We start from the raw sequence: 251,588 nt of genomic DNA, 5'->3' as shown, positions 1-251,588 counted from the left end.
CACTCATCACATGCAAATGCATGTGAATGAGGCAATTAGGCATTCACTCCGATGCCAAAAAAAAAAAAAAAAGTGCAGTCGTTAATAGGTGAGCGCATTTAAAATAAGTACAGAAAAGCAGAAAAAACTGCTTTGCTATACTTCCTATTTAATATCGTTGCGATATTACGTAGGAGGAAAAACTTAGACACCTAACCAACGGACGGCCGAATTAGGAAAACAGACGCCGATAAACCGATCGAGGTCTCATTAGCAAGGAGGCGCTAGGGGCACACAAGTGATCCTAGCGCCTCCTTGCTAACGCGACTCCCTAATTTAAATATTGCATGGCTCCCCCCTTGGGGGTGCTGACTGTTCAGAGCCCGCTTTCTACACGCATTTATTGCATCGGCCCCTAAATGTTTTCTAAGTGTAGGCTGGCATTTATTACACGGCCAACACAAGATGGAACACTCCCACTGTGACTTACACTGAAGTCCTGTATGACACAGCTATCTGTTTTCTCTTTCTCTAAGTAACACACAAGATGCAGATTGCCTGCCTATTCTACCTATTGGATCAGCCGAATAAAAACAAACTATTGTAAAAACAGATTTTTTTTGTTAAGCGTACAGCTTCCCAACTGCTTTTTAGCTCTGAACAAAACAGAACTATGAAGCCCTCACTAAATGCAGAAGCAAGTTTCAAAGGATGAATAGAGCAGTCTTTGCAGTGCTGGGCTTTATGAACTTCAAAGCCAGGTATGGAGAGAGGAGAGACCAGAGCTAATTTAATTTCTCTTAGTCATGGCAGAACTGGAGCAGTGTAAGGCATTGCACAATGCGTTTACTTGAAGACAGGTCAAGTAGGGAATGTTGCAAGGAGAGCCCTTGCTATTACAAGGAAACCTGGGGGGAAAAAAATCTGCATAAAAGGCTGAAACTATTGCAAATTAACTTCTTAAAAGGAGACAAAGGGCTCTTTAAAGTTGCTGTTTAGTGTTACTGCATTGGGACCATGGATTACTCTAGAACTAAAAAATGTTTTGTGGTCAGACAACAGGACATGGTCATATTGCCTACCTCTTATATCACATGTTGGGTGAAGTTTTATGTTTAGAAAGATCTCCTAGCAGCTCTATACTAGAAGAAAGGCAGAAAGCCCCAGAGGGAGGGCTGTGAGAGAAATAGCAAGCATCCTCAAGAACACTGTCATCCATTCTGTCTTAAATGTACCTGTAGTGGCAAACCGAACCCAAAGGAACACAAGCTTTTTGGCTATCTTTCTGCAATGCCACAGTATTTTCACTGTAACCTTTGTGTGGGGAAAAATTCTCAGGTCCTACCAATCCGGGTCCACAAATTGTGCCACTGGCCTACAGATAGCAGTCAAAGACTTGTACAAAGGCACGATAAATTGGAGTCATTGGCAAATACCAATGCACTTCACAAAGTCAGGCCAAGGGGAAGAGGGTGTGTGGGACTCCAGCACAGATATACAAAGCTTTTGCTGTGGCTTGAGCATTTAGTGTTATGGATTTTCAGCAAGGACTACAGGCCAAAACTGAATGCTGGAGTATCTGAACAGGGGCCTGTCCTAAACATTCTTCTGTCAGAGATGCAAAATGGGACAAACCTGAATCTGATTCTTAAGTTGCACACAGAAAGCGTGGAGTTCTCTCATACTAACTTTATTTGCGCATCTTCATAATTTTAGCGGAGCAGGTTTTGAAAATAAACCTCAATAGGACTTTAAATAAAAATTAGATGAATCATGACATTAGTATTTGAGCTTCTTGGATTTATAGGATCAGAAGGCTGCCAGCATTACTCTGACTTCTTATATAGAAGTAGCAAACTACATATTTACCACAACACTAGTTTTAAAATGTTAGCATCTGACTTTTTTTTTTAAATATAAACTATTTAAAAAATTGGTGTAATTTTTTGCAACCAAAAACGGTAGAAAGAAATTCTTTACCTGATTGTATGTAAGCAGCAATTCCTTGTAAAGTGCAAGCACATCTCATGCACTACAGACATTTCAAACTGCATATTAGCCAGCTAGAGCTGCAATATTGCACATAATACTATTAGGAACACATTAACTCTGTACCTTATATTCTATATACCTATATGGGTTAATATCTTTTTGATAAGCAGCTAAACAAGCAGTTATTCTAAGTGCTAGCATTGCTAAGCAAGCATGGTAAAGGCTCTATCCCATATCATGATATTGGTTTCTTTGTTTAAAAAAAGTGGGCAGATACACCCAAATATTGATAAAACAATGTCCCAAAATCTATTGTGTATGGAAAAGCATTCCACTCATCCCTTTTTTTTTTTTATATATTTTTTTTGTTTTTTACAAAATGATAAAAATAGATTACAGTTTAGCAGACATGAAACTGTCCACAACCAGGGAGTACTGTTTTTAGCAGAATCTCCCTCAGGTCTAACTAAATCTGCTTAAAGAAAATTTTAGAATATATTCATCAAGCCACACAGTGAAGGCTTTTAAAGCTAGATGGAACCTTCCCTCCCCCCCTTCCAAAAAAAAAAAAAAAAAGCACACTTCACTGTTGTTCAGCACCATGAGTTGGACAGCTCCTGTGACAGCCAGCCACATCAGAAAAGCACATGGTAAAATCACTTCTTAACTGAATTTCCTTTTGAATACATTCAGACCAGTCTAGACAGATTTTGCAGGTCAGTCAGCAGATGGAGACAGATCAACACTCTCACTGATTTCACTCCTTATATATATATATATCTGTGCTGACAACAGTCTGTAAGTATTCCTGTAACAAGTCAGCTGTTGACAGCTTTTATATAACCAACCATTAGACCATAACACTGATTATGTATTTATTTTTAAACCAGAAGATTAAGAAAGAAGAAATTAAGAAAGTTTCCAACAGAAACATAAATCACTCATCTACAGCAAAGAGGCATTCACGATGCTTTCAAATTCTGCTTATTTGCTCAAACATGTCACCATTAATTGTAATCTAAGTTTGATTCTGTTTTATGTTTTACCTGGCTGTTTTACTATTTATAATGTAGTTATTGTTATATACCGTCACTCGGATTCCATCGTAACGGTTTACAAGACCCAACACATAAATAAATAAAAAAACATCTCTGCAACACACAGATTGAACAAAGACACTGAAGATAGCAGCATAGGGAGGGTTCTGGATTGGTCTGACTGTATTTAAGGAAAGGAAATGATCAGATAAGAAATAATTTCACCTTCCTCTTCTTCCAGTCAGACCAATGTAGACAATTGGGATGTACCCAAACTATTCCCTAATAGGGCCAGATGCTGCCCAAGCCCCTCGCAAAAATATTGAAGCAAAGGATTCTCTCTAACCCTGATATCCAAATGGTAATGTATAGAAAAGGTACACCCAAATATTGATATTGTAACTCCACTCACAAAGAAACTCGTGCTCTCGTGGATGATCCTGAATCTGCTTTGGCAATAGAGAACCGAAGTTCACAGAAACCACTGTAGCCTCTCCTGTAAACCAGTGCACCACTGTAGCTCTAGTGGCCATCTCACATTTCTGCCACTATACCAGACCAGAAAGATGATCAAATATCCTGAAAATGCTAGTGAATTTGCAATATTCTAAATTGTCTCCCCCACATCAAGAGGCCAAGAAGTGTGTACTCTTCAGAATCTGTCTGCCATTTTAGCAAAGAAAAAAAAATTGACTGATGTAAATGGAATTCTGAAACTATCTTCAGTAGAAAGGAAAGAATTATGTGAATTTGGATTCTATACTTTGTAGTCAAAAAGAGACTGTTATCCTTCTAGATGAAGAAAAATAATCTTCAAGGTAAGCATTCTTAAGGAAATAAGAGGAGCAAACTACAATCCTGCCAAGGAGGACAGAACTGAAATACAGAGCGAAGGTCTAGCATGCTTAACACCTCTCAAGAATGGAAAGACATGTGGATCGGAAGTCAGTGGCCTACCTTGTATACACCCTCTATAGTCACAAAAAGCCATAACATGCACTAAGGCATTAAGTGCCAAGCCCTTAGAAAGGCCTTTCTACAAAAATTCCAGCCCCTGATGCATTCCAAGGAATGCACAGACATTCAGAGCACCATCCTTAAATTCTCCAAACATGCACATAAGACAAAGAAATGGAGAATTGTTTGGCCTTCAGGAGTATAGCCACTGCAGCCTGAGAGTAACCATTCTTCATTAATCATACCCTCTTCGAGGACCAAACTACAAGGCAAATTTGATCTGGATCCTCTTGAAACAAACATTGGACACTGGCAAAGCAACATTTTACAAGCCAGAAGCCTGAGATGGCTATCACACACAGCAGATGTCTTAGATCTGCATATCATGATCGATGAGGCCAATCCAGAGCAATTGGTAATCCCTGCAATATTCTAGACTCTGCCTATCATGGGCCAAGGAGGAGACAAGTAAAGAATCTCCTGCCAGTCAACCCTGAACAGGGCATTCTATTCAGGATGGTAGTCTTCCATCTGTCAGCAATCTGATCAAAGGCCTTTTGAGACAGACCATTCCCCTGGATGTATGATATTACAATTGAGGTAATCTTCCTGAACATTGTCCTTATCTGCTATGCAAGATTCCATCAAGGTCTGCAATTCTTTTCTGTCCAAAGAAGCAACGAGTCCAAAATACTGCTGCTTGCCTATTCATCAACTTTACAATTTTTACATGGATTCCCCATAACATGGCAAATCCAATACAAGTTAGCGACAATAATTCATGGCTTACTGAATAATAGTGTTTCACCATGGATCAGTTCACTTCTTCACTACTGGAAAATCTCTCTGTTTATCCACCCAACACCTTTTGGACATACCATCACATAAATTTGCCCAACTCAATGACACAGTGAAAAAGCATTTTCTATAGCTGGGACCAGTCCTATGGAATTCCAATCTCTTTTCTATCTGCAGCATCAGTGATCAAATGGCATTCAAGAATTTTTTAAAACGTTTATTCAGGCAGGCATTCCAAACAATTTCTGAATAACCTGCTGATTTCCAAATTGATTTTCCATGCAGATATAGATTAGTGTGCTATTGCCTAGGTTATGCTGTCTTTTATTTGATATATGCTTCTGATTTTATGTATGTATTCTTGTACCCTGCCCTGAACTTTGGAGGGCACGGGATATAAATTCTTTAAAATAAATAAATTATACTTGAGGACTTTAGATTTCCCCCTTAATGATTTATGAACGCCAACCCTGTGGCATTGTTTGACATTAACCTGACCACTTGCTCCACTATCTGAGGCATGAAGTTGAGGAGACCCAGCCTATTCACTCTGGCTTCCAGGTGGTTAATAGACCAGCTCACTTCCTTGGGGGGTCCACTGCCCCCATGCAAAGAGCTCTGGACAGTACATGCGCCCCCCTTCCCCCCTGAGACTGGCATCTGACAACAGAATGATCCAGACTAGAGTCACCAAATCCACTCCCCAGTCAAATGGCTCTTTGTCTAGCCTCTATTGCGAGCTCTGTCTTTTTGCCTCCAGCAGCAGTAGTCTCACTGACTAGTCTTGGGACTGGAAATCCCACCTGGAAAGCAATGCCCTTGAGGACGTATGTGTTGCTCTCACCCACAGCACTAGCTCCAAGGTTTTTGCCATGGACCTGAGAGCCTGGAGGTAGGACCACACCATCAGATTCTTGGCCACTCTCCCCTTACCCCTAATGCCAGGATCTAACCACACAACTTCTGTAAACTTTGATCCATTAGATGTACATGTCCTCTCTCCATTTTGATCTAAGCTCTTGGAGAAATAAAATAATACACCACAATTGCTGTATCAATTGAACCACTTGCTGGGAGCTCCAACCTTGCCAGAATTTCCTCAAGTCTCAAAACCTATTACAAGAGGAGAAATTCTGAGCTGAGACCATTATTCTATGCTCTAGGAGTCTCGGCACATTTGAGTCATTCCATGCGGACATCTTCCCCAGATCTTCACCAAACAAGAGCTGGCCCTCAAAGGGCAAACCAGATTAGTCTTTGAGATGTGTGCTTTTCAGATGCACATCCAGAGAAGCCGCTGGTTACTATTATGGAGGCTAAACCTTATTTATTTATTTATTTATTTATTTAAGGGTTTTTATATACCGCGGCTCGTTAGCAAACATCACCTCGGTTTACAATGAACATAAATTAGCAACAAGCTTTACAATCTTAACAATTAAAATGATACATCGCTGATAACATTGAAATTATAATATAATTAAAATAAACTAAACTAGATTGGCAGGGGCGTAAAGAGCCGGAGTATCAAATTAATGGTACATTATTAACAGTACAGATCTTACAAGGTCAGAATTAGTTGATAGATAAATAACAATATTAATAATATTGCAAGTAAATAGGTCGCCAAAGTGTGTTTAACGTTATTAAACAAGAGATAGATTGGAATGGGAAGATAGAATTATATAAATGTCATATTATATATTTTAATCTGAAGGGACAGGATCACAGATTGTAGGCTTGTTTAAACAGCCATGTTTTTAAGTTCTGTTTAAATTTCTTGTGGCAGGGTTCCAGGCGCAGATCAGTGGGCAGTTTGTTCCACAGGTTGATTCCAGCTATTGTAAATGTTCGTTCTCTCGTTGAGACATATTTTATCTGTTTGAGCGTTGGAGTAGTTAGCTTAGCCTGGTGCGTTTTTCTAATTGGTCTGTCTGAAGTATGGAATGTAAAAAAACTCAGAAAACCAATGCATGTCTTGGTTATATAATGTCTTGTGTATAAGGGTGAGTACTTTGAATGCTATCCTAGATACAATCGGAAGCCAGTGTAGGAGTTGTAGAGTTGGAGTAATGTGTTCGTAGCGGTGCGTGTTAGTCAGCAAGCGTGCAGCTGCATTTTGTAGCATCTGTAATGGTTGTATTGAGTTATTTGGTAGACCTAGTAATAAGGAGTTACAGTAGTCCAATTTAGATAATATAGTAGTCTGCAGTACAGTCCGGAAGTCTTCTGGCTGAGCTGCACGCCAAATCGTATCTAGCACCAGCTAGACACACAGCTTGACTCTAATGCCAGAGAATCTTTCCATAACTCTTCCTAGGCTTCCTGTGTCGGGCACAGTCCAGATATTCCACCAATATAGCAACATGCCAAAATCTGAATAGCCATGCTTACAACTTCAAGGCCCGATTAAGCACATATTCTATCTTCTCTATCCTATGCGTCCTTCAAAGGCATTCCACCTTCCACCAGTATGATGATCCTCTTTGGCCCAAACACACCAAGGCATCCACCCTAGGAAAACAAAGTACGGGTGCTGGAGATGTCCCTGGGATAAATACCCCATAGTTGGAAACTTTATGGAGAGGACACAGGAAAGATTAGCTGAAGAAGCCCTTGACCAGAACCCTGTGGTCTATGCCCTGTTGGTGAGGCCACTGGATGGCTTTGCTGAAGTTGAAAGTGCTAGAGATACCCATGAAATGCCAGAAACTAAACAACTTGCTCCCCATTCCCTGTCCTCTGAGACACCAGAACTTCAGGAGATCATAGCAGCACCACTGCTAATCAACCTTATAGCCATTCCTGCTCCTTCTAGGACTCTATCCAGTCCCATGCACTCCCTGAGTAGGATCCATTGTCATTTCTTTCTTTTAGGTTTTTTGTTTTGTTTGGTTTTAGTATTTTTGTAATAATTTTACTGTGTATGTTCTTATATAAGCTGCCTAAGGCCTATGTACTGGCAGCATACAAATAAACAAAAATCTGGAGTGGATGTCATGAACAAACTTCTGCAAGAATTCACAAGTGCATTTTGCTGTGATGTACAAAAGAAAGGCACTGTTAAGATCTGAAACCTAGGACCCTGTTTAGCAGGCAGGTGCTTTAACCCACTAAGCCACAGTACCCGAACATATACATGTTTAAAAAAGACAGCCATACCAGAGAAACAGAGGAAAAGCTCCCAAACTCTGCAAGCAAGGCCAACAATCCTGTTTCCTGCCACATAGAACAGTTCAGAAGATGCTCCAACTCCTACCAGATAAGAGGAATGTAAGAGAAATAAACTGATCCTTTGCTGCTTCACTAAACCAAAAAAAACATTCAATGGGACTGATAAGTGTAGACTCTTACTCCATCTCTCCTTCTCACGATCCCAAAATGGCCACCACATTTCTCATGGTGAACAAGAGAAAATACTTCAACTGGCCCAGCTGACAGAAGTTCCTCTTCCCGGAACACCTAAATCGCCATTCCAAAATAATCCTCCATTCTTCTAATTTATTTATTTATTGAGTTTTATTTACCGTTATTCGGTTGAGCCATCATAACGGTTTACAAAAGTATACATTTATCTTGTAACAGAAAAGCAATATGAACGATAAACACAGCAAGCTGTATTTCTGTACCACCTACTGTGCAGCTGCCTTGCACTGCAGTTGCTGCCAAGTTCTGGCTATTTCCCATACTAAGCACTAGCTGCCATCTTCTCAACATCTTCATTAACTCAGACTTCAGTCCACAGCACAAGATGCTTGCCTACCATCTCTGCTGGAGACAGACAATATTGGCAAGCTTGTGTCAGCACACATGTATATAAGGAGTGACATCAGCAAACCTGTTGATCATCTGCTGATTAGCATACATAACTCAATTGTCTGGTCTGGTGTGTCTGAATGAAGAAAAATTCAAATTTTTTAAAATACATTAAGGCATGCTTCAATTTATGTGGATCCTATAAAGGCCAGTTGGATAACAATTTGGCAACATTTTACTCAGCACTGTGTGAAGCATTCTTTTTCTATTTGTTTCTAGATAGTTTCATAAAGCAAATAGACTGCCACTTTTGTCTTATCTGCACAAGGACACAATTTTTCAGCTGCTCCACAATCTCCAGAGTCAGTGCTCCCCAAAACATTCATATTTAGAGTCCCCTGTCAGTCCTTTGGGGGGGGGGGGGGGGACGAGGACACTTTTTCCAAATTAAGCATTATTTTAGAAGTTCATATTGTTAGTGTGTGTGTATGTTTTGCAGAAAACCTTGCACATTGAAGTCTTGATGTGCTGCTTCCTGCTGTAGAATATATGAATGTATCTACAGGTATATGACTATATTAGTAGGAAAAGGTAAAGAGCTCACAAATCAACTTCGGTTAGCATAATTTCCCCTAACCCCAGCAGTTCACGGTTGCTTTTTCGGAAAGCTATGCCATAAAGCACGTGTAATTTGGTCTGCTAAATTGTAAATGGAACTACCGTTCTTACACAACCAATACAGTTCTAGGAGACTGTAACATCCATGTTTCCAAAAATGAAATATTAAAAAAAAAACCAAACAAAAAACAGCATCTTGTTCCATTCGATATTAGTTTCCAATTAAAATGTAAGCATCCAGTCTCCTTTAGAGGGGAGGGAGAAGAATAGGGGGTGTTATTCTGGCTTCACCTCTTCCAAGATCTGAGGGAGGTTTTGGTCTTTCCTTAAGGAGATAGGCTTGATGGTGCTTGAGTAGTCTACGGCTTTTGGTTCATTGGTGTGATATGACCCCTTGTAACGGTGGAAGTGGAGATACAGAAAGACCAAGAGGCTCAGCAGAAGCAGCAGCAATATAACAATGACTGTGTGATGAAAGGGAAAAGAAAAACAAAAAGAACATGTTTGTATCATAAAAGGGAAGATGCAACGCTCTTCCTGTCAAAGTAAAACTTCACTTACATGCAATAAGAACACCCATCAGGCCATCATCATGCGTATGAGGGAAAGCTGTAGAAGAGAGACATAGAAAAGCATGTTAAGTGTAAGAAGGTAAATGCAAGTAGGTTAATGGTAAGTCAGAAGGGCAGGAATTAACAAACATGGTGTTCCCGATACTGATTATTGTTTATAATGGTGCATTTAAAGGTTGCCACAAATACCAGTAAACATTGAATGAGTTGGAAGAGAATCCATAACAAGTCAAATGCATTCCTGGAGTCAAGGGACAATTTTTGCTCTTCAGTTATCACAAAGTTTGTTATGAAAAGCATAGAATACATTAAGCTGAGTTGCTTACCTGTAACAGATGTTCTAGGACAGCAGGATTTTAGTCCTCACACATGGGTATCATCAGATGGAACCCAGCACAGAACTTTGATCTCAAAGAAGCTAGAGCTTTCAGCATGCCCTACTGAGCATGTATGTGCAGCTGTAGTTATCACCCTAACCCCTAGGCAGAGTCCCTCAGTCCATATGGCGGGAGGGTTTTGTGAGGACTAACATCCTGCTGTCCTAGGAGAATACTGTTACAGGTAAGCAACTCTGCTTTCTCCTAGGACAAGCAAGATGGTAGTCCTCACACATGGGTGAATCCCTAGCTCTAGGCTATGCAAGCAGGACAAAGCATGAAACCACACAGTGATTCTCTACCATTCCCCTTCCTGGAGACGGTGGGGAGTGGGGTGAAAGTTGCTGAAAATGAAGCCGGTAACCCTGGCGGACGATGGAAAGGATCCAGTGATCCAACGTGATTGAACTCCAAAGATCCGCAAAGACGGCCTCCAACTGGGGGGCAAGGGTTCCACTGCTGGCTCTGACTCCCTCAACGTCAGTCAAAAGCCAGTGGTGGGGTTTTGCGGTGGGGCAGTGATTGCCCGAGGGGGCCGAGACTGCCTCTCTGTCTGGGTTTTACCACTGGTTGCTGAGGTTGAGGTCTCGCGATGGGAGAATAATACCTGCAGAGCCGGTAAAAAGGTCACTTCGGATATGACCGAGCGGGCTTCCTAGCAAGCTGAGTGTCGGAAGTACTGGCCGATAATTGTTGAAGGATCTCTTGATAGTCCTTCAGCTGAGCCACAGCCACAGGTTCTCCCCAGTACAGGGCAGGTCTGCTAGACTGTCCTGGACCTCTGGGCGCAAGTTGGAACCCATAACCATGCTGTGTGCTGGGCCCCAATGCCTGCTGCAGCCGACCTCATGGCCATTTCAAATATGTTATATGCCACACGGACTTTGCAGCTGTCACATTAGAGGCCCTGCTGAACAACATTCTGAAACGCCTCTTTATACTGCTGAGATAGATGCTCACCAAATTCTTGAGCTTGTTTCCACAAGTTTCGAGAATATTGCCCATGTAGAGCTGATAACACGCTATCCGGGCAATGAGCATGGCACTCTGGAATACACTCCGACCCAAGGCATTTGTGCTTACACACTGGCACCGCCAACGCTTGGGTGTGCACCTTCTTAGCCTTAAGGGCTGACTCTACGACTACCAACTAGTGTGGGAGTTGGTGGCGGTCAAACCCAATGGAGGATTGCACCAGGTACACAGTGTCTGTCTTTCTGTTGACTGGCGGTATTGAGATCGGATGCTCCCATAAGTAGGTAACCAGGTTCTTGAAGACATCATGGATAGGCACTGCCACTACGTCCTTTGGTGCGTCCATAAACTGCAGGATCTCGAGCATTTTGTGTCTAGAGCCCTGCTTCGCCAACAGCTGAAAGGGGACAGAATCAGCCATGGCTTTGACGAACTCCATGAAGGAGAGATCCTCCGGGGGGGGGGGGGGGGGGGGGGATTGCTGCCGTTCCTCTGGCGGGGAGGGCACAGAAGGTAAATCTTCTGACTCATCTGACAAAGAGATGAATGCTTCCCCTTCCCAGGGGTTATATGGGGGATCACCATTGCTGTGACCCTCTGGGGAGGCAGGAGGGGGGAAGCTCACCTGAAAGTGGGGCCAGGCCTCAATGGCATTGAGGGCAGCACCGGGGGGCATTGAATTCTTGAGGGATCCGATGGTGCCTTCGGCATCGAGGGCACCGAAGGAAATCTGTGGCATCGACCCTGAGGGCCCGGGGAGAGCTGGATGGTGAAGGGTCACTGCGAGCCTCCAGCCCACTATTGAGCCCGATGGCATGTCCTCTTCCAAGGAGTCGCTCACTAGTATGGGGGCTGGTGGCGATGGCAGTGGTGTGCTCAGGGGCATCTGAGGGGCTTGGCACCGATGCCGGCTGTGAAGGATGCATATCAAGCCTTTCCAGCAATGGTGTGAGCTCCGGTGGAGCAGGTTCTTGTGGCAGAGGCAGTACCTGGGGAACCAGAGGCTCGAGGCCCTGTAGGGCCCGGCCAACCACCATCCGCACTCACCTTTTGAGTTCCTCCTCGAATGCTTGAGAAGAAAGCATGGCTTGAGGAGGAGCAGGCAGAATCGGGAGACCCTCTGGTTGGAGGGGGCATGATCCCTCCACTGGAACCGGTGCAGGTTGCCTGGAGGCGTCAGTGGGGTCGGACGGGATGAAGTCCTCCTCTCTTGACCGCTTCGTGGGAGGCACAGAGGTCGATACCCTCTCATGCTCCTGTTTAGAAGAGGAGGAAGATCGATGTCTATATTTCCTGGGCCTCTCCCAGTGGTCCCTGCGATCCTTCCCTGAAGCTGGAGAACATCGAGGAACCTGAACAGGAGTGGGAAAATACAGACAATAGATGGTCTCCTCCACCCACCTCGGGAGCTGGCCAGAGCACCAATGGCATCAAAGGCCCCATGGGCATCGAAGTCACAGCGGCATAGATGGTGCCGTGGTCACCACGGCATTGACGGCAGAGAGGCATCAAGGGCACCAAGCATTGTGATGAGTGCACCAAGGCATCGAGTGTACCGAGGCAAGTGCATCAAAGGCACCGTGGCTTCGAGGGCACCTTATCAAGTGTGCCGCACCGTGGCACAGAGGGCACTGCAGCTTCAAGGGCAATGACTTGCGCTGTACTCCACCCTCTTGATGCCTAAATCAGTGCAGCAAGAATCCAGTTCCATCGATGCCGACAGCACAGAAGACCACTACGGCATTGTGGGCAGTCATGCACCTCGATGGCAATGAGGGTGACCCTGGACCTCGACGGCATCAAGGGTGACCATGGTACCTGAAGATGGGCTCAGTCCCTGACATGGTCCCAACATGGATGCGTTGGATGAACAATGTGCTGGTGACAGTTGTGCACGGGAAACTGTTCATGGGCATGGCACAGAGGTGCAACAGCAAGCTGCTAGATCAGGCTCCGCTCACCCTCTCTTCCAGCGAGACTGCATTGCCAAGGCTGGCAAACAGGAGGGGAGGCAACTTCATCCAGGGCTCTTGCCCGTGGAGACTAATTCCTTGAGATGTGGGGAGGATGAGCTCTCCCTCCCACAGGAATGGCATGGTCCTCGATCATTCCACAATCTGAATCCATTGATGCCGATCGATCAGTGAACCGCCATGGAACTCCAGCCAGAGTAGAACTCAGGCAAGTCGCCAGGCTCAGCAGCCTACACCGATCACCAGATTGCATAAGTCAGTCCTGTCAGTACCATGGAAAAAGAGAAAAAAAAAACCAGACAGAGTAAGGAGAAGACAGATAAAAACTGCTCCTGCAGTTTTTTTGGGTTTTTTTAAAAAAGGTAATAGACTGCCAGGCTGCACGGGGAAAGCCCACCATGCAGCCAGCAGACAGTTGGAAAGAGGAGGAAGAATAGAAGAATAAAATTATCTCAAGAGAAAAGGGAAGAAAACAACTGCAGCTCTAGAAAAAAAATCACAAAAACTGTGAGAAGAGTGCAAAGCTGAACGGCTCTGTGGAAAAAAATAGACTGAAGGACTCTGCCTAGGGGGCAGGGTGAGGACTACAGCTGCACATGCTCAGTAGGGCATGTTTGAAAGCTCTAGATTCTTTGAGATCTAGATCCAAGCTGGGGACCATCTGATGATGTCACCCATGTGTGAAGACTACGATCCTGCTTGTCCTAGAAGAAATTTTGTTCCACAATAATCTGACATTCATTGACTAAATTAATGTGCCTTTTCTTCTTAGTCTATTCATTGGATGGCTCGCACTAGATATGCAATATCAAAACTTTTGGCTGAAAAAGCATAGCAAAAATATTTTTTCCTGACTTCAGCTAAGGGTTATAAATGCTAAAGACATTTATTTTCCCAGTACTCTGGAGATACTGAGGTTTACAATTAAATTACTGCATTGCCAATGTAAATTAAAAGTGGACTACTTAAAATTCAGTCCTTTTCTGGGTTTTTTTTCAGTGTGGTACCATGATAGTGGGAAGTGTACTACTTCAGTTACTGACTCATGGGATGTCACTAGAGATTTTCATGCAGACAGTAGCATTCCAAAACTATATTAAGAAAGAGGGCTGATTTTTTTTATTTTTTTTTATTTTTTTTAAATGGATGCAATTTCTGAAATCACAGCCTTATGGCAAGTGCAGACCAGTTCAGATGCATGGCGTTATGTCTCCCAACAAGTAGATGGAGACAGAGATTAACAGGTTTGCTGTTGTCACCCCTTACAGGCTACCATGCTGAGTTCAGCCTGCTAGTATTCTCAGTCTCCAGCTGATGGTAGGCAGGCATTCTGTGCTGTGAGCTGAGGCCTAGTTAGGTCAGATGAAAAAGACTAGCAAAGCAGTTTAGAGGGGCAGTTCCTGAGGTGAAAGTCATGAATTCCCTCCCTCAGTTGAACATTTAGACAGGGCAGCTCCTGAGTGAAAGTTTTGTATTCCCTTGGTTGGAATTTGGGGGGCTTCCATATTCTGGATTTACGCATCAGATTTAGTCTGCAGTGAGCATCCCCCTTCTGCTCTCCCTTTCCGCAGGTTCTCTTCCCTCCTCTTTATTAAGTTCTCCTCCTGGAAAAAAAAAGGGCTTTTTTCCTTCCTCTCCCCTATTATCACATGCCAGTTATAACAAAATTGCCATTCCAAATACTTCAAAGTGCCATGTCCCGTCATATTTCTGATAATCTCTTTCTGACTGACATTTAAACAAAGTTTTGGAGCACATCTATGTTATGTTTGATGTATCTGTGATCACCTAGTATGGCTACCTTCCAATTTTCGTGTTGGCTTCTGTTCTATTCATCCATTTTGAGGTTAGGGTTCAAATCCCACCAACTTTCACCCTACAAACTGTTTTACTAAGGCTTTTCTACCACTCTGTCTTATGGGGAAAAAATGCTTAGTGAATCAGGGAAATACCTACTCTACCTGAATGTAACTCACTATGACCTACCAATGAAAATGTGTAAGCTAAAGCTAAATAAAAGGGCCAGATCTCAACTGGTGATCTAGAGGTGAAAAACTTGGTAAACCTGTGCCAGTCAGGTTCAGTCCCTCCAGCCACTTTGCTCCTAATCTGCTCACATTGTACAAAAAGAACTAAGAATCATTTGAAGCCAACTTAGTTAAAATGGCTAAGCATATCCTTATTAGGCCAACCACTCTATCCACCTGCTAATACCTGTTTTTGAACTATTGTATTTTAACGGAGTGACCCTATTTTCTCCTTGTTGTACGGGCAGGACCAGGCTAGATGCCTGGTCACCTTAAACCCCACAGAGGGAGAGATCTCTGTGGGCAGGGAGAGTCCCGAAGGTGGGACCATCTGGAACAGAGTTAAAGCACAGCTGGGTTCACGAGGCCCTTATGTCTCCAGGAGAGGCAGCTCCTGTTAATCTATGCTGACCCAGACCCCAGGAAATGGGGAATGTACTGCAAAGGTAGACAGTCCTGATTATTCAAGTTCATAGCACTTCAGCAATAAAGTAAAAAGTGCTTTGAAAAAGTTGGAGCCCGTGTGGTTTTATGCCTCCAGCCTGGGATTTTTTTTTCTCTACACTGGGCACAGATAAAAAACCCAACTATCCAAGGGAGGACTGTGTTGTGTGGCTTTCCAAGAGGTTGGAGGCAAAGCAGCACTGCAGAGAAAAAGGTGTGCCTCAGGGAGCACAATGAAGTAAGGCAGGTTGCATGAAGAAAGTCTGTCTAGTCTTGCCTAAGACCGAAGAAAAGGAGTGCTCAAACTATATACAAAATAGAGGCTTGTGGGCTCATAGAGGAGCACAGAAAAAAAAAAAAGAAAACTGCCTTTAAACTAGCAGTGGTCTGTGGGGCCTGCAGGCAGTGTAGGTTTTTCTTTGCAGACTAAGGGGCGAAGTCTCGTCTGGAGTTAGAACTGTTGTATTCAGTACAGTCAGTGCCAGTGAGGCAGGGGTTTTTTTTTCTGTTTACTTTTTTTCCTTTTAAAGAAAAAAAGCAGTTGTGCAGGGTGGCTGGAGCAGAAGCCAGAGAGCTTAAAGGCTTGGGTAGTACTACTGAAAATCTGGTCTGGATCCACTGGGTGTATTACAGTGCGGGTAGAAGAAATAGAAGCCAGTGTGCTTAAAAGAAGAGTAGCCATCTATTTCTGCATAGTGGGAGTTCCTTATTCTCAAGTCCCAATGGACAGGGAGAACGTGAGACTAGAATTGTGTGGCAGATGGAAAGACCAGCCAGGTCAGTGGGGCAAGCGAAGCAACTCCCAATGCCATAAATGCCCAGAGAGAAGAAGGTAGAATTAAATGGCAGCAGCTGGTCGCTGAACTACTGGAGATTGCAACAGAGGTGACCTAATGGGAGGCTGAGCTAAGGCAAGTCGCCAGCCTGCCCGAAGTGAAGCCAGATGAGGCTGTAGAGCTCCTGGAAGCTGAAGGAGCTCAGTGGCCATTGGAATTATATGACTGGTGCCTGACCCTTCAAAGAGACTCCACTTCAGAGGGAGCAGAAAGAAGCAATGGCAAGCCCATGTGGGTCCTGCAATGTCTGTATTACATGAGAGAGGCCTCTCTGAGTGCCAGGAATGCAGCAGGAAGAAGCCAGAGGTTGGCGCTACAGGAGGTCCCACGGAAGGCCCTGTAGGGTGCCCAAACACTGAATAGAGCCTGGGAGAGGGCAATGCAGACTGCCCAGAAGGGGGCAGAACCAAATGGCCTGCGAGAAGCAGTATCAAGAAGCTGCTGCCATGGAGAGCCCAGAAGGAGGGGCCATGGACAGTTGTGTGAAAGGGAACAAGGAGTACAGAAGAGCCAATGCGTGACAGTGGTGAGGAGTCAGCGACAGCCACAATGGAGTTGCCAGAGGGCACTGGTCTTAATGCACAGAAGGCACAAGTCACCATAGAGATGACTGAAGAGTACTCACTGCAAGTCCCACAGCCAATCCAAGGAGTCCCACTAGGGTGGAAGTGGAGCCTGGAGCTATAGCTGAACTTAGATAAAGGACTGTGGGCATACACTGGACGAAGGCCGCAATGGGTGGTACTAACAGTTTGTCTAAGGTAACCCTAAGGTGTGGGGGTGAGTCTGACCCTAGAGCCCCAACCCCAAACCTAGCTGGTGGGAGGCCAGATGAAGAGGAGTAAGGTGTGTGGTACTTCCCTGGATGGAATCCGGGGGGGGGGGAGGGGGGTATGTAATGGAATGACCTCTGTTTTCCCCTTAAACCCTATTAGCAAACAAAAGAACCCAAGACAGTCTTGTCACCGTAAACAATTCACCAAAAAAGACTGAAAACTCTAATATCAATTAGTGTACACCTGGTATAAGTGCTGAAATAACTTTTTCAAATTTTTTTAAAATTTTTCAAATTGTTATGTGAAACCGCATCAGCAAGCCTGACGACGGCCGTGATACCACTTGCCGTCCGGACCTCTCGTCATGTGCGGTGGTTGATACTTTTATACTGTCCAAAATTGTTTAAACATTATCTGTTCTCCTATAAACAATTCATTAGCCCGACAGCGGCCGGTGTTTCGCGATCGGTATCGCTTCTTCAGGAGTCAATTGCGATATCTTGGAACAGATGCTTTATCCCGGACGATTCCGTCTCTCCTGTCCCGCCGAAATTTGTAGACAGGAGAGACGGAATCGTCCGGGATAAAGCATCTGTTCCAAGATATCGCAATTGACTCCTGAAGAAGCGATACCGATCGCGAAACACCGGCCGCTGTCGGGCTAATGAATTGTTTATAGGAGAACAGATAATGTTTAAACAATTTTGGACAGTATAAAAGTATCAACCACCGCACATGACGAGAGGTCCGGACGGCAAGTGGTATCACGGCCGTCGTCAGGCTTGCTGATGCGGTTTCACATAACAATTTGAAAAATTTTAAAAAAATTTGAAAAAGTTATTTCAGCACTTATACCAGGTGTACACTAATTGATATTAGAGTTTTCAGTCTTTTTTGGTGAATTGTTCCCCTTAAACCCCACAGAGGGAGAGCGCTCTGTGGGTGGGACCCTGCTGGGGCAAGGAGAGTCCTGAAAGCAAGACCAGCTGGATTCAGGAAGCCCCTACATCTCCAGGAGAGACAGCTCCTGTTAATCTATGTTGACCCAGATCCCAGGAAGTGGGACAGGTCCTGCAAAGGTTGACAGTCCTGATTACTGTTGAAGTCCCATGAACTTGAATAAAGTAAAACTGCTTTGAAAAGGCTGTAGTCCGTGTGGCTTTGTGCCTCCAGCCTGGAAAACATGCATTGCACTTACAAGTGCATCACACAGTTAACTTTTTTTTTTTTTTTTTTTTTTTTGGAGAGAACACCTTGCCAGTAATGACTAAATAATTTACTTCACTATTTCCTGGCTTTCATCTGGGAAACATTGGGCACAAATACATTGCTCCAGGACAGGCATCTGGGAGGTATTTTATTTATTTATTAGGTTTTATATACCGATATTCAAAAATATATCATGTCGGTTTACAGAAAATACAAATACAATTAACAAGTAAAATAAAATACATCAGTAAAAAAGTTAAATGGGAAGTACCACATAATAAATAAATATAAAACAATATTCATGAAATACTCAAAATACTAAAACAAAGCAAAAGAGGCGCATTATTCAATCGGGGAAAGCTTGCTGAAATAGCCATGTCTTTAATTTCTTTTTAAAAGTCTGAGAATTTGCCTCTGCTCTCAAATCTATTGGTATGGAATTCCATAGTTTTGGCCCCGCTAGGGAAAGGTGACAAAACATTTTTCAGATACATCAGTGAAAGGTGAAAAGGATCAATGGGCGGAGACAGATGAAGAAATGTCAGAAATATTAAATAAGTACTTTAGTTCAGTGTTCACTAGAGAAGACCCTGGAGAAGGACCAACGCTAGTTAACAAGAAACTGGAGGGGAATGGAATGGATGAAACTCCATGTACGGAAGAGAATGTATGGGAAGAGCTAGGAAAATTGAAAGTAGACAAAACCATGGGGCCTGATGAGGTTCATCCCAGGATACTGAAAGAGCTCAGAGATGTGCTGGCAGCTCCGCTGAGTGACCTGTTCAATAGATCCCTGGAAATGGGAGTGGTGCCGAGTGATTGGAGAAGAGCGGTGGTAGTCCCTCTTCACAAGAGTGGGAACAGAGAGGAGGCTGGAAACTACAGGCCGGTTAGCTTCACCTCTGTGGTGAGAAAAGTACTGGAGATGCTGCTAAAGGAAAGAATAGTGAACTATCTACAAACAGCAGAATTGCTGGACCATAGGCAGCATGGTTTCACCAAGGGAAGGGCCTGGCAGACAAATCTGATAGACTTTTTTGATTGGGTGACTAAGGAATTGGATAGTGGAAGGGCGCTAGATGTCATCTACTTGAATTTTAGCAAAGCTTTTGATATGGCCTCGCACAGGAGGCTAGTGAATAAAACGAGAAGTTTGGGAGTGAGAGCCAAGGTGGTGGCCTGGATAGCAAACTGGTTGAAGGATAGAAAACAATGTGTGATGGTAAATGGAACTTACTCTGAAGAGAGAGCGGTGATGAGCGGAGTGCCACAAGGGTCGGTGTTGGGACTGGTCCTGTTCAATATCTTCGTGAGGGACCTAGCAGATGGGATAGAAGGTAAGGTTTGTCTATTTGTGGATGATACTAAGATTTGCAACAGAGCGGACACGTCAGAAGGAGTGGAGAGAATTAGACGGGATTTAAGGAAGCTAGAAGACTGGTCGAAGATATGGCAGCTGAGATTCAATGCCAAGAAGTGCAAAGTCATGCATAAGGGGTGTGGAAATCCAAAAGAAATGTATTCAATGGTTGGTGAAGGGCTGATGGGCACGGAGCAGGAGAGAGACCTTGGGGTGATAGTGTCTAACAATCTGAAGTTGGCGAAACAATGCGACAAGGCGATAGCTAAAGCCAGAAGAATGCTGGGCTGCATAAAGAGAGGACTATCGCGTAAGAAAAGGGAAGTGATTATCCCCTTGTACAGGTCCTTGGTGAGGCCTCACCTGGAGTACTTTCTGGAGACCATATCTCCGAAGGGACAGACAGTCCAGAGAAGGGCGACCAAAAAGGTGTATGGTCTTCATTGAATGCCTTATGAGGAGAGATTGAAGACTCTAAATATGTATACCCTGGAGGAAAGGAGGAGCAGGGGGGATATGATACAGACCTTCAGATACTTGAAAGGTTTTAATGATCCAAAGTCAACGATAAACCTTTTCCGTTGCAAAAAAAATCAGCAGAACCAGGGGTCACAATTTAAAACTCCAGGGAGGAAGACTCAGAACCAATGTCAGGAAGTATTTCTTCACGGAGAGGGTGGTGGATGCCTGGAATGCCCTTCCGGAGGAAGTGGTGAAGACAAACTGTGAAGGATTTCAAAGGGGTGTGGGATAAACACTGTGGATCCATAAAGTCTAGACAATGTGAATGAAGAGAAGAGGCACGGGGGGTGGCTCGCGGGAATGACAGCTACTACCTGGAGATAATACCTTTATTCAATAAACATACACATGGTTAATGCGACTCCAACATTGCTCTATGCTTCAACGGCAAGAGGAAATGTGGAAAATAGGGTTTGCATTCACAAAAAAGAGGGGAGTAGCTTGCTTTTACGGCAGTTACTATCCCAAACCAAATAATGCCTGATACTTCACTTTCACTGCATATCCAGCATAGCTCACTGCTTCAATGGCAGGGGGAATGAAGAAAAGATGATTTATATTCAGACAACAACCAACAAGGACTGAATTACACAGTCTGGATAAGCAAATAAGCATGGGTGTAGCTTGCTTGTTACGGCGGTTACTACCCCGAATCAATTAAGCATGATACTTCACTTGGAATACATATCCTGCGCAGCCCACTGCTTCAACAGCAGGGGGGAATGAAGTAAAGTGGAATTATAGTCAGACAACCAACAAGGACTGAATTGTACAGGCTGAGTAAACAAATAAGCGTTGGAGTAGCTTGCTTATTGCGACAGTTACTACCCCTAACCAATTAAGCTAGATACTTCACTTAAATGCAGCTCCAGCATTACTCTCTACAGCAATGGCGGGGGTGGAAGTGAAATAGAACCAAAATGTTACTAAGGGCCAAGAGTAACAGATAAGTATGAGAAATAAAATAAGTGTGAAAGCTTGCTGGGCAGACTGGATTGGCTGTTTGGTCTTCTTCTGCCATCATTTCTATGTTTCTATGAAAGTGCACACTCTGGGGCAGATTTTCAAAGGGATATGCGCATAACCCCCGAAAAGCTGCCCCTTCCACCCCCTGTGCGCGTAAGTCCCGGGGCTTTCCTGGGGGGCGGGCGTGGTTCTGGCCCAGGGGCGTTCCGGGTGTGTGGCTGCAGCCTCCGGACCAGCCCCCGGACCGGAACATGGCGGGCAAGTTAGGCAGGCGTAACTTGTAAAATAAAGGTGGGGGGGGGAATTAGTTAGGGCTGGGGGGTGGGTTAGATAGGGGAAGGGAGGGGAAGGTGGGGGGGCCGGAAGGAAAGTTCCCTCCGAGGCCGCTCCGATTTCGGAGCGGACTCAGAGGGAACGGAGGATGGCTGCGCGGCTCGGCGCACGCAGGCTGCCGATTTTGCGCAGCCTTGCGCGCGCCGACCCTGTATTTTATAACATGCGCGCGGCAGCACCCGCATGTTATAAAATCGGGAGTAGATTTGTTCGCGCAGGGTTGCGCGAACAAATCTACTCCCATGCGCACCTTTTAAAATCTACCCCTCTGTGTTTAGGTGGGCCAATTTGGGAGACGGTACTGATAGTAATCCTTTGTTTGATGAACAAGTTTCTTTGTGGTGTGTGGAAATGTAATGCGGCATTAAGCCATTCAATTTGTTCATTGTGTAATGTTTTATGTATTAGTGTCAGTATTTTAAACTGTATTTGAAAAGAAATTGGTAGCCAGTGAAGTTCTTTCAAAATGAATGTGATATGATCAAATTTTCTGGTGTTTGTAAGAATTCTTGCAGCTGCATTTTGAAGGATCTGAAGCGGTCTGGTAGTGGATGCGGGAAGGCCTAAAAATAGTGCACTGCAGTAATCTAATTTCGGAAAGATCAATGCTTGTAGAACAGTTCTAAAGTCGTTGTTATGCAAAAGTGGTTTGAGTTTCTTAAGCACATGCAGCTTAAAGAAGCCATCTTTGGTTATAGAAGAGATAAAATTTTTAAAATTAAGTTCAGAGACTAGAATTACTCCTAAATTTTTTACATTATTTTCTAGATTGACTGCATTTTAGATCATTAATTTCACAGTTGATACGTTCGTTTAGTTTGTTACATATTAATAAGATTTCTGTTTTGGCTTCATTTAAGCATAGACTCATATGTGTTAAAACTTGTTTAATGGCGGAGAGATATACATTCCATAATTTTAATGAATCTTGGTGCAGTACTGGGGGTGGGGGTGGGGAGAGAGAAACCAATGAGATTGGGGCTAAATAATCCATCTATAGCTACACTGTCAATAAACTGGCTCAGCTAGGGGTTCTTGAAGATTCATGCTCAAGTTTACTCCTTAGGCATCTTTTCTGTTTTACCACAGAGATGGATGTAGTTTAGTTCAGAACTCTAATCTGGACAGGTGGAGCTTAGGGAAAAGAAATGCAAATAAAATAAATTATGTTCCAACAATCCCCAAGGGGACACTATGGTTTCAAAAGTATTGTAATCTCTACTGGTTGCTGGCTTGTCTTCTTAAATCAGATGTTCCCATATCCTTTAAAAATGATGGGAACTGGAATAGTTTGTAAATGTTAAATTGAAATGTAGTACTTGTCTTTACATTAAGTACATACAACAATAAATTAAAAGGGTGACCATCCAGCATTTTAAGAACATTGCTGTAAATGAACCCTGTAACCACTTACCATAGGAGGCCATGATCTTGAACACAGAATCTATTTTTTTAAAAAGTCCTCTTTATCACATAGTGCTTGTACATGATTGATCATACTACTACAGTTGGAGCAGGGCTATTGATGTTGCTGCAGGAAATTTAATGTCTGCAGTAACATTAAAAGCTATCCACACTGCCAAGGATATGCTAATGATCGCCCATCAACAAACAGAGCATTCTGATGTTACACTGTACAAAGGGTGCTTTTATCCAGTCACCACAGGACATCAGTGTCAGGTAATCAGATCATGGCTCCATGCTTTAGAACTGTATTGCCTACCTGTTCCCATGTACCAGGGATCCATGTCTGGAGGAAGATTAGTCACAGCAGTCGTGGGCATGGCACCACAGTTGGATTCCACCAGTAGTCCTTTCACTTTGATAGCGCTGGATAAATTAGTGGGCCTGAACATAGCTTTTAATGGAGCAATATTATTAAATCTCACTCCTGCCAAGCAGCCTGTGAAGCCAGGGGTGTTGTATTTCCGGATCTCGGAGTCTATTTCACCCGTCTCTGGAAACAAAAACAAATAAATGGTAGGTAAAGAAAAGTTGCTTATTTGCAAGAGGTGTCTTCCGAAGACAGTTGAATAAATCAGCCACACGAGAGGTGAATTAAGCCAATGGCGCCAAGACGGAAAAAGCTCTGAAAAACCAAGATTGTTTTTCTGAGCATGGGCAGAATTTCCTACACAACCACCTGCCGCACAAGTCTCCTCAATCTTGGTAATGAGTCAAGCTTCAACTTTACAGGGGAAGTGGGGGAATTTTGCAGCTAATTTATCCTGCTGTCTATGGAAAACTCCCGTCAATGTTTCTCCATGGACAAACAGGATAAAGGCAGCCACCCAAGCAGTGTCACTCAAATGGGGGTCTACCAAGCTGAGGGCTTTATATAAGTGTGATATTTTATGTCAGCAGTGGATTATTGCAACCCATGTATACAGAGGCGGAGTGAGGGTCTCCAGAACTCGGGGGGGGGGGGGGGGGGAGGCAATTTATTTATTTATTAAAATCTTATATTCATTTCACAAAACATTCAGTGTTGTCTCCCTTGCAGGGCTCCCCCCTCCCATCAACCACCAGTGCACTACACAGCACCACCGCACGAGGTCTCTTCACTAGGGAGGGTTGGGAACCCCACCAACATGTCACCACATAGCATTGCCATGCAGGGGCAATGTTAACTTCTCTGCAGCCCTGTGCAAACAATTACTGGGCTGGCCCCTCCTCATTCGGTTTTGTTTTGTTTTTTATTCTTTTATTAATCAGGCTCAGTGCAAGGGCATTTGGAATCTTAACTGAATCTTACAGCTTTGTGCCCAGCCTTCCCCATACACGGCCCTCTCCACACACAATTTCAAATTATGCATTTATAATAAAAGATTTTTACATGAAACACACTCAAAAGTACAGTCTTTTGAACTAAGAATATCACAGCTGCATGTATATTATATTTACATACACACCTGTGGTGTCAACCAGAAAACCCTGCATAAAAGCTAAAGAGACACTTGTAACATATAAGATATTAAGACTTGTAATGCATGTTGGGTGTGGGCTTGGTCTTCAGAAAGCCATGAGCAAACTAAATTACAATTACAATATCATAAACCTCCCATTCCAAAACAGTTCTTTTATATTCTTTTTAATTAAAGCTGAAATAATCCAGAAACAAAAGACAAAAAAGTCCCCTAAACTAACTAAACACAAGATAATCAACTTAAGCACACAGCCCAGACTGTAGGTTTGGCACCTCTCCCATCTGCTGGAGACAGAAGAATACTACTGGACTGTAGGTGGCACCAGCCTATTTATAGGCGGAGTTTGTTTTGATAACTGCTCTATCTCCATCTGCTAGAGAGGGGGCAAAACCCAGGAGTCTGGGCTGATCCAGGTATGTACAGGGAATGTCGGGTATGTACAGGGAATGTCGCTTATGCTTCTTTGCCTCCAGAGCCATTATGGTTGTTAACTGTGCGCTCAGCCGGCTAAGCGCTTAAAATCGAGTGCGCACAGATCGTGTACCAATGTGCGTATCTGAAGTGCATGTATGTGCGCACATACGCGCAAATATAGGCATGCAGAGCCGGCACGCATCATGTGTACCGACGCTCTATGGAGGGTAATGGAGGCGCACAAAACCGCGCGCAAGATAATGCTGCTACAGCCTTCAACGCGATGTGCCCACTGAGCCTGAAGCGGGGCCTAGCCCATCGAGGGACCACTCAACCCACTCAGAAGCCCCCTTCCCTTACCCCAATGAGATCAGGAATGTTGTCAGTACGGCGCGCCGAGCACGGAGACTGGAGGAAAGTCTTACTGAAGCCCTTCCACACCTCTGAAGCGGAGGATTCCTCCTATCTCTTTACTTACCTGGGCTCAGCACTTACCGGCTGAGTACAGAGAGGGTCTCTGGCCGCAGGGGGGGGAGGGCTTTTGCCATCACCACCGCGCTCAGCTTCTTGCACCCGCTGCCTTTCAGCTGCTTCAGCAGCAAAGTTCACACCGGGATCCGGCTACCAGACCAAGGCAAACCTCTGAGGGATAATTCTCAACTGGGGGAGGACCTTTAGATATCACCACAGGAGAGCGGGGCTCAATCTTTCTCCAATTTAAAGGTAAAATTTCCTCTTCTAAGGAGTACTGCAATCCCAAAGGGAAAGCACATCCACATCTGCTAGGAGATGGAGAGATACTGAAGGGCTGAGATCACTGCAGGCGTTTAAGGTGATGTCAGCTTTGAATCCTGACTCCATCTCCATCTGCTAGCAGGGGAGCATATAACCCATTGGTCCTGAGTCCATCTGGCTACACACTAGGAAAGCTCTATTAATGATGCTAGCATATCACTACACAAGGTGCACATGAATCGCTATAACCGACTACTGAACACTAAAAACAACTTTAGATGTAAACAAGCATACCCATCACTCGGCCCAGGTAGAGAGCTTTTGGAGAGTCAAGTTTGCGATCCACCCACAGGGAAAAATGATGTTTTACAACTGGAGAATAGTCCACCTGAAATACAAAGAAACACCCCCAAAACCATTTTAATACTTTAAATATGACAAAAAGTGTGTCATATAATATTTTACATCAATGGCCACATTGTACAATATTTAAACATGAGGAGATCCATATTCAAAAGCCATTTAGATGGATAACATAAAAGATATTCGGTGTTAGCCACTTATGTGGCTAACTCTGGTACTGCTGCTGACCTGTCCTAAAATTGGCCGCATAAATGTATATTTGCGCTGTTGAATATACCTTGCTAGTTAGCCGGAATGGGTTTATCTGGCTAACTAGCTGAGTTACTCAACGGGTCAATATTGCCCCCAAGGAAATTTAGGTCACTTTGAGTGTGTATTAATACTACTACTTTTGTTTTTTGCCTATGATATCAACATTTGTAAAAGGGCGGACAGCCAAGAAGGTGTGGAAAACATAAGGAAGAATAGCAGAGTTGCTTACCTGTAACAGGTGTTCTCCTAATTCACTCATAGTAATGACAGCAGAAAAAGATCTGGTCCATCCAGTCTGCCCAGTAAGTTTCCTATGGTTGTAATTGCCACTTCATGAAGTTACCCCCATGTTTCTGTTAAAGGGATAACACCCTCGTTGTCAGACTCCTCCTGAGTCTATTTGACTCCTAATTCCTCCAACACCTGAGTAATAAGTGGCAGTTCCTCTTTTTTAAAAAGCGCACCACTCGGGGGTCATCACCCTCTGCTCTGGCCACTTCTGCGAGGTCCAGTTCATCATTGCTATAATCCTCAGGAGGCTGGTCCCCATCCGGATCTCCCTCCAGATCTGCAGCTGGAGAGGCCACCCCCTCATCTAAAGGATTGTCAGAGTCCTCCAAGATCTCTATGGTCCTGCTCCATACCAGCGGTCTGCGACCAGCGATGCCCATCTAGTTCCCCCGAGAACACCTTTGAGGACACTCGAGCTCTTTTGGACGGTCCTGAAGACGGCTCCTTGAGTCTCCGCTTAGCTGCCTTACAAGCCAGAAAGGCCTCATGCATAAGCAGCACAAATTATGGAGAAAACCCCGCCAAGCCCTCTGAAACCCGTTCAGGGCTACTGGGTTCGGAGACCACCACCTCCTCAACACAGTCCTCACTAATCCGCGCCACAGAAGAGAGAGGTGGAGTAGAGTCACCTGACTAATGTTCCATCAGGACTACCTGGCAGCGATCCCCCTCGGGAACAGCAAGGGGAGAGGCCCCTACCTTGGCCCCCCCTGCGGTCCCCACAGACCGGGAGGCTCTCCTAGACTTAAGACCCTTAGTGCAGGATCCCTCCCCCCCCCCGAAGAACAGCCAGTGCACAGGGAAAGGAGTTAAGGTGAGCTTACCAGGTCCCGCAGGCCCTAAAGGCCTCAACACGTGGTTTCTCAGACATCCGCTCTACTCTGCCACCCCTGCTCCGATAAAGGCCGCACCATGTGGCCAAACCAGGTCGTTCTGCCGCACGAACTGCAAAAGAGCGCGGGAAGGTCGGGAAGCGTGGGAACCGTAGGCACGTGAAAGAAAAAAACTCCAACAAGCTCCAAATTGCGGCCGACACACAGAGAACACCGCCAGAAATCCCTTCACCACTACACAGTTGGAGCGGCAGCAGAAAGAAGACAGGCGAGCTAAACATAAAAACAGCCGCCCGGAGCAAAAAAAAAGCCACCACTCACCGGAACGATTAGGTTCCCCCTCGGGAACCCCCCCCCCCCCCCGCCCCGCAGAGCACCGGGGCTCCCACTCCTGAAGTGACGCGGCACACCACACTGCCGACCGCTGCGGCCCTGAGCCTCAGGACCGACTCTCCTGGCTGCCCCTCAGCTCGCAACAGAACAAAAGAAAACACCAAGCTTTCTGTTTTGGTTTTTTTTTTGTGAGAAAGAAAACAAAAACTTTACTACAGGAAAAATGAAAAACAGGAAAAGTAAAAAACCCCAAAGGGGATATTTCCTGAGGATGCCAGTGGCAGGCAGGAGGGAACCTTGGGGCATGAAGAAAGAGACAAGTCCCTTGCCTATCAGGGGCCCCAGAAAGCTGCGGGCAACAACAGCCAGGGGTATCCAATCCCCCGGTTCATCTCAAGGGATGACCCACTAAGGAACCTGGCAAGTTGAGGAGTTGCTCCAACTCCAGATCAGTCAGGACTGCAAGTACCGTATACACCTCTACCATCTGCTGGAGACAGAGAAATACTGAGGGACTATAGGTGGCACGCTTGGATATGTAGCAGTGCCTCATAATTTTTTTCTCTGCCCCCATCTGTTGGTGGGGATGCATAAAAGAAAATTATTCCTTACCTGCTCATTTTCGTTCCTGTGGTACCAAGGATCAGTCCAGACAGTGGGTTATCTCCCCCTTCCAGCAGATGGAGTCAAATAGAACTTTGAAGGATGCTTCCTTATAAGGTAGTGCACCCTCTGCTAATCCTCAGTATGGAGTATATCAAAGCAAAGAGGAAAATCAGGTGGATCAAGAACAATAGAATTAAGTAACAAATAACAGTGTGCAAAGGGCACAAAACAGTGTCAAACAACAAACTTGCAGAATGAACCATTAACCAGCCAAAGGAAAAAAAAGGCACTGAAGAACAATTTGAGCAAAGAGGCAATCCTAAACCCAATAAAACAGTCAGGGAGGGCGTCTGGACAGATCCTTGGTACTACAGGAACGAAAATTAGCAGGTAAGGAATCATTTTCTTTTCCCTGTACGTACCAGGATCAGTCCAGATAGTGGGATGTACCAAAGCTTCCCTACGTAGGGTGGGCCCCGGAAAGACCTGCTCGAATGACCCTAGAGCCAAAGGAATCAAAAGTAGGCGACTGTATGTGTAGATGATAATGACGAGCAAAGGTATGTAACGATTTCCAAGTTGCCGCTCGATAAATCTCCTGGAACGAGACAGATTGCATCTCCGCCCAGGAAGCAGCCTGAGCTTGAAGAAAATGGGCCTTGACACCCACCGGAGGTTGTCGACCCGCTCCAATGTAGGCCACCAAGATCGCCTCCTTCAGCCAGCGAGCAATGGTAGTTTGATGCCTTGGCCCCCTTCCTCGGACCATGCCAGAGAACAAAAAAATGGTCCGACGAGCGAAAATCATTAGGGACTTCCAGATAGCGAATGAGGATACGCTTGACATCTAGCTTGCGTAGATCCACCGATGAGTCCGCTGAGAAGGACGGAAGCTCTACCGTCTGATTCAAGTGGAACTCGGAAACCACCTTGGGCAGAAAAGCAGGAAAAGTGCGCAAGGAAACTCCCAAATCCATAAAACGAAGGTAGGGCTCTGCACGAGAGTGCTTGAAGCTCCGAGATTCTGTGGGCAGAACAGATAGCTACCAGGAAAACAGTCTTGAGAGTGATATTGCCAGGTTCTTGTGGCCTGGTTTTGGCCTCTGTTGGAAACAGGATGCTGGGCTTGATGGACCCTTGGTCTGACCCAGCATGGCAATTTCTTATGTTCTTTTATCCTTGAGGGTCGCGGAATGCATGGGTTCAAAGGGTGGACTGACCAAGATTCAGAGAACGAGACTGAGACTCCACGAAGGATAAAGAATGTGGACCAGAGGTTTCACGTGCATCACCCCCCTGAGGAATTGGATGATATCCGGGTGAGAGGAGAGGGAAGTTCCCTCTCGTTGATGAAGTAGAAAGCCTAGGGCAAAGACTTGCACTCTCAGCGAGTTGTAGGCCAGACCCTTGTCCAGTCCCTGTTGAAGAAAAGATTTGAGCCACCGAGGTGGTCCATGGCAACACAGGTATGGAGCCACACCAGTTCTCAAAAAAACTTTCCATACCCTGATATAGGACATGGAGGTAGACGTCTTTCTAGCCTTGAGGAGGGTCGAGATAATGGCCTCTGGGTATCCACGCCGTCTCAGCTGGCGCCTCTCAAAAGCCAGGCCGCAAGACAGAAGCGATCGGCCTGGGCGAAAAATACCGGACCCTGATGCAGCAAGCGTGGAAGGTGACCCAGACGAAGAGGTCCGTCCACTGCGAGGTTGATCAAGTCTGCAAACCACGGACGACGGAGCCATTCCGGCGACACCAGCATTACCGGACCCTGGTGGGACTCTATTCTCCGGAGCACCTTGCGCACCAGAGGCCAAGAGGGAAACATGTAAAGGAGAACGTGACGGGGCCAGGGGAGGACTAAGGCATCCACTCCCTCTGCATCGTACTCTCTTCTGCGACTGAAGAACTGAGCTGCCTTGGCATTCCGGGAGGTTGCCATTAGATCCAGATAGGGGGTCCCCCATCTGTGGAACAGGAGATTCACCACCTCCTCTGAGAGTTCCCACTCTCCGGGATCTAGATGTTGACGACTGAGAAAGTCAGCTTGAACGTTGTCTACGCCTGCGATGTGGGAAGCCGCTAGGCGGGAGAGATGAGTCTCCGCCCATGCCATCAACCTATCTGTCTCCCAAGAGACATGCCGGCGCCTCGTGCCCCCTTGGCGATTGATGTAGGCCACAGTTTTCGCATTGTCTGAGAGTATTCAGACTGCGTGATGATGGACGAGAGGTAGGAAGCGTTTCAATGCCAGATGCACTGCTCTGGTCTCCAAGCGATTGATCGGCCAAGTTGCTTGGGACGGTGTCCACTTCCCTTGCGTAGAACTCATTTGACACACTGCTCCCCAGCCAGAGAGACTAGCATCCTTCATGACGATTACCCATTTCGGGATGTCCAAAGGAACACCCTGGAGAAGATGAGACAGGTTGAACCACCACAAGAGACTGTCCTTGGCTCCCTGCGGGAGAGGAAGGATGGCTTGGAAGTCCCGAGACACCGGCTTCCAGCGGGAGAGCAAGGCGCGCTGTAAGGGACGCATTTGTGCAAACACACAGGGGACCAGATCGATTGTGGAAGCCATGGATCCCAGGACCTGGAGGTAATCCCACGCCGTTGGAAGCGAGAGACCGATGAATCGCTGTATCTGAGCTATGAGTGTATGAGCTCTGTCCGGGGGCAGAGACACCTTGCCCAGCACTGTGTCGAAATGCGCCCCCAGGAAGTCCAGAGACTGAGATGGAGAAAGGCTGCTCTTGGCGAAGTTGACCACCCCAACCGAGGGAGTGAAGAAGCGTCAACACCTTGTCGACCGCCCGGTGACTTTGCCCAAATGAGCCAGTCGTCCAGGTATGGGTGCACCAAGACTCCCTCCCTCCGGAGAGCGGCAGCTACTACTACCATCACCTTCGTGAAGGTTCGAGGAGCGGTCGCAAGACCAAAGGGTAGAGTCTGGAACTGGAAATGCTGTCCCAGAATCTTGAATCACAGAAAACGCTGATGCGCTTGGAGGATGGGAATGTGTAGATAAGGAGATAGAGCAGCTTTTAAACTAGAACAAAGGGGAAAGCCGACAGTCGCTCAGCAGCGCATGGTTCGGAGAGAGGTATGATGCATTAGAATTAGGGCATCCCGACAGTGAGGTTCCAATAATTAGAAAAGTAGTCCAAGTGCCTGTAACTAAAAACTCACCTGAGCTAAAATATCCTAACTTATCCCTATCAATTAAAAAGCAGAATGAAAATACAAACAAAAAACAAACTTTGAAATGTTTGTATGCTAATGCCAGAAGTCTAAGAAGTAAGATGGGAGAATTAGAATGTATAGCAGTGAATGATGACAGACTTAATTGGCATCTCAGAGACATGGTGGAAAGAGGATAACCAATGGGACAGTGCTATACCGGGGTACAAATTATATCGCAATGACAGAGAGGAGCACTCGAGAGGAGGTGTGGCGCTTTATGTCCGGGATGGCATAGAGTCCAACAGGATAAACATCCTACAAGAGACTAAATACAAAATTGAATCTTTATGGGTAGAAATGAAGCAGAGGCTTTTACCTGTTTAAATATTCAGTCATCAGATGATGTCATAACCGCGCGGAACATGCTGGCATGTTTTACAAACTCATCAGATATTTCAAGTTCCGCCATGGATCACTTTTTCAAGGGCCACTAATTTAAAAGACTTATTAGTGAGATCAGATTGTTCTGTGTCTTTAGACATCAATGACACTCCACAAGGATCACATATTCCATGTAACAGCTGTATCATGTGTGCTTCCTCTATGACTATTCATAATTCATTGACCATCGGCACTGGACAAAAAATTTATTTGAAACATCATACTACCTGTTTATCCACCATGGTTGTCTATTTGATCTGTTGCCCATGTGGACTGTCATATGTTGGTAAGACTAAACTTCTCTTGAAAACTAGGATGATGGAACATAAATCCAACATCAAGCACTCTAAAATAGATGAACCATTGGTAATGCATTGTTTGGATTCTGGACATAATTTTGCTGACCTTCAGTTTTGCGCGATTGATCATGTTCCTCAACATTGGCGCGGTGGTGACAGAGAGTCACTACTGCTGCAAAAAGAACAAAGATGGATCTACAAACTTAACACTGTCGCCCCAACTGGGCTAAACACTGAACTTGATTTATATGTTTTTCTCGGCTAATGTTACATTAACATACTGCTTGTGTTAATACTTTTTCTGGCTAACAGAACTTTTTAAATTATATATCAGCTGGTGAACAGGTCCCAAGTTCCGCGCGGTTATGACGTCATCTGATGACTGAATATTTAAACAGGTAAAAGCCTCGGCTTCATTTCCTTTGCTTCCAGGCGAAGAGACATCGAGACGCTGTGTCCTTTTCAAAATGGTAGCCAAGTTTCTGTACAGATAAGTACTGTTCCTTTTATTCTTGTTTAAGAATTCAAATTCAATTTTGTCATTGATGTTTTTAAGTGAATTTATCGAGACGCTGTGTCCTTCTCGTAAAGATGAATGTGATATGACTCGCTATTCATAGATATTATTGCATGCCCCTGAAGAAGCTTTACAGCGAAACACGGGCCGTGTTGGGTCTGGTTAAAATTGAATATGAAGAGTCTTTCACTAGTATATATTACAAGAAGTTTTACAAAAATTTAAAAATCCAAAAAATATAGATTTCATTAAAAAGGACTTTATAAGGTGGGTGATGTGTAGACCGGTTGGTCACTGTTGAAGTGTCACAACGATAGGCTTGCTGACACCTTTTAAGCTATAATATTTAATCAATTTGGTTTCCACTAATTCTTTGGTGAGACTTCAATTACCCCAATATTGACTGGGTAAATGTATCATCGGGTCACGCTAGAGAGATAACGTTCCTGGATGGAATAAATGATAGCTTTATGGAGCAATTGGTTCAGGAACCAACGACAGAGGGAGCAATTTTAGATCTAATTCTCAGTGGAGCACAGGACTTGGTGAGAGAGGTAACGGTGGTGGGGCCGCTTGGCAATAGTGATCATAATATGATCAAATTTGATTTAATGACTGGAAGAGGAACAGTGTGCAAATCCAAGGCTATCGTGCTAAACTTTCAAAAGGGAAACTTTGATAAAATGAGAAAAATTGTTAAAAAAAAACTGAAAGGAGCAGCTACAAAAGTAAAAAAATGTCCAAGAGGCGTGGTCATTGTTAAAAAAAATACCATTCTAGAAGCACAGTCCAGATGTATTCCACACATTAAGAAAGGTGGAAAGAAGGCAAAACCATTACCGGCATGGTTAAAAGGGGAGGTGAAAGAAGCTATTTTAGCCAAAAGATCTTCATTCAAAAATTGGAATAAGGATCCAACAGAAGAAAATAGAGTAAAGCAAAAACGTTGGCAAGTTAAATGTAAGACATTGATAAGACCGGCTAAGAGAGAATTTGAAAAGAAGTTGGCTTTAGAGGCAAAAACTCACAGTAAAAACTTTTTAAAGTATATCCGAAGCAGAAAGCCTGTGAGGGAGTCAGTTGGACCGCTAGATGATCAAGGGGTTAAAGGGGCACTTAGAGAAGATAAGGCCATCGTGGAAAGATTAAATGATTTCTTTTCTTTGGTGTTTACTGAAGAGGATGTTGGGGAGGTACCCGTAATGGAGAAGGTTTTCATGGTAATGATTCAGATGGACTGAATCAAATCACGGTGAACCTAGAAGATGTGGTAGGCCTGATTGACATACTGAAGAGTAGTAAATCACCCGGACCGGATGGTATACACCCCAGAGTTCTGAAGGAACTAAAAAATGAAATTTCAGACCTATTAGTAAAAATGTGTAACCTATCATTAAAATCATCCATTGTACCTGAAGACTGGAGTATAGCAAATGTAACCCCAATATTTAAAAAGGGCTCCAGGGGCGATCCGGGAAACTACAGACCGGTTAGCCTGACTTCAGTGCCAGGAAAAATAGTGGAAAGTGTTCTAAACATCAAAATCACAGAACATATAGAAAGACATGGTTTAATGGAACAAAGTCAGCATGGCTTTACCCAGGGCAAGTCTTGCCTCACAAATCTGCTTCACTTTTTTGAAGGAGTTAATAAACATGTGGATAAAGGTGAACCGGTAGATATAGTATACTTGGATTTTCAGAAGGCGTTTGACAAAGTTCCTCATGAGAGGCTTCTAGGAAAAGTAAAAAGTCATGGGATAGGTGGCGATGTCCTTTCGTGGATTGCAAACTGGCTAAAAGACAGGAAACAGAGAGAAGGATTAAATGGACAATTTTCTCAGTGGAAGGGAGTGGACAGTGGAGTGCCTCAGGGATCTGTATTGGGACCCTTACTTTTCAATATATTTATAAATGATCTGGAAAGAAATACGACGAGTGAGATAATCAAATTTGCAGATGACACAAAATTGTGCAGAGTAGTTAAATCACAAGCAGATTGTGATAAATTGCAGGAAGACCTTGTGAGACTGGAAAATTGGGCATCCAAATGGCAGATGAAATTTAATGTGGATAAGTGCAAGGTGATGCATATAGGGAAAAATAACCCATGCTATAATTACATAATGTTGGGTTCCATATTAGGTGCTACAACCCAAGAAAGAGATCTAGGTGTCATAGTGGATAACACATTGAAATAGTCGGTTCAGTGTGCTGCGTCAGTCAAAAAAGCAAACAGAATGTTGGGAATTATTAGAAAGGGAATGGTGAATAAAACGGAAAATGTCATAATGCCTCTGTATCGCTCCATGGTGAGACCGCACCTTGAATACTGTGTACAATTCTGGTCGCCGCATCTCAAAAAAGATATAATTGCGATAGAGAAGGTGCAGAGAAGGGCTACCAAAATGATAAGGGGAATGGAACAACTCCCCTATGAGGAAAGACTAAAGAGGTTAGGACTTTTCAGCTTGGAGAAGAGACGACTGAGGGGGGATATGATAGAGGTGTTTAAAATCATGAGAGGTCTAGAACGGGTAGATGTGAATCGGTTATTTACTCTTTCGGATAGTAGAAAGACTAGGGGGCACTCCATGAAGTTAGCATGGGGCACATTTAAAACTAATCGGAGAAAGTTCTTTTTTACTCAACGCACAATTAATCTCTGGAATTTGTTGCCAGAGGATGTGGTTAGTGCAGTTAATATAGCTGTATTTAAAAAAGGATTGGATAAGTTCTTGGAGGAGAAGTCCATTACCTGCTATTAAGTTCACTTAGAGAATAGCCACTGCCATTAGCAATGGTAACATGGAATAGACTAAGTTTTTGGGTACTTGCCAGGTTCTTATGGCCTGGATTGGCCACTGTTGGAAACAGGATGCTGGGCTTGATGGACCCTTGGTCTGACCCAGTATGGCATTTTCTTATGTTCTTAAGCTTCCATCAGATCCAGGGAGGCCAAAAGTTCTCCAGAGTGTATCACGGAGCGCAAGGTTTCCATCCGAAAGTGGGGAATCTTGAGGGCCCTGTTGACCATCTTGAGATCCAAGATCGGGCGGAAGGAACCTTCCTTCTTGGGGACTACGAAGTATACCAAATAATGTCCCCGACCTACTTCCAGGGGGGAGACTGGACGAATCGCTCTGAGAGCCAGAAGCCTGTTGAGTGTCTGCCGGACTATGAGTTGTTTCTGGATTGGGCCACATGGAGAGAAGAGGAACCTGTCTCTTAGCGGCCAAGCAAATTCTAATGCGTAGCCGTGTCTTAGAATATACAGGACCCATTGATCTGACGTGATGTTGACCCACTCCTCGTAGAAAAGGGAGAGACGTCCCCTATCCTGGGGATAGGGAGTGGGCCGGCATAGCTTCATTGTGAAGACTTGGAGGACATCCCCTGGGCCGGACCAGAGCAGGGCTGTCTTCGGGCACGAAAGGACTGAGTCCAAGATTGAGATCGAGAGGAAGGCTGATGAGGAGCTGCAGTCCTTGCCTTGCAGAAACGACGTTGATTCCTGAATTGGCTTCTAGTGGAATTAAAAGACCTAGAAGAACAAGGGCGATCCTCTGGCAGTTTGTGTACCTTATTCTCTCAGAGGGACTTGATAATCTGGTCCAGATCCTCCCTAAATAGTAGTGTGCTCTTGAAGGGTAGTGATCCCAGCTGCGACTTGGAAGAAGAATCCGTCGACCAGTTGCGAAGCCAGAGGAGGCGTCTAGCCGAGACTGCAGAAACCATAGATCTGGCCAGGACTCTCAGAATGTCATATAGAGCATCTGCTCCATATGCTATGACGGCCTCCAGGTGGTCTGCCTGAAGTGCTTCCTCAGGAGGCAACTCCTGGGAGCTGAGCAGCTGTTGAAGCCAGCGGAGGCCTGCATGCTGAGCGAAGGAACTACAAATGGCCGCCCGGACCCCCAGGGCGGACACCTCGAAAACTCTCTTAAGATAAACTTCCAGCTTTCAATCTTGAAGATCTCGCAAGGCTGCACCACCCGTTACTGGAATGGTAGTTCTTTTCGTCACCACTGAGACTGCAGAATCTACTTTGGGAACCTTAAGAAGCTCCAGGAAATCATCCGGGAGAGGATATAGCTTATCCATGGCTCTGCCGACCTTGAGGGAGGTCTCCGGAGAATCCCATTCCCTGGATATAGAAATATAGAAACATAGAAATGATGGCAGAAGAAGACCAAACGGCCCATCCAGTCTGCCCAGCAAGTTTCGCACTTTTTTTTTTTTCATACTGATCTGTTTCTCTTGGCTCTTAGTAACCTTTTGGTTCTATTTCCCTTCCACCCCCACCATTAATGTAGAGAGCAGTGTTGGAGCTGCATCTAAGTGAAATATCTAGCTTAATTAGTTAGGGGTAGTAACCGCCACAATAAGCAAGCTACACCCATGCTTATTTGTTTACCCAGACTATGTAATTCAATCCTTGTTGGTTGTCTGTATATAGATCCACTTTTCTTCATTCCCCCTGCCGTTGAAGCAGAGAGTTATGCTGGATGTGCATTGAAAGTTAAGTATCAGACTTTCTCCCCTGCCATTGAAGCAGAGAGCTATGCTGGATATGGTTGAAGTGTCAGACTTTCTCCCCTGCCGTTGAAGCAGAGAGCTATGCTGGATATGGTTGAGGTGTCAGACTTTCTCACCTGCCGTTGAAGCAGAGAGCTATGCTGCATATGGTTGAAGTGTCAGACTTTCTCCCCTGCCGTTGAAGCAGAGAGCTATGCTGCATATGGTTGAAGTGTCAGACTTTCTCCCCTGCTGTTGAAGCAGAGAGCTATGCTGCATATGGTTGAAGTGTCAGACTTTCTCCCCTGCTGTTGAAGCAGAGAGCTATGCTGTTTATGGTTGAAGTGTCAGACTTTCTCCCCTGCCGTTGAAGCAGAGAGCTATGCTGGATATGGTTGAGGTGTCAGACTTTCTCCCCTGCCGTTGAAGCAGAGAGCTATGCTGGATATGCTTGAAGTGTCAGACTTTCTCCCCCGCCGTTGAAGCAGAGAGCTATGCTGGATATGCATTGAAAGTGAAGCATCCGGCTTATTTGGTTTGGGTTAGTAACTGCCATAAAAAGCAAGCTACTCCCTGCTTTTTTGTGAATGCAAATCTTTTTTTTTCCCACATTCATTTACGTCCTGTAGACTTTATGGATCCACAGTTTTTATCCCACGCCCCTTTGAAGTCTTTCACACTTCTGGTCTTCACCACTTCCTCCGGAAGGGCATTCCAGGCATCCACCACCCTCTCCGTGAAGAAATACTTCCTGACATTAGTTCTGAGTCTTCCTCCCTGGAGCTTCAAATCGTGACCCCTGGTTCTGCTGATTTTTTTCCCAACGGAAAAGGTTTGTCATTGTCTTTGGATCATTAAAACCTTTCATGTATATGAAAGTCTGTATCATATCACCTATACTCCTCCTTTCCTCCAGGGTGTACATATTTAGATTCTTCAATCTCTCCTCATAAGTCATTCGATGAAGACCTTCCACCTTTTTGGTCGCCCTTCTCTGGACCGCCTCCATCTGGTCTCTGTCTCTTCGGAGATACAGTCTCCAGAATTGAACACAGTATTCCAGGTGAAGCCTCACCAAGGACCTGTACAAGGGGATAATCAGTTCCCTTTTCTTACTCGATATTCCTCTCTCTATGCAGCCCAGCATTCTTCTGGCTTTAGCTATCGCTTTGTCACATTGTTTTGCCGACTTCAGATCATTAGACACTATCACCCCAAGGTCTCTCTCCTGCTCCGTGCACATCAGCCCTTCTCCCCCCATCGAATACAGTTCATTCGGATTTCCACTCCCCATATGCATGACTCTGCACTTCTTGGCATTGAATCTCAGCTGCCATATCTTCGACCACTCTCCCAGCTTCCTTAAATCCAGTCTCATTCTTTCCACTCCTTCCGGCGTGTCCACTCTGTTGCAGATCTTAGTGTCATCCGCAAAAAGACAAACCTTACCTTCTATCCCGTCCGCAATGTCGCTCACAAAGATATTGAACAGGACCAGTCCCAACACCGATCCTTGCGGTACACCGCTTAAAACCACTCTCTCTTCAGAGAGAATTCCATTTACCATCACACATTGTCTTCTGTCTGTCAACCAGTTTGCAATCCAGGCCACCACCTCGGCACTCACTCCTAAGCTTCTCATTTTATTCGCCAGTCTCCTGTGCGGGACCGTATCAAAAGCTTTGCTGAAATCCAAGTAGATGACATAGAGTGTTCTTCCTTGATCCAATTCCTTGGTTGCCCAGTCAAAAAGTCAATCAGATTTGTCTGACAGATCTTCCCCTGGTGAATCCATGCTGCCTCTGGTCCATCAATTCTCCCGACTGTAGATAGTTCACTATTCTCTCTTTCAACAGTGACTCCATTACTTTTCCAACCACCGAAGTGAGGCTAACCGGTCTGTAGTTGCCAGCCTCTTCTCTGTTCCCACTCTTGTGAAGCGGGACCACCACCGCTCTTCTCCAATCACTCGGCACCACTCCCGTTTCTAGGGATCTATTGAACAGGTCACACAGCGGACCCACCAGCACATCTCTGAGCTCCCTCAGTATCCTGGGATGAACCTCATCAGGCCCCATGATTTTGTCCACTTTCAGTTTCTCCAGCTCTTCCCATACATTTTCTACTGTAAATGGAGTTACATCAACTCCACTCCCCTCCAGTTTCTTGTTAACTAGTGTTCTTTTGACTAATACTCAGATATAGACACTAGGGACGGTCCTTCTCCAGGGTCCTCCTTAGTGAACACAGAACCGAAGTATTCATTTAATATTTCTGCCATTTCTTCGTTTCTCTCCACACATTGATCCTTTCCACCTTTCAATTTCACTATACTACTTTGAACTTTTCTCTTTTCACTGATGTATCTGAAAAATGTTTTGTCACCTCTCTTTACCTCCTTGGCAATCCTCTCTTCTGCTTGACTTTTTGCTCTCTTGATTAATTTCTTCGTCTCCCTCAGTTCTACCAGATATTCTTCTTTGTGCTCCTCCCTTTGGGATCTTTTATATTTCTTAAACGCTGTTCTTTTAGCTTTTATTTTGTCAGCCACCTCCTTTGAGAACCAGATAGGTTTCATTTTTCTTTTGCTTTTCTTTACTTTTCTAACATAAGGGTCAATCCAGTAACGAGTGGTAGGAAGAGCTGCGTTAGTGCCCGGCACACCCGCGGTTGCCGCACGCACAGTCCAGCTCACCTACCGCTCGATCCTGTATGTAAATAGCTTGCAAATGCAAGCTGCGTCTAAGAAGCGTCCGTGAAGCGTTAGGCTCGCGCAACCCATTTTACTGTACAGAGCGCTATATAGCGCCTAAACAGTAACCTGGGTGCGCGGGCCTAACGCTTCACGGACACGCTGGTATCTGTCATTTCAAATGTCATTTCAAATGACAGGTACCAGGAAGTGGACAGTTCTCAGACGCTCGGGATTGTCAGCCCTCTCTCTCTCTCCTCCCGAAGCAAGCAACGAAAGCGGAAAAAAGCGAAAAAAAAAAAAAGTAGCAAGAGAGAGGGGAGAGAGGATGGGCAATCCTACGCTCTGGATTGCCAGTCCCCTCTCCCCTCTCCTCTCCTCTCCTCCCGAAGCAAGGCGCGAAAAGCAGCCTTGCTCCGGGAGGAGGAGAGAGAGGACTGGCAGTGTAAAGCGACTTACTTTTTTTGCAGCCCCCCTCAGGAGACTGACATCGGTGAGGACGACCGTGGCTCCCCTCCCCTGCCTCCAGCTGCCCGCGAAGATAGACGCATCGCACGGGCAAAAGCTGGGCCGCTCAAGACGTGACGCCACATGCTGTGACGCCACGCCTTGAGCGGCCCAATTGCACGAACAGGGGCCGCTTTCGCCTGTACAGGCATCTATCTTCGCGGGCAGCTAGAGGCAGGGGAGCCATGGTCGTCCTCGCCGATGTCCGTCTCCGGAGGGGGGCTGCAAAAAAAGTAAGTCGCTTCATCGCTTTACACTGCCAGTCCTCTTTCCCCTCCTCCCAGAGCAAGGCTGCTTTTTGCACCTTGCCTCGGGAGGAGGGGAGAGGGGAGAGAGGAGAGGGGACTGGCAATCCCGAGCGTAGAATTGCCCGTCCTCTCTCCCCTCTCTCTCTTGCAACTTTTTTTTCGCTTTTGTTGCTTCGGGAGGAGGGGAGAGGACTGGGGCTGCCCCGGAGACCAGCACCCATGGACGCGGCCAGGGCAGGTGAGCGGGGGCTGGGGGAAAGTTTGCCGCCTACCCTTACCCCTGCCTCTAACGCAGGGGTAAGGGTAGGCGGTAAGTTAGCAGGTTAAACGCGCGGCAAAATGGCAGGGTGAAAAAGCGATAGTCTGGGCGCGCGATACTGGATGGTAGGGAATAGCTAATTCGATCGTTTGCATGTAATATACATGCCGCGGGCGGAAGGGGTTACCTGGGAATTTAAGGACGCAGTAAGAGTAGGTTAAAGGGGATTGTGGATCGCAGGAAGGGCTAACGCGGCCGGAAAGTGAGTAGAAAGCGGGTTAGGAGCAGGGTAAACGCGGCTGCACTTTACTGAATTGCCCTGTTATAGATTTAGTTGCCTTGGCAATTGCTCCTTTTAGATTGGTCCACTGTTGATCCACATGTCTCTCATTCTCCCAGCCTTTTAGTTCTTCTTCCAGGTACTTCCCCATTTCATCAAAGTCTGTGTTTTTGAACTGCAAAACTCAGGTTTTTGTGCTTCTTTTCCGTATCTTTTTTGTGATATTAAACCATACCATTTGATGATCACTGGTGCTGAGGTGGGAGCCCACCTGGACATCAGAGACATTATCTCCATTAGTGAGCACTAAGTCAAGTATAGCTCCTTCTCTCGTGGGTTCCATAACCATTTGTTTGAACAAAGCTACTTGCAGGGCATCCACTATTTCTCTACTATTATTAGATTCTGCAGATGGGATTCTCCAGTCTACATCTGGCATATTAAAGTCTCCAACGATCACCACTTCTCCCTTCTTTCCCATCTTTTGAATGTCTTCAACCAGATCTCTGTCCAGCTCTTCTTTTTGGTTTGGAGGCCTGTAAACCACTCCAATAAAAATGGATGTCCCATCTTTTTTTAGGTTGGCCCATAATGCTTCTTCATTGCCCCATCTTCCTTGCAGCTCCGATGCTTGGATATTGTTTCTGACATAAAGAGCCACTCCTCCCCCTTTCCTATCCTCTCTGTCTTTCCTTAACAAGTTTATTTATTTATTTATTTATTTAAAATTTTTATATACCGACATTCATCCAGGATATCATATCGGTTCACATTGTAACGCAAAAACAAACGCACGGCATGGCGCTTTACATTGAACAGTAAAAAACATGATAACAAGGCATTAACGAGAGGGGGGAACAATAATATGGGAAGTTTTGCAATAAAATTATATACAAGAATTGCAATTATATACATATGTACAAAAGAAAGAAAACTATGAGGTTAATTTTAATCAGGCTAGGAGATAAGATGGGGAAGAGAAGGGAGGAGAGCAAGGAAAGAGGGGGGCAGAGAGAAAGAAAAGAAGGTGGGGGGAGAAAAGGGGGGGGGAGAGTGGGGCGGAAGAAAGGGAAACAGGGGAGGAGTGTGGAGAGTGGGAACAGTGGTGAGGTATAGTGAAAAATTAAGTGTATGCTTTTGCATACACTTAATTTTTATAAAATTTTTATAAAAGTTATAGCCTGGTATTGCCGTACCCCAGTCATGAGATTCTGTAAACCACGCTTCCGTGACAGCAACAATGTCCAAGTCCGCCTCCACCATTAGGGCTTGCAGCTCTGGGATTTTATTACCCAAACTACGAGCATTTGTGCTCATAGCTTTCCAGCTTTCTTCGTACAGGTTACTGCTGTTCCTGGACTCCTTTTGTGAACTCTTTAGTTGAGTTTGTTATCCACTTTTCCCTTTGCATTTGTGCAAGGGAAAGGGTTAGTGCCTCTGATGGCAGAGTCATTCATCACAGTGAGCTTTTTTCTTTGGTTTCTGATCTGGAATTTCTGTATGCATTGGGTTTCTTCTCTCTTTTCAGATAACATTTCAATCTTTTTCTCAAGAACTTCTTCAGTATTTAATACAGAGAAGGCATTTTGTACTTGTTGCACTTGATACAGTGTGTGTCTCCGGATCACAGGTCTAATTCTACCAGAGCCCACTGTAATACTGTTTTTTAAGTTCCTCAATGCCCTGTGTGAGTGGGGGGGGGGGTAGAGTTGTGGGCTGCACAGCTGTCAATAACGGGTGTCTGTGGGTCACCGGTCTTATCCTACCTGAGCCCACAGTAAATCTCTTTTTCCTTGACTTTTGGTTATTCAGTGGTAATGGGAAATTAATTCCTGAATAATGTACAGTGGCTGAGACTTTCTTTATTGAAGCTAATTCAGCTTTAACTTCAGCCAGCTCCTTTTCCAAGGTAAAGAGTTGTGAACAAATGGGGCAAGCCTTAAGTTTCCATATGATTACCCTCAATATAAAGGCTCCACAACAGTTGCATTGGATAGACCTCATTTTGGTAATTTGTCTGATGGATAGCAATTAGGGAAATACTAATTTACCTTGTTGCCATTTATGAATTTAGGCAGGTTATATTAGAAACACAAACCTAGGGGTGGGAAACAGTTAAACCTTGGTCAAAGTTGTTAACTGGACACTATCTGCTATTGATTTTGAACAGACACTCCCACAGGTTTGGCTAACTAATTTAAGCTTTCTCCTTATCTCTCCTCAAGAGTTTGTGCTTCTGGCTGTCTCTTTCAAGTTCAAATCAGACTGGGGACTTGAATACCCCCTGAGTCTGCTGCCAAAAAGCAGTTTAGCTAGAAAGCAGTCCCACCCCCACAAACACTGGCTGAGGAGGAAGGGTCTGCTCTGAACTAATGGCTGGCCCTGGAAAGCAGACTAGAAGCACTCACAAGTTTCTATTTCAGTTGTGCTTCTTTTTAACAGACAGTGCACTAGTTTTGGCAAATATAATGGCCTAGTTCTAAGCACAGATAATAACCAAACCAATTTGTACTTAACTTAAGCAGAAAAGGCTCTGGTTCATGAAGATCCCAGCAGTTAAAGGAATGTGGGATGGGAAGGAAAGGACCTACACGGCGGACATAGACCAGCCAGAAGGGGGTCCCCTTTCTTCGCTGGTGGATTAGGCTCAGGCGGGTCCTGAGGGGCCTCAATGTCCAATTCCTGTAGGATATGTGGAATGAGGGGGTCCAGCTCATCCCTCTGGAAGATCCGCAGGACTCTGGGATCATCCCCTTCCAATTGAGCTGTAGTTGAAGGTTCATCCGGATCCGGGTCCTGCTGAGGAACAGACCCCCCCCCCCCCCGCCCGCAGAGGGGTGTACCAAACGGACCCTCAAAGCACTTGAGGTGGTCAGAGGTACCCCTGGTCCCGGGACCGCTGATCCTTAGGCACTCCCCACTGTCTGGGCATTTCCCAAGACCTCAGTGGAATCAGCCATTCTGGGTACCTTAGGAGGAGGAGGTCCCACCAAAATTTCCTGGTGCTGGCCCATTCTGGCCAGGAAGCATTGTGAAGCAGGAGAACAAAATCTGTGGAAAACGGAGGTGGACCCGATGGAAGAAGAGTGGGAAGATCCCCTGATGGAGGAAAAGGCTCCAGAGGTGTCAAAACCAGCGGCTGAGATGAAAAAGGAGCGTCCTGCTCTTCTCCATTTAGCACCGGAGCAGCAGAGTCTGGAGACAAAATGGCCACCGTTCCCGCGGTCAGCGGGATCGGGGCCAGCCCCTGAGCGTCGAGGCGCGCCAGAAGACAAGAACCAGAGCGGCCCGGCGGTTGAGAGGGTCCCTCCCCACCAGGGAGGCAAGCTGTGCAAATCCCCTCGTGGGAGAGCCTCAACCCGGGCTCTCCACAAGCAGAGCACCTGGACGAATGAGGCATGGGGAACCCCGATGGAGTCGCGAGGGCCTCTCTGTGCCGGCTGCCCCGAGGAAAATGGAGTCTCAGAGGCAGCGGGTCGGATAGCAGCCACAGGAGGAGAGGTCAGCACTACCGACTTGCACCCCGGAGAGAGGAAGAGAGAAAATAACCTGTCAAAAGGAAATAAAAACAAACTTACCCCGAAAACAGAGATGGGAGGGGTGGGGAGAGCTGCAACTAGTACTGCCTGCAAGCTATAGAATGCTCCCACTAAAACAGGAGCGGAGGCTACAGGAAAGCTCTCCAAATAATTCCCTCAGAAAATTCAAAATTCAAAGATTTTTTTTTTTTTTTAATTAGACTTGATCCATCCAAAAGAAAGGAAAGCTGAGGAAAATAGAGAAAATTCCTAAAATAGCTTTCTAGTCATCTCAGTGGGAACGAAAGCCACCACTGTCATCTGCTGGAGTCCAGAGAATACTGAGGATTAGTAGAGGGTGCACTCCCTTATAAGGAAGCATCCTTCAAAGTTCTCTCTGACGCCATCTGCTGGAAGGGGGAGATAACCCACTGTCTGCACTGATCCTGGTAAGTACAGGGAAACCCAGTTGTCTGGACTTATCTGGGTATGTTCAGGAAGCAGCATTATGTATGGGGCTCGAAACCCCTCCCTGACCCTGGGAACGCCTCATCTCACTACAGGTAAATTTATACAAGTAGTGCCCACTGTGCACCTAAGATTACCCACACACACAGGAAAGGCAACTTTACAAAGCCCCTTTTCTGTGGGCAAAGCACTGTTTTCCTGCAGAAATGGCTTTCAAAAATTAACTCTCCTTATTAGAAGAAAACAGTTTTCTTACCAGTCTATCAAACATGAAAAAACAATGGCCCATCGAATATATATTGAATAGAATGTACATGCAGAGGCATTTACATCTTCTCCCTATTACAATGTAAATGAATTGCTCTCTTTCCATATTAAATTTATCCCTTGAAACAAGTTTAAATTGAACACAAATGTTTTGGTTTTTGTTTTGTTTTTTTAAAGATCAAGCAAATAAAGTGCATAAAAAAAAAAAAAGATAAGACAGCCCTGCAAATCAGTTTGTATAAATTTAAAACTGTGCATCTTTTGCCCAAAACCTTAATGGCCTGCGACTTCTGGAAGGGAAACCAATTATGCAGGCAACCAGCACTGTAGGACATTTGTTCGAAACTTAACAGATAGGTCAGTTCAGGATCAGTTTAACATGAACTCTGCTGTCCAGCGACTTCTCACAATCCCATGCCAGGTAAGAAAAGGATTCAGAAAAATACTTCCAAGGCATTGAACTATGTACAGCATGACACAGAGTCTCCAGCTCACTCCCACCTGCATGTAAAGGGTTCTGTTCACTCGAGTAACGTTCACACTGTGAGGCCTCCCGTCAGTCAGATTTTTGTCGCCCAGTGGGAAGACGTAGGGACTGGTGCCAAGCTGATACCGTAGCTGCAAGCTGCCTAAGTTTTGTTTTTTGTTTTTTTTTGGAGAAAAGGACATTAAGCGAGGTCAGAGCAGACACACAAACAACATCCCAGCCATCCCTTGCAGAATGCGACTTTTCTGGCCCATTCTCTACATACAATGGAATATATGAGACATTCAGACCCTGTGAATGATGTGTGTTGCTGTAGTGAATCTAGAAATACTTCTCTGGCCTGCTCTCTTCTCTCATTTACATGAATTGTGATTCAACTGCAAACCAGATCTAGATGAACAAGGATATTTTATAACAAATTGTTTTTGTTTTTATTACTTATTAAAATGTTTTTAAAAAGTGATCGGTCATTGACGCCAGATTGGCTAGCCCATTGATGCAAAGCCAGAAATAGATAAACTGGAGGCATCAGATTAGCAGAATCAACTTGGATTGCTGGCAGCTAGGTTCTGTGCTTTAAATTTGTCTAACTGGATACCATTGTATCCATTTTAGAGGATAGTTGGTTTAAGGGTGGAATTTTTCTGTTGGCTCCATCAGAGGGTATGGTTATTGGTGGATTGGCCTACATCCTAGGTGCTGAGAGCAAATTAAGGGTCTGACTTACATGCTTGCCCAGTCTTATATAGACACTTAAGAGGCCTCACACCTTGAAAATTGAGTCAGTTGCCCCCCCCCCCCCTTGATTAATCACACCTACCTACTTAATTCTTCCCAAATATAGCCTCGCTTCTTTAACTCAAAGCCACTTCTTTGTTCGTATGGCTTGAACAGACTAAGATCCAAGGAGTAGTGACTGCCCATTATATGTGTCTATTTAACGCTGCATATGCCTGGTAGTGCTATACAAATAATGGCAATAACAATTGCAAAACTGATTAAGTTTCACCTGATGATCTGTTTTGCACAACATGAAAATTGGTTCTTACCTGCTAATTTTCGTTCCTGTAATACCACAGATCAGTCCAGAAAAGTGGGTTGTGTATCCCTACCAGCAGGTGGAGTCAGAGAACAATTAGAACTTTGGGCACTGCTACATAACGAGAGTGTCACCTACAGTCACTCAGTATTGACCTGTATCTAAGCCCATGCTAACAGAACTAAATAACGAAGGGTAGCACCCAACCAAAATTTCCGGACTACCACTTCGCCGCTGGCAAAAACCAGACCAAACAACTGCTAAAAACTGCTCCATGAATCATGTCTGCAAAAAAGGAGCTTCAACAATAAACTTAAGCAGGTTCTGCCCAAGACAGTCTTTCGGTATCTGAAGAAAGGGGTTGGCCTCTGAACTGATCTGTGGTATTACAGGAGCGAAAATTAACAGGTAAGAACCAATTTTCATTTCCTGAATATACCCAGATCAGTCCAGAAAAGTGGGATGTACCCAAGCCGCCCTACACTGGGCGGGAACCCGAAAGACCCGCACAAAGCACACTCTCCCCGAAGGACGGTTCATCAGAAGCCTTAACGTCCAATCGGTAATATTTCGTAAAAAAGTGTGAATAGACGACCACACCGCCGCCCTACAGATCTCCTGAGGCGACAGTAACTGACACTCTGCCCAGGAAGTAGCCTGAGCTCTAGTGGAATGAGCACAGACCCAAAAGCACCTGAGACCCTCGTGCTATGTATGCTGCGCAAATGGCTTCCTTAATCCACTGAGATATGGTCGCCTTTGACGCTTTGTCTCCCTTCTTTGGGCCACCAAAGAGAACAAACAAATGACTGGACATCTGAAGTCATTGGTAACCTCCAGATAACGCAATAAGGCGCACCACACATCCAAAATATTAAGGTCTCTGATCTGAGAAGACTCCCAGGACCAGTTAGGGAACCCCGGAAGCTCCATAGTTTGATTGACATGAAAGGCTGAAATCACCTTAGGGACAAAGGATGAAGCCGTATGTAACGATACCCGATCGTCGTAAATCCGAAGAAAAGGATCCCGACAAGACAACGCCTGCATCTCTGAGATCCGACGGGCCAAGCAAATGGCCATCAAACACACCATTTTCAAAGTCAGATCTTTCAGAGAAACTCCACGAAGAGGCTCGAAAGGAGCGCCACATAGAACTCGCAGGACTAAATTCAAACTCCAATCCGGTCACACCGGATGGGAGGGCGCAAATGTTTGACCCCCTTAAGAAGCCGAGCAATATCCAGATGCGCTGCCAGCGAATAGCTGTCAAAATTTCCCCGCAAGGCACCTAGAGCTGCAACTTGTACATGAAGGGAATTGAACGCCAAGCCCTTAGCAAGGCCCTGTTGCAGAAAGTCAAGCACCTGAGGAACATGCACCGCTAAAGGGTCGCAGGAACGCTGATGACACCACGTCTCAAAAAGCTTGAAAACTCTCACATAGGCCATTGAGGTGGCTAGATGTCTCGCCTGTAGGAGGGTTGAAATGACTTGTTCCGAATAACCTCTCAAGCGTAAACGTCGCCTCTCAAATGCCAAGCCGCGAGAGAGAAGTGATTCTCCCGATCCAAAAATATGGGACCCTGACAGAGCAGATGCATTAGATGAGCCAGCTAAAGTGGACCCTCTAGAGCCAAGTGTACCAGATCGGCGAACCACGGATGATGTGGCCACTCTGGCGCCACCAGAATCACCCTTCCCAGGTGCCGCGCTATGCAACGGAGAAGCCGACCTATGAGGGGCCAGGGTGGGAAGGCATACAGAAGAATCCCTGTGGGCCAAGGACACACGAGAGCATCTATGCCCACCGAGCCCTGTTCTCGGCAACGGCTGAAAAAACGAACTGTTTTTGCGTTTGCCTGCGTTGCCATCAAATCCAGCTGAGAAGTTCCCCATCTGGCGCAAATGAGATTCCACGCCTCGAGAGATAGTTCCCATTACCCTGCGTCTAGTTGCTGACAGCTGAGATAATCGGCTTGCACATTCTCTACTACCACGACATGGGATGCGGCAATGCCCTCAATATGGCGCTTCGCCCAGGTGAACAGAAGAAGTGCCTCCAGTGCTACGGCAGGACTTCGAGTCCCACCTTGCCGGATGATGTACGCCACTGTTGTCACATTGACCGAGAAGACTCGCACCATTCTGCCCTGGATCCAGGGAAGAAACGCCCGCAAGGCCAGACGTACAGCCCTGGTCTCGAGCCGGTTTATGGACCAGGATCTTTCCATCGCAGACCAGAGCCCTTGGGTGGACCTGTCTGCACACACCAGCCCCAACCTGAGAGGCTGGCATCAGTGAAGATTTATCAGCCAATTCGGAGTGTCCAAATCCACCCCCCGTTCCAGATTGTCCAGTGACAGCCACCATGACAGACTGGCTCTGGATTCCGGAAGTAGAGGCATTGGTAGATGGAATTGCACAGACACTGGGCTCCAGCGAGACAAAAGCACACGCTGTAAAGGTCTTAAGTGAGCAAACGCCCAAGAAACCAATTCCAAGGTTGAAGCCATGGAGCCCAGGACCTGAAGATGATACCACACTGTAAGATTGTTCCTTCGAAGAAGGGAATGTATTTGTTCTTGCAACTTCCCTTTTCGGTCCGCCGTTAGAAACACTTTGCCCAGCAAGGTATCGAATTGTGCTCCAAGATAAATCAACTTCTGAGTGGGTTCCAAGTGACTCTTCTGCACATTGATTACCCAACCTAGGGATTGCAATGTGAACATCACCACGTGCACCGATCTCTCACAGTCCTCCCGAGACTTCGCGCGAATCAACCAGACGTCTAGGAATGGGTGGACCAAGATTCCATCCTGATGAAGGAAGGCTGCCACCACCACCATCACCTTCATGAACATGTGAGGAGCTATTGTGAGACCAAATGGGAGGGCTCGAAATTGGAAGTGTCATCCCAAGACCTTGAACCGCAGAAACTGCTGGTGTTTCAGCCGTATTGGAATGTGTAAATACACCTCCGTGAGGTCCAGAGAAGCGAGAAACTCCCCTTTTCGAACCGCGGCAATCACAGTCCTCAGGGTTTCCATACGAAAGCCAGGAACCCGAAGGCAACGGTTCACCTTCTGCAGATCGAGGATGGGCCGAAACATGCCCGCCTTCTTGGGGACCACAAAGTACACAGAATACCGACCTCGTCCCTGTTGAGCCTCTGGAACTGGGACAATAGCTTTGAGCTCAAGAAGTCGTTGTAGAGTTACCCTGACAGCCTCTCACTCGACACTTGAGGCCACTCGGGACTCCACAAAAACCTCATGGACTGGGTGCGAGAACTCCAGTGCATACCAGTCTTTGATCACTTCTAAGACCCAACGGTCTGATGTAATTCTTGCTCATTCCGTGTAAAAGTTGGAAATCTGCCTCCAACAGCTTCGACGATGGAATGGGTACTCGTGGCTTCATTGGGGATTTTTATTACTTCCTGCACCAAGATGTCCCGAATCTCTTCCAGGCCGGCAATCCCCTCGAAAGGACTGCTGGTGCCCCGAAGCAGGTTTAGAAGCAGGTGGTGCAGAGTATCTACTCGCTCTGAAGCGGTGAGCGTCCAGAAACCTAGCTCAAGGAGGGAAGACTTTCTTAGAAGATCTTTTATCTTCTGGAAACCGATTGCCCTTGGATTCAGCAAGCAGCTTTACCAGCCGGTCCAGATCCTCTTCAAACAGGAGCCTGCCCTTAAAGGGTAGATTACAAAGCTGGGACTTGGAAGACAAATCCGCCGCCCAATTTCACAGCCAGAGGAGCCTTGCTGACACCAAGGACACCATACCTCTCGCCGAGGCCCTCAACAGATCATAGAAAGCATCTGTAACATAAGTGATGCCTGTTTCTAGGCGGGCGGACTGCAGAGCCCCACTGTCGCCCGTACCGGCCCTGGCAGCCGACTCCTGGACCCAACACAGACAGGCCCTCTGCATGACGCTAGCAAAAACCGCTGCCCGAAGGCTTAATGCGGCAACCTCGAATGATTGCTTCAACTGCATCTCCAGCTCGCGGTCCTGCATATCCTTAAGTGCAGCCACCCCAGCAACTGGGATAGTGGTCTTTTTCGTGACTGCCGAGACCGCGGCGTCCACCTTTGGAATCTTCAGTAACTCCAAAACATCAGACGATAACTGGTACAGTTTCACCATAGCTCTGCCCACCTTCAAGCTGGAATCCGGAGTCTCCCACTCCCGGGTCACTAGTTTGTGAACCTTCTTAGGCAGAGGAAAAGATGTTGTGGGACCCGTAATGCCTTCAAGGACTGGATTGACGCCCTCGTTGTCAGACTCTTCTTGAGAAACCTTAATTCCCAGAACTTCAAGGACCTGGGGAATAAGGGGTCTTAACTCATCCCACTTTAACAAATGCACCACGCTGGGGTCAACCCCCTCCGCAGAAGGGTCATCGGGCTCATCTGGATCATCAGTATCCACATCAGCCGGATCCGGCCGCGGATCCAGGTCTGCCGCCCCTACTACCCCAGCAGTCGGCGTCACCCCAGACCCTGGGATCGGATCTCGCGTACCCTGGGGAGAATCCCATGTGGGGTGAGCCTGATCAGGGAGGCGCTGACGAGGGTCTGAACTCCGACCTCTTTTCTCAGGCAGGGTCCAAACCTGCTCCCAGGAGACTGGGCAGCTTTACCACCGAGCCTTTCCTTGCCAGGAAAGCCTGGTGCATAACGAGGACAAATTCTGGGGAAAACCACTCCGGGTCCCCCTCCCCCACTGGAGAGTCAGGCTGGGGTGATATCATCGGTTCCCCCGGTGAGGTCTTCCCTCACTGGGGCTAGAACAGGCGGAGAATCCTCATCCCACGAAGCCGAGACAGACACTCCCTCCCCAAGGGAGGAGGCAAGAAGCCCTGAAGAGCCCTCTAACCCCGGGGAACACGCTGCGCATAAGGAGGCCGCCTCTAACACCTGGCCACGTGACCCACATGCGCGGCAGGCCTGCGATTCTGTTTTCGGTCCCATCCGCAGCAGCGTGCCGATAATCTGAAGTGAAATAGAAAAGGACGCAAATAAAAAAAGAAACGCTCGGTGCCGCGACGCGGAGAAAATTTCAATCAGGCTAGGCTGGAAAAACAAACTTTTCGTGCTGCGGGCTGAGGAGAAAAAAAAAAACACATGCAACCGTGCTGCGGGAAAGGAGCCTGTATATAGTAAAATCGCAAGGCCCCCAAGCAGGGAAGCGGCGAGTAAATGAGGCACACGGAAAAAAAATAAACTCACCCTTGCCCTCAGAAAATGACTCGGAGCCCCGGGAGCTGAGGGGAACACTGCTGACAGCTTCCCCGACCGGCCTTAAAAGACCCGGTCCCTCCTGCACCTCTCCTTACCTCAGCACTGAAGACTGTCAGTCAGCCGCCGTGAAAACAGCTCTTTTTTTTTTTTTTAAATTAAACTTTACCAAGACAAAGAGAGAGGCTGTTGCAGGAGACAAGGGAGCAGCTGTAGCAGAGATGGTGGTGAGTAGCCAGGAGCCCCTGGTCGTCAGACACCAAACTGTGGCGGGCAAAATCCTGACAAGAATATCCAATTCCCCGGACGCCCGGCTTCTACTGAGGGATGGCCCACGAAGGCGCCTAACACCTCAAGAAGCGACTGTAAACCAAAAAATTAAATTCAAACTAACTAAATAAAAAATATAACTGAAGACTGCAGGTGTGCATCTGTACCACCCGCTGGAGTCAGAGAAGTACTGAGGGACTGCAGGTGGCACTGTCGTTATGTAGCAGTGCCCAAAGTTCTAATTGTTCTCTGACTCCACCTGCTGGTAGGGATACACAACCCACTTTTCTGGACTGATCTGGGTATGTTCAGGAACATCAGGTTATTCACACTTTCCTCTCATACCAAATGCCAGATGCTACAATTGACAATTTCACAGGCAGGGGATGTGATTAATGAAGTTATTCCTCCCTTAGACATTCCTTAAGGCTATGAGAATCTTACTTGCCTACAGTAAGAGTGTGGTACCTCAGGAAACAGAAACAGGACAGAGGGCAACAGAAGTTTCAGTCACAGCAAATTTGGATAGTGTCTGGGCCAGAGAAGCTTGACACTAACATCTAAGATCACTGGGCATGCAATAAGTGTTTGAACACATTCTATCAGCCAAACAAACTAATCAAGGACATGCACCATCCCTGCAAGCTATAGCATGATACTACTACACTGTCCCAGATGTTAGAACACCCCTCACTGGCCAATCAAGGCCATGCAACTATCCTCAGCAAATTACTGGATTTAATATTTCATAACAAAATAAAAGTAAAAAAATATACATACGCAGCAGAAGCTAGCAACATGTTTGGTGACTGAGTGCCCAAAAATACATTTAATATCTATTTTATACAGATGTTGGATGTGACACGGGGGTATCCTCCTTTGATGATTCCTCCAACCTCTGGGGAGGGACACGATGAATTTCTGGGATCCGTCAATCTCCAAGAGCTTTTGCTGCCACAAGGGCTCAATACCCCCATCTCTCAGCCAATACCTGCATGAGTCACCTGTCTCTCTCTCCAATCTGTGTGCCTTATATGCAAGCACCAGCAACAGTATTAAAATCAAGGCATGAACATATTCTAAGGCAGCTTTTCCTCTGGGGTTGGGTGAGGGGAAGGAGGAGCAAGTCCATCTCTTGCATACAGAGCGTCATGGAGGTCGTCAAGCAGGATGTGCTTCTCTCTTCCGTTTTTGTTCCTTCTTCCCCCACATAATGTTGCTGACATCTGATACATATATCAACCCCAGGGAAATTGTGACACTTATGCAGCAACCTTTATTACGTTAGGTAGTCCTGCTCTGTACTTTTCATGCATCCATCTCACCGTCTTCTCTGAGAAGGACTGCCAAGTAATCCTTGAAGAAGGAGCTGACGTAGAGCAAGACAGCAGGGGCCAAGGTAGTACTGAAACTGAACTGGAGCTCCTCACCGGTCAGGTTGTAGCCGGGCACTGGCAGAATCTGAATGTTAGCCAGCTCTTTCACAGCTACCATGGCGGCAGACAGAATGTTAAAGCGCAGCCAGGTACCGGCTTCAAAATAGCCACCCACAGCTGCAAGAAAAATAAGGAAGAGGCAAGTCAAAGTAAAATGATCACGAAATATAAACACAGCCACCTACCAACGACGAAATAAAACTGTATGTGTCAACTTTTCAACAGGCCTTGAGCTCCTGAGTGTACTTTGAAGATTCCAACACCAGTGACCCCTGTGTAGTGCTACAAACTATTTTCCAACTAAAGAGTGTGAGCTTGAACCTGCAACCTTCTGGTTTCCAAACCAGGGAGTCTACTTTTAAGCAGAAGGAGATCCCCATCAGCTTTAGCAGGGTGGTTCATGTAATCTGCTTTGAAGTATCTGAAAAGCAGAATATACATTTAAAAAAATGTCTATCCTGTTATGTAGAGGGAATAGCTTTCCTGAGAGCCCCTAGTCTGATCTTTTGTTCAGGGTCAAGATCTCACTGCCACCACCATATACAGGAAGGTTCTATACTCACTGTACACCTTACACTAAGGACCTCTGAATTTTAACTGCAACCTTCTGGATGCAAACCTCTGAGGTAAAAGAGCAGCAACTCCCCTTGTTGAGTTTGCAGAAGATCCCCCCATCCACTTTAGCCTGGTGGCTCATATCCCTCTCCCTCCTCACCTCTCTACCCTGACCCATATAGAAATGCACAAAGGAATATGATCTGCTCCTCACCCATGACACCTCTATGACTTTTGTTAATCATGTACTCTAATCCTGAATTTTCACACATGAAAAATGCATCTTCTCCTGTTTCTTGTGAGGTATGAAGCAGCAAATGTGGGGACAATAAATTCTGTGTGTAGGAAGAACCTTTTACTACTGAATTTGGTTGGAGGGGGAGGAAAAGAGGGAAGGGGAGCATTGCTGTACAATGACACAATAAAGACAACATGGAAATTTGGGACCATCATTTCTCTGGGAAAATGACTGACCCATTAGAGTCAGCAGGACAAAAGGAACCCATATATATTTGCACCAGCTATTTTTGTGCAGTGACTTATGGCAGGGAAAAAAAAAACCACAACACAATTTTATTACATATTTTCCCCAACCTAAACTTGGCCCTTGGAAACAACTTTTTTTATGCATCAAAAAGTACACACAGGGCGCCTAACTTTCAAACTTATCCACAGTAGAGCATTTACATGCGTAGGTGAGCGTGCAGAGATTTACGTTAGCACTTTACATACCGTGGGGCGGGAGCTGCACAATTTATAAAATATTGCATAGTTCTCTGAATACATGCACAAATATTTCCAATGCAAGAAACGTAGAGAAAGCATGCACTATTTTATAAACATACACACATATATTCTAGGTGCATACAAAAAAAAACACCACATACGCATAACCACCCCAATTTATACAAGGAAGCAGGTAATATGTAACTTGCTTTGAATGGGGGAGAGTGTGGGTAAAGCAAGAGTTGCTTACCTGTAACAGGTGTTCTCACAGGACAGCAGGATGTTAGTCCTCACAGATGGGTGACATCACAGGATGGAGCCCAATCATGGAACACTTTTGTCAATGTTTCTAGAACTTTGACTGGCACCTACTGGGCATGCCCAGGATGGCACTAACCCTGCAACCAGCAGGGGTCCCCCTTCAGTCTGGTTTAAAAGCTATAGTAAGTGCCAAAAAATAAAATAACAAAACGTAATGAACCCAACACCGCAGGGTGGCGGGCGGGTTTCGTGAGGACTAACATCCTGCTGTCCTGTGAGAACACCTGTTACAGGTAAGCAATTCTTGCTTTCTCACAGGCAAGTAGGATGGTAGTCCTCACATATGGGTGAATACCGAGCTGAGGATACCCGAGAAATGCACCAAATGTACCCAAAGACGTGCAACAGGCACAACAACTGGGGTGGAATTTGATAGAGGGCATCCTGAACCCCAACGGGCAGGCGGAAGGGTGTTTGTACATCAAGTTGCAAAAAGGTTGCACAAGACAGACTGGCCGAAGATGGAATCTTGTCTTCCAGCCTTGTCTAAACAATTAATGGGCTGTAAAGGTATGGAGAGAACTCCAGGTAGCAGCCCTACAAATATCAGGAAGCGGCACAGAGCATAGGTGCACTACTGAAGTTGCCATGGCCCTGACAGTGTGCTTTCACACGGTCTTGAAGTGGAATGCCTGCTTGCTGAAAGGAAAAGGATATGCAGTCCGCCAACCAGGAGGAGAGAGAGTCTGCTTACCCACAGGTTGACCCAATCTGGTGGAATGGAAAGAAACAAACAGTTGAGTGCTTTGCCTGTGGGCAGTTGTATGGTCTAGGTAAAAAGCTAGAGCCCGTTTACAGTCAAGGATATGCAGTGCCTGTTCTCCTGGATTGGAATGGGGCCTGGGAAAGAAGGTGGGTAGTATAATGGATTGATTAATGTGAAACTCCAATACTACCTTAGGCAAGAACTTAGGGTGAGTGCGGAGTACTGCCCGGTCCTGCAGAAGTTTAGTGTAAGGCGGATAGGTAACTAGGGCCTGTAACTCACTAACTCTGTGAGCGGATGTGATTGCCAAAAGAAAAATCACTTTCCATGTGAGATAGCGAAGATCACAGGATTGGAGAGGCTCGAATGGTGATTTCATGAGCCGATCCAAAACCAGATTGAGGTCCCAAGAAGGGGCCGGAGGGCGCAGTGGAGGCTCGAGGTGGAGCAAGCCCTTCAAAAAATGTGTTACAATGGGTTGTACTGAAATAGGAACATCCCCAACACCTTTATGGAAGGCCACTACCGCACGGACATGCATTCTGATGGAAGAAGTTTTAAGACCTAATTCTGACAAGTGCCAGAGATAGTCTAGAAACTTCGTGGTGGAACAGGTAAAAGGATCAAGGGACTGAGAGGAACACCATGATTTAAACCTGTTCCATTTGTAAAGATAAGATTTTCTCATGGAAGGCTTCCAGGAAGCAATCAGGACACGGGAAACTGGCTCCGAAAGATTGAGAGGCTGAAGAATTAACCTTTCAACATCCAGGCAGTCAGGCACAAGGCCTGAAGATTGGGGTGGTGTAGGCACCCTTCGTTCTGAGTGATCAGAAGCGGGTCCTTCCCCAGGGGAATGTGCCTATGAATGGAAAGGTCCTGAAGAATCGGAAACCACACTTGGCGTGGCCAGTGAGGTGCTATCAGAATCATGCTTCCCTTGTCCTGACATAGCTTCACGAGAGTCTTCGAGAGAAGTGGAAGTGGAGGGAAAGCATATAGGAGACCGGTTGCCCATGAGAGGGAGAACGCATCTCTTGGTAGTGAGTGTTGGCTGTGAGTGAAAGAGCAAAAGTTCTCTACTTTGTGGTTTTGAGGTGACGCAAAGAGGTCTATGTGGGGATAACCCCAACGTTGGAATATTGAGTCTGCTACTGTGGGGTTGAGGGACCACTCGTACGGCTGAAAGGTGCGACTCAGCTTGTCTGCCAACACATTGTCCACTCCCGGCAAGTAGGTGGCCTTGAGGTACATCGAGTGGGAGAGGGCCTCCGTCCATATCTGTGCAGCTTCCTGACACAGGAGGTGGGAGCCTGTTCCTCCTTGTTTGTTGATGTACCACATGGCCACCTGGTTGTCTGTCTCAATCAGGATGACCTGATTGGAAAGGCGATCCTGAAACACTGAGAGCATATCTGATTGCTCGTAGCTCCAGGAAATTGATTTGGTGTTTGGCTTCCTCTGGAGACCAGGACCCTTGAATTTGTAGATTGGCAACATATGCTCCCCAGCCTAGGTTGGAGGCATCTGTTGTAAGGGTTATTTGAGGATCTGGAGCTTGGAAAGGAAGGCCTTGGAGGAGATTGGCCTGATATTTCCACCAAGACAGAGATAGGCGAAGTGGGTTAGTGATGTGGACAACAGCTGACAGTGGTTGAGATGACTGAATCCACTGTGACCTGAGAGTCCACTGCATGAATCTCATGGCGAGACGAGCCATGAGAGTGACATGTACTGAGGACACCATGTGTCCTAGCAGGACTAGAAAGTGATGTGCAGTTGAGCGTTGTCTGGACTGCAGCTGATGGGCGAGAGAAGAGATGGTGAGAGCTTGTTCGAGGAAGGAATGCTTTTGCTTTGAAGGTGTCCAAGTCTGCGCCTATGAATGACAAGGTTTGTGATGGGAACAAGCTGGACTCTGGATAATTGATGAGAAACCCTAGGGAGATCAGGGTATGCAAAGTGAAACGTAGGGACGTCAGAGCAGCTTGCCTGGTGGGAGCCTTGATCAACCAATCGTCGAGATAGGGGTAGACGTGGACACCTTGAGTTCTGAGGAATGCTACTACTACTACTACGAGGCACTTGGTGAAGACTCGTGGTGTAGATGCTAGGCCAAATGGTAGCACTCTGTATTGGTAGTGCTTTGGGCCTACAAGGAATTGCAGAAATTTGCGATGAGGAGTTATTGAGATGTGTGTGTAAGTGTCCTGGAGGTCTAGAGAGCAAAGCCAGTCTCCCCTTTTTACAAGGGGGAAGGAGGGAACCCAAGGTTACCATCTTGAACTTTTCTCTTTGTAGGTACTTGTTTAAGGCACGAAGATCTAGTATCAGGCGAATGCCACCTAACATTTTTGGGATTAGAAAGTACCAAGAATAGAATCAGAGGCCATGTTGGGATTAAGGCACTGGTTCTATTGCTCTGGACTGGAGGAGGAGGGAGACCTCCTGTTCCAGGAGTGGTGAGTGGTCGGATGTTCCCCACGTCAGCTGAGATGGGGAGTCCGGTGAAATGGCAAGAAAGTTGAATTGATAACCTTGAGTGATTATGGCTAGAACCCACTGGTCTGTGGTGACTGTGTGCCAGATGTCACTGAAGTGGCACAATTGACCTCCCACTGGTACATGCATTAGTGGAGGCTGATGCTGCTCTCTAGAAAAGAGTCAAAAACCAGATACTGGACCTGGATGAGGAGTTGTTTGCGGCTTTTGCCTGCGAGGTTGTCTGGATTGGCCTTTCTGGTAAGGCTTAGTAGAGCAACCTTTGGACGGAGGAGGATAAGATTTCCTTTGGCGGTAAAAGGATTTCTTGGGCTCCTTTTTTAATGTTTGCTTAGCAGGATATTCAGAAGGCAACAAGGAGAGTTTGCGAAGAGTCTCATGGTGATCCTTGAGCTGTGCCACTGCCTTTTGTATTTGCTCACCAAAAAGATTATCTCCAAGGCAAGGCAAATCAGATAGTCTGCCCTGGACCTCAGGACGTACGTCCGACGACTTTAGCCAGGCCCACCTCCTTGCAGAAGTGGCTGTTGCTGATACCTTAGAAGCGGTGTCAAAAATGTCATAGGCAGATCTTATTTCATGTTTGCCCGTTTCTAAACCCTTTTGAGCAAGGGCATGTAACTGTTCTTGAGACTGCTGAGGTAGGGGTTCAGCAAAGTCCTGTATTTGTTTAAAGAGGACCCTGTTGTACTGGGTCATATAAAGTTGGTAAGAGGTAATGCGGGATATAAGCATTGCCCCTTGAAAGGTACGCCGACCTATAGCATCTAGGAATTTTTGTTCCTTTCCTGGAGGAAAGGAAGAATGAGGCTTGGATCTTTGGGCTTTCTTTTGGATGACTCAACAACCACTGAATGGTGATCCAATTGGGATTTCTGGAAACCTGGAGTTCACTGGACTAGGTATGTGGTGTCCGCCTTTCGATTTATTGGTGCCACGGAACCAGGGTGTTCCCAATTTTTTTTCAGAAGATCCAGGAGGACATCATGGATGGGAATAGATGTGATTTCTTTAGGAGCATCTAAAAATTGAAGAAGCTCCATCATCTGATGTCTATCATCTTGTTCTGTCTGAAGTTGAAAGGGAACCACTTCAGACATTTCCTTCACAAAATTAATGAAGGACAAGTCCTCTGGTGGGGAATGCTTCTTGCTTTCAGCAGGAGAGGGTGGTGATGGTAAGTCATCAGTATCCTGGGATGAATCATCAGTCGAGGTATCGTAGGGATCATCTCCAGCAACCCCAGTATCCTTAGAGGGACGGAAAGTTGGTATCCCTGAAGGTCCCGGGCAAGGCACTGAAGGCATCAAGGGGGTCACCGGTGGCACCGATGGTGGAACAGAGGGCATTGATGAACGGATCGGTGGCACAGATGGAAAAAAAGATGCAATCGGTGAAACTGATGGCCTAGGCATCGGAAGGACTCCCGATGGAGGGAGGAATGTGTTTCTCCTTCTGTCGATGACAGAGGAATCAGAGAGGAGGGCACCGGGTCCATCGGTGTCATCAGATCCATTGGAGGAAAAGTAGCGATCAGCGCGTCCATCCTCGTGAGTAATAGTGTTAGCGCTGCAGGAATGGGGTCGGTTACCAGCTCAGGCATCGGTACCAGCATCGGCACTGAAGGAGTCTTGAAGCCTTGCATCGCTCTGTTGATGGCCTCCTGAATCATCTGATCCAGTTCCTCCCGGAAACCTGGAGCATGGAGCCCCGATGCCGGAGGAGGAGTAGGCGTAGCCAGAGGGACCACCGTTGGAGGTGGAATCGCGACTCCTATCACCGGTCCCAGTGAAGGTTGCCTCGGTGACCCTGAACCAGATAGGGACGGTGCCTTTTCTGGACGGACTTTCTTCGATGGCGGCTCAGACGATGACGAGGCCTTGCCTGCGTCGACAGTCTGAGACCTGCAGTGTCGATGCTTTTCTCGACGCTCTCCTCAGTCCTTTTCCTGAGGGGGAACAGAGGATGTCGATGGCCGTGGAGTCGTCGATGCTGGTCGGACACCAGCCAGAACCAGATGCTGGTGCGACGTAGACCGTGTCGGCTCAGTCGACGTCGATGCTATGGACAGCGTCGGGGTTTTTGACCGAAAGAGAAGTTCCATTTTCTCCATTCTAGCCTTGCGACCTTTAGGTGTCATAAAGGCACATTTGGTGCAGGTAAGGACATCATGCTCGCTACCCAGACACATTTCACATACCTGGTGATGGTCGGTAATAGACATTGCCCGGACTGCACTCACACATCGACGGAACCCAGACGCCATGGCCTCTGAAAAAATTTAGCTGCAGTGCTGTCGACAGCCAGTAGACCGCGAGGGCCGAACTCGACTGGAATCGACCGGAATCAGGTAAAAAAACTTACCGGACCACAGCGGATGTAAAAATTAAATAGGGGGACCCCTGTGGGGTAGTAAATTAAGTAGCAATTCCGTGAGGAAAATTCCTGTCAGGAATCTCTGTGGAGCTCCTTAACCCACGTGGCTACTGCTGCGCGGAAAAAAGAAGAATGAAGGGGGACCCTTGCTGGTTGCAGGGTTAGTGCCATTCTGGGTATGCCCAGTAGGTGCCAGTCAAAGTTCTAGAAACTTTGACAAAAGTGTTCCGTGATTGGGCTCCATCCTGTGATGTCACCCATATGTGAGGACTACCATCCTGCTTGTCGTGTGAGAATAAAAGTTATCATGAAGTATGTGCTATACTGTTTTGAAAATACTCGTGTGCTTATTTGAAATCAGTTCACTGATATCTCTGCCACTTCACCTAGACTCCATAACATTTTACCCTGAATCCCCACAGTTCATCCATACCTCCCATCCAAAAACTAAGGACAAGTCTGATTTCACTTGCACCAATCAATGAGCAGGTGTAAGAGTGTAGGAATAAGTTCAGTAATGTATACACATAAATCTTACAAAAATAGCACCTACCGAGTACTTCTGAACCACATCCCAGAATGCCCTTAGCCTACCCCTTTTTCTGCACGTGAAATGGAAAATATAAGCGTACTTTCAACATTTATATAAAAACATAACATAGAAACATAGAAATAACGGCAGAAGACGACTAAATGGTCTATCCAGTCTGCCCAGCAAGCTTTCACACTTTTTTTTTCCCCCCCATACTTATCTTTTACTCTTGTCCCTTGTAAGTAACTTTTTGGTTCTATTTCCCTTCCACCCCCGTCATCGATCTATTTCCCTTCCACCCCCCGCCATCAATGTAGTTAGCAGTGCTAGAGCTGCATCTAAGTAAAGTATCTAGCTAATTGTTTAGGGGCAGTAACCGCCGTCATAGCAAGCTACTCCCACGCATGTTTATCCAGTCTGTGCAATTCAGTCCTTGTTGGTTGTTGTCCGAATATAAATCATCTTTTCATCATTCCCCCTGCCGTTGAAGCAGAGAACTATGCTTGATATCATTGAAAATGAAATATCAAGCTTATTTGGTTTGGGGTAGTAACCGCCATATCAAGCAAACTACTCCCCTGCTTTTTTGTGGATGCAAATCCTTTTTTTCACATTTCCTCTTGCTGTTGAAGCATAGAGCAATGTTGGCATTGCATTAACAGTGTGTATGTTTATTGAATAAGGATATTAATCTCCGGGTAGTAGCCTTCATTCCCGCAAGCCGCCCCTATGCCTCTTCACTTTATTCACATCCTCTAGACTTTATGAGTCCACAGTGTTTATCCCACGCCTCTTTGAAATCCTTCACAGCTTTGATCTTCACCACCTCCTCCGAAAGGGCATTCCAGGCATCCACCACCAGCTGCTTTCGACACGGTGAATCACTCAGTCCTCATGGATCGACTAGCGGACATCGGCATCAAGGGCACCGCACTAAGTTGGTTCAAGTCTTTCCTATGCAACAGATTCTACAAGGTCAAAATCAACAACAAGGAATCCCACCCTGTTAGCTCAACCATGGGAGACCCCAAGGTTCCTCTCTCTCCCCAAAATCTACCTTCTCCCTCTCTGCCAGCTCCTAATAAATCTAAAATTAACTCACTACATATACACCGACGATGTGCAAATACTCATCCCGATTAAGGACTCACTCCACAAAACCCTCTGTTTCTGGAACAACTGCCTTCAATCTATTAACCACCTTCTCACAAGCCTCAACTTAGTCCTTAACACCAATAAGACAGAACTCCTCCTCATCTCCATGGACGACTCCAAAACAGCCCCCAACAATCAGCCCACCATTCAACCTATCTTCTCCGCCCAAGTGAGAAACCTCGGAGTCATCATGGACAACCAACTGAAACTTAAAAAATTTGTCAATAACACCACAAAAGACTATTTTTTAAAGCTACAAGTCCTAAAATGACTGAGACCCCCTTCTACACTTTCAAGACTTCCGCTCTGTTCTTCAAACCATCATTTTTTCTAAAATAGATTACTGCAATTCGCTTCTGCTCGGCCTACCAGCCAACACAATCAAACCCCTGCAGATGCTGCAGAACGCTACGGCGAGGATTTTAACCAAGACCAACAAAAGAGAGCACATTACACCCATTCTGCGTAACCTTCACTGGCTTCCAATCAAATTCCGTATCCCCACCTATCAAATCCTCCTTATTGAAACGAGCTCTTTCCACAGTTGGTCCTTCGCATTGGAATGCTCTCCTGCCAGACCTCCGGCAAGAAAAATCTTTGACAACCTTTAAAAAAAAGACTCAAAACCTGGCTCTTCTCTCAAGCTTTTCAGTAAATTCATAGGATCCATCTGCCTTTCCCATTATAACAGGAATATCTTTCTCAGTCAAGTTTTCCAAACTTTTAACCAGACTTTACCTCGCAGACAGGTCTTGCTTCTGTCAAGTTTTCAGTCACGTTTTCCATCAAGTTTTTTCAGTCAAGTTCTCTGAACTCTAAACCAGACCCTACCTCGTAGACAGGTCTTGCTTCTCACTTTTACCTCAGTCCATTAGCTCCTGGTCACTGAGGAGTAGTTTCCCTCATGACATTTTATTATCTTTCCTAGTTTTTGCCTGCTATATATCAGGAAGACCATAGTATTTATATGTTAAATTTGATCCCAGTTCCTGTAACCCTTGTTTGATGTAAGGCTTTCGTTTTATGCTTCCCTTGTTTCGCTGTAAACAGATATGATATGTACTGTTTGCACATGAATGTCGGTATATAAAAGTTCTAAATAAATAAATAAATATATATATGTAACACATATATATATATATATATATATATATATATACATATATATACACATACACACAGACATACATACACACCTTCCCATATACTCTATTGCCACTATATGGGAAGGTGTACATCCTCTAAAGCTCGGTCTAGCCAACTATCTCCCAAAACTAGTTGGCTGTAAGCTTTTGAAAAACTAACCCTATGTTTAGGATTTTAAAAGATCTCACATGAGAAATTCTCCCCAACTGCAAAGTAGTGATGCCTGAAGAACCTTGAGCATTATATTACAATGACATATGAGATGAAACATCTTGGCACTATCTCTTGACTAGGATTAATGTGACCTAGAGGGTAAAACACAAATTTATAAAATATTCAAAACTCGGGTCTTGGTTATAACAGATTTTGCCTCATCCGGTGGTTATGGAGAAAAACCTCCTGCAAGTAAGGCCCACATTTTTTGTTCACCACCCCCCCCACCACCAACCCCCCCCCAAAAAAAACCCCCATTATCTTTTATTATAAAATTAGAATATTTGAAAATGTCTTCTGATTTATTTTAAAAACATACAGCCCACATTACCAGAATTACTAAGCAGGTAACAATAGTACATTCATTAATAAAAACATAAAAACAGACAGAAAATAAAAAATGCCAAACTAATTAGCCATAAGATTTGCAGCCAGCACTAAACCACATGATTTGTTCAGAGAACACCAATTTATACGCCTGCAGAAAGCAAGGGACTTGTGCACCATGGTCATCATATTCTGCAGGCAAGCACGGCCGTGGCAAGCGCTGGGAAGTTACCTTTGGTGCAGAAAGGTCCCTCGAAGGCGGTAAGATTGCAGTCACAGGTGTAGTGGCTGTACCTCTCCACGCAGCGGCCCCCATTAAGACATGGCAGTTGTGGGTTGTGGCAGTGACCCGTGCAGTTCAGCAGTATCCCCTCTGTATCATTAACCCGGCCTTCCAGGTTTAGGGTCACCCCATTCATTCTCAGCCCTCGAAGGCACCCGAGAAAGGGCCTCAGCTTGTACTCTGCAGAGCCTGCATGATGATTTTAAATGGATACACACAAGCAATAAAAACGTTAGCCAATTGCTTTTAAACAGAGATTCAGTGGTAGGTCCACTTAAACCTCATTTTTGCAAGAGTCTCCTATTTAGCCACTAAAAACAATCAGCAAACCCCCCCTTCAGAAACGTTTCACAATTTAAATAATTTAATTGCCCATTAATAATGAGCACTATTCACCATGGGGGAAATTCTCTCAAACTGTCCACCTTGAAACAAAGACTGTGCAATACGTTTTACCCATGGGCTCTGCACTAGTTCTGAAAGGGAACCTGTGCGAGTAGAATTTTGCAGGGAAAAGTAAAGGCACAAGGAACTGAAAACGCCGTCTGCGCGACTGCGCTTTTCCTCCCCTCCCCGGACTTAAACACGCCCCCTCGGAATGCCCTCCTCTCAACATAACTAAAAAAGGTAAGTACTGTGCGCTGTGGAATGACGTGCTGCCTTTCAGCCATGCCAAGGGAGTGCAGTTTACAGGGGAGTCAATTAACTTGGGCACAGCGCTTCCATATTTGACCCTGCATAAATTATTATTCTGAAATCATGGACTCAGGCAAAAACATGTCAGGTGCAACTTATGGGAGTCATTTACTAAGCTGTGGTATTTTCCCCAGAGGGACTTACAAAGCAGCAGAACTCAGCACTGCCACTTTGTGAATCTCGCAGTATTTTCCCTGCTGGTAAAATACCACAGCATTATTTGGCCCAAAAAGTTGCACAATAGCAACCCGGGTCTACTGGGCCACCATGTCTTAAAGGGGCCGATCTGCCCCAATTAACACCCCAAGGTGCATAAAAGACCCCAGAAATCTCCATAGACCCTGTCCCACTCCCTCCTCCGCCCCTTTAGGCAGCAGAAGTTTAAAAAGGCCCCGCTCCAACCCCTCCCCTTTGACTTAAAAATAAGACCCCAGAAGTGGGGGGGCCCCCCCCCCCACCTCAGCCTATCCTTTGAACCACCCTTTCACTTACAATGGGAGTCCTAGAGATGTAGTGGGGGTCCCGAGTGCCCTTTAGGCTCGGAGCCCCGGCCCCATCACATGACAGCGGCAAAGGCAAGGTCCAGCTAGTGAGCACCATCTTGAAAAATGGCCACCACTGAGCCCGAAGCCTAGGAGGGCTCCCACTACACCATCTAGGGCTTCTATTGTAAATGCAGGAAAGGTGCCCAGCAGTTGAGTTGGGGATGAGGTGGAGAGCCTGGCTTCCAGGGGTCTGATTTTTAAATCAAAGGGGAGGGGCTGGGGGGGGTTCTGTCCCTGAGGTTAAAAAAACAAAAACTTTAAATATGTATTTTTTTTTAAACATTTTTATTATTTACATCCAGGGGCAGTAGAGGGGATAGGATAGGTGTTTATGAAGACATCCAGAGTCTTTTATGCACCTTGGAAGGAGAGTTAAAGGGGCTGATCAGCCCCAGCTAAAGGCATGGCCACAGGAGTAGCATCTCCATGCTCCCAGGGGAAGGTAGCTAGCTTCAACTCAATTGCAGCTTGTGGTTTTTGAGGCAAGCCATATTATTTGATTTGTACGCTAATCAGCTCTTTATCATACACGCAGTGCAAGTGGCTGAATAATGCAAGGCATTTTAAATACCTCGTATTATTACCGCATTAGGCCCTTCACCACGCGGTAAAAAGGCCCAACCTGTTTAGTTTTGGGTTTTTTTAAATAAGGCCCTATGTTTGTGGCATTTCAGGGCATATACAGAGAAAAGAAAATGGTACAGGTGCTCTGTCCTGGAGAAAACAAGAGTCTGCCCAGGCAGCGATAATTCTTACACTGCTCCAGTGAAAAGTATCTAAGGAGGATGCTTTGTAAGGAACTTGTAAGGCCACATAATTCCAATACCCATCTCCGGAACCAAACCACCTTACTTCCCGAAAAACAGCAAAAGCATGGGTATTCAGCTAGGCTTCCCCTCAATTAGCTCATTAGGAAGAAGAAAGCTTCCCTGCCCTCAGACTTTGTTCTATTACAATGGGATTCAGTGCGATTCAATACTTCCATTTCCATTATTTATTTATTTATTTGTGGGGTTTTTTATATATCGGTCATCGTTTGGAACATCTGATCGGTTTACAGCAGAACATTCAATTCAGCAACAGGCTTTACATATAACTAATCATTTAACAGTGTTACATATAACTAATCATTTAACAGTGTTACATATAACTAATCATTTAACAGTGTTAACAGACAGTGAAATGTTAAAGGAAAACGGTTGCAGTTTGGGTTTAAACAATCAAAGAGGGACGTGGGGGGGGGGGGGGGAGGAGGAGGAAAATTTACAGGGACTGACTTAATTACTGTCAATCCTTAAACTGACTGTAATCCGTTTTAGACCATCCCTGACAAAAAGTGAAATTTTCAAATGTTTCTACATAAATAAATAATAGACACATACAAAAATCTGCCAAGGACTTAACTGGAATTTTATTCCACCTATAACACATGCCATAGTCAAAACTGACCTACCCACATGCAGAGGCTTGTCATATAGCAGGTTGATGTAATTCTGATGAGGGGAAGGCCTCGTCACCCAGGGAAGCTTGTCAACCTTCAGCCTGGCTAGCTTGACGTTGATTTCTGCTTTGACCTGGTGCCACTCGTCATCGTTGAAGGGGATGGGAGACCTCACTGTTAAGTTCTCGTGTCCATTCCCAATGTCGTAGGCGAAAACAAGATCCGTCGTTGCTAAAAACCAGAACAATCAATCGTGAACCATCCCCATCAGTCATGTTTCTTCCTTCATGTTTTCTACTGAAAACTCCTCTCTGTCTTCTCCTTTCCACCTCCTCCCTCCATCTCAATATACAGAAGGCTACCAAGCAGAATTAATGTAAACAAAATGAAGTGATGTTTTATCTAAAATCCTTATATTCTGCTTATTTGGAAAACCATGCTGAGCAGAGTACATAGTACACAAGCAATAATCCAGAGAAATACAATACAGAAACAAACGAATAGACAGATTTTCAAACTAACATGACTAAAAAGGACAAAGCTGATTATGAATATGCTTGCTGAAACATTAAAGCTGTCAATCCTTTACGAAAAAGCTTATCCTCGTTATTCCAACATAGCTTGATTGGCAAGGAATTCCATAAGGCAGGTCCTGCATGGAGTCTTAGCTCCTGAATATTGTCAGATTCTTTAAAATAGGCAACACATGTAAATTCACAGCAAAACATGCAGATCAGCAGTATCATAAGCCCATGTGCATTACAGTCAGGTCCAAAGCAAGAGTGGGGCAAGAGGGGAAGCTGTTCAAGGGGGTCTTCTGAAGTGCAGGCGGGGGGGGGGGGGGGGGGAGTGAGTAAGAAAATATTTTTCAAAAGTTACTGTATAATTTGGAGGGGCATCTAACTCTCTCTGTAGGTGCAGTTATGTTCTGGGCAATCCTGAGGGATTACTGAAACCAGAAGGTACTTGGGGGGGGGGGGGGGGGCGGAAACTAGGTGAACTCTCTTTTTTAAATGAAACATATACAGAAGGTTTACCATTTAACATCATTAAGCACTTGTCCAGTTCAACAGCAAATCCTGGTCCTCAAGCTGCAGGCAATTTTAACCTGCTAAAGAGCGAAGGACAGTTTCCAATCCAAGGATATCAATTATTTGGCCAATAGATTCAATTGTGTGTTCCCTTCCCTGTCCCCAACCCCCTCCTCACCCAAAAAAAGGAAAAAAAAAAAAAAAAGAATCTCAATTAATTTAAAACTGAATCCTGGAACTGCTATAGTGACAACCCAGCATAAACTTGCAACAACTTACTGTTAAGCTCAATTCGAATATAGTTTCTAAATTTGTGTCCCGAATTCTCCAAGAAGACTCCAGATGGAGACGTAGTCTTAAAGTAGAAGGAGATGTCGGCACTGATACCAGGACTGAAGGTTGGAAACAGTATGCTGGTTCCTTTAGTGAATGTGACTGTGTTCCAAGTGTTTCCTAAGAGGGAAATTAATAATTTATTTATTTTATTTAAAAACTTTTCTATACCGTCGCTAAGTTATATACCATCGCAAAGGTTTACAAATAGACACATAGACTAAGGTAAGTAAATGTAGGATATCGTACATTCTAACAGGTGCCAATAAAGTTCGGTTACAATTTCATAAATAAAATCATTATTTGAGTAATGTTGGTCAAGTCCAGGTATATTACTGAGTTACTATCTCTTTGAGGTATTAGTTCTTAAATGTGGGATTGAGTAAATTCATTCTCATCTGCAATACCCTGTACTTTTATGTAGAGCAGTTTAAAAACATCCTAACCAAAGCAGTAAACAAAAACATCCAACAGCCTTCTACAATTTGTCCTTCCTCTCCTGTAACGACTGTCATGGATATATCTGTTTGCTTTCAACTACCCTTGTTGGCTTGTCTGAGCATTAGGGGAGATATTTAAATGGTTGCATGCTGGTTTAGCACATGAAGGACATGTGCAAGTAAAACTGTAAACAAATTGTAGGTGAGACCTTTTTACTGGACTAAAGGAAAATTGGGTCTTATTTATTTATTTTTTATTTATTTATTTAGAATTTTTATATACCGGCAATCATGAGAACATATCTTGCTGGTTTACATAAAACAGGAGTGCATTATATACATAGGAAACTAGAACTATGGTGATCGAAGGTACAGTTACATTTAACAAGGGTAGCCTAACTTGGAGAGGGAAGAAGATAGGAGAGAATAGAAATGGTTAAATAATATACAATTTAAGTATAGTATACAAAATAAATGTTATATACAGGAGGCATGGTGTTTTAGGAGTCATTGGATTGTGTCATTGGGTTGTGTCCGGAAAAGCTTGCTTGAATAACCAAGTCTTAAGTTTTTTCCTAAAAGTTAGGAGGCAGGGCTCCTGTCTGAGGTCTGTAGGAATGGAATTCCACAGAAGAGGGCCAGCTGTGGAGGTGGCGCGATCTCTTATGGTAACGTGTCTGGTCGTTTTCGCTGGGGGAACTTGGAGGGAGCCTCTGTAAGCATCTCTGGTAGGTCTGGTAGAATTATATGCTTGGAGAGGGAATTGAAGATCGAGGGTGGTGAGTTGGTGTATAGTTTTGTAGGTAATAGTTATGGCTTTATACATGATGCGGAAGTATACGGGTAACCAGTGAAGCTCTTTCAGGACGGGGGATATGTGGTCTCTTTTCCTTGCGCCTGTCAAGATTCGGGCTGCTGAATTTTGAACCATCTGTAGAGGTTTGGAGTAGGATGAAGGTAGACCTAGCAATAGGGAATTGCAATAGTCTAGTTTCGAAAAAATGACTGCTTGGATGATCGTTCTAAAGTCTTGAGCGTGGAAAAGAGGTCTTATCCTTTTCAGGACCTGGAGTTTATAGAAGCAGTCTTTGGTTGTTTTGTTGATGTGTGCCTTGAGGTTTAGCCGGTTGTCTATTATTACTCCTAGGTCTCTAGCTTGTGTGGTAGGCAGATTGGTAGGAAGAGTACTGTTGGAGGTGTTGTTCTCAGGAGAGATGAGTAGGATTTCAGTCTTGGAGGAATTTAAGATGAGGTGTAGGCTGTTGAGTAGTTGTTTGATTTTTTGGTGGCATGATTCCCAGTAGTCAAGAGTATTAGAGTAAGTGTCTTTGATAGGGATGATGATTTGAATATCGTCTGCGTATAGGAAAAACTTTAGATTGAGGTCGGTGAGAAGTTGGCAGAGAGGAAGAAGGTAGATATTGAATAGAGTCGGAGATAATGACGAGCCTTGTGGGACTCCTATGGCAGAGTCAAATCTAGAGGATTCCTTGTTTTGGAGTTTGACTTTGTAACCTCTATTGTTGAGAAAGGTTTTAAACCAGGAGAGGACGGTGCCGCTGATTCCTATGGACGACATCTGGTTTAGGAGGATGGCGTGGTTGACCGTGTCGAACGCTGCAGAGAGGTCTAGCAAGATCAGTAGGAATGAGTTTCCTTTGTCAAGGCCCAGTAGGATATGGTCTGTCAAAGATATCAGGAGGGATTCTGTGCCTCGATTTTTTCGGAATCCGTGTTGTGGGGCGAAGAGGAGATTGTTGTCTTCGATGTAGTTTGAAAGTTGAGAGTTGACTAGTTTTTCCATGATCTTGGCGATGAATGGAAGGTTAGCTATGGGGCGGAAGTTGTTAGGGTCCTTCGGGTCAAGGTTGGGTTTCTTTAGGAGTGGTGAGATTGAAGCCATTTTGAGATCATCTGGGAAGAATCCTTGGGCTAGAGAGCAATTGATGATGTTTGTCAATGATGTGGTTATTGTGTCTGGAATAGATAGAAGTAGTTTGGTGGGGATGTGGTCTGCAGGGTGAGACGAAGGTTTCATTCTTCTCAAGATGGCTTGTATCTCAGTGGATGAGACTGGCTCAAAAGTGTTTAGGCTGGAGTTTTTGAAGGTTGGGTGTTGATATGTTGGGAGGGCGTCAGCAGTATTGGAAGGCAGTTGAATTAAAAGATTATTGATTTTATTTTGGAAGAACTGAGCTAGTTCATCAGCTTTAGACTGTGCCATGTCGCCGGGGATTTCTCGCGGTATGGTTTGAGTGAGGCTGGAGACATAAGCGAAGAGAGCTTTAGCATCAAAGACCAGGTTGTGAATCTTAGATGCAAAATAATCTTTTTTTGATTTTGAGGTGAGGGCTTTGTACTGGTATAGTGTGGATTTGTATGAAGAAATGGTGATGTCACAAGGGGTTTTACGCCAAGTCGCTTCTTTCTTTCTTAAGCTTTGTTTTAGTTTTCTAAGTTCATTGGTGAACCAAGGTTGTCTGTTGGAGGCATTGGTGTGAGATTTTTTTATAGTTGAAGGGCAGAGCTTGTTAGCTATATTTTCTGTTATGTTGTTCCAGGAACGAATGGCAGTGTTCGGGTCGGTGAGATCTAGTAGAGGGAGCTGTGAATCCAACTGGTTGTTAAGGTCTTCGGGGGAGCATCGCCTCCTGTATTGGAATGAAGGTGAGGGGATATTAGGAGTGTTGGTTTCTTTCAGAGCGAAAGAGGTAGAGATGAGAGTGTGATCCGACCATGGAACCTTTTTGTTCTTCAAATTGGATGTAGTCGTAATGCCTTTGTTGATGAAAATCAAGTCCAGAGTGTGACCCGCTTTGTGTGTGGGTTCGTTGACTAATTGTTGGAATCCCATTGCTGACAGGGCTGTGAGGAGGGTTACGCAGCTGTTAGATGGTGAAGGATTGTCTATGTGCAGATTGAAATCTCCTAAGATGATTGCTGGAGAATCCAGGTTGATGAGCGTAGTGGTGATTTCAAGGATGGGGGAGACATCGGATTCTAGGAGCCCTGGGGGGGCGTAGACAAGAAGGATTTGAAGATGTTGTGATGTGAAGAAACAGACTTCCAGTTTTGTATTAGAACTGAATGGGTGTTGGGTGAAGTTAAGGCTTTTTTTGGTAGCCAGAAGGATTCCACCTCCTCTTTTTTTCAGTCTCGGGAGTGAGAAGAAGTCATAGGTCAGCGAAGGGAGTTGGTTTATTAAAGCTGTATCTGAGGGCTTGAGCCATGTTTCGGTTACTGCGCAAATATCTGGCTTGGCGTCGGTGATAATTTTCGTTCCTGTAGTACCACGGATCAGTCCAGACTCCTGGGTTTTGCCTCCCCTCCAGCAGATGGAGACAGAGAAGTTTTGACAGACTCTGCCCTATATCCTGAGGTGCCACCTACAGTCCGTCAGTATTACTCAGTATCAAAGCAGAATGGCTCAAAACCAAATTAACTACATACAAATAACACTGTCGTGAACTGACTCACTAATCCCAAATGGGAACAGAACCCGTTGAACACTGTGAACAAAATTGATCTGCAGATCCAAAATAAACAAATGCTGAACGAGCGGACTCTCCGTTACCTCTATGTATAAAGCGAGCGGGACTCTGAACTGATCCATGGTACTACAGGAACGAAAATTATCAGGTAAGAACCAATTTTCCTTTCCCTGTATGTACCCAATCAGTCCAGACTCCTGGGATGTACCAGAGCTCTGTTACTTGGGGTGGGACCCAGATAGGCCCACTCGGAGCACACCTTCTCCAAATCCCCCAGAACCCGGGGCCTAGACATCCAGTCTGTAATGCCTCGCAAAGGTGTGTAAAGACTTCCATGTAGCTGCCCTGCAAATCTCTTGCGGCAAGACTTGTTGGCACTCTGCCCAAGACGCTGCCTGCGAATGGGTAGAATGGGCATGAAGTCCAACCGGTAGGGGTCTACCACGCAGCAAATACGCTGAACTTATAGCCTCTTTCAGCCAGCGGACTATCGTAGTCTTAGTTGCCATATTACCTCTTTTTGGACCACTCCACAGCACAAAAAGATGGTCAGACATACGAAAACGGTTTGTAACGTCCAGATAACGCAGCAAAGCCCTGCAAACATCCAACTTCCTTAAGTCCCTAGAAAAGAGATCTGACCAGACCACTTCCAAAAAGGATGGGAGCTCCACTGATTGATTCAAATGAAGAGGAAACTACCTTTGGAAGGAAGGAAGGAACCATCCATAAGGAGACTCCAGAATGAGAAATTCTTAAGAAGGGTCCTCTGCAGGATAACGCCTGAAGCTCCAACACCCTATGAGCAGAAGAAACAGCCACCAGAAAAATCACCTTTAAAGTGAGATCTTTTAACATGGCCTTTAAGAGGCTCAAAGGGCACAGCACACAGAGCTGTGAGAACCAAGTTTAGGCTCCAGGTAGGACAAGGGTGTCTGACCGGGGGACATAGGTGCTTTGCTCCCCGAAGGAAACGAGCCACATCTGGATGCGCAGCTAATACTACCCCCTGTATTGTACCGCATAAACAACCAAGAGCTGCTACCTGCACTCTCAGGGAGCTACACGATAAACCTTTGGATAGTCCGGCTTGTAGGAAACACAAAATATCCAACACAGACGCCCGGGTAGGAACAACCTCTCGTTCCACACACCAAGATTCAAAGACTTTCCACACCCGGACATAAGCCAGGGAGGTGGACGTTTTATGAGATCTCAAAAGTGTAGCCACTACCGCGTCAGAATAATCTTTGCGCTTCAGACACTGCCTCTAAAAAGCCATGCCGCTAGACAAAAGCGATCCGCCTCTTCTAAACAGACGGGCCCTTGATGTGGAAGGTCTGGGAGATCCCGAAACCGCAGTGGCCCTGCCACCGCTAGATTGACCAGATCCGCAAACCTTGGATGTCTCGGCCACTCTGGAGCTATAAGGATTACCTCTGCCAGGTGGAGTTCTAATCGCCTGAGCACTTTGCCGATCAGAGGCCAAGGTGGAAACACATACAGCAGGACGTTTGTCAGCCAGGGAAGAACCAGAGCATCTACTCCTTCCGCTCCTGTCTCCCTGCGGCGACCAAATAAGCATGGGGCCTTGGCATTCTTGAATGTCGCCATCAGATCCATGCTGGGTGTGCCCCACATGTCGCATATGAGTCGAAAAGCCTCCTCGGCCAACTCCCACTCCCCGGGATCAAGACTGTGACGACTGAGAAAGTCTGCGTAAACGTTGTCAACGCCAGCTATGTGAGAAGCCGCAATGCTGACTAGATGCTGCTCCGCCCATCTTATCAACTGTTGAGCTTCTATCACCACTGTTTGGCTCTTAGTCCCTCCTTGGCCATTGATATAAGCCACCGTGGTCGCATTGTCAGACAGAACCCTGACCGACTTCCCCTGGAGGAGTGGAAGGAAAACTTGTAACACTAAAGACACCATGCTCTGGTCTCCAGACGATTGATCGACCACTGAGTTTCCTCCTGGGACCATAGTCCCTGCACTGATTTCCCCAAACTGCTCCCCAGCCGGGCAATACCAAGGGAACTCCAAGGGTTAAGTTGTCCAAGCAAACAGTGTGCTGCGGCAGTCAAAAAAGCAAACAGAATGTTGGGAATTATTAGAAAAGGAATGATGAATAAAACGGAAAATGTCATAATGCCTCTGTATCGCTCCATGGTGAGACCGCACCTTGAATACTGTGTACAATTCTGGTCGCCGCATCTCAAAAAAGATATAATTGCGATGGAGAAGGTACAGAGAAGGGCTACCAAAATGATAAGGGGAATGGAACAACTCCCCTATGAGGAAAGACTAAAGAGGTTAGGACTTTTCAGCTTGGAGAAGAGACGACTGAGGGGGGATATGATAGAGGTGTTTAAAATCATGAGAGGTCTAGAACGGGTAGATGTGAATCGGTTATTTACTCTTTCGGATAGTAGAAAGACTAGGGGACACTCCATGAAGTTAGCATGGGGCACATTTAAAACTAATCGGAGAAAGTTCTTTTTTACTCAACGCACAATTAAACTCTGGAATTTGTTGCCAGAGAATGTGGTTCGTGCAGTTAGTATAGCTGTGTTTAAAAAAAGGATTGGATAAGTTCTTGGAGGAGAAGTCCATTACCTGCTATTAAGTTCACTTAGAGAATAGCCACTGCCATTAGCAATGGTTACATGGAATAGACTTAGTTTTGGGGTACTTGCCAGGTTCTTATGGCCTGGATTGGCCACTGTTGGAAACAGGATGCTGGGCTTGATGGACCCTTGGTCTGACCCAGTATGGCATTTTCTTATGTTCTTAATCTAGACTGGACCTTGCAGAATCTGTGAGAGGAAGGGGCAGATGAAATTGCTCGGAGACTGGGTTCCACCGGGAAAGCAAAGCTGATTGCAAAGGACGCATATGAGCAAAGGCCCATGGCACTAACTCCAGAGTGGAAGTAATCGATCCTAGGACCCACAAGTAATCTCTTACTTTGGGAGGTTGTTTGGACAGTAAGTCTCGAATCTGTCCCTGCAGCTTGCAAATGCGGTCTGTGGTAAGGACAACTTTCCCCTATTGCGTGTCGAACAGAGCTCCCAGGAATTCCAAGGACTGGGAAGGTACCAGATGACTCTTGGCAAGGTTGACCTCCCATCTGAGCGATTGCAATAGCTGAAGCACTCTGTGGACCACCGAATGGCAAAGTGACTCAGATTTCACTCAAATCAGCCAGTCGCCCAGGTATGGATGCACCAAAAATCATTCCCTCCGTAGTTGCGCTGCCACTACAACCATTATCTTGGTGAAGGTCCTGGGTGGGGTGACAAGTCCAAAAGGCAGAGCTCGAAACTGATAATGATGACCTAGGATGGAAAACCTTAGGAACTTCTGGTGGACAGCCCGGACTCAGATGTGTAAATACGTCTCCGTCAGATCTCCCTTTCGCACAGAGGCAATGACGGACCACAGAGTCTCCATGCGGAAGCGGGGAACACGAAGGCATCTGTTGACTCATTTTAAATCAAGAACGGGCCGGAAAGCACCCTCTTTTTGGGTACCACGAAGTAAATGGAATAGCAGCCCCTCCGCTGTTCCACAGGAGGAACTGGTGTAATGGCGTCAAGCTCAAGAAGGCGCTGCAATGTATCTCGTACCGCCCGTTTCTCCTTGGAAGCGCATGGGGAGACCAGGAACCAGAGCCGAAGGCGACGGGCAAAATCTAAAGCGTAACCGTGCCTTATCACCGAGAGGACCCACTGGTCAGACGTCAATATGGTCCATTCCTCGTAAAATAGAGACAGTCTGCCCCCTATGCCCGGCACCAAGGAATGGACCGGCCTCATTTCATTGTGGAGACCTAATTCCCAGTGTAGACTGGGGGTTACACCAGGCCTGCTGAAGCGCCGCCCACGAAAGGACTGAGACCATGACTGCTGCCTGTTTGAATTTTGCCTAAAAGAGGAACTGGAAAACCAGGCCGTTCAAAATCTTCGATTCCCACGGAAGCAAGACCTAGAAGGAAGAGAGCCCCTCGACTTGGGTCTAGCCTCAGGCAGTCAATGAACCTTATTCTCTCCCAAGGGATTGAATCATGTCCTCCAGGTCCTTTCCAAAAAGTAACTTGTCCTTGAAAGACAGAGAGCCCAGTTGAGCCTTGGAAGAAATATCCGCAGACCAGTTTCTTAACCACAGAAGCCTACGCGCAGAGACAGCCGAAACCATGGACCTGGCAGATGTCCGCAATAGGTCATAAAGGGCATCAGCACTATAAGCGACCACAGCTTCAAGACATCCTGCCTGGAGAGCTTCCACCTATGAAAGAGAGTTGTTGGCCTGTAGCTGTTGCACCCAGCGAAGGCTAGCTCTCAAAGAAAAACTGCTACACATAGCCGCTCAGACTCCAAGCACTGAGATCTCAAATATTTTCTTGAGCTGAAGCTCCAGCTTCTGATCCTGTAGATCCTTGAGGGCCGTCGCCCCAGTAACCAGGATGGTGGTCTTTCTGGTGACAGCTGACACCACTGTATCCACCTTGGGAACTCGAAGAAGGTCCAAAGCTTCGTCTGGCAGAGGATATAGCTTGTCCATTGCCTTACTGACCTTCAACCCTAGATCGGGGGTGTCCCATTCTCTGAACAGTAAGTCAGTGACCGAAAAATGAAAAGGAAAGGAAGTAGTCGAACCACGCAGGCCTAACAATACCAGATCAATAGTCCCCATCCGGGATTCTTCTTGTGGAGCCTCGATGCCTAACTCCCCCAAAGTTGTGGGATAAGCGGGCCAAGCTCCTCCTTTCTAAAAAGGCGGACCACCTTTGGGTCGTCACTCTCCACAATATGGGACCCACGGACAGAATCCTGTGGCTGTTCTGCATCCCCGTCAACCCCCCACGGAGGCTTGGATGGCAGATTCTGATCATCTGGATCAGAAACCTCCAAGGAGGAATCTGTGTCCGTATGGGGCGCCACTGACCTCCAGGGCACTTCAGCTTGGAGGACCCAGTGCCCTCCTTAGGTTTGGACCGCTTTCTGGAACTGGAAATTGGCACCGTGAAAGGAAATTTATCTGCAGCCTGCTTTTTCCCTGACTTCCTGGACTTATGAAGCAATAAAATAAACTCAGAAGAGAAGGAGGATGAAAAGGAGGAGTCTGAGGCCCCCTCGGGGCTCTCCGTTACATCTGAGCCATGCCCCACTGATTTGCCCCCCCCCCCCCCGGGGGCCATTTGCTGCAGGGATAAAGAAGGCGGGAGAATCCCCTCCCCCGCTGTGGATCGCGTCGCCGACCTGATGGTGTCCAAAATGGCTTCCGTTCCCACGCTCAGTGGGAACGGATCAGGGGGCCGTGGTCCTCCAAGCCCTTTAGAAGCCATGTGGGCACGATCTACAACTTCCCCGGCGGCTGTGGAGGTTCCTTCCCCCCTGGGGAGACAGGACGAGCAGAGGCCGTCTTGAGAAAGTTGCACATGCGCCGAGCCGCATTACCTGACATGTTGTTCTCCGTGGCATCGCTGAGGGAAAGAAAAATGCCTTGGAGTCCGGCGAATCGGCGGTGAAAGACCTGCAGCGGCAGCAACGGAAGGGAGAGTCCGAGCAAAGAAAATAAAGATTATGGGGGTTTTTTTGGGGGGGGGGGTGGGGGGGTTTGGGGTTTTTTTGGGTTTTTTTTTAAACTTGCCCAGCAGTCCTCTATGGGTCCTGGTCCTTCTGGGGTGAGTGAGCCGGGATCCCTGGTATCACACCCAGTGCTGCTTCAAAGTGGCAATAGGGTCCTCGACCCCTAGCCTCAGCTGCCTCAAGCACCAGGGGGGATGGTCCCCTCAGGACCTGGCAACCCCCTGGGAGGCTGAAGAAAATCCTCCTCGTCCTGTTCAAGATTTTTTTTTTTTTTAAAAGACCTAAATTGGAATTAAACAAAAGCTCCCTGCTCTCTTTCTGTCTAGTTTTTTTTGTTTGTTTGTTTTTTTTTACACTAAGTAACAAGTACAGACTGTAGGTTTTGCACTTCTGCCATCTGCTGGAGACAGAGAAATACTGGCACCGCAGGATATAGGGCAGAGTCTGTCAAAATTTCTCTGTCTCCATCTGCTGGAGGGGAGGCAAAACCCAGGAGTCTGGACTGATCTGGGTACATATAGGGAACAATACGTTTTTGGCTAGCTTCTGAGGCCTGATGAAGAGAGCATAGCTCTCCTAAGCAAGTCATAAAGATATTTAGTCCAATAGAAAGGCCTCATCTCCAATTTGTTTGTTCAGCTTTACTGCTATGTATTTAAGAGGACTAACACAGCAACCGCAGGAATTTTTTTTTATGAGCAAATCCATCAACATAGCCAGGAAACTACTATTAATCATTTGTATAGCATGACTAGACTTATGCAGGGAATTCTCCTGCTCCCACTTCCAGAATCAGGGAGAACTTTATTTTATTTTGTAAATGTTATTTCTGGCGCTCCTACTGAACCTGCACAATGCTCAGGAGCACATTTTTACAGAAAAGCACGTTACCAGGTGCTCATGCATGCCACAAGCTTTTAAAATGTGGGGGGGGGGGGGGGGGAGGGTGCATACGTGTGTCATGTCTGAACTTACTGTCTCCATAGCAGCGCAGAGGCCCCACTGAAAACCAGGCTTCTGAGTTTGTGCGATTTGTGTCTCCAACCACTACCTGGGTGACTGGCAGGTGGTCTCTGAAGCTCAGAATTCCTTTATCATATCTCCTACATGCAAAACATCTCTCATCACTACCAATCCCATAAAATGCCAGAAGCAACAACATTAATAATTTGCTCTATAATTGTCAACTCCCCCTCTTCTTGGAAAGCAGAAGCCCTCCTTATTTGATCAGCAAAAAATAATGTATAATTTTTCCAGTTTCTCTCTCCTAAACTTCCTGTCCTCCAAATACAGGGAGGGAAACTTTTCCCTCACGTCTCCTCCATCCTCCTTTGTTTCAAGAGCCTTCAAACTTCACTCTGCAAGTTTTTTACTGGATGCATTTCCTTCTGCTTAGCTGCCAGATAAAAAAAAACAAAACCAAAAAAGCATAAAATCTTTTTAACATTTTCTGAAGAAAATAAAACTGCTCCACTTTCATCTGCCTAAAGAACACCAAACTGGCTTCTGCTGGTGACATTGCTGTGTTCTGCCACGTGAAAGCCAGAATATGATGCCATTAAGATGGTATGGACGATATGAAAAAGGGTCCATGCACAATGTAAAATGAGACCCCCATGAAGCGGAGGGACAGGAAGGGAGCGCGAGCCGAGCATACCACTCACCACTGCGGTTGATCTGCATCACAGTTGCAGAAGAACTGGGGGTCCACGCAGTTCTTCTCTAGTCCACATGCGCACCGCTGCATGCCTGGACCAGAACCACCCCAGTAAAAATGCCTCTCATTATTCCGGCCCATCCAGAAACTGAAAGGAAGCCCAGCTGAAAAGCAAATGGTTAGAACATTTTATAAAGCTTAGATCCCAGGGAAGTTGACGGGGGGGGGGGGGGGATTAAAACTGCATTTCTGATCTCACAGCTTTTGCTAAGAATATGGCCCACAATCGGGGTGTTGAAAAGCAACACTCCCCATCCCCCCAAGTTGTGTTTTCCACATTCAGAGAAGTATTATAAAGGTAACTGATGCTTAGCTTTAAAAGTGATGAGGTTTTAACAAAATGCAATTTATTTTCACAGCTGCAAAGACAGTCCAATTATTTTGGGGTGTTTAATGGTTATGAAGGGGGCTGGGCTGACCCAGGTGTTCTGCAAGATAGCAGTGCAGTGGTCACAGCCAATGCTCTGGATAGGCACCATTCTAGGGGCAAACAGGTACTTCACCCACCCACTGTCCTCCTTTCATGAGAAGGTCAACAGAAAGAAGGTCTACACTGGTGAAGGGTGCACACAGCTACTGGAGAGATACTGCGTGCCCCCCCGCCCCCCACCTCAATTCATGATTTAAAGGTACGCAGATGGCAAGAATTTACAGCCAAAGTCTTAAATCAGATGATCTACAAATGAAAGGCCTTTTCTTCCAAACTCATTTCTGATGATTCTGACTTTACTGACTTGCAGCAAATGTGCTGGAGAGGGCTCTCATGAACTCCCAGGGGATTCCCCTTCTTAAATAACTTCATCTAAACAAAAACATGCCACTGAGTTAATTAAGCACAGCTGGCAAGAGCTCACTGGTGAAAAATCAGTAACATATTGCTGGAAGAAGAACTGCGCTAAGCGTCCACCCATACATAATACTAAAAGCACCAAACCCCCCCCCCCACCAAATAAAAGCTGCTTTGTTGCAGAGATACGAAACTTACAAGGCGTGTTGAGGAGCCGGGATAAGTAGCAGGAGAATTCTATCCTTTGCTCGCAGTATTCAGACCCATTGGCCAGTGCCGAAACCTCAGCCCAGGAGGCGTTCCAGTACTTCAGGTCCCCAAGGTAGGACCGTTCCAGGCTGGAGCCCCCTATTTTTGTGGCATAATACCGGTTATGGTGTATGATGGACCAAGCTCTCTCCTCTGAAAGAACGGTAGGAAGTGGATGAAATCATCTTTGCCAGAGTAACTGTGCCGACAGCCACATAACAACTATAATATTAAAATGATTTTTTTTTTTTTTTAAATCATCATTTCTGCAACTGAGGTCAGCAATAGGTAGTGCATGAAGATCTCCTACTTCCATTCTAGGGAACAAACCACTGTCCATCATGCCAGCTCATCCTCATCTCATGTTGATATAACTTCCCACTTCTCATTTGCTTACACTGACTTCAAAGACAACACTCATTAACAGAGCCCACTGTGACTAAAATTTCATCCTTCTAAGATACTCTTCCAAACATTGGAACTCTGCTACCTGCTGGCAGTGTGAACAAACAGGAGGCACCTTATGATTGCATTAAGATACAACCTTTTTGGGCTCAGCTATGGGAACACATAAAAAATGTTGCCACCATCTATACCTATAACAATTAAAATAATAATTTTAAGGTCTCATGCTATTAAATGGGATCTCTACCGATTTTTCTAGTAAAATTATTGCAGCCTTCAGAAAACTGACTAGTTTTCCCTGTCAGAGAAGTGAAAGTATCATTTTTAGCCTAGGAAGTAAACAGGTTTTAAAGGTCTTATAAAATTCCACTTGGAATCCGTCAGGTCACGGAGATTTACCTAAGGGCAGAGAGTCGATGGTCTGTGCAATCTCCTTTTAATTTATCAGGGAGTCTAGGTATTCACAGTCCTTGTTCATTAAATAAGGAGCCTTTAATTTTGTAAGAAATACATTTCTTACCCTCTTGGTTTGCATCTGATGACTCTGAAGTATATAATTCCTGATAATATTTAAAACATTGACAAAGGATTTCAGAATTTTTTATGACAGTGGAATTATTTGAAATTTTAACTGCATGGATTCTAGTTCTATTCTTTTTAATAGCTAAATACTGTGCCAGAAGTCTGCGTGCTTTATTTCCAGTGTAATATTAAGAATGTTTCATAAAGATACTTTTACCTGCTTTCCGACTGAGTAGTGTATTATATTCATACTTTAGTTTGACAAGATTTATTAGCACATTTGATGAACCTTTCTTAATATGTTCAGCCTCTAATGCCGTAATGTTTCCTTCCAGGGAAGTCAACATTAAATTATTTTCTTTGTTCTTATAAGAACATAGAACAAATATTCTACATGACTAATGATCTCACCATGTATTGTAGCCTTGATCGCTTCCCGTACTATTGAATCAAGAATTTGCTGTGACTCGTTTATAGAATAAAATTCAGAACAAAAACAGGACAGTTTTTCTTTAAAGATATCATAATCCAGGGGATTCACGCGATGTGGTGAGCCTGGGAAAATTGGGTTTCTCAGAGCTCCGGGCGCTGATCTCTCCAGTCATCTGCAATACAAATTCCTCTTTCGTTCCACACAGTAAAAATACTTTGGGAGACATCTTTATGTCAAAAGATCATTTTATGAACAAATCACCAAATATTACACCCATTAAAGGGGCAAAAGAAGACAAAGGAAAAGTTGGGGCAGGGGGAAGGTAAAATGGCAGCAACACAGAGTCTGTGTCTGCCCTCTCTAAAAGATCTGATCTCGGAATTAACAGCATCCTTAACTGAGAAACTTTCCTCCATTTCGGGAACAAATAGCAGAGGTCAAATCAGCTATTCCTGACTTTAACTCGTGCATCAGAATTGCGGAAGGGAGGATATCAGTAATGGAAGACGAGGTGACTGCGCAAGAAGGCAGACTGGTGAAATTGGAAAAATTAGCCAAATTTCAGGAAATAAAGATAGAGGATTTAGTGAACAGTTCTTGTCAAAATAACCTGCATCTTGTTGGTCTACCAGAGGAGATCAAGGATTTTGATCTCCTGTGCTTCTTAGAAAAATGTCTACCATAAGCCTTAAACCTGGCAAATCTGCAAGGAGCTATAAAAATCGAATGGGGTCACAGAGTGGGGAAACCAGATTGAGAATTATTCTTGTGAAAATTCTGATTTCACACATAAACAAGAAGTCATGCAGTCTTACAGGAAAACCGCACTCACCTTCGAGTCCCCCAACGCTGAGGAGCGGGAGTGCCGAACACAGCCTTCCTCTTGCTTGCACGGCTGCCACCACAATCTTCCCAGGTCTGATGCACTGGTCCCCTAGGCGTGCACCCAATCCTGCCCTTCTTAAAGGGCCAATGGCAGGAAACAACTGCCAGGCGCCCATTGATGACATCACCACCATGGGACTATTTCAAGTCGGCTCCAGCTTCCAGTCCTTGCCTTGTCAATGGGTCAACTCCTTAAGGAGTAGTGGATTGCCTGCATTCCTGTCCTTGATTCTTGGATCCTGCTTCCTGTGATTCCTGAGACCATGCCTCCTGGCTGTGGTTCCCTTCTCTGGTTGCCCTTTGATTTCCTCATCCTCTTCATCTCCCTTTTGGAATGATCTTCTGGCTCTGACTCTGGACTGAACTCTGACCTCGCTTCTCGCTGCCTGCCTCGACCACTGCTAGACTCCGACTTTGCTTCTCGCCGCGTGCCTTAACCACTGCTTGGACTCCAACCTTGCTTCTTGCTGCCTGCCTCAACCACTGTTTGGACTCCAACTTTGCATTTCGCTGCCTGCCTCTGACCATGGCCTGTATACCAACATTACTCTGTTCCACCAACTTTAATCACTACTCGACCTGAGACTGTCCCTCCGCTGACCCTTCAGCATGCTGGTCCACAGTGTTCCTGTCTGCCTGAACTTCCACCAAAGCATAGGCCCCCACCTAAGACCAGCTGGCCCTGGCACCTGAGGGCTCTACCTAAGGGGAACGTAGAATGGTACTGATGAAGCTCCAGTCGGGCCTCTGCTCCCACTAGCTCCACCTGCCAATGGTGAGGACCTGTGGGGCTCCTCCCCATAAGCAGCGCCAACTCCCCCTCGGTCCAAGGGTCCACCACCACAACATATACCCATCAGAATTTTCCAAGACTATTCATTGTATCCATGAAACAATGTGCTTTCAATCCATTGTGCTCAGTTCTGGCACAAAAATAAATCAAATTTGCCTTGCAATATCCAGCGAGACTTAGAATTTGGCATGATGGAAAAGTGTAATTCTTTGAAGAAATTGAAAAAGCGTGGCAATTTGTTAATACCTTGTAAGGCTGAAAGAACTTTGAGCTCTTGGGATATGTTCCGTTCTGCAGAGCCCAACTATGTCCTCACTTAGGCCTTCGGGCCAAAGTGGTCTATACTTTTTCTATATTGTTTAAACTTAAAATTTGAAAATGTTTGATCTCCTTCTGCAATTTCTTATGGGTCGGGCAAGTCGGCTCATGAGGAGCCTATTAAAGTTGTTTGGGACTACATTCTAAGTCAATATTATGTTATTCATGGAGTACCAGAGACCCAGTTGTACCGGAGCTAACAGAGGATAGCAGAATTGGCAAGGTACACAGGGAATAAATAGAAGTGCGTCATTGAGAGGAGAAATGCGGGAAGACTTCAGAGCAGAGATACTGATCCATATCGGAGATGGCTGGGTGCCGACGATATATTCGTACTGGAGGTGACAAGAGACAGTAGATTCGGCAGAGTCCTCAGGAATTAATAATACTGTGTCATCAGGAGGAGAGGAATGACAAGGCTTCCTAAGAGTGAAGACACCGGTTCACACCAGTGGTGGCCGGTAGGAAACAATTTGACTGTCCAAACATACAACGTTTAGCCTCCTCTAAAACGACTGGGCATAATTTTACACCTGATTTGGCCTGAGACTATCAGGAGGCCTAGCATGGTTTTCTTTAAGTGCACAAACTTATGTTATTGTTCTCCTTTTATTTATAATTCTGGAAGGAGAGAGCAGCACCCGTACACATGTAACATACCTCATGTTCTCCTGTGGAGGGCGGGATAGTAGGGAAGGGAGTTGGGGAAGGGATGGGAAAGGGGGTGGTGAGAGAGAAAGGATTATTTTTAGTGTAGTCATCCTCTCGGCACTAATTATTCCAGTTGGCTATATGCTGTTTTATCGAGAGCCGATACTGTTGCGACGAGGGGAGGGTGGGCCTGGGCAGTAAATATCAAGGTTCATTGGGGTTTAAAAGTTTGGAGTCATTCACAGATGTGGCAAGCTGACAAGGAGGTGTGGCAAGGCAGGATATCCCACATCTCTGCATGTATCATTATTGTAACAGGGCTGTTTATAGCTAATGGGTGAAAGTGTAAGAATTATATCCTGGAACGTCAATGAGCTAGGGTCCCCGGATAAAGAGAAAAAAAGTACTCCAAAGTTTAAAATAGAGAATAAAGTATCAACCGCTTGCTTGCAAGAAGCACACCTTTCTGAACTAGAAAGTAAAAAATTGAATAACAAATGGGTGAATGTTTGCCGTTTTTCTGCTGCAAAAAGAAAAAAGGCAGGTGTAGCTATTCTTATTAATAAAAATGTGACTTGGCAAAGAGGAAATGAAATTCAGTACCCAGACAGGAGATTTATAATCTTAATCAGGAAGCTTAAAAGCAAAGAGAACACATTCTGTAATCTCTATGCACCCAACAAATATGACCACAATTTTTTTCTCAAATTAGTAAATATTCTAATGATCCATCTGAAAGGTGCTTTATTCTTAACAGGGAACTTTAACTGTGTTCATTTATTTAAAAATGTTTCTATACAGCTTTTACAGACAGTGTCAATCAAAATGGTTTACAGTAACCATATATGTATAAGGAGATATAATATATATATATATACACATACACACACATATGATTAACATGCAGAATGTCATTTAAAAAAACACAAACAAGATAAAAACATTTAAAATAAAAAAACACAACATTTAAGATAGCCTAAAGGATAGAAATAAGACGAGAGCCACCTAGGGCGATAGTGCAAAAGATGCCGGGAGGCCAAAGCACATCTACACCATCTGAGTGGAAAATTTGATTTAAGATGCCAAAGTGTTGTTAAAAGCAATTGATAAAAGAACAGTTTTAATTTTCTTTTTAAATTCTTTATAAATTAGTGATTGTCTTAAATCACCCGGAATCGAATTCCAAATTAGAGGATCAGTGACCAAAAAGGCACATCTTCTGGTGAAATCAAGTCTGGCTACTCTTATTGTGGGCACTTGTAATAAGTTTTTAAGCATGGAGCGAAGGTTCCTATTGGGTTGGTATACTCAAAGTTGAGAACAAAGCCAAGTGGAAGAATCGTTATATAGACCCATTGCTTGATAAATTACCTCATAACATCAGGTTAAAGTACTAATAAGGGTAAAGGAATTCCATATTTATGTAAAAGATTACAACGTTTGGATATATGGAGAGTCTTAATCCCCAAGGTAAAGTATTTTACATATCTCTAGGGAACATCTCGAATAGACTATATACTGGCTTCTCAAGATGTATTCTTTAAAATTAGAAAGGCAGAAATAGGCTCATCTGGGATATCTGATCATTCTTTGATATGGATCGATATTCAGTTATCAGATTCTGAGGTAGGGGAAAGAATTTGGAAGTTTCCCAGTTACCTGAAAGGACATGCTGATTTTCAAGCATTTCTTAAAAAAAAAAAAAGGAAGATTTTGAACAAAATAACCAACAGCATAAAGATACTTCTAAACTTTTTTGGGAAACTAGTAAAGATGTCTTAAGGGGAGAAATTATTTTGTACCTAACTAGCAGGAATACACACCTCAATAAAACTATTTTACAACTAGAAGAGAAAAAGAAAATTATTCCTTATCTGCCAATTTTCGTTCCTGTAGTACTCCGGATCAGTCCAGACAATGGGTTATGCCTCCCTTCCAGCAGATAGAGACAGAGAAAAACTTGTAGGGCGCCCTCTGATAACCAGTTGCACCCCCTGCGTCCCTTCAGTATTAAGAATATCAAAGCTGAGAAAACCGATGAATGGATCAAAACTGACTCCAAAACTGCGGAGTAACTATATACAGAATTGAAAACACTTGCAGACACAGGAATTCGAGGAGTCGAGAATCCTTGCATTTTCTGAGTTGCAGCCTCGAGCTGGCTATCAATATGTCAAGACAGGATACAAGAACCATAGGGTGGGCATCTGGACTGATCCAGAGTACTACAGGAACGAAAATTAGCAGGTAAGGAATAATTTTCTTTTCCCTGTACATACCCGGATCAGTCCAGACCGTGGGTTGTACCAAAGCTTCCCTAAACAGGGTGGGCCCCAGATAGCCCCGCTCGGATGACCTGGTTGCCAAAAGAGCCGAAACCTGAGGGTTGTAAATTTAAACGATAATGACGTGCAAATGTGTGCAACGATTTCCACGTTGCCGCTCTGCATATCTCCTGAGGAGACACAGCTTGACTCTCCACTCAAGAAGTCGCTTGTGAACGAAGAGAGTGCGCCTTTATTCCATCCGGAGGATGCTTACCAGCGCCAATGTATGCAGCCAAAATTGCTTCTTTGACCCAACGAGCGATCGTGGTTTTAGAGGCCTTGTTTCCTCTCTTGGGACCGCTCCAGAGAACAAATATATGATCCGACAGACGAAAATCATTGGTGACCTCCAGGTAGCGCAGGATAACGCGCTTAACATCAAGCCGCCGGTGCTCTCTGGATCCTGCCTCTGGAAAGGCTGGCAGTTCCACCGACTGGTTCAGGTGGAAAGTTGACACTACTTTAGGAAGAAAAGATGGTACTGTAGTCAAAGTTACCCCAGAATCTGTGAAACTGAGGTACGGCTCCCTGCAGGATAAGGCTTGAAGTTCTGAGATCCTGCGGGCCAAAATGATAGCCACCAGAAAAATGTCTTTAAAGTTAAATCCTTGAGAGTAGCTGTCCGCAGAGGCTCAAAAGGAGGTTCACACAGGACCCGAAGAACCAGATTGAGACTCCACAAAGGACAGAGTTCTAACCGGCGGTCATAAGTGCTTCACGCCTCTCAACAACCGTACAACGTCCGGATGAGAGGCCAGCTGAGCCCTGTCTTGACGCCCAAAGGAGCCAAGGGCCGCCATTTGAACCCGCAGAGAATTGTACACCAATCCCATACCGAGGACCTTCTACAGGAAAGCTAGGATATGTGCCACCGAAGCGCGACGAGGGGCAACCACCGCCTCTACACACCATGCATCAAAAATCTTCCACACATGAACATAAGCGAGAGAGGTGGATGTTTTCCTGGCTCGAAGAAGGGTAGAAATCACTTCCTCCGGATAGCCCCTTCTCCTCAGTCGCTGCCTCTCAAAAGCCAGGCCACAAGACAGAAGCGATCTACCTGGTCAAAAAATATTGGACCCTGCCGAAGAAGATGCCGAAGGCGGCCCAGACGAACTGGACCGTCCACCGCGAGGTTGACTAGATCTGCAAACCACGGCTGTCGAGGCCACTCCGGCGCCACTAGAATCACCCCTCCTCGGTGGACCTCGATCCTTCGCAGGACCTTTCCTATAAGAGGCCATGGAGGGAACACGTACAACAGAACTTCCTGAAGTCAAGGAAGAACCAGGGCATCCACTCCTTCTACTCTGAGCTCCCGTCTTCAGCTGAAGAAGCGCGGAGCTTTCGCATTCTGTTGAGTAGCCATCTAATCGAGATGAGGAGCCCCCCCCACCTGCGCACTAGGAGCGTCATTGCTTCCTTGAATAGTTCCCACTCGCCGGGATCTATGCGCTGCCGACTCAAGAAATCCACCTGCACATTGTCCACTCCGACGATGTGCGATGCCGCCAGGCGGGATAAGTGCTGCTCCGCCCAGCTCATAAGCTTGTCTGTCTCGAGAGACATGGCGACTCTTCGTTCCCCCTTGACGATTGATGTACGCCACATGGTGGCGTTGTCGGACAGGATCCTTACCGCTTTGTGGTGAACCATTGGGAAAAAACGTTTCAACGCCAGACGAACCGCCCTGGTTTCCAGGCAATTGATTGGCCATTTTGCCTGCTCCACAGTCCACAGACCCTGAGCTGACTGGAACTGACACACAGCCCCCCAGCCGGAGAAACTGGCATCCGTGGTCACAACCACCCAGTTCGGCATTTCCAAGTTGATACCTTGTAGCAAATGCTGGAGACTGAGCCACCAGTCCAGGCTGTCCTTGGCGAAGTCCTGCAGCGGCAACTCCTGCGACCCCGGTTTCCAACTGGAAAGTAACGCTCTCTGCAGTGGGCGCATATGCGCAAATGCCCAGGGCACTAAGTCTATAGTGGACGCCATGGAACCCAGGACCTGCAGGTTATCCCAAGCCGTGGGAAGTGCTAGACAACGGAGGCGTCGCACCTGGGACATGAGATTGAGTGCCTGGTCCTGCTGCAGGAAGACCTTGCCCTGTTGGGTATCTAAACAGGCACCCAAGAAATCCAACGTCTGCGACGGCACAAGGCAACTCTTGGTGAAATTCACCACCCAGCCGAGGGAGCTGAGGAGGGCCAACACCCTGTCAGACTGACCAGCGACAGCGATCCTGGGACTTCGCCCGAATGAGCCAGTCATCTAGGTAGGGATGAACCAAGATTCCCTCCCTCCAGAGTGCCGCTACCACTACCATCACTTTGGTGAAGGTCCTGGGAGTGGTCACCAGCCCCAATGGCAGAGCTTGAAACTGGAAATGCTGGCCCAGGATCTTGAACTGGAGAAAAATCGCTGATGTTCCAAGTGGATGGGGATGTGGAGATAAGCCTCTGTGAGATCCAATGAGGCCAGGAATTCCTCTCCGCGAACGGCCGCTATGACGGACCGCAGTGTTTCCATTCGGAAGTGGAGAACCCTGAAAGCCTTGTTGATGGTCTTGAGGTCCAGGATCGGACAGAAAGCATTGTCTTTTTTGGGAACCACGAAGTAAATGGAATAATGGCCTAACCCATGCTCCTCTTGTGGGATTGGCAGGATGGCCCCAAGGTCGAGGAGCCTGATGATGGTCTGACGCACAATTTGTTACTTCCGCAATGGTCCGCAAGGTGAGAAGAGGAACCTGTCTCTTAGAGGCCAAGCAAATTCTAAGACATAACCGTCCTTTAGAAAATCCAGTACCCATCAATCCGAAGTGATCTTGACCCACTCCTCGTAGAATAGGAAGAGGCGTCCCCCCACGCTGGGAACCAGGGAGTGGGTCGGCGATCCTTCATTGGGCAGATTTTGGAGCGGAGACCTGAGATGAACCATCCCGGGAGTGTCGGCGTCCCCGAAAAGACTGGGACCAAGCTTGGGACCATGAAGACGGAGGCTTCTGGGACACCAGTCTTGATTGCTGAAAACGCCTTTGTCCATGAAATTGATTCCTTGAAGTGTTGAAAGACCAGAAGGTCTTTGGCCAATCCTCAGGGAGCTTATGTACCTTGTTCTCCCCCAGGGATTTGATAATCTAGTCCAAATCCTCACCGAACAGAAACTTGCTGTTAAAGGGGAGAGAACCCAATCGAGACTTGGAGGAAGTGTCCGCTGACCAATTCCGAAGCCAGAGGAGGCGCCTAGCCGAGACCACTGACACCACTGAACGTGCCAGGCCTCGGAAGAGATCATACAATGCGTCTGCCCCATAGGCTATCACCACCTCCAGGCGTTCCGCTTGTAGAGCTTCCTCTAGTGGGAGCTCTTGAGCCCCGAGCAGCTGTTGGACCCATCTTAAACCAGCCCTCTGCATGAGGGAACTACATACCGCTGCCCGGACTCCCAAAGCAGACACCTCAAAGACACATTTGAAGTATACTTCCAACTTGCAATCTTGGAGGTCTTTTAAGTCGGCTCCACCCACGACTGGTATGGTAGTCCTCTTGGTGATTGCGGTCACTGAAGAATCCACCTTAGGCACCTTAAGGAGCTACAGGATGTCCTCCGGGAGAGAACAGAGCTTATCCATGGCTCTTCCAACTCGTAGACTAGACTCCGGAGAGTCCCATTCCTTGGATAGCAACTGTAGAAGCCTTGGATGAAGGGGAAACGTCTTCGCCAGCGGACACAACCCCGCTAATACAGAATCTCCTTTGATAGCTCCTGAACTTCCCCCGAAGGATCCTGAGGCACCTCAATATCCAACTCTAAAAGGACATGGGGAATAAGGTGCTCCAGCTCCTCTTTCTGAAATAGACGCAAAACTCTAGGATCATCCCCTTCAAGCTGTGCGCCTGAAGCTGGATCATCTTGATCCTGACCTGGGTCCGCCGGAGATGGATCATGTGAGCCAGAAGGGGTGACTACCCGAACCCGGGAAGTCCCCTGAGGGCCCCCTGAAGCACCCTGGGAGCCATCCACTTGACTCACCTTAGCGGGAGGGGGAGCCGGAGTAGAGCCATCCTGATGATTCATGCGTGCCAGTTATGCATTGTGCATGAGGAGCACAAAATCCGTAGAGAAAGCAGGTGGGGGAGGGGGCACCGAGGAAGGTGCAGCAGGAGAGGGTGCCGGGACTCCTCCTGCCCCCCCCCCCCCCGCCCTCCAGAGTTAACACGGGAGGTGCAGGGAAGGAATCCACGTGCAGGCTGCCATTTAGCTGCATTTCAGCAGAGTCCCCCAAAATCAAGATGGCTGCCGTTCCCGCACTCGGCGTGAACGGGGCCGACCATCCTGAGGGCCGAGGCACTTGTGAATGCAAGGCCTGCCGATCTGCCGCTCTCGAGGGGCCCTCCCCACCGGGGAGACTCCGAGAGCAAATTCCTTCGCGGGAGAGCCTCGTCCCAGGCTCCCTGCAGGCGGAGCATCGCGCCGAGCGTGGCATGGGGGTCGAAAACGCGGCTGACTCGCGAGAGTACACCACCCGAAGCCTGGGAGGAGCAGGTAAGCCGGACTAACCTCTGCTCCGAACGAATAACACAACCGCCTGTAAAGACAAATACAGGGACTGGCTGAGGAAAGCAGCGTCCCAGCCAGCACTGCCCGAGGCAAAAACTTCTCCGGGCAGCCGGTTGCAGCGCAGGGGGAAGAGGCTGGACCACCAGCTTACACCTCCTGCAAACCAGGACACTGCTAACAATCACCTACCTGATAGTAAAACAAGTGAAAATGCAAAATCTCTTTGCCTCAGGTCGTCTTTGTTATTATTATTATTGTTTAACAACAGACAAGAGAGAAACTAAGTAGGAAAACTTCTCAAAATCTTTTTTTTTTTTTTTTACAATCGATTCATTCAAAGGAATAAATTAATGTGGGAGGAAATAGGGGAACAAAACCCTCCCTAACTTTCCAGCCCCAAATCTAAATTTCTGCTAAAGTGGGACCGCGGGTTCTGCCTTCCTTCATCTGCTGGAAACAGAAGAATACCGAAGGGACGTAGGGGGTGCAACTGGTTATCAGAGGGCGCCCTACAAGTTTTTCTCTGTCTCCATCTGCCGGTAGGGAGGCATAACCCACGGTCTGGACTGATCCGGGTACGTACAGGGAATTAAGGATTGCAAAGAACATAACATAACAGTATCCAGTCAGTCAGTCAACCGCTTGATCCAATAAAAAAATAGAAACATATTAATTGGTAAGAAACTCCAATATACAGAGAAAAATACCAGGAAAATCAGTCTTTCAGCAACAATACTGAGCCAGGTCTCTGGACTGATCTGTAGTATTACAGGTAAGAACCAATTTTCCTTCCCTGAACATACCCAGATCAGTCCAGACAAGTGGGATGTACCAAAGCAGCCCTACACCAGGCGGGCACCCGAAAGACCTGCTCTCAACATACTTTCACCGAAAGTATCCTCTTGCGTCCGAACATCCAATCGGTAGTGCTTGCTGAAAGTATGAAGCAAGGACCACATTGTGGCCCTACAGATCTCTTGGAGAGACACCTGCTGGCAGGAGTCTAGTCGAATGCGCTTTCAGACCCGTTGGAATTGCTCAACCCTTACAAATATAGGCCGAGCAAATAGCCTGTTTCAACCTATGAGCCAAAGTAGCTTTGGAAGCTCTCTCTCCATTCTTCACTCCACTGAACACAACAAACAGATGGTCCAATCGCTGAAAGGAATTAGTCACCTTCAAATAACGTAACAGAGTGCGACACACATCCAAAAGATGGAGATCTCTACCCTCTGCCAAATCTCTAGACCATTCCAGGAAACCCGGTAATTCAACTGTCTGATTCACATGGAAGGCAGAAACCACTTTTGGCAAAAAGGAAGGCACAGTATGCAAGGATACTCTGTCGTTAGTAATATGCAAAAAAGGATGGTGGAAAGATAGAGCCTGAAGTTCCGAAATCCATCTGGCCGAGCAAATCGCAACCAGAAAAACCACCTTCAAGGAAGCTCGTCCTAAAAGCTCAAAAGGCACCTCACAGAGAACCCACAAGACTAAATTGAGGCTCCAATCTGGGGACGTCTTCCAAACTAGAGGTCGTACATGATTCACCCCCTTCAGAAATCAGATGACATCAGGATGGGAGGCCAAAGACTTACCCCGCACCTTGCCTCAGACAACCCAAGGCAGAAACCTGGACATGGAGCGAACTATAGGTCAAACCCTTGGACAAGCCCTGCTGTAAAAAGGATAAAATATGAGAAACCGTCGCCGACAGAGAATTCAGGTGTTGTTGAAGACACCAGGTCTCAAAAACCTTCCAAACCTTGATATACGCCTGGAAGTAGCAGGCCGTCTCGCCTGCAGAAGGTTAGTAATTACTGGTTCTGAATATCCTTTCATGCGCAAGTGCCACCTCTCAAAAGCCAAGCCATGAGATAAAAGTGATCCTCCCAATCCGAAAATATGGGCTCCTGCTGAAAAAATCCCAGCAGATGAGCCAGCTGAAGAGATTCGTCCACCGCCAGATACACCAGATTCACGAACCATGGACGCTGCGGCCATTCCAGTGCCAGCAGCCCTACTGTCCCTGGATGCATTTCTATGTGCCGTAACATTCGACCTATGAGTGGCCACAGAGGAAACACATACAGAAAGATCCCCCTCGGCCACGGGCACACTAGGGCATCCAGTCCTACCAAACCAGCTTCCCTTCTGCGACTGAAGAATTTTGTTGTCTTTGCATTGGCTCGCGTTGCCAAGAGATCCACCTGCGGAACCCATCTGGCACAAATGTGATTCCAGGCTTCCGGGGACAGCTCTCACTCCCCAGGATCTAGCTGCTGCCTGCTGAGGAAGTCTGCCTGCACATTGTCTATGCCCGCTACATGAGAGGTGGCAATTCTCTCAAGGTGATGCTCCACCCATGCAACAAATAGCTGAGTCTCCCAAACCACCGCGTGACTCTTCGTTCCTCCTTGTCGATTGATGTATTCCACTGTTGCCACATTGTTCGAAAACACACTAACCATGCGACCCTGAAGCAGAGGCAGAAACTCTTCTAGGGCTCTGTGTACCACCCTAGTCTCCAGATGATTGATGCACCAGAATGCCTCCGCCACTGCTCAAAGCCCCTGGGCAGAACGGCTCAGGCACACTGCTCCCCAGGCCCTTGAGGCTGGCATCTGTGGTCTCTGCCACCCAATCCGGTGCCTCCAGTTCCACTCCCTTTTCCAGGTTGCTCCTCAAAAGCCACCACGAAAGACTGGACCTGCATTCCACTAGAAGAGGCAACTGTAGATAAAACTGCTCAGACATCGGATTACATCTGGCCAACAGTGCCTTCTGCAGTGGCTGCATGTGAGCAAAGGCCCATTGATCTAGATCCAACATCGAGGCCATGGATCCCAGTACCTGTAAGTAATCCCAGGCCATTGGCACTAGCAGAAGCAACAGCTGTGCCCCTACAACTTCAACAATCTGTCTGCTGTCAGGTACACACTGTTCTCCCGGGTATCAAAGCGGGCTCATAGATATTCCAACAATTGAGATGGGACCAGGTGACTCTTCGCCACATTGATGACCCAACCCAGAGATCTGAGGTCATTCATCACTTGCTTAACGGATCAACCGCACTTTACTCCTCCGTCTTTGCTCGGATAAGCCAATTGTCTAGATCTGGATGGACCAGAATCCCTTCTCATCGCAATGTTGCCGCCACCATCCCCAGTTCTGTGAAAGTCCAGGTCAATCCGAAGAGAAAAGAGCCAAAAACTGAAGTACTGGCCCAATACCTTGAACCGCAGAAAATTCTAATGGTCCTTTCAAATGGGAATATGCAGCTAATGTGCTTTCTCCATAGCTGGACCCCCCCTATGAATACCCTCCCCACCGACCTAAGACTTGAACCAACATCACAAACTTTCAAAAAGGAACTAAAAAACTGGCTCTTCCAAAAAGCCTTCACAACATCTTAAGGACAATCACCACTCAACTCACTCACACCCTCTCCGCCCCCACCCCCCCATCCTATCCTCCCCCCTCTTCACTCACCCACCAAACCCTCCCACTCCACTCGCCAACCCATTTCCTCCATGAAATGCCCAATTCCCCATTCTCCACTATCCATCCCACACACTCCTACACTGATCCTGTGTGACTCAATTAACGCACAATCCCGATCCTCCACATGCCTAAATGAACATAAGAGAAACCCCCCTCCCAAAGTTATTCTTTATCTGCTTTATTTGCCTTATCTCCCTGTTAAATCTCTCTCCCCCTGTGTTTTGCTCTCCCAGTTATCATACCCTATTGCAATGTAACTTTCTCAACTTGTTCTATGTAAACCGATGTGATAACATGGGTTGAATGTCGGTATATAAAAACAAACAAACAAATAAATAAATACAATTAACCTTTGGAAAGTCCCCTCTACCACTTCCTGTTTGTTTTGAGAAGAGCAGTGGGACTCCAGAAAGGCTTCCCTGAGCGGATGCAAAAATTCTAAGGCGTAACCATCTCTTATAACTTCCAGCAACCATCAGTCCGAGGTAATCTTGACCACTCCTTGTATAAATGGGACAACCTGCCCCCTTACCACTTCCAGCAAGGAGTGGGCAAGCCTGACTTCATTGGGAGGCCTTATTGCCTCCAGTCCTCTCACTGGACCCGCTTCTGGAGGATCTGCCGGCACCCCGAAATGTCTGCTGGCGACCAGACGACTGCTTGGAACCAGAGGAGAAAGTCCCTCTCTCGGACCGAAACTTCCTTGAATCCCGGGAATGGGATGGAAAGACTTTCTTATTGCCCTTTTTATCCTCCGGCAGTCTATTTCCCTTAGATTCCCCCAGGGACTTCAGGTAATCCAGGTCCTCTCCGAAAAGCAGCTTCTCCTTAAAAGGAAGACTGTATAGTTGAGTCTTGGACCACATGTCCGCCGACCAATTACGCAACCACAGAAGTCTGCATGCAGCCACCACAGAGACCATATTCCTGGCTGAAGTATGCACCAAATCATACAAGGCATCTGCCACGTAAGCCACCCCAGCTTCCAGGCGAGCTGCCTGAACAGGGGTGAGCATACCAGTTGAGGCCTGTTCCTGAGGCTTCTGGATCCAGCACAAGCAAGCCCACTGCATCATGCTAGCACACACCGTGGCTCGCAAATTCAAGGCTGGCATCTCAAACATGCGCGTTAACTGAATCTCCAATTTGCGGTCCTGACATCCTTCAGAGAAGCGGACCCCATCACCAGAATTGTAGTCTTCTTAGTTACCGCAGAGACCGCCACATCCACCTTAGAAGTCTTAAGGTGGCCCAAATGCTCTTCCAGCAAGGGATAAAGCTTCACCATTGCCCTCCTGACCTTCAGGCCTGCTTCGGGGAAATCCCATTCCCAGCTAATCAGCTTCTGAATCTTTTTAGGGATGGGAAAGACACTAGGTGGCCCCCACGGTCCATCCAGAACTGGACTGACACCCTCATTATCCAACTCTTGAGTTAGCTTTACCCTCCTCCCCCCCCCCCCCCCCCCAATTCTTCCATCACCTGTGGAATAAGGGGCCAAAGTTTCTCCTTCTTAAACAGGTGGACTACTCGAGGGTCATCCCTCTCTGTCCCAGTCCCCTCCACGAGATCTGGGTCATCCTTGCTCACATCCGGGGTCTGAACCCCATCCGGGTCCGCTCCCTGTTGTGATGCAGCATCCTCCTGCATCTTGTCTGAGTCATCCAGATCCCTGGAGTCACCCTCCACACAAGCACCACGTAACCTTAGGGGCTTGAGCATGCACCCATATAGTACCAGTATTTTAGCTTGGGCTGCAGCCAATATTTCAAGCGCTTGTGGATACCACAATACTTTAAAAATAATTGGCCTAGGAAATTTAGCCTTTGAAGGTCACTGTGAGGAAACGTGAAAGGCACACTCAACCTCAAACGATCTCTCAAATGATAGACGCGGTACCTGAGGCACTATAGATTCAATAAAGTGCACAATGTTTGTATTCTCTGGCCCTTCCCGGCACACCCAGGAGGCAGATATTGCTCCTGTGTCCTCGGTTAGCGAGATCTTCTATCGTCACACGGAAGGCAGTTAGCTCTGCAGAGTGGCAGCGCATTGTATCAGAAACTTCATCCAGGTCGGCCAACTGCGCATTTATCAAACTGCCACTTGTAGTGCAGTAAATTGATTTGTAAGGCAATTAAATTTAACTCAGTGTCGCTGGTTGCCTTAAAGTTTTGCTCCATTAGATTTTTAATTCCTTGTAATAAAACCAGCATGATGTGATTCTATCATGAATGTCGGTATAAAAAAAGCAATAAATAAATAAATAAATAAATAAATAAATAATTCAAGTAGCATCTTTTCCCCCATAACAGATTCCACTTCTGCCCTGGTCTTTTCAGGTGTTGGGGGGTCTTGTTTAAGTTGCTTGACACCCGAGGACCACCCTTGGTTGGAATCACCTTTTGAACTTTTGCCAGGCACGTTGAAATGCTAAATCTTCAAAATTTGCCAGTATTGGAGCATGTAAGAGGTTAAAGATTTAGAAGTTCAGAGTGAAAGGTATGAGAGAAAGCAGATTAGGCATCCATCTTGTGAGCTCCCGTGTTCTGAATCCCTAGTACCATTTGGTAGTGTAAATACCTGTTCCCTATCAACCTGTTTCGTGATTTTACAGCCCTCCCTCATGTCCTCTTCTCAGTTATCTCTTCTCTAAGCTGAACAGCCCTAACCAGCCTTTCTTCATAAGAGAGCCGATCCATCGCCATAATCATTTTTTGATTTTTGTTTTATTATTTTGTTTACTTGATACACTACAGTTCCATTTGCAGAACTAGAAAAAGTACAGCAGGGCAGCCCATTTGTTGCACTTCTCTGTAATTTTTTTTTTTTTTTTTTTAGTTCTGCTATATCTCTTTTGAGGTGCAGCAATCAGAATTGTACAAAGTACTCAACGTGTGGCTTCACCTTCTCCCTTTTAAAAGGTATTTATGTGCGCTGGGGCTCACATTTATTTCTCTCTCTGTCTGGGGAGAACAATTATAGATGTGAATCGGTTATTTACTCTTTCGGATAGTAGAAAGACTAGGGGGCACTCCATGAAGTTAGCATGGGGCACATTTAAAACTAATCGGAGAAAGTTCTTTTTTACTCAACGCACAATTAAACTCTGGAATTTGTTGCCAGAGGATGTGGTTAGTGCAGTTAGTATAGCTGTGTTTAAAAAAGGATTGGATAAGTTCTTGGAGGAGAAGTCCATTACCTGCTATTAAGTTCACTTAGAGAATAGCCACTGTCATTAGTAATGGTAACATGGAATAGACTTAGTTTTTGGGTACTTGCCAGGTTCTTATGGCCTGGATTGGCCACTGTTGGAAACAGGATGCCGGGCTTGATGGACCCTTGGTCTGACCCAGTATGGCATTTTCTTATGTTCTTCTGTAATTTTCCAAGCCAATCATCAGGCAGCTGAAGCACACTTTACTCACATAAACTGGCCACGTGAAGCCTACTCTCAAAAGCAGCCAAACGGGTCCACGGCGTTCCATGACGTGAAAACTTTCAGTCGCGTTATGAGGAGGCGCGTTCCCAGGGGGAGTGTGTTTAGGTCGGCGGGAAGAGAAAAAGCAAAACATGTGCAGATGGCACTTTCAAAATTCGTGCATGTTATTTTCCCCAGAAAAAAAAAAAAAAAAAGTACCTGCATAAAAAGTTAGTGCAAGCGTCTGTGGGTAGTTTGTACCCACAACATGTTTCAAAGGCAAAGTTTGCAAATAATTTCCCTTAGACAATTGCTGCAAAGCCCACAGACTGAAAAAAAAAACAAAAAACCCCACACATTTTAAAAATGCTCCTATATGACAAAACAAGTTTTGCACTTTAAGATACTATAATTGATCAGCCTAATTAATGTTTCTAACTGTGGCAGTGTAAATAGGAAGGCTTTGTTTCTGCAGAACAAATCCTTTGGATTTTCTTTATTTGTGCTTTTAAAGATGTGTCAGAAGCTCTATGCAATGGTTTCAACCTTTTCTGTTGGAAAGAAATCAATACAACTAGGGGTCATAAATGAATCTCCAAGGGGGCGACTCGGAATCAATGTCAGGAAATATTTCTTCACTGAGAAGGTGGTGGACGCCTGGAATGCCCTTCCAGAGGAGGAGGTGAGGATGAAAACAGTCAAAGAATTCAAAGTGCCATGGGATAAACACTGTGGATCCCTAAAGGCCAGAGGATGGAAATGAAGAAAAGGGCGCATGGGGGTAACTTGCTGGTGCAGCAGTTACTACCCTTAACTAATAAACCTTGATGCTGCTTTTGATGCAACTGCAACATTGCTCTCTGCTTCAATGGCAGGGAGCAAAGAGGAGTTGGATTCAGACGACAACCAACAAGGGCTCCAACTTTTACGGTCTGGGGAACTGATAAGCATGGGGGTAACCTGAACGGAGCAGCAGTTACTAGCCTTAACAGAAGGCAAGGGATTACTACTCTTAACCAATACGTCTTGATGCTTTTGACGTAATTACAACATCACTCTCTGCTTTGAAGGCTGTGGGGAGTGGAAGAGGAATTGGATTCAGATGACAACCAACTCAGGCCCGGACTTTTATGATCTGGGGTACTAATATGCAGACTGCTTCTAAGGCCAAGTGAATAAGCAAAACACGTCAGCACTGTCTGAATTTTCAAGATGGTTCATCACCCAGTAAAAATGTTGCTAGCAGTAAATTTTTATGGGTTATCCTAAGGCTTGGGGATAACAACACAGAGCGGCAGTTGCTACCCTTGAGAGAAACATGGAGGTAATCTGCAAGGCACAGCAGATACTACCATGAGAAGCTTGCTGGGCAGACTGGATGGAGCATTTGGTCCATTTTTGCCATCATTACTATTGTAACCCTTTGATGGGGTTTTTGGGGCCATAAAAGTATTTATAAGTCGGGGCTGCTCTTGCCATCCTTCCTGCACTTCTCAGGGGGTGAGCTCTTTCTGTGGGGGGAGAGGAAAACCTCCTGATATCTTTCTGGTGTGGTGTTCTCCTCAAGGACAGACAGGCTAGAGCCAGACTGGGTGTTCAAATCATATTTGCTGATCATTTCCAAAAAGTCACTCGCTGTCCCACAGAACATTCAACAAATGAAAAACTGTACAGTGGAACTACTTACACAATGTCTCTGCTGGGGTGCTGGTGTCCATCCATCCAGCTCCTGAGAGGGAGCTTGCCACTGCCTACTCATCTGGGCAACAGCCCAGTAGAGGGGGAATCCTATGGTGGAAGCCCCACACCATGAAAAGATCCTACCCGAGTCCAAAGTTCAGTTTGAAGCCTACAGCCTGTGTACTGGTCCCTTTGGGGTGGAGATCCGATTGGGAGTCTCCCAAGGCTCAATGTCACAATCCTGATGGCCCTCTCAGGGAGTGAGGCCAAATGTTGCAGTTCAGCTCACAGCTCTCTCTGTCTCCTTCACCAGGATGTGGAGAGGGGTGGGACAAAAACCTCCACACGAATAAAAAGGGGGAAAATTCCAAAAGTCTCTATTCAAAATATCTCATGCTGGGAATAGAAGGGTTGCTGCTTTCACAAGGCACAGGGTGTCCCTCCAGGATAAGAAAACATATCAAAACTGGATCAAAAGCTACAAAAACCTCAACTCTATACAAAAGGGAGGCAGACCCTCTCACAGACAGACAGTGTACTGAAGGGATCTCCTCTGAATGCAAGAAAAATCACCACGCTGGGTTCATGGGCCCAACTCAGCAGGGAGAAAAGAAAAAATAGCTCCTTTCTCTTCAAAACCTAACTCAAAACTAAACTTTACACTCTATCTCGAGCTCCACCTATGCCCCTGGAATATCCACAGTCAGCTCAATGGAGAGACTGAAAGCGAATGGAAAAATCCCATGCTGTTACTAGTCCAAATGGTAAGGGAGCTAGGACCATCTAGTGACAAACTAAAGGGTTGGTCACATTATATATTTATCCCTGCTTGTCCGGAGGCAAAATAACTCCTGCTAAGTTGTACCAATCAGGTGCAAACTTTGGCGGAGCGTGGAGTGCAGAAGAGGTCCACAATGATCCTGACCTGATGAGATGCAGGTCAATTTCGATAGGCTGACTTTTAAAAGTGCTTAAAAATAAATAAATAAATAGAAATTCCATATGTGTGTGTTCAGTTATCACTTCCTTCCTTGTATAACCATTTCCTGTCATTCAGTGTGAAAACAGTTACATTAATGTCAAATCTTGGGGTAGCTGGGGAAGGGAGGGGCTCTTGACTAAGCATGAAAGGTCATGAGAGGACTGTGGAATACCTGTTATCTCACAGTATACAGAGAACGGCTTCAGCGGACCACTCCCGTCAGCATCAATAGTGTAGTTTCCCGACCATTTCCCGCTAAGTCTGTAGGCGTCGCACGACTCCTTAAAGAGAGCTAGGAAACAGAAACAGATCAGAAAAAGCTAAGAGTGACAAGAAAATTATTCCTTACCTGCTAAGTTTTGTTCCTGTAGTACCAAGGATCAGTCCAGACAGTGGGTTATCTCCCCCTTCCAGCAGATGGAGTCAAATAGAACTTTGAAGGATGCTTCCTTATAAGGTAGTGCAACCTCTACTAATCCTCAGTATGGAGTATATCAAAGCAAAGAGGAAAATCAGGATGGATCAAGAACAACAGAATTTAGTAACAAATAACAGTGTGCAAAGGGCACAAAACAGTGTCAAACAACAAACTTGCAGAATGAACCATTAACCAGCCAAAGGAAAAAAGGCACTGAAGAACAATTTGAGCAGAGAGGTAATCCCAAACCCAATAAAACAGTCAGGGAGGGCGTCTGGACTGATCCTTGGTACTACAGGAACGAAAATTAGCAGGTAAGGAATAATTTTCTTTTCCCTGTACGTACCCGGATCAGTCCAGACAGTGGGAAGTACCAAAGCTTCTCTATGTAGGGTGGGCCCCGGAAAGCCCTGTCGAATGACCCTAGAGCCAAAGAAGCCAAAAGTAGACACTGTGTGTGTAGACGATAATGACAAGCAAAGGTATGTAACTATTTCCAAGTTGCCGCTCGACAAATCTCCTGGAACGAGACAGATTGCATCTCCGCCCAGGAAGCAGCCTGAGCTCGAAGAGAATGGGCCTTTACACCCACCGGAGGTTGTCGACCCGCTCCAATGTAGGCCACCGAGATTGCCTCCTTCAGCCAGCGAGCAATGGTAGTTTTCGACTCCTTGGCCCCCTTCCTCGGACCATGCCAGAGAACAAAAAGATGGTCCGACAAGCAAAAATCATTAGTGACTTCCAGATAGCGAATGAGGATACGCTTGACATCTAGCTTACGTAGATCCGCCGATGCGTCCGCTGAGAAGGACGGAAGCTCTACCGTCTGATTCAAGTGGAACTTGGAAACCACCTTGGGCAGAAAAGCAGGCACAGTGTGCAAGGAAACTCCCGAATCCGTAAAACAAAGGTAGGGCTTGAAGCTCCGAGATTCTGCGGGCAGAACAGATAGCTACCAGGAAAACCGTCTTGAGAGTGATATCCTTGAGGGTCGCGGAACGCATGGGTTCAAAAGGTGGTCCGACCAAGATTCGGAGAACAAGATTGAGACTCCACGAAGGATAAAGAGCGTGGACCAGGGGTTTTACGTGCTTCATCCCCCTGAGGAATCTGATGATATCCGGGTGAGAGGAAAGGAAAGTTCCCTCTCGTTGATGAAGTAGATTGCCTAGAGCAAAGACTTGCACTCTCAGCAAGTTGTAGGCCAGACCCTTGTCCAGACCCTGTTGAAGAAAAGATAGGATCTGAGCCACCGAGGTGGTCTGTGGGGACACAGGTATGGAGGCACACCAGTTCTCAAAAACTTTCTATACCCTGATATAGGAGATGGAGGTAAATGTCTGTCTAGCCTTGAGAAGGGTCGAGATAACGGCCTCTGGGTATCCACGCTGTCTCAGCTGGCGCCTCTCAAAAGCCAGGCCGCAAGACAGAAGTGATCGGCCTGGGTGAAAGATACCGGACCCTGATGCAGCAAGTGCGGAAGGTGACCCAGACGAAGAGGTCCGTCCACTGCAAGGTTGATCAAGTCTGCAAACCACGGATGACAGGGCCATGCCGGCACCACCAGCATTACCGGACCCTGGTGGGACTCTATTCTCCGGAGCACCTTGCCCACCAGAGGCCAAGGAGGAAACACGTAGAGGAGAACGTGACTGGGCCAGGGGAGGACTAAGGCATCCACTCCCTCTGCGCCGTACTCTCTTCTGCGACTGAAGAACCAAGCTTTTCCTTGTACGTGATGTTGACCCACTTCTCGTAGAAAAGGGAGGGACGTCCCCCTATCCTGGGGATCGGGGAGTGGGCCGGCATAGCTTCATTGTGAAGACTTGGAGGACATCCACTGGGCCGGACCAGAGCGGGGCTGTCTTCGGGCACGAAAGGACTGAGTCCAGGATTGAGATAGAGAGGACGGCTGACGAGGAGCTGCAGTCCTTGCCTGGCGGAAACGACGTTGATTCCAGGATCGGCTCTAGTGAAATTAAAAGACCTAGAAGAACGAGGGCGATCCTCTGGCACTTTGTGTACCTTATTCTCTCCGAGGGACTTGATAATCTGGTCCAGATCCTCCCCAAATAGTAGCTTGCCCTTGAAGGGTAGGGATCCCAGCCGTGACTTGGAAGAAGAATGCGCTGACCAGTTGCGAAGCCAGAGGAGGCATCTAGCCGAGACTGCAGACACCATAGATCTGGCGAATACTCTCAGAATGTCAGAGCGTCTGCTCCATATGATGTGACGGTCTCCGGGTGGTCTGCCTGAAGTACTTCCTCAGGAGGCAACTCCTGGGAACTGAGCAGCTGTTGAAGCCAGTGGTGGCCTGCACGCTGAGCGAAGGAACTACAAATGGCTGCCCAGACCTCCAGGGCGGACACCTCGAAAACTCTCTTAAGATAAACTTCCAGCTTTCGATCTTGAAGATCTCGCAAGGCTGCACCACCCGTTACTGGAATGGTAGTTCTTTTTGTCACTGCTGAGACTGCAGAATCTACTTTGGGAACCTTAAGAAGCTCCAGGAAAACATCCGGGAGAGGATATAGCTTATCCATGGCTCTGCAGACCTTGAGGGAGGTCTCCGGAGTATCCCATTCCCTGGATAACAGTTGAAGGAACGTGGGATGGGAAGGAAAGGACCTACACAGCGGACATAGACCAGGCAGAAGGGGGTCCCCTTTCTTCACTGGTGGATTAGGCTCAGGCGGGTCCTGAGGGGCCTCAATGTCCAATTCCTGTAGAATATGTGGAATGAGGGGGGTCCAGCTCATCCCTCTGGAAGATCCGCAGGACTCTAGGATCATCCCCTTCCAATTGAGCCATAGTTGAAGGTTCATCCGGATCCGGGTCCTGCTGAGAAACAGACACCCCCCCCCCCCCCCCCGCAGAGGGGTGTACTAAACGGCCCTCAGAGCGCTTGAAGTGGTCGGAGGTACCCCTGATCCTTGGGCACTCCCCACGGTCTGGGCATTTCCCAAGACCTCAGTGGAATCAGCCATTCTGGGTACCTTAGGAGGAGGAGGACCTGCCAAAAATTCCTGGTGCTGGCCCATTCTGGCCAGGTAAGCATTGTGAAGCAGGAGAACAAAATCCATGGAAAACTGAGGTGGCCCCAATGGAGGAAGAGTGGGAAGATCCCCTGACGGAGGAAAAGGCTCCAGAGGTGGAACGGGTGTCAAAACCGGCGACTGAGATGAAAAAGGAGCGTCCTGCTCTTCTCCTGTTAGCACCGGAGCAGCCGAGTCTGGAGACAAAATGGCCGCCGTTCCCGCGGTCAGCAGGCTCGGGGCCAGTCCCTGAGCGTCGAGGCGTGCCAGAAGACGAGACCCAGAGCGGCCCAGCGGTTAAGAGGGTCCCTCCCCACCAGGGAGGCAAGCTGTGCAAATCCCCTCGTGGGAGAGCCTCGACCCGGGCTCTCCACAAGCGCAGCACCTGGACGAACAAGGCATGGGGAACCCCGACGGAGCCACGAGGGAACCAGCTGTTCTTAACGTGAGAAACAGGCAGGGTTTAAAGCTGTGGGAAGCGGGAAAAACCTCCGCTTCAGCCTGTTCTTCCTAACGCTCACCAGGTTCGTGGCTGTAAGAAGCGGATAATAGCCTCCGCTTCAGTCCTGCTCTCTCTCTATCCCTCAGCGACCCACAGATAGAGGCACAGAGGAATAACGCCTCTCTGTGCCGGCTGCCCCGAGGAAAACAGCGTCTCAGGGGCAGCGGGTCTGATAGCAGCCACAGGGGGAGAGGTCGGCACCACCAACTTGCACCCCGGAGAGAGGAAGAGAGGAAATAACCTGTCAAAAGGAAATAAAAACAAACTTACCCCAACAACAGAAATGGGAGAGGTGGGGAGAGCTGCAACTAGTACTGCCTGCAAGCTATAGAATGCTCCCACTAAAACAGGAGCGGAGGCTACAGGAAAGCTCTCCAAATAATTCCCTCAGAAAATTCAAAAAAAAATTTTTTTTTAATTAGACTTGATCCATCCAAAAGAAAGAAAGCTGAGGAAAAAAGAGAAAATTCCTAAAATAGCTTTCTAGTCATCTCAGTGGGGAACGAAAGCCACCACTGTCATCTGCTGGAGTCCAGAGAATACTGAAGATTAGTAGAGGGTGCACTACCTTATAAGGAAGCATCCTTCAAAGTTCTCTCTGACGCCATCTGCTGGAAGGGGGAGATAACCCACTGTCTGCACTGATCCTGGTAAGTACAGGGAAAATGCAGTTACATAGCGTAAATCCAATGGTTCAGGGCCACGTGGGAGAGGCCACTGGCTTGATTCCCGGACTCGGCTGCTGGCTCCTCAGTCTGACTAGGAAATGTAGCTTAAATCAGGCATCATCTCAGATTCAGAGATGGGCATACACTGAAGCGACATCTGCTTCTTTCCCGGAGCCTGGAAGTGGAGCACTGGGGTCTTGTACAGCAACCACTTTGATTTAATCATGCTTCCTTCCCCAGTTGCGTTATCACGATGGGGGGTCTTGTTTCCTGACCCGCCTGCCGCATAGCAAATCTTCCGGGACCCACTAATTTACAAAAAAGCAGGTCCTTGTGGTTTTGCAAACCAGGCCAAAAGGAAAGCAAATAGGCTTGACGACTCACTGAGGTATTCAAAGACCCTGCCCCTCCCTACCACCACCACCACACTCTTAAAAGTTACAGAAATGTACCTAGGCTACCATCATTGTTTTGCTTTTATGTTTTTGTTGCTCAATGAGACTTGCTAGCTAATATGTTTAAATTTACAATGTTAATTTTGAACTAGTTTACCCTGTTCCAAGTTCCGTAACCTTGTTCTATGTAATGCCTCTAGGCGAAATTTATGTTCTGTTTCAATGTAAACCGATGTGATCTGTATTTCATACAGGAACACGGGTATAAAAAAAATCTAAAAATAAATAAATAAATAAATAAATCATTGTATAAAAACGCAATCTCGCAATCTGTATCATGCCTACAAGGCAGGGGGGAAAAAAAAGTGTGTCAGGGAAGACAAACTTACGTTTGTGGCAGGTTTCTCCTTTGTAACCAGTCATATCACAGTAACAGACAAAGTCATCCCAGGACTGATGGCACCTTCCACCATGCTCACATGGGTTTGGCATGCACCTAAAGGCCGAGAGAGAGCTAGTAAGGACCCTTGCTTGGACATCATATCCATTTCATGGTCATGCATTTCTCTTTTACGAGCAGCTATCTGCTGATGATTTGCTGATGCACCAAATTAATTATGGCACTGTGCTCCCTGCATTCCCCAATGTCAATGCTTCTCCCCCCCCTAAAAAAATCACCATTTTACTGCTGCATTCTCTAGGGCCAACCATATACTCCCACTTTCTTTTTTTGGCCCGGACTCCACATTTAAATACAAACCAATCACCTGTCATTCTTGGTCACTTTATTTCCATCCTATTTGCTCCTCTGCTTTTTTTTTTCTCAGCTTACACTCCCAAACCAATGGGCATCATTTCTTCCCCTGAAGGCTATTTGTGAACTAACCCTCAGAGCTTTGTTTTATTTTCATTATTGGGGGGGTTCCCTCTTTCTACCACACTGCATGAGCAAGACCAAATAATTAAATAATTATTATCTATGAGCAAAGATACACGCACACACACACACACACACACACACGTTGGGCTTGAGGACACCACAGAGACCCTCTTGTGGGAGAAAAAAATAAAAATGTTTGGGGAGAAGAAGAAATTCTATTTTTTTGGGGGGGAGAGGATACCTGTCAGCTATTGCACACACGTTGAACATGACCTCAGAGTATTTCCCCAGTCTGTCAAGCTGCATGAGAGTAAGATCCAGGGGATTGCCATCCACGGAAATCATCTGCATACAACCATGGAACGCCGTCTGGTTCGACTGGCAGCCGGAGTCTCCCACTGGCTTTGGACAGCCTGAAATGCAGTCAGTTTAAAATCATTAAAATTTTACAAGAATTTCCCTGCTGGTGGGGGCACTGAGGAAGGCACCTGGCTCTCTTTTCCAGTCAGTCAATGTTTCCTACATTTACAGTACAATTAACACAATACAATAAAAACCTTCCACATCAACAGAGACGCAAAGCTGTGAAAGCTCACTCACCTCCAAAAAAGTACACATCCCCAGTCAGAAGCTGGAACTCGGAGGGATAATTAACCCTGAACTCGGCTCCTTCATCCTCATCGATGACCACCACAGCAGAGCCCTCTCTTGCCACCAGAAGCACCGCATGCCAGAAACCATCGTTGAGTCGGTAGCCTGCCGATGCACAGATGAGAGAGCGAGAGAACAGGGAAACAGACCCAGTCTGGGGATATCTGGTGCCTCCTCCCTAGCTGAACAGAAGACCTGGGGGTGACCTAAATGGCCTTCAGTTCCAGACGGGTATTAAGACTACCAACAAACCCGCTGTCCAGAAAGATCATTGCTATCAGAAACTAAAGTTAGTTTGAAGGGATATTATAGGCTTTGCAGCAGCAGGTCAGAAAACAAGCATTACTGTACCACTGCAGTGCTATGTAACTGGGAGCAAGGAAAGGGGGTGCAGGAAAGCTTGAACAAGTTACTAAATCATTTCTACTCTCTTGCCCGAGGCTCAGCCACATAGGTGAATTTCTTCCCCACCCTAATATTAGCTGGAATAGCTCTTCGGTTAATAAAACACCATTTATAATTCCACAAAACATTTAATGCAATGCCTCACCCCATACCTGCAGCAAACTCCACCTTCTTCATTCCGGGATGCGCAATTGAGACGTTGATCTGACCTTCGCTCAAGGTCATTTCCACATATCCCACCTTGTCTATGAATTTAGTGAAGAGAAGCAAGCCAACAGTATCCCAGGTTCGGAATTTGAAGCTGATTGAAACCTTACTCTTTCCAGGGATCCCAGGAATCCACAGGTAGTTATTAATGCCAGCAAACGTCACGGGCAGGTAGGGCGGGTTCAGGCAGTAAAGACCAACTTTACCCTACAAGCAAAGACATATATGAGCTAAACAGTCAGAACACTCTCTCCACCTCCAGTATCATGTCTCTTCATTAGCTTTGATTTTTTATTATTTATATTTTTATGATACTATTGATGTGTCTTATTTATGACTATGTGTGCTCTATTGTACCCTGCCCTGAAAGTAGAAAAGGCAGATGATAATGTTTTCAAATAAAATAAATAAATTATTAGTAATCAGGAAATTAGGTGCACTGGACACATAGGATAAAACAAGATAGAGGACTGTATGGATTTTTTTTTTTTTTTTTTTACACACATGCTCTGTGCTTAATCAGCATTAAACTCAGTAACTGGGAATATTAGAATATAAGAAGTTCCATAGTGGTTCAGACCAATGGTCCATCAAAATTCAGCATCCTGCCTCTGACTGTGTCCAAACAGAGTTACTTAGAAGTTCCCAATAGATCCTAATGGGAAGGTCCATTCCCTCTTCATTCTCAGTCCCTAGCAGTAAAAAGTGGCATTCACCCAACCTCCAGAAAACTTGTCCAAACCTTTTCTAAACCCATTTCTACTACTGGCCTTGACCACATCCTTCCAGCAATAAATTAAACAGCTTAATTGTGCGCTTTTGCCATACTAGTGAAGAAGCAAGGAAATACATTTCTCTCTCGGGTCCCAGGTCCAACCTCAGAGAATTGTAGCCTCCAGCTACAGTTCTCTGAGGTTGGACCTGGGACCCAAGCTACAGTTCTCTGAGGTTGGATCTGAGACTCGAGAGAGAAATGTATTTCCCTGCTTCATCACTAGTGCAGCAAAAGCACTGTCAAAGTGACTTTATGACATTTTGTTTTCTTGTATTAAAGGTCTGACTTAAGAAATGGCTGTGGGGGTGAAGGAATAAACCACTCAGCTTTTATTGGACCTATTGGACTCCTGAATTCTGCCTCTGCTGACATCCTGAGGCTTTCCATCATGCCCGCTTACCTGTCTACCTGCTTGGGTTTAAGAGACTTCTCCCGGTGATCGGGACCATCAGCAAGGGCTTGTCCCTCCCACCCGTTGACGTCATCTGCAGGCGCGATTTTCAAAAGCGCCATCGGCTGCCTGGCGCCAAAGAGGAGCTCTCCCTAGTGCCCCCCCTTTGTGCCTTCACCGATAATTTCAGGCCCTATCATCTCTAAATGGATCCATCTTTCATTTCCTGCTTGGGGAGACCCTCTTCTGATTCTACAATGGCCAAATGGCCAATACAAACTATCACTAACTGCCGACAGAAAGTTTCGAGAGCAACTAGAGCCAAATTCAATAAAGTACTTTGACTTCTATTTGGAAAATTTCAAATCCTAAATTACTGATGCTAACAGTACTGTCTTTAACCCTCTTTAATGCCCAATCATTGACTAAAAAGATTCCCATCCTAGCAGATCACCTAAGTGATCATCAACCAGACATATGTGGAATGAGGGAGACTTAGCTTAAACCAACGGATTTGGTGTTAATTATAATATATTTTCTATTCCTAGGTTGAATAAAAAAGGTGGAGGCCTGCTACTTTTAGCCCATAAGAAGTTTAATTTAATTCACCAAGAAGTAAAGACTGTTCCGAATTACGAGATAGGGTTGTTTAGGTCTAATTCCTTACAAATTTGTCTAGTTTATATGTCCTCCTGGTTTATTAGAACATAATATATCACCGCTCATTGAAGTAATTACGGCTTGAGTTAACCCTAATCTACCTACGATAATACTAGGAGATTTTAATTTACACATACACTCATTGCCATTATCATCAAATTGTGAGTCCCTATTAACGGTTATGGGAGCTTTAGGCTTTAAACAAATAATTAAATGATCCCACTCATAAAGCTGATCACATTTTAGACCTTATTTTTGTCAATTCTTTGTTGATTTGTGATAGTCCTGTTAATAACTTACCGGTTCTATGGTCTGATCATCATCTGATCCAAACTTCCTTGTCGTTAAATTACCTTGAGTTATGTTCCATCCAGCCAAATAAAATTGAAATAGAATTTTAAAAAGCATGTTCCCTAGATGAATTAATTGCCAGCCTACCTGATGCTTTAAAAAACTTAGATACCCCTAATGCTGATAATGCTAACCACTCTTGGAATAACATTATGTCTCAATTAGCCTCTAAGTTATGCCCGCTACTTAAGAAGCAAATCACTCCATTTTCTAAGCATAAAGCACCCTGGTACAATCATGAATTAGCAAATTTGAAAAGGGAATTGTGCCGTTTTGAACGGCAATGGCGCAAGCTTCCCAACTACTGTTCCCTTGCTCAATAAAGAACTACACTCACCGGAGCCTGACTCGTGCAGGAGGAGGGAGAGAAGCCGACGCAGGCAGCCCGAGAAGGAGGCGGAGACGTCTGAGACCAGCACAGCTGTGGACCCTCTGCCGGTGACATCACTCCTGCGCCCGGGTCCTGAAAAGACCGCGGGAGTGCAGTTTGAGACCGGAGCCTGACTCGTGCAGGAGGAGGGAGAGAAGCCGACGCAGGCAGCCCGAGAAGGAGGCGGAGACGTCTGAGACCAGCACAGCTGTGGACCCTCTGCCGGTGACATCACTCCTGCGCCCGGGTCCTGAAAAGAACGCGGGACTGCGGCGCACCGAGCCGCCGGCGCATCGTCTAAGCCGCGTGCGTCAAAGCCGCGTGCGTCAAAGCCGCGTGCGTCAAAGCCGCGTGCGTCAAAGCCGCGTGCGTCAAAGGGGCGTGCGTCAAAGGGGCGTGCGTCAAAGGGGCGTGCGTCAAAGGGGCGTGCGTCAAAGGGGCGTGCGTCCGACTTAGATCGACTTGGATCGCTTGGAGAGTTTGAGATTGATTTTGTTTGAAATTTATGGGGCGTAAGAGGAAGGCAAAAATCGTGGCATCTTCTCCAGCCCCGTGTGGATCAGGGCCTATGGACGCACATGTCTACAAAGTATCGCCTTTAAGGGATGGAGTTAGGGATACTTTTGAAGTCTCCCTAAGCCCTGGCATAGGGACAACACCTCTACAGCCCCGATTGGAACTATCAAGTGAAGCCACGGGAAGATCACCAATAGTAAGTGACGGTGAAATTATTTCACAACAACTGAACATTGTAAGTGCCCCCTGTTCCGAGCCAGCACAGCAAGGAACAAGTGAGGGATCCTTGATAAATAACATTGATAGCGTCAGACTTCCAGCTGTGGACGCTACCAATGTGACGATGGGGGATCTGTGGAGGATGATGGTAAAGTTGGATTCCAATGTAACACAGATGAATATCTCTTTAGGCGCAGTGCTTAATAAAAATAAGATTCTTATACAGGAACAGGGGAAATGTTTGAGTAATTTAGAAATATCTGTTCAAAATGTAAAATTGGAAATGGAAAATGTAAAAAAGCTGGAAAGTATGCACACATCTGATAATTTGGTTTTACATTCTAATATGGAAAACTTGGAGAATTTAATGCGTAAAAAGAATTTGCGCATTGTAAATTTTCCAGTGACAAGATTATTGTCACCATTTGAAATGTTTGCTAAATATGTAAAAGAAATTTTGGTATGGAATGAGATACCAGCTATCTCAAAAATTTATTATTTTCCATCTCAAACAGGAGATCTTCCTGGGAGGGAGGGGGGAAGCTCGCCAGGAATATCTACCTTCCTGGAGGAATCTGTGGATTTGATAAATAAAAGAGCAACTTTGTTTGTCTCTTTTATTTCAGAAAGAGATAAAGAGATAGTTATGGAAAAGTTTTTCAAAAGTAAAGATATTTTATTTTGTGGGCATAAAGTTTATATATTCCCAGACGTATCTAGACCAACCCAGGTCAGGAGAAGACAATTTCTTGCCCTAAAAAATAGAGTATTAGAACTTGGGGCTACTTTCTTTTTGAAATACCCCAGTAAATGCTTTATTAACTACCAGGGGAAAAAATTTATTTTTTCCCAACCGTTTCATTTGGAAAATTTCCTTAGAGATAAGAATCAGGTTCAATTGGAAACCGAAGTATCATCAATGTTAGCCCAATAAGATACTAGACTATTTCACCCTCCACCTATATAGAAAGTGGTATTATTATTTGGTTAAGGGCTCCCACATTATTAGTTTTTTATTGCAGCTTGTTGGTTTATTTTGTAGTCTAATAGTATGGTAAATGTATTAGGAATTTAAAGCTGCTTTAAATATTTCCTTGTATTATGTAAAAGAAATGTGATTTTACAATGTAAATGTCATGAAAAATCAATAAAGTATAAATTAAAAAAAAAAAAAAAAAAAAAAAGAACTACACTTACTAAATATAGAATGAAAATTAATACTGCCAAACGAGATTTTTACTCCACTAAAAGTCACAAACTTCAATTTAATCCAAAGAAGCTTTTTTTCTTACGTTTCCGAACTTATCAATACTCAGAGACAGTCTAATGTCAAGGGTAAGGGTAATAATAAAGCAAATGAGTTTGCTAAGTTTGCTCAGGGAGGAGGAATAGCCTAGTGGTTAGAGCAGTGGGCTACGAACCAGGAGACCAGAGTTTGAGTCCTGCTGTCGCTCCTTGTGACCTCAGGTAAGTCACTTTACCCTCCCATTAATTCAAGTACAAAAACTTACAGGCTGATACAGTACAGTGCGCTCCGACGCATGCCCGAAGGTAGGCACTAGTTTCTGCTGGCACCGGGATATTAAGTCAGAGGTCCCAAAGGGTGAAAAAAAAAAAAAGAAAAAAAGTTTTAAATGGGCCGACGACTGTCGGGCTGAAAACTGGACACTCAATTTTGCCGGCGTCCAGTTTTCGAGCCCATGGCTGTCAGCAGGCTCGAGAACCGATGCCGGCAAAATTGAGCGTCGGCTGTCAAACCCGCTGACAGCCGCCGCTCCGGGCTAAAAGGAGGCGCTATGGACGCGCTAGTGTCCCTAGCACCTCCTTTTGCCTGTTTCTACCGCACCACCTCATTTGCATACTGTATCACGCGCACCGGGAGAGCGAGCATTCGTCCGCTCTCCCACGTTTTTACTGAATCGGCCTGTTAGATTGTAAGCCCTCTGAGGATAAATACCTACTAGTACCTGAATGGAAACTGATGTGATATCTCAGATTGAATGTCGATATATAAAAATAATAAAATAAATAAATAAGTACTTTAAGTTTAGAATTTTTCGTTAATTAGTAATTTAACCAGTCCAAACCCCTTGCAAATTTCCCTTCCTATTAATTGTGCTAGAGGGTCGGTTTTCGACACAGTATCATCATTAGAAATTGTCAATCTATTAAAAAAGATGAACCCAGCTGCCCACCCATCTGACCCAATACCCATAAAATTGCTCCAATCGGTCCCAGATATTTTATCTGGCCCTTTGGCTAAAATCATAAATTCATCTTTGGAAGAAGGGATATTTCCAGATCAAATAAAATGTGCTGTGGTTAAACCTATTTTAAAAAATGCTCAATTATATATGGATTTGTTAGCCAATTTTCGACCCATTTCCACTCTTCCTTTCTTAGCTAAATTGATCGAAAAAGTGGTCAATAAATAGCTGATGGAGCACTTAGAAACTAATCATCTTCTATATCCGGCCCAATTCGGATTTCGTAAATTCTACAATACAGACCCTCTCTCACTGATGTAGTATTGAGGGGCTTAAACAACGGAAAACATTTTTTGATTTTGTTGGATATTTCTTCAGCATTCAATACAATAAATCATGAAACTGTTAAAAAGACTAGAAGAAATCTGGATCGCCGATACTATCCTGGATTAGTTTAGATCTTATTTAATCGAATAGATAAGAACATAAGAGCATGCCATACTGGGTCAGACCAAGGGTCCTTCAAGCCCAGCATCCTGTTTCCAACAGTGGCCAATCCAGGCCATAAGAACCTAGCAAGTACCCAAAAACTAAGTCTATTCCATGTTACAGTTGCTAGTAATAGCAGTGGCTATTTTCTAAGTCAACTTAATTAATAGCAGGTAATGGACTTCTCTTCCAAGAACTTATCCAATCCTTTAAAACACAGCTATACTAACTGCACTAACCACATCCTCTGGCAATAAATTCCAGAGTTTAATTGTGCGCTGATTGAAAAAGAACTTTCTCCGATTCGTTTTAAATGTGCCACATGCTAACTTCATGGAGTCTTTCTATTATCTGAAAGAGTAAATAACAGACTCACATTTACCCATTCTAGTCTGCTCATGATTTTAAACACCTCTATCATATCCCCCCTCAGCCGTCTCTTCTCCAAGCTGAAAAGTCCTAACCTCTTTAGTCTTTCCTCATAGGGGAGCTGTTCCATTCCCCTTATTTTTGTAGCCCTTCTCTCTACCTTCTCCATCGCAATTATGTCTGCTATATCCAAATAAATAAATATCTTTTTTGAGATGTGGCGACCAGAATTGTACACAGTATTCAAGGTGCGGTCTCACCATGGAGCAATACAGAGGCATTATGACATTTTCCGTTTTATTCACCATTCCCATTCTAATAATTCCCAACATTGTTTGTTTTTTTGACTGCCGCAGCACACTGAACCGATGATTTCAATGTGTTATCCACTATGACGCCTAGATCTCTTTCTTGGGTTGTAGTACCTAACATTGTGTAACTATAGCATGGGTTATTTTTCCCTATATGCATCACCTTGCACTTATCCACATTAAATTTCATCTGCCATTTGGATGCCCAATTTTCCAGTCTCACAAGGTCTTCCTGCAATTTATCACAATCTGCTTGTGATTTGACTCTTCTGAACAATTTTGTATCATCTGTAAATTTGATTATCCAGATCATTTATAAATATATTGAAAAGTAAGGATCCCAAAACAGATCCCTGAGGCACTCCACTGCCCACTCCCTTCCACTGAGAAAATTGTCCGTTTAATCCTACTCTCTGTTTCCTGTCTTTTAGCCAGTTTGCAATCCACGAAAGGACATCGCCACCTATCCCATGACTTTTTACTTTTCCTAGAAGCCTCTCATGAGGAACTTTGTCAAACGCCTTCTGAAAATCCAAGTATACTACATCTACCGGTTCACCTTATCCACATGTTTATTAACTCCTTCAAAAAAGTGAAGCAGATTTGTGAGGCAAGACTTGCCTTGGGTAAAGCCATGCTGACTTTGTTCCATTAAAACTATGTCTTTCTATATGTTCTGTGATTTTGATGTTTAGAACACTTTCCACTATTTTTCCTGGCACTGAAGTCAGGCTAACCGGTCTGTAGTTTCCCGGATTGCCCCTGGAGCCCTTTTTAAATATTGGGGTTACATTTGCTATCCTCCAGTCTTCAAGTACAATAGATGATTTTAATGATAGGTTACACATTTTTACTAAAAGGTCTAAAATTTTATTTTTAGTTCCTTCAGAACTCTGGGATGTATACCATCCGGTCCAGGTGATTTACTACTCTTCAGTTTGTCAATCAGGTCTACCACATCTTCTAGGTTCACTGTGATTTGATTCAGTCCATGTGAATCATTACCCATGAAAACCTTCTCCAGTACGGGTACCTCCTCAACATCCTCTTCAGTAAACACCGAAGCAAAGAAATCATTTAATTTTTCTGCGATGGCCTTATCTTCTCTAAGTGCCCCTTTAACCCCTCGATCATCTAACGGTCCAACTGACTCCCTCACAGGCTTTCTGCTTCAGATATATTTTAAAAAGTTTTTACTGTGAGTTTTTGCCTCTACGGCCAACTTCTTTTCAAATTCTCTCTTAGCCTGTCTTATCAATGTCTTACATTAGACGTACAGAATCAGACATAGTCCCTCTTAACTCTGGAGTGCCTCAAGGGTCATCACTGTCACCTACCCTTTTTAACATTTATATGGCCCCTCTGTTGCGATTCCGGTCGCCAGACTGGCGACCAGGCCCCTACCTTCCTGTCGGCTTCCCCGACTCTGCCGCGCTCCTCCAAGGTTCGGACCTGTCCGGCAGCATGGCAATGGCGTCTCCCTCGTGGAGACGCCGTCAAGCCTCGTTTCCAGCTCCTCCCCCTGCCTGGGAACGCGCGCGAGGGGACGGTCTTTGTAGGTCCAGCACCCGGAAGTGCTGAACCGCCCATTTTCTGACGTCAGATGCTGGTTCCCTATTTAAGCCAGCCTCATTCTCTCCTTCCTTGCAACGAGGTCGCTCCTGTGAGTACTTAGTTGCTTCCCTGGATCCAGCGTGCTCCGCTCCTGCTTGTTCCAGTCCTTGTTCCTGTGATTCCTGCCGTGATCTGTTCCTGCTTGTTCCAGTCCTTGCTCCTGTGGATCCATTCCTGCCTTTCCAGCTTCTCGTCTTCAGCCAGCCTTGACCCTCGGACTCCTGCTCGACTCTTCTCGTCTTCAGCCAGCCCTGACCCTCGGACTCCTGCTCGACTCTTCTCGTCTTCAGCCTGCCCTGACCTCCGGACCTCCTAAGTCCCAGCGATCCGGACCCCTATGGGCTCCTCCTGGGGGGTCTCGGGTTTCCAGGGCGAACACTTCCTCCTTCACGCCAGATCCGTACCGCCTCCCGGCTCCTTTTCCATCGTCTGGAGTCCACTGTCCAGACAGCCGGGCCAAGGGTTTACTAAACAGACTTTTTCACAACACCCTCTCTGAAAGTTTCTTGCAGGCCTTGGCCTTGTACACTTCATATACGCTGATGATGTACAAATTCTACTTCCAATAGAAGGCTCGTTTGACGCCACTCTAAAAGTGTGGGAAGTTTATTTTAAATCTATTCAGCAATTGCTGAACCAGATGTTTTATCATTGAACCAATCCAAAACTGAATTTTAGTAATTTCCAATTTGAGTGAAAAGGACATTGCAGAAACGAAAGTATTAAATAATTCTCATAGTATTAGTTACAACGTTAGAGATTTGGATTTTGTTTTAGATACAGAATTTAATTTTAAGAAGTTCATAAGCAAAACTGTAAAGGATGGATTTTATAAACTACAAATTTAAAAAAATTAAAGCCTTTATTGCATAGGAATGATTTTAGGACTGTTCTTCAAGCCTTGTTATTTTCAAAGCTAGATTACTGTAACACCCTATTATTGGGCCTTCCTGTCTCTACTATCCGTCCTTTGCAGCTTTTGCAAAATGCCGCTGCTCATCTTTTAACCGGAAGCAAGAAGCAGGACCATATCACCCCAATTTTAAAAGAACTTCATTGGCTCCCAATCTTCTATAGAATTCAGTTTAAATGTTTATCTAAAATCCACAAATCACTATATGGAGAAAAAAATAGAATGGTTAAAAATTCGGTTTTGCACATCCACACACCCCAACACAACTTACGGTCGGCAGGTAAAGCCTTATTATCTATACCATCTCTCAAACTGGCACACTTAAATTCAGTTCATGACTGAGCATTGTCACTAGCAGGTCCAAAAATTTGGAATGCTTTACCAACGGACTTAAGACTTGAATCTCAGCCTAACGCTTTAAAAAAAACAAAAAACCTGAAGACTTGGCTTTTTGAGCAGGCCTTTGCAAACTGAAGTCAACTCCTTTTCAGTTACCATTCTTTCCTGCGAAGTTTTAGATTTGTTAATTGAAATTTTATTGTAGCAATATATAGTTAATTTTAAGTATTTAGAGATTACATTATTTATAATTGTTTTATGGCTTCTTAGATATGTTGTATATATTGGTTGTGATTATTTTATGATGTAAACTGATATGATATTATATGACTACCGGTATAAAAAAGTGAATAAATAAATAAAAAATATAATGCTATATATGAATCAAGAGTGCAGAAAGGATATATCTGGTCTCAAAAAAACTCATCACAACATTGCTTTGAGATCTTCTTCACCTCATGTCCATGCAAAGTGAGATTTCTTACCACGGACAAGTGCATTGCAACCCTTAAGAGTTGGTCTCAGAAAGATCCTGCACCAATACAGGGCCTGTCCTTGACTGCAGAGCAGGCCAAAAAGGACAATTCTGATAAAACAGTCTCATGGCCTGCAAGGAATCCAGGTCCTTAAGAGAGAGAGGGGGGGGGAATATATCCAAACTGTCACTGGGAACATCTTCAGGTCCCTTTCTCAAGCTTGGCACTGGATTTGCAATCAGCACCTCTGGAGCTCTCACCTCAAAGCGTATCGATGACTTTTTCCTCCGTGCTAGGTCACTGATATAGATACCATTGAAATAAATATTCTCCAGGCAGCCTCTGAATCTCTGTTTGTGTACCAGTCCTTTTTCTTGTGTCGCTATCCCGCCAAAGAACAACTGAGAAAAACAAACAACAATGGGACATCATCGACTAATGCAGCACACAGACATTCATTTCAGATTTCTACACCTGCAAAGCCACTCAAAATCTTTTCATTAAATGAGACACAGAGCAGGGTGCTGCATCTCTGGGAGTTGATTTTCTTTTCTCAGTACAGGGTGCCAGCCCACTAAAAACTGCTCATCCCTAGTCAATGTGCAGACAGCTCAGAGCTTTTAGAATAGCTCTAAGCATGCTGTCACAAAACATTTGACACTGTTTCCTCAGATGCAGAAAGAAAAGAGTCCACAATTGCCACATTTACCACGATCTGCTCCCCTTCCCCAGCTCTATTCTGAATCTACCCACAAATACCACCCCCTGCCCGAGTCCTGTCTGCTGCAATGATGCAGTTAAAAACTGTGACTCTTAGCAAGGCCCTGCTCCCTCCTGCAGGGCTATCGCACCAAACTTCCCTGCATGCTCTGGGGGCCCCTGATCACAGTAAAGGTTTTTCAGGACAGACCAATCCAATCCCGATTTTATGACCACTGCAGGCACTAACCCATAGCTACTATTCTTCTTACGGCAATCTAACTTGTAAGCGTGCGCATAATACAGGAATGGCCCTGGGGATGTGTGCGTGACAGGGTTGCCAGTGTGATTAAGGGCACCAAAATCAGAACTGGCAGAGCTGTAGAGATTAGCATCAGGAGAGATAAGTCAGCTTAGGGGAGTGTCGCACGACCAGGGCATCATCCAAATTCAGAGTGGGCAAAAGTAAAAGCCACCAGGATCTTCAGGCAGCAACAGAAGGGGGAAAAAAGGTTTCAGTGCAAGACCTGTAATCCAGCAGGCACTCAACAGGCCCCTGCAGCAGCCCCACCACCGTCTCCTCCCACAGGAGCTTCCTGTTACAAAGGAAATCTGTGCAAGGGTAGGTTGCTGCAGGGCTCGTGAGTGCACCACTTCACAGGCCCCACGCATTTATCCTACTGCTACTATCACAGACTAAAGATCTCCTCCAGGCTCTAGACCAACCAGATGAGGTGAGAAGAGGGGTGGAGAGATCCCAGGAAGGAGCCATGGGAAAAAGTGAGGACCTATCACCAGGAATAGGGCCAAGGGGGTAGGGGGAAGGAGAAGACCCATTGCCTGGGAAGAGATCATGGAAGGCTGGAGAGGAACTGTCACCTAAAAGGGGGCCAAAGGGGGATAAGGGATGGACTCATCACCCTGGAAGGTTCTCCAGTCAGGGGAAGTAGGGAGTGGGGTGAGGAGAGGAGAGATAAACTCCACCTGCTCTTAGGATCTCTAGGAGAACCATCGCTAGGCCACACAGGGGACCACTGAGGCTAAGGCCAGCCCTAGCATAGAGGTGGTAAAAATCGGGACTGAATAAACCTGTCCTGAAAAAAAAAAAACTGGAGCCAGTGGGTACCCCAAGCTGCAGCTGCATGAGACACCTCAGTATGGAAACACAATGGGAGAAACTAACATGGGTGTGTGCTGCTCCCATGAACTGGAGGTCAATGGCACAGGTCAATGGACTCACCACCTGAACCCGCCATCTCCCGCTCCCACTGCATCCAAGGGTCTTTGCTGCAAAGAAACATGACGAGGAGGGGAAAAGCATATTTCTGCTTCATCTTCAATCAGGCAAGACAATTAAGGCAAAAAAAATTAAAATATACAGTGGTGATACATTTTAGAAGTAAATACAAACACTTGCAAGACCTCTTTTAAGGAAAGTATTACATAAATAAATGGAAATCAAGTACCTCGTTATCTAAATCCAGCTGATTAAAATCACCTTTGCAGCGAAAGTGCTCAATTTGCCCATCTAATGTTAAATTAACGTCGTGCCCATACCGGTCGATTCTCACAGCATGCCAGTGCTGGTCATCCAGGAGGCTCCCAAGAGTGACAGTGGTGTGGCCTTCAAAGGCATGCACTGGGCTACTGCCTAAGGAAGCAAAAACAAAAAAAAAGGAAGATGGGGGAAATCAGTTATTTAGAAAGTGCAGGCTACAAAGATTTGCGCTTGTAGAGAGCTCAGAGCGAAGCAGCTCACAAGAGCCAAGTCCCCCACACATTTTACAAAATGAAGGAGTAGGGGAATCACAATTAGAATGCAGCAGAATATCAGAGAGCATTAACTATTTGGTGCCTGGAGGTGTGTGTGTGTAGGAGGGTAGATCCTGACATGGGAAGTCATACTGCTTCTCTGTCTCAGTTCATCTACCAAGGGGCAACAGAGGAATCCCCCCTCCTTCCCTACCACAAAATAATAATAATAATAATGTAAATCCTACTTTGAGCACTGTCCGTGCAAACCCATCTCTTTACCAGATCAAACAAATCTGTTATCAGCAAACCAAGACTTGTGCATGCTAACACATCAAACTTTTATCCTGTCTCGGGGGGTGGGGGTGTGGGTGGGGGGTTGAGGGATGGCAGAATGCCAAGAAAAAATAACTTTCTGAGAATCTGATTTGTAGCTGTTGAAAAAGGAATAAACAGAAAAGGAAGTGATTTTATAACCATGCATTTATCTGCTGAGAAAAACCATGCAACTGTTCTACTTTACAACATGAGAACTTCTTGCACAGGGAAAAAGATTAATAACAAACTTGTCATTACATAGCAGACAGAGGTATTACAAAGAAAATTGGATAATTCAATAAGAGGAACTTCTGAAGGCATCTTATTCTTTGGAGAACTTCTTTAACATTCTGAATGAGTCTGAACCATCTCATCCCTGCACTGAAACGGTGGAATATTGGATTGGGTATCAGACCTCAAAGCCATGGAGTCCAAAATAGGGGTCACGTCCTCTAATGGAGGCCGCAGCAACTTGGACACATTATAGAATTCTCTCTCTGTGGACCAAGCAGCACAAAGAGCCACACAAGATGGATGACGTCATCCAACGGTGCTGAATCGATTCATTCTCCTCAGCTCAGAGCTTTTAGAAATACTCTAAGCATGCGTGGCACTTCCCACTCTGCCGTCTTCACATGACCCTCCCCCCTCAGTCCATTACTTAGCGATCCTCATCTTCCTCGAGAAGCAGGGAGGGATTGTGTAGCTGTTTATTCTGCTATATCGGTATCAATGATACACAACACTAAAAAGTACAATGCTGCTAAATACAACTAATAAAAATAAGGGGGAAAGACTTCAGCGTACCAAGAGCAGAGCTCTCAATAAGGTGTAAGAGACAGCACAAGTCTAAAAACACCTCCTTCCTCCCAATATGGTTTTTTTTACAAAAAATGTAAATATGTACTTGTTCAAACAAATATGTTGAAATGCACCCAGTGATCCAGTAAAACAACTTAAAAAATTGCAGCTGCACATAAGCAGAAGAGAACCGGAAGTTTCATCCTCATACCGTTCCCAGCAGCCCCCGGGAGAGGACTCGAGGTCACAGCGAGTGATCCAGGTTTCGAATTCTACAGCCTCAGCTTACAGAGGTCCTGCACCGCTTGCAGCAGAAAAGGACCAGAAGGCTCATCTACATATTGTTCCCAGCAGCCCCTGGAAGAAGACTCCAGAGGTCACAGCGAGTGATCCAGGTTTCGAACTCCACAGCCCCAGCTTCCAGAAACCCCCACCATTTGCAGCAGAACAGGACCAGAAGGCTCATTTGCATACCGTTCCCCAGGAGAGGACTGCAGAGGTCACAGCGAACGAAATAGGCTTCAAACTTCTCAGCCCCAGCGTCCAGAGATCCTTCACCCCTTGCAGTAGAAGAGAACCGGAACTTCCTTGCTATACCTTATCTGTTTACTAGACCTTATTTGATTTTATGTGTTTTGTTATTACATGATAATTATGTTTGGTAGGAGTAATTTCCTAAAGATTTTATACAGAAGAAATTTAATTCAAAACAAATCAATAAGATGGGTAACTAAGAAGATATAGGTAGATTATTTGTAGTGTTTAAGGGTCATTGCCAGACAAATATAAAATAAAAGTACTTTAAGTTATCCTTACATCCCTGCTCCTTAAGAAATTTTAACTCAACAACAAATCAACAAAATTATGATGCACAAAAGTTCAGCAGAGAGAGGGAAACCTTCCAGTCTTTTGCATTGAGTGCTACATGTATGAATATCTCCCAGCTGGCAATAGGGTGTATGTGTACACTAACAGGCGAATTTTAAAACGCACGCGCAAACACTGGGGGAATATGTGCGTGGCTGGGTCCTGAACGCACCAAGCGCATTTTTGAAAGGGCCCAATACACACAGAGGTGCCGAGCCAGCCAAAAGGGGTAGGCCAGGGGCCAGCCGGGGCAGCAGCCATTAGGTCCTGTTCCAGGGGAAGTCCTTTTCCAAAGGAGCAGGTAAATTTAAAAAAAAAAAATAGGGTAGAGAGGTAGGAGTTAGAGGTCAAGGAGAGGAGAGGAGAGGGGAAAAGGTAGGAAAGTTAGGTAGGGGTATAGGGAACTAGGAAAGGCCTACCTGCGTAACCATGCATATTTTTGTAAAATACCCCCTTGCGTGCGGGAGATGAAATCCGGGCGCACACGTGCACACAGATATCGTATTTTATAACATCCAGGTCGGATGCATTGGATGCAACCTCTGGAGGCTAGAGTGGCAGATCTGGAGTAGCTAAGGGAGACAGAGAGGTATATAAAGGACACCTTTAGGGACATTGTAGAGAAGTCCCATGTCCAGTCTGGTAGCCCCTGAGCTGCTTTGGAGAAGAAAGGTTACCTGGAAGGAGACCAACAGCTTGATGAGACAGGAAGCACTCCTGTAGCTAGGACCTGCCCTCAGGGTGATGTAGTATCCTCTCGCACTAAGGATAGGTCTCCAGGAGCATGTGCCCGGGGAGGGGGGCGAAGGGTTAGGAGCCATTGTAGTTGGTGATTCAATTATTAGGAAGGTTGACAGCTGGGTGGCTGGTGGATATGAGGATCGCTTGGTAACTTGCCTGCCTGGTGCAAAGATGGCGGACCTCACGCATCACATAGATAGGATTTTAGATAGTGCTGGAGAAGAGCCAGCTGTCTTGGTACACATGAGTACCAATGACATAGGAAAGTGCAGGAAGGAGGTTCTGGAAGCCAAATTTAAGGTTTTAGGTAGAAAGCTGAAATCCAGAACCTCCAAGGCAGCATTCTCAGAAATGCTCCCCATTCCACATGCAGGACCCCAGAGGCAGGCAGAGCTACAGACTCTCAAAGCATGGATGAGATGATAGTACAGGGAAGAGGGTTTTAGGTTTATTAGAAAGTGGGCTTCATTTTGGGAAAGGGGAGGATTTTTCCAAAAGGATGGGCTCCATTTTAACCAGAGTGGAACCAGGCTGCTGGCACTAACTTTTAAAAAGCAGATATGGGTGCATACTCTGGCGCTTCTTAAAATCTGCGCAGCGCGTGTTGGCCTGAGACGCGCCCATATTTCCCGGCTTTGGCACGCATAGGGCTCCTCAAATTCACCCATATGTGAGGAAAACCAAAAGAATATTCAGGGTTCTGAACACCGGAGTTGCTACGAAAGAAATATAGATTTCCTAGCATGTAGACAGATGGAGGAAGTGGTCACGGCTGTGTATGTGGAGGCTGGAAAGCCGTTGCCTACTCAGGTTAGGTCTCATTCCACTAGGGCTCAGGCAGTGTCACCTTTAGCCACGTGTTTATTTACGCCTTCAAAAAATGTAGCAAATTTGTAAAGTAAGACTTCCCTTGGCTAAATCCATGTTGGCTTTGTTGCTATATGTTCAGCAATTTTGTTCTTTATCATAGTTTCTACCATTTCGTCTGGCACAGACGTCCGATTTACTGGTCTGTAGTTTCCTGGATCACCCCTTGAACCCTTTTTAAAAACTGGCCTTACACTGGCAACCCTCCAGTCTTCAGGTACCATAGATGATGTTATTGATAGTTTACAAATTTCCAATAGCAGGTCCATAATTTCATTTCTCAGTTTTTAGCACTGTGGGATGCATACCATCTGGTCCAGGTGATTTGCTACTTTTTTTTTTTAGTGTGTCAATTTGCCCCAGCACATCTTCCAGGTTCACGGAGATTTGTTTCAGTTTTTCTGAATTGTCACCTTTGGATATCAATTCGGGAATGGGTATCTCTAGTACCTCTTCCTCGGTGAGTACCAAAACAAAGAATTCATTTAATTTCTCTGCTATGGCTTTTCATCCCTAAGTGCTCCTTTTACCCCTTGATCATCTAATGGCCCAACTGACTTCCTCACAGGCTCATATGTATCTAAAAAGGTTTTTACTATGAGTTTTTGCTTCCATGGCAAGATTCTTTTCAAATTCTCTCTCTGCCTTCCTTATCAATGCTTTGCATCTAACTTGCCAGTGATTATGCGGTTTCCTTCATTTGGATCCCTTTTTCTTTTTTTGAAATATGTTCTTTTGATATTATAGCCTCTCTCACCTCACCATTTAACCATGCCGATAGTTGTTTAGTTTCCTTCCACCTTTTCTACTGCATGGCACACATCTAGTCTGGGTTTCCAAGATGGTATTTTTAAACATCGTCCATGCCTGAGCTAAACTCTTAACCTTTACAGTAGCTCCTTTCAGTTTTCCATATTTTCTTCATCTTAGCATAGTCACAATAGATTTCTTTTTCACGCTCCCTCCAGTTAAGTCAAATTTGATAATGTTGTGATCACTATTGCCAAGTGGCTCTAACACCATTACCTCTTGCACTAAATCTGGTATTCCACTAAGTTCTATGTGTAAAATAGTGTCCCCTCTTTTTGATTCTTGTACCAGTTGCTCCATGAAGCATCATTTATTTCATCTAGGAACTTTACCTCTCTAGCATGTCCTGATGTGACATTCAATACTGAGGTATTTTAAATCACCCATTATTATTGTGCTGCTGATTTTATTATCTTCCCTAATTTATTTTCATATTTCATTGTCTGTTAGTTCATTCTGTCCAGGTAGATGGTAATACTCCCCCACTACTATTTTATTCCTTTTTTCACCTGGAATTTCTTTCCATAAAGATTCAACATTGCATTTTATTTCCTGCAAAAGTTTTATCCTGTTTGACTCAAATGCTTTCTTTAATATATAGCACCACCTCTCCACAAATTTGATCCATCCTATCATTTTGATATAATTTGTACCCTGGTATCACAGTGTCCCATTTGTTATCCTCCTTCCACCAGGACTCAGACGCCAATTATATCTTCCTCTTCATCCAGTGCTATACACTGTAACTCTCCCATCTTATTTTTTAGACTTCTAGCATTTGTATACAGACATTTCAAAGTAAGTTTTTTGTTTGTATTAACAACCTCATCAGTTGACAGGGGTAATTTGGATTCTTTCTGCACTAAGTGCACTTTGGCATTTATTGCAGCCTCTCTACTGGGATGCCCTATTTTCCCTGTTTTTAGTATTTTCCAAATATACATAATTCCGAACCATGCACATCTAGTTTAAAAGCTATGTTATCTCCCGTTGCATGCACAAATCAGAAAAGTGCAAGAATGCGGCAGGGCATGAGCATTCCAGGAAGGTGAGTTGAAATGTGCGCCTATTTACTAACACTGACAAGTGCGCACTGGGGTCTCCTACCACGTAACTTTAATTCAGCTACAGATGGCGTGTAAGTTTTGAAATTAAAAACAAAAATCAGAACTAGTCAGCGGGGTTTGAAGGGTCGGGGCTAATAAGGTAAAAGGGAGGACGTTTAATTAGGGGGGTTAGGAAGTCAGGAGTCTTTACCTGGGCGAACTGGGAACAGACTGGGGAAACTGGTAATTGCGTTGGCGCGCTCATCTAAAATAAATCCATCCACTTACGCAATAGAACCGGCATTTGCGCCCACAAACGCACCTCCATACAAAATTGCGTACAACTGATTTTATATCATAAGCGCATCCATTCACACGAGCTGCCCTAGGCGTACACGTAGGCCTGTCGGCTGATTAAGAGTCACCATCCCTGATGGGAAGGTTCACGCGTGCTCAGGACTCTGGGAGAGATTTTCCCTCTCGGTAGCTGATCCCTTTCCCACTTGCACACAAAGAAAAAAAAAAAAAAAAAAGGTGATCACAGCGTGGCCCTCAAGGACAGGATTTTTAGGGCACCCCGATTTAGGGGGGAGAGTTTTGTGCATTCTTGCTGAGTTTTGAGCTTACCCAGGCTGATGTGGAAGATGAACTTTGCTTTCCGCAGCTCCGCCATTATATAGTCACCCTGCGACCCTTCGGCATGCATAAGAAGCCCATCTTTTTCTATAGTCCTGAAGTTGAAGGATATGACATCCGTCAGGGTGCGGCTTGTCTTCCCCTTGAAGCGGTATGAGATCAGATCGTCCCCGTCAAAAGACAGAACATCTGAATCTGATAAAAACAAAAAAAACCACACACTACTATTAAAAGAAAAATTTATTTTCAAAGAGGAAAAAAAAACATTAAAAATGAATACATCATTTAACCAGGGTTTCCTGCCACCAGGGCTTTAGCAGCTTTTACATGCGTATGCTCACACAAGGGGAAAACCAGTTTTTTCATGTCCTTACAAGAGAGTGAGAACTGTGAGAGACAATATGATACAATATCTACCACTGTAAAAGGGGTACTCTCAGCTCCGGGTTTGAATCATAAGAACCTTATCCAAACCTTTTTTAAACCCAGTTACACTAAATGCCGTAACCACATCTTCTGGCAATGAATTCCAGAGCTTAATTATTCGTTGAGTAAAAAAGGAAAATTGGTTCTTACCTGCTAATTTTCGTTCCTGTAGTACCACGGATCAGTCCAGACCGTGGGTTGAGCCTCCTGTCCAGCAGATGGAGACAGACCAAAACTGAAAGGGTATCCCATATCAGGACAGAGCCTACCCTGCATCCCTTCAGTATAAAACACTTTCAAAGCAGATATAACTCCCAAAAGATCAAGCAAGTAACACGGAAAACTGATAAATTGAACAAATGAAAGAATTCTGTATAACAAATGCTCTTGCATAAAGATTTATTTTCATTTTCATCTGTGAGATGCTTCCGGTGCCTTAAGTAACAATAAAAGATTCAGGTATCTGGAAACCTGTAAAGGAAGAAACTTCGAGCGGACGGAACAGATCTAGCTTGGGAGGGTGTCTGGGCTGATCCGTGGTACTACAGAAACAAAAATTAGCAGATAAGAACCAATTTTCCTTTCCCTGTACGTACCCAGATCAGTCCAGACCGTGAGATGTACCAAAGCTTCCCTAAACTGGGTGGGACAGAGACAGTCCTGCTCAAAGAACCTGCCATCTGAAGGAGCCAAAAACTGGAGCCTGTACATCCAGGCGGTAATGAGAGCAAAAGTATGCAGAGATTTCCAAGTAGCTGTCCTACATATTTCCTGCGGAGAGACCAATTGACTCTCCGCCCAAGAAGTGGCCTGAGAATGTAAGGAGTGGGCCTTTAAGCCTTCCAGAACCGATCGGCCATTACAGATGTAAGCTGACGCCAACAGCCGCCTTTAGCCAACCGGCAATAGTGGCCTTTGAAGCCTTATTACCCTTATTTGGGCCACTCCACAGGACAAACAGGTGATCAGAGACCCGGAACTCATTTGTAACCTGGAGGTAACGTAACAAAACCCGTTTTACATCCAGGCGCCGCAGATCACCCCCAGATGTGTTTGCGATGTCTTCAGAAGAAAAGGCCGGGAGTTCTACTGACTGATTGATGTGAAAGAAAGACACGACCTTTGGCAAGAAGGAGGGTACTGTCTTGAGGGATACCCCCAAATCAGAAAAACGTAGAAAAGGTTCCCTGCACAACAAAGCATGGAGCTCCAACACCCTTCTGATGGAACAAATGGACACCAGGAAGACTGTTTTGAGAGTCAAATCCTCAAGTGTAGCCCTCCGTAGAGGTTCGAAGGGAGCTTCGCAGAGAACTCGAAGAACCAAGTTAAGACTCCACGAGGGACAAGTAGCTCGTACCAACAGATTCAAATGTTTGGCCCCCTTGAGGAAGTGGACGACATCCGGATGAGTCGCCACTGTGTAACCGTCAATGTTGCCTAAGAGGGAGCCGAGGGCAGAGACCTGCACCCGCAAGAAACTGAAAGACAAGCCCTTGGAGAGACCGTTCTGGAGGAAGGAAAGGACTGGGAAACCGGAGCCTTACGAGCAGACACTCCCGAAGCGGTACACGCATTTTCGAAAACCTTCCATACCCGGACATAAGCGAGAGAGGTAGCCGGCTTCCGGGCCCTCAACAGAGTGGATATAAATTCTTCCTTATATCCCTTCTTTCTCAATCTCTGCTGTTCAAAAGCCATGCCGCTAGACAAAAGCGATCCGCCTGATCGAAAAATATGGGACCCTGCCGAAGAAGGTGGGGGAGAAGACAGAGGGGAGAGAGCCATCCTTGGCGAGATTCACCAGATTCGCGAACCACAGTCTACGGGGCCACTCTGCAGCCACTAGAATGACTGGACCCCGATGGAGCTCGATTCTTCTTGGCCACCAGGGGCCTAGGAGGCAACACGTACAGGAGAATGTCATGAGGCCAGGGAAGGACCAGCGCATCCACTCTTTCCGCGCAATGTTCCCTTCTGCGGCTGAAAAACCTGGGAGCTTTCATATTGTTCATCGTGGCCATCAGATCTAAGTGTGGGGGACCCCACCTGCGGACGATCAGATTCATCGCTCTGTCTGACAATTCCCATTCGCTGGGATCTAACCGCTGGTGACTGAGGAAATTGGCTTGAAAATTCTCCTTCCCCGCCCAGGCGAAGAGCTTGCTGGCTTCCAGAGCCACCAGGCAACTCCTGGTGCCTCCCTGCTGATTGATGTAAGCCACCATGGTGGAGTTGTCAGAGAACTTGCACCGCCTTGCGATGGAATAAACGAAGGAAGACCTTGAGAGCCAGGCGTACCACTCTAGCTTCCAATCGATTGATGTGCCAGCGAGATTGGACTGGGGACTAGTACCCGTGTTTAGACTGGGTCTGGCACACCGCTCCCCAGCTGGAGAGGCTGGCGTCCGTTATGACAACGATCCACTGCGGCATCTGAAGGGACACCCCCTTCAGAAGGTGGGCAGGCGAGAGCCACCATTGCAGCTCGGCGACAGTAGACTTGGAGAACGGGAGGGACGTCCGAAATTGCTCCGACACTGGCTTCCAGCGGGATAGCAAAGCTTTCTGTACCGGACGCATATGCACAAAGCCCAAGGAACCAGATCGATAGTGAAGGCCATGGACCCCAGGACCTGGAGGTAGTCCCAGGACGTGGGGAGAGCAAGTGAGAGAAAAGTGTGCACTTAGTCCCTGAGTTTGAGCGCCCACGCATCTGGAAGAAACACCTTGCCGACTCGAGTGTCGAATCACGCCCCCAAAAATTCCATGGTCTGGGATGGCTGAAGCTTGCTCTTGAGAAAGTTGATTATCCATCCAAGGGAGGTCAGACAAGTCAGGACCTTGTCGACCGCCAGCTTGCAGAGAAACTCCGATTTGGTCCGGATGAGCCAATTGTCCAGGTAAGGGTGGACCAGAACTCCGTCTCGACAAAGAGAGGCCGCCACTACCACCATGACCTTGGTGAAAGTGCACAGCGCCGTGGCGAGACCGAATGGGAGTGCTCGAAACTGGAAATGTTGGCCCAGGATCTTGAACCGGAGATACCGCTGATGGTAGAGGTGAATCGGAATGTGCAAGTAGGCCTCTGTCAGGTCGAGCGATGCCAGGAATTCGCCTGAGCAAACCGCTGCTATTACAGCCCTTAGGGTTTCCATTTGAAAATCGGGGACCTTGAGAGCCCGGTTGACTCGCTTGAGATCCAAAATTGGACAAAAGGAGCCTTCCTATTTTGGGAACGACGAAGTATATGGAATATTGATCGGACCCTTGTTCCTCCACCGAAACTGGAACTATGGCACCCAGCTCCCGCAGCCTGCTCAGGGTCTGGTCAACCGCAGGCCTCTTTCGACTTCCACAGGGAGAAATTAGGTGAAGGTCTGGTAGGTCTCAAGCAAATTCTAACGCGTAGCCTTTTTCTATTACCTCTAGGACCCACTTATCCGTCGTGGAGGAGCCCTAAGTCCCACCAGGACCGGGTCCACGTTAGCAGGCATAGTGGCTGTAACTCAGCGGCTGCCTCAGGGGGCACCTCAATTCCCAGTTCCTGCAATATGAAGGGAATGAGCAGTTCCAGTTCCTCCCTTTGGAATAAGTGAAGCACCCGTGGATCGTCCCCCTCGAGGAGGGGTTGGGAAGCAGTGGATCAGCATCCGAATCAGGTACCAATAGTGGCTGAGGGGGTACCGGAGGCAGTGGGACCCCTGCCCCTCCGGCACCTTAGGAGGTTGCGGAGGAGTAGCATTAAAATTTACTATAATACAACCCCCCCATCACCACCACCACCATCCCGATCCCTCCCCAGGACTTACTAACATCCCTGGTGGGCCAACGGGGTCCTGCGAGCGATTTCTCCCTCCGTGCCGTCGGGCTGTCCGGCCTGCCTCGCATCAAAATGGCGCCAATAGCCTTTGACCTACTATGTCACAGGGGCTACCGGTGCCATTGGTCAGCCCCTGTCACATGGTAGGAGCAATGGATGGCTGGCGCTATCTTGCGACGGGGTTCCTACCATGTGACAGGGCCGGCTCCATCTTGTGCTCCTACCATGTCACCGTAGCCCCTGTGACATAGCAAGGGCAAAGGCTATCGGCACCATTTCGATTACTGGCAGCCGACAGCCCGCGTGCAGGAGATCACTCCCGCACCCCCCACCCCCGGTCCCCCACAAGACTTGCCAAAAGTCCCTGGTGGTCCAGGAGCGATCTCGCCGTCGGCTGCCAGTAATCAAGATGGCACCGATAGCCTTTGCCCTCACTATGTCACAGGGGCTACCGGTGCCATTGGTCAGCCCCTGTCACATGGTAGGAGCACAAGATGGCGCCAGCCATCCATCTCTCCTACCATGTGACAGGGGCTGACCAATGGCACCGGTAGCCCCTGTGACATAGTAGGTCAAAGGCTATCGGCGCCATTTTGATGCGAGGCAGGCCGGACAGCCCGACAGCACGGAGGCAGAAATCGCTCGCGGGACAACCTACCATTTGGATGCCCAATTTTCCAGTCTCACAAGGTCTTCCTGCAATTTATCACAATCTGCTTGTGATTTAACTACTCTGAACAATTTTGTGTCATCTGCAAATTTGATTATCTCATTCGTCGTATTTCTTTCCAGATCATTTATAAATATATTGAAAAGTAAGGGTCCCAATACAGATCCCTGAGACACTCCACTGTCCACTCCCTTCCACTGAGAAAATTGTCCATTTAATCCTACTCTGTTTCCTGTCTTTTAGCCAGTTTGCAATCCACGAAAGGACATCGCCACCTATCCCATGACTTTTTACTTTTCCTAGAAGCCTCTCATGAGGAACTTTGTCAAACGCCTTCTGAAAATCCAAGTATACTACATCTACTGGTTCACCTTTATCCACGTTTATTAACTCCTTCAAAAAAGTGAAGCAGATTTGTAAGGCAAGACTTGCCCTGGGTAAAGCCATGCTGACTTTGATCCATTAAACCATGTCTTTCTATATGTTCTGTGATTTTGATGTTTAGAACACTTTCCACTATTTTTCCTGGCACTGACGTCAGGCTAACAGGTCTGAAGTTTCCCGGATCGCTCCTGGAGCCCTTTTTAAATATTGGGGTTACATTTGCTATCCTCCAGTCTTCAGGTACAATGGATGATTTTAATGATAGGTTACAAATTTTTACTAATAGGTCTGAAATTTCATTTTTTAGTTCCTTCAGAACTCTGGGGTGTATACCATCCGGTCCAGGTGATTTACTACTCTTCAGTTTGTCAATCAGGCCTACCACATCTTCTAGGTTCACCGTGATTTTATTCAGTCCATCTGAATCATTACCCATGAAAACCTTCTCCATTATGGGTACCTCCCCAACATCCTTTTCAGTAAACACCGAAGCAAAGAAATCATTTAATTTTTCTGCGATGGCCTTATCTTCTCTAAGTGCCCCTTTAACCCCTCGATCATCTAACGGTCCAACTGACTCCCTCACAGGCTTTCTGCTTCGGATATATTTTTAAAAGTTTTTACTGTGAGTTTTTGCCTTTAAATCCAACTTCTTTTCAAATTTTCTCTTAGCCTGTCTTATCAATGTCTTACATTTAACTTGCCAACGCTTATGCTTTATCCTATTTTCTTCTGTTGGATCCTTCTTCCAATTTTTGAATGAAGATCTTTTGGCTAAAATAGCTTCTTTCACCTCCCCTTTTAACCATGCCGGTAATCGTTTTGCCTTCTTTCCACCTTTCTTAATGTGTGGAATACATCTGGACTGTGCTTCTAGAATGGTATTTTTTAACAATGACCACGCCTCTTGGACATTTTTTACTTTTGTAGCTGCTCCTTTCAGTTTTTTTCTAACAATTTTTCTCATTTTATCAAAGTTTCCCTTTTGAAAGTTTAGCACGAGAGCCTTGGATTTGCACACTGTTCCTCTTCCAGTCATTAAATCAAATTTGATCATATTATGATCACTATTGCCAAGCGGCCCCACCACCGTTACCTCTCTCACCAAGTCCTGTGCTCCACTGAGAATTAGATCTAGAATTGCTCCCTCTCTCGTTGGTTCCTGAACCAATTGCTCCATAAAGCTATCATTTATTCCATCCAGGAACGTTATCTCTCTAGCGTGTCCAGATGATACATTTACCCAGTCAATATTGGGGTAATTGAAGTAACCCAAAAGGTAAAACTGTCAGTAACAAGGGCAACCAAATAAGATTTAAATTATAGCCTAAGTGACGGTGTCCCCAGGAAGGTAAGGTAGCAGGTCATTAACCCTCTACAGCCCTATATTATACAGTTCTCAAGCTCAGCCAAAAGGCCAAGATAGGGTCTTAGCTAAAAGGCCAAAAAGGAAGTGGCAGAGATGCTGGTTTATTTGTGTATCAATGTTTTAGCAACCATTGCTATTTGGAGTCTTTTCAGCATTTGCTCTCCAGAGGTAAGATGGCTAAGGATTTGTGTTTTGTGTTTTTTTTGTTTTTTTAATTGTATGCCATGTTCAAGTGAAAGAAAAAATTTTTTAAACTAAATCCTTAAGTCCCTTATGCAACTATACAATGGAAGTCAATAAAACATGATAGCTGCTTAGTTTTAGAGATGATTGGTTCACATGCTAAAAATGTTCACATTTAAATAGATTTTATTACTTTTAAATGTTTTTGTTTACTCCTCTGTATCCTTCTCCGAATGCTGAAAGGTCAGAAGGGCTCAGCAGCGTTGTGGTGAATTGCAATCGACACCACAGCTACTGAATTAATGTTGAATCCGCAAAAAAACCTACTTCCTTTGAGCAGACCTCTCTCAAACAGTACAGCCAGATCTCTAAAACCTCCAGCAGCTGGCAAGACCATCAAATCTGCTTTAACCATGCAGAGGTTTGGAATCATTCTATCATTAAAAGAATTTGCAACAGAGAGCTTTGAAAAAAAGGAACTTCTGCTTTCCCCTTCAGTGAAACATTTAAGTTTGCAGCAAATAGAAGGTGCTGCTTCCCTCATATGAAGGGAGGAGGGGAAGTTTGTGCGGCTGTGGATAACAGATTAATTACCTCCCCCCCCTCCCCCCAACCTCCAGAAGTGATGCAGAGGCAGCAAACACCCCCATAAGAAGAACCTAAACCACTGCACAATGGCAACATCTATGGGTGGGATGCATAGTGCATATGTAGGGAGAAATGATTTGTGGTCCCCTACAGAGGACCCCTACTGCAACAGCTGGGACACAGAGGAGGCATGTAGAGCTTAGGTAGAAGGGGGAAAAAAATTCCTGGTGGCCTGGAATGAAGACCCACGGAGCCTCAACTCTCCCTTCATAAACAGCAGTGAGGCAGAGGAGTTAACGAATAGGGTGGAAGCTTAGGTGTGGTGGAAAACGAACCAAGTCTGGAACCTCCCTCCCTCTCCACCCCACTACTGCGCAAGTTAGTGACCATGAGCAGATCAAGTAGCAGAGGAGGAGGAAGAGGAACCAGGAGATGCCAAAGCTAAGCAGTCCTACTGCCTTCTCTTGGAACTTAATTGTTTAATGGAGAAATTACTTACCTGATAATTTCGTTGTCCTTAGTGTAGACAAATGGACTCAGGACCAGTGGGGGTTTATGCTCAAAGCAATCCCTATAGGGAGATGCACGTCCACTATCTGCTGGAGACAGAGAATACTGGCAGGCTGGGGGTCACTGCAGGATTATATATACTGTGACGTTATATATACTTGCTCCGCCTCCATCAGCTGGCAGGGGAACATAAACCCACTGGGTCCTGACTCCATCTGTATACACGCTAGGAAATATTTTTGTTCCTTCAGATTCCTCCTGCTTCTTTGGGCTTTGAATTCAATTGGAACTGGTCTCTATTGGGCACTGCTACCATCAGCCTTCATTTTCAACCAGCCAGAGTATTCTCCCCTATTGTTATAAGCTTCCCTGGCCCAGCTACCGCAGTGAAGGCCCTTGACTGGGAGCCATGGGCTCCTTCCGCAACCTGATATGCACACATCCTATTTCCAGCCAGCAAGTGTCAGCACTGAGAAATGGCTGGGATATCCCTCCCCACCCCCTCCCTCGAAGGTCCGTGAACACCGCCTTTAGAGCATCCCCAGCCCAGGAATTAAAACCCAGGCTTTCTGCATGGCACTGAACAGCACTGCTGCTTGGCCATCAAGCTAGATTGGAGCTCAAATTTTAATGCATAAGCTTCATTTCAAATGTTGCTGAAATAGTCAAATTTGAAAAACAAAAATGGCACACAGAACAGCATTTCTTCCCATGTGTCCCTTTTATCCTCTTACTCCTTGCCAATTTATAATTTTTAGTTAGCAGGAGGTGCTGAAGCCTTAAAAGAGGCATCCAGGCTTTATAGAAGGATCCTGTCAGAGCAGGAGGAAACAGGAAGCCGAAATGTGAGGCAGGACGTCGGGCCAGGCATTCGAGGAAAGGGGGGGGGGGGGCAGTCATGAAGATGTTGAGTTTATAAAATATCGATTTTATGCACATTCAAAAAAAAGTATTATCGAAGAGCCAACACAAACAGCTGCCGGTTGATGATTTACACCAACCAGACATCTGGTTACTGTAATCATTGAAAAAGGGGGACAACACACTCTTCATACACTTTCACCTCCTTTAAAGTAATGCAGCTAAATATGAAGCCACACTTACTGTAGGGGCAGCCGAAGAGGGCCACTCTGAGCCCGATTTTGCCTCTTGGATTCCATGCAACTGGAATGAAACGGATGTAGCGGGCCATGATGGGATAGTAGAGTTCGTGGTAAGCTACTCCCGATACATTTACATTTCCTGTAAAAGTCTTTAAAAAAAAAAAACACAAACACAAAAAAAGTAGGGTAAACAATTTAGGACATTGTACAAATGATGTCATTAAAAGTGCTTTGGGTTTAGACCTTCAGTTACATAGGAAACACAGCGTTACAAAATGCAAGAATTTACTAAAAGAAATAAATGCAGTGCTGCCTCCTCAGTCTTCCTGCTTTAAGATGATACTGTGGATTTAAAAAAGTTATTCTATATAGTTAGGAGGTAATTTTATCACAGACCACACAAGAAAGCCAGCAAACATGCACACAAAAGTTACACCGGTTGTCAAAAACAAACTTTTGCACATATGTTCACTTTGAATATTATCCCCACCCAAACTACCCGCACACGAGGTCATCTCCTAACTTGTGCGAGGAAATTTAATCGCATTTTTTTTTAAATGGCAAAAGAAAGTATACACGCAAGTCCACACCCCCCCCCCCCTCCGCAACCCCACTACCGCCCCCCATGGAACACCCCCCTCTGCTCAGTCTGGGTAAACAATGTGCATACAGGTTTCACATGTACATCGGGTGGGCAATTTTATAAACAAGTCATTCTTGCAAGTAAAGCACTTTGAAAGCTGTCAACTTACAAATCAAGAACTAAATGGAAAGAGGTGGTTATCAATGTGCATAACCATCTGTGCTAAAAATATATAAATTTATTGCCAATAAAGCAAATACAGCATCCACTCAGGGGAAAAAAAAAAATAAGAGAATTGCATTCAAAGACTAATTTTGGGAGAAAGAATCCACCATAAGGGCCAGCTTTGCTGTATTCCATTATAAGGAAATCAGAAGCTCAGTTCAATGAAGTACCAGCTAATCTCTTTAGGTGGCTTACCTCTACAAAGAGGACTTCTCAGAAAGAGATGTGTGTTTGGTGGGGGGAGAGGGGGGGAGAAGAAGGTTATCAGTCATTTCCCCATAGTGATACGGTGTAAGGCTGATCCTGGCAATTGAATTCACTTTCTTTCAGTACCTTAGGGACAATATGCACTAAGCATTATTCCTATCGACATAAAATAGCAGAAAACCTTTACAGGTCGATTTTCAAAGGCTTGCGTGCGCCAAAACCGGGAGATACGCGCGTGACTCACCGTGTGCACCGAATGGATTTTAAAAGGCCCGCGGCCACAAGCATATCTCCCTATGCATTAAAAAATGTTTTCTGAAAAAGGGGTGGGGGGCGGGGTCCGGACGGGGCACAGGCGCGCCAGGACTGCACCATGAAGTCAGCGCATAAGTAGTTACGCGCACAAGCGCACATCGGGGTCCCCTATCGCGTAACTTTACTTCTGCTATGGATGGCGTGTAAATTGCGTAACAAAAAAAGCGAGGCTGCTCAGCAGGGTTTTAAGGCTCAGGGCTAATAGGCTATTGCGTCACCCTGCATACCTACTAAAATTCCCCCCACAATTACACGCATGAGACAGCATTCGGGCGCACGTATACGCATCAATATAAAATCGTGCGTGCATGTACGCACACGTTATAAAATCAGCGCATGCTGGCAAACACACAGACGTCTTAAATTTTACTTCTTAGTGTGCAGGAACCTTAGTCTTCCTTCTACCTATATTTGTTTATGATAGGGTTACTACGTACATAGGGACCTTCATTTTCAGTTTTTATTTTATTTTTCCTAGGAATTTCAATGTTCTAAAAAATTAAAAAAAAAAAAAAAAATCTGTGGAAAAATTGTTATAAACCTACAAAAATAAAATTCAGTAAAAAGTCAGTCTGTTCTAACATTGAAATTACCAGGAAAAATAAAATAAAAAAATGAAAACAAACTTCCCAATACAGTTAAGGGATAAATTTTAAAACCCAGGCACTCGCGTCCATGTGTGTGCGGTGCCTGGCATGCGCGGATCGGCATACGCATGTTATAAAATACGATATCCGTGTGCAAATGCACGACCAATTTTTATATTGGTGCGCACATATGCTAGCGGGTGGCGACTTGTGCGCACAAGGGAGGGGATTTAAAAACAAAAAAAATACGCACAGCAACATGATCGGAAGGGAACTTTCCTATCCCCCTTGCTACTCTGCCTCCCTTTTCCCCTCGCCTCCCTGACCCCTAAAACCCCTTTCCCTACCTTTTATGTTTTGTTTTGTTTTTTAATTTTGGAACTTCCTTTATCTGAATACATGAAGTAAGTTCCTTGCGCTGGCTGGCTGCCGGCACGCGCTCTCCCGGGGCGGGCCTAATGGCCTCTATCCCTGTCGGCCCCCGCCCTGCCCCCCTTCATGGTGCCCGGCATTTCCACACATACCGGGAGATACGCGTGTGGCCAGGCCATTTTTAAAATGCACTCGGCGCTCGCGCACGGCCCGGCCACGCACGTATCCCCCGGTTCTGTGTGCACCGGGCTTTTAAGATTTGGGTTTACATCCTCAGTGCATCATCACTGACTCAAAGGCACCGTGGATTAAAAGTCATGCAGTTTTATAATCAGCTTGGCAAGTGTGATGCTGCGGTGTCAATATTCTCTGTCATGTAAGGTTTCTAAGCTATTTTTCCTTTTGCTCTTCTTGGGTGCGGACAGCCTGATCTCTGCTGACGAATTTAAAGATTCTTGAATGTTGCTGGGAAAGGGGAGGTATCCACTGGCAAATATTTACATCACTGACCCTGTCTCCCCCCCCCCCCCCCCCCATAGGCTCCCTCTTTGGCATCACTGTGCCAGGAGTCACTAAGCATATCATTTTATTTATCCCACAATTTTCAGTCTAGGTGAGCCTCTGTTGTTGTTTTGAAAGGGGTAGTAAAGCTTACCAAGTTGCTCCCTTGTTGGTAGAAGGGTTTCCAGATGTCTGGTCTATCACCATACAGCAAGATATATTTAGTGACCCAATCATAGTAGGTGTTATAGGTACCCTGAGTAGCAACAGCTGTGATTTTATATTTCCCAGTCAAGTCAATTTGAAGCCAGGGCTGTCGATCCCCAGGGGCTGGTGACCAGCCACTACTACCTGCATTTAAGAGGGAAAAAAAAAAAAAAGAGAGCAAAGGGCAACAGTCATCCAATTCTTCTACAGTTAAATTTACCGAAATGCAAAGACTCAAGAGAACCGGGAGACACCATACACTGACACCATACACCTCTTGCAGATCAAATGATCATCCATTACCTCCTCACCATGTCCCCAAACATTTTCTAGACAGCCACAAAGATACAGGAATGTGTATATTAAACTTAATGGATATCAGGTCCCCTCAAAATTCATCTAACAGAAGCTAGCTTCATGGGCTGTGATGCCTAATTGCTTTACTACCAAGGTTCTGTCTGCAGAAAGATTTCAACTCGCGAGTCTTACTCTTCAGTCTTTTCACGTGATTTTTTTAAAAATCCGCAAATTATGTTACCAATATTAACATATTTATCGTGTACAATATATATTATAAAGTATGTGTGTGTTATATTTTTTTTGTTTGTTTAAAAATATTTTGAAGCCTATAATTTGAAAATTAGGCATGGTGTGTGCATGTGTTGAATTTATAAGCACCAGAAGGAAGCATATAATCAGTGCCCCATGATTATGTGGTTTCTCTTGCAGCCGCTCAATTAGCCTGTTGCTGCATAACTTACAATCTGCAGCACAATCAGCATTCCTGAAGCTTTCCCATCTCTTAATTCAATCTTTTTAAAAACGTTACAGGGTCTGCCTTCAATCTCGGCTCTCTCTCTCTCTGCTCCAGCTCTTTCCCTACTAAACAGCCTTCAGGGAACAGAAGGGGAGGGGAGCTGAGGCTGTAGCATATGAAAGAAGCAGTATGCTCCTAATCCAGCCCCTCTTCACCTCTTGTTCCCCCCTCCCCACCTTCCTCCTGTCCTGAAGGGAACAGGAAGGGAGGGGTGTAGTTGGAGTGGACAGAGAAAGTAGTCAGAATGTTTGATCCCTCTGAAATCTTTATGAAACCAAAGATGATTTTGCTATAATTTTCAGATGGATTAAAGGAAAATTGGTTCTTACCTGCTAATTTTCATTCCTGTAACACCACGGATCAGTGCAGATTCCTGGGTTCTGTCCACTCACCAGCAGATGGAGGCAGAGAAAGTTCCAACTGATTCCGCCCCTTCTGTGAGGTGCACCTACAGTACTTATTTAAATGTATCAAAGCAGAAGAACTAAGAAACTAACTGCTGAAAAACTGGGAGAACATTCCATAAGAACCAGACTCACTTACCCAAATGGCAGCAGAGCAGCTAACAAGATAGAACAAACATTTTAGTTGAAAAATACTTATCTGCAAAGTAAATAACCAAGAACGAGCGGACTCTTAACCCCCAAACCGAAATGGGCGGGACTCTGGACTGATCCGTGGTACTACAGGAATGAAAATTAGCAGGTAAGAACCAATTTTCCTTTCCCTGTACGTAACCGGGTCAGTCCAGACTCCTGGGATGTACCAGAGCTCCTTTACACGGGGTGGGAACCTGAGAGTCCAGCTCGGATCACAGCTTCACCAAAGCCGCCAGATCCTGTAGCCTGAACATCTAGGTGATAATGTCTAGCAAAAGTGTGCAAAGACTTCCAAGTCGCCGCCCTACAAATCTCTTGCAGAGAAACTTGCTGACACTCCACCCAGGAAGTTGCTTGAAACCAAGTAGAGTGAGCACGAAGACCAGACGGAAGCGTCCGACCATGAAGTAAGTATGCCGAACCAATAGCTTCTTTTAGCCATCGAGCTATAGTAGCCCTAGATGCTTTGTGCCCTCTCTTGGGGCCGCTCCAGAGCACAAAAAGATGGTCTGACATGCGGAAACTATTAGTGACCTCGAGGTAACGCAATAGACTCCGCCGCACATCTAGCTTTATCAAATCTCTAGACTGAGGCTGTGAATCAGGAAAAGATGGCAGATCAATCGACTGATTCAAGTGAAAAGAAGAAACCACCTTTGGAAAAAAAGACGGAACGGTCCTCAAAGAAACTCCAGAATCTGTAATTCTTAAAAATGGCTTTCTACAGGATAAAGCGTGAAGCTCAGAAATCCTACGGGCCGAAGAAATAGCCACCAGAAAAATCACCTTTAAACATAAGATCTTTAAGAGTAGCCCTTTTCAGAGGTTCAAAGGGCACAGCACAAAGAGCTTTAAGAACCAAATTTAAACTCCATGAAGGGCAAGGATTTTTGAAAGGAGGACGCAAGTGTTTCCCCCCCCCCCCCGAAGAAAACGAGCTACATCAGGATGAGAGGCCAGGGTGACTCCTTTTATCTTCCCATGGAAGCAACCTAGAGCTGCCACCTGTACCCTGAGAGAACTGCAGGATAAGCCCTTAGCCAGACCAGCCTGCAAAAATGACAAAATGTCAGGAATCAAAGCCAGAGTAGGAACTACCTGATTCTCCACATACCAAGATTCAAAAACTCCCCAAACCCTGACATAAGCCAGAGAAGTAGAAGTTTTTCTTGACCTGAGAAGAGTAGCAACTACCGCATCAGAATAGCCCTTATCCTTCAAAACGACACCTTTCAAAAGCCAGGCCGCTAGAGAGAAGCGATCTGCCTCTTCCAAACAAACGGGACCCTGGTAGAGAAGATTGGGAAGGTCCCGAAAAAGAAGCAGACCATCCACTATGAGGTTGACAAGGTCTGCGAACCAAGGACGTCTCAGCCATTCCGGAGCTACCAGAATCACCTCCGACAGATGATTTTCTATGCGCCGAAGAATCTTCCCTATGACAGGCCAGGGAGGAAACACAAAGCAGAACGTTCATCGGCCAGGGAAGAACCAAGGCATAGACTCCTTCTGCCCCTGGCTCTCGACATCTGCTGAAGAAACCTGGAGCCTTGGAGTTCCAGAACGTTGCCATCAGGTCCATGCTCGGCGTGGAGCATTTTTCGCATTTGAGAAGAAACACCTGCTCAGAAAGTTCCCACTCCACGGGATCTAGACAATGGTGACTGAGAAAGTCCACTTGAATGATGTCTAGCCCGGTGATGTGAGACGCTGCAATGCGAAGGAGATGTTGCTCCGCCCATGCTATCAATAGCTGAGCCTCGAATGCCACCGGTTGGCTCTTGGTTCCCCCCTGGCAGTTGATATAAGCCACTGTCGTCGCATTGTCAGAAAGGATTCTGACTGATTTCCCCTGAAGAAGCGGTAGAAAAGCCTGTAAGGCTAGCCTCACCGCTCTGGTCTCCAAATGATTGATCGACCAACGAGATTCCTCTGGCAACCATTGGCCCTGAACAGACTTATCGAGACAAACTGCCCCCCCAGCCGGATAGACTGGCATCCCTAGTGACTACTGTCCAAACTGGAGCCTCTAGGTCTACTCCATGACACAAATTCTGCGATAGGAGCCACCAATCGAGACTGGAATGAGCAGAGTCTGTAAGAGGAAGGGGAAGATGAAATTGTTCAGACACTGGATTCCAGCGGGAGAGCAATGCTGACTGAAGCAGTTTCAAATGAGCAAAGGCCCATGGAACTAAAGTCCATAGTGGAAGCCATGAAGCCTAGAACCTGTAGATAATGCCAGACTCTGGGAAGAGACTTGGACAACAAGACCCGAATCTGACACTGTATTTTGATGATCCATTCTTCCGTGAGAAAAACTTTCCCCAGCTGAGTGTCGAACAGGGCTCCCAGAAACTCCAAGGACTAGGACGGTACTAAATGGTACTGGTACAATGGCCCCAAGCTTGCTTAGGTGATGTAAGGTGTCCTGCACTACCTGACACTTTTTAGCGTAAGAGCACGGAAAGACGAGAAAGTGGTCGCGAGGGCGCCGTACAAAATCTAAAGTGTAGGCTTGTTTTATCACAGTAAGGACCCACTGGTCCGATGTTATTTTGACCCATTCCTCGAAATAGAGAGACAATCTGTTTCCCACTACCAGAACCGAGGAACGGACCGGCCTCATCTCATTGAGAAGTTTTCGCTCCACCAGAGGATTGGGAGGGACCAAATCTCCCATAGCGACATCCTCGAAAGGACTGAGTCCAAGACTGCTGTCTAGTTGGCTGCTGCTGAAAGGAAGAACCTGAAGAGTTGGAGGAGCAAAATCTATGATTCCCTCGGAAACGTGATCTAGAAGGCAATGACCCCCTAGTCTTGGGCCTATCCTCAGGCAATGAACTTTATTTTCTCCTAAAGAACGAATTAAGTCCTCAAGGTCTTTCCCAAAAAGAAGTTTACCCTTGAAAGGCAAAGATCCCAATTGAGCTTTGGAAGAGACATCCACAGACCAGTGTCTTAACCAGAGAAGTGGTGTTGAGCAGAAACAGCCGAAACCATCGTTCTGGCTGAGACACAACAAATCATAAAGGGTGTCAGCACTGTAAGCAACAGCAGCTTCCAAATGCCCAGCTTGAATAGCTTCAGACTCAGAAAGAGAATTACTCTGCAGGAGTTGAACCCAGCAGAGCCCTGTCCTTAAGGCAAAACTGCTGCACATGGCGGCTCGGACTCCCAGGGCCGAAACTTCAAAAATCTTTTTTAGTTGGACTTCTAAATTACGATCTTGAAGATCTCTGAGGGCTGTTGCACTCGTTACTGGAATAGTAGTCTTTTTGGTGACCGCAGATACAGCAGCATCAACCTTAGGAACCCGTAGAAGGTCTAAAGCATCCTCAGGCAGAGGATATAGCTTATCCATGGCCTTGCTAACCTTTAAGCCCAAGTCAGGAGTGTCCCATTCCTGAAATAATAAGTCTGTGACTAAAAGATGAAAGGGAAAAGAGCGGAATGGCCCACGAAGACTAACCATGACCGGACTAACTGAGCCCATAAGAGAGTCCTCAGGCGGGGAATCAATTCCCAGTTCCTAAAGAATAGCAGGAATGAGCTCCTCCTTCCTAAAGAGAGACTGACCACCTTAGGGTCATCGCCTTCGACCACGTGAGAACCCGGAGTGGGCAATGGATCCTGACCCCGGCCAGAATCAGGATCCTGAGGAGGATTGCCCATTGGGTCATCCTCGTCTGACTCAGAGGTATCAGTAGAAGTCTCTTCTAGGGGCCGAGACACTGGAGTCCTAAGAGAACGTTTAACCTTAGGAGGCTGCCTTCCTTCAGAGGACTTTGCCCTTTTGGATGCTGATTTATGAGAAATCCCCTAGGATTCTTTTTAAAAGATTTTCTGGCTTTAAATGCCTTATGCAAAAACAAAATGAAGTCAGAAGAAAAAGAAGAAGAGGAGTCTGAAGTTCTCTCAGGACTCTCCTCACCAGCAGCAGCAGAATTTTCAAGAAAATCGCCTCCCTCAGAGGTCAAATGCTGTGGAGAAAGAGGAGGAGGAGAAACCCCTCCCCCCTCCTTTGGGAGTGTTGCAGCGTGAAACGAGCCCAAAATGCCTTCCGTTCCTGCACCAAGCAGGAACAGAATAGCAGCAGAAAGATTTGGGCGCTCCAGGTGAGCAGAGCAATGGAGAGAGGATAAAACGGCACCGCCAGCTGCCCCTGAAGATCTCTCCCCCCAGGGAGGCAGGAGGAGCATAGGCCATCACGGGACACTCTCGCCCATGCGCCTCCACACGCATGGCAGGCCGGACCACGTGGCATTTCTCAACGCGAACCGGCTGAGGAGAAAGAAAACTGAAATAAACAAACCTGCCGAGTGCCCGATGCAGCGAAAGGTAAACAAAGTCCGACCGTGAGAGAATACTGCCAAAAAAGTTATTAGCTTTGTTTTATTTAAATTTTTTTTTTTTTTTATATAACCTGAAGTCGGGTCCTCTGCTCTGCAGGGTAAGTGAGCCAGGCTCCCCAGTATCACCCCAATGTGCTGCAGTAATCTGGGCCGAAGGGTTCTCAACCCTTAAAGCCAGGCGCCTCTAATACCAGGGGGGATGGCCCCCTCAGGACCTGCCAACCCCCTGGGAGGCTAGGGTCAGCTTACCAGCTAAGCTGACTGTCCTTCAGAAAACAAATCTTTTTTTTTTTTTAACTAACTTATTCTAACTAATTTAAGTAAGGAACTAAAGTTCTAATTCACAAAAAACTGTCTTTTTTTTTTTAACTAAGAACCTGACTGTAGGTTTTGCACCTCCACCATCTGCTGGAGGCAGAGAAATACTGACGTACTGTAGGTGCACCTCATGGAAGGGACGGGGTCAGTTGGAACTTTCTCTGCCTCCATCTGCTGGTGAGTGGACAGAACCCAGGAGTCTGGACTGATCTGGGTTCGTACAGGGAATGTCCCTTTAGAATAATTTAATATTTAAACATAGGTTCTTGCAACTGCAATCATATAGCAGCTACAAAGACCCGGTGTTTTTGGAAATCTGCAACTGCTGGTGTCCCACAGTGGGCAGAGAGGGTATTAATTTCAATTCATAGAAGCTTCAATAACTGGCACTACTGCTGGTAAGATTCAAACTTGTGCTAATTCAGTCCCTTTTTGTGTCCATTACCATGTGTCCATCATATGTGCACATATCTGCTGATGACGACTGCATTATAGTATACAGAACATCATAAACTTGGAAAGGTGACAAGCACGTTCAAGAAAACATAAAAAAGGATGGTTGCACTATTTCAATACAAAACAAAAGTGACATTTTACAATAAAGGTTTGCAATTTATATGTCAACTTGATAATTTATTTTTGTACTTGGTAAATTTGATATTTGTATATAGTTTAAATATTGTTCAAAAATAACATGAAAGGTTTTCAATTTAAAAAAGCTGATCTGCATAGTTAGTGGTGTGGATCTTTATGCAAAACTGACACATAATTGCAGCAGAATTTTGAAAAATCTGCCACAGAATTTGCTAACTCCTGCTAAAGAGTCTTTAAAAGTCTGCCGCAGGAAACCAGGGGCTATAAATTTTTGGCTCTATCTGAAAGACCCATGTAGTTTAAAGGCTCTATTTAAAAACAAGCAGTAAAAAGATGCAATGTTCTAGAGAGCCTGGATTTAACTCTATCAGGTGCCAAAATGTGCCTCCTCCCACACCCTTGGAAAAAATCACTCACTGACTTTCAAAATTATAAAATATAACAGCCCACACCTCCATGCACATAACTTCATATGTGGCAGAGCCAGGACTAGCCAATGTAAAGTATGAGAAATGGGGAAGGAGAGAATCCACAACACATTTTCAGTGCAATCCCAAAACTCAATGAAATTGGGACAAAAAAAAAAACACAAACCCAGAAGATTCCAAGGTGATAAATTTAAATTACAATTAGAATTTTAAAAAATAAATAAAAATAAAAAATAGTCCCACCAACTCCAGCCCTTCCAAAATCACAAAGGGCTTCTGGAAGGGGTGGCCAAGATGGGCAAGTGCTCTGGATGCCGAACGGGGGGGAGGGGGGGCCAGGCTACCAGGCCGTCCGTTTGAGTCGGTCTACAAGTACACAAGCATAAAAAGGAAGGGGGGAGTGCCAAAAACAACATCTGCTCGAGATGCCGTTTCGCCCAGCAACTACTCTGCTTTCAACGCATCAGAGAGGGTTTCAGCTGAGAACGACTCCATAACACCAAGCAGCGGATCTCACCCGAGATCTTACTATACGGCCAGCAGAACGATGGCAGATCGGCTGGTGCCTGGTGAGCAGATAACAGAAATGAGAATTACTTCAAGAGTGCATCTTGCTGATGTACTCCTGGGCTCCCATGTTTCTCACACTTTTAACAGAAAGGGATAACTCAATGTGAGCAGAAACACAACCCTTAAAAGCAAACCCCCGCCCCCCCCCCCCAAAAAAAAAAGAAAAAAAAAACTGTGTGGCTGCACAGGCCGAGTTAGACAGAGAAAACTAAAAACTACAAAGATTTTTGTTGGAAAGCTTCTCAGAAAATGTATCCTAAGGGAAAGCAACTTACCATACAGCCTTCCAAGGGTAGCTGAATAAAAAATGGAATATCTTGAAGATGAGAGAAAAGAATAAGCATAAAGAGGAGCCACCAGTTCATCGTTGCATCTTTCTGAAAGTAAAGAGATGGTATCTGATTAAACAAAGGCAAGCTGCAGGGTCTGGAGCAGAGGCCAGGTTTCCCAGAAGTTCAAATATCTTTCACCCTCAAGAGTGACCACAGAGTACCATGTCAAAGAGGGGTGTAGTTGATTTTCCTACTGAGCTCCATAAAATAGCAGGATTACATCTATATGTGTGCAGGAGGACAAAACCAGGGCTGGCTCAGCTTTGACCCGCCCCCACCCCCGTCGTGAGATTCTTTGGTCATCCTATTTGTATGACGTTCTAAACCAAAAGACCAAACGTTGAATAGGTTTTTAATTTAAAAAAAAAAAATACAACTCTGCTCCATGGAGCTTAAAATCCAAGTATCTGAGGCAATGGGAAATAAAAGTGACTGATCCCAAGTTCATTGGAAGTGTCACACAGTGAAAGCTGAGCTTGATCTCACGTTTCCTTGTTCCTAGGACATTATTTTAACCATGCTAAGCCATTACTTTGCCTTCTGCCACGAACTCCACATAACTTTGAGAAATCACCCCTAGACCTGATTTAAAGGTTACACAAAACTGAAAAATCTGCAAAAGTGCAAGTATTTTGCATCTCCACAATTATTAAAGTTTATTTTAAAAAAAGGGCATCAGAAACTTTTCCAAACTCTTTCTCCATTACATAACTTTCAGGGATCAGTCACATTCCCCATGCTACTGACCAGTCCCAAGGCACCTATTAAACCTTTCTTTCATCCACCTTCAGTTCACCAGACATCTCTATATTTTACTTCCCTTTTTAATGTCCATCTTTGCTTCATTTTACTCTCACTGCTTTTTCAGCCTGCCCTCATACATGCATGGACACAGACAGACCCACAGACACACCCCATCATGGGGCTGATGCAAAACAGTGCGCTCAGCCGAGTGCACTGTTTATCCAGTGGTTGGACACACGATTTGGACGCGCACCCACAGCCCCTTATACTATAAGGGGATTAGCACGTCCAAAACGCACATCCAAACACACACACACACACCCCCGCGAAACTAATAGCGCTCATCACATGCAAATGCATGTTGATGAGGTTATTAGTTATTCTCCCCAGATCTTTAAAAAAAAAAAAAAAAAAAAAAGTGTGCCCGGCCCACACATTTTTATGCTCAGAAATTAACACCTGCCAGTGCAGGCGTTAATTTCTGAACGGCCCAAAAAAAAAAAAAAAGTGTACAGAAAAGCAGAAAATACTGCTTTACTGTACATCCAACTTAATACTGTGGAGATATTTTATTTTATTTTATTTAAGGTTTTTATATACCGGCAATCATGAGAACATATCTTGCTGGTTTACATGAGACGGGAGTGCATTAAATACATCAAACTAGAACTGAGGTGACCGAAGGTACAGTTACAATTAACAAGGGTAGCAAAACTTGGTGAAGAGGAAGAAATAGGAAAGAATAAATGGTTAAACGATATACAACGATATATTAAGTTGGAAGAACCAAAAGGTTTAAAAAAAAAAAAAATTGAGTGCCCATTTTCCTAACCCTTTGACAGCCACCTCTCCTGGGTGCCCATTTGTCTCTACCGCCTCCTTGGCAGCGCGACCCCCCTCATTTACATATTGAATCGCACACCCAGGAGGAGAGCTGCCTGGGCACCATGAGTCTATGAATTAAATTCTCACTCTCAGACTACTCGAGCTTCTAAAGTACTTACAGTAAATTAGTCACTTTCCTTTAATAGTTCAATACTTTAAACTAGTCAATTTTCTGGATAAGTGACTATTCTCCCCCCCCCTCCCCCCCCACCAATAAAATGTAACTTTAAAGTTACTACTCTTAGTGTGAAAGCACAACGTTTCCAGTAAGAGGCCGTTTCTAAAAACTGTAGCATGCGGGTAGACAAATATTTTTGTGGTTTAAAAAAAAAAAAAAAGTGATGTTTTAATGTAGCACTCAAAGAGAGTTTTTGCATATCCATTAGTTTCATTTCCATTTATTTCACCTCTGCAGGATGTCCAGACATTTAAACATGTTTGCAAATGTGAACTCAAAATTCACACTGAAGTGATGCAACTCAATGCTAAGAAGACGAAAAGTAATTTAAACAAAAATGACTAACTGCAACTAATAAATTTTGCTTTGAGTAACTTGTCATTTTAATAGGGTAATTTTTATAATGCAACTGACAAGTTTGGAGTTTTGTTTTTTTTGTTGTTGTTTGGGTTTTTTTTGTTTTTTTTAAAAACCATCTTGCTTTAACTAGTGTAGCTCTCTCCTCCAAATCTCAGGCACTGTCTTTTCTCACAGGGACCAATACCAGCTGCTTCACTTTTAACCCACACAAATGCAATTAACTGGCTCCATGTCATTAGATTTGGTTGAGCCAATCTGGGGTTTTTTTCTCACTGCATCTAAAAAAATTTTTAAAAAATTTAGAACCAATTGTTCATAGATGTAATCCTAGCGAAGAGAGGACTGAACCTATCCAGGTGACATGGATCCAGCTACCATTGCAATCTAACTCCCTGCCTCTGATGACCGAAGGGGAAGGCAAGGGGGGGGTCCCCTGGGTGGCCAGAGGAGTCAAGCAGAGGACAAGAAACAGCAGCAGCACGCACACCAGGAGACATCCACAGCCAGCCACTATAGTACCAGATCTAGAAGTGTGAGCACCAAGAAAGGGCAGGCACATGAGAGACAGACAGGCAGAGCAACTCAGCAGCAGAAGAATCCAGAGTCCCATACAGCCCTGGTCATCTCCAGCCTCTACTCCCCGGAGCAGACAGACAAGGTTGGCATATAAAAATGTTTCCCAGGAAATATAAAAAACTGTGAGCCTAAAAGGTTCCAGGACCCAGCTACAGAATCCAAATAAAGAGGGTCAGTCATGGGCTTCCTGATTCCCCTCAAAAGGTGAAATTGAAAATCTAAAAAAAAAAAAAAAAAAAAAAAAAAGTGAATAGGATTCCAGCAGCCACTCAAGAGTCAGGAACAAAAGATCTGCGCCTCAAGGGTGCGAAAAGAACATAGTAATGTACACAGTAAATGATGGCAGATGACGACCACAGAGGCCCATCTCGACTGCCAAGCAAGGTATTTAGGGTTGTAACTGCTACTCCCGTGCTTCACTTCCATCCTGTTGCAGTCAGAACTGGAGAGAGTGAGAAAGGGGGAGAAATTTACAGCAAAGAAATAAGGAAGAGGCACGAGAAACATGCTGCAAAAGCACAGAGGAACTGGGACCCCTTTCACAGATGGACTGCAACCAGATTTTGTGAGGTTATTGGGCGGGGGAGGGCACTGTTCATGGATTCTGTTACCTTAGGATGATGCATTTTCTCTGTTTTACACTAACTGTCGCATGAGAAACATTTTATCATTAGTCTTGGTTCCAACTGAACAGCGGCCTTTCAGATGTCAAATTTCTATGTGTTACAGCTTGTGTTTCTTGTTAGCACCTACTCCCTTAAAACCGAAATGACTGGAACCTAGCACCACCAAACTTTGTAGACAGGTAGGTCCAGGAAAGGAAAGAGGGTGGGAGGGAAAAAAATATATCAGACTTTTCCCCTATTGGAAGTAGACAACTTGAGGGAGAAAATTACAGCTAAGAGAAGGGAGGTATGCAAATTTGGCAATTTCCCCATAAGAAATGCATAGGGGTAGAAAAATGGCAATCTAGAAAAGTCATTCTTTCTACTGGTTATATCTTCAAAACCACATCACAAACAAGCTTTATTTCAGGAAACTCATCAAAGCTTATGTAGCAGTTCACATATTTGACCACATAGTTCTGCAATCAACAAACATCCAAAAGCCTGAAGCTGCCGACACATTATTGTATACAGACTTGAGTCTGACTTGCCCAGTTTTTTCAATCCATGGAGCCACAGTACACATCATAACCTTCAAACACCGGCATCTCATCTCCATGATGAGATGCAAGCTCCACGGCAACTCCAGGTTAATTTCCTTTTTGCAAAATTACTGCAGAAAAAGTCCATCCAATAGCACAAGGGCACCTGCTGTACCCAACAACCAAAGCATCTAATTTCTAATGCAAGAGAAAGATTTGCTTTAACTTACAAATGTTCTTTTTAGCATGTGTTATGAAATAAAAATGTGCTTATGTATTTGATTTTGTCTATGACACCAACAAGGCAGGTGTGACCAGCAGATTAGCAGACAAATAGAAAACAGAAGTGCAGAAGCCACAAATGGGGAGAAATTATAAAAAAAAAAAAAAAAAAAAGAGACGTGTGGCCAACTGGAAACCCAGTGGCCACCCGCTGAAGATTATACAGAACGGGGCTGGCAGGGAGTCCAAAATCCGCCAATCAAAATAGGAAAGGCAGTCGCTGGTGGCCAAGATTTGTGGGGAGTAAAGAGAGAGGAAGGAGTATGGGGAGTGGAAGGGAGAAAGTGTGCATCCCACTACACTCACAACCCACCTACCCCATTCTCCACCCTCACATAGCAACTTGGAAGACACACACGCACACATGCCCAGAGCTTCTGTAACACACCCATGCATATCAGGAAGTCATAAAACATGCTCTTTAAAAAGGATGGAAATGAGGTCACATGATGCAGTGAACCCGGATAGCTGTTTGAAATCGGGCTCCGGGTGCTGCCCTTGCATTATTAGCTGTAAACAACGTGCAGTTACACTTCTTTCAAGCTCCTGTGTTTGCAATTGGTGGGGAAACATTATATGGACAGATTCATAACGAGATCTTCAAAGGTAATGTCCACCAGATTGGCGAAACGGGAAAAAGAACCCCCCCTCCCCCAACTGTCTGAAACTAAAATGGCCACCACAAAAGAAAATACCTGTCTGACTCTGACTAGACACACAAACATCACAGACAGACAGAAGCGGTCGTGCACGTATTGAGTAGCCGGTCTGAAGGAATATCCACTCAGATTTCTAGAGCACAAAACACGATCGCGGACTTTGGATCACGCTGGAAAGGAGAGTCAGCTTGTTAGAGGATGATTCCACTTCAGCAGTAATGAAAATACAAAGTGTTGAAAAACTTATTGTGGAACAATCTGCAAAAATCGATGATATGGAGAATAGCTCCTGCCACAAAAATTTGCAAGTGATGGGAATTCCTGATTCGGTAGAGGAGTGACAATTAAAATCGTTCTTGGAGACAGGCCTAGCTGCAGGTCTGGGGTTCCTGGCGGCCAGTGAGCCTATCATCATTGAGCATGCATGGCGGCAGGCACAGTCAGACCACGAGTGGTAATATTTAAATTGTTCAACTTCGCACAAAAAGTGGAAATACTGCAACTCTAACATAAGAGACAAGAGTTACGGATCTGTGATCAGCAAGTTTTATTGTTCCAAGATTGCTCGCCAACGGTCTCCACTAGAAGAAAAAGAGTTTGCGCCCGTATGCACGGCTTTAAACGCAAGGCAGATCTGGTTTGTGTGGCTCTATCCAGCCCGGATGCGTATTTGGTTCCAGAACAAGACTCATAGCTTTGAAGCAGCGGCCGATGCTGAAGTTCTTCATGGAATCTTTACCTCTGTCTGGGGAATGAAGTGCTGGCTATGTCGATCGTGGTGCATGATTTGAAAATACATAGCAGCAAAGTATTATTTTGATGCACATTGAGGGATTAATGCCTACAATTTCCCACCGAGACTGAGTTCAGCTGTACTTCTGAGACTTCCTTGATGTACAGTTTCAAGGTTCTAAGCGCATTATGCTAGCAGAAGTTAGTAGCAGTGGACACTAAGCGGATAAGTTGTTTTACGCAGCTTCATTGAATATTTTTGCTCAGTTTGAATTGGATAAGTTACCCAACTCTATGTACTTTGTTAACAAATACATCTGGGGATGTTATTACATTATACGATAGTAGAGCGGGGGCTCAGATGTGTAAGCTTACTGTGTTTGGTATATATTGTTCGTACTTAAGATTCCATTCTTTATGCAGGGGCAGCACCCGACCGCAACTATCTGTGACCTTGGCCTTCTATTTTTTTGAGGGCATTCTTCTCGGGGATGGGGGGGAAGGAAGTCTACCTTTAGATGTGTGGATGTAAGTGGCAGGTGGTTTTCAATGCCTAGACCTCAAGAAACTAATCTTTTTGGTGGTAAAAAACTTTGGAGTACTTACTATTTATATACTGAGAGGAGACTGGGACTCAGTCATGGACAACCCGATCTCCTTGGAGTGATATCGTTCCTGTTACTATATTAGGCAAATGAGATTTGGGGCGGGGACCCTTATTGAATGCATCACTTGGAATGAGGCAGGGTTAGGGACCCCAGTCAAACAGGAGAAAGTATTATTGCAATTAAAGAGACTCAAGGGTAACATCATATTCTCACAGGAAACACGTGTGTTAGACTGGGAGCATAAGAAGCTTCGAAGTCACTGGGTTTCACAGGTATTCTCTGCACAAGGTACTACTATAAAAGATGTGGGGTGGTGATTCTGATTCATAAAAACATATTTTTTCAAATGGATCAAGTGAAAATGGAGCCGGAGGGTAGATATCTGTTGGTGAGGGGAAAACTATTTCACACCTTGAGACTGATTTCAGATTTTGGGAAATTTTCAGGATTGAAATTGAACTTAAATCTGAGGGGTTAGATTTGACAATGTGTTTAGAGAAAGGTTGGCCTGATTTTCCTTTACGTTGGGCAGGGGAGAAAATTAAATATTTGGGGGTCATGATTCATTGTGACCCTAAGCAGTGGTATGCATGTAATGTACCTCCTTTGATTTGGGAGTTTCAACAGAAAACAGAAGCCTGGATGGATCTCCCAATATCTACCTTGGGGCCTGTGGCCTTACTGAAGATGATTCTGATCCCCAAATGATTTCCATTATCTTGAGACACCAGGATATTAAGATGTTAAACTTAGGCCCGGCGACACGCACAAGCCCTGGGATGCGCGTGGCTGCGCATGCATGTTATAAAATCGGGCATAGCTACTAAAATCTGGCCCTTAATCTGTGCCCGCTTTATTTGGAGATCCAAAAAGGTGAGATTTTCTATGGACAAATTTAGCTACCCTAAAGCAGAGGGAGGCATGAGTTTCTCTCATATTAAATACTAAGATACAGCATGTCACATGGGCATCCTTGCTGATTGGTTAAGAGGACGTAATAATTCTAATACCATAGACATAGAGGCCAATTATGTTTCCCCGCTTCATTTAAAATACATACGACATGCACAGGCTGCTTCACTTCTGGCTCCCATTTCCCAGTCTTTTTATTTTGGAACATCAGTGGCATTGGATCCATAGTCAAATGGTATAAATTGTTGCAAGCCATGGAAAGATTTCACATGGACACTGCAGGAGACTTGCTTGAATGATTTAGAACATTTCAAGTTAAAACAGAAATGGATAGGACAGTTTTCTCTGCCTCTTCTGGTCAGATAAATCTATATTGATAGGGAAAGACTGGGGGCATATATATATATATATACCCCAGTGTTTATAATCATTTTTTTTAAACTAAATGAGTGAACTTGTTGACAAATTGAAGTCATATTCCAATATTGCTGGAAAATGATTTCAATGGTGTTGGATATTGAAATAGATAGGCATCTCACTAGGACCTCTAACCCTTCAGACAAGAGGCATAGCATTCCCTAAGTCAGAATTTAAGGCTACAGGATGTGTGGAGACACTTACATCCAATGGAAAAAGATTATATACGTATCTCTAAGGCACATGACTCGCAATACAGGCTTGATTGACTTGGGTAGTCCTCAAACTTTCACTGTCATCGTTATATTTAACAATTCTAATGATTTACAAAGACTGGAATTTTTGCACATTGTTGCTCAAATGGACACAATCAATAACTTTATTGGTTACTTGGTCAAGTCACTAAGATCACAAATAATATACTGCTGCACAAAACACTATGGGCCGGATTTTAAAACCTACGGGCGTCCATATGCGCGCACTACCCGGCACACGCACATGGACACCCAATTTTATAACATACGCGAGCAGGTGCGCGCATGTTATAAAATCGGGGGTCTGCGCACGCAAGGGGATACACACTAGTGCATCTTGCGCACACCGACGCCCGCAACCTTCACCCTTTCCCTCCCAGGCCGCTCCAATTTAGAAGCGGCCTGTGAGGGAACTTCCTTTCCCCCTAACCTTCCCATCCCCTAGCCCTATTCTAACCCCCCTCCCCCCCCCATTCTTTAACTTACCGTTTGCACCTGGCTTTACGCGGGTCGGGCTTTGAAAATCTGGGCCTAAGTTCTTGACCAGATCATATCTATCACAGAAGCATGTATATCTGGCCTGATTTGCTAAATCAGAACAATGAATTAAATGTGAGTTGGTACACTTAGGAAATCCTTTTGGACTTACGTTAAAATACAAGGTTTTTGGAGGAAGATATTTATGGATCAAGTTCTTGCTCAGAGACAATTTTAATGCCAAAACTACTTTATTAGGGGGACCTCTCTTCTCTGTCCAGGCAATATGCTAAAAAAAAAAAAAAAAAAGTTATGGCTCTACAAGGAATGGCATGAAGTGGACACTTGGGCCACTGTGACAAGGGGATATAGACATTACATTGAAAAAATAGTTGCTGACAGTATAGGTGATGAAGATGGGGAGGAGGAATGTAAAGTATGGAGGGGTTGTTAAGGGGTAAATAAAATATTTGTACATGTTTATGCAGCATGTAAAAGAACCAATTACATGTTACACAATATTGTAAACGCTGTATTTTTCAATAAACAAATTTAAAATAAAATTTCTGAAGTCATAAGAACATAAGAAAATGCCATACTGGGTCAGACCAAGGGTCCATCAAGCCCAGCATCCTGTTTCCAACAGTGGCCAATCCAGGCCATAAGAACCTGGCAAGTACCCAAAAACTAAGTCTATTCCATGTAACCATTGCTAATGGCAGTGGCTATTCTCTAAGTGAACTTAATAGCAGGTAATGGACTTCTCCTCCAAGAACTTATCCAATCTTTTTTTAAACACAGCTATACTAACTGCACGAACCACATTCTCTGGCAACAAATTCCAGAGTTTAATTGTGTGTTGAGTAAAAAAGAACTTTCTCCGATTAGTTTTAAATGTGCCCCATGCTAACTTCATGGAGTGTCCCCTAGTCTTTCTACTATCCGAAAGAGTAAATAACCGATTCACATCTACCCGTTCTAGACCTCTCATGATTTTAAACACCTCTATCATATCCCCCCTCAGTCGTCTCTTCTCCAAGCTGAAAAGTCCTAACCTCTTTAGTCTTCCCTCATAGGGGAGTTGTTCCATTCCCCTTATCATTTTGGTAGCCCTTCTCTGTACCTTCTCCATCGCAATTATATCTTTTTTGAGATGCGGCGACCAGAATTGTACACAGTATTCAAGGTGCGGTCTCACCATGGAGCGATACAGAGGCATTATGACATTTTCTGTTTTATTCATCATTCCTTTCTCTTCTCATTGTATTCCTTTCTCATTGTATTCCTTTCTCTTCTCATTGTATTGTTCCACTGACCAGATGCCCTGCTGCATCTGGTCAGTGGAACATTTAACTTCCTTTGCCTTAATCACATTTAACTTCCTTTGCCTTAATCACGGCTTTCAGTACTGGTTATGTGCATCAGCTTTTCTCAATTTCTTAGAGACCCAGAAATAAATACAGATAAAACCAACTCTGTTGCTATCTATCTGGATTTATCACCAAAAAAAAAGAAATAAAATAAAGGAAAAACTGGGAGCTATTTTTATATGGCGCAGTTAAAAAGTGATGTCCAGTGGCATCGCTCTCATGCACTACTGCAGAGAGGATCCAGGACACATTCAAATTTTGGGACTGGATTTCCAATCCTCTGACCAGCCGGGACTGAGGGCACTATCCAGACAACATCCATGATGCCCCCCCCACCCCTGCCCCCCAAGAGGGTGGAAGTCTGGCTGTCGTGTCGTGGCAATACCTGCAGACTGGCACAAGAGCACACATGCACCGGCTCTAAAGGGAGCTGCATTCTGGTATCTCTCGGCCACAAACAGTGACTACGATGACCAAGCCAGGGAGAAGAACGGATGGCAGGCAGGGATGTGGTAGTTCAGTTGGTGGGGAAAATTCCCCCCAAAATTGCTAATGATGGGGGTCACACCACTTAAGGCAACTGTGGAAGCAAGAAGCCCCATATGGAATAGTAAAAACTGAACTGTGATTTAAAAAAAATTGGCTAAATACACATACACAAAATGTGTGACCATGAAGGAGGTTTTCTGAGCAATAATTTTATTAAAGAGCACAGGATGCTCGTGTTTTCTTACACTGCTTAACCATCTGGATCACGGATCTGATGCATGGAAGCAAGCACTGCACAGCACAGCACAGATACTGAGGGGGCAAGGAGACAGCTGATAGCATGGACAACTTTGCCAAGGATTAACTGTAGAATGAATCATCATATTTCGAGAATTGCTTTTGGAACCAAACAAGCAGAATTATCCGATTCGCCTACAGTGATCTCATGTCTATGTTAATATGCAAGATGTTCTCGGGTATATTTTGAGACACCCTCCCCCCCAATTGTTATTCATTAGTGATCACATAGGAGCTTGTGCACAATAATTTTTGTTTTTATTGTTGAAAGAGTAAAGACTATGAAAGACTGTGGAGCAGTGGCCTAATACAGAGGTTTCCAAACCTGTCCTGGAGGACCCCCCCCCCCCCCTCTGCTGGTCGGGTTTTTAGGATATCCACAATGAATATGTAAGAGATAAATTTATATGCACTACCTCCATAGCATGCAAATTTATCTCATGCATATTCACTGTGGATATCCTGAAAACCCAACTGGCTAGGGGTCCTCCAGGACAGTTTGGAAACCACTGTACTATAGTATAACCTGCATGTATCTGGTCCATACAGCTTATAAGATATATGCTTGTCCACCCCCTAACAAATGCAAGTATGTTTCAGTACACATGAATATCAGCAATGCATTGAAAATGCATACCTTTTCTACCTATTATATATAAATATATATGAGAGAGAGAAAGAGAGAGAGAGAGAGAGTTTGTTCTCGTAAAACCCTGATTGATACACAGAGGCAGGTATTATTTTTAAATATGCAGATCTATTTGAAATCACCAGTTTGCAGATTCCTCCACCAGTTCACCCAGTCCATTTCCAGTTCAGCAAGACCCTCCTAGTACTTCATCTTGAGCTTCTCCCAGTTTGCCCAGACCTCCCACCCAACAATAGCAGACATCAGATGATTCTGAAATCCTGTGCACTAGATAATTACGTTGCCTACTGTATTTTTGTAAATGTCTTATAAAATAGCAATTTGTGCATGCAATTTTGGCCCCACCTGGAATGGCCCTAGACTGCCCCTTTTTTTTGCACAGGTAAATGGTTCATGCAAAACTGAAAATACATGCACACTTTGTTATGCACACTTTTTGTTATGCACCCCGTCCGCGCCTGGGCTTGCTCACCTCTCTGGTTCCACAGCAGGTCCTGGGTTGGCCTCCCTAGCAGCAGCTGCAAGCTCTTCCAGGCCTCAGCGTTCCGTGGCGGCGATTGCCGGGCCTTCCACTGCGCACCAGGCCTCACGCCGGAGCTTGGCGTCCTTGGTGGCGTTGGCCACACCCCTACGCGCACGTAGACCGCCCGGCCTCTTATAGGGCCAGAGGCGGGTCCTAGCTCCATGGCGCACCCTGATTGATTCCCTGATATAAGGAAGTCCCTGCCTGTACTTCCTTGACTTGGCAATAGGGTTAGTGTCTTACTAGATTGTCACCTCATCTGAACCTTGTTCCAGCCTTGTTCCAACTCTCGTTCCAGGATCCTTCTGTTCCAGTTTTGTTCCTGCATCCTAGTTCTCCAGCGTTCTTCTGTTCCTGTTCGTCTGTCCGCCTCCCCAGGTAGTACCTCCGGACTGTCTTACTGGTACTGACCTCGGCTTGCTCCTTGACCTGCCTGCCTGCTGACCTCAACCTGTTCCTTGACTTGCCTGCCTACTGCCTGCCTTCTGACCTCGGCCTGCCTATGACCTCGTCTGACCTCTGGAACCTGACCCCTGCTTTGTTGACCACTCCTCGGACTGACTCCCGGATTCTGACCTCTGCCTGCTTGACCACGTCTCCAGATTCTGGCTCTGTTCCTAGCCTTGTCGTCACCATCTCTGTTCTGTTCCTCCCTGCTCCATCTGACCTCCAGTCTCGAACCTGACCGCACTCCTCTCCTGTCTGTGGGCACACCGGACTTCCATCTCTCCAGGAGACCCTGCGAGGCCCATCTAGCAGCCCAGGTCCCTACGGGCTCCTCCCGGGGGCTTCCAGTGGTGAAGCTCATCCTAGCTTTTGTCTCCTCCAGTGCTCCGCCCCCTGGGGGCAGGTGCTTCCTGGTCCCTTCCAGGGAGCCGTTCTCCTCTGCTCCAGGACAAGGGTCCACACCCGAGCGCACACTTTTGATATTTATAAAATACCATGTACATGAGTACAAGTTACTTATATGCATATGCAGTAATGTTACGCGTGCAACACCTTTGAAAATTAATTCAGACTGTAAGCCCTCCAAGGATAGGGAAATAACTACAGAAGCTGAATGTAGCCAGTTTTGAAGTATCATGAAAAGTGCAACACACATCAAAAATCATAATTTCACAAATCAGTACAATGTGCTCTGCAGATGTATGCCCATGAGAATTAAATTTGGCAGCAGAAACTAGGTGCACACAGTTTTACAGCACAATCTCCCTTAAATCTGCAGCCATTGAGGATCTGTACACTCATGAGGCGACAGCTGACATTCTCCTGTGCTTAAGCTATTGTAAGTGATTATAATAGAAGCCACTACATACACTACTTACTGGATTAGATTAACACAGTGAAATGTTATCAGTCCTAACAAGTTTCTAGCACTACTCTTAAAATAATGATCAAAAAAAAAAAACCAACCACTATGCACAAGCAGCAGTATTTACATTTTAAATCTTCCTGCGTTGGCAGTATTCATAACAATTATTTCCCCAGTGGGAGGGAGTCAGGTGTCAGGGTATTAACCACCGCTTCCCTCCCTTCCCATACTGTACAGTTTCTCAGACACAGGCCAAGAAGAAACTATCCTGAGCCCAAGAACAGACCTTGCAACATTTCAACTTAGCCCAAAGACCAAGAAGACAGCAGATTCTCTGCAAGCCGTGACAACATTCTCACCAGTCCAATGGAAAATGTATGTATGTATGTATGTATGGTGTAGTGCATGAGCCTTCAAGATCATTTAGGTCTCTTTCTCAGATGAGAAGAAGGGACCCACAAGAAGCTTATGAACTCAATATGAAAACTGGTTCTTACCTGCTAATTTTCGTTCCTGTAATACCACAGATCAGTCCAGAAAAGTGGGATGTACCCAAGCCACCCTACACTGGGCGGGAACCCGAAAGACCCGCACGAAGCACACTCTCCCCGAAGGACGATTCATCAGAAGCCTTAACGTCCAATCGGTAATGTTTCGTAAAAGTGTGAATAGACTACCACACCACCGCCCTACAGATCTCCTGAGGCGACAGTAACTGACACTCTGGCCAGGAGGTAGCCTGAGCCCTAGTGGAATGAGCTCTGAGACCCAAAGGCACCTGACGCCCTCGGGCTATGTATGCCGCGCAAATGGCTTCCTTAATCCACCGAGATATGGTCGCCTTTGACGCTTTGTCCCCCTTCTTTGGGCCACCAAAGAGAACGAACAAATGATCAGAATGTCTGAAATCATTGGTAACCTCCAGATAACGCAATAAGGCGCACCACACATCCAAAATATGAAGGTCTCTGTTCTGAGAAGACTCCCGGGACCAGTTAGGGAACCCCGGAAGCTCCACAGCTTGATTGGCGTGAAAGGCTGAAACCACCTTAGGGACAAAGGATGGAACCGTACGTAACGATACCCGATCATCGTAAATCCGAAGAAAAGGATCCCGACAAGACAGCGCCTGAAACTCAGATCCGACGGGCCAAGCAAATGGCCACCAAGAAAACAGTTTTCAAAGACAGATCTTTCCAGGAAACTCCACGAAGAGGCTCAAAAGGAGCGCCACATAGAACTCACAGGACAAAATTCAAACTCCAATCCGGACACACCGAATGGATGGGAGGGTGCAAATGTTTGACACCCTTAAGAAACCGAGCAATATCCGGATGCGCTGCCAGCAAACAGCCGTCAAAGTTTCCCCGCAAGGCACTTAGAGCTGTAACTTGTACACGAAGGGAATTGAACGCCAAGCCCTTAGCGAGGCCCTGTTGCACCCGAGGAACTTGCACCGCTAAAGGGTTTATTTATTTATTTATTATTTATTTATTTATTTCTTTTGTATACCGACATTCGATCGAAATATCACATCGGTTTCCAGATAACAGGTTGAATAGGGCGAGAACTGCCCTATTTTACATTGTAACAAGATAATTAATTAAACAATTAATACAAGAAACATTGTAACAGCTGAATATACTTAAATGTGGGTATAGAGAAATGGCCTATAGCCTATATACAAAATGTACAATATGATTTGGTTACGAGTAGAGGGGGGACAGGGAGGAGGGAGTGCAGGGAGGGGGAGAGGGAGGGAAAGGAGGGGGGAGGGGAGGTGAAGGGGGGGAGGGGGGGTTATGCGTTAGTGCAGGGTAGTAGTCAAGCGGAGAGGCTTTCAAGAACATGTATTTTAGGATGTTGGGGTTCAGGAGGGAAGGCTTTTAAGAACAGCCATGTTTTGAGCTGTTTTTTAAAGGCTTGGGGTGAGGGTTCGTTTCTGAGAAGTGTGGGGAGGGAGTTCCACAGGATAGGGCCAGCAGTTGAAATGGCTCGTTTGCGTGTTGCATAGAGGTGAGCATTTTTGAGATTTGGGATGGAGAGGAGACCTGAGTTGGAGGATCTGAGAGTTCTTTGTGTGATATATGGTTGGATGGTGTTGTTTAGCCAGACCATTTTGTTGTTGTTTATTTTTTTGTGTATAAGGGTGAGCGTTTTGCAGGAACGCTGATGACACCACGTCTCAAAAAAAGTTTCCAAACTCTCACATAGGCCATAGAGGTGGCTGGGCGTCTCGCCTGTAGGAGGGTGGAAATGACTTGTTCTGAATAACCCCTCAAGCACAAACGTCGCCTCTCAAAAGCCAAGCCACGAGAGAGAAGCGATCCTCCCGATCCAAAAATATGGGCCCCTGACGGAGCTGATGCGTTAGATGAGCCAGCTGAAGTGGACCCTCTAGAGCCAAGTGTACCAGATCCGCGAACCATGGACAACGTGGCCACTCTGGCGCCACCAGAATCATTCTTCCCGGGTGCCGCTCTATGCGATGGAGAAGCCAACCTATGAGGGGCCAAGGCAGGAAGGCATACAGCAGAATTCCCATGGGCCAAGGACACACGAGAGTGTCTATGCCCACCGAGCCTTGTTCTCGGCGGTGGCTGAAAAAATGAACTGTTTTTGCGTTTGCCTACGTTGCCATCAGATCCAGCTGAGGAGTTCCTCGATCTGGCGCAAATGAGATTCCACGCCTCGAGAGATAGTTCCCATTCCCCTGGGTCTAGTTGCTGACAGCTGAGATAATAAGCATGCACATTCTCTATTCCTGCGACATGGAATGCAGCAATGCCCTCGAGATGGCACTCCGCCCAGGTGAACAGAAGACGTGCCTCCAGTGCTACAGCGGGACTTCGAGTTCCACCTTGCTGGTTGATGTACGCCACCGTTATTGCATTGTCCGAGAAGACTCGCACCATTCTGCCCTCAATCCAGGGAAGAAACGCTCGCAGGGCCAGACATACAGCCCTGGTCTTGAGCTGGTTTATGGACCAGGATCTTTCCATCGCCGACCACAGCCCTTGGGCGGACCTCTCTGCATACACCGCCCCCCAACCTGAGAGGCTGGCATCTGTGAAGATTATCAGCCAATTCGGAGTGTCCCAATCCACCCCCTGTTCCAGATTGTCCAGTGACAGCCACCATGACAGACTGGCTCTGGATTCCGGAAGTAGAGGCATTGGTAGATGGAATTGCTCAGACACCGGGCTCCAGCGAGACAAAAGCGCACGCTGTAAAGGTCATAATGAGCGAACGCCCAAGGAACCAAGTCCATGGTTGAAGCCATGGAGCCCAGGACTTGAAGATAATGCCACACTGTGGGATTGTTCCTTCGAAGAAGGGAATGTATTTGTTCTTGCAACTTCCCTATTCGGTCCGCCACTAGAAACACTTTGCCCAGCAAGGTATTGAATTGGGCTCAGAGATAAATCAACTTCTGAGTGGGTTCCAAGTGACTCTTCTGCACATTGATTATCCAACCTAGGGATCGCAATGTGAACATCACCATGTGCATTGATCTCTCGCAGTCCATCCGAGACTTCACGCGAATCAACCAGTCATCCAGGTACGGGTGGACCAAGATTCCCTCCTGACGAAGGAAGGCCGCCACCACCACCATTACCTTGGTGAACGTGCAAGGAGCTGTTGCGAGACCAAATGGGAGGGCTTGAAATTGGAAGTGTCGTCTCAAGACCTTGAACCGCAGAAACCTCTTGTGATTCAGCCGGATTAGAATGTGTAAATACACCTCCGTGAGGTCCAGAGAAGCGAGAAACTCCCCTTTTTGAACTGCGGCCATCACTGTCCTCAGGATTTCCATACGAAAGCGAGAAACCCGAACGCAACGGCTCACCTTCTGCAGATCGAGGATGAGCCAAAACGTGCTCTCCTTCTTGGGGACCACAAAGTACACGCAGTACCGACCTCGACCCTGTTGAGCCTCCGGAACTGGGACAATAGCTTTGAGCTCGAGAAGTCGTTGTAGAGTCACCCGGACCGCCTCTCACTTGACACTTGAGGCCACTCGGGACTCCACAAAAACCTCCCGTACCGGGCGCAAGACTTCTAGTGCATACCCGTCTTTGATCACTTCTAAGACCCAGCGGTCTGACATAATTCTTGCCTGTTCCATGTAAAAGTTGGATAATCTGCCTCCGACAGCTTCAAAGAAGGAATGGATGCTCGTGGCTTCATTGGGGGTTTTTATTACTTCCTGCACCAAGATGTCCCGAATCTCTTCCGGGCTAGCAACCCCCTCGAAAGGACTCCTGGTGCCCCGAAGCAGGTTTAGAAGCAGGAGGTGTGGAGTATCTACCCGCTCTGAAGCGGCGAGAGTCCCGAAACCTAGCTTGAGGGAAAACTTTCTTAGAAGATCTTTTATCTTCCGGCAACTGATTGCCCTTGGATTCGGCAAGCAGCCTTACTAGCTGATCCATATCCTCCCCAAACAGGAGCTTGCCCTTAAAGGGTAGATTACAAAGCTGGGACTTGGAGGACAAATCCGTCGCCCAATTTCTCAGCCAGAGGAGAAGCCGCGCTGACACAAAGGACACCATACCTCTCGCCAAGGTCCTCACCAGATCATACAAAGCATCTGCAACTTAAGCGATACCTGCTTCTAGGCGGGCGGACTGCAGAGCCCCACTATCGCCCGTATCAGCCCCGGCAGCCGACTCCTGGACCCAACACAGACAGAGCCTCTGCATGAGGGTAGTGCAAACCACTGCCCGAAAGCTTAGCACGGCAACCTCGAATGCTCGCTTCAACTGGATCTCCAGCTTGCGGTCCTGCATATCCTTAAGGGCAGCCGCCCCAGCAACCGGGATAGTGGTCTTTTTAGAGACTGCCGAGTCCGTGGTGTCCACCTTTGGAATCTTCAGTAAATCCAAAACAGACGAAAATGGGTACAGTTTCGCCATAGCTCTGCCCACCTTCAATCCGGAGTCTCCCACTCCCAGGTCACTAGTTTGCGAACCTTCTTAGGCAGAGGAAAAGATATTGTGGGACCCCTAATGCCGTCAAGAACTGGATTGACGCCCTCTTTGTCAGACTCTTCTTGAGAAACCGTAAGTCATAAGAACATGCCATACTGGGTCAGAACAAGGGTCCATCAAGCCCTGCATCCTGTTTCCAACAGTGGCCAATCCAGGCCATAAGAACCTGGCAAGTACCCAAAAACTAAGTCTATTCCATGTTACCATTGCTAGTAATAGCAGTGGCTATTTTCTAAGTCAACTCAATTAATAGCAGGTAATGGACTTCTTCTCCAAGAACTTATCCAATCCCTTTTTAAACACAGCTATACTAACTGCACTAACCACATCTTTTGGCAACAAATTCCAGAGTTTAATTGTGCGTTGAGTGAAAAAGAACTTTCTCCAATTAGTTTTAAATGTGCCCCATGCTAACTTCATGGAGTGTCCCCTTGTCTATTATCCGAAAGATTAAAAAAGCGATTCACATCTACCCGTTCTAGACCTCTCATAATTTTAAACATCTCTATCATATCCCTCCTCAGCCATCTCTTCTCCAAGCTGAAAAGTCCTAACCTCTTTAGTCTTTCCTCATAGGGGAGCTGTTCCATTCCCTTTATCATTTTGGTCGCCCTTCTCTGTACCTTCTCCATCGCAATTATATCTTTTTTGAGATGCGGCGACCAGAATTGTACACAGTATTCATCGCTCCATGGTCTCACCATGGAGCGATGCAGAGGCATTATGACATTTTCCGTTTTATTCATCATTCCCTTTCTAATAATTCCCAACATTCTGTTTGCTTTTTTGACTGCCGCAGCACACCGAACCGACTATTTCAAATGTGTTGTCCACTATGACACCTAGATCTCTTTCTTGGGTAGTAGCACCTAATATGGAACCTAACATTGTGTAACTATAGCATGGGTTATTTTTCCCTATATGCATCACCTTGCACTTGTCCACATTAAATTTCATCTGCCATTTGGATGCCCAATTTTCCAGCCTCACAAGGTCTTCCTGCAATTTATCACAATCTGCTTGTGATTTAACTACTCTGAACAATTTTGTATCATCTGCAAATTTGATTACGTCACTTGTCGTATTTCTTTCCAGATCATTTATAAAAATATTGAAAAGTAAGGGTACCAATACAGATCCCTGAGGCACTCCACTGCCCACACCCTTCCACTGAGAAAATTGTCCATTTAATCCTACTCTCTGTTTCCTGTCTTTTAGCCAGTTTGTAATCCACAAAAGGACATAGACACCTATCCCATGACTTTTTATTTTTCCTAGAAGCCTCTCATGAGGAACTTTGTCAAATGCCTTCTGAAAATCCAAGTACACTACATCTACTGGTTCACCTTTATCCACATGTTTATTAACTCCTTCAAAAAAGTGAATATTTGTGAGGCAAGACTTGCCTTGGGTAAAGCCATGCTGACTTTGTTCCACTAAACCATGTCTTTCTATATGTTCTGTGATTTTAATGTTTAGAATATTTTCCACTATTCTTCCCTGCACTGAAGTCAGGCTAACCGGTCTGTAGTTTCCCGGATCGCCCCTGGAGCCCTTTTTAAATATGGGGGTTACATTAGCTATCCTCCAGTCTTCAGGTACAATGGATGATTTTAATGACAGGTTACAAATTTTTACTAATAGGTCTGAAATTTCATTTTTTAGTTCCTTCAGAACTCTGGGGTGTATACCATCTGGTCCAGGTGATTTATTAGTCTTAAGTTTGTCAATCAGGTCTACCACATCTTCTATGTTCACCGTGATTTGGTTCAGTCCATCTGAATCATTACCCATGAAAACCTTCTCCAGTACGGGTACCTCCCCAACATCCTCTTCAGTAAACACCAAAGAAAAGAAATCATTTAATCTTTCCGCGATGGCCTTATCTTCTCTAAGTGCCCCTTTAACCCCTCCATCATCTAACGGTCCAACTGACTCCCTCGCAGGCTTTTTGCTTCGGATATATTTTTTAAAAGTTTTTACTGTGAGTTTTTGTCTCTACGGCCAACTTCTTTTCAAATTCTCTCTTAGCCTGTCTTATCAATGTCTTACATTTAACTTGCCAACGTTTATGCATTATCCTATTTTCTTCTGTTGGATCCTTCTTCCAATTTTTGAATGAAGATCTTTTGGCTAAAATAGCTTCTTTCACCTCCCCTTTTAACCATGCTGGTAATCGTTTTGCCTTCTTTCTAACTTTCTTAACGTGTGGAATACATCTGGATTGTGCTTCTAGATGTTTGTTTGTTTTTTGTTTTTTTTTAAACAATGACCACGCCTCTTGCACACTTTTTACTTTTGTAGCTACTCCTTTCAATTTTTTTCTATTTTTCTCATTTTATCAAAGTTTCCCTTTTGAACGTTTAGCAAGAGAGCCGTGGATTTGCTTACTGTACCCCTTCCAGTCATTAAATCAAATTTGATCATATTATGATCACTATTGCCAAGCGGCCCCACCACCGTTACCTCTCTCACCAAATCCTGTTCTCCGCTGAGAATTAGATCTAAAATTGCTCCCTCTCTCGTCGGTTCCTGAACCAATTGCTCCATAAAGCTATCATTTATTCCATCCAGGAACTTTATCTCTCTAGCGTGTCCCGATGATACATTTACCCAGTCAATATTGGGGTAATTGAAGTCTCCCATTATTACTGCACTACCAATTTGGTTAGCTTCCCTAATTTCTCTTGGCAGTTCACTGTCCATCTCACCATCTTGACCAGGTGGACGATAGTATACTTCTATCACTATAGTCTTCCCCGACATACAAGGGATTTCTACCCATAAAGATTCAATTGTGCATTTAGTCTCATGCAGGATGTTTATCCAGAACTTCAAGGACCTGGGGAATAAGGGATCTTAATTAATCCCACTTGAACAAATGCACCACCCTGGGGTCATCCCCCTCCGCAGGAGGGTCATCAGGCTCATCCGGATCATCAGTATCCACATCAGCCTGATCCGGCCGCGGATCCGGGTCTGCCGCCCCTACTACCCCAGAAGTCGGCGTCGCCCCAGACCCTGGGATTGGATCTCGCCTACCCTGGGGAGAATCCCCTGTAGGGTGAGCCTGATCAGAGAGGCGCTGATGAGGGTCCGTACCCCGACCTCTTTTCTCAGGCGGGTCCAAACCTGCCCCCAGGAGACCGGGCCGTGTTACCGCCACGCGTTTCCTTGCCAGGAAAGCCTAGTGCCAAATGAGGACAAATTCTGGGGAAAACCCCTCTGGGTCCCCCTCCCCCACTGGAGAGTTGGCTGGGGTGATATCTTCCCTCACTGGGGCTAGAACAGGTGGAGAATCCTGTTCCCGCGAAGCCGAAGGCAAGACAGACGTCCCCTCCCCAAGGGAGGAGGCAAGAAGCCCTGAAGAGCCCTCTAACCCCAGGGAATACGCTGCGCATAAGGAGGCCGCATCTAATGCCTGGCCGCGTGACCCACACATGCAGCAGGCCTGTGATTCTGTTTTCGGTGCCATTCGCAGCAGCGCGTCGATAGTCTGAAGTGAAATAGAAAAGGGCACGAATAATAAAAGAAACGCTCGGAGCTGCGACGTGGAGAAAATTTCAGTCAGGCAGGACCAGAAAAACAAACTTTTCATGCTGCGGGCTAAGAGACTACCGGCTGAGGAGAAAAAAAACGCGCACAGCCGTGCCGCAGGAAAGGAGCCTGTCTATAGTGAAACTGCAAGGCCCCCAGCAGGGAAGCGGCAAGTAAACGATGCACACGGAGAAAAACTCACCCTTGCCCTCAGAAAACGACCAGGAGCTGAGGGGGAACACTGCTGACAGCTTCCCCAGCCAGCCTTAAAAGACACGGTCCCTCCTGCACCTCTCCTTACCTCACCACTGAAGACTGTCAGTCAGCCGAAGTGAAAACAGCTTTTTTTTTTTTTTTTTAATTAAACTTTACCAAGACACAGAGAAAAGCTGTTGCAGGAGACAAGGGAACAGCTGTAGCAGAGACGGTGATGAGTAGCCAGGAGCCCCTGGTCGTCAGACACTAAACTGTGGCGAAATATCCAATTCCCCGGACGCCCGCCTTCTATTGAGGGATGGCCCACGAAAGCGCCTAACACCTCAGGAAGCGACCTTAAACCAAAAAATTAAATTCAAACTAAATAAATAAAAAATATAACTAAAGACTGCAGGTGTGCATCTGTACCACCCGATGGAGTCAGAGAAATACTGAGTGACTGCAGGTGGCACTGTCGTTATGTAGCAGTGCCCAAAGTTCTAACTGTTCTCTGACTCCACCTGCTGGTAGGGATACAAAACCCACTTTTCTGGACTGATCGGGGTATGTTCAGGAACTCTAAATACTTCCTTTTTTTTTTATTATTTGTTAGCAGATGCTGCGGTTGAGACAACTAGCATAGTTGGCTGGGTTTAAAAAAAGGTTTGGACAATGTCCCAGCAGGCAGGTCCATTAACAATTACCAGCCAGGCAGACTTAGGGCTCGCCACCTATTTCTTCTGGGAAACAGCAACAAGGAATGGATCTCTCCATTGAGTACATTCAAGTGGCCCAGACTGGCCCCTGCCTGAGAAAGATGCTGGAACTTGATGGACCACTGCTCTGTTCCAGCATGGCACTTGTTATTGACCAGCAAGAAAATAGTCACAGAATGCAAAGAACCTTGCTAATTTAGCAGAATGCTGTCCAATGCCAGGTGTCACACGCTGCAAAAAAAACAAAAAACTTTTATCAAGATGAATACAGCTGCTAGAACCCTGCATTATTAATTATAATAGAGAACTTACAAATTTCACATGAGCTGCTGTTTTTGAAACTGTTTCCCTTCCTGATCTGTTCCAACCAATGAAGTCTTAATCAACCAAGGAAATGAATTAGCTCGGCACGTCTCTTATGCTTTATCATATTATTCAAAATCACTAACATGGTACAAGAAGTGTTGTCTTGTTTATTTTTACCGCCACAGCTTTAATTAGAGGGGATTTTGTTATTGAAGTGGAAGAGATACTGAATTCCAGCGAAACAACAACATACTGCAGTCTAGAATAGAACCAAGAATGACCAATAAACCTCGGGCTTTATTACAGCACTTTAACTGCCGTTCAGCACCAAGGTCTGGACAGCTCCTTGGACAAACAGAGACAGTCGTCCAAGTGAAAAAAAAAATTAAAAAGTATGTTTCAAAGGTTTAAAAATACATTAAAAATAAATGGTTAGCAAAAAGCGGGTAGACTCAGGAGAAACAAAACTTTTTTTTTTTTTTTTTTTTTACAGAAAGGGAATGGATCCATGGAACACTCTTCAAAGGTGGCAAAAATGAAAGTGGAAAAGACAGATCTCATAGGGTCTATGGTATTATAACAAGAAGGGGAAAGCAGCAGCAACAGAATGGGTCTTGTATTCATCATCTTCCACCATAGGTTTATGTTTCTGACAACGTGTGTGTGGTACACGAGATATCATGTGGACAGCCTTACCAAAATAGGAGCCAGTTACCCAGATTACACTAGTGGTAATACAGTGATATTTCTGACTGGCTTATGCAATATAAGATCTTGTTGGACGAAACACATGCCCACTAACACCAGTGATATATAGTATTATCTGGCACTGCACAGGAAACTACTCAATAGTCTAAGCTGCAATGCTGAATACAACCCAACAGCTCAACTGAAGAACTTTTTTAAATTTAAGCAAATAATACAAATATGTGCAGTAATTATATAATAATAGTAAGCTAATGTTTGATAATGCGTCAGATGTTTAAAAAAAAAAAAAAAGACTATGCTATCCTAAAAACGTATGCACAAAGACATGCAAGACAAATATGGGGTTCTTGAGGCCAGGAAGTGAATACTGCTAGTCTGTTTTGTCAGATAATGCAATTAGCCCCTGGGAATTACTGGTTTCCCTGTAAACTAGCCCTCTCCTGTCCTGTGTTGGGCGAATACCTACACTACCTGAATGTAATCTGCTTTGAAGCGCGGAAAAGCAGAATATAAATAACTCAAAGATGAAAATGTATTTAGTTTTGTCATAATAGGCGTGTGCTGAAAACATATGGCAGAAGTTGGTCTGTAGCATTTTCTGCCCATCTTTTACCTTCCTTGCTCCCATCCCCTGAACTGCCGCCTCTCTCACTGTTCTATTACCACTCCTATCTTGCACAGTAAATGCCTCTCCCTTCTTGCTTTTCCCCCAAAACCAATACCCAAAATTACTTTTTTTTTCTTATGACCCCTTTTAACTACTGATTTTACAAGGATTCTGGGGGGGGTGGGGGGGGGGGAAGAGACCCATGCTCTAAGAAGCAAACGGCTCCCTGGCCTTCTTTGTTTGGGTCTCTCCATTGCTGCATGAACTGAATGAGGGCAGCAATCTATTTTCCCAGCCTGTAGTCTATTCAGGCTGGGAAAATAGATTCCCCCCCATGTTATGTCCCCAACAGAGTTTCTCTTTAGCTAACTGCTTGTATCTGCCCTCCTCTACATCCATGTTCTTGGTTTGATTGACAATCAGACCTAGCCTCTCGCAACACCCCCCAGGCTTCCTCTCTCAGGTGCCCTGGAGACTAGGGTAAACCGGAGTGAAGGCAACTCTGCTATACCTCGGTATATAAAAAATGCTAAATAAATAAATTAAATAAATAGGGTGTACACAGACCGAGGCAACTCTCCAGCTAAAGTGGAACACTGTTTCTTTAAAAGGTTCCTTACTTTACGTCAGGAGGACTCACAAGAACCCTGGCTCCAGATTCAGCACATTATTAAGCCACAGGAATGAGGACAACCAATTCAAATATGGATCGACTTCAAGAATTCCTGCAGAGGTAATGCTTAGACCTAGCTGGCTTGTTTGGGGAATTTTCAGGAATCGGTCCTGTGCTTTTTCGTGTCACCCAAAGAAAATTTTGCTGCCTTCTGAAATGAACAGTGACAGGGGGATAAATTCCAGCCCAGAACAAGATCAAGCACCACCCCACCACCCCATAAATGTTCTCTCTGTCATCATGGCTGTCTTGGGCGGGACACCTAAAGTTAGACAATTGCCCAATTCCTAGAAAGCAGATCTCAAGATCATGCCTCCAATGCTCTATACAAGGTCAAAAAGAGGACTGTTTAAGATAGAAAACCAACTACAAAAGATGCAAAATTAGTTGTGTATGACATGTGAAAAGATTACAAACTCCATATTCATGCTACCCAATGTTTCTAACTCCAGGTTTCTATCTGATTAGCAGGACTCCTGCAGTACTAAAAAAAAAAAGCCTGGCAAACACACTGATACATATGCCATACCATAAGCAAGAAAACATTAAAGCTTACAGCATCAGCTAAGAAGAAAAAAAAAAAGACTTAGAAAGGCATCCTTGATATCTCAAACAAGTACATCTTGGAATCACTTAACCGACTCATCTTTAGAAGAGCTACATTAGATTACACAGCATTTATCCAACTTTCCCTGCAGGGGAAGGGTAAAATGCAGCAAAATCTAGTATAAATGAGGTTACCAGGAGATAGTTTACAAAAGGGACTCAGAGTGCTTTTAAAAAGCTTTATCCATCTTATTACCTGGAATTCATCCCCCATCTTATTACAGAGAAAGATCATTTTAAGTGCTACTGTACAGCACAATGACTACAAATTAGATCGCAGGGGAAATAACTACCGTAACTACAATTATTTAACTCGCCTCGAGCACGGGTTTGGAGAAGACGAATCAGTAAATTAAAAAAAAAAATCCTACAGAAAAAAAAAAAAAAGCAACTGTGGATAAAATGGGGCCAGCGTGCAGCAAAGGGGTTTGTTCTTCGATAACCTGACGAAAAGAGGTCCAACTCTATAGCCCTCCTCGTCATAGACGTTCAAGAAAATTGCATCCCCTTTACTTTTAGCCTTCCAGGGGCCTGATACAGCAAAGCACAATACTTAACTTGCTGCAAGAACCACATTTTTTTAAACTGGCTGACAGGAGGCTGCAGATCTTGGCCAGGACATGCATGCTGTCAGATGTGGAGGGGAGGGGATCCTGGGAATAGATCTCCAGAGCGTCCTGGATTTGCGCAGGAGCGATCCGCATTGACTCCTCCGTTCCCAGACCGGACCTGAGACTGCGGCTCTTTGCAGGAAAAAAGAAACTGCAGTGGGCTGGGTCCTAGGGCGACGCCGCACCATGGACAAAAACATCTTGCATCCCGCTTCCCCTAACCACATACAAACTATAACAACTCACAGCACCAAAAAAAGATATACAGAAGAGCCTACAACTCAACCAGGCAAAATCCCCACCTTAAGCATGCCCTTACTCACAATGTCAATCTTTCAGGCACTACTGCGTGCCTTCCTCTGCTCTCAAATATTATTTAGTACCCCGCACTGCATATAGAAGGGGCTTAAATTGAATGGAGGACATTCCTAGCATTAAATTTGCCCGCTCCTTGCGGTGTTTCTGGGAGGCTCAAGTACTGCAGTGCAGCGCTGCTCCAACGGTGCACGAGGAGTGTTCAGGGTCCCGAGGCCCTCGGAATAACGGCCGCTACCCAGTCTAGCATGGGACGTTGACAAGCTGCGCTGCAAAGCAGGTGTGCAAACGCCGGCTCGTGCCAGGACGAGGAAATAAAAAACGCCCGACGTAACTTACCCGCCAAGCAAAAGTTTGCAGGCTGCAGGAGCCCGATCCAGGCTGTAAAGAGGAGGTGAAGCAGTTTTCGCTCCATACTGTGTTTTTTGGTGGGGGGTTTGGGGTTTTTTTTGCAAGTCACCCGCGCCTTCCCCTCCCCCAGGTCCTTTGCGGGAATTGCTAGAACATTGCCGCTCCTCGCGCGCTCTCTCTCTCGTGCTGGGGACGGAAGGGGAGCACGCGCCGCTGGTGATGAGGAGCTCGCGCCAACTCTCCAGGAACGAGCCCGCAGCCCCTTTGCGGATGGAAGGAGAGGTGAGAGGGCGTTTACCCCACCACCATGCTCACATGGAGAGGACTAAGAGGGATGCTCCAGGTTTTCCTCTGCCGACACCCTCCTCCCTACCTCCCACCGCTTTTGCAACCCGCCCCTCGCTGGAATGGGAGGATCCGCTGACGTAGTGATTCTTCCCCAGGGAGACAGGTTGGGACAGACCAGCACCACTTCGGGAAGGGGGGTACTTCGGCACATCGCGCCTAGTTAAGAGGAGAGAGCAGAAACGCTGCAAGACCCGGGCTGATCCTTCTCTCCCCCAGTTGCACGGGAAAGTGAGCTCATACTTAGCAGAGGCAAGCGGGAAGAGAGGCGGCTGCAAGCTTTCGGAGCCCCTTCGGTAGCCAGTTCCGGCGGGCAACGAGTGTGCGAGGGGACTCCCCCCCCCCCCCCCCCGGGGGCAGGAGGAGGTTCAGCCCGTTTGGGTCACTTTCGCCTGCAGCAGATAAAGGAGGAGCGCTGCCCTTCCAAACAAGGTCGCCTCCTAATCTGCAGGTGCTGTGAAAAGGTTCCGCTATTCCTACACGGCCGGATAGAGCTAACCCGGCACCGGCAAACACACGATGCATGCAGGCAGGCTATTTTTCGTAACTGCCTACCCCGTTTATCAGGGCAGATCGGATAATGCTGGTACCCGAGCCTTGATTTAAAAGGGTCTAAGTGCTTCATCATTGTATTAGCCTCATTGGAAGCAGGGTTTATGATGCGATTTGCAGCCTGTGTTTTTTTGTTCTGGCTCCAAATTGTCTATGTAGGGGGGGGGAGGGGGGGAGGGGGCGCATAGCTGTCCGCCTACCCTGCCCATATTCTGCTTTTTCTTGCATCGATAGTTTCAGAGGCCGAGGCCTTGCTTCTTGCATCTTTCATACCATTACCATATATGGCCCTATCCTTGCGTACACCCCTCCTGATTATGGCCCTATCCTTGCGTACACCCCTCCTGATCATTCTCTTTCCAGAGTCCTACACATCCCGCTTGCTATTTTCCTGTATAAACTCCTTAGAGATCTCATCTTGCTAACTCGCTCAAATTTAGTTTCCTCTTCCTTAATTAAACTCACCCAGAGTGACAATTCCCAGTTTCCTGCGCAGGGTTAGGTTCTGCTGTACAGTTCTGATATTATGCAGTACATTTCAAAACATTTTGAAGTAATTTCCATATCAGATAGGGTAAATTTATTTTGCATAAGTTCTTTTCCAACCTTTATGACTGAATATTTAATTTTGATCTTTAAGGAGGTTAGTGGGTGGGGAATTGCAGTATCAGGAGATCTCAGGAATGAGATGCTAGTCCCTCTATCGTAAACCCCTCATGCCCAATTTCACTCAACTTCCCCCATCTCATAGCCCTTCTTTCACAACACCGTCCCCCAATTCTCTTCCTGGTCTTCTTCCCCTCTTCCAGTATTGATCACATGGCAAGAAGCAATATAGCATAGCAGTGTATCTGGCCACTGCCTCATCTGCCACCTAGGACCCAACTCTTACATTGAACCACGTGGGACACTGCGGATATCTGGTATATTCTATGCAAACATGATAATAATAGTAATATAGGTGCCACAAAGCAGATTTCACTTTAAATTGGCCCCACAACAATATAAACTATATTAGGTGTCAAATGGTATGAGGGGGAGGAGACAACATCCTCTCCTCCCCTCTCTAGGAGCTGGCCAAAAAAGCACCTGGCACCTTCACCTGTCAGTGTTCACCGCTGGGAGAAATGAGGTGCCCTGATGTAATTGTATCTGTGTCATAAAGCAGATTGAAACAGGATCTAGGAAAAATAAACAATCTACTTGCAAGTGCAGGAATTATGGTCTTTTCTTCGAGGGAGGGTGGCAGTCAGACCTGGAACAGTCTCGGTAAGGTGGTGTGGGTTGCCCCGCTAGTCGACTTAAAATGTTTTGCTGCGATGTGCGAGATGTCTATGAGCAAACTGACATTGTAGGAGAAAAGGAGCAAGAGACTGCACATTTCTATATTCTGGGCATTCACATCCTTTTTATGTACGTACCTCATGTAAGGATATAACAATATTGCATTCAAAGAGCACCTCCCAGTGTTCTTTACAATCCAGATTACTTTTCAGAACTAGGGATGAGCTCTGGAGGGAAGAAAAGGAAAAATATATGATTACTCAAGAAAATCAAAACTAGGATAGCATTTATTATTGCTAATGTACAGTGTTAAACCTGTTTTTTTTTTTCCATAGATCTAAGATTTTGATTTTAGAAACATGACAGCAGAAAAAGACCATATGGCCCATCCAGTTTACCCATCCTTCCAATTAATTTAGCATTATAATTTTCATCTCTTCCCTAGAGATCCCCTGTATTTATCTCATGCTTTCTTGAATTCAGATACTGTTTTTCTCTCTACCACTTCACTGGGAGACTGTTCCATGCATCCACCACCCTCTTTGTAAAGAAATATTTCCTAAGATTACTCCTGAGTCTACTGCCTTTCAACCTCATCTCTAGACCTCTCTTGTTCCAGAGTTTCCTTTCCAGTGAAAAAGGCTCACCTCCTGTGCATGGAAACCTTTGAGATTTTAATGTCTCATCATATTTTTCAAATCTTCCTTTCCTGTAGGGTATAGATGTTTAGATCTTTAAGTCTATTCCCATATGCTTTAGAACAAAGACCGCTGACCATTTTAATAGCCATCCTCTGTAATGACTCCATCCTGTTTATATCTTTTTGGAGGTGCAGTCTCCAGCATTGTACACAGTATTCCAAGTGAGGTCTCACCAGGGGTCTATACAGGAGTAATATCACCTCCCTTCTTTTGCTGACCATTCCTCTCCCTATGCAGCCAAGCATCTTTCTGGCTTTTACCATTGCTTTATCCACCTGTTTGACCACCTTAAGATCATCAGCTACAATTACCCCCAGATCCCTCTCTTCCTTTAGACTTACAAGATTTTCACCTCCAACACTGTACTTTTCCTTGGGTTTTTGAATCCTAAATACGGTACTCTGCATTTTTTAGCATTAAATCTTAGCCGCCAGACCTTAGACCATTCCTCGAGCTTCGCTAGATCCGTCCTCGTGTTTTCCACTCCTTCCTGGCTGGCCACCATGTTGCAGATTTTGGTATCATCAGCAAAAAGACAAACCTTTCCCGACAATCCTTCTATCATGTTGCTCACAAAAATGCTGAGAAGAACTGGTCCAAAGACTGATCCCTGAGGCACACGGCTAGTAACAACCCCCTCCTCAGAGAAAACTCCATTTACCACTACCCTGGCTCGCCTCCCATTCAGCCAGTTTCTAACCCGGTCAGTCACTTTGGATCCTGTGGCAAAGGCCATGCTGAAATCCAAGTACACTACATCTAGTGCTCCCCCTTGATCCAACTCTCTGGTCACCCAATCAAAGAAGCTGATCAGATCCATCTGACAACATTTACTTCTAGTAAAACCCTGCTGCCTCCGAGCTTGCAATGCATTGGATTCCAGAAACTGCACTATCCTCTGTTTTAGCAGCAATTCCATTAGTTTGCTCACCACAGAGGTCAGACTGACTGGCCTGTAGTTCCCAGCCTCCTCCTTCCACTTTTATGAACCGCATTCACCCTTTTCCAGTCCTCCACAGCTACTCGAAACTCTAAGAAAGTATTGAACAGGTGAGCCAGCGGAGCTGCCAGGATATCTCCAAGTTCCCCTAGTACCATCGGATGTATGCAATCCGGCCCCATTGCCTTATCTACTTTTTCAGTTAGCTCCTCATGAACACACAATGCCACTTTTGCACTTCATTCTATCACTAACATATCTAAAAAAAAAAAAAAAAGTCTCCCCCCCCCCCATTTTACCGTATATATTTTTTTTTCTTCTATTTGAATTTTTGCATTCCTGACTATTTTCCAGGCTTCTCTTAATTTTTTCAGCTATTGTCACCTGTCTTCCTCTTTCTGCGCTCTCTTGTCATTTATGAATGCTAACCTTTTCCCCCTTACCTTTTCAGCTACTTCTTTAGAAAACCATAACAGTTTCCTTTTCCTCTTCCCTTTATTTACATTCCTAACAAAAAGATTATTTTCCCTTATGATATCTCCTTTTAGTTTTGCCACTGCCTTCCTACTTCCCCTAGATTTTCCCATCCAGCTAACAACTCCATGAAGTAATTCTGTTTGAGCTAGGCCCTGTCAATTCCATTCAGGGTCCTCAGTGAAAAAAAATGGAAGTGAACCACCGTGCTACATTACACTGCTGCCTAAATAACATTCATTAAACTATATCAGATACATGCTATGTAGATGTTCCCCTTTTGATGAAAAAAAGATTGGCTCTTAAGAGCCTGTGGCTTCTAGGGAATGAATTTCCCTATCTGCCACTACCTTTGTGACCTTGGAATGATTCATTTACCTTCACTGTGGTCAGCCTTGGACTGTGAGCTCTTTGGGATAGCAGCATTTCAGTCATGCAGATAACCTAACTCATGGATGTAGGTAACGAATGGTACTCTAGTAATAAAATACAGCATGTGATGGCAAAAACTCATTAAGACGTGGAACCATGGTCTCCTTTCATCGATATCCCCATGACTTCCTTGCAATGCCACAGTCTGCTGCTAGGGTAACAGTGTCCCAGCAACAGGTCCACTGGCTGCCAAATTTCAAGCCACCCTTAAAATTCGATCCGATGCCAAAGAGCCAGTGATGAGGGAAAAATGAGAGAAGCCATTCTGAAAAACAAAAACACTGGCTACGTAGATAGACAGGGCTTAATGGGGAAGTGACAACATCTCTTTAGCAAAGGGAAGTCTTGCCTTACCAATGCTTTAGATTTTTTTGAAGGTGCAATTAAACTTGTAAATAAAAGTCAACCGGCTGATGTAGTGTATTTGGATTTTCAAAAGGCATTTGGCAAAGTCCCCCAATTTCTCAGGAAATTACAAAGTCATGAGACAGAAGGCAGTGTTCTACTGTGGATAGGTAACTTGTTAAAAAGCTAGAAACAGAGGGTAGGACAGACAAAGTGAATACCTACATAATTTTATTTTAGAAGCGAAAGAGCTAACAGATGTCCCAAAAAGCCATCTATCATGCGGCAGAAGCATCAGAAGAGTAAACCAAAACAAAACCAAGTCTTCCTTGAACTAAAAATAAGCCCAGAACATTCTGCTAAAACTAATTTGGTGGTAAGAGGCCCAATATAGAGGAAATCCCCTTTTAGCGATGGCGTGGTGATCTCTGACCATAAACACCTGCTGAGTTGTTTACACTGCCAGTGCCACCGAAGTTTTACACGAGAAGTCTGGCATCTGGAGACATTGCTCTTTCTGGTGTTCCCAACCAAGATATACATGTGTGCTCACACATGTAGCAAGGGGATAGGACGAGGATAGTTAGACAGAGCAGCTGAAGGGATTAAGAGGATGGAAAGATCTTTGAATCACAGCATGCAGGATAGTTTAGCTTGTTGCATTTCTTTAACTTTTCTTTAAATGTGGTGACAGTAAGGAACTGAGAGTAAAATGCTTAGTATGGTTTTTATTTATTTATTTAAAATTTTTATATACCGACGTTCATCAGGGATATCACATCGGTTTACAGTGTAACTGAAACAGGTGCCTGGGAAGGCGTTTTACATCGAACAGATATAACGAATTAACATATGAACAAATGAGGAGGGGAGATAAGGGCGGGAAATAATTAAAAAACGTTATGAGCAAAATTTACAAATATATATAGAGTATCAATATATACAAAGTATTCATAAAAAATAGCAATGTCCTAGAAAGACAATTGTGTAGAGTTAGAAGGGAGAGGAGAGGGGACGGGGAGGGGGTGGGGGCGGGTAAGAGGGGAGGAGGGGTGGAGGGGGGTTAAAGGAGTAAGCGAGCTGAGAAATAAGGGGCAGGTAGGAGGACTGAACAGATAAGGGGCGATGAGGGACCTTAAGGGGGGATGAGTGGGGATGAGTGGTTGTAGATGTTATATTTGATTTTAATGGGGTTTATAAAATATCTTTTTCATCAATAAAGAGATGTACATAATAAAAAATGTGGTGGCAACTTAGTGCTTTGAAACCAGGATGGAAGGGTAGATGGCACTTGTTTGTGCACTTTCTGACATCAAAAGGAGAGGAAGGATAATGCTGTTTTAAACAGTTTGGTAAATGAGAGAGAGAAGAGATGAGAAGTGATGGATTTCTATTCTGTAACCCAGAGTTGCTCAACTGCAGCCACCATTCGATTCTTTTAGAGCTACCAGAGATGAAGATGTTGGCTAAAGATAACTGTTGATGCAGCCACCATAAGAACATAAGAAATGCCTGTTGCGCCCGGTCGCAGATGGCTGCAACCTTTCATACTCACCTCTTTTCTTGCTACTTCATCAATTCTCGGAAGAGTGGCGGCCTCCACCAGCGAACACCGACCTCCCTGGTGTCCCCAGGACGACATGGGCAATGCCGACCGCCATCTTGTTCCTGGAATCAACTAGCGCGCGCGCATGGGCTGTCTTTAGTACACGTCATGGCGGGAACCTCGGGGGCGTCCCCTCCATGCCCAGAGGCTGACTGGCCCTACACTCAGACAAGTTAGCAAGGAGTTCTTCTCGTTGTTGAATTCACTTCTCCTTGGAGTTCCAGTTCCTGCTTCCTGTCTCGCTGGGTGAATGCTCCGAGTACCCACTCCTTGGAGGCTCTTCCGCATTCATAGGCTATCCGGTCCTCGGAGAGCCTTCCTGCCTGAACTCTTGGAACCAACTCTTGTGAGTACTTCTACTTCATCTCTCTTCAAGCCTTGCTGGGATTCCCTGCGGCATACCCCGGACCTCGGGCCACTACCGCATCTTCACCAGCAGGATTCACTACACTCTACCCTACACTACAGGATATTGGTTCATCGTTCTCAAACACCATCTGAGCTCCAGAACCTCAGACTACCTCAGCACCATCATAAAAACATAAGAACATGCCATACTGGGTCAGACCAAGGGTCCATCAAGCCCAGCATCCTGTTTCCAACAGTGGCCAATCCAGGCCATAAGAACCTGGCAAGTACCCAAAAACTAAGTCTATTCCATGTTACTGTTGCTAGTAATAGCAGTGGCTATTTTCTAAGTCAACTTAATTAATAGCAGGTAATGGACTTCTCCTCCAAGAACTTATCCAATCCTTTTTAAACACAGCTATACTAACTGCACTAACCACATCCTCTGGCAACAAATTCCAGAGTTTAATTGTGCGTTGAGTAAAAAAGAACTTTCTCCGATTAGTTTTAAATGTGCCACATGCTAACTTCATGGCGTGCCCCCTAGTCTTTCTATTATCCGAAAGAGTAAATAACCAATTCACATCTATCCGTTCTAGACCTCTCATGATTTTAAACACCTCATCATCGTGCAAGTCATCTTCGGTGACCCTGCGCTGCGGGCCACTACTGGATCTGCATACCGGAGATATTTTCTACTCTACTGGGAAAACTGCGTCCCTACCGGATCGTCACTTCTGAGGTACTACCCTGGGCATAACCCACAGCTCAAAAACTGTACTTTGACAGCATTTCCCGCTCCACGGGTTCTGCCCAGAACTGCACCTTCATTGCATTCCCCGCTCCTCGGGTTATGATTACTCTCTCCCTCTTTTATAATAAAGTCTGTGTTACAGTTGTGTCCTGATACTGAGACCATGCCTTCTGACGGTGAGACTCCCTGTGGGTGGAGTCATCGCTCACCTCGGCCCAGGGTTCACATCCATACCAAAACATAACAGTGCCATAATGAGTCAGACCAAAGGACAATCAAATCCCAGCATCCGGGCTTTGACACTGGCCAATCCAGGTAACAAGTACCCAATAGGATGCCAAAGAATAGATTCAGTCTTTGTTTATTTGCAGTGGGTTATTGACCTTTCCTCCAGGAAACCCAATTACGCTAACTGATTTCACCACAGCCTCTGGCAACAAATTACACAGTTTAATTGTACACAAAGTGAAAAAACACTTTCTCTGATTTGTTTTAAATGTGCTACCTATTACTTTCATGGATTATTCTCTACTTCAAGTACTATTGGAAAGGGTAAATAACCGTTCCCTATTTTCCCATTCCATCCCACTCATGATTTTGTAGACCTCTCTGTCATATCTCCTGTCAGCCAGATCTTGCTAGTGGCCATATTAACAGTCCCCTTAAACATTTGTGTGAGAGCTACTGGCTTTCATTAGCAGTTACAACTGTTGGACTAGTGACCCTTTAGCTGCAGCTATGAAACACAATTATATCCAGTGGCACGTGCGCAAAATTACAGCCGTGCCTATTCTCGGGATATGTCTGTGGGTAAGTCACCCATCTATTTCAGACCTGTCATTTATTTAACAACACTGACATCAAAAACCAAAACAGTGAAACCAACAATATAGTTATAGTAAAATAAACATCAGACAAAATTAGACAAATCAGTTCCGACATGTAAGATTAACATCCTGCTTGAAAGGCCTGCATGAAATAAAATGCGTTGACCTGCCATTATTCTCTTTTGACTTTGCATAAAGAGAAAATACATATGAAACAGATTTTTAAAGATTTTCCACTATGCCAACATTCTCCCTCCAAACTCATCTGTATCATCTTTTTCTAACAAAGACCTCAAGTGTCCATCCCGATGATACAAGAGTTGGCGCTCAGCTCTGCTAGGAGGATTTTTTGGGGGTTCTGGCCCTTTAAAGGGGAGTGCGGAGAATCAAGTACTGCTCTTATAGTGACACCTAGTGTTTGATCAAAGAACGCCTTGGGAAGGAAGTAGCCTTGAAATGAGCTCCTCCCTCCCACAGGCTCTCCCTGCTGAATGTGGCTTTTATACAGAAGGGCATACAAGTGGAAACAGAATGACACAAATGATGCCCACCTGATAACAGAGAATGGAGTGAGGAGAATAAGGGAATGAAATGGGGGGGGGGGGGGGAAACCCCACTGTCATGCCACTTCTTGTGAATGAAGCTCACTCCTACACCAGTCTCAGTCCTTTCCTTTGACATAAGACAGTCTCTCATTTGTCTTCCTTCTAATGGCTGAATGCACATTTCTGAATCATTAATTTGCCCATCGCATTGGACTGAAAGGCGCTGTAGAACCTCATATTTAAATAATTCTCATTTTTATCACAACCTGTCAAGAATCCATTTGTCTCCGGATGCACTACATAAAGTATAAGCAAATGCTAGCCTTCTTGGCAAGATAATACTACACATTACTTGAGCCCTAGTCCAAGGCTGCTCCGCTGTTTGTGTCCCATCCATACTAGTAAATAACCAAATTGCCCAATACTGCTCCTGGCATGAAACGCCAGAGACTGGACCAGCAGCTAAAATTAGTTGCGTTTCAATGTACCCTGCCATCAGTGCCTTTTCCGGAGATTATCCGAAGCATTCAGAATCTTGCCCTCTTTGACCCCAGGCACTAAAGCTGAAACACAGGGGTCTGCCTGGATAATACATTGAAATTGACTCCGTGTGCTGCAGCAGTCAAAAAATCAAACAATGTTAGGAATTATTAGGAAGGGAATGGTGAATAAAACGGAAAATGTCATAATGCCTCTGCATTGCTCCATGGTGAGACCGCATCTTGAGTACTGTGTACAATTCTGGTCACCACTGTTGCAACCGTCCCTTCCCGATGGTTTCACTCTGCCTACCTTTCTTTCTTTGCACCTCCTCTCGCTATGGATGGATGCCTGGCTGCCGCGGCATCTGCCTGCCGTCCTCTCCAGCGTCCCCGGACCGGCTTGGGTGCTGTCTCCCGCCATGCTCCACTGGTACCTTAGGGCGTGCGCGCCATGCGGCCCTCAACTCATTTCCTACTTGGCGCGAACCTCAGGGGCGTCCCCCTGTGATGACGACACGCTGCGTGGATATTTAAAGCCTACGATGTTTGCTAGCCTTTGAGTTAGCAAGGGAGATTCTTACAGATGGGATTCGCTCTCCATTCCCAGCTACTCTGCCTCTCCAGTCTTCCACTGGACTCTTAACGCCTAAGGGGTACCCGCTCCTCAGGGGCCTCACTTGCTTTTCAGGTCGCTATCAGGAAACCGGTACTCGCTCCTTGAGGGCCCATGTTCCCTGACTCGCTGCCTGCTCCTACCTTCTCTTCTGCCTGGAAGGATTTGCTGTCTTCAACACCAGTGAGTACTATCATCTTCACCTCAGAGCTGTTTCCTGGAACCAGGTACTCGCTCCTCGAGGGCCTGCCTCCGTTCCAGCCCTAGTGCCATCTCCTACGTGGAACCGCTGTGTGAGTACATTACCTTCAAGCCTCTCTGCACTCAGGGATCAGGTACTCGCTCCTCGAGGGCCTGCTTTCCCTATCCTGGGGTTCTCCATACTGGGGCTTTGTGCATATTCCACTGTACTCATTATTCTCAGTTCTTTCCACTACAGCATTGCTACCGGAGTCGCTGTTCCAGCGCCTGAGGGATACCAGCCCAGCCGGGCTACTTCTTCTGCTCACCACTGCCACCTCTGGTGGCTTCATCACATTGTCTAATAAAAGATCAATCTCTGTGTTTGTGTGTCCTAAGCTGAGCCTGGCCTGTGGCCCCTCACGGGACTTCCCCCCGTGGGCATTGTCAGCTGCCACAGTGTCTAAGGGTCCACCCAAACCTCACTAATTAACAACCACATCTCAAAAAATATATAGTAGCAATGGAGAAGGTACAGAGAAGGGTGACCAAAATGATAAAGGGGATGAAACAGCACCCCTATGAGGAAAGGCTAAAGAGGTTAGGGCTGTTCAGCTTGGAGAAGAGACGGCAGAGAGGGATATGATAGAGGTCTATAAAATCATGAGAGGTCTAGAATGGGTAAATGTGGATTGGTTATTTATTCTTTCGGATAATAGAAGGACTAGGGGGCACTCTATGAAGTTAGCAAGTAGCACATTTAAACTAATCAGAGAACGTTCTTTTTCACTCAACGCACAATTAAGCTCTGGCATTTGTTGCCATAAGATGTGGTTAGTGCAGTTAGTGTAGCTGGGTTTCAAAAAGATTTGGATAAGGGGGAGCCTGAGTTGGAGGTGAGAGGGGCTTCTAGGTTTCTGCCGCTATCTCGACAGACCCAGGCCATCACGGGTCGTAGCCCCCGGAACACCTGAGAGGACTTGATCCACGAGAGCGAGGCTGGAGTGACGTCACCGGAGCGTCCGCTCCTATAAAGTGGGCAGTGGACGCTGTTTTACCTGGGGAGCCTGAGTTGGAGGTGAGAGGGGCTTCCAGGTTTCTGCCGCTATCTCGACAGACCCAGGCCATCACGGGTCAAGCCCCCGGAACACCTGAGAGGACTTGATCCACGGGAACGAGAGCGAGGCTGGAGTGATGTCACCGGAGCGTCCGCTCCTATAAAGTGGGCAGTGGTCGGCGCACCGCCGCCGTCGGCGCGCGCTGCCTAAGCCGCGTGCTCTGAAGGGGTGCGTGGCTTGGTCCGGCTTAGGCCGGCGAAGGCTGGAAGGCTGCCACAAATCTTGGTATCGGAACTGAATTCCCCTATTGCCTCTTATACCTTGATGTTTAAAGACAGAAGTGTGAGTAAAATCCCTTAAATTGTTATTTTGCTTATTAGTCTACAATTATGCCTCATACAAAAAGAAAAGGCAAAGTCAGGCAGGATGCCTCTACCCCTGCCAGGCCGGGTCCTATACAAACAATTTTAACGGGATTTTACACACCTACAGCTGTTATAACCCCGGAGTGTCCCATTACAATGGGGGAATATGAGCAAGTATCACCATTGTCGGGAGAAATAAGTCTTAGTCCCGGGGTACCAACAACTCCTGCACCACCAATGAGCATTGCAGATACCATTGGTCTAGGTTCACCGCCATTGCGGACAGAGTATATTGCGGTGAATCCGTTAGAGGAAGCTCAAGAAGGGAAAGCTGCATTGCTAAGGAAGATGGAGGGGATGTCCCCATTTTCTCAAATGAAGGATCAGAGAACTGGAGTAGCCAATGGGAGATCTATGGCAACTGGAGGAGCTATGTCAGCCCCTACTCTGGAGAATACTTCAGAACAGGAACCTTTAAATTTATTGACAAAACCTTCTACCCCTAGTGCCAAGCCAGGTGAAACTAAACAGGTATCTTTAGAAATGTTATGGTCTGCAATAATGTCTTTGCAAAAGATTGTTGAAAATTTGAATGTGAATATTAAAGATGTGCAAACTACATTGTTGAATTTAAGCCCTATGGTAATAAATAATGGGATGACTCTTAAGAAGGTAGAAACAGATATTATTAAGATAAAAGAAGTACAGACATCAATAATAAAGGGTGAAAACATTTTATCTAGAAAGATTGAAAATTTGGAGAATGTGGTTCGTTATCCAAATCTTCGATTTGTAAACTTTCCTAAATGTAAGATGATTTCCCCAGCAGAACAGTTAAAAAATTATTTTATGGAAGTTTTGTCATTTTCTTCTGATAATCGTCCGTTGATTAAATGTGCATATTTTTTGAATGAAGGAAATCAAAATCTTAATCTACCATCACAAGAGTCTACCTTGAATGTTACTGATCTGATAGAATCATCATTCAGTGCACAGATAGAAAAAAGGGAAACTTTAATTGTTAAATTTGCCCTCTCTTTGGACAGGGATAAAGTATTAAATCATTTTATGCAAAATAGATCCTTTCTCTATCTAGGCCAGAAGTTATGGGTCTATCCAGACGTAGCAAAAGATACCCAATTGAGAAGGAAAAAGTTCATTGCCTTAGCTGGTATGGCCAGAACATATGGGATACAGATAATCATATGATTCCCGTGCAAATGCACTATGAAGGTGGATGGTTTAAGATATGTGTATTATGAACCTTCAGATTTAGAAAGATTTCTGGAAGAACGTAGAACTCAGAGGGGGGAGGCAGGTTCCTCAAATTGAATTTTGTTGGTATTTAAGAAGTGTCTGTATTACTTCTGCCATATTTTGTTAAGATTTGTTTGTTTGTAATAAAATGGCTTGCTCATCAAGCTCCCCTAAATATATAGTAACTGGAAACTAGGTAAGCTATGAATAATCTTTATGTTTTTATTTTGTAATTGAACCTATTGTTTTCCTAAAAAGTTCAATGTAATATTGGATACAAATCAAGTGATTTACTTTGTAAATTGAAATTAGAAATAAAGAATTAAAAAAAAAAAAAGATTTGGATAAGTTCTTGGAGGAGAAATCCATTAACTGCTATTAATCAAGTTGACTTAGGAAATAGCCACTGCTATTACTGGCATCAGTAACATGGAATCTACTTAGTGTTTGGGTACTTGCCAGGTACTTGTAGCCTGGATTGGCTACAAGTACAGGATGCTGCGCTTGATGGACCCTTGGTCTGACCCAGTATGGCAATTTCTTATGTTCTTATGCCTTTGCGGGAAGATGGTCAAAAATGACATGCACATTTTAAAAGGTTTAGCTTGTTGAAGATTATTTTAATCAGTGCTTCTATTCTTTTTTTTTGTCTCTGATTTTTTCAAAGGAATTAGGTGCTGGTGGTAGGCAATGAACAGACAGCACTGAGAAATTAAGTTCTCCATTTATCTAGAGAACTGGTACAGCACAAGGAGAAGCAGTGGGGAATGTTTCAGCCACATGCTTCACCAGCAATGTGCTCCAATCTTTATCCTTGGAGCAACACAACTGTTTCTGTAGTAATTAATTCCTTCTTCCCAGACCAGAGGCTGCTAACTTGGGTAACAATCTGTGTCAATTTGGGCAAAGTCCTGTAATGAGATGGAGCATTGAGTAATTTTGAGAACCAGCCTGACACTAAGTCACTTCACTTGACAGTGCCAGATTGTATCCAAAGACCAGCTTGTCGGAGTAGAAAATAAAAGTTTGAGGCCTAGCTTTCTTCTGATTGCTGGCAATGTATTCTTCCTATTAATCCAGAGGTAAGCATTAAAATAGGGTGCATCTGAAACCAATTCTTCAGTAAACTGAAGCACAAATTTCTTCGAGACCTCAAATATGTCAAATGCAAACACTTGGATCAGAACTTTTCCCTACGGCCCAACAGTGTCATCATATCGTCCTATGTGCCCTTGAAATATTACCCAACTTTCTGTGATGAAAGGCTCTGTGTCCATGCCCTTAGCCCTCCAGTCCTAGAGGTGACAGGCTCTGTATCCCTGTGCCCCTCGCCTGCGCCCTCCAGTCCTAGAGGTGACAGGCTCTGTATCCCTGTGCCCCTCCCTTGTGCTCTCCAGTCCTAGAGGTGACAGGCTCTGTATCCCTGTGCCCCTCCCCTGAGCCCCTCAGTCCTAGAGGTGACAGGCTCTGTATCCCTGTGCCCCTCCCCTGTGCTCTCCAGTCCTAGAGGTGACAGGCTCTGTATCCCTGTGCCCCTCCCCTGAGCCCCTCAGTCCTAGAGGTGACAGGCTCTGTATCCCTGTGCCCCTCCCTTGTGCTCTCCAGTCCTAGAGGTGACAGGCTCTGTATCCCTGTGCCCCTCCCCTGAGCCCCTCAGTCCTAGAGGTGACAGGCTCTGTATCCCTGTGCCCCTCCCCTGTGCTCTCCAGTCCTAGAGGTGGCAGGCTCTGTGTCCCTGTGCCCCTTCCCTTAGCCCTCCAGTCCTAGAGGTGACAGGCTCTGTCTGTATCCGTGTCCCTCCCCTGAGCCCTCCAGTCCTAGAGGTGACAGGTTCTGTATCCCTGTGCCCCTTCCCTTAGCCCTCCAGTCCTAGAGGTGACAGGCTCTGTATCCCTATGTTCATGCAGTGAGCCATCCAGTCTCCCCTGCAATGGATATTTTTGCTGTGTCTTAAGACTTCTGCAGAGATTTATAAAGGGAATGGTTGAGGCAGATTTGAGGTTCACCCTAGCTACAGGGGCAGGTATGTACAGACTAACATTTGGAGCATCAAATTTTGCTCGGACTACTGGCATTGAATCCAGTCCTGATCGAGTCCTATTCTGATCACACCAACCCTGACTGGATACAGATCACCATGTTAAAACAGAATCAGGATCAGAACACAGGTGGCCGACAAGTTAGGCTGTTCCCTTTCCAGCTAAGCACCGAAAAGCTGCTGTATTAGGCTGGAGGAGAGAGAACTGCTGAGCTGTAAACCTCAGGAAGAATCTCTATATTCATTATAGGACATCATTGTTTTTGGTCAATCAGTAAGTAAAGGATCCTGGAGTATAGCAAGATGTAGTAAAAAGAGTCAGGAATCCATCACACATTCACAAGAGAAGACTGCCCAGGACTGAAAGGATAACTTGAAAATTATATATAAAACTTGTGTACGTTTTTTAAATCTTTATCTCCACTATTGCTTATTCTGTGAAGGTTCAGCAGGCTCCGACTGTCCAATACTGTTCTGTTTTCCCAAAATGAAATGGTTTCTTCGAGCACATGTGATGGCCCGGAAATTGACCTGCGGATGCACTGATCCTAAGGCGCGGCCAATGCAAGTGAAACAGAATAAAAAGACCTCGCCTACAACTTGGTTTGCTGACCCTTATCTCTAGGCAAGACTGCAGTTCATGATGGAGTTTCCAGTGCACTCTGTGCCCAATGCATAAACCCAACAGCTAAACCCCCACCCCTTGGTGAGGAGAGGGGTTACAACAACTGCGGCATAAAGCTTTTAACCTTCCAGTTTGTCGATTTCCAAACCAGTACAAAATAAAGCTGCCTGCAGAGGTGGGTCCTGAGTGAGTTTGGAGGAAGTCCGTGCATTGCTCAAGGGCAGGAACATGCCATGCACGCTCTCTGTCTGTGCCAACCTCATTGTTTAAATAAAAAGGTAGTTCCTGTGTGCCGCCTTTGCTGTACTTCAAAAACAAGTCAGCTGAGTAGGCAAAAACAGAAATTGCTGCAGGGCTGTGAGAAAAACAAAACCCTTCATGGGAGGTAGAATTGTGACTGCATCTTGTTACCACCAGCTCTTGTTTACTTTCAGAGCAAACCAAATAACTCCCTCCTCACTGCCTGGTGGTAAAAAAGCTTCCCAATGTATAAGAACTCTGAAACCAAGATGTTTTTTCAGAGCCAGTGTTCTGCAGAGCTCTAGGAGTCCTTGCAGGCTATAAAATTATTCATACATAGTAATACAGTAAATGACAGCAGATAAATACCACAATCGTCCATCCAGTATGCCCAGCAAGGTGTTTCAGATTGTACTACCACTCCGTGCAGATTACCCTAAGGGTAAGGAGGCTCCATCCAAGCTGTAAAAAAACAGGTGATGGCCAGACATCCCCTTCCCAACTTTATTCATTCCTTCTTGGAGTGCACAGAGGGCCTACCCCGGCGGTAGAAGCACAAGAGTGGAATGCCCCTTCTCTACCACCATCATAAGTCAACTTGATCAAACTTTGTTGAAGTAAATAGGCAGATAGCCCTACCATACATTTACTGTAAGATATGTCCAGATGGAGCCCGAATACACCACAGGATCCTGGGCTTGATGGACCCTTGGTCTGACCCAGTATGGCATTACTTATGCTCTTATGCCTTCACCATCTCATCCGGGAAGGCATTCCATGCATTCACCACTCCTTCCGTGAAGAAATATTTCCTGACGTTGGTCTTGAGCCTTCCCCTTTGGAGTTTCCTATCATGACCCCTGCTTCTACAGCTTGCGTTCTATTAGAAAAGATTTGCTTCTTGTGCAATATGAATACCTTTCAGGGATTTACAAGTCTGTATCATATCCCACCTTGGAATATCCCCCATAGGAATAATCTTCCTAAAACATGACAACAGACATGCCTTTAAACAAAGGAACAGAATGAAAGTTTCATTAATTTGTTTTGTTTAAGGTACAAAAAGCTTTATCACTGAGGAAAAAACCACACAAACACATTTTCTATGTAAAATGTGGCAGAAAAACTGAGAATCAAAGAAATCTTTAACACAGGAAGAACAGGAATAAGTCTGTGAATCAAACCTACAACCATCCCACACAGTAGCTAATAACACAGCCTAGTATTCACTGTACTTAGGAGAGGAGAATTAGAATAAAACTTGAAAAGCCATGCAGCATATGAAATTCAAATACACAAAGAGCCACTGACCCGTGAAAAAGCAATTTACACATGACAATGCACTGTCTGAACATTGTTCTCCGTCATTACTATAGCTAAAATGCTGCATTTAGCGACAGCGTTCCTGGGGTCATGGGGTGGAGTTGGGGAGCACGTAACGTGATATTTTCAAATCTACACGTCATTTTCTAGAGGGGGGAGGAGAGGCCACAGAGCAGAAGAAGCAGGCACGCATGTATCCATGGCCGACCTTGAGATGAGAGCGCGTGCAGACTTTTGCTTTGAAATTTGACGGGGGGGGGAAGGGGAGCTGGTGGATAAAAAGTACCCATGGATTTTGCCCCAGTGGGGGCAGTCAGAAAATTGATTCTTCCCCCCATACAGATAATTTTCTCGCGGGGTAGAACTCATGCTAGAAATTCATCATGAGACCTTTTTGGTATGTTTGTAGAGGAGCAAGGGAAGACATTTGTATACTTGTCTAATATTTTATTAATATTTGTGATTTTAAGATTATGAATGTTGTATTGTAAACCACCAAGAAATGATGATTAGAAATTTTTTAAATAAATAAATGCTCAGTAGTGTACCTGGTGGTAAAAACACAAAGGCCCAGCTAGGAAGGAATGTCCAGCTTCCCTGCTTACTAAGTATGAGCCTGGCAAGACCTTGGTGCTTTTCTGACCCGGTCCGGTACTGAGCCAGGTTTGAGGCATCATGATTCATTTCTAGCATGAGAATCGAGACAGACTTTGCACAAAGATCACCCTTCTATGCCGCTGAGTGTCATGAACAGTGTGACTTTTTGGGGAGCAATTTTATAACGGGGATGCGTATATCTGCGGGCTGCTGCAACTTTCTGGATCCAGGGCCTTCGGAAGCTGCGGCTGTGGAGATCAGGGCCTTTGGAATCCTCTCCCAGAGGCTGCTGGGAACAGTATGCAGATGAGTCTAGGCAATAAAGGATTAGTGAAAGCCTTTGGCTTGTTCCAATTTTTTTGTTATGACTGAGGTCTTCTAGAAGAAGATTAGGTCAGACTCCTGGCTGTTCTTAATTTTGTGAAACAAGTGCACATCAGACTTTTGAAGTGCTCCACTGACAGAAGTAGCAGCTTGCAGGAAAACTTGCAGGAACTTGAGACTGTGTTGGCATCAGTTACATATTTAGTCATTGAGACAGGGAAAAAATAGTTTGTGTTGCTCAGTTAAGGAAAAAAACAAAGCAAAGTAGCTCCTTGCAAAAGAGCAGCCTCAAGATTTTCAGTACAGGAAGCAATGGTGGAGAAAAGAAGCAAGATAAGGACTATTCTGCAACGTTCTCTATCTGATCAGATCAAATCCTGCTAAGAAACTGTATGAGAAAAAATAAAATAACATTTCTGATTTCTGGTGTTCAAAATGCAGACAACAAAAAAGTTATTTTTTATTTATACAATTCAATGTTTATTAATAAAATCAGCAAACAAACAGCAACAAAGCCTATAGAGCAAGGTAGGTCAAACCAAGGGGCAATATATAGCACTTAACATATTATGGTAAGGCTTTTTGTTTATTCAACCAAAATTGGTAAGGCTTCAATGTCTTATCAAATTGCCTCTGGGCATTGTTTTTACTAGCCATAAATAATGAACCCTAGAGAGTCTTGTACATATTGCTTGCCTAGTAGGTAAAGAGTCCCTTTTCCACCCATCAGCTGTTCAATCACCGTTTCCCTGGAACCTGAAGCTCTTTAGAGAAGGATACATGATTATCTTTTTGTATTTATGTATCAAGTGTCGACGGTGCAAATATCTCCGTCTAAGCCAATTCCCGGGGGGGGCAGCTTTTCGAAATGTACTTTACCCGGGTAAAATGACCCGACTGCGCGTTGCCCGCCTCAGAAGTGGAGAAAGATATGCGCAGGTTCGCGAGCGCGCGCACTTTTAGCTGCGCGGGGTGAGAAAACTGGCGTTCCTGTGGGCATGTTTGGGCCGGGGGCGCCCGTTTGCTTCCCAGACGCCCGCGCGTGGCGACCGCCCGCCGTGAGCAACGCACACCAGGCATGTGCGATGAGGAGTTCTGTGCCTTCAAATCAGTTTGAGGTTTGCGTTTTTACGATAAATTGTTATTAGGGGCATAAAAGTAGCAGGCAGTACGTTGGTGGTTACATGGCCGCAGCACAAAAAAGCTGCGAACAGCCGCGACGAGGCGAAGGGGAGTGGCTCGCGTGGCTTTCCTGAGCCCCGCGCGCTCGAGGCTATTTAAACGAGGCTTCCGCCCGCTCATCCAGGTCGCATCTGCTCGAGTTTCAAGTCTCGCCCGAGCAATGGCAAGGCCGGCGGAAGCCAACCAGGTGAGTAGCACGTCCTCTTCAAACCCGTCCTCGCATTTACCGCCCCCCCCCCCCCCCGTCCTGCTTTGCGACCCCTTTCCCAAATTCGCTCGTTTGCAGTAAAAATAAATAAATAAATAAATAAATAAATAAAATGTGTAAAAGAGATTTTATGTGGCAAGAATCTCACCTAAAGAAAAAAAAAAAAAGAATGGATGGTTACTGTTTCTATTACTTTATATTTAAGCATTTGTAATATTTTGAATTTGTTGGTACTTTATATTTATTTTAATCTCCCTAAGCTTATATATATACTTTTTATCTAACACCCTAGCAAAATTGCTTTGAAATATTTATAATCCAGTGTGTTTTGTTTTTAAAGTAGAAGTTTTGAGTGAAATGCCATAGAAAATGTAAAGATTAAATGTTTTGGTTTTGCTGCCTTGGTTGAAACAAAAGGGGTAGTGCAGCACCGTGCGCCCACATTAAAATAACGAATTAAGAAAACCACATTTAAAACAGAAGGGGGGGAAGCAAGTTGCACAGAACATAGAGGATACAGCCACTGTGCAAAAAAAAAAAAGGCATGAGTTAGGACTCTGCAAACAGGAGAGACAGTGGTGAGCAAGACATGATGTACCTTCCCCAGAGAGCTGATCTCCTAAAGATGAATGCAGGGGTATTAATGCTCATTGTGGATAGAGGGAGATCAGACTGTGTTTTTCCAAGAGCAGAGCTCTATACAACACTTACCACCAAGCTCTTGGTATGTTTACAAACCAAAAGTATTATATAGCCTGGTCTAGTGGGCTCTGTGGCAGCACTATGTGTTGCCATATGTAGAGACCTAGGTTTGATTCCCAGGTCAGCACTCTACTCCCCAGGCTGGCCAGAGCTGGGGCACCCCAGTTATTGTGCAATGGCAGCTGCCTAGCAGCTGAGTTTAACATCCATGGCAGTGGAGTTCCAGAACTTACTCCCTGACTGAGAACTATCGCTGCATTGGCTGGACTGAATTGGGAGGGGATATACAGTAGGGGAAAAATCCCCAGGCAGCTGCATTCATTGGCAGGACTGGAGGAATAGCCTAGTGGTTAGAGCAGTGGGCTAGGAACCAAGAGACCAGAGTTAAAGTCCCACTGTCGCTCCTTGGGACCTTGGGCAAGTCACTTTACCCTCCATTGCCTCAGGTACAAACTTACGGGCTGATACAGTAAAGTCCACGGGAGAGCGGGCGATTCAGTATGCAAATTAGACCCGGCGATTAAAAACAGGTAAAAGGAGGCGCTAGGGACACTAGTGCGTCACTAGCGCCTCCTTTTGGACCGGAGCGGCGGCTGTCAGCGGGTTTGACAGCCGATGCTCAATTTTGCCGGCATCTGTTCTCGAGCCTGCTGACAGCCACGGGTTCGGAAACTGGACGCCGGCAAAATTGAGCGTCCGGTTTTCGAGCCGCGGGCCGACTTCAAATTTTATTTATTTTTTTACTTTTGGTAACTTTCGGGACCTCTGACTTAGTATCGCCATGATATTAAGTCGGAAGGTGCACAGAAAAGCAGGAATACCTAATAGGGCCATCAACATGCATTTGCATGCTGCGGGTGCTATTAGGTTCGGGGGGGGGGGGGGGGTTGGATGCGCGTTTTCGGCTCCTTACTGAATGAGGGGTAACGCTAGCGCGTCAAACGCGCATCCAATTGAGGGTACTGTAGCGGCCCGTTAGTTTGTAAACCCTCTGGGGATAGGGAAATACCTATGATACCTGAATGTAATCCACTTTGGTGCTGGAAAAAGTGTGAAAAGCGGAATATAAATCTAAATAAATCATGGGTGAATAGAGGGCCTTCTTGATTGAGGTGAAAAACCAAAACATCAGGCAAATGCTCTAGCACACTGTTGGCACACAAAGAAGAAAGGAGTAAACAGAGGGACAGCGATCAAGGGATAGTCTGTGGCAGAAATGGGGTTAGAATGGAGCCAAAGGTCACACAGGGTTAGTGGCAATAGGAGGCAATCGAGTACCTACTCACGTTCCATAATATCTCCTGACTCGTGGTTTAAACTACACAATTCAATTAGTATTTAAAAACAACAAAATCATTGGGCTCTGATTTATCTCATTTCATATTAGCATTTAAAGCTTTGCAGTTCTCCTCCTCCTCGCTTCTATCATTATGAATCTAAGTAAGTCTGGTGTTCCAATGCCACTCCTCATCAGAATACCATGCCAGGCCTACCCAGTTTGGTGTTTTTGCCCAACAGTCTGCAATGCTGCAGAGCCCCTATCCAACCCCTGGCTTCAGGATCCCTCTGTGCTTATCCCAGCCAGTCTTCAATTCTGTTACCAGATTTTGTCGCCACCACCTCCCATGTGAGGCCATTCCAGGTAACCATAACCCACAGTACACCTCTGTGAAGATTTGACATCAATTGGAGTGAGAAAAGTCTCACAAGTTGAGATTTCTACTATATTCGCTCACCCTAGCTTGATACTACCTGGAGGCCATCAAGCTAGAGTGAGAGAACATTTTATTTTTTATTTTAAAAAACTTTTGTATACCGCTGTTCCAAACAGGAAAGGAGATCAAAGCGGTTTACAACTAAACATACATAATGAGGTGACATAAAATAAACAGCTATCACAATATCGTCAACTCATAAACATTTTAAAAATCAAAAAACATTGTAAAAATCTCATGTTTTGTGAGACTTTCCTCACTCCAAATGACATCAAATCTTCACTGAGGTGTACTGTGCTGTTCATACATCTCACTCTGCATGTAAAATTGGCCTCTAAACCAACACCTCACCTCGAGCTATTAGCTGTCCCTCCTATAGAGATATAGTTGATTACTATGAAGGCCTTATACTCTCTCACACTCTTTATGATAAACACACCCCTTTTTCTTATCGGAGGAGTTATCTATGCAATATTATAGCATTTTGATGAATCTAGGGGCTAGGGTGCACATCCCTAATATTTACTCCTGATTATATGCACTTGGAACTTCATATCAATCTCAGCGGAAGATTAAAAAAAAAAAATTAAGATGGGAACGTGAGATCAAATTTTAAAGTTGTGTAGCCTTTATTCTAGCAAGGGTGTAGAAAAGTATTGTAACAAAAGAAAGGAGAAAACCTAGAGGGAAAAGAAGCAAGTTTGTTTGTTTGAGCTTTGACTAGTACTATACACCTACGTAAATGTTAGCTTGTAAACTCAGATTCTATTGTTTGTTCTATTGTGGCAAGCTTGAAAGGGTTAGGGATACCTCCCTGCTGCTGTTTGCAGTTTCTACTCTCAGCGCTCTGAGGTCAACCATCAGTGGGTTATTTCCCCTCCCCCCCCCCCCCCCCCAGGCCTTAAGAGCTAACCTACCACTGACCCATTCTCCCTTACTGACAAGCAGCAGGCAGGAAGGTTGGGCGTTGCTACTATCTCTTAAGCCTTCCTGTGCGATCTCCAGCATCAGAATAACAAAATAAAATTTACTGGGCAGATTGGATGGACCATTTGGGTGTTTCTCTGCTGCCATTTATTATGTTAGAAGTTAGATGGGCCCTATTTCTTGGGTATTTTGTTGTCAAATATTTTGTCAAATGAGCAGTAGTCCTATGGAGGATTATGCTGTTTAATTTATGACTCTCACGCCAGAATACAAAATAGCATATTCATGCTAACAGATTAATTCACGGGGAAGTATCGCAGCAGTGCAAAAGTCAGCAGATGCAGATTTAAACACATTTAAAGGTCTAAGTGTAATAAAAAGCACATACTGCACCAAATGGACCACAAAATAAAGATTACACTTAGGCAGGTCTGGCCAACTAGCTCCAGATTTTCAGAGCAGGTTGCTCCATGCCTGGTTTTACCCCTATTGTCTATAGGGACTTATAGTCTTGCTTTTCTTAGGGAATTCCAAGGGACTACAAGACCCTGCTGACAGCAGCATGAAAACTAGGACAGGGATTCAATCTCCTGAAAATCTGGAGCCAGTTGGCAGGAATTTATATAGTGTCATCTAACTTTACAGCCTTCCAGTGGTGCTCAAAGAGGTTAACAAAAATAGCAAGATTAGTTATAATTACAATAGAATCAAAATAAAGCAATTGCTAAATAACATGAGACTCATCCTAAACATTGATAAGATCGAAATAATCATGATGGATAGAAAAAACAATCCTACGCACATGCCACCTCTCAACATATTGAATCATAACACAGCAATCTCCCCTGTCACCCACACACGCAACCTTGGAGTCATGGTTGACAAGGAACTATCCTTCAAGAACCACATCTCCGCAAAAATCAAAGACTGATATCACAAACCCCTAACACTACGACACTTAAAACCATTCCTGTCGCACAATAATTTCAGATCAGTACTCCAACTACTCATCTCTTCCAACCTGGATTACTGCAACTCTCTGTTCAACTTACCTCTCACCACCATCCAACCTCTACAAATCCTGTAAAATACAGCCGCCAAAATTCTCACGGGAACAAGAAAATTCGATCACATTACTCCAACCCTCATTTCACTACACTGGCTGCCAATAAAATACAGGATTGACTACAAAATGCTATCCATAATTCACAAAATTAATATATAAAAAACAAATTGGCTCAGTGCATCCATAAAACTCCATTCACCAAATAGAAATCTACGATCAGTGAACAAAGGCCTACTAAAAATCCCACCAACCCGTCACAAACTGACCACAACTCGGAAGAGAGCTATATCCTTAGGAAGCCCTGAACTTTGGAACTCCCTCCCAATGGAACTGAGAACACAACAAAATTTTAAAAACATTCAAAAACCTGGATGTTTACAAAAGCCTACCAAAACTCCTAATGACACTATGCTAAAACGACTATACCAGAATATTACCAGCCAATATCTGAATGACTCGTTGAAATAATATATACTAGAATGACAATTAAGCCATGTTAACAATTGTATGATTGTAGAAATCGATCCTTTGTAAACTGTTGTGATGGTGAAACCGAACGACTGTATATAAAGTTGATAAATGATTTAAAGGACCTGCCAACAAATAGTTCTCAATTTGATAAATTGTTGAGTACCAAGTGTGTATCCTAATGACAATGAGAGTAAATCTAAAGTTAAATCCTTGTATTCATTAAGCTATAAAATATATAAAACTGTCCCTAAATAGAACTAAGAAAAAAGTGTGTGTGTATATATATATATATATATATATATATATATAACACATATTTATTTAAAACCTTTTCTATACCGTCACTAAGTTACGTACCATCGCAACGGTTTACAAACAGGCACAAAATAATGTATGTATAGGTAGGTTATCGTACATTCTAACAGGTGCCAATTAAGTACGGTTAAAAACTCATTAATAAAATCAATGTTTGAGTAGTGATGGTCAAGTCCAGGTGTATTATTGAGTTACTCTTCATAGTTATATTAACATGCATTTTTAAAAACTGTTAAATATATAATTATATCCTTAAAATCTAAGCTGTATTAAAAAAGGCAAAAAGCCACTGTATTGGTGTCTTTTTAAATTGGAAGTGATCCTTTAAGATGCAACCTCTAAATGACAATTGTCAATTATGCTGGTTATAACTGTGCAATCAGATTGGGAGAAAAGGAAAGACAGAGCAGGGCCCCCTTTCCATTTACCATCAGATTTTTGGAAGTGCATAAAAACAAGGCAGGCCAGGGGTTCATCAAGCCCAGTATCCTGTTTCTAACAGTCGCCAAGCCAGGTCATCAGTACCTGGCAGGATCCCAAGAGATGGATAGATAGATTCCAAGTTGCTTGTCCTAAGAATAAGCAGTGGATTTCCCTAAGTCTACCTTAATAATTGTTAATGGACGTTTCCTCCAGGAACTTGTCTAAACCTTTTTTAAACACAGCTATACTAATAGCTTTCATCACATCCTCTGGCAAGGAATTCCAGAGCTTAATTATGCATTGAGTTAAAAAAAAAATAAATTGATCTTCCTAACCCTGCATTAGTACAAAACTGTTTCTACAAAGGCTTTGCTCTGTTACTTAAGCTACACGTTGTGGGGTGGGGTTCAGATAACGGGAGGGTGTAGAGATGGGGGCAGTAAATGAATGAAAAGGACAGAGCAAGATAGGGGTCACCACCTCTGTAGAAGCAAAAGGTTTGCCTGTAGTGTGGTATAACTGTAAATAGGCACCAAATTCTGAAGGTGCCCATAAACTGGAACTCCCCTGCTGGATCATCACCCCCCCCCCCCCCCCAATCTTCTGCATATAGATCGCCATAATTTTAAATCCGGCACTGGCTATTTAATGGGCTGCCCAAGTTTACAGAGAGGTATATCAGGTGCTTAGATAGCAAAAAGTGACCCATGGGTAGAAGGCTCCAGTTTGATTTTTAGATGCTGGTCCAGGGGGAAGCCATTCTACCGGGAGCTAAAAAAAAGCACAAACCCAAAGACTGGCGATTTCTTTCAACTTGACCCACAGTTAACTTAGTAACATTACATAGTCATTAAGACATTAAAATGTTGGCGAGGAGCCCTAAAAAACAGACAAAACCACTCTGTCGGAGATGCAGAGTAAAGTGACTGCGAAAGCCAGCAACTTTTATGGATGCAAAGATGCTTTAGCGCTGTATACGTTGCTCATGTCCCTCAGCCTGCAGTTTTTCAGCTAAGGATGCATCAGCTAGGCAGAAAAAAAAAATGCAGGACATCCTAGAGATTATGATTCAGTAAGTCTTTTTGATAACAATTCCAGGCGATCATTAGTTTCCGCATGCCAGAAGCTGGGGATTACAAATCGCACTAAATTTGGGTATACATTTGAAATCAACATCAACCCAGCAACACGACTGGGGGTGGTTGGGGGGGGGGGGTGTAGGAACTGCCAAAACCTTGGCCACACCCTCTATCAGCCTGAGAACCCAGTGCTCAGAGCTGTGGTCAATCAGAAGACAGGGACTACCATACAGCATGTAATTGTGCTGGTAGTTCCCGAGCACACGCGCGTTTTGTACGCTAATGTGCTTTTGGAATGAATGGCCAATGTTCGTTTTTTTTTTCCTGCATCAGTGTTCTTTGTATCTAAAATGTGAAATAAACACATCATGTTCCTAGAACTTTGACAATAATATAATCTTTTGTGATGGGGGGGAACTAATCCTCATTTTGGAGCACACACACTCGCTCCCTCTCATTTCCGGAAGTTAAACATCCACTCGCTTTAAATGCTTGACATCTAAACAGTCAGAAATAAAATAAAATGCACTTTTTCTGCTCACCTCTTTCAGTCTGTTTCTGTATGGTGTCTAAAAGTAGTTTTAGCCTCCGATTTCTACGCCTGTCACAGGCCTGGGAACTTGCTCTAATCAGTGCCTGCTCACTCTTATCACTGCACAATCATTCTGCATCAGAAGTGACTCATGACTGTCTCTGAATGACTCTTCTCTCTTCCTCTATTCAAAATGCCAATTTGTTCTCATGATCCATGGCACGAACACTGTCAACAGGCGATGTGTAGTGGTGATATTCAACTCTATATCATCTTTACTTATTTTTTTCCCTAATTAGTTGAAAAGGAAATCCCCCAAATTCCCAGTTTTCACCTGAGTCGTGGGAAAGATTGGCTAGCTTTATGCTTCAATGGAGAGTCTGGAGGGGAAGAAATCTTGATCCCTCCTCATTTGCATGCTTTACCTTGTATTGTCTCGGATCCTTTTTTGGGGGGGGGAATACACCGCTCCGTGGATTGGTGCACAGATTCAGGACTTTTCACTTTTAGATTCACAGTTCAGATTCAGTTCAGTAATATCATTACTCCTGGAAATTGATCTCTGGAGCTATGTACTAATAAGCATTAGTGAACGCCTATGGACTATCCATATTAAGGCACACTATTCGCATGTGTATTAGCATTACTGACAGTTTCCCCAATGGTAATGCTAACACACATGCGAATGATTAAAAAAAAATAATTCAATTAGCCTTATTAGGTATTAATGTTGGATGTGCTATCCAGAATTTAATACATTTAATATTTATAGGGATTAACACAAACATTAATACCACCTCAGGAGGGGAAGTTAGCATATGCCACTGGCCCCCCTTCCATCGCTAAGACAAACGTGGTACCCAGCCCATAAAAGTTAAATTATAGGGAGGTAGAGGAGGAGATAAAAGGGGGCGGGGGCTGTTTTGGGACCCAGAGGCCCTAATTTTTTTTTTTTGGCAATTCTGAGCCTCAAATTTCAGGAAGGCCTTGTTACTTCCCCCCCCCCCCCCCCGCCTCTGACCCCCACATTGGGTTCCAATGCAGCCTACCTTAACCAGTCGTATTTCTCAGGGTCTGTTAATGCAGGCTGCAGGGAACAATGCAGCTTGGGACAGCATTAAAATGACTGAATCCAGTTTAACAATACCCTTTTAATAGTGGCACTGCATTGTGTATATTTGTATACAGGCGAGAGAGCATTAGAACCAGCAGGTGGTAAGTGTTACCTGATGCTTCTAATGTGAGTTAGTACATAGATCCTGTAATGGCTTCTATAGAAAAAGTTGGCGGTCTTGGTCCCATTCCTGTTAGATAAAACCAGCATCACCACAGGCACACCTTAAAGAACGGGAACCAGAGGGACCTGGATACTGTAGTGTCACACAGAACAGAGCTGAAGAACCTTGGAAGGGCCGTGAAGGCAAGGTCGCCCTACCATCATCACCACTATGCTTCTCCTCCTCTGAGGTTCAATGAAGGATCTCGGTTTCCAGTGCTAAAAATGCAGCATCTTCCATGAGTGCTAACTTCACTAGGAAAGTTACAAACCAATTTATAAAGAAAGAAGGGAGCTAAACTTGTTAATCATAGGTATAAACCGAGACCTTAATGTATTTTTTTTTTCAATGCTTGCTTGTGAAATGGCATTCTTTTTGTTGTCCATTCTTGTACAGCAAGCCTTGAATCCTAGCAAGAGAAGTATCTTGAAGGGAACACTTTGATCGTTTGAGAAGTACAATGTGATGTATATCAATTAATAGCATTACTAACAAAGTTCCCCTTTCTTTAGACTCTCAGTCCTGTGACAGAAGGATTCCTGGTGTCCACCACTGACTTTTATGGCGATGATAATTCGGTGGATTACAGTTTAATGCCAGAGATGTGCGAGAAGCAAGACGTTCAGGAGTTCGGCAAAGTTTACCAGCCCTGCATCTACTTTCTTGTCTTTTTGCTAGGTGTTGTTGGAAATGGCCTTGTTCTGATAACCTATGTCTACTACAGGAAGATAAAATGTATGACAGATATCTATCTCCTCAACCTAGCCCTGGCAGATCTCCTCCTGTTGAGTACTCTCCCCTTTGAGGCCATCACTGCAGTCAGTGGTTGGATTTTTGGCAGTCAGATGTGCAAGATAGTCCAGAGCTTGTACACCATCAACTTCTTCAGTGGCTTCCTGTTCCTGACTTGCATCAGCATCGATCGGTATATTGTGATTGTTCAAGCAGCAACAGCACACAGGCTTCGGTTAAAGATAGTCTACTATAGCAAAATCATCTCCATGGTTGTTTGGTTACTATCCGTATTGCTGACTCTGCCTCAGCTCATCTACAGCAAAGTTGAGCTCAGGGAAAAAGTATTTCTGTGCAGAATGATCTTCCCCGAGGAGGTCACCAAGACTGTTAAAGGAATCAGTGGCTTTACCCAGATCATCTTGGGCTTTATTGTTCCTTTCCTGGTAATGATCTTCTGCTACTCCATAATCATCAAAACCCTTCTGGGGGCTAGGAACTTTGAGAAACACAAAGCCCTGAAAGTAATTATTGTGCTGGTAATTGTCTTTGTGGTCTTTCAGTTCCCTTATAGCCTTGTCATGTTCCTGGATACCACTGATTTCTTATGGAGCAGAGAGATGAGCTGCAAGGAGAGCAAGCAGAAAGATGTGGCCATCATTGTAACTAGCAGCCTAGCCTTTACTCGCTGCTGTCTTAACCCAGTACTCTATGCCTTTGTTGGAGTCAAGTTCCGGAAGGATGTTCTCCACCTGATGAAGAATCGTGGGTGCCTCACCCAAGCGCAGTATACCAAGTTTGTTGGGAAATATGGCACCAGCCATCAACACTCTTATTCTACAGCTGGAGAAACTAGCAGTTTAACCCTGTAGGCAAGCTTAAAAGGAAAACTGCCTTCTGCTCTAGCTGTAGATAAGGGCACTGCAAAATGAAAGAGCAAAACTGAAAATCTCTTCTAGTCTTCAAAATGTTAGATTTAATACACAATCCAGAAAACTTGCAGGTGGCCATTTTGTTCATCAGTGATGACATGCAGTAGCACTTGCCATCCTGGTTACTTTTGGGCATATCTGAAGCAACATGAGCAAGAACAAAAAAAAGACCCACTACTACTTTAAAGGGATCAAATTCAAGAAAGACAATGTAGATCAGTGATATCCATTCTTTTATATACAAGAAGAAACTGAATGGTGACCTGACACTAAAAAGGGCTATGAAGAGGAGCGTGATCACTAGGACAAAAAAAAAGAAGCTTAAATTGCAGCAGGAAGATTTAGGTTGGACATTCAGAAGAACTTTGTACCTGTAAGGATGGTCAAGCATAAGAACAAGTTACACAGGGAAATGGAATCTTTGTCACAGGAGGGTTTTAAAAGCAGTGTGGGCAAATATCTATCCAGGAGGGTGTAGGATGAGTAGATACTGCTTATCAATTGATGAGGTATCCATATTGGGTATCTTGGACATATGACAGCAAAAAAAACCCAGTGAACATTTTTCATACCAAATTAAAAAAAAAAAAAAAAAAAGGTACATATACATCTGCTCTTTATCCGTTCTAAGGCTTATTATAGTGCTCTACAATGGTGATAAATGTTTAGGTCAATCTGTTTCTACTCCAGAGAGCTTACCATCTAAGTGGGTACCTAAGGCAAAAGGAGAGAGACTTGCCCAAGGTCACAAGGAGCATTATGTGGATTTGAACAATGGCTTCCCTGGTTCACAGCCTGCTAACTATTCAGCCTCCTTGCCACGATGGCATCGTTCAGTTCAATATAGACTTTCTTGCCTTCGCTTTCCGAGGCAACCTCATAGAAGCACATTATAAATGAGCCACACATTCTGCTCGGTTTCCACAAGACTTAACCAAATTTGTACTAGACAGTTGTACTAAGCAGGACTTTTGCCTTTCAAACTCTTGCCAAAATTTGATTGTTTGCTCAAGTGCTTTCTGTGTCACGTTCTTTGACATATTTTCCTGAAAAGGTGAATATATGATCCTTTCTAAATTTACTGAACAAGGAAATGTATTTTCTGCTCATCCTTCACTGCACCTCGAGTAGAAGGCAGTTCTCCTTTTAACCTTATCCATGAAACAAGAATAAAAAGCTTAGATATTGGATTCCTTTCCCTCTACCCTAAAATAAATTATCCTGGAACACACATGACACGGGCATGCATCCAACTTTGTGGGCTGTAGCTGTCTCTCTGGTCTACAATTTCTCTTACGGATTCAGCATTGGCATAAGAACCAAAACAGCATTATGCCCTCAATATATCCTGAAAGGCACTCCATCGGAAGAAGTTCCATTTGGTTCTCAAAAGCTTTCCAATTGGAGCTAACGCAGGACCCTCTCCCTGCAAATCAAGCGTTTCCGTCAAACTCTGAAACTCTTCTGATTTTTGTGGTACTTCTACAACTAAATCCTACATTAAAATAATTTAAAACTAATGTCCTGAAACTGAGCCCTATCCCGGTTTATATACAGAGGCAAGTATTAAACCTATGACCAAGATGTCCTAAGTGAACCAGAATTGGGTGCTTTAACTATTGGACCCCCCCTTCTTATCCCAAGTGTGGCCCAACTTAATTCAGGATTGCTAAACCTTGACCCACACAGTGACTTTTACCATCTATATTTTACAATTCATTTAATGTCTATACCCCCCACATACACACACATACCTCTAATAACTACATTAGTGGATGCCAACTCCTGCAGACATCGAACACCATACATGGAAAGGAAGATCCCTAAAACCAGCAGGAATTATCTGTAGAGATTTCAAAATGAAAGTTTTTTATATGGTTGGACCATTTATTTTGCATTACATTGAGAGAATATTCTCTCTGAACAGATCATGTAGCATTCCCAAGAATGAATCATTTCCCAAAAGGTCTGATCCTGAGATCAACTGTCAGGATCTGTGCTCTATTTGGATATTTTACACACCCATCACACGTCCATGCAGAACCCATGTGCATGAAGTGTTAAAGTATATAAGGAGGCCACATTGCCTATGCACTGGTAGCCCAAAAACCTGACCTCTTTGTGCATACCTAGAGGACAGTCAGTGGACACTTCTTGACATTTCTGTCTGAGAATGATATGCTATGATGGAAACCTTGCACCTCCAGCTCTGCCAGCAGACAATGCCATGTCCACAGAAACCTCCCCAGCATTGGATGTACCGTGGAAGTAGGATGCTTCCCCTTACTAATCACCATACAAAGTGTTCAGAGTCTGCTGTCACTCTGTGAGAGCTATACAAACTCCCTCCTCCACAAGGCACTTTGTGATTTAACATGAAATGCTGCCAAAAAAAAAAGCAAACCCTCTGTAGCAAACCAGCCATACCATAACAGTACTAATTTCCAGCACTTGAGCAGCACAAACCTACCTATGGAAAGGCAGCACTGCAAATATTACACTGGGGCCTAGACACCAATACACCACCTATTGGGAGAGACAGATTGGAAAATAGAACAAGTTGGACTGCTATAGCTCCCTAAACAGAAAATTACATACTAGCAGAATACTGCACCTCTGTCACTCACAGCCTCTCATCATATATCTGGGAACTGGTCATCCTGATATTGGTGTAGATTACCAGAGGGGAAGGGGTGTGTGCAAACTTTCTCTTTTCGCCATCTTCCTAGACTCTTTCATTCCCCCCCCCCCCCCCCGCCTCCCTTCCAGTAATAACCCCAACTCTCCCAAATACTCTCTCTCTCTCCTTTTCTGCCTCCCCCAGACCTTACCCCCACTACTGCTCCTTCCTAGAAGTTTGAAACTACCATTCTCCCCCTATCCCCTCCCTCATGGCCCTACTCTATCATGCTGTATTCCTTCCCTTCCTTGCTGCAGCTGCTGCAATTCCTGCAGGCCCAATTTGTTCACCACTATTGCCTCCTTCCTCCATCTTATGCAATAAGTGCCTCCACTTCCTTCCACCAACCCCATGCGCTGCTCTAGCCACACAGGCGCAGATCTGAAGAGCTCCGGCCTGTCGCTATAGACCTAGAAATTTCAATAAACACCTGAAGCAGTCTTTCCTATTCACGCCTTTGTGGAAAGTCTTCAATTTTCCTATGTCTGCTTTGGCAAATGTGCCTGTCTGATATCTGTGTATTTTGCATGGCGCAGGAGCAAATGTATTTCTGTTTTGCACAGAGGACAAAGTCTGGCTGCTTAGAGTGCTTCCATGTCATTTGGCTATATATTTTTCTAATTTGTAGTCCATGGATTAGAAAGATGTAGACAAGTGAAACCGAAATGCTTTTCCTCCTGCGCCATGCAAAATACACAGATATCAGACAGGCACATTTGCTAAAGCTGACATAGGAAAATCGAAGACTTTCCACAAAAACATGAATAGGAAAGATTATATAAATCATGGGGTAAATAAAGAGAAGCAGCAGCTATAGCACCAATATATATATTGTATCCTGAGTGCTGTGATCTGACCAGGGACAATATGCACCAGAACCCAGGAATCATTCTTTCTAAACTCTGCAATTTTAGTGTATTAAATCTTTTTTTCTGCTTTATGTAGTATTCTGCCAGCCCATGTACAAATTGTATCTGTCTCATATAGTAAGCTTTAAATTGTGATCTAGGTACAAGATCCCTTTTATCTCGTTTGCCTTGTACTTAACCCAGTATTACAGCCTAGATTGTTTTGTTTGGGTTTTTTTTCAGTTGGTTTAAACATTTGCTTCAAAAGACATCCATAATTTAATATTCAACATTTAATTTTCTTCTAACAGAATGATGGTCACTATCGCCATCATTGTGCACTTCTGATAGCATTAATGTAATCCTCATCCTCGGCCAGATGGAGATGAGTACTGGGGGGGGGGGGCAATGTGGGAGAAGCCTGGTGACAATAAGAGGAATCAGATTAAGCATTGCTCCAGTGAAATCATCTGAAACTTCTGAAGTGAGCTGTAGCAGCCACCTAGAGTATTTTCAGCATCTTGGTTCATGGGAAAGTTTTGCTGGGGAGGGGGGGGGGGGTAATTAGAATCTCCTTTCAGCTGGATAAATGCAGGGTTAACATGCACCCTGGCCTCCATGTTTGCACTAAAAATATTTCCTTTATATTATGATGATGGGTGGTTTTTGTGTTTTTTTTTTACCACATGCTAGGAATTTGAAAGGAACTGTGGCGAGGAGAAGGGGGAAGTAACTGCACCTTAACAGTTCTGTTACATAAATTTTGGGGAGGGGGTGGGGTTTGGCCCTATTGTCTCTTCCTGTTCCTTTGGACTTTCAGCTCTAAGTTGGAACTGGCCTCAGCTTGAGTGGTGCCATGAGCCTTGATTCATGAATACCCAGGGGTTTCTTTTTTTTAAAAGCTCAGTTGTTGCAGAGATGGTCCTCCAGGACCAGCCGTACACCTGTGTCCTGTGCTGGCAGGAATTCCCTGAAGATCTGAGGAGCCGGGGGTAATGAGGGGGAAATACTTTCCTCCCGGAGAACCAACCATAGCCCCTTCTTAGCTAATAGGTCCTTTCCCTCAATGACCCCCCCCCCCCCCCCCCGCCCTTTCTTCTCTGGCTGGGACTAGCATGGTGGAGATCTTCAGATGACAGCAGCGGAAATGAAAAATTAGTGCTGGGCCTGTGAGCTGGCGCAGGCTTACGGGCCCCACTGCTTCCTGTTACCAGGGAAACTTGTGTGAGGGGCCGGGGCACAGCCTGTGAGGGTGCACAGACTTTACATGCCTCAGGATGACTTTCACTTAAGATGCTGGGCTTTGCTTGTACTGGTCCTCATTTTGGAGGTTCTGGTCATTCTGGCACTGTCCAAGGTGCATTTCTCATACCCTTGCAGCCAGCCATGCAGTCTTTGGCTGGGTGGGGGCAAACACCAGGTGTCTTCTGAAACCCCACAGCCATCGACTCTATATGGTTACTAGGTTGTTGTGCACTGATTGGGTCTCTCTCCCCCTTAGGGCTGTGCAGTCTGTTTTTCCTTCCTGTCTGTCCAATGGCAATGGGAGGGAAAAATATTTTAATCAGTGTTTAAATTTGTGGGAAAAAAAAAAATATTTTTTTTTTTTGTCGAAGTTGGCATCTGCTTAGTTCCCCCCCCCCCCCCCCCCCCAGGCTTAATGAGATGTATGGATGCGTAGAGAAAGGTGAGTGCAAGGAGCCAAGATGAAAAGGGAGGGGGGGAGCGGCCACTATCGCCATGTGTAGAGTGTGGGGCGAGATACTTGTGTGTAATAGGCAGAGAGAGTTGATGTCTCTTCTGGAGAGACAAGTATTGCAGCCATCTCAGTACCCTCTCTTTAAAAGCACAAGTCTTTAAATAACTTTCGCCTGAGATTTATTTCCATTCCAGGTGAATAGGAGAGAGTAAAAAGAAATGTCAGGGTTGCTTCCCACAATTTTCCATAGGAGGAAAAGAAAATTTTAAACATGAATTTTTCTCCCATGGGAGGGATGCAGGAGATGGGCTGCATTTACTCCTGCTCTGAAACAGAGTAAAGATATTCAGGTCAACCATGTAGAAAACTCAAGGATGAGTTAGGTAATATGTTGACAGCAAAGATTCTCGCCTGGTGGTTTTTGCGCTTTTATTCACATTTGTATAATACCTCCATTGATGTAGCATCCATGGATCAATTCTTAACAGAAATATCTCTACCCCTGATAGCCAAAATGTGGTAAATCGCCGGGACTTGATGGCTTTGCAGCCTACTCTTAACAAAAATTTTCATTGGTAGTGGTTTCTCCCTTAACTGAAATGTTTAATTCCCTACATGGTGATTGTTCCCTCCTGAAGAACTCCAATTTGTCAGATATTACCATCATAGTTAAACTGGGACAAGATCCCACAAGGTTGTGGGTCTTATCGCCCAATCTCTCTCATTAATATTGATTTAAAACTCCTGGCCAAAACTTTAGCAGATAGGCTGAATAGTTTTATATCCAGTGCCATTCATACAGATCAGGCTGACTTCATCCCTGGACAGATGGCCTCTGATAATGTACATAAAATAGTTGACTCCATATGGTGGGCCCATCTGCAACAATTCTCTAGTAACTGACATTTTTTGTTCAAAGTGCTTAAGAAAATGCGTTTTGGGCCATTTTTACATGGCTTAGCAAGGTTTGAGTGCCCTAAAGCTTGTATAAAAGTTAATGGAAGCTATTCACAGGCTTTCCCTATCTGCCGTTGCACCAGGCAGGGATGCCCGTCATCCCCATTACTTTTTGCCCTGTTCCTGGAGCCATTTGCTCAGCATATTAGAGAGAGTGTTCAGATATCATGGATTCGGATTGGGGATTATCACTCCAAATTATCTCTATTCGTTGAGTGATATTTTATTTGCCCTGATTGATCTTGCTGCCTCTGAGTGAGAGAGATTGTAAGCAAGGTGTCCCAATTTAGTCTGGTGCCTGGTTTTAAAATCAATTGGGATAAGTCTGAGATGTAATCTCTTAACATCTCCGCTTGTGGTGCAGGTAATGTACTAGCTTCCCTTTTTAATTGGGCTTCGCAAAAAATTAAGTATTTGGGGGTGTATATTGGCAATAGTATGGATTTGTTTCAGCTGAACTATCCTCCTTTAATGGCTCATCTCTATAAAGATATGGAAGAATGGGACCGGTATATCTCCTGGTTAGGATGGATTGCCACAGTAAAAATGAACATTTTGCCCAGATTTCTCTTGCACACCCTTCCTTTAGATGTTCCTGCAGTTTTATTAAAGAGATGGAAAAGACAGATAATGCAATTTATTTAGGACAAACACCCTAGAATAGCACAATTAATTTTTTATTCTAAACTAGCTGTACCCGGCCATGCGTTGCCGTGGCTCAGTCTGGTTTAATTTCACAATGTGCATTAGCTCTGCTCCGGCCGTCCCAACTCCCTCCCCCGGCGGTGGATGGACTAGCTTGGTGACTTTTTTACCCTTTCCTCCTCCTGTGTGTAACTGTCTGGCAGTCCCTACTCCCTCCCCCCCCCCCCTTCCCCAGTGGCAGAGGAACAGGCTGAGCTGTTTCTCGGAGCGGCGACTCGTCTGCCCTTTTCTCCTCCCCTCTGTGACACCCAGCACGTAGCGCAGAGCTCTATGGTCCTCACATGCGCGGTAGAGCTGCTCTCTACTGCGCATTTGCATTCCGTCGGTCAGAGCCCATTTATATTGTAGATAGCGTGTGTTGCTTTTACGTCCAACAGATGGTGCTGTTTTTTGTAAAAAGCATGTTTTTGCCTGTCACAGGTGTGACATCTATATAATATAGGTAAATAAAAACACACGCAAAATTGAATGCAACGTGTGAAAATTTGAAAGCAATCGGTGAACTTTCGGAGATTTTAAGATTTTGAACAAACGAACATTTACATTTTTATTTATATAGATTGCAGGGTGCTTTAGGGGTACCCAACCTCACTTGGTACTATGCAGCAGCCCAATTAAGGGCAATTGTAGGCTGGCACAAATTGGCTATGCAGAAACCTTGGGTGCAAGTGAACAGACTGTTATTGGAGAGATGCCTCTTTCAGCTTTAGTTTGGCAGCCTAAAAATCATGGAAACCATTAAATGCTCTTCAACCTCATTGGCCAATACCTTGCATAGCTGGGACAAATGGAGAATTACTTTAATGGAGCAGAGGACATATTATTATAGTACTTTCTTGTTTCACAATACCCTGTTTCCTCCAGGTTGTGGGTCCCCGGCTCTTTCTCAATAGAGAATGCAAAGTATTAGTAATTGGGAACATATTTGGGGACCTGCAGGTCTTGTGGAGTTTCAGACATCAAAATGAGTTACTGGATAATAGGGATGTGAATCGTGTTTTGACTATTTAAAATATCGTCCGATATATTTTAAATCGTCAAAACGGCCGGCGCCATTTTGTGCAAAATGGCGCCGGCCGTACGGCAACACGATTCGACTGCAGGAGGTCGCTCCTGGACCCCCGCTGGACTTTTGGCAAGTCTTGTGGGGGTCAGGAGGCCCCTCCAAGCTGGCCAAAAGTCCCTGGGGGTCCAGCGGGGGTCTGGGAGCGATCTCCTACGCTCCTGACGTCGGGGGACAAAAAACAAAATAGTGCCGGCGCTACCTTTGCCCTGTCATATGACAGGGCAAAGGTAGCGCCGGCGCCATTTCTACAACACACCGCAGGCCCGAGAGTAAAAGATCACACCGGGACCTCCGCTCTGGACCCCAGGTAATTTAAGGCATTTTGGGGGGGGTTCGGGAGGGTGGGGGATTTATTTTAAAGGGGTGGGTTTTAGGGATGTTTTAGTGTGCCGGTTTTCCCGCCCTCCCCCGATTTACGATTTACACGATATTTACAAAAACAAAACCGCGACGATCCGATTTTCCCCCCCCCCCCCCCAGCCGAAATTGATCGTTAAGACGATCGATCACACGATTCACATCTCTACTGGATAAGGAAATATTTTCCTATAGCCAATTGAGGCATTTTATGTTGGAATCTAGCTTGAAAGTAGACTTGCTGAAAGGGGCTGCTCTCTTGGAGTTATATCTAGAAATGCGGATAGAGCTTCAAAAGTTGTCCAAGCTATATATGTTGTTAAATCAAGACCCTAAGACCAAACCTTCCCACATTAGAGCTTGAGAACTTTATTTATGGGAAGAGTTTTCTGAGGATTTTTGGAAAGAAGTATTCCCAGTTATTCAAAAGGGAATAATATCAGCTACTTTAATTGAGACTGGGTATAAGGCCTTGTACCAATGGTACCTTACCCAGAACATTTGTGTAAGATTTATCCTTCACTCTTGAACAGATGTTGGAAAGGTTGTGGTCAGTCGGATTCATTTATGGTAGGAATATCCGTGCATTCAAGTATTTTGGCAGGAGGTAGCTCAGTGGTTACAGGAGATATTATACCTACCCATATATATATCTCCCAAAATGGCCCTATTTAAATATACTGTCTTTTAGAGGATAAATCCTAACAAGTTAATACATTAAAAAAAAGTTTTAGCTCGTTGTGAAATAGCAGTTCTGTTCAAATTTGAAGGATAGTGGCTTTGTTCTACCATCTGGGACGAATCACAACTTCTAAACACAGAACTAAGGCTTCCTTCAATAAGATTTGGTCACCTTGCATTTCTTGGAGTGAATCTTTCTTTAGTCAATTTTGCCTGCTGCCAGAAAACTGAACTCTAGTTAGATAAGATGCGATCTTAGGATTTGTAGTCTTAAGTGCATTTATGGTTCTCGTGTACTCTGTTCTTTTCATCTGGTCTCTATAGCATGGAGTGATGGTTAAGGGGGGGGGGGGAGGCGGGGCAGGGTTTGAAAATTAGGTAATCACACAAATATTGTTTGTTAATCATGCTTTAAAATGGGGTGCTGGGGGAGGAGGATTTTGGATGTCTAGCACCAACTGTATGTATCTTTTTTTTATTAGTTACTATATGGTAATCTGGAATTTTTAATTCTCAATGTTATAATATCATCCATTGACAGTTTGTTCAGTTTTATTCAATAAAAACAATATGGCTCTTATTTATAGATGAGGCACAGGCTTTGTATGTGTTTGGAATTCTCGCAGTGCATTGTTAATATATATAGTCCCAATCAGTGACTTTATCACATTTTCTATTGCTCTCTTTAGGTTTGCTATTGTTTGCAATGTGCTGTATATTGTACCTTTGCTCTTTTTGTAGTATGGTTTCTAATAAAAGCTCTAATTAAAACAAAATATATATATATATATTCTGGTCAATGGGGGAGAGGGTATTAGCACGGTCACCGGGTTCAAGGGTGCCCTGGGCAGTCAGAGAGGGTTTCCCCCCCCCCCCCCCCCCGATATGAATACTAACGGGCAGGGCCACTTCTGAAGAGACAGCTCCTGGAGCTGATCACTGATCTCTTGTAATGACACAGCATTGCAGAAGTTTACTTCCACTGCTGCTTTATTAGTAGTGGCCCTGAGGGGAGGACTGAGTAACTTTTGGGCAGCAATGGAGGTGGACAGAAGCCTGATGATGAAAATAAACAGGTTCTGCCGTCTGTGTTCATCAAACCTTTATTAGGGTCCTTGCCATAATCTTTCAGAGCACAGCTGCCAAATATCCCCTTCTGCAACAGCGCATGTCTGAGCGAACCCAAAGCCCCCCAACAATTATGGTAATGAGCTTTGTTCTCTGCCTTTGCATTTGCTGCCACCTGCTGGCTGGGATTGGAAAAGTCATTTGACAGCCAAGTGCTTCTGCATTTCTGCTGTTCTGTATCGATGGAGGTGGAGATAAAGTGGAAGTTTCTTACTTGTAACAGGTGTTCTCTGTGGACAGCATGCAAATAGCCACATACATGGTGAACATCAGCCTCAAGCATAGAGTTCGTACATGCTCACTATATAGATGAGGCTCAGAAAGTTCTTGAAGATCATCAGAGCATGCGTGTGGAATCCCGCTCAACTGCCAGAAGCAACAAACACCTCAGTTCAATCCAATAGTTTTGCAAATATTGTATTTTCTTTTGTTCTTTCCGGAGAGGGGGGAGGGATGGTGTGGCTGTTAGTGTGCTGTCCACATAATACCTGTTACAGGGAAGAAACTTCACTTTCTCTGGACAAGAATGCATTAACAGCCACACAAGTGGGACTCTTGAGCTGTGGATGTTTAAATTTTTCCTTAGTAATGACTTAGTATTTAGCATCCATTGAGCTTGGGTGGAAAGAGCTACAGATCTGACTTAATGAATTACATTTAATATTGTTTTTCCAAATTCTATACTCAGTGTGAGGGTAATGGTCTAAATAGTAATGCTTGATAAAGGTATTGGTGTCACATTCAATATCTCTGTTAGTGGTCTTTGATTATGAAAAGCTGTTGTGGTTGCTACTGCTCGTGCTTGATGAAGTTTGATATCTTCTGGTTTAAATTTGTTTTCTAGAGTGTAGCATAAACTTATGAACTGTTTAATTGAAACTGTCTGTTTGGACACACTCACCTTTCTTAAAATCAGAGTAAGACATAGTTGATTTGACTTTCTAAAGGTTTGAGTTCTGTTTAAATAAAAGAGTAAGGCCCTTCTGTACTCTAAATTATGGTGTAATTGTCCTGTCTTCTTCTGGTGTGGTTTTGGAAAGAAGACAGTTAGTGCTAGAGGCTGCTTAACATGGAAATCAGAAATAAGAACATAAGAAACTGCCATGCTGGGTCAGACCAAGGGTCCAGCAAGCCCAGCATCCTGTTTCCAACAGAGGCCAAACCAGGCCACAAGAACCTGGCAAGTACCCAAACACTAAGAACCCATGCTACTGATGCAATTAATAGCAGTAGCTATTCACTAAATAAATTTGATTAATAGCAGTTAATGGACTTCTCCTCCAAGAACTTATCCAAATCTTTTTTGAACCCAGCTACACTAACTGCGCTAACCATATCCTTTGGCAACAAATTCCAGAGCTTTATTGTGCGATGAGTGAAAAAGAATTTTCTCCAATTAGTCTTAAAATGTGCTACTTGCTAACTTCATGGAATGCCCCCTAGTCCTCCTATTATTCGAAAGTGTAAATAACTGATTCACATCTACTCGTTCAAGACCTCTCGTGATCTTAAAGACCTCTATCATATCCCCCCTCAGCCGTCTCTTCTCCAAGCTGAACAGCTCTAACCTCTTCAGCCTTTCCTCATAGGGAAGCTGTTCCATCCCCTTTATCATTTTGGTTGCCCTTCTCTGTACCTTTTCCATCGCAACTGTATCTTTTTTGAAATGCAGCAACCAGTGGTGCAGTCTCACCATGGAGCAATATAGAGGCATTATGACATTTTCTGTTTTATTAACCATTCCCTTCTTAATAATTCCCAATATTATGTTTGCTTTTTTTGACTGCTGCAGCACACTGAGCTGATGATTTTAAAGCATTATCCACTATGATGCCTAGATCTTTTTCCGGGGTGGTAGCTCCTAATATGGAACCTAATGTTATGTAACTACAGCAAGAGTTTTTTTTCCCTATATGCAACACCTTGCACTTGTCCACATTAAATTTCATCTGCCATTTGAATGCTCAATCTTCTAGTCTTGCAAGGTCCTCCTGTAATGTATCACAATCCGCTTGTGATTTAACTACTCTGAATAATTTTGTATCATCTGCAAATTTGATAACCTCACTTATTGTATTCCTTTCCAGATCATATATATATATACTAGCGGTACCCGGCCACGTGTTGCAGTGGCAGAGTGAGGTTCTTTACCCTCCCTTCCCCTTGCTCATTTACCTCAGTCACTCATCCTCCTCCCCCTTGGTCACTCACCCCCCCCCCCCCCTTCCCTCCCCTGTCCCCACTCCAACTCTCTCCCCTCACACTCACCTCTCCCCTCATTCTCCCTCCCCTGACACTCCCCTCCCCTCCCCTGCCTACTGCCTACCCTTCAGATCAGAAAACCTTTGTCTTTCTATTTCTGTGGGAACCCCCCACCCTTCTGCCACCTCCCAAGACCTGGGAAATTAAAATTGTTGGTGCTACATGTGGTCTGTCCCTGGGCGTCTGTGTGCGTTATGTAGCCAAATAGGGGAGTGCCTAACCAAATTTGCACTTCCAAATTTGTTTTATGGTCTGGGGAGGGCTATTTTGGTGCGTTCCCGAGATCGTGCAAGTTTAGTATATGTATTTGTGTGTGAACCTCCCCCTTCCCCCAAAAAACAACCGTATGAGAAAAGTTCTCTTAAACTAACCACCCCACACTCCCCTGCCCCCCCCCCCCCGAGTTGCTGAATGAATGAAACCTGCCCCCCCTCGTGACCCCTCCCCAAGATGTTAGTAACAAATTCATTACCACCCCCCACCCTCCAGACCCCCCGAGACCTTATAAAAATGTCTGTCGGTGGAGCGGTCCGGGAGCGATGTATTGGCGTTGGTCCGTCAGCTGCGAGCACTGAAATGGGTTCCGACGGCCCTTTGCCCTTACTATGTCAGTGGGGTGGAGCAATGGCAGCGGTAGGTCCTCTGACATAGTAAGGGCAAAGGTCCGCCGGCTGACAGTCCTGAAAATGGCGCCGAGGGGCCCTCGCCCTTACTATGTCACATAGGCTACTGCCGCCATTGGTGTCCCCGAGTGGCATAGTAAGGGAAAGGGCCGTCGGCACCATGTTGAGTGCTGGCAGCCGACGGCCGTAGTGCAGGAGATGTGTCCCGGACCAGTCCTGGCCCCCCGCTGGAGCCTCCTGGACATTTGTCAGGTTTTGTGTGTGTTGTGAGGGCCTGGGAAGTAAATCAATTTGGCATGTGTGTGGGGGGTGTGAGGAGGGTGGTGGGTGTATTATCTGTAAAGGAAATAATTATCTTCTGGCGAAAAAAGTGCGCGAATGTGTTAAAATGGAAGTGAAACATGGACCTGGACTGGCGAAATGATTAGTGTAGCGTGTGGTAGTGTAAGGTGTAACAGATGGCGTTTACGTCCAGCAGATGTCGCTGTTTTCTCGAAAAATTTTTTAAACCTATTTTACCTGTCACAGGTGTGACATATCTGTAATGTAAGTACAGAAGAACCTTTCTTTATGCGAAATGAAGGTTGTGTCCAAATTTGAAAACAATCGGTTCAGTGGTTTCTGAGATTAGCGATTTTGTCCAAACTATTTAACATTTTTATTTATATAGATTACATAATGCAGAGCTAAGCATCACCCATCTGCTTGCTAAAGGCGACAAATTTAAAATTGAGCTTGTTGCTGCTGGCAGTTGAGTGGGATTCCTTGCGCATGCTTAGACTATCTTCAAGAACTTTCTGAGTCTTAGCTATAGTGAGTATACCGGAACTTCTCCCACTTCTGTGACTGACTGTTAACGTGTGCTTATCCATGGCGTAATGCTGCGTCATGGATGCCGGTTGGCTCCACATTGGAGTAGCCCCAATTCTCACCGAACATGCTTAGGCCCAGCTCAAAGAAGAAGCGGAGTTCTCAAAATTTCTAGCCTATGGCTGCTCCCCCTGCCAACCCCTAAGGGAAGCCTCTGGCCCTTTTTTGTTTGTTTGATTCTAATTCTGAGCTCTTATCACACTGTCATTCAGCTTTAGCTATAGCCTGATGAAAATTAAATAAAATACAAATCCAAAACATTAAGTCAGTGCCAGCAGCTTAAATAAGCAGTGCTGGCTCAGCATGTCCTTAGTAGGTCAAGAAGCTCAGCCTATTCACAAAAACCCAGTTCATTGCTGCCTTTTAGAAACAGCTCTTTCTATGAGCTACCAGGAACATGAAAATAAAAGTGCAGGCCAAAAGCATGAGACCATTCCTGGGGGGGGAAAAGCAGAATATTAAATATTTGTAAATAAAGAAATTCTTAATTTATTAGGCTTTCTGTATGTAAGGGGATGAATGTGGTGCTGGGACTGCCCAGCAGATGGCAATAAATACCTGTTCTTTGCCCTCTTGCGATGGTAATTTTAGAGAGAACTGATGCTTCGTGATTACTGGGAACCAGGAGAACCTGGAATCAAATCCTGCCTCTGCCACTAATGTCGTTTATGAGCTTGGATTTATTTATCTGATGTGAGAGGGACAGATGTACCAAGCTCTTTGGAAGATTAGTGGTGGAGGGAGGGAGAGAAAAAAACCACTGGACAAGTAAGACCTGTGATGAGACAGAGGGAAAGTACAAACTGGCGGACCAAGCAGTCCTTATCTGCTAACACCTTCTTTGTTTCTGTGAGTATCAACTATCTACTATACAAAGAAAAAATAGCCAAATACAAGAAATACAGTACTACTGCAATATATCCATACCCACCCATCTATTTGTTTTAAAGATAAGCTTTCTAGTTGAATAGAGAACTTTACTGTCACAGCAGCACCATCCTATGCGTCACCCCAGCAGCCCACCATCTTCAACCAGCCCCAGTACTTCTCTGTCCTCACCACCATCCCTGACCCTGCCCTTTCCCACTCCCCCATTGCATGCATGGCATTGTAGCCCTACAGTTATTTGGGAAATCAGAAATTAATGTACACAACAGGATAAAACCAGGAGTGGAATGGTTAATAAAACGGAAAATGTCATAATGCCTCTATATCGCTCCATGGTGAGACCGCACCTTGAATACTGTGTACAATTCTGGTTGCCGTATCTCAAAAAAGATATAGTTGCAATGGAGAAGGTACAGAGAAGGGCAACCAAAATGATAAAGGGGATGGAACAGCTCCCCTATGAGGAAAGGCTGAAGAGGTTAGGGCTGTTCAGCTTGGAGAAGAGACGGCTGAGGGGGGATATCATAGAGGTCTTTAAGATCATGAGAGGTCTTGAACGAGTAGATGTGACTCGGTTATTTACACTTTCGAATAATAGAAGGACTAGGGGGCATTCCATGAAGTTAGCAAGTAGCACATTTAAGACTAATCGGAGAAAATTCTTTTTCACTCAACGCACAATAAATCTCTGGAATTTGTTGCCAGAGGATGTGGTTAGTGCAGTTAGTGTAGCTGGGTTCAAAAAAGGTTTGGATAAGTTCTTGGAAGAGAAGTCCATTAACTGCTATTAATCAAGTTTACTTAGGGAATAGTCACTGCTATTAATTGCATCAGTAGCATGGGAACTTCTAGGTGTTTGGGTAATTGCCAGGTTCTTGTGGCCTGGTTTGGCCTCTGTTGGAAACAGGATGCTGGGCTTGATGGACCCTTGGTCTGACCCAGCATGGCAATTTCTTATGTTCTTATGTTCTTATGGATCAGCCCATCCTGCCTCCAGACCTTTATCTAAACCTCTTTGTAGAAAGGCTAGTGTACCTGGTCTCTGAGCTTTCAATGCAGAAATGACATTTTGTTTACAAAAGGCTTCAAAGCACCTCCATATTCTAATATAAGATAAGGATGTTGTATGTTTTCTAGCCTTTAACAAGGTTAATATCAGCAAAGGCCAGTAACCCTTCAATAACATCTTCCTCTTGAGAGCAATGCAGGAGCGTGCATCTAGCCACTGGTATCCTAGCACCTCCAGATGCATCACGGAGAGGAATCACTGACAGGAAAAATAAAAAATAGCTAGTGCTGTAGATTACATTATAAGAATGCTCTTCCTCCTGCTTCCTCTGTCTGGAAAGCCAGCATCTGCATGCTACCAGCCCATCAACCACAGAGGTGGCTGCACCTCTGTTTTCACCACACTAGCAGGCTGATGCAATACCAACATGCTAAAAACGTTGTCCAAATTTGTGTACGCATTAAAGAAAAAGTGCATCCATCACCTCTCCTGGCTTCTCAATGCAATAGGCACATGAGCCACTGCGCTAAAAAGGAGATGAATAGGGATAAATTGTGCATCGCTAGCACATCCATGGCATCGGGCACCTAGGAGAAGTGGCTGTGCACAGGTTAGGAAAACACGCTCAACTTTATGAGCATCCGTGCACAGCCATGGGTTAGAAAAATGGATGCTCGTAAATAGAGCGCCCGTTTTCCTACCCTGACCACTAGCAAGACTTTTTTTTTTCTCTCATCTTGCTACTTTCTGTAGTTCCTTCAACTTAATATCACCACACTATTAAGTTGGAGGAACCATAGAAAAGCAGTGTTTTAATTTTGGGGTTTCTCAAGACTTAACACTAGCTGCAGCGCTGGCATTAATATTTGAGGGTAAAAATGTGTACATTTATTTTTTACATAAGGAGATACAGGTTAATAGCCTCATCGACATGCCATTTACATGTGATAGCTATTAGCTATGTGCTGGTTTGGACGTGCATTTTGACTGTGCTAATCCCCTTATTGTATAAGGTATTATGGACGCATGTCCAACTGTGGGTTAACCTGTGCACTAGCCTGAGTGCATGGTATTGCATCGGCCTGGAGAGCTGTTGGGTGTGCTGAGAGAGTGTTTAGATGGCACCATATGAATTAAGGAGGGAATGATGTAGATTTCTCATATGGTGAGCAATACAGCTGCTGATGACAGAAGAGACCTTGAGTTTGCCTCTTTGGGCTGGAGCAGAGAGGCAAGCCAGCACATGCCCTTCTTTTATATAGCTAGTAACAGAGAGAAGTGAACACTTTTTCTGTAGCAAGTCCTAAGCATACTCCACCACAGGCTCGCAGGTGTAAACATTGCATGCAGACGACAGGTAAGCACATTGCAGCGCCGGTGGCAGGCGTCAGACAAGCAGGAAGAAACATCAGGAACAATGGCAGGAGCTGTTGCTTAGGCTCTGAGGGCGTTCAAGAAGGCCTATGGCTGTTTTGTAGCAGGGGTGCTGCCACTGTAGGAGGCAACCCCCATTAGCCTTTTCCTGGAGCAAACATGTCACAGAATGTCGTGAGAGAGATTCTGATAAGAGGGCCAAGGCACAGATTGTGTTAGCACAATCCTTCTACGTTCAGAGCACCAATGACGGTGAGTAGCATCCCTACTTGGTCCAAGCCACAAGCAGTGAGCTCAGGAATCCAAGACTGCTTCAGCATGGAGAACAAAATCTTCGCAAGTTGTTTAGTATGATTTATTTTCATGGTTTTTGAAGCCACGTCTGGTCACAATTATTGATAGAGGCTTTTTGACTGATGATTAAGAAGCCCCAACCACACTAGCAAGCATTGCTCTCTTTGGTTTCTGAAGTCTTTTTTTTTTTTTTTTCCTCCTCGAAATACATGATATGAACTTTTTTTTCATTTTATTTTTTATTCATGTGCATCTTATGGGGTTTACAGTTGTAGATAAAAGTTATACTATCTAGGTTAACAACCATAATAATCTTTGGAAACTCTGTTAAACATCGAAACTTTGTAAACCGTTGTGATGGCGAAACCGAACGACGGTATATAAAACTCAATAAATAAATAAATAAAAGGTGTATACTTTTTTTGTTCATATTCACTAAGTACCCTGGGCTTTTTTTTTTGTAGTTTACAGTTATATATAGTGAACAGTGTTACTGCAAAGGATGAGCTGTGTGGGGCACCTGATTTCATATTCTTGATATCAGATAAATTGTTTTCTATTTTTACTTGGTTTATTTAATATGATATTTCCAGTAGCAAAAAATCAGAGTAATTCTACAATAACATGTTAATATACAAAAAAAAATCTTAATAATTCATGTGGAAAAACAAAAGAAAATATTTATTTAAACTATATCATAAACTATTAATATATCATATACTTTAAAAGTGATTTATAATAGACATCCATAATCACAAAAACACCCAACAGACATTTAAGACATAAAATACCACTGAAACCACATAAAAGAGGGAAACCACTAACCAAAAGGAGCAAACAGAACATGCCCCTCTAGGAAACAGCAAGGCCTTAACCTGCTTACAATCCTAAGACCTAATTAACCGGGAGTAAAAGCTGGAAGGGTCTGGGCGAAATGACTCTTACACCACATATTTTGAACAGTGGCCATAGCTAGGAAAAGAACCTTGTGAGGATCTCAACCCATGATCTGGTCTATACCAGGTCAACTTCTCCCAAAGGCATCTTTGAAAAAAAAAAAAAAAAAACCGGACAGAATTATGATGACACTAAAAGCAAGAATATCTGTTCTTCACTGTGAGCCTGCCTGAATGTGCTTTTAAAAGCTTTCAAACTCATTTTTCTCATTTCGAATTGAAAGGGGAAGAGTATTTGAGAAGAAAGAGGGGCTCGCTATAGCTGATCTAGAGGTGCATCTGTGTTGGGGAAGGGATGGTAAATAATTCCTTGTGAGATCTGAAGAGATAAGGGACTGAAGCAAAAGATTAAAAAGATATTGTGGATGACCTGTGGAGAAGAAATCTATGTACTAAAGACAACATTTTGAACTTGATTCTAAAAATTAAAGGTAACCCATGGGGTCTATAAAACAAGGAGTAATTTAATCTGTCTTTTTTGCAGGAAAAGCAGCCTGACAGCAGTATTTTGTACTAACTGAAGATGCTTTAACAAGTTCCCAATGCACCCCAAATATAAAATGTTGCAATAGAGAAACAACTTAATGAGTAAACTAACGCCTCTAAATCATTTATTTTCCAAATAAAATCTTACCTGACACAAAGCTTTAAAAGATGAAAGCTGAGTGTTCGTGGTTATCTTATTTTACTTACAAACCCTTAATTGAATCTTTTGGTGGAATAAGACTTTCTGACCATTTGGGAAAGACACTGAATGGTTGATTCAGTGGTCAGATCTGCAGGGCTTCTGTTTCATCCTGTCTTCTTTTAACCATTAAGCTACAGCCACAAGGCCTTGGTTTAGAGGGGACCAGTCATCTGGAATATCTGACTCTGTAGAAGCCGCAAGCTGCATGTCATCTGCATATAGGTAAGGGCTAACGTACAAACGAAGAAATATGATGGCAGAAAAAGACCATTATGGTCTATCTAGTCTGCCTATCCACACCAATGAATCAGCTTTACAAGGCTGGCACCAGATTACACTCAGAAAGTCAGCAGAAAACTCCTTCTCCCTTGTGCAATCACAATGGACTGCCGTATTTCAGAATGGGCGCCAAGCCCACAGTAAAAAGAAAAAAAAACAAAAACATGCGGTCTTTGTCCCAATGCTGACAGGCTGGGGACTGTCCCCCCAAATCGAAAACCCTTTGGCAGATTCTCACTGCCAACAAGGGATCTAACTTTTGAAGGGAGATTGTCTTGACTTTTTCTTCTTCCCTACCCCTTTCCCGGTGTATGCTGGAGCCTTTAGGGGTGATTTCCACTGGAAGAAGCAGGGACTTGCAAGCACTACAATGCACTGGGAGGGGGATGAGAAATCAAAAGCAAAAATCTCCCTCCAGGACCTGGGCTTGCTTGGCAGGTCTAGATGCTACAAGAATGGAAAAATATCTTGCACCCACATGGAGGGGAGGGGGGGGGGGGGGGGTAAGAGCTCAGCAGGAGGGCTGACCCAGTCCCAGGTTTATCCCTCCCCGCATGATCAGTTTGCTTTTTCCAAGGGAGGGCAGTATCAGAACCACTGGTCCTTGCATGCAACGGTGATAAAACCAGGACTGGATCAGCCTGACCAGCAGAAATGAAGCCAATTGCCAGTCCTTACTTTGGAAGTCGGTGTAATAATATAAACTTTAAATACACAAAGAAAAAAAAAGGGATCATTTCTCTGTGTGTGTGTGTCCCACCTTTTTTAATGCTGTGTATGACACAGCTGCCTCCAAGCTGAGGTGAACTGAAGTCCTGTGCATATTTCTTCCTTGAGGCACCATCGGTTCTTTCCCCACCTTCTTCTAGAGAAGTGTCCGGGCTCAGCAGGCGGCATCTCATGGGTTAGGGGAGAGGCAGATGTAAATCCATGTGCAATCACCAGCACAAGAAATTCATTCCACCCCTTGCAGCTGCTTTACTGTCTAAAGGACTCTTTCTGGAAGCTTATAGCTCAGGGCAGGGGGTCAGCAGATCCGGTCCTCAAAGGCCACCACCTCCAGTCAGGTTTTCAGGATTTGCACCAAAAGAGGCAATGCCTGCAAATAGATATCGTGCATATTCATGGTGGAAATCCTGAAAACCAAACTGGATTGTGGTCCTGAAGGACCGGATCTGGGGACCTCTGTTTTTTAGGGTCTCAGCTCAGATGCATCCAGTCCTCATGGATTTGTAGTTTTGATTTTCTTAGAGGCTGTGGAAATGTGAAATATACATCCCTGAATGATGTAGGGTAAACTCAGGACTGGATCAGTCTACCCTGAAAAAAAAATAGAGAGAGCCAGTACATTTTCCTACCCAGTTTCAGCCTCAGCTCTTATGCCTCGGCTTTATTTCCTGCCACGCACAGTTCTCAACCCCATTCCCCAGCCTGGAAATCACAAAGAACACCACTCACGAATGCCAATGTCCCTATGCCCGTAATGTTCTTCTGTCTAGATTGTAAGCTCTCCATAGCAGGGACTGTCCCTTCGACGCACCCGCACAGTGCTTCATCCACCTATTGTAGTACCATATAAATGTTTAGCAGTAGTGATAATACTATTAAGACTCCTATTACAATGATCCACAAAGGTACGGAAGAGGGGGTGGTGATGAAGGGAAGGTACCCGCTGGCCATGTGACCCCACACAGCAGGACCTCCTCCTCCATTATGATTCCTCAAAGCCTTTCTGAAATCTCGAGAGGCACCTCATGGTATCAGTATCTGATGAGTTCTTTTCAAGAAGCAGAAAGCAGGCCTGGGCGATTCAGCTGCATTTACAGCCAATCCCGCAGTACCTGGCTATGAAGGGAATAAGCTCAAAATACCAGCTGGACCTTCTGCAGACTGCTAAAAAAAAACCCAAAAAACCCAAAACTCCAGCGTGCACATAGCAAGACAGCTCATACGTCTGTTAAATGTTCTGGTTATTAGGCTGATTTCTAGGCTGCCTCCCTCCCCACGCCTTTGGAAGTAGCAGGGTGAACAGGTGAGTCGCACAGAACTACAAACAGGCTTCGCATGATTGGTGCAGGTTGGTTGGCTGCCATTTTGCAATTAAAATCGCAAAAATGTCTGTGTGCCCTGTGATGCACCATGTACGGTGCCAGATGTGGCCGGGTACAAGGCACTGTGATCTCCGGTAGCCTCAGCTTTGTCCTTGTTGAGGGAGCTCTCTCAAAAAAAGAATCCAGCTGTGGTCAGGACTTATGATCCAACGTTTTTTTTTTAAATGAGGGCCAAGCCAGAAGCACAGGTCAAGGGACAATATCTCAAATGGGTCCGTGTCTCTCTGATGAGGCCCAGCTATTAAGCCTATGTAACACACTTCTTCAGACATGGCAGGGCCTATACAAAAGAAAAACTGAGTGCTCCTATACCATCCCTGTCACAAACTGTCGGAAGAGTTGTGTATTTCTTTAACAAGCCTTCTCCGAAATAACAAGGGCTCTGGAGCAGGAGTGAGCATTTCTGCAACATCTCTGCTACAAAAGAGCAGGGGAGCTGAGCAATACTGTCAATGCCAAACCTGAAATAGCCAGGATCTTGCAGAAGGGCTTAGCTAATGTTCAGGAGTGGCACAAGAAAGCCTTATTATATTTCACATAGAAGGCAATTGTTTTATTGAACAAGCTGCCAGGAAATGTTGCAGAAGTTGGCAGCATTAGTGGAGACAAGAATAGGCCAAGCAGGTATCTGAAGGCTATATGTGACTTATCAAGACTGCAGGAAGTGAACTGAATGGGGTTCGTGGCCCATCCTCAGTTCTTCTTCCTATAGGTTTGAGCTACCTAAGGTTGAATAAGTGATTGGTGGGTTTTTGGCCTGTGTCCATTTCTTGTGGTGCTCTGCAACAACATCCACATGACCCCGTGGCCTCTGCTGTACCTATCTGCTTGGCAAGTGCTCAGGGAACCGAGCAGAAGTCCTTACATTATAACTGGGAGCAGGAGGAGTGGCACCTGTACGGAAGCACTACAGCTCCTCTCTGCTTGTTTCAGAACTCCAAGCATTGAGCCTGCCTTTTGACCCCTGCTCACCATCCTGGGATTTGTAGGCTGTTGTTTTGATAGGAAAAAGAACTACAGTTCCCAGAATACTCTTTCAAGCAAGCCAAAAACAACATTTCAGTATCCTCGCCTATAAGCTCATCTGAGCAGGGTCCGAAAACTTTCCTTCTATGATGGTCTTTCTGTGATATAAACCTTTCTGTACACTCATGTCCAGCTCTGCTACCTGTGCAGAATAGTGCCTTGAACATCAATGGTAACTGATGCATAATAAATGCTAATAATTAACCAGCGCTCTCAGAAACTAGCTAGGTTGAAAGTGCCACCTGATTTTGCCCCCTTGCTTGCCCTGCAATGCAGTTCCTGCTTTACTTAGGGGCTTCAAAGCTACTAGACCACAGTTGCAATGGGGGTAAAACCAGGACTAGATCTTGAAAGAATAATGCTAGTTAGCTCCCGTTCATAAGGAACAGGGGAGTCAGTTCTGGGTTTCCCAATTCTTGTTCAAAGTTCCTTCCTAGGAGAAAACTCCCATGGAACTATTTTGCCTGTTTTCATAGATGTGTGCGTCTTCATACATGTACGTGAGTAAGCGTGCAGTGAGTGAGTGCACATGAGAGAGTGTGCAGTGAGAGTGCATGAGTATGTGTGAGTGCAGTGAGTGCAGTGTGCGTGAGTGTGCAGTGAGAGTGCATGAGTATGTGTGAGTGCAGTGAGAGTGAGTGCATGACAGTGTGCAGTGTGCGTGAGTGTGCAGTAAGTGCATGAGTATGTGCAGTGAGTATGTGAGAGTGAGTGTGTGTAAGTGAGTATGCATGTTTGTACACAGATCAGTTCTCTGCTCAGCCTCTCTGCTTGGGCATTTTTCCCAGAATGTAAGTGGAAAATTTGCTTTGGGCTCTGCATGGCTCAGATTTCTGCGCATCCTCCAGAAAATCAGATTTTTGCCAGATACTTTTGAGTCTCTTTTTAATCCATTCTTTCTCTGGTTTTTCATTTCTGGGGTTTTTGGGGTTTTTTTGGGGGGGGGGGGGATTGCATCACCCTCATAGTAGGGAATTGCCAATTCACCCTAGGTCAGCCAAACAGGCTGATCCGGTCCTGGTTTTGTACCCGATATTTGTAAGGGTCTGTAGTTCTGCTTTGCTTATCAACGCCAGTGGGGAAAATCAGAACAACAAATCCCTGTATGCAAGGGGAGAAAACAAGGACTGGATTAGCCTGATTTTTTTGAGGAGGTGACTCTACGTCACAGGATAACAAAAAAAACAAAACCCAATAGTTCCTGCTCAGAAAGATTTCACTTCAGCTCAGTGCATAAGAAATTTACTTTTCATCATCTGCGCCTCTGCACCATTCCTCATCCCTTTGGATGCAGACCCTCAGGGAATGCTGCAGTATCTCGCTCACGTACAGTGAAAACCATCACATTCCCCCCCCCCCCCCCCCCCCCCCACACACACATATATACAAACACAATTAATATCTGACTAACCCATTTGAAAGTGATGTGGTTAGAGGCCTTCTGGGGCCAGATGTGCCTGTGGGTTTGATTTTGAGCCAGGATTGAGTTGTCTGTGGCCCAACCTGCTTTTCTGGATGGAATGTGCACGATAGAGAGCCAGGGCCAGTGTTGCTGCATTTATCCTAACATGTAACTGTTAGCTCCAGCCACCAGGGAGCAGCCGGGTCCACTTTGTACCTGTCTGCATTTGCAGCTCCGGCTCTTTGTGTCTGCCTGAGCAACACCTGCAAGCCTTAGAGCAGGGGTAGCCAACTCTGGTCCTTGAGAGCCACAAACAGGTCAGGTTTTCAGAATATCCACAATTGAACTTGCATGAGACAGACCACATGAAAGGCAGCATCTCCAGGAAGTGCTGCACTACTGCTAGGCAAAGGTGCTGCAATTATACACTGATTTTTCCCATAAATAATTTACACTTCCCTCCATCTATTTGTACATGGAGGACAGTGCCAGTGCATTTCATTATTACGGAAGGATTAGAGACTAGACATTCAAGAACCCAGCTGCTTGGTCAGGCACATTCGACAGAATCCAGCCAGTAGGGCAGGGATGGCCAACTCCTCTTCTCAGGAGCCACAAACAGGCCTGGTTTTCAGTATATCCATATGCATAAGAAATAGCTGCATACAGTGGAGGCAGTGCATGCAGATCAGTCTCATGCATATTCATTGTGGATATCCTGCAAACCCAGATCTGTCTGTGACTCTTGAGGACTGGAGTTGACCACTCTTGCAGAATGCTAAGGGTCCCTTGAAGTAGAATGAAAGTAGGCGACTCCAGTACTGGAGTACCACAAACAGGTCTTCTTTTCAGGATAGCCACAGGGAGTAAGTCATCTTTTTGTTGCATGGATAATTCACAAAGGGCTTGTTGCACTTTTTGCTTTGAGTGTGAAACTTTACATGTGCTTTCAATCCCCATTTCCTTGTCTGTGGAGAATGGGGGAAAGAGGGGTGCAAAAAAAAACAACCAACAACCCAAAAAAATAATTGTGTTCATTCCGTCAGGAACTCAGGGGCTGCCTTGCATGACCAGTGAACATAAAAAGAAATATTGTGAGTTGTGTGACCAAAATCAGATCTAAAATCCAGAAAAACCGGCCCTGGACTTATTAACTAGACAGTCAGAGGGTCTGTTGCCTCTTTCTAAATGTTATACATGGTGCTATAATAGTGTGGATGAATGGCAGTCCTCCGTCCCCTCTTATCATTCTCAGAACTACTTTATGGCTGTACTTAGGCAGAGAGAACTGCAGACGATATTATTATAATAAGTGTCGCACACTGAAGGCCATTAAATATTCAATAAATCACTTGTGAGGAATGCTTTTCCCCTTTCTCCTTCATCTCATTTGCGTTTCTGAATTAACGCTTACCTTACCATTGTCAGATTGACCAGTGGCTCCCTTGAGTCTATAAATAAAGGACCTCTTTTTGTATCGTTGCTCCCTAATGGCTAAAATCTTTTCATCAGCTCAGTAATAATTTGGGTTTTCACAGCATTTTTCTTCTTGACTGGATCCCTGTGCGCTGCACGATTTACTGCTGCTCCAGAAACATTCCCACTCCATGTTACTCTTGGGATGGCAAAGCCTAAAGGCAAGTTTCTGATAGACTGCAGCAAAGCTTCTAAAACCATAAAGAAAAGCGTGAAGTTGGTTTAGCTGAGGCACGGGGAGAAAAGTATGACCTTGCCCAAGGTCACATAAAGAGTCAATGAATAGTGGGCTAACTTTCAACTTTTATTTCAAAGGATGCTTTTGGATCCAGGTGTTTGAGGGGGGGGGGGGGGAGGGGGGGCGGTGTTCAAGCCTGTTGGCATGCATTGGGTTGGACAGTGGGTGCTTCAGGACAGCGAACAAGACAGATCAGGTTCATTATTTCTCTTCATCAAGCTGAGGGCATGACCTTCTTAAGAGCGGGTCAGCCACTGCAGAGGGAAGACTTGAACTTGCATCCCTAGGAGTCCCTTGGCTCTCGGAACACCTCTTCCATAAAGAGCTGGGAGTGGCAGTAGATAGCCCAGAGCATTGAAATGATTGTACTGTGTTTCCAAGGAAGGCACGGGGATAACCTGCTGGGCAGATGGGAGGGGCCATTCTGGTTTCTTTCTGCCATCATTTACTATTAAATTACAAAGAACGATGACCCTGTAATGCCACAGCTTTCCACTGCCTTCATTTTTACGGCACCGGATGAGAGAGCAGCACAATGAGCTGGACACTCGAGAATAAGGAGAAATATGAAATAAGGAAGTGATTTATAGACATATTATGCTCTGGGATCTGACTGAGTCCATGGAATAAATTGAGGAGGACCTTTCTGACCCCCACTTTACTGTAATCAGAAACAGGAATTAATCTATCACATTTGCATGATTCAGACTACTAGGACTCCAGGGTAGGGTCTGTTTGTTTAAGTTTCCAGTGGAAACCCAACATCCTGGGAATATCCTCTAGACCCTACATTAGGCAATTAATCAGATTTTGATGTCAATTTGAGGAGACAGAACTAATATGCTGTATTATCACCAGCAGAAGAACTCCCATCCAGAGATAAACCATGCACGTTTTATTCATCCGTTCCAAGGCAAACTCTGACCGCTTAGGAACAAAACCAGCAACCTGACAAGTCAGAATGCCCTATCTGCACAGCCATGGGCCTCCAAGGTCCCTTCTTCGGATGCTGCAAAAGAGATTCTCCTGTAGCCCAGGTAACTAAATTGGATTGTTGGTTCTCTAATCCTGAAATCCCTCCTTCAGAAGAACAAGAGAAGAAGGGACCTATGATCTCAAAACTCATGTCCACCATCATTTAATGTATTGGTTAGAGGATGGTCCAATGAAAAGGTATCATGAACTTTGAAGAATCGAGTTAACTGAAAGGAAGGACTGTCTCTCCAAAAGCTGGACATCTGGACACTCTAGAAGAGAGCACCTTCCAGTGAGGTTTGAAGATGGAGAGGATGTTCTCTTCTTCCCTTTCTTTCAGCAGCCTCCTCCTGCTCTTTTGGGCTTCCAGGTCAATTGGAATGGCCTCTTTAGGCTACAATGCTAGAAGCCTCCATGTGCAACTGCTGGGAGATTTTTTCCACTAGGTTTGTAATCCTCTAACTCAGTTCACTTATTCCGGCAACTGTCCTTGGCTGGAGGGGGGGGGGGGGGGGTGTTACAAATTGATGCTCAATCCAGAACTGGAATAGTATGGACCCTACATCTGGCCATGAGATGTCACCTTTGTGCACTAGCTGAGACTCGCTCCCTCCAAAGCCTACGAAACCTGCCTCTGTAGCATCCCCATCCCGAGCCAGCCTTGGGAATCAAACCTAGAGATTCTGCATGGCAGCGCACAGCACTTGCCACTGAGCCTCTAAGCCGGCCCTACAGAATGCCCTATTAATGATTACATAAATTAGTCTTTTGGAAGTCCGGTGGTAAAGACCTTGCTAATTTTGGTAGCTGTTTAGATTATTGCAATGCTTGATGGAAAGATCTGGGGGGAGGATTAAGTACAGAATCTTGTATGTACGTCTAACCAGGATAGTAGAGAATCACGGGGGTAACCTGCATGGAGAAGCAACTACAACCCTAAACAGCAGTGCCGTGTCTACATCAAACTTCCAAAATGGCACAGGAGTAACCATTACAGAGTCATAGTTACAATCTTAAACATCAGCAGTCTGACTGCATTGGGCTTTCAAGAAGACACTGGCGTAACGTGCATTGAGCGACCATGGTTAAAACCTGAAGATCAACAAGCACAGAGAGGCGGGATGTTTTTGGTGGCTGGTGTGGATTTAAAAATAAATAACTGGGTGAGATGACATGAAAGGTGATGTAGGTATTGGGTTAGGTATTGCTCTTGTAAGAATCAAAGAAGATGCCTGGAATGGCTTCCCAGTGGAGAGGCAGAGGCTAGCACTGTGGCAGATTTTGGACATGCTTGGGTTAGATGTGGAGGATAGTGGCGGGAGATGATTGAGAGGTTAGGCGGAAAGACATGAGGGGGGAAGGAACTGATGTGAGTCTGTGTAAGGGAATTTGTATCCTCATCTATTCACGATAAGCAAGAATCTCAACTGGGCAGACTGGAGGGGTCCGTTGGTCTTTATCTGCTGTCATGTACTGTACTTTATTAGTACAGAATCTGTACCTTTCATTTCTGTCATCTGTTTTGAACCCCGGATGTTGCCAAGATTTTGCAGGTTCCCGATTTATCTATTTGGTGAGGCACTAAAAAACCATAAAGTCTCCTGCAACCTCACCAAGTGCTGAGGCTATTGAAACTGGCTTCCAGAGCTGAAAGCAAACTATGCGTTTACTTCACTGGTCCAGGGCCGGTGCAAGAGTATTTGGCGCCCCAGGTGAACCTTCGCTCAGGCATCCTGTCCCACGGCGCTCCCTCCTACTACTCTCTCCTACTGATGGCAGCGGCTCCAGAACAGTTCTCCCTTTTTTGGCAGTATTAGCTCTGCAATAGCATTTCTTGGGGTCTCCTGCTGACAGGATTTTTCTGCCCTCAAAGCTTTGGCGCTCTAACTGACTGCCTAGTTTGCCTAATGGAAGCACCGGTCCTGCACTGGCAGAGTTAAAGTAGCCATGGTAGCCCTAGAGAAAAATTGAAGGATGCCTTTTCAGCCAGACGTAAACTCTCCAAGGGGAGCATTGATGGGTTGGCTTGCTTTAATAATTTGGTAACAGTGATGGGTTCACTTTCTCCCGTAGTGACTAAATATGCATGTGGCATGAGAGAACCACAGAAGGCCCTGTTGTGGCACATGGAAAATGAAGCCTCAGTTTCTGCATTAATGCTCCATATGGATACAGTAGTATAGTTGCTGTGTTAGTACACAGTGTAAGGTGATATCTTTTCATTGGACTAACAATACATTTTTTGACTAGTCCAATAAAAAGGGACTACCTTATATTTTCTGTATTTATCAATTTAAATTTCTGCAGCTCTACATGAGTGTCACATACGTTGTATGACGGACGTTGCTGTAGGGCACTGTAGTGTTGAAGATGCTGCCCTTTGATTGAAATATTAAAAGACTGAGAAGCCAAGGTCCTTCCTGATATTATAGGGTCCAAGAGCACTTTTCTCAAAGACCCTGGGCAAGGAGAAAGCAAAGCCTGACTTGGCTAAATGACAACATTAAGGTATAATCTAGCACCTCCTCAAATGCTCACTTGTAGAAAAAGTCTGAACTAAAAGCAGCTCTTGAGCATTTGTTGAAGAATATGTTTCTGGCTTAGACCATCCTTGCCAGGTGAATGATTAGGTTGGGATGCAGAACAGAATAAGGAGCTTCTTAAATTCAGCCCTCCAGGGCCAAGCACAGGTTTGGTTTTCAGAGTAACTAAAATGTGCACATTAACTCGGCTCCTGTGGTCCAAGAATATGGTACGGACAGCCAATGCAAATTCATCATGGACATTGCAAGCCTCATAAAAACCGGAGCTGTGAGAACACCCCTCCCCCCCATTCTGAGCAGCTCATGGTAGAAGCGCATAACTCAGGTTTTCACTGGGGTTCTGATGAAACAGGTATTGAGCCAAGGATTTGATCCACTCATCTTCTCCAGATCAAGGAGCCGCCGGTGTCAGAAAGCCCCTGGACTACATCCAGCGCTACTCGATCCTACCTTTAAACTGCAGGGCAGAGAGCTTTGCTCTGCTGTCAGGAATCAATGTCCTTCGCCCTGGCAGTACTGCTGCAGCTGTCAGGATTGCCCTTTCCACCCAAGAGAAAGGCTCTTCTGTCACAGAGGTCTTAAATTGCATGGGCAGAGTGAAGACAGGGGTGGGGGGAGGGGGGGGGGGGGGGGAAGGGGATAAACCCAGCCACTCAGGGAGGTCTGTGATACTGGGAAGGAGGCAAAAAGAACGAGGCTTCGAGAAGCTGGTTATGGGGATTTTGATTCAACCACAAACGCCAAGGAGGTTGAAAAAGAACAAAGAGATCATTTACAATCCTGGCAATCCTAGCCCCAGCTCCAGTTCAGACGGTACGTCGCTAGCGACCCTCATAGCTCAGCAGTCTCCACTTGTTTTAATACCTGGCAGCGGCATGGGTTAAGCCTCACTTTTGCACTGAAATGCTGTGCAACTTTCTGTGATGCACCGCATTACACCGAGTAAAAAAAAACCCAACAAACAAAAACCCAGAAAGGGGCACCGTTCTCCTGGGGAGCTCTGGCTCCCAGCTGGGTGAAGGTGAGCTCTGCCATGTGGTGAGGTCTTTCCCTGTCAGTGAAGGGAGAATAACAGCCTTGCTCTCCTGGGGCCCTTTGCCCAGAATGCGGCTGGTTCTAATCTCAGCTGAGACGTCCAACCTCATGGTGACTTTGTTATAAATTTTCCTTCAAGGCAGTTGTGTAGCTCACATCAGGTGTAAAAAAAATGATGATTTGAGAGGTGGACACCCACCATCTCCCATGCTTTAACCGCCTACAGACAAGTCCAGGCCTGGATAACGTGAAGGAAGGAACATGCTGGAGCTTGGCCAGCAATGCTTCCTCCTAGCTGGACTCCCACCTGTGGAAGAGAATCTACCCAGAGGCCTCGCTGCCAAGTCACGTTCCTTTACGCTGGTGGAATGGGGATCTCTCACCCCTGACGGGTGAGTTTCACTAGGTCTTGGTAACGTGACAAATGGACTCCTGTATCCCTCTGCTCTCACTAGACTGAGAGAATAAAGGATGTCAAAGTGCCTTATTGGCAGCATTTGAACAAGAGACCCTTAGAGGGTCATCATTAATCCCAACATGAAATGCCTTTCCTTAGCTCACAAAAATTAAGACGGTAGAGGTAAGCAATTTCCACAGATTGCATTCTTTGTAAACTGTGAAAGCCTTTCTTGGTGTCTCAATGACGCCTGAGGAAATTACCTCTGAGGTCATGATAGCTTTTAGTATAATACTCTAGGAGATCTGGGGGAAAAGAATCATGGTGAATTTGCACACAAGATAAATGAAAATTAATTGATCATTTATCATCTGGGGAAGTGCAAATATTTTCATACCCCCTCTGCTTGGCATGTTCAGAGATCTGACGGGCTGATGGCCCCTCTACATTTTTATAAGAAGCCTCTTTGAAGCCCTAGGCATTTTTTTGTTCAAAGATCCACAAAGCAGCGTTTGTCCCCGGGCACAAAGCAAGCAGGGATGGCAAGCGGGAAGGGCAAGCGGTGAACTTTCCGCTCCCCCCCCCCCCCCCAAGCCTGGACCATGCAGTTGGGCATGAACGGGAAATGGAGGAGGATCTGACCTTGAGAGCTGAGTCAGACAGCATAACTCTCCCATTCCTCATAAGGCGGAGCGAGCAGTGCCGGGACGTCACGTGTCTGCTGGGGAACGCACAGGGTGCCCATTCTCCAGGCCGGTGCCCCCCTGGCCTGACAAATAAACCATCACAGAGCAACTTCATAATCGCTTGCTATTGTAAATCAGGGCTCCAGGCCTAGCAGTTTTTCAAGAGCTAGTAAATGTTCAGAAGAAGATAATGTGCCTTGAAATACTTTATTAGTTCATATCACACCATCTCCTATCTCTTGCAAAACCATCCCACCTGTCCTAAAATGGTTAGCAATGAAGTCAAGCAGAGGATGCCCCACATCTATTAAAACAGTTGGATCGAGATGGATCACCAGCCTGACTCTTGGTGTCGTCTTAGGTACATATTAATTTTGTAAAAGATGATCACACATTTTGGGGCATGCCTTCTGTCCTCTCCTCACCCGTCCATGCTGTAGTCATGCTTTGGGTCTCTGTGGGCATCTGAGAAGTAGGGGACAAAGAGATGTAGGGGCGGTTTCAGATAAAGATCAGCACAGCAGCACCTTGAATTTCCTTAGGTTCAGAATGGCTGGAGGGGTTAAGTAGTTTCAGAATCTTTAAACAAGGACGGATTTTCACAATAGAAATCAAAATCCAATGTAAAGGGACGACCTTGGTGATTTTGTCTTGATTACCAAGTGAAAAAAAAATTAATTCTTTTTGCAAGGACTGGTAGGAGAAAAACTCAGAAAACCCCTGCTCCTAGTGAAACTGGTGAAGGGGATTAGAGGTTCTCGGAAGCTTGGGGACCTCAGAGAAGAGTCGTTCAGTCTGGTCTTTAATCCAGAACTGTACTTAGGGTGGTCTTATTATGCCGGATTCACAGAGCATAAGCATTTGTGCTGGTAGGTAATGAATACATCCCACAGAGCACTAGGTATGTCCGCTAGGTAAGGTTTCACTCCATTCCCCATCAGAATGGCATCTGATTCATTCTCACGCTTGCATTTCCCACTTCTGGTTTTCTACCTTCCCTTTCATCTCTAAAGGCTGCACTAAATAGAAGGAGCAGCCTGGTGTGATAGGAAGAGGATTCAGGACACTGGTGCCATATTTATGGACAGACATGGAGACTGGGGGGCACAAGGGTTGGCTTTCAGCTGGATCTCTAGGGACAATTAAGACAAAAAGGGCACTGACAGCCTGCTGGAAAGCAAAACAGGAAAATTACAACAGCTAAGCAACAACAACGCAGGTCTTCTCTTGTTAGTGACTAGGAGAGAGTTCAGGTGGTCTGAGCAGTGAATAATATACCCCTCAGGCTGGGCATCATATTTAGTACGCTCCCTGCCAAGGCCCAGAGGCTGCAGCTCACTGTTGAGCCCCTGGCAGCCAGCTAGTAGGTGGCTGGGAGCCCAGATCCCTCCTGGGGGGGGATGGGAATGCCCCATTGCTTAAAGCCCCAGCTCCTTCCCTGCAGAAGTTGAATCCAAGAGCCAATCGCTGTTTCCTGCACTGGAGCCATGGTCTTTATGCACCCTCCTGCACCTTACTGAAAAGCACAAACGTTAGACACAGGAGTTGGGGTGCGCTCCCGCTCAAGCAGCGGAATCACACTCAGCAGGTTTTGGCATGCCACCATAACATCTTACACCCTACAGCATGGTAACATAGTAAATGACAGCAGATAAAGATCAAAATGGCCCATCCAGTCTGCCCAGTTGATTCAATTTGGGTAGATGCACATATAAAAATCCCTCCAGCCACCAAGGCCACCTCCCCTCTCTCCCATAGCTGTTACCTCCCTCTCAACCCTTTCCCTGCCCTGTCCTCCATATCCATCCCAAGTATGTCCAAAGTCTGCCTTGGTGATGCTAGCAGACCATTTTATCCAACTTTGCTTCTTTGAAAACCAATGCTTAAGGCAACATCCAGGCCTTTCTCCTCTGTCTCTATACCAAGTTTTGCAGTCACCAAGATTACGTCTGCTCTAGTAAAAAAAATGATGTGTCCTCCCCATGCTCCTTGAAGTGTGGAGTTTTAACTGCAATCCCTCCGTGCAGGGTCACCCCTGCCGTCTTGGCAGCCCACTGCTGTTGTGTCCCTATGGTTGCTGTTCCTTGTAGATTTACCCCAGTGCTTCCCAGGAGGTTCCGTGCAATCATGGAACCCTGAGCTCTGCTGCTCAGGATTTGAACTGCTGCTGCGTGCAGGTTGCCCCTATTTGCTGTTTAGGTTTTTAATCAACTCATTCGTCATTTCCGTCCTTTTATCTCCAGGGTTCCTCTGTGTTTATCCTACTCTTTTTATTTGGTTACTTTTTAAATTCTGTTACTGTTTTTGTCTCCACCACCTCCACTGGGAGGGCATTTTTGCCACAAAAAAAAAAAGTTCCTGTATTTACCCCCTTAGAACTTTGCATCATGACGCATGGTTCTCCAGCATCCTATTCACTGGAGAAGATCACTTTTGTCAGGTTGAACTGAAGCACTTGAGCGATTTTCGGTTCAGCTTACGGAAAATGGGAAAACCTCTCCAGTACCTTATTGTTCTTCTTATTTGTGTGTGTATGTGACAGAAGGTGTATGTGAGCGTGCATGTGGCAATTTTAGTGCATTTATGTGTTTGCAATTCTATATGTCTAGGTGTGTGTTTCTGAGTTTGGATATACTGTATGTGTAAGTCTTCCCCTTCAGAAGTTCATGGTCCCTTGTTCTAGAACTTCCTTTCCATTGCAACAGGTTTATGTTAAGAGTGTGTCACCCTAATAAATGCATTTCCTGAAGTCTTTTGGCTTTGTGCCTTGACTAGATTGGAAGCTCCACGCAGCAAAGACTGTCTCTCATGTGTACATGAACAGTTCTGAGTGCATGCAGTAGCCCTTTATAAAAAGCAATAAGTAATAGTAGCAGTGTTTGTGACTCTCTCTGTGTGTGTATATCTGTGCATATATGTGTGTGTGTGTGCCTCTCTCTCTCTCTATACATGAGTGTGTGCATATGTATATGTGTGTGTATGTGTGGTGTGTATTGGGAATTAGCAGAGTTTCCTCACTGACCTGGAGATCAGAAATTTTTATTTCAGGTCAGGCAGCAGCCCCCGCGGTTCACTCTTATCATTTTATTGGCTGCTGTTCTGCTTTTGTAAGTTAAAAATAAAATCAGACTGAGATTTTGGGCTCACTGCGATGAGGGGAAGGGTGTGCAGGGCCAGCTGCGCCACCGCAGGCAGGAGGAAATGTGGAGTCAGCGGAATGGTCAGCTGGAGGCTGCAGGAATTTGGCAGACTATCTCCAAAAATCCCCCGTCAGGGGGCAACGGAGCGGGCAGATGTGATGTGTCCTTGGAGGCCATGCCTATGGGATGGGGGTTGGGGGGGCCTAAATATGTTTGCACACAGTGACAAATTACTTTCCGAAAATCAAGTCAAATATCTGTTTGTGCGCACATTGGAAAAACTCAAATAGTGAATATGTCTGGGGACTCATGTACTTCCCAAATACAGCAAGATTGAGCCCTATGAAATTCACATGATTTAGTCCAGTGTTTGTTCTAATATTCTCCCCGCTTTTCCTCTGCTCGCACTGTATTCATACTTTGCACATACTGCTGTAATGCCCACATAGCGGGAGAATCCGATGACGAACAGTGCAGCAACGCCCTTCTTGGATGTACTGTGATTCATAAGGGTGGGAGCCAGAAATTAAATATTCATGATTTTATTTGTATAAACAGACAAATTATCTGCCATAATGTAATTGTGAGGTGATTAGGACTAGCTTTTAAAAAAGTGAAAATACAACTTTTTTTTTTAACAAAACAGTGCTTGTCTTTCAATGTGCTTCCCTGTTTAACGTGGAGCACGCAGAACTAATGAAACCTGCTTTCTCCAACATGTGCTGGTATATGTAGACAAAACGCTCCCAAATCCTATCCTTGGATTGCAGCCCCCTGACAGATATCCTGAAATTTAATTGTGGATCAAGTACTAAACACAAAAAGTTATTAGGGATACACCTACACACACCAATCCCATAAGCCTACTGAAAGGAAGCTAAAATTAAAAAAAAAGGACCTTGCAGGAAATTATGTCCTCACAACCACAAAAAAAAAAAACAACTAAAAATAACTGAAAATGATACCGTATAAAAAAGCAGCTCATTACCCTCCACAGAAAGGTAATCCAGCAGCTGGGAACTAGTTACTTTCTGCACAAATGTGGTTTAGTCGTTGTGTGGCCATTGAGAGATTGAGAAACCATTTTCCAATAGACTGAGGTTGTTTCGGGGGGGGGAGGGGTGTTAAGTGAGTACCCATGTGTGCTCCCCTCCCTAAACCTTTTAAATTAGTCCCAGAGCTGAAAGGGATGACCTTGCTGTTTCACATTTCAAGCCTAATAAGCCAGATTCGGTCAGCTCTAGGAATTATTAACAGCCATGAGTAAAAGGCCTTTGGACCTGACTGGATTACACATGCACACCCATTCACAGCTATGTTAGTCTGACACACAGACAGCTTATCGCGGGCCGTGTGGGTGGCACTGATTATTCTGAATGAATCTGTAATGCGCTCGGCTGTGAGTGGAACCAGTGACGGCCCTAAGAGTCACCACCTCGCCTCAGGTCGACCTGAAAGGGACTGATTCTTCTTGGATTTTGACCCGCTGCCTGCACGGCGCCGTTAATTCCCACTTTCCTTTAGGAAATCGGAACTTCAGCGACATGCATGCAATGGGACAAAACCCAGGATTGGATCAGCCCAGTTCGGATGAACCGGGCGAAGTGGCAATGCACAGAGCACCAGCCACAGCAAGCTATAGTGTCCAACGCTATGACCGCTTCCCAACCAAACACCCATTTCCAACGTGGATTCTAATCCAGGCTTGGTTTTCTAGCTCCCGTCCCAAGAGTCTCCTCCTGAGCAACGAGCATCAGTGGCACTTGGACGGGAGCTAGAAAGCCACTGTGGAACCCTCCAGAGAAATGGAGATTGCGAGCAGAAAATCATCAATAGTGCCACAGCGTTAGACCAGGCTACCCACTCCATGTCACCAGAGCCAGGCTGAGCTAGCCCAGGTTTTGCTCCACGACATCTCTGGATTTGTCCTGATTCCCATGAGAAAGGCAAGAAACTGATAAGTCTGTTCCTAAAATGGGGCAAAATCAGGACTGGGTCAGGCTAACCCGGATTGCCTGGTCACTCTACTAATAATGACATAATGCATCACGTTTATCTGCCCCCCCCCCCCGTAGCACTAACCAGAAAAGTCAGTGCAGCTCTTTCCCTTTCTATGTGCTGCGTTCTAATTGGTTTATCCAGCTGACCTAACATCTCTCAAGAAGCATTTTTAATCTTTACCTGCCCGGAGCAGAGTCCTTGACACAAACGGTAATTTTGTCCGGCAGTCTGGCCCTTCAACAAACCTTATACTTTTTATAAACTCCCATATTAAAAAAATATATAAATAAATAAAAATAGGAAGGTAGAATTTTATGCAATTAACCTGACCAAATGGACATTATTCCTTTTAAAAAGAATATTTTTATTATTAGAGTTTTACTTCAAAATTTGAATGCTTGCCAGCTTATTTTTCATCTCCAAGGATCTTCACTGAGTGGAAGCGATCTTCAAAAAATAAGTGCAATAATCCTGATACAAAACCCGCATGCTTCCATATATAAAGAGTTGAGGCCTAAATATAGAGGTTTGGGAGAACACAGGACGGAGATCTGATAGTAAATAGCAAAGGGAGAAATAGGCAAATTGTAACCCGACTTTTATCAGTTCAATTATCAGTTATGACCAATAAATTGTTTGCTGCTCATTTTGCTAATTTATATCAAGCACAGCAGGAACCGAAGGAGCAAGACACAACATCTTTTTCAGACCCTTTAGAATTAGCAAATTTGACATTGGATGAGGCAGACTGTTTATCTGCGAATATTACATCAATTGAGGTTGAAAGGGCTATTAAAGCTTTGAGAGGAGGGAAGAGCCCAGGCCTGATGGTACCCTGTCGAATTCTAAAAGGCTTTTATTGATCTGTTAACTCCTCCGCTATGTGAGTTATTCAATTATTTGTATAACCCTGAGGCTAGGGTGAAAAATTTAACAGAATCCCTACTAGTATTAAGAACATAAGAGCATAAGAAAATGCCATACTGGGTCAGACCAAGGGTCCATCAAGCCCAGCATCCTGTTTCCAACAGTGGCCAATCCAGGCCATAAGAACCTGGCAAGAACCTAAAAACTAAGTCTATTCCATGTTACCATTGCTAATGGCAGTGGCTATTCTCTAAGTGAACTTAATAGCAGGTAATCCATAAAACATCAACAGATCCATTGGATTGCGCCCCGTATCGTCCCATTTCACTTATTAATACAGATGTTAAGTTATTATCAAAGCTTCTGCAGTTTCGGATGGAGAAGGTAATGCTAGAGTTAGTGCATCAGGACCAAACTGGCTTTATTAAGGGACGGGTATGAACTAACAACAAGAGACGACTGTTTAATATATTACATTTAGCCTCCTAAAAGAAAGTGGCAGGGGCAATTATATCCATGGATGCGGTTAAAGCTTTTGACTGAGTGTCGTGGCCATATTTGTTTGCAGTATTGAAGCGTTTTGGATTTCCAGAGAGGTTTGTTTCCTGGATCCAGGTGCTGTATACTCCCCTGTTGTTAGGGTCATTTCTAATGGTATATTGTCTGCTTTTTTTCCGATTGGCAGGGGAATGAGGCAAGGCTGCCCTGCGTTTGATCTAGCGATAGAGTCCTTAGCACAGGCTATTCGGCAATCTCTACGTATTGAGGGGTTTCATTCTATAATGTATCTCATTGTATGCGGACACTGCTTTAATATATCTAACCAATTTTTCTAAGTCCTTGCCTGCGCTGATGGCGATAATAGAACAATTTAACAAGGTTTCGGGATATGTTATCAATTATCCTAAATCCGAAATATTGTTAGTGGGACCAGGTAGGAGATGACCGCAGGAGCTGGATAGCTTCAGAGAATCTAAGGAGGGTTTTAAGTGTTTGGGAATCTGGGTCTCTAAGAACTATGTGAATTTGTATAAAGATAATTATACCCTTATATTTCAGAAGATAAAGGTAGACCCTCGGAGTTGGTCATCATTGCCGATCTTGCTCTTTGGTCGAGTTAATCTGATAAAGATTGCTATTCTGCCAAGACTGATCCACCCTTTCATGCATCTGCTTTACGATGTGCCTATGAGAGCTTTACAGGCTGTCAGAGGAGAGGTGTCAAATTTTATCTGGAAGGGTAAGCCTCCGAGACTTAAATACAATGCCATGGTTAACATAAGAGTCGGGCAGCCTCAGATTGCCCAATTTTTTATGGTTCTTACTGGACATGCAGGGCCGCCCTCCGGAGTCATGGCTCATGATGGAAGCGGGAGAGGCAAGAGGCTAGGATCGCTTTTGTATTTGCAGTTTACAGCTAACACCTATAGACAAACATGTGTGAGGACATCCGATTTTAGCCCATACGCTCCGAGTATGGAGATCAATTAAACTGAGCATCACAACACTGGCTGTCCAGTGGTCTTACATGCCCCCTTGTCACGAAATCCTGCTTTCCTGAGAAACGGGAAGAAGGAGGGCTTAGATTTCTTGGGCAGTTAATGGAGGATGATGGATTTAAATCTTTTTGTGATTTAATGGGAGAATTTCAGCTGCCAGGACCAGGCATCTGTATTTACAGCTGAGAAATGACCTCTCGCAATATCCATTAAATTATGAGGAACTGGGAGAATGCGAGAATATAGAGGGGGGTGCTCTGTTGCATTTAATATCAGTGTTGTATATTACTAAAAGGTCTGAGCTTTGTGAGACTGAAACAACAGCTAAGCTAACTCGGCGATGGAATGCTGATTTGAATACTGACCTAGAAATCTATAGGGAAAGCTGTGAGAAATATTTCTATATGTAATAAAAGTCATGGATTGCTTCACAAGTTATCACATCGTAGGTACTGTCCGCCTTTATTCTTTGCTAGATTTAGTAATGTTAGTTGACTGTGCTGAAGGGGGTGCAGGAGGGAGGGAGGGAACGCATTGCTGGTGGGATTGCATTGAAATTCAAAAGTTTTGGTTGGACGTTACCGATTGGATTTCCAGGATGTGCTGCATGCAGCTCGACTTACAAATTGCGCACCAGTGGAAATGCACCCCTTCTAGACATTGTGGGGGATTTAAAAACTGCCGAGACAGCTATGTCAGAGAAACTGACCCACCTGCTTCAGAATAAATTGGAACTGTATCATCAGATACGGAACTTTTACTGGAAATAGAGGCAGGCTCTTAATTTCTATAGTTGGATGATATTGTTTGTATAGGAATGATGCCACGTGTGAGACCTTGGTTGCGATATTTCTTTGTATAATTCTCAATATTACTCAATTTGATGTTTATTTTTAAAAATTACAAATAAAAAGATAATAAACAAATACAATAAAATGAGTTATGACCAACTGATGCTGCTTGTGACCTTGGGCAAGTCACTTCATCCTCTACTGTCTCAGGAACAAACTTAGGGCCAGATTTACTGGAGCTTTTCTTCCATTCTGTCTCTACAGGGAAAACGCTTAATAAATCAGGCCCCTAAGATTGTGAGCCTTCTGGGGACAGGGAAATAACTACAGTACCTGATTGTAATCTGTTTTGAAGTGGCTGACTAGTCATGCAAGGCGGAATATAAATCAAATATTAAATTAAATTAAATATTATAAGAGAAATACAGAATAAAATGTTCAGTTTTACTTCATGTAATGTATGAGAGATAACCCCCACATGATACTTAACTATTGAGCCATGAGAGGGTTTTGGTTTTTGTTTTTTTATTTTAAAGAAACCCTTAATGTAAATGTTAGTCCTGCAATAATTCTAATGTTTTTAAAAGTTGTTAATGTCTCTCCCTCAACTCAGTCTGAGCTGATTGAAGAGAGAATACCTCTCGAAAGATCACAGACGTATGAAGTTAGTTCAGTGAAAAGTTATAACTTACAGCTTGTTTGTTGACCTTTAATTCCACGTAAAAAGGGTTCGGACAAATTCCTGGAAGAAAAAGTTCATAAACAATTATCAGCTAGGCAGACTGAGAGGAAAAATCACCGCTTATCCCTAGGAGTGAGCAATGGATCTGCCGGGCAATTCCTGGCGATCTGGACTGGCCACGTCCGGAGACAGGATGCTGGGCACAATGGCCCCCCTGGTCTGACCCAACATGCTATGTGCTATGTTCTTAAGTCAGGGGCAGGGGAAAGGTACTGGGCTGTCTGTGTCATGTGTACCCTCCTGGAGGATGCAATGGTGCTACAGGGATGGCTGGAGGGTGGGCTTGGGCACAATAAAAAGGGGGGGCACACCTTCTAGCCTCCCCCACCCCAACGTACAACAAACCAGGCACACGCATGCATTTGCAGCCCCGTTCCATATTCTGCCCCTATTAAAAACTTACCTCGCTCTTCCCCGTTCGCTGGCATTTTGAAACAGGTGAACCCCAGGCTTGCGTGCCACCTCTCGCCCTAACTTTTACCGCAGTTAGTCCACGGGAGGGCAAGTTATCGTCCACAGGTGGACTTAACCACCACATTAAGGACATTTTAAGACGACCGTTGAAAGCTATTACAAAAAGTGTCAAAACGTAAGAAATAAATAAATAAAATATATTAAAACAGGACAGGAAGGAGATCCAGGAGTAAGACTTAACAATTCCAGACTCCGTGCTTTCCTCCTGGCTGCACCGTGTGCTTGGAATAGTCTTCCTGAGCTGGTGCGTCATGCTCCCTCTCTTGCTGGGTTTAAATCCCATCTAAACCTAATCCACCTTTTTGAAACCGCTTTTAAATCTTATGCCTGATTGTCTGCTTTTATTTAGTCTTCTTAACTTGCTTTTCTTTTTGACCCTTGTCTTGCTTTATGAAATACTCCAAGTCTCTTGTCCTGTATGTTTGTCTTATTAGTTTGTAAGCTCTATTGAGCAGGGACTGTCTTTTTGTATGTTTGTACAGCTCTGTGAATGTCGTGTAGCGCTATAGAAATGTTAAGTGGTAGTAGAAATAGTACTTTCTAAAGTCTAGTGCCAGGTAACATGATATTTCAAGTCACTACTGCCATTTTGTGGATGGCAAAAAACAGGGGTTAAATTTCTGTAAATAAAATTCTGCTTCAGAGGCTTGACCATTCACTCATAAGTTCATTTCCCCCTAATGACCAGCCCTGTCCTCTCTGTGTCCCTGCAATGTTCATCAACTTTTAAAAAGAGGGTTAAGGCATCTTCGTTTCTCCTCGCCTCCATCTCTCGTGCTGCCACAAATCAACGCATTCAGCATAGCGCAGTGGTTCCAAATCCAGTCCTCAAGGCCACCAAACGGGCCTGAGCTGGTTTATGGGGGAAACAAACTATGCTAATCCGCCTGCTTCCTAGGCCCAATGCGTACAAACATTTCTCATGAATGTTCATTGTGGATATCTTGAAAACTAGACCAGGACGGGGATCCTGAGAACCAAATAGTGTGATGGGATCCTCCTGATCAACAAACACCCACACACACACACACTTCTTACAGAAATGCTGATGTGGGTGACAAGCGTGACCCTTGGGGTTGACACTGAATGTATTTACCCGGAACTGCATCTCCATAGTGAACACACCTTCCTATCGGTGCCAAATGTGTTGCAAAGCTAACCTCCCCCAGCCTGTCGCTTCAGGCATTGGACTGGCTTTTTCTGACCTTAGCTAGCAAAACTGGCTTCAGTTTCAAATCCCCAGAATACTTGTTGAAGCAGAAAAGCGAGCCAGATTCCTCAGACGGCAGCTTTCTTGTTTAATGGAGCTTTTTGGGCCGGGTGTTCAAAACCCCAGCCCAGTGACTCCACAGTCAGTCAGGTTTGCAGGATCTCCGCCATGAATATTCAGGAGATAAATACATTTGCATGAATGGAGTCGCTAATGTATGCAGATTCATGATGACTGTGGGGTCAGCAGGAAAGTTTTGGGAGCCACTGTACTAATGCTTCCTTTTCTAGGTCTTAATTACAGGTGACCTTTTTTTTTCCTGCTATAATACAGACTATTTTTTCTTGTATTTCTCAGCTTCTTTGCAGCAAAGGGTGTTTACTTTTTGCTAAGGTCGCACTTCCTGTTTTGAAAAACCTGTCTGCTCAGGTCCAGTCTCTGGCTCTCCGTGCAGCACTCCTGTTCGAAATGTATCACTGTAATGCCTGCAAGGGGCTGTCTGATGAAGATCCGCTCTTCAGCTGCCTGTGCTGTATTAATCTTTCCCTGTAGCACTGAGACGCCTGCATGGGGCTCTCTGATGAAGATCTGCTCTTCAGCTGTCTGTGCTGTGTTCATACTTTCCCTGTAGCACTGAGACGCCTGCATGGGGCTCTCTGATGAAGATCCACTCTTCAGCTGCCTGTGCTGTATTAATCTTTCCCTGTAGCACTGAGACGCCTGCATGGGGCTCTCTGATGAAGATCCGCTCTTCAGCTGCCTGTGCTGTATTAATCTTTCCCTGTAGCACTGAGACGCCTGCATGGGGCTCTCTGATGAAGATCCGCTCTTCAGCTGCCTGTGCTGTATTAATCTTTCCCTGTAGCACTGAGACGCCTGCATGGGGCTGTCTGATGAAGATCCGCTCTTCAGCTGCCTGTGCTGTATTAATCTTTCCCTGTAGCACTGAGACGCCTGCATGGGGCTCTCTGATGAAGATCCGCTCTTCAGCTGTCTGTGCTGTGTTCATACTTTCCCTGTAGCACTGAGACGCCTGCATGGGGCTCTCTGATGAAGATCCACTCTTCAGCTGCCTGTGCTGTATTAATCTTTCCCTGTAGCACTGAGACGCCTGCAAGGGGCTGTCTGATGAAGATCCGCTCTTCAGCTGCCTGTGCTGTATTAATCTTTCCCTGTAGCACTGAGACGCCTGCATGGGGCTCTCTGATGAAGATCCGCTCTTCAGCTGCCTGTGCTGTATTAATCTTTCCCTGTAGCACTGAGACGCCTGCATGGGGCTCTCTGATGAAGATCCACTCTTCAGCTGCCTGTGCTGTATTAATCTTTCCCTGTAGCACTGAGACGCCTGCAAGGGGCTGTCTGATGAAGATCCGCTCTTCAGCTGCCTGTGCTGTATTAATCTTTCCCTGTAGCACTGAGACGCCTGCATGGGGCTCTCTGATGAAGATCCGCTCTTCAGCTGCCTGTGCTGTATTAATCTTTCCCTGTAGCACTGAGACGCCTGCAAGGGGCTGTCTGATGAAGATCCGCTCTTCAGCTGCCTGTGCTGTATTAATCTTTCCCTGTAGCACTGAGACGCCTGCATGGGGCTCTCTGATGAAGATCTGCTCTTCAGCTGTCTGTGCTGTGTTCATACTTTCCCTGTATCACTGTGATGGAGTCCTGATGAGGACTGGACTGTGCCCTGGATTTATTTATAGTAATAATAATAATAATAATAATAATAAATTGGGATTGATTTTTAGCTCACCTTTCAACAGGATGCTTAAAGTGGCTTATAATCTAAGAACCTGATGTGTGCATGTGGTAATGTGCAGTCATGTGTACATTTTTTAGCATACATCCATACTTCTGATTTAACAAGGCCTTTTAGTGCACAAAAATGTGTGCATAAACGCATGTAAAACTGTGCAAACTACTGCTTCTCCATGAAAATCCCATGGTAATGAAGGCATTAGCTATTCTCCCCATTGCAGAGAGGCCCATAGGCTTAACACATGTTTTATTACCGCCGGCAATTTAATTCCTGGTCAGAAGTGGAATAGAGATTCTGAGGTCAGTGTGAGTTCATGGGACTGAACCTGGAGTTTTTGTCTGCATAAAACACAATTTGTGCAGAAATCATATTTTCTGTGCAGAAAATATGTTTTTTGAGCATGAATTGTGTTCCATGCATCTAAGCATATCTTTATGCACACATTTTCAGATTAGCATGCTTTTTTAAACTCTTGATGCATTAGCATGCTATTAGCTTACTGCTTCCTGAGTTAACTTTTCTAGCATTTGAAGTTCAGTGGACATTTTTACTGATGTCTTAAATTTATATATATGTATAATGTATTTTTTACCAGAGGAAGTTTATGTCAAACAAATCTAATTGATATTTTTTGATTGGGTGACTAGAGAATTAGATCAAAGAAAAGCACTCAATGTGGATTACTTGGACTTCAACTAAGCTTTTGATACAGTTCCTCATGAATAAATGAGAAGCCAGGGAGTGGGTCCCAAAGTGGTGGAATGGATTACAAAATTGGTTGATTGTCAGATGTCAGCGAGTGGCGGTAAATGGAATCTGCTCTGAGGAAAGGTGATAAGTGGAGTTTCTCAAGGATCAATTCTGGGACTGGTTCTGTTCAATATTTTTGTGAGCGATTATTGCGGAGGGATTAGAAGGGAAAGTTTTTATTTTTTGTGGGGGCCACTAAGATTTTCACCAGAGTGGTGGACCTCCCTGATGGAGTTCAGAGAATGAGAAGCCATCCAAGGAAACTCAAAGAGTGGTCAAAGGTTTGGCAGCTAAAATTCAATATGAAGACGTGCAGAGTTATGCATTTGGGAGTGCAGTAATGCAAAGGAGCTGTATGTGATGGGAGGTGAGAGGTTGATGTTCACAGGTCAGGAAAGGCATCTCGGGGTGATAGTGTCTGATGATATGAAGGTAGCAAAGCAATGTAACAAGGCAGTGGCTAAGGCCAGAGGGATGCTGGGTTGCAAAGAGAGAGGAATTAGCAGCAGGAAAAAGGAAGTGATAATACCCCTGTACGGGTCATTGGTGAGGCCTCATTTGGTGTACTGTATTCAGTTCTGGAGATCATATCTCCAAAAAGATAGAGACAGGATGGAAGCAGTCCAGAGAAAGACAACCAAAATGATGTGGGGTCTGTAACTTATGAGAAGATACTGGAGGAGCTAAACATGTATACCGCGGAGGAGAGACAGGGGAGAGAGGATAGAGTCTTTTAAATACATGAAAGGTATTAGTGATGCACAAGAATGTAACCTATTCCAATGGAAAGTAAGCTGTAAAACTAGAGTTTGTACGATATAAAATTCCAAGGGGGTAGGCTCAAGACCAATGTCAGGAAGTGTCTCTTCATGGAAAGGATGGTGGATGCATGGCATCCCTCCTGGAAGCGGTGGTGAAGACAAGAACAGTCATGGAATTCTAAAGAGTGACTACAGCAGGGGTGGCAAACTCTGGTCCTCGAGGGCCACTAGCAGGCCAGGCTTTCAGGATAACCATAATGAATATGCATGAGATAGTTTTGCATACATTGGAGGCAGAGCATGCAGATCTATCTCCTATATATTCATTGTGGATATCCTGAAAACCTGGCCTGTTTGTGGCTCTCAAGGACTGGATTTTGCCACCCCTGGACTAGAGGCTGGAAATGAAGAAATGGGGTAATCTGTGCTAACTTTAGGTCTAACATTTCTGTATGGGGTTAACCTGCATGGAGCAGCAGTTACTACCCTAAGCAACTTGCTGGACAGACTGGAGGGACCATTTTGGGTCTTTTATATGTTACTAAAGTACATTGGGGCCAAAGTGGTTACCTAAGGTAACGAGAGATAAATTGATTTGCCCAAGATTTGTCAGTGGAGAAAAGTGAAATCTGGTTTTCCTGGTTCTCAGTCTATTACATTAACCACTAGGCCCATCATTCGTAACCTGGGCTATACAAGACCATCACGGGGTGGGAGGTCAGCCAGAAGGGATGGAAGCAAGTGCAACTACCAAGAAAAATGAGAAGGTTGACCACTCCCCCGGGGAGCTCTGCTCTAATGCTGCTGCTGCTGCTGCACGCGCATCCTGAACTGAGGAGGGAAAGGGCAGGGGACATTGCACCCCCTACAAACCTGGGCAGCTGCACGTCCAGAGGAGGAAGAGAAAGAGCAGGGGCAATTGTTGCTGGCAGGAGCCCAAACCTGTGCTGCTGCACGCCGAGAGAAAGAGAAGAGCTCGGTCAATCAGACCCTGCAACAGCTTCATCAGCCGCTGCTGCGTAAGACCCAGGGCCGGTGCTTCCATGAGGCAAACTAGGCAGTCACCTATAGCAGCCAACGTTTTTATTTGGAGGGGGGGGGGGGCAGCAAAATCCTGCCAGCATGAGGCCCAGAGGCTGTGCCAGAGCCACGACCACCAAAGAAGGGAGCGCTGTGCTCCATGCCACCAGTAGTGGGAGCGCTGTGCTCCATGCCACCAGTAATGGGAGTGCTGTGCTCCATGCCACCAGCAGCGGGAGCGCTGTGCTCCATGCCACCAGCAGCGGGAGCGCTGTGCTCCATGCCACCAGCAGCGGGAGCGCTGTGCTCCATGCCACCAGTAGCGGGAGCGCTGTGCTCCATGCCACCAGCAGCGGGAGCGCTGTGCTCCATGCCACCAGTAGCGGGAGCGCTGTGCTCCATGCCACCAGCAGCGGGAGCGCTGTGCTCCATGCCACCAGTAATGGGAGCGCTGTGCTCCATGCCACCAGTAGCGGAAACGCTGTGCTCCATGCCACCAGTAATGGGAGCGCTGTGCTCCATGCCACCAGCAGCGGAAACGCTGTGCTCCATGCCACCAGCAGCGGGAGCGCTGTGCTCCATGCCACCAGCAGCGGAAACGCTGTGCTCCATGCCACCAGCAGCGGGAGCGCTGTGCTCCATGCCACCAGTAATGGGAGCGCTGTGCTCCATGCCACCAGTAGCGGAAACGCTGTGCTCCATGCCACCAGTAATGGGAGCGCTGTGCTCCATGCCACCAGTAGCGGAAGCGCTGTGCTCCATGCCACCAGCAGCGGAAACGCTGTGCTCCATGCCACCAGTAGCGGAAGCGCTGTGCTCCATGCCACCAGTAATGGGAGCGCTGTGCTCCATGCCACCAGTAGCGGAAACGCTGTGCTCCATGCCACCAGTAATGGGAGCGCTGTGCTCCATGCCACCAGCAGCGGGAGCGCTGTGCTCCATGCCACCAGTAATGGGAGCGCTGTGCTCCATGCCACCAGTAGCGGAAGCGCTGTGCTCCATGCCACCAGCAGCGGAAACGCTGTGCTCCATGCCACCAGTAGCGGGAGCGCTGTGCTCCATGCCACCAGCAGCGGAAACGCTGTGCTCCATGCCACCAGCAGCGGGAGCGCTGTGCTCCATGCCACCAGCAGCGGAAACGCTGTGCTCCATGCCACCAGTAGCGGGAGCGCTGTGCTCCATGCCACCAACAGCGGGAGCGCTGTGCTCCATGCCACCAGTAGCGGAAACGCTGTGCTCCATGCCACCAGCAGCGGGAGCGCTGTGCTCCATGCCACCAGTAGTGGGAGCGCTGTGCTCCATGCCACCAGCAGCGGAAACGCTGTACTCCATGCCACCAGTAGCGGGAGCGCTGTGCTCCATGCCACCAGTAGTGGGAGCGCTGTGCTCTATGCCACCAGCAGCGGGAGCGCTGTGCTCTATGCCACCAGTAGTGGGAGCGCTGTGCTCCATGCCACCAGTAGCGGGAGCGCTGTGCTCCATGCCACCAGTAGCATGGAGCGCTGTGCTCCATGCCACCAGTAGCATGGAGCGCTGTGCTCCATGCCACCAGCAGCGGGAGCGCTGTGCTCCATGCCACCAGTAGCATGGAGCGCTGTGCTCCATGCCACCAGTAGCGGGAGCGCTGTGCTCCATGCCACCAGTAGCGGGAGCGCTGTGCTCCATGCC

At 45.2% G+C, this 251,588-nt stretch overlaps 2 protein-coding genes across 2 annotated transcripts; one reads left to right on the top strand and one right to left on the bottom strand.

The window, feature by feature from the left end:
• Positions 1–8,265: 8,265 nt before the first annotated feature.
• Positions 8,266–174,546, bottom strand: CNTNAP1 (contactin associated protein 1). The gene is made up of 24 exons (XM_029573972.1): positions 173,829–174,546; positions 147,297–147,398; positions 139,288–139,484; positions 136,345–136,492; positions 127,279–127,482; positions 120,916–121,100; positions 119,011–119,151; positions 108,696–108,957; positions 108,088–108,243; positions 107,729–107,900; positions 106,997–107,103; positions 101,762–101,881; positions 81,052–81,255; positions 80,014–80,170; positions 79,325–79,452; positions 68,771–68,944; positions 67,473–67,691; positions 64,728–64,967; positions 53,826–54,053; positions 45,962–46,089; positions 25,878–25,971; positions 23,231–23,464; positions 9,699–9,746; positions 8,266–9,601 (listed from the first exon to the last, which is right to left on the bottom strand). Exons 1-24 carry the CDS (start codon positions 173,902–173,904, stop codon positions 9,414–9,416), a joined length of 3,912 nt encoding a protein of 1,303 aa, XP_029429832.1. The 5' UTR covers positions 173,905–174,546; the 3' UTR covers positions 8,266–9,413.
• An 18,756-nt stretch (positions 174,547–193,302) lies between these two features.
• Positions 193,303–204,278, top strand: CCR10 (C-C motif chemokine receptor 10). Its single transcript, XM_029574096.1, has 2 exons — positions 193,303–193,464; positions 202,505–204,278. Exons 1-2 carry the CDS (start codon positions 193,438–193,440, stop codon positions 203,594–203,596), a joined length of 1,119 nt encoding a protein of 372 aa, XP_029429956.1. The 5' UTR covers positions 193,303–193,437; the 3' UTR covers positions 203,597–204,278.
• Positions 204,279–251,588: the final 47,310 nt, after the last annotated feature.

The sequence above is a fragment of the Rhinatrema bivittatum genome, chromosome 12 (genome assembly GCF_901001135.1).
Source record: "Rhinatrema bivittatum chromosome 12, aRhiBiv1.1, whole genome shotgun sequence".
In the NCBI taxonomy this organism is placed as follows: Eukaryota; Metazoa; Chordata; class Amphibia; order Gymnophiona; family Rhinatrematidae; genus Rhinatrema; species Rhinatrema bivittatum.
The sequence above is the reverse complement of the archived record's forward strand: the minus strand, read 5'-3'. Positions and strand labels throughout refer to the sequence as shown.

What these genes read in the sequence shown, in the direction of transcription:
- CNTNAP1 (XM_029573972.1), bottom strand. Translation starts at nt 173,904, where the DNA reads ATGGAGCGAAAACTGCTTCACCTCCTCTTTACAGCCTGGATCGGGCTC. An exon ending in GAAGGTGGAGTTTGCTGCAG is followed by an intron (nt 108,244 to 108,695) that starts GTATGGGGTGAG and finishes GTGCATCGGCAG; the next exon opens with GCTACCGACTCAACGATGGT. An exon ending in GATGCAGATCAACCGCAGTG is followed by an intron (nt 79,453 to 80,013) that starts GTGAGTGGTATG and finishes TTTTGCATGTAG; the next exon opens with GAGATATGATAAAGGAATTC.
- CCR10 (XM_029574096.1), top strand. Translation starts at nt 193,438, where the DNA reads ATGGCAAGGCCGGCGGAAGCCAACCAG. An exon ending in GGCCGGCGGAAGCCAACCAG is followed by an intron (nt 193,465 to 202,504) that starts GTGAGTAGCACG and finishes CCCTTTCTTTAG; the next exon opens with ACTCTCAGTCCTGTGACAGA.